Below are 288,358 nucleotides of genomic sequence, written 5' to 3' on the forward strand. Positions count from 1 at the left end.
GTAGTAAATATCAAAACTGAAGGATAAAACTTCAAAAAGTTCATTCATAGATGAATATCTTAACTTGTGTCTGCTCTAAATTGCCCTTCTTAAACTTTAAAATTCCTCACCCATTGAAAAGGAAGTTCAGTAAGATCTGAATAACATTGCAACTTGAGTATTGAAAACACCAAAGTACTGTTTTTTGTGTGCTCTATTTAGGAGGAAAAAAAAAAAAAAAAAAGAGGAAGATTTAGGGGACAGAACCTTTTCTTGTGAAGTGCATTCATTTTTTTTTCAGCACAAACTATCTATGACAGAAAAGATTTTAAAGAACTTGAAGTTAAATATGTGAAAAACATAAGAGGAATTCCATGAAGAAGCCTAGGCAGGAACTTGTAATTACACCAAAAAAGGTCACTGGCAACAATGGTGTGCCTCATTCCAATTAGGTTTTGTTTTTGCTTCTGCTGAATGAATAATTAACATTCTGAACTTGTACATCTACTTAGCATTAAGTCTATGACACACACTTACAAAAGCACTGAAAATCCATGCTAATAAAATGGTTATTGCACCCTTGACTTCCATGTAGTGTAAATAAAAGCTGAAATCTCAGTGGAGTTAATGGTTTAATCCCAGATAATTTGAGGTTACTGTTTTTTTTTTTTTTTGGTGCATAACCTTAGAATCACTTCTAACCACTCCCAACCATCTTCACCTTTCTTGGTTTTGCAGTAAAACTAGCTGGCAACTACCTTGCAATATGAGAAGGGTATTGCAGATGATACCATCACATCAAACAACAACTGAGGAGCAGGCTTAAATTTCTTTGAGCTTTATTGTCACTTTCCATTCGTCAAGTTTTTTTGTTCTTTCTTTGGGGTTTGTTTGGGGAAACATTCATGAGACACTGTGCAACCTCTTTTATCTTTTTGCTAATTGTACAACTTACTCTAGTTTGTTTAAAACTTTTTTTTTTATTTTAGCTGTAAATATGAAAAAAAGTTTTTCTTTTTTTTTTTTTTCCATCAAGGATACAAAAAATAATTTCAAGAATCTTCATAAACATCTCTGTCAGTGAATTGGCAGAGTGGAAATATTTGGCAGAAAAAAAATCAATTTTCTAAAAGACTGTAACGTGCAAAGAAAGAAATTTACATCATTCTTTCATTTCTAGAGAAGATTCAGACAGACATGAAGTGTTTGTCTCAATTTTTAGCTATGAACTTTAGTAAGTGAAATAAGTTTAATAATCTAACAATTTCTGAATCTAAAGGTGCTTATGCGTAAGTAAGCCACTCTGATGGCCACTAAAGATCTTTGATGAGGAGAAGAAGGTCACTGCACACCATTACTGTAAATGTTCCACTCCTGTGGAAAGAAAAAACAAAACAAACAAACAAACAACAAGGTTTCTCTAAGGGAGATACAAAACCTTTCTTCTTCTTATATACCCTACTGGAACAGAGCAGTGAACTCTGCAGCATTAGATTTTAATCAGCCAAGGGAGGGAAGAGACTTTAAGGCACACAACCAGAGATGTCTTATAAAAATGATCCACAACAGGAATAGAATGAACATAACTTGCTTTTACATGAGAAAGCATTTCTGTTGTTTGGGAGGAATGTAGGGGAACAACAACAACCAAAAAAACCCCACAACCTACACCTGCATAAACAAATCTTCTCAATAAGATATTTATTCTTCTAGCAATATGCTGAGATGCTCACACTGAAAAATCAAGTGCTCAATATTTGCAAGCTCAAATATATGTCTGTTTACACAAACAGACATATTTTATATATAAAATATCTTGGAGAGAAAAGCATAGTTTATTATTAGTAGTTGATCTGCCTGGTTTGCCAGTAAAGTAAAAAGAAAGCACAGTTAAAATAATTGATTAGTAATTTATTACACATATATATATAGTATAATTACCTGCAAAATATGTACAAAAGCATTATGATTTATATTTCCCGTAAAGGGGAAGAATAGTTTGCTTTTGCAACAATGAGAAGCATCATTTTCCAATGCCAGTTTGTAGCCAGGGCTTCCCAGGCAGGACACATCAGTGCTTGCATTCCCAGCACAAATGCCCAGTTGCAATTTTCAGACAAATACTGATGTATTTTTTAAATGTGTGCAAACACAGGTAGTGTCAGATGGCATCTATGGCTTTTGTGCTGGAGGACCTCCTGAACATCTACTGCAGGGGCTGAACACAGAATCGTTCAGTCTGGACGGCACCTCTGGTGGTCTCCAGTCCAGCTTCATGCTCCAAAGGGAACACTAACTTCAAGGCAGGGCTACAGGGCCTTCTACAGTTGGGTTATGATAATCTCCAAGGGACTTCTTAAAAAATAATAATAATAATTAAAAATTCTTAAGAAATTCTTCTGATCTTAAAATTGGAATTAGTAACACGGGTTTGCACATGTTTGTGTGTGTAAATGGGGGCTTTTAGAGGAGAAGGTGAAGTAGGGCCAGAAGTGTTCAGTTTAAATAACTGTCTAAATATCTGTTCACATCGGGGCTTACTTCAGCATACTTTAAGATATATATGAGTTCCTTGTAACCCATAGCTATCCACTCACCCTTCCCATCCATTCCCCTTATAAAAAAATGCAAAGGTAAAAGTTTTTTAGTCATCTCCAGAAAAAGTGTATTTTTTTTTCCCAGCTCCCAGTACAAAATTAATCTTAAATGAGTTTACCATTGTTGAAATGTAATATCCAAGGAAAAGATAAGCATGTTATACTTCTACCATTATAACTCTGAAATGAAAAAAAGGGTACAAGCAGAAAAAGATGGAGGAAGTCCGTTTAATTCTTCACTATCTTTTCACCAGGACATTCTGCAGTGCAACAGGTGTAATAGAAATGCTTTGCTTTTCCAGATATCCACCCAGTCCCGATAACATTGATCATAAACTTACAAACAGCCAAGAAGCAGAAAATAATATACTTTGTCATTAGCAGATATTTGTCTGTGTTCTGTGTTCAAGAGAAAGAAAAAAGATTTGCTCCTGGTGTTTTTTCACCTCCATTAGAAAATGCTGTGGGCATAAGTAAGGGGTGAGAGGCAAGAGCAATGGGTAAGCTCTGAAAAGGCAAAATGGGGAGGGGGTGCCACAGGCAAACTTGTTTAAATACACAATTCATCTTTCAGAAGGCTATACCTTTAGTGAGTTCATTTTGTCATTCACAAAGGTGCAGCAGGGAGGCACAAAGGTTAGAGACTTTCTCTACCAAAGAGGTATTTATAAGCTTTTAAGTAAAAAGAGAGAAAAATATTTTATTAGAGGGAGGCTGCCAGGAGGGAAATTGATTCACTGGCTCTGTGTGAGAAAGTAAATATGTCCCTTTCACCTTAAATCGGTGCATCAGGCTCTGGAAAGTCCAATTATCTTGACAAAAATGATTTAACAAATAACTGAACAATAGGAGTGGAAGGGAGAAGGCGGAGGGGAGAGGCTCTGGAGGTGGGCAAAGTTACTGCAGGAATTGGGCCTTAGGCAGCAAGTGATGAAAAACTTGGAGGTGGAACAGAAGACGGTCCTGGAGGACTTTGTACTACTGGAGATTTATTTGGCAGCAGAATCCCTGTGTTTCACATTTAATAATAAGATGTATTGTTACAGTTTCTGGCTTAGAAATGAATTCTAAACCATTTCTGAAGTATAGCTGAAGGCATATCTATACATTTTAAAAAAGAAGCAGCTATTTTTTCTTAAGCTTTATTGAAGTTATAGTCTTGCCAAATTGTTCTTAAACTCCCCAACCTGAGACGGTGATTAATGGTCTGAGAACAAAAGAGGCTGTAAGTATTGTCAATGCTAAGTGTTTCTTTGCTTTTATTTACAATTCTCTGGCTTGAAAGCTAGGCATGCTGTTGTCTTAATCAGACTGGTAATTAAAGTGATATCTAATGATGTCTGCTTAACAAAGTCACCTGGAAGTATTCTGGATGGGCTGAGAACCATAATAGGGCTAGCTTGGGGTGATTGTGTTGTGGGGAGGGATTGTGCTGCCCCAGGTGTGGCTGGGGGCAGTAGCTGGTTTGGCCATAACTCTGATAGGGGTCTGGGGCCTCTGTTTTGCTGTCTGCATGGCTACATCTCATGAAAAGTGTAGTGTTCTGCTGCTGCCACCAGAAAAAGTGAGTGTGAGGGAGGAAGAGGATGTTAATAGTGTTTTCCTCCTTATTTTTTTCTTTTTTCTTTTCTTTCTTCATTCCTTCTAGTAGAAGAGGGATACGGAAGGTTTTCTAATAGAATTGGTTTAGAAAGTAATAAAAAGAGGTAATAATTATGTTCCTAAACTGGCTGGAACCAAAATATTCGGTAAGCCCTGCAGGTACTTTCCAGCTAGCTCTGTAAAGTTTGCCTTTTTTCTTGATGATGTTCTAAAACAAAATTCCATCTGTGTGTGTTCAACTTCAAGACTTTCCAGTTCATGGTGTGAGTATGTTGCTTGAGCTGTTACAATTCAAGTGGTTGTTTGCATGGAGTTTCAGTTTGATTCTCATTTTCAGATGTTCCCAACAACAAAGCTGCCACTTCAGACATGCAGTTGGGTTTAGGCTGCTGTGTGCACCCACAGTTGCCTTGTTTCTTTTTGTATTCTGTTTTGTGGTCTGCTAGGAGAAATTAGTAAGATGGGCATAATATGCTTTAGGAGAACCCGACTCAGAGATGGGGAAAAATAACTTGGGTAAGTTTTACTGAAAGCCACCTCCTTGATAGCAAGTTTTTTCTCTGCCTGCAGAGAAAGATACATAAAGTAATCCTGACCATAAAAATATGATGATCAGTCTTAAGAACTCAGTTTGGTTTCCTATCCCCGCTCATTCTGCCAGGAGACTGCTCCTGATTTTGCTACTCTGATGATTAGAAATCAATTTATTCATTGGCCATTTGTAAGCAGTGTAATAAGAAAGAGATGCTGCAATGACCAAAAGTATGATGTCTTCCTGAGGCTGTGCAATTTTAAAAGACATCTTGAAGTACAATTCTCTTTATTTCTAGTATCTCATGCTTCTATATGGCTACAAAGAAGTAAACTCTCTTCTTATCAAAATATGGTCTTTTTGACTTTCTATTGAAGCTCTTTGGAAAACTTGACTCTTATTATGCAAAATAACATATATTCTAAAACCTGAAAGTTATTGCTAGAATGAAGGTCTTGCCTTCTTAATTAATATTTTATGTTAATATATTTTTCTGGACTTCTACCCAACCTCCATGGACTTCATTATACAATCTAGTTGCAAGCCCATTTTATTGCTCCCCAGCCTCCTGTGCAATTCAAATAACTCATATTTTACCATATATTAGAATAGGAGAGAATTCCTGCTGTGCTTTTTTGTAGTTTTGTGATTGTCAACATATAAGTGCCTGAAAATTAACATTTTGCATTTAGTAACATGGATAATCTGCCTATAGAATAAATGCATATTATACATGCATGTTTATTCCTCTGTATCAGCAGGGCACAAATATTAAAATTTCTAGGCTTAGATCAGTTTCATGCCAGTTTACTGCCAGTTTCACTCGCATTTTAAATAAATGTACTTTTTATGCTTTTGCCTTAAATTTTCATTTTAGTGAGCTATAAACCTCTGCCAAAATCTCCCTGAAGGGTAAGCAGTAGGTATACCAATTCAGTCAAACTGAAGAGTTGATGAAAGTCACCAGCGAATCTGGTACACCTCAACTTCTGGAAAAAGTGAAACACTATAAATTTGGAATATGGTCAATCAAATCTAGTTCTGCTCTTTTTTTATTAAAAACAACAAAAAACAAACAAAACTGAAACCACAAACTTCTAGCTATGTCTAGAGGAATTTGCTTTTGATATAAAGGTACAAAATCTGTGAGAACAACATACTGTTCCTAATAACTGAGTAAGAAATGGTAAGAAAAGGCTTACTGATTCTGCTAGATCCAGTCTTTGTTGACTATTTTAAGACTGGGAAACCATGGGTGCTATCCACAGTGTGCCACTGCAGTGGAGGAGAACTCAGAGAACGTGGGTTGGGCTATGGTGTCCACATCACCCTCTGGATGTGTACGTCAGAGAGATAATGCCCTAAGTAAGAGGCGTTTAGGTGACATTAATGCCTTGCCTTCGTAAAGATGAAATCCCATCTCTTTTCAGTGTGAATACTCTATTTATAAAATGTACTTCTATGTTATAAGTCTACAGAGGAAATTGTGAGTTAACAGAGCATTTCTCTTGCCTGTATATTTACACTTATTGTCTACTATCTTATATACTTATATACAGTATCTGTATAAACTCTTAATGGAAACTAATGGTAAACCTCAAAATTCTGGAATAAAAGAAACCTGGAGGACTTTGATGCTCAGCATAATTTAGTGGAAAAACTGTCAGAAATATGGGCTGTAAATATGGAAAGCTAATTTTGTTGCTCTTGTGGTGGCAGATAAAGAATCGAATATTCTTATGTGTTCTTTATATTTTGTTGCCTGTCTGACATGAAACTTGCTTACAAGGGGAAAAAATTCTGAAGGTATATTTATATTGGCATAGTCAGAAATACAGGTATGCTGTTCTAGTCTGTGTTTTATTTATTTATTTATTTATTTATTTTGAAAGCCTGACTGCAGATATTACTTTTCATGTTTCAAAGTAAAGTCTATATGCCTTTCAGCATTCCTATGCCTTCCTTTAAACTATGCCTTAAACAGACAATTAGTTTTGATTTTTCTTTTTCATTCTCTTTCCTAATAGGTCCTTGTGTCTCCCACCAAATTCAATAGATATATTGTACTTTTTTTCCCCTAAAAACAAAGTTGGAAACCCTGCAGTAGCAGCTGTGTTGCAGGTCATGCCTGGAATGTCTGATGTATGAGTAATCCCAGGTCTGAGGGGGGAAAAGCCCTGCCCAATGACAAGTGATAGGATTTACCTATTTGACTAATCACAGAAGATTTGTGAAAGAAATAAAGAGAAAAATGCAATCAAATGTGTTTTATGTTCCCTCAGGTTTATCAAAACATATATCTGTTTTGAAAGGCTCACTTTTTTTTGCTATTGAAATACTCTCCAGATTTTCTCTTTGCAAATATCTATGCCTATATTTATAAAAGTAAAGAGGGGTGGTATGAATGTTGTTTCTTTGAATCTGAGAACAAGACAGACTTTTCTCCAGCACAGATTTTGCAGTGCAGTAGGCTTTTACAGAAAGATGACTGTCACTTAATGTGTTAGCTGTGTGCAACCTCTTCCTGTGATATACTTGTGAAGGTGTGCCTTGGAAGTGTATATTTGTGTTTATTTATTTACTTATTTATTTATTTTTGTACAAATGTCTTACAAAAATCCTTGTCTTGCACTTTTGGTGGGTGTTTATTTCTAAGCAATGTGGTACTGCGCTGCCACATCAAAGAGGCTTTATCATGTAAAAGCATAAGTGTGCCACTGAACTTGTGCTAGCGAAATAAATGTCTCTTGCCTTTATATTTAGGTATGAGCTTGTGCTTAGAGAGAATGGGGAATAAAATTTCTTAGAATGGAAGATACCTTTGTTCTGATTTCTAGGGGACGTTTTGCCAAAATTTCTGGCCGTTGACTAAAGAGACTCCCTAGTCCCACAGAGAGCCCACAGTCAGCCTGCACCATAGCAGAGAGAGAAAGACAGAGATTAAAAACATAGCCAGGAAAAAGCTTGAAGAGAAAAAGTAATTTGCTTTGACCTAAGCAATAAATCTACAGGGCAATAATGACCATCTCTTGACACTCGTCGTGACATTGATCAAGTGCACTGTCCCAAGCTTTTTCTCCTCTGAACCTTGAAGGGCTTCCTGGTTGTCTGTGCCACTGTTCAAGGTATGTTGTCAAAGATCAGCCATAAACAGATGACTAAGAGCATCTTCTAATTTAATGTGATTGCTTACCATGGTAATTAGGAATGTCATTCTTATTTTTGTGGAGAACGCAAAGTTATGTGATCCTTAAAACAAACACACACAAAACTGAAGGCTCAGCTAACCTCAAAGATCTGATCTGAGCAAATAAACAGAAAGGGACACAGAGGGATTCAATTAATGAAACTCCATCCTTAACTCACCTGTTCAGGACTGGGTTTTACAGCAAATATTGATTGCTCTTTGGAGAACTTAAAGCAAGAGAAGAAAAGCCAGAGAGAGCTGACACTTGACCTACAGAAGTCTTCTGAACTTTTCTTCTCTCTGCATAGCAGAATGAAGTGATGGTTTCCTCTTGTGAGGAAACTGGGTGGGTTTGTTTTTAAACTCAGAGACATTTTAAGGTAAGAGGAAGGGGGAAAAAATAAATTAGTCAACATGCTGAAACATCAGGTTGCTAATTCTCACTCCTTCAATGTGTGAGCAAGGTAGTTTTCAAGCTTCCAGGGCACAGTTATTTGTTAATGGGTGAAGTATTCAAAGGCTTCAATCAACAGAATTTCTGGATATTTATAATAAATAAATGAATTAGCTTAGTAGTTTCAAATTTTCCTAACACCTTCTGGAGCCCGTCTTTCCAGAAATGGCCTTTGAGAGTGGGGGGAAATATGGAGGAGCTGGTTTCTGCCTCTTGACATTACTGCATGGCTCCAGGTCCATCTCCATTCCCTCTCTGGGAGGGTGGTAGATTTTTTTAATTTATTTATTTTTTTTATCTCCCCTCTGAGTTTAGGATATATTTTCTTCTCTTTGTAAGGACGTAGTAATCAGTGTTCAGGCTTACAGTTCTTCCTTGATGGGAAGTTAGTACCCTGTGTTAAGTCCTAAATTGAGTCCTTTCTCATGGACTCTTTTTTTTTCTTCAGGGTGCTTGAATGAGTTTCTTCTGCAAACTGAGCTTTCTGGCTGGACACCCAGTTTAAACATATAGCATGGCATGGGGACATTTAACTGTATAAACTCTGTGTAGGTTTAGAATAATTGTTTCTCAGTGGTGCTTTTGGTATTCTAGTCCATTTTTAAAAGATGTTCAGATAAATAGGGTTAATTATTTTTTTTAATGTTTGTTGAATGATTTTTCTCCCAGCTCTGACTTGTCCTCTTTCACATCAGTGCTTTGCCAGGCCATGTTGTAACCCTGTGCAGATAATGTTTTATCATAAAATGCTGACAGACCCTTCATCCTGGCTGTGCTTGTCTCTGCTGCTGCACTCTGAAATGCTGCTGTTATTAAAAGTGCAGCAGGAATGCATAATTAGCCTCCAAAACAATCCTGCCCCTGGAATGATATTACCTTCCTGGAAAACATGAAATAGAAAGAACTTGTCCTTCTTTGTAGATTGTCTTTCAGAAAAAATGGCATCCTAAATTGTTTTACATACACAAGAGCCATAAGCTTTTGACGTTAGCTCTTCTAATGAAATGCTTGAAAGTAGCACTTTATTGGCATTCTGGTGGAAATCAAATTGAGTCAGAATCAAAGAACATGAGTCTAATGTAATTCTTCCTTTCAGGCATGTCAGACTGAGGCATCAGGAAGCAAAATTAAAGCTTGTCTGCTGGTCCTCAGTGTGCACGGGTATGCAGACAGGATCTCTCCTCAGATGTGTAAAGAGCAACTTGTTTGAGAGAGAGGTAACAAGTGAAAATCCTAGTGAGGACCAGAGATGTTGGTCTGTTCTCATTCTCTGGGCTCCAGAGCCCTTCTGGTCCCTGTAAGAACCAGCACCGTCAGGCAGGTTCACAAAGTGCAGGGTGGCTGTACTTCCTAGCAGCAATAAGGGGAAAATGGTCAAAAGCTATACACATTTGTTATTTAAATGTATTATTTAATGCTAGTTTTTGCTTCGTGTAATGAGTTGGCATAATGAAAAAAATCTCCTGAACGCTGTGTAGTTTGATTCATGACTAACATCACCATGATGTAGGGATGTGTGCAGAGGGGGAAGACAATGCAATATGTCTTTGTTTTGTGCTGAAATTAAAATAATGCTGCTGTAAAATGCTGAAAAACTTTCTGAAGCTGCTCAAGAGTGGATTTCAAGGAGCTATAATGGGTATATCCTGATAGCCTTCGTTATCATCAACGTAAGACAAATCTGTCCTGAAAAAAGGCTTTGAAATAAAATAACAACAACATATTCTTCAGAAGCATGTTAATAGCCAGATAGTGCTCTGTAGGCTTGATTACAAGATGCTTTAAGATACTCATAAAGTTCAAGCAGTAGCTTGTCAAAGTGAATTTTCCTCCATGGGTACTACAGGTAAAAGCTTATTGTTTCTGTATGGAAATGTTATTTTCTTCATCTTCACTAATGTTTTTTGGGGGAGGAAACTTGGTAAACAGACTCTTTACAGAAGAGGAGCTACAGCATGTGGGCTAGGCAGAATGATAATGAATAATTCAGTATGATGGATGAATGAAATGATGGATGGAGAGAGCTGAAACTCTTAGTGGTGTTTTACCTGCCACTGCCACATACTTAGATGTTTCCAGTGCTAAGTGGGATAGCAAATGTTGGCAAGCTATGTTTCCTTGATCAGAACTCTATAGGTCTAGAATAAAAGCCACATCGGGTTTTTATTTTTATTTTTTCCCTTCACCATGATGTCTAATCTCTTTCTATTCCCTTGCATTTGACACAAACAAGGACATCATTTGGTTACAGGACACTGGTCTGTGTGCTTGAGCTCTGGACACTTTTTTGTTTGATGTTATGGAGTTAAAATGGGTGCACAGCAGTCACAGGAATATCAAATACTTTTTTTTTAAGGTGGTAGAAAAGTTGCATCTAGTGGAGTCATTTGTCTTGAACCAAGGAACATCTACCATCTACCAAATGTCCCATTGACCTTCTACTGGGCTGGTAGAACAGGTATGCGTGGAGCATGATTTGCGTATCTGCTTTTTTTTTCTTTGAGTTATCTGGGTTTTCAGACACATCTGATCTAGTGCACTGGACACGGGAAGATGTCAGAAATGGTGATCACTATCACCACCTCCGTCACTGTCAGCACATTCCCCTTTCTGCTCCAGGTTCTCCTATTTTGGTATGGTATCACATGGCAGCTACTCTGCAATATCTAAACAACTTTCAGAAATGTAAATTAAATGTCTAACATGCTTAAGTATCAAGAATGTGGTTCAGATCCTGCTAGGGACATATTTTTGTATTATTAGCAGTTGCTGTTTTAGTGTGACCTTATTGTGACAGCATCTTTAAACTCTCAAACTGAGAGCAAGAGGAAAAAAAGTTGCTGATTTTTCACCAACATGGTTTAATGCATTTTGAAAGATACTGGAGGACCTTAGCTAACATTTCTATGTATTTGCTAGATTTTTACTGAAATATACATTTTTAAATGTAAAATTCAGGGAGAGCATTTATTACAACTAGTTAAGAACTTCCCTATACATCAAACTCAACATTTTCTTAAAACTCTTTTTTTTTTTTTTTTTTTTTTTTTGTGTGTGTGTGTGTGCAATCTTTTGTACTCTTAGAAGTTTAGCTCTAATCTTCCATGGGTGGAAAAAATACCTATTTAAATCAGTTGGTCTCTCAAAGTGAACACATGTGACTGTAACTTGACTACCTAAGCAACAGTCCTCGGTGGACGTCAATTCTCTGTATATCAGAAACTTGGGGTTTAACTCAGCTGGCATGGTAGGCTTTGGCTCAATTTTGTGCTTTCCTGTAGTGATAAAATCCCTCCATGAGTCCATGATAACACATAATCATGATGTTCAAAGATGTCTGGTAAACTAAAAAGCATTGATTTTTTGATTTTTTGATTATTTTTTTTTTCCTTTCAATCCTATACGCTTGTCCTATTCTCCACCTATAGGATACTTTGTGTAAAAGGGATGACTTACAGACCATGGGGAGACATTTTGTTTTTTAACATATCTGTGTGGTACTGACACAGTATTTGAATTCAATTGTTTACTTCTGATATCGCTCAGTTGTCTGATCAGTATTTCCTGTTTGGTCTTCATCAATATGAATTATAGATTTGAGATTTGTTTTTCTTCAGATAGCCTCGAAACCATTTTATTTTTCTGCTATGTGTCATCATGATTGTTCATTTTCACTACATACGCTTCAACAGTGTAATTAATAAGGAAACGATATATTTTTATTGTCTGAAGTATAAAGAACTTCAAAATGTTTCCAATATGATGTTCATTCAGATGAAGGGACAGAGAAGGAGAATATGACTAGTTAAAAAGGAAGCATTTGAATATTTGCAGCCTGTTCTTCAAAAAGAAGCATCAATAACACTTTCAGGTTTTGCTCCACAATAAATCATTTTGAAAGGAGCATTATTGAGGAAATTGTGATCAGACATAACAGGAAAAAGCAGAGATTCTCTGTGTAAATATCTGTCTTGTGTTATTTATTTCTCTAGTCCTATTTTTCTGTGATTCATGGCTGCTGTTAATAGGATTTCTGAACATTTAATAGAAGATATTTTTATAGTTCTGCTATCCTTCTGCACTGAGTAGCGTCTAATCTGTGCATGCTCCCAGTGAGACCATAGAATAAAGCTGTATTCACCATAGCACAGCAAAACAGGCCTTTCTTTGTGAACTTACTGGTACCTTGGCCAGGGGAATTATTTTATGATAGCTTTTACTTAAGAATACAGAATAAAGTACCTCTTTTTAATTAAACCAATACAAGGTTTAACAACAGAGTGTAATCTTGGCAGTGTAATTATTACCAGTGAGAGAGCTAGCTATTAAACAACTAAATATTTTACTTAGTGCAAGCAGTGTGGCTAAGTAAGCTCTGCGTTTCCAGGAAATGCTGGAGCTCACCTCAGGTGCAGCTGCAATGCTGAAGGTCAAGTGTCTTGACATGCTTGGGCAAAGCAATGATTCCTAAAAACCATTCCCAAAGCTCCTTCATGTGGTTTTGGAGAGAAGCTTTCTTGAAGAGAATTCAGGGTTCAGGCCATTTGAGTATTTGACCTGGAGACACTAAAAGGTTTCCTGAACTTCTTCAGGATAAAGTCAGGCTATCTCAAAGCCTGGAATTGCCATATTATGCTACTGAGTTATGGGGGAAAAGACCCTTCGGGAACAGTTTGCATGATGCCCTTGTTGCATTCAGGTTACCAAAAATGAGGACTTTTGACATCATTCTGAAGTCATAAAGATCACAATTAAAAGCAAACAAAATTGTGGATATTAAGACATTCATAGTCTTAAGAAACAGAGCAAGCTTACCGATATTGCTTCTGTCTGTTAATAGTAGCAGTTGAATGAGTATAATCTGAAATGTATGCTGGTCAGAAAACCCAATACATCTGAGGTAGATCTGAAATTAACGTGCAAAACTGTTTTATTTAAAAAAACTCATTCAAGCTGGTCTTGTCTGAGTTTTTTTTCCTATGTCTAATTAAAATAGCTGGCTATGTTTGTGTGTTCATTTTGTGTATCCTGAGAAACAAACAAAAGTAATAAAAACTGCTGAAAAATCCCTCAGCTCAGCAAAAGCATGGGTAGATGAAGGAACCTGTCATAATGTTGTTGTCGTTGTTTTAGCCCAAGATATGATGACGACTGCTTTGTTCTGCTGTCAAATGCTTTCTGCAAATACTGCACAGCAGAACGTTGAGAGAAAACAAGTTATGTTCAGATACTCTAATGAAATGTGAATGGAAGATGCAAGCTCCTTGCAGTCTGTTCTGACAGTTAAAATAATAGAAAAGTTTATATCTGCTTTGAAAAACAGTGCATGCTGTGCGTTAGATGACTTAAAATTTTTAAGCAGGGTGTTGCAGAGGGAACATCAGTGCTTATGATTATCTAAGGTAGGGATGCTAACCTCAGCGACATGTCACTCTATTCAAACTGAAGAAACGCATACTACTAGTAACTCCTTAGTGCTTTTCCCACTGCTCCACCCAGCTCTTGCCCTTGTTTCTTTCTGGTAACTACAAGAAATTGCTTGGCAGGACAATTTTGTAATTCTGATGTACTGCTGCTGATCAAAACCACTTGTGTTTTACTAATCAAAGCCACACAACCCATCAAGTAGATTACATTTTACCCATCTGAAATCTTTGGAGGAGTTATGGTGGCAGGTATTAAACCTGCTGAGGATTAATTCTACAGCTAATAAAAACAAACAAGAAGAAAACCATCAGCCTGGGGCTCCCATACATCTACATTAATAGACAATGCGAGCTCTTCATGTCTGTGGGAAGATCTCTGTTAATATTAGATGTATGTATAAATGGCTACAGGCCACACTACTAAACTTCCTCTGAAGGGGCTGCATTCCTCTTCTAAAGCATTGGCATCCAGCTGAGCACGGCATGAAGTAAGAGGAAGGATGGTACTGTGCCAGGCAGGGGAATTTGCATTCCTTAATGTATTGCCTGCAGATGATGTGCTAAATTGGCTCTGAGGTTTTCTGGTGTGGGTTTTTTCTTTTTTTTTTTTTTTTTTTTCCCCCCTGGTTAACAGTGGGAGCTGAGTGCACTAACTTCCTGAGGTACTTTTCTAGAATGAGATGGGAAAGGACAGAAGAGGAGCAAGAGGAGCGGAGAGGGAAGAAAGAATAGGGAGACAATAATTTGAGAGCAGGGAGAGGGAGGTTTCTGGAGGTGAAAGCAGTTTCCATCGGACTCTGCAACAACAACAGCAAAGTATATGAACAATTCATCTGTTTTCTGAAGTCATTTGGGAGAAAGTAACAGACCAAAATGTGTAATGGTGAAACTTTTATTTGCCCAACTTGCATAGACAGAACTCACTGTAGTTTATAAGTCTTTTGACAACCACTCAAAGACTGTTAAGAGAGGTAATTTCAGGGTAAATGGTCAGTTATGAGGCGACAGTGTTTAGAGTCCTGCACAATGCAGATAAAACTCTACTGATGGATAGGAATTATCCTGTTTGCCTGGTTGAAGAGCACTGAATGGCTGGTCAGTGGCTCATTGGAAATGCAGTGTTAGCCTCAGGCACTGAGGTAAAACTTGTACCTGCAACTGTCCTGTCAGAAAATGTCTGTATTTTTGGAAAGAAACACCTAGAAAATTGGAAGGGGAAGAAGGACTTAGAGGCTTGCGTGTGGTTTATTTTATTTTAAAAATGTTTTGGCTCATCTAGTTACGTAAGTGAAGTAAGCAACCTGATGTGGTAATCCTTTATTACACAGGCAGAAGTGGAAGGAAAGAATGAGCTGTGTCCCAGGGTCGAGGTGGGTGCTCTGCCTGGACAAACATGGTTAGAACAGTGAACAAGCCATGAGCAATGGGCTACCAAGTTCCTCCTGCTGAGCACGAGATGTTGCCCAGCTCTACCCTACCCTTTTGGCTCCATCAGTCCTGTAACTTCGAGGTCTGTTGTCACCAAGCTGACCTGGTGCTTCGGCATACAGCTTCCTCCAGAGGCTAAAAATGTGGCCATGCTTCATGATTACAGAAAACTGAGGGGGCTGGAGTAATCCGTCAATACATGCTAACTTTTTATAGATTGCTCAGCAAGCATTTTATGGTAACTTTTGTCAGGTAGTGGCACTGGTAGGCTATTCACTCCAAATTGTGCAGCATGGCTAACAGAAAAGTTATAGTTTGTTATCTAGATATATTACAGCCTACAACTGGCTTAATTAAATCCCTCCACAGTAAAAACACATCAAGGCAGCAGGAGTAACATTTCAGGTCGTGGATTGTCCAAATAAATGGTATTCCCTACAAAACTGTTGAAGTCTAGGGATGAACGCAGCTTCAGCGCTGAAAAACCAGACTGTGGCCTCAACCAGCATGTGGAACCCCTGTAGTTTGTGATGCTGGATGTGCTGCCACCATGGGACATGGTGGGCAGAGCCTGCTCACCTCTATGAGAGTTACCATACTGTGGGAAATGAGACAGCGAATGCTTGAAATTTCTTTTCAGTTTGAGTTCATGACACAGGCATGAAATTGAAGTGTTATGTGGTTTGTAAATAAGCAACAAGTCATTTCAAGGGGTTACAGATCAGCCAGTAGATTTTACAGAGCTATGAATATTATTCTCTTTAGAGCCATTTAAAAAGAAAAAAAAAATCCGTATATTTCATTTGTAAAAATATTTGCAGTAAAGATCTGTGTACTTAAATAATTTTATTTCATGAGGACATAAACCTTGAGTTCTGTGGAAACCCAAATAAATGTTTATGAACTGCCACGCTCCAAACAGGACTTTAGTTGATGGATAAACAAACAGCTAAGAATCCATAAACGTATTTTTTCCATAGCAAACACTGCTTTTGAAAATATTTTTGGCTTTCTGTATAGAAATCATGATCTCATTGTTCATCTTACACTAGTATATGCACTTTTACCCATTATTGAAAATAAGCCTTTGATCGTATTAAATATTAAGGCAGACATACAGTCCCATGAAGAAATTTTGATTTTGCAGTAAGAGTAGTAAGCATTAGGATCATACATAGGTTATCATGATGATAGCATGATGCCATCATTGCAGGTATTTTCAGTTTATTTTCATGGAAAAAGTTACTAGTTTCTCAAGTCCTGGAGCAGATCACGTGTTGGCAGTATGAACTTCCATGTTGGCTGCCATGCTCTTGTGACCCATCAGTGGGCAGAGCCGGGGGATGTGGGGGAAATGAAACCAACAAACTTCACCAGCAATTAAAGGCATTTTGTAGAATCATTCTTAAGCTCTTTAAAAATCATAGAGATTTAAATAACTGTTACTAGAGTTGTGTGAGGATTTTAAAATTTCATTTAGAAGATTTGTTAATATAATATTCCCTAGGATTCTCTTCATTCAGTTTGCAATATATGCTCAGAGCCAAACCACAGACTTTCCAGTTATTTCATGCTGCTTACATTCTGGAAGTGGTTAAATTTTTGAATGTTCTGTAGTTTAGGGGGGAAAAAATAGCCACTATAAGTAGTGTCCTAAAAGCAATAGCCTTTGATTTGCAATAAAGTGCATTGTATAAAAGTTTTTGTATTACTGATTTCAAACTCTTAGGTTAGTGACTATTCAGCTCATCTTTACTGTTCTATGGGGAAAGATAAATTACAACTGAAGTATTTTGATTTCTGGTGTTTGTACAGTCTGAGCATGTATGCTTTGAATACAGCATTTGTGCTGTATATTACTAATGTTCTTACAAAAAAAAAAAAATCTGTGAGAGCTGAATAAAATTTCCTCTGTTCTTAGATTTGCATATTTTTGTCAATTTTTTTTTTTTCTATAGAAGTTCATGATTCAGTGGTCTGGCACAACTTTTTTTGTCTTTTTAATCTATCCACAAAATACATTTAACATCCTGATTTGAAAAAAAAAAAAAAAGTTCACACATCTCAGTAACACTTTCACCTTGTGAACAAGGTCTTAAAGTTAAATCTGTCCACAGTTTAAAATGCTATCACCTTTTGTTTTAAGGACAGAAAACACATTATCTGAGTTTCCTGTATCCGAGGAAGCTGGAAGTTGTCTACCCACAAAGAGATTCTGAAGTAATGGGAGGCAGGCTTCATCCACCTGTGAGTTGTGGTGCCTTCCTTTAACTGGTTGTTAGTTCTCCTGTATATGAAGAGAGACAGACATCTCCAGAAAGCAATTACTCCTATCCAAAAGAACCAGTACAAATCACCCTCTCAATTTTTCTCCCTCCATTGACTATAGAGTGTCTTTCTTTTTCAAGATATGCTTCCCTATTAAGGGCTCATAGTAAAGTGAATGAATTAATCTTTGTGCACCTAAAGTAGATTGTGCAGATAATCACACATCACTGCAAATCTTATTAGAATTATTTACTGTAGTTGCTGCTTTGTGCTTGCTGTGCAAACCATTAAGTTAGCGTCAATAATTTGCACCAAGGTAGCAAAGTTACCTTTCTTATTTTAAACCTCCATGTTTAGTCTTTTGGATGTTGGTCTTCTTCTTGTGCTGTTTCTCCACAACATGAATTTCAACCACAATTATTAGACCCTCTTAATGTCATGTTGAGAATCTCAGTTTGAAACATGGAGATGGGGTGTAGTGTTGGCATTATTTAATATGCTCACTTGCTCTCTGAATGTACTTAAGCTGCCTGATTTTGAGGCTTGACTTGAGTGTGTGTTCAGAAAATGACACCACATACAGCAGTGTGAATAGCTGCTGACTTTTCTCAGCTGAATGTTTGCTTTGGTTCCTCAGATTAATTTTCCAAACTCCCTCTGAACTACATATTTTAACAAAGGCCTAAATATACTCTAAATCTTCTATGATAGTACTCTATCTCCCTTTGTTTGTCCTTGTTACTCATCCACAATTAGTAAATTGTCCTCAAATAACATCGATCTTCACTCAGCCTTAATGCTGCTGTTAGTCAAGGAGAGCTAAAAAGAGTATTTATGAACATGTTCTCTGCAAACACTGTTTCCTGAAACTGCAAGTGACACAAAGAAGTTGTGATCCACTCTGGGGAGATGAACGCAGGACTTTGATGAAATACAGAGACCTGCACTTTAATGGATTCCTCAGGAAAGAACACTTCACAATCAGGGTTCTTTTATCCTGCTGTGGTGACAGAGGAAATGGGATCATGGGATTTTCAGTATAATATGATACAGCAACAGTTTTATTTTCAAACCTTTAGATTATGCGCAAATGATTCTGAAGGCATTTCACATGCATTTTGAATACGTTATAAACTCAGGGTTCCACAAACTCTTTCTGTGAAATAAAATATTTGGCAGGTTACAGTATGAAATGTTTAATTGTCCCTGTCTTGAACATACGTATATGAAAATTCTGGAGAGAAATGCTCAGAAAGAAAGGAAAAGGTCTCCATGAGATTATTCTTTTCCCCTTCTCTAGCAAGATTGCATTGAAATCGATCAGGCTTGAAGAAGTCAGGGTTGTGCTCTGTGATCAATAGTGCCCTTATGTGTCATAAATGGTGCCGTGTGTTTATGATGTCTTAACGTGAGATCATGTGTTTGCTTTCCTAAGTTCTCTTTCATGAAATGAAAGCAACGACCATACTGAGAAAACAGGCAGACAGGGAAGGTATGTGCTAGCCTGTATCCACAAGGCATACATGCCTGACCTTTGCTCTTGGATGGGCAGATATACCAGCTGGTCAAAAAAGAAAAAGATTAAGTGGTCCAAGGAATTGTAATATAAAAAATAGACTTGCTGCTACTTGTGTTTGTTGTCAGCTTGTGCCTTACACTAAATTAAGAATTAAAACCTTCCTCTCTGCTGGATTGACTGCTTTCTATGCTTTCTTTGGACTGACATATGCTTAAAGCTTGTGTCTACATTTTTCTTCTCAACATTAGACTTTTAAATATGCATAAATTTTCTTTAATAGCGAAAAGAATAATATTAAAAGAATAAAAGTCTGCAGTGTTTACAGTATATGTCTCAATCATTCATGAAATGGTTTATACTTCTTTTGTTAGTCAGTTAAATTATACTTTCAAAATGAAGCATCCACTGAACAAGCTAAAAATGGTTGAAATAATATATAAGTTTTTAACTTAATTTTTTCCTTTTGTTTCAAAGCTGATGTTACATATCTGCAACCTGAATTGGGAGATTTCTTGGATAGTTGACTCCAGGATGCTGTTCCTACGGAAATTATTTCACCCAAAGACTTGCTGATATAATTACCTGTCTTTTTAACTTAGTATATTAACACTGATGACTGCATCTTGCAAAATCAGCTTTTAAAGAATCAACTTTTTTTTTTTTTTTTAAATAAAAAAGTACCATCTGATTCAGAGGCAGTGCAGAAAGCCTGTTTCTTACAAAATCCTGTGGTGTCTGTTACCGTGTATGGATGCAATTTCCAATAAATTGTCTTAAATCACTTTTCTTTGGGAAATTATTGTGAAGGCTTCATAAAGATACATTTTTGAAGTAGAGGAGTTGAAAACAGTGCAGCCAAATAATTGAAATCCTCCCTGATTCATTTAAAATCTATTTAAATTGAGACTATTTGAAGGTCATCTAAATCATTAAAGAGCATTGTAGACTTCCAACTACTTCTTTACAGTTGACACATATTCTGAATATACTATTAACAAGTGAGAAGTCTAAGCCTTGATTTAAAGAAATGAAATATGGAAAAGCAGATCTTTTCTGCCTAAGTCCATTATAGTACTTCTTTTTGATTTCTTAAAATCGCTTGAATACTAAAAAATCTTCTGTTTGGATTTTGAAATGAGTAACTGCATATCTAAAATACTTCTAAGTAATTCCTGGTTTTGTACTTTGCAAGTGTGCTTTTATTATAACAAAGACTTCATGCTTCCAAGGCTATATACTTTTTCTATTCTTTTATTTTCCCAATGGATTTTTGTATAAATTATTTGGTATGTTCTCAAACAATGCTGTAGTTCTGAAATGAAGGATGGAGGGGGATGAGGATAATCCCCCTCTGTCGTTGAAAATAGAGTTTGTGGTTTGCCATAGAAAGCCTTATCATGGGAACTTTTCTTTTATTTTTCTTTCATTTTTTTCTTAAAGATTCTTGACAGAGTTTCCCAAAGATTTGAAATGTTCAGTTGTTAAAGTGATACCAAGGTTAAGAGGAAAAATAAAGGAACAGTTTATGTAGCAGGTAGATTACAAAAATAGCTGCATAAATGGCTCCTTTAGGATCAATGTGGGACCGATTCAGTTCTTCTGTAGTGGCTGAGCAGTTCTTCATGGCCTTGAATCATGAATCTATTTTTGACCGACAAAAAAAAAAAAAAGTACCCCATCTAAACTTGTGATATTAAAATATTTAGCCATTGAGAATGGCTTTTTTATTTAACCTTTGAAGTGTATGTATGAAGCATGTTTTTAAAATAAATTGAATGTCTCTTAATTATTTGTGTTCCAGTAACACAAGGTGGGAACAGTCTCTATCGTTTTACGTAGCTGGACACAGAAAATGAAAGCATGGTCTCTATCCAAACTTTAAAATGTCTTTCATAGTAATGCAAAAGGACTGAATAAAAGCAGACCCTTTGCACAAATCTTGAAGTTTGCTGCTGACTCTCCTGTGCCAGTTTCTTCGGGGAGAGCAGAACAGATAGGCTTTAATCCATTTCCTGAGGATTAGTGCACTAAAGCTAGTTATGAACTTGGAGTAAATTCACTTTCTAGTGGAGACGTTGGCTGCTGAGCTCCTTTCCCTACCATAACTCTGATCTTTTGCTAGTGAGGCGCTGACCTGGCAATTCACCGAGCTGCAGCTCAGTGACGAGCTTTGTCTTCACACCCTCCCTGGACTTTCATGAGCTGCCACTACTCCATGTTTGCTCCCCAAATTCTTGCCACAAGCAACCTCACTGAAGTCAAAGAAATATTTTGTTGCTTCTGATGGTTTGAAGATTAGGTTTCAATTCTTCAGAATTTTCGGAAAAAAAAACTAACAAAACAGGTCTTAAAAGTGAGATTGTAACTTAAAATCACAGCTCTTGTGAGAGGACAGCAACCCAAGGGGGAGCTGGGACATCTGAGAAGAATAAATGAGAAGGTGCAAGTTAATGGCTCTTCAAGGTTAGTGGAGCTGTTTTCTCATATTAGCAGTCCCTATTGTGGTTGCTGAAGGTTTCTGTCCCACAGGGACGAATTAAGCTGGAGGAAGCTCCTGGAATGTAAATTCTGGGATTTGGAGTTTTGCATGTAAATGCTTCATTACTGTTTGCCCCACCAGGTCATCGGCAGACACTGCTGGGTCAGGATGTACATGTATGTCTTTTCCTTCCCTCCTCTTTCTTCATATTTACTCTTATTTCATCCACCTGGACTTATGTTATCATTGTGGCTTCTCAAGATAGCTTTCCTCAGCAATCTAAAATGCTAGCAGCTTTTCTACTGTGTTATGTCTAAATGAAAATTCATATGAAAACATGATTAAAAAAGGGAGTGCTAAAGAAATCACAGTTAATTTATACTCTGCAGGCATGGCCATAACACCTGATGAGATGTTGCTAACTACATTCAAATGACACTGCTGTAGTTTGAAAAAAAATTCATGCACTTTAGCAGCTCTTGACAATGGCTGTTTAACAACCCGACTAATCAGAAGTGGATTACAGCAACAAAACTAATGAACCACTAAAAGCCTTTAATGAATAATGGAGGACTTTTCATTCTCTTATGCTCTTATGTTTATTCATTTAAAGACAGTTTGTGTAAGAATTGAAATCACATCCGTACATTTGATACTGGATTTATTTAAATGCTGCATTGGTATGGACATTTAATTTTTAGGTTCTTTACTCTCAGTTTTCTCATAAACAAGACTAGACCCCAGGTGCAAGTCTCTTCAGTCTGCATTCTGTTTATATGACATATATTTTCTACTTTTGTATATAAAAGAAATATTTGAAACCGCGTGTGCATTAGGCTTCAGATTTAGAGTACGTATAATTGCACCTAAAGCAACAAATTTGAATAAGTAATCAAGCAGGTGTGTTTTTCCATAGGATTTCTGTGCTGTGCTTTCTGGGCTTGGGTCTCTAGGGGAAGTTAAAGTGAACTAAGAAGTTTTAGTCTTGGTTTGCAAACCACTTTAAATTTAGTGTCGGATAAGGGAATATAGTGATATAAAATGCAAACCCTGGCTGCTTTCTCAATTTCTGACTTCTGTCTTTAACCTCAGTTTTGCAGATGTGACAGAGATATATAATTTTTTTCTCCCTTGTGAATCTCCCAGCTTGGAGATCTGTTTGTCCTCACTGGCTGTATGAATTTTCAGCTGGGAAAAACATCCTGCATGACACCTCTGCCAACTGTTCTGGCTGCAGCATTGGTATCGGCTCCCTGCCAAGTTGAGCTCCCTCTTTCACCTTCCCTTTGCTCCATTACAAAGCTATGTTATCCTTTTGATTTCCCTGCCTTCATTTCTTTAGGATAGGTAATTTCATAAATTGGCCTCTGCAATATGAATGAGTACAAATCTAAAAATTACTGAACTCAATTAGGAGTGATAGGAGAAAGTATTCAGGACTTTTTGCTGATGTATGTGTAATAATAGTATTTCTTGATATTTCCCTTTTTTTTTGCTCTTCTGGATTTTTTCACTAAACATCTAAAAACTGGTGGAAGTTTAAATCTTAAGGGAAGGAATAGAATGCTACAGACGTCCAGTCTGAAGGCTGAAATGTTTCACTGAACACATATGTTATTAATAGATATATAATTAATCTTGCTATCTTATGGTAGCAAAACTTTTTTCCAGATTATTTACAAAGGAAAATGATTCCAACAGTAAGGCCAAGCAGTTGGATTACCAGCCTCATGTCTTCAATCAAAACAATTTTTGTCTGTTATACATACAATGCACTAATCCAGAGCAGCAATTAGTAAGTAAAACATGGAAAACATTCATACAAATAGTGAAACTGCAAGTGGTACAGACAGGATTAATACAAATAGTGACATTTACATAACTGAGTATTTTAATTCAGTCTTTTTTTTTCTCTTTTGGTGCTAGTATCAGTTTGGAAGCTGCTGGGATACAAATTTTAGAAATAACCAATGCACGTGCCTATACATTTTCAGAATTGACATGTCAACGTTAGACTCCAGAGATTTCAGTGTACATTGTGTCAAAAATTTCTATTCAGCAGCAAAGACACAGTCATTTTTAAATATTGAGGACAGAACTTTGAAACACCATATCAAATAAAAACAAATTCCTTTTGGAGTCAGATTCAATTAGCAAATGACTTTTTGTTCAAGAGACAGTTGCATCAAATTGTCATTGTGTGTGTATTCTTTGCTCTACCTTAGCTCCACAACTGTGCTTGCTGCTGTCGATGTTTTGCTGTATACTTTTATGTATGATTACTGAGGTAGACTGATTAGTTTTTTCCCTGTTTGTTTGTTTGTTTTTCCCTTGAGCAGGGGCAATCAGATGACTGTACTATTTTGTACATCTTCATTTAGATGTGATCTGTACAGATTTGATCTGTGGAGTCTCTAATTATGATTAAAATAATTAATGTGTTTATTATTTGCTTTTCTATTGCAAAGGGAGCTATTTTTACCTGTACGTGTCTGGGATTACGTTATAAAAAAGGATCACAGTGAGAAAAAAAATCTTAATTACTGCTCGTGAAACTATGCCAAGTTATACTAGCACAAGTGCTTTTGATCATATTTCTCTTACTTTAGAATAAGGCAGCATGCAGTTATATATGTTGCATTTGTTCACATGTACACAGAGTATTGTCTGAACTGTCTTAAATATTGCTATCTAATCCCAGAAAGAAGCCAGAATCTGGCTTAAATATCTGATTCCAGGCAAATATCCATCTGATACGCAGAGCTACCATAAAGATGATAACCATTTAAACCTTCACAACGAGACTTACATGGAAGTTAATGGTTCGTAGCATTGCAATGCTTTTTTGCACATGGTTGAATCACCCTGAGCAGCTGAAATACTGATCACTTTTCCTGTCTGATGGAAGCACTGTTGCTGACTGTGAAGTTGACTAATAAGCTAGCAGATGTTGATACTGAAAGAATTATTTGATCTAAAGAGCAACACCAATTGGTTCCCCCAGTCTTTTTGTTTCTTATGTCATGCTGAGATAAATATGGAGATGATGCCTAAATAATATCTTTCTAATGGAGAACAGATGACTGCGTACCTCAAAACAGAAACACTTTTTGTAATCCTGCCGGACACTGTTTTTCTGTTTCATTTAACGTCTTGGTGCCTGAGGCACTCTGCTGGAGTCAAACTTATTCTGCAAAAACAAACAAACAAAATCCATACCTACAAGTTCTTGTACCTTTACTGCAACTCTTCAGTGGATTGTACTATAAGTAGTATAATTTTTTCTCTTCACACTCAATATATATCTCAGGAACTCTGTCAGACTATCCCCCAAGCTCTGCAGATTTATGTAACTTTTTCCTGATGGCTGTGAGTGGGTAAGTGTGCTGTTAGAGTTCTGGTTAAACTACATGTATGCCAGGGAAAAATGCCTTATGTAAAGCACTGTGCCACGAAGCACATGGACATCCAGTATTTGCAGGAGGCTGTGATCCCTGCGAAGGAATGCCAAAGCATTTCAGAACTGTGTTGGCACACCAGTGCTGATGAGGTTTGTGTCCAGCCTCTGAGGTTTAATGTTGAGCACAATTTCTCGGATCTTCTCCTGGGCTAGATCTAGAGAGGCATCTTTCTTGGGGTATGTGTGTCTCAGTCCCAATTAATCATGACTTCTGATATCACATGACAGTTTTGTTCAGGATTTTGTGCTGCTTAATGCATTTACCATTTCTAGTGCACCATATTTTTCTGGTCACCTTCTTTCTTGTTCATCTCACTCTTTGAAAGAGAACTTCTTTGTCTGTCAAACCTCCCCCTTCCTTTGAGCCTTCCCCACTGCTGTCTAATACCTTTTGTTCAGGTTTGCGTTAGTTTGTCTAGGAAGCCAAATATTTTATTTATTCTGAATTTTTCCCCTGGGATTTTTTTTTTCTTTTGAACCAAGTGGAACACATTATTTCAAAGGAACTCCAAAAAGATCAGCAGCTGAATAGTGCTGCATATTTTATGTGAATTTTAAACAGTGTCCCTGGTCTGCACAGGGAGAATGATTCAATCATTTGTATAACTTAGTTGAAGTATGTCATATCCACATCTAATGGGGACATAACTTGCACACAGCAAAGAGTAAAAGCTGCTTGTATGTCTGATAGTCTACTCACATTTATGTTACTGGCAATTCCTACTTTACACTAATGGGCAAGTGTCAAGAGCAGAGTAAATACAGATTCATCTTTGCTTGCTTGGAACTCGTTGTAAAATCTGGACAAGCATTTACAATAAGCCACTCCAAGCTTTTCTTCTCAGCATTACTGAGAACAATTGGCTATGAATAAATACCCTGTTACTGGATAGTGTACTGAGCTGAAATATTAAGTCCTATCAAATCCTTCCCATCTTTTATAAAATACCTATCAAAACTTTATTTAAATTAGCAAGCTCGGATCAGAGAGAAAAAGAAACTGGTAATGAAGCAATCATACATAAGAGCGAGAGCCTGGAAATCCATTTCAATGTCCTGCGATGCTTTGGAAAAAAGGAACCCTGACTTTTTTTTGGGAATGCTCCATTAGTTATACATTTGGCAATTAAGGGGACGTGTCTTGAGTTTAGTTTATATACACACACCAAATTGTGTTTAATTTAATGTCTTGTTATTTTCTATAAAATACAAAATGTTATAAGTGTCATCTTTCCATTCCACCTGCAAAACCTGTACAGTTATGGGAATGTATGTATTAACTGCTCTGATTTCTCTTTTCCTAATGTCATCAGTAGGCTGTTTGACTTTCTGCAACTGTCTTATCTTCAGAGGTGTTATTTCTGTTTTTGTTCTCTATTATCAATTTGTACATACAATACCAGATAGCTCTTTCAGTCTCCTTCAATTAGGAGAAAAGAAATATTTCATTTTTCTTCTATTATATGATTGCTAGATCTCAGGGGAGGGAAACAGGTAAGGAGAAAGTCAGCTCAGGGCACTGATCTGCTATGTAGATCTTCTCTAATCTTGATTTATCTGAACTTTCTAGGTGTAAGTCTAGTGCAGTGCTATCTTAAAATATCCAGGACAGCTCTAAATTAGCTAGTTAAAATTTTAGAGAATGTGATCGTTCCAAGATTGTGTTCTGTCCAGATTAGATGCAACTTGTCTGGCAGAGCAGACCAATTGCTCACGTAACAGCTAGCTTATTTCTGGTGCTTTAGCTGAGTTTTGTCCCAGCACAGTGCTGTTGGGACCACGTATTCTTCTTCATCTGTGAAGTGGAGGTAAGAGTTCTTCCCCATTAGGACCTGTAAGAATAAATGCAGTGAATGCTGTAAGATGCTCTGTTAATATAATAATAGAAAAGATGCTCTGAATAGATTTTAATATGCTTATTGTAATATATAGCCACTTGTTATAAGAGCAATGGTGATAAAATACCTAATAAAATCCAGACAGCTTCAAATAACTTTTGGACATATTTCCCAGTACGCTTGGCAAGATCTGTGTGCAGATATCCCTGAAACACTGACTGTGGTGTAGATCCACAGCAGCTTGATTGAAATCAATAAATGTGATTTACATTATTATTGTAATTGTTATTGTAGGTTTTCACATCTCACACAAATAATTAATTGATGACTACAGTCTAATCCATTAGTTTTAGCAATGATATTGTTTATTGCCAATTGAAAGCAGAATGGTTATTTTAAAAACAATCCAATATCAGAATCATAAAAAGATGAAAGGATTCATTCTGGCTCATATTTGATCTTTCTTCTTTATTCAATAGAATGCTATATAAATGTTAATGTTGAAGAAGTGGAAGTCAAAGCACGAGGACATATGGATGTTGTGTACTTAGCTCTGTTCCTGGAGCTTGAGAGCTGCATCGCAGCTGTGACAGCAATTCTGGCTGCTTGTATTGAGACTCTCCGATGACACTTAGTCTTCGGAGAAATAGGTGCCATCTTCTAAGAAGTTGGGCAGAGTCGTCTGCTGAGGTCTCGCCATCCTGATTCTGTTTCACAGGCTTGTGTCTACCTGCCTGTGTCTGTGATTTGCTAGATAAGAGCCCAGAGGGTGACGGAGGACTTGCTTTTGTCACTGTCACCTGGTGCAGTTGTCGATCAGTCCCTGAGAAATGCATGCACGGTGGCAATAGCAGAGAGTAGCTGTAAGCACAGCTGTGTGTGTATGAGAAGGCTCCTGCATAGATAAGGGGCCTTTTAGAACAGCATCAGGGTGCACTGAAAGCCAAAGGCATAGTCTGCCTCCAGCCTCCAGGACCCTACTGTCTGTTCCTGGAGGCTCTCTGATTGTCCCAAGCTCTTTGCCACCTCCAGCTTCTGTTTTCTTAATCTCTGTGAAATCAGACTGATCACTGATCAAACAAATTAATTTCATAATGGTTCCACCATGGCTTCTTGCATACAAAATTAGGTGTCACTATATTAATAAGGAACACATTGTGATAACAGTATAAAAGCATCTGAGAAATAAGAGAATAACTGTAATTTCAATTACTTTGAAATGGCCATACTGTTTCTAATTAGCTAATTGCAGCCTGAATATAATTAGGATAAATGGTAAAGGTTGAAATGCTTATTGGAAGATCCCCATTATGGACAGAAATATTCCTGAATAAATTGCATTAGACAGTTGGTCAGACAGGTGGACCTGACAATGCGATGTTATCTACCCTTCCCATACCGACTGAGATAATTGCAGTAATTGTGCAGTTCATTTTCATACAAAGAGTAGAAACTACTTGAAATCAGTTTAATCTGGAAGAAACAATGTGTTCCTCATATAGCAACAAAACATCTATTTCATCAAAAACTTGCAAAGTAAAGAAAGTGTTTTGATTTAGCTGCCAGATGGATGCAATGAAGAACCCATTATTTGCTAGCCTATAAAGACAGCAGATATTTAAAGAAAAAAAAAATCTACAGAGGGATGTGTTATAAAGGTACTATTTCTACATAAGATAATGTTTACAGACCAGCTTACTCCCAGAGAGAACAAATCCTGATTTTCGCAAGGAATCTGAGGTCATAGAAGGCAGTGACAGGAAGAAACCATGCCAGTATTTAAGCAAGAACCAAAGGATTTATTTATGTTTATTTTTATTTTTTTGGTACCCCGATGTAATAGTCTATACATCAAAAAGTGTTTCACTAGAAAGAAGAAAAGTTCTGGTGCAAATGAAGAATTATTGTTACAGTGAGGGAGATAAGCAAAATGAGAACTCCTCCTTCTGTCTGTACCTTCCTCTTCCTTCTGCATCTACCGTTTGGCCTTCATCCACATTAACTCTGCCATGCTAGCATTAGTTAACTGCTTTGAAGGAGAGCAGCATGAGGAAACCACTTGGATATAAATATAGGCATACAGCATGTAGTCTTCAAAATTGTTCTAAAAAACGGTGATGATTTTGACAAGTTATTTTACGAGTGAGTGAGAAGACACCGAATTAGTTCAATTCATTGGTTTGAGAAGTATGTCATAGTTTATTTGTAACTGCACTGTATATAAGCTAGTAATTATCCTATGGTATTTTTTACTCTTCCATATGCTTTAGAGCAATTAATTTAACATATAATTACATACAGACAGATCATGGAAAGAATAGAGATTTCTCTTTTTAATTTGTTTTAAATTGGCACTGTTTATTCTGTATTTCCCATTTTAGATTTTCCTCTGAGAAGTTTTAACTGAAAATACTGCTTCATATTTATGAGGCATCGCTTCTTCCTCCGACAGACGGCTGAGGAGAGCATGCCACTTTATTGGTTTTGAGAGATGAAATATGGAATAAACGCTGGTTAATCCTTGAGCTTCCAATCTGACCTCTGCTCAATTGCTAGATGTCAGCAAGTTATAATATATAATATGGCCACATTAGACAAATTCATCAAACAAGCCAAGTTGACTAATAAAAGGACAGGTTCTTCTTTACACAAATCAAATTCTGAACCCATGGAAAGCATTGAAGACCTTGGGAAGGATTGCACAGTGAAAAAACAGCTTATTTTGATTTCTGCTTGGGGGACAAGTGTAACAGCCTCATAACTTCAGCAGGAGCTACTTGTAGGAGTTGCTGATGTATGGTGTTTCTATACATCAGTAATGTGTCTGTATACTGATGTATTACTGATGTCTGGGAGGGGAAAAGTAGAGCAAGATAACTAAGTTTTAGCTATTAATTTTGAAGAACATCTGTCCAGATATCTACATTGGGAATAATGTGCATTACATCTGTTTGGTGGATCTTCAGAGAACAAAATGGGGTGACACTCTTAAAACTGTTGAAGTTTGGACAACATTCAGTTCTGGCACACATGGTTAGAGTTGTTAATTGTTGGTACAAAAGTCTTTTAGAGATTGAAGATCTTGAAACATTACCTTCAATGGAAAGATAACAGCTTTACCACAATTATTTTGGGAGGAATTCTGTGATTTCTCAGGTAGTCAGGTCAGTGCCAGTGACAGCTGGGAGGGTGGCTGGAGGGCTGATGCTCTTGTAAGAGCGAGGAAGTGAATGTGGCCTCTGGAAAACTCTGAAGGGAAACTTTTACCTTTTTCTGGTAAATAGAGTTAGAACCAAGTTTGGAGTGTCAGTTTCTCTGAACTGAAGAAAAAAGGTAATTGGGTAATTCAACTGGTTTCAGATTTTCTTACTGGCTCAGGTCTTAAACCTTTTAAGTGAAACTGGAACAGCTTGATAGTTTTTCAGGAAACCTAAATGAAACATGTTGATCCAGTCTGACTTAAGCATGAAATTGTGTCTCTTGAGCATTGTAAATAAAATCTCAGACCCATAGAAAAAGAATTCTCATAAGTTAGCACAAAGCAAAAGCAAATTTTGCCTGTTTTGAGACTTGGATAAGTGATATTCTAGCTACTTATCCATTTCAAAAAAAAAAAAAAAAAAAAAAAAAGAAACAGCCTTCCAGTAATTTGATTTCAAGAAAAGTGCTAAAATTGCATAGGTCTGACAAATTAAGATTGCATTACATGGGTAGTGATGTCTTTGCATTCTGCTTTGTTCAGGTCACTGCAATCTTTTATATGCACAAAACTCAATCCACAGTCAGTCTCCATCTAGAGAAATTCCGGTATTCCATTTCCTAGCTGTGTTAGCATGAATGGCTGGTGCTCGTACAGACCGTACAAGGACTCACTGTCCTTGGCAATATTAAACGTTTCCTTTTTTTCATACGGATGAACTTTTTTTTTTTTCCTAGTGTATTAAATGAAAATAGTCTTATCTTCTAAATTAGGCTTTTCTCAGAAGTTTTAAACAGTTTTTCTTGAGACTTCTGTGGTTGTCAGCTACCATTTTAAGAAACTCCAGGGGCAGATGGCCTAGAGAATTTGCTTATTAGTTTGCTATCCTGTTCAAAGTTACTAAAGAGGGACATAAAATAGGGTAGCTTTAAGGATTATTGAATTGATGGGAGTATCAATTTTCACTTGTTGCACTTCTCACTTCTCTAAGAGCACATTAATATGGTATCTATGGACCTGACATATTAGAATACTCTTTCTGTTATTATTATTGTTGTTGTTATTATTATTATTATTATTTGAAAGTGATATGAAAATTCTCCAAAAACTGTGCTCCTTCAACTTCAAAAAATTTTCAGAAGATTTGACTTAGATTTGATATTTAGCCTCTGGATAAAATCTAACTGTAATAATATCAGGGGTATACTATTAAACACATTGAAGTTAGGTTTTCACATAGAGCTCCTCTACCACTACAAAAGACTTTCTCCCTCACATGACAAAAGGAAATAAAATGATGATACCTGACAGGGAAAGGGTTATCAGTATAACTGCTGTTCATCTTTAACTGCATAATCTGTTAGCACACTTAATTAACAAGCAACCAATCTGATTTTTCTGGCTTGAGCAGAGCAAAAGGGAAAAAAAAATCCCAATATTTTCTGAAAACTTAAGAGTATTTTCAACTTGTTTCAGTCTCACTGTCCCAGCTAGTGTTTTCATGCTGGAAAAAAAAAAAATAATAATCTTAGACTGAACTGCAGTTAGCATTTCCTTTCTGCAGGGAGAATGGATGCTGACCTCCTTTTCTAAGCTCAATTACAGGAGCTGAGCTGCACCCAGGTTTTACATGAAATATTGCTGAACCCCATGGAAGGGGAGGCAGGCAGGACAGGTGGGAGCCCTGTGCTGGAAGTGTGGGCTTTTGGGAGGAAGAGGTGGGAAACACAGAAGAGGAGAGAACGAGCTCTTCCCTTGGGCATTGAGGGGCTGCTGAGGAGGTTTTGCAACCTGTGCAACCACAACCTGCTAGCAGCTGCTTTCTCCTTCAGTGTTATTTCCCAGCTGTGAGAAAAGGGCAGTAATCCTTTGTTGATAAGGAAGAGACTCATGGGACTTGTGGAGTCATTTCTCTTATTTTTAACCCATTTCCCAATCCTGCTTGGAGACAAGTTAGACACCATCAGAAGCTTTTCAGGTGAGGAACACATGCCTGAATTTTGTCATACATGAAGTAAAATGTATGACTTCTGAAGGCTTCCTTCCCTAATCTTGAGTTTTCCTTTGAGAAGCTCAGACTTTATTCTGTTTTATAACAGTATCTATTTTAGGTTCTTCTGAATTTTTCTTTTGTTATTGCTTCCTTCTTTGTCTTCTCCTGCACTGATAGTAACTGTCAGGCAGACCCAGGCCTGTATTGGTTCTGTTAACTTCAGCTCAAGTCTTTATTCTCTGGCCTGACGTGCTTGCTGTTATTTTAATGAAAAATACTTCATTTTGGTGGAACATCTGTCTGTATTGATTTTTGCAACCACTTATTTCCTGAGGTTTTATCCATTCTTGTGTGAGTTGCACATTGTGCAGAAGCAGTCCTTAATTCTCAGATCTTCCTCCAACTCCAGCAGAGTTGCCAGAAGAACTAACCACCAGCCATAGGAATTTCATGAAACAGCCCTAAAGTGGCAGGCAGTGATTGTGTGCTAAGATCTGTCATTCACCTGGACTTCGTTAGGGAGCACAGACCTTTGCATTGTCTTTTCTTAGCAATGAAAGGTCTTCAAGCATGCAAATGTGGCACTAAAAGTTGTGGGTGCTGTAACGTTGCTCAGTAACTTTAATAACAACTACCATAGGGGGAAAAAAGGAAAGAGGTCATTGTTTTCTACTCTTGTATGAGCCCATTTCTATCCTGAGGAAATAAAAAGTGGTCTTCATGATATTAATTCCTTGTCTTCTGTATATGAAACAGAGGTTAAAGGAGCCAGAAAGCTGATAATCCAAAATTCTCAAATAGATGCCGAACACTAGCCCCAAATCTGATAATCTAGTATTAACAGCAGGCATTAAATAATAATAATAATAATACTAATAATAAATCACTTCTGGAACTCTGTTGTCTGCAGAACTCATTGAGTTGCTAAAACTACAAAAATGGGGAGCTTTTTGATTTTTTGTCATGTAGGTTTGGTGTTTTCCATCAAGTATTGCACAGCTAAAATCTGTAAATCCCAATAGTCTCAATTTTTTGTAATTGTCTGGCACTTAATGCCTTGTCTTCTGATTTTAAAACCAGGAGAAGAGCAGTTTCAGTGAGAAAGCTATATTAAAATCATGGCCTATTCATATCTTACAGTAATATAACTACATGAAAGAACTCTGTTGCATGAACGCACACTCAGATGCTTGCTGTTACCAGGCATCTCAGCTTGGCTAAGCCAGAAAATAGCAAAGACCAACACAGAAAATCTATCACGAAGAGCAGAGGGGTTTCCTGGCAGAGCAAGAGCACATGAGCCAGAATCCCTAAAAACAAAGTGAAGATTTATAACGTCTTCACCAGCAGTTCTCTCCATGCAGCAGAGTGAAGGCTCCCCCACATCACCAGAGGCATGATTAATACCTAGTTAAGAAAGAAATGTTGTGTGCCCAGCGATTGTAGGGGGAGCACTGCGCAGGATTAAGGGCTTCACACACTTGTAGTAGGGTCCATATTTCACTGTGGTCTGCTCCTGCCCTTCCTGCACTTGGGAAATGCAGTGAGGTGGTAGCAGAGGAACCTGTATTGATGGGCTTGTTTTGTTTGCCCAGTTTTTCAGTTCACAACCAAATTTCAAGATGATGTACTGACGTGCATTGTCTAAAGAAATTTTTCATCTGTGTGAAACTTTCTGATTTGATTTGTAAGCAGGTGTAGCCTAGCATTTTTCTCATATGTGATTACAAGACCAAATTCCACCTAGTTCACTGATAAATATTTTTGATAAGAAAAATATGCCAGATTTGAGTCTCTCCAAATAAGGTAGCTGTTGGAATAGCTACCTGTTGATTTCTGCTATAAGGAAATTCCTCTTATGGGATGAAAGCATTTGTATAGCAAGAATTAGGGAGAGGGATGGGTCTCAATGCCTTGCCTAACTCCTGTTGGGAGATGGCCGTGTAGAAGAAACTTTGGCAATCTGCATCACTCGGATCTCCAACTTTCAGGAGCAGTTGGTTTGTGTTGGTTGAGCACTCCTGCTGCCTCTCCGCAGGGCAGGGAAAGAATCCCTTGTTCGTCTCTCACAGCTGTATGGAGCAGGAAAGTGGATTTTTCTTGTTGTTGGGTGTTGTAAATGTTTTGTCATAAATAGCAGTGGATAGTGGATTCTTAGGGCCTTTAAACTTATCTATAAAATGTCTGGCAGTGCTGTCAAGCCTGGAAAAGCTTTCCCAGGTTTGGGGTACTGTTAACTGCAGGTTAATGTGTTCTCTGTATTCTTCAACCTCACTGCCCATTTTCTGCAGACAAACGGTGTCGTGGTATCCTAGAAGCAGAAGGTAATTTAGCAGGATTTCATGAGTAATTTTTTTCAATAGTTCAGAGTAAACGAACTGAAGTCAGCAGCAACAAATCACAGCAGCAGTGTTTGCTAGCTGGTGAGGTAGCCTTATTTTGCAGGCTGCTGGTAAATCTCTCGGAAGTTTCCTCTGCACCCGGCTGCTAGATGGAAGACATAATTGGTGCTTATGATGGCCACATCCCATAAAAGGCCAGAGGTTCACAAAATTGCTGTAAAATCACTGGGTTGTAGAGAATTCTATGGGTAGTAAATCTCTGCTTATATGGTGGAGGCTGAATTCTGCAAGATCCTTTTCAAACCTTGAATGAATGAAGTCATACGAGATTTTGAAGGACTAAGTTGTGAACCCAAATCATACAAATAAAAGAGCTAAAAGCAAAGCTTAGAGTAGGAAAGAACAAAGCTAAATGATCATTTATAATGCAAATGGCCCTGGACTTTTGAGGCTTACCATGACTGTGGTCTTCCAGCAGTGGTTTCAGTAGTTAGCAGCTGGGTCACTAGCCTACTAGGACTCAAGCCTGGGAAGCTTTGAATAGCTAGTGTAAAAATACTGGATCTCCTTGGCCTCCTAAAGCAAACATAGGCTGGCAGCTTGAAAGCCTTCAGCTCAGGGAAGAGAAATGCAGCACAAAACAGAAAGTATTAAACTTTTATGATTGGTGAAAGTGAAATGTTGGTGTGAGAGGAGAGTGGGACCATTGGTTTGTGTATGCGTGCCATCATCAACAGAAATTAATATTTCCCTCAAAGACCTGATTTCTGGAAGACATCATTTCCCAGCGTGTTCTGGGTGCCTGATTCCCATTCTTCAGACAACCAAACTAAAAACCCCAAGCCTCTCACTGCTCTTGCCAATATGAAGTGGTACAGTTTCATTGAATAAGCTGAATTATATCTTCCCCCACCCCAGGCTGGGGATCTTGCCATTTGTTTGCACCAACTACAAGGCAAAGGGGAGGGAAAGCTGCTGGGTTTTGTTTCCATGATAAGTCAGGAAGGAGACTCAAACTGTACAGTACCTGCAGTCCTCCCAGGAGGCTTAGACGTTATGCACAGCTTGAAATGTTTGTAGCCAATGTAGCATTTAAATCTTCAAGTCAATTAAGCGTAATTACTGAATGAAAGGTAATACTTTTCTTCAACAATATGACGGTTAAATTTAAATTGGTTTTTAAATTAGAAGGTGACACCTACTAACTGTCAGTCAATTAGGTGTTTATCTGAAGACTACTGGCATGAAATTCTTTTTCTTTTTAAAATATATATTTATATAACCCATGCATCTTACTGAGGGCTGGAAGAGCTTTCAGTGCTTTGTGCAGAGATGGTAAATACACAGAGCACACATGAATAAATGAAAAATGAAGCAACGGATTTGCTTTCCAGAAAATTTCCGGTTCTATTAGTAGTTATTGATAAAATCTTCCTATTTAGTCTACTCTATTAACTATCAAAATTAAACTTTTAGACTAGTATTTCCAGAAAGTGTTTCATGAAGCAAATTTTCCATTTCCTATCTATTTATGGGCCTGGGTTATTTCATCTGCAACCGAAATTCTCAGCTTCCTTGCAGCATTTCTACTATATGATGCCCTCTAAACCTTTGAGAGCTTTGGGCCAATTTTTCAAGCTCAAGGGCACATCACTTGGTTGAAGGTGCAGTTTGACTCCTGACATGTGTCCTGCTCTACAACATCTCACAGATTTAGTCAGAGGGATGCTGAGAAGTCTATTCATGCAAAACAGAACACCAACTTGTTTCCATTTATCAAAAAGCTACAGTTTTCCATGGGAAACTATTCTTCCTCCAGCATCTGTAATACACAGATTGCTTAAAACACAATTGCTGGATCATAAAACACAGAAGTTTCATTTGATTAAAAAGCAATTTGAGGTTATAATTTTCATACTCCAAGCTACATTATTAGATCTTCTCAGTGATTGGAATTATAGGCTGTTATTACTTTTAAAAATTAAGTATTTTTTTCTCATTTCTTCTTGAGAGGAAACTTGTTGAGGTCTTTCTGTTTGTGACAGCTAAAGTAGCATAAATTAATAGTTACTGAATGGTTCTTTTTCTAAGCAATTGCTGATAACTTTTATTTTGGCATTTATGGTAGGAAAGGGAAAAATACGATGATGTGGAAAGACATGTCAACACTGGTAATAAACATCTATTCTGAAAGCAATTGACATAACTGTATTAAGATTTTATTTACACAATGAAAGACATCAGGTGACATGGATGTGTGGGCTTTAAAACATGTTTTTTTTTCCTCAACTTAAAAGCACTGTCAATCTCCTCAGCCTCTGCGACTCATTCAGCCATAAGAAGCTGTGGCAAAGAGCAATAGGGCGCTCTCTTGTTTTATAACCAGAGATAATTATTAAGGCTTAGTTGCAACTAGAGACTGAGAGAACAGCTGTTCTTTCCCCCAGAACAGCTTTGCTAAGGTATTTGATGATGGTGCTGGGTAGACGGAGCTGAGAGATGGAGCTGTGTCCATCCAGATGAGCGAGTAGCTCCCATCAACCTAGGCAGCTCTGGCCCATGTTTGTCACAGCTCATGCTGGGGGATGCTGGCTTTGCATCGCATTGCACAGAGACCTGCAGCCCTTCCCCGCTGTAGGAAATGTGCTGCCCAACTTCAGAACACTTTGAAACTATCAGGCAAAAGGATCAGAATTGGAAGTCTATGCTTAGCCAAATGTTTCTCTGTATTAACAAAATTGAGCAGAACTTGTGTACTACTAAGTGTTAAAATGGAAAGCCAATGCGCAGCACACAAAGCATCTGTACTGTTAATATTTTGTATGTGAAATTGGTTGCTTGTACATGCAATGCCTGCTGGAAATTTGCAAACTTGAAATGACTACTTTGCATGTAATTGCATGAAAACACAGCAGTAACTGCCTGAAAATGCAGACAATTTTGTTCTTTTTTTGTTTTCCAGCCTCTGTCAGAACTGGTATATAAGACTTTTTTCCCTTTTCTTTTCCTTTTCCCAACGTTTAATTAGTAGCTGTTTCAAAGAAATAAAAATAAAACACGCACACAAAACCCACAAAGAAAACATGTTGATAGTTGCTATTTTTGCTAGTCTTTTTTTTTTTTTTTTTTCTCCTCTCTGACCTTCCAAGGAAATTAGTGCAGTACTTCATCACGCAAAGGGGGACACTTAAAACAATTATCTCAGAAACATTTCTATTTACTTTCCCTTTTAAAATGTTCAGCCTTTCAGTGTTGTAATTATGTAGACAAATGTTTCTGTTGCTGCAGAAGATGAAAAGGAACAGCGAGAGGAGGGGAAGCCCCAAGAACCACACAACCACTTGAATACTTTGGGCATTATGTACATTCTATTCCCGATTCATTGAACTGAGCCCTGCTTTCAGGCACACATCGGTAGCTCTGACAAAGACTTTGACTTTGCTCAGATGTGAAGGGCAAAAAATTGCTACCCTGAGCAAATTGGTTTGGTATGCAACAGGCACAGTCACCTGGGAGGATAAGTGGTGTAATTGTAACCCTGACCCATACAGCAGCATTACGTTATTCAGCCATTTAGCTGAATTGTAAAATATCCTGGAGACTGGTTATGCACCAGGAGAGCCAGGTGCTGTGCAAAGCCGACACCTTGCTTCATCTAAAAGTGGTCAGCTCTTCATGTAGCTAGGCTAGAGTGAAAAGAGTTTTATTTTGTATTTGATTTTTTTTCTTTTTTCTTTTGGTGTTTGTAGTTTTGTTTTGCTTCTGTCTTTATTTCCCCATGGAAGGGTCCAACAAGCTGTTGTAACCTATTTGCTGGATGGCAAACAAGCATGTGCACAGTGTTCTCCAGTGAGAGCAAAAGCAAATATGCAGTGTAGGGAGGGAAATTTCTGACCATCTCCGGCATCCATTGCTTGGCCTGTGCAGACAAACACAGGTCCAATCCCCTTCCCAGCTACACACTGTGACTACATTTGGGGTTGGGTAGGATGAATGCTGTGGAGTGTGCCAGGGAAGAAAGGTGGAGCTGAAATGCCTCTGGCACTTGACAGTGTGGAGAAAAGGAGTGGATGAACTACCCATGAGCTGCCAGCCTCTGTGCTGGAAGCTGCTGAAATAGGGATAGAAGCATAAAAAAGGAGTGTTTTTTGTTGTTGTTGGTGGTGTTTGTTTGTTTTCCTCCACTCTCTGGGTGATCTAACACTGGAACAAGTTGCCCAGGGATGCTGCAGAGTCTCCATCCTTGGAGGTACTCCAAACTTGACCTGAAGTTGGCCTCACTTTGAACAGTGGGATGAGATGACCTTCAGAGATCTGTTCCAAATTAGATTGTTTTGTGATTCCATGAATGGTGTGAAACAACTTCAAATAAAATGAGGTTGCCATGGTAATGGTATTTTCTATTGTTTCCTTACATATCTGAAAAAGAGCATGCGGTGTCCAGATTTGATTCATCTCATCCATAACAGATCACACATGAGGAAGTTTTAGTTGAGGGTTAGAATAAGCTCTTGATCAGAAAAGAGTATTAAAACTCCATTTGCTTTTTGGTTTAGCTGAGGATTCAGCCCCTGTTACATGTTGTTTTAAATGTTGTTATTTGGCTACTTTTCTGTTTTTTGTGGTCTATGCAGTTATGCTTCAATAATATGTAGTTTCACTTTCTGGGAGAATTTTGAATTCTAAAGAAGTACTACACAGAGAGCATGTCTGGAGGAGGTAGTAACTTGTTGATAAAATACTTTATTGCAGTATTTCTACATCATAAAATGTCATTGACTTAGATAGGCAGTAACTGTGCCCTCATTTTGACTGACAGACAGTAAGACAGTATTGCTATTGATTTTGTAATCAGAGCAAAACTACAAAATCTCTGAAGCTTTCTGAACCTAATTAACATGTGTATCTATAGACCAGAATTAGTACAAAAGGTTAATCTTCAGAGTTGTGAACGACTGAAACTACCTTGATTCCCTGCGATAGATCATGGGAAGTACCAGTGCTGTTTTAAAATTCCATTTAACAATTCATAAAGAAATTCTGTTGTTGCCTGTGAAGTACAATAATAATCATTTAATTACATTTCTAGTATATTAAATTTGAAATTACTTCTCAGTCTCTTTTTGAATGTGCCCTGTAATAATTGGCAATAGCAGTACAAACACTTTGCTGTGTTCTGTTACAAGATATTGTCACAGATCTTTTGGTGTTCCTTCCAGAGGTAGGGAATTAAACTATCAAAGCACAAAAGGTACGCTTGAGTTATTGCTTCAATAGCTGAGTTAATTTTATAGATATTAAACTGCTGATTTTTTTATTTTATTTTATTTTATTTTTTTTTACTGCTAAAAGTGCAAGGGAATGGAAATACAGATGTTTAAAACAATATGATTTCTACAGTGGGATATTCTGATTGATGGTCAGAAGTTTTTGCACAAGAAGAATTAGATTGAGAGTGACTGTATTAAAAACAAAACAAAACCAGTAATGGTTACAAACAGGGCTTTCTCAATGGGGAATAAAACCAGAGTTATCAGTGCAAAATAATAAAATAAATTAAGAGGTTTGGCTCAAGCTTACTAGGAGACCGAAGTATTGACATTTGTGTTTTGAATTCTTCACGCAAGGAGGTGTCAGAGATCTGTCTATGACATTCTATAGCTGTTTTATCTGACAAAGAGTGAAAATGGCATTAACTGTAAAAATGGTTTTGAAATTTCCCAGTTGCTGTACACTAGCATTTGGCTTTGAAGTTGGCCTGGCTTTGTGCGGGGGTTTGACCAGATGCCCTGCAGAGATCCCTTCCAATCTAAGTCACTCCAATTCCCCATTTTCCATTGGGGAGGAATCTTGGAAGTGACATTTCTAAGGAATATATTTATTAGTCTGAATTGTTAAGAGGCTGTACTAAGAAGATTAGATTGATTTAGAGATTGAAAACTCTTAAATATGTGCAGACAACTTTTGTGTTTGGATTAAGCACACTGCTGCTATCTGCTCATTCGGTGATTATTTGCCTTTGATAGATCTGTTGTCTTTTCTGCTGTCCTTTGCATGTGGAAAAGGCCTCCCAATCAATCTTTCATGTCATTTTCGTTGTTCTTGTTGTTGAAGTCCCATAATAATTGGGATAATTGAGACTAAAGCTTATGATACTTGTGACTTATGATACTTTATTCTTTGGTATTTGATCCCCAACAGATAATGTACCTTTAATATAAATATTTGTAATGTGTATCTATCTTTTATTTATTTTTTTGTCAACTCTACTTTAAAAATTCATAGGACTTTTAGTGTTGGATAACTTTTTAAGAAATAATATATTTTAGGTGTTGAGAAATAAACCATCTTTGTCAGTTGAGCAGAAATCAGGGAAATAGGAAGGAAACTGACAATCTTGATAAAAGTTTTAGTGGTTGTAGATCATTGGATGGTGGCCAATGTATTAATACAAGTTCATTCTTAAAAGTTGGTTGGTCCTCTCTTAAAACCAAAATACGTGGGTAACATACAGTGAACCACCAGCAAGTGATGAATGTTTTTATAATCGTTGCTGAAATGTGAGGAGAATGATTTCTCAGAGCTCATAAAGAAGGGATATAAAAAGCAAACAACAATATTTTAGCAGATCTAAGGTATCTAATTCTGGAGATGAAACCAAACAAATGGACAGTCCTGCCACTCTCCCATCCTCTGTACAAAATGGTATTGTCTCCTTGGTTGTCCTAATCCTACCTTTCCTATTTGTTTAAGCTACTCAATGTGTTTCTCATCTCCCTCATTTCAAACTAAGTTGAAAATAGCTCCACTGAGTTATTGAATTTGAAAACAATTTCAGCAGACTGTAGTTTCTGGATAAAAATTATTGAAAGGAAGGGCTTGTGGAAAATGGATCGTTTAAAAGAGGTCAAGTAGCGATTTCTGAGTGCAAATAGGGATGAACTGTTCTGTTGATTCTCCTACTTGATGGTTCCGGAGGTTCCCAGTGTTTGCTGTGGTCCCACAATGACCTCTAGCACAAATTCCCTCCTCCAGCAAATTCTGAAATTGGTTTTTGGTTTTGAGGGTGTGTTCTGGCATGGCCTATAGAGCAGCCTCAGGAGACACTGCTTGATTTCTTTGTGGGTCCGTTTCTAGGGCTACCTCAGAAACTGTTTGAACAGTTTCTCAAACAATTTCTGGGCCGAATTCCAGAGCCATGTCTACTGCCACTATTCTCATATAATATTGAACAGTTTTTAGAACTGCCTTTAGACTAATATCTATAGCAATTCTTCAAACTTTGTTAAACTAATTGCTATTTAAACTTCCTGTTTCAGGAATAAAGTTCTTCTGCAGAAGCATACCATGTACAAATTACTTGATTTATGTTATGAATTTGAATATTTGTTATTTCATATGGTGATTTTTTTTGTTTGTTTCATGTGGGATTACACCCATGCATAAAATGCCAAGAAATCAATGGTATAAAGAAAGGAATTGGTAGCAAGCTGCTAGAGTAGATGGTAAACTAGAGTCCTCAAATTTAAGAACACCTAGGTAAATATTACTTATTTATATTCTACGTGAAATGTCTAGATAATTAGAATAAAATCCTTTGCAGAACGTTTGGATAGAAATTGTTCTGTAATTGAATGATTTTCTATATTTATATAAAGATTAGTTCTAATTTAAAGCCTAAAGCCTCAGTGCTGTTTGCACATTGGATATAGCATTCCACACTTTGTGTTCTGCTGAGGTGGCTGCTGGTGACTACACCTTACATTGCAAATTCCATCCATTTTACGAAACTCCTATTGTCAAAACAATTCAAACTCTCCTTTGGTAATCAGATAAATGAGACTATAGTAAACTGGCAGCAATTGCTAAATTAATTTGTGAAGCAGTTTTAAGTAACAAATAGGTGGGAGAAAATCACAATCTGATTATAGCTATTGCAGAAGTAAGAAAACAGATTAAATTCATTGGATAAATTATTCATTCTGAATCACTTTCTCTGTACTACAACTAACACCCTGGGGAAAATATACTGTAAAGCTTTGAAGAGAAGCTCGAGCACCTTCTTTTGATTTCTAATAAAAAGTTTTAGATGACTGCAGGTGCATTGGAAGCTTTCTTGAAACTATTCCAATTTCAGTTCAGCATGTCAAAGGCAGCAGAATTGAAGGTTATGGTACAATATTGGAAGATTCACCTGGGAATCAGATCTCTTGATTCTTCTGGCCTTCTACCACTAACTTTGCTTGTGATGTTGGGAAAGTCTACAAATCTTGTTGTCTTTTTTTTCTTTTTTTTTTCTTCTTTTTTTTTTTTTTTCCTTTTTTTTTCTTTTTTTTTTTCGTTTTTTCCTAAAAATCAAGAAGACTACAGAACAAAACAGATAGGAAATGTTACTGAAGTTCATAGGAAAGATGAGTTGTGGATTTCTCAGGAGATGTGAAAATCAAGAAAATATACTATGGGTTCTTACTCCATGTATAATCACTAAAGTCAACCCTGGAGAAGAGGCAGGAGAGAAAGTAAAATGTTCTGTGCTTCTCAACATTGCATGAAAGCTTTTGCCTCAGTTACACAAGCATTGAGTATGCAGGTCATTCTATTTCAGTGCACATTTTCAGAATTATCTTTGTGTTTTTTTTGGTTATTTTTACATAATTATGAAGGTCAATTAAGCATTTAAGGCCAGAAAAAGCTTCTAGGACTGAGACCTTGATCTACCCTCTGTAACTGCAAAATTCAAATATACTTTTTCAAATGAATATATAGGAATTTATAAGCTTCCAAATTCTAGTTATGAACTCAGGTAAACGAAATTTGAAATTTGTTCCATTTGTTCATTGCAGAAGCTGCCCTTGATACTTATTTCCTTCTGTCTGATTTTGGTTTTATCTAAACAAAATAAAAAGTAGTATGAGGCCAAAGCATACTGGTTAATAAAAGCACACATTTTAAAATTAGTTACATCTGACAAAAAATTTGATGAATGCAACCATTTACCTAACAAGAAAATTAAATAATATTTTTTTTTTCTGATCCAAAATACAAATTCACTTTATAATCTATACCCAGCTTTGTATGATAGAGACAGCCATAGTGTAGTTCTTGTGGATAGCTGGCTGATAAGAACTGTATGTTAAAAGAAATGATGAATAAGATGAAAATTAACATTGAGCTTTACCTTATTTTAGTATCTTAGAGCATTGGATCAAGGATGATACTGAGATGTGGGAATTAAGCTGTCAAAGGAGCTTTTTCTTTCTTTTGTTGCTTTCATCTACAGCTAGTAGAGTAATTATTATCAAATAATGGATTAGCTGGACTTTTGTGGTGCTTTTAAATAGGTAGCTGAGCAAGTATTTTAAAGTTACCCATTTTGTTAGAGTGATGAACTGATAATTTAACAAATATGCATCTGAATAATCTATTTATTAAAGCAATGTGTATTTTTCTGAGACTACTGGAATGATTCATCTGAATAACTCATACAGCCATGCTACCATGTTATATAGGACAGAATGGTAAACATTTTAGTAAAATAGCTGCTTGCATAGTTTGTGCAAGGAACACTGTAATTACACATGACAATTTAGGGATGATATCTGCAGAAGTCTAAATCTTCTCTCGTTTCTATTGAAGTATCAGCTGCAAAAAGTAAGCTCTAATCTAATACTGTGAAAAAGTGAGGTAGTCTTTTCCAGTATTGTGTTCTGTCTGCATGTATAACTGCTAACAGAGGACTAGATCTTCCTCAGTGCATTAGACTGAGTGCCATATCCACAGCTCTTCTGAGAGCATGGCCTGGGCAGGGCAGCATTCTTGGCCCTGATGCCCATGTCACCGTCTCTTGTGAGCCTTGCCTGTGGCTTACAGAGTGTTTTCCTTCTATATTTTTGGACCTCAAGCTTTCTTAAGCTGTGATTTGACTGTATGTACTCCTAATTGCATGAACTATACCTTGTAATTTGTAATCAGGTTACTGTGGAATTCCAAAGTTTAATTTCCCATCTATTTTAAACCACCTGCCTGGAAGCTTCTGATAAAGGCCTTTTTCTTCTCCTCCATGCATGCAGTTTGTTTCACACAAATTACTGTATGTAAGTGCTATATGTAAGTATGTAATTTATGAAATTTATAATGGAATGAATTGTTTGTGACCTGCTACACCTGTTTTCCTCTGAAGATTGCACAGGGTTGTTTACTGCTCTTCAGGGATTCACTGGTTGTGGGTATGGATGCTGGCCTCATGTCAGACCAGACTGGACTATCAGCTTTCAGCTGGCCTTTAGGCACTTTCTGGAGTTTTCAAGTCTTGATTTTAGAAAACAGACCCTCTCTTTCCTTCTTCCTGTGCCTCTCTGCACACCTGCACAGTGCAAATAGCTGTTATGTGCATGGTCTACCTAAACTGCAGCAGCATTGTGGAGCTCTCTGGGGGTGACCCCAGTGTTCACAAGGCTGGATATGCTCCCTACTTGCTTCTACATGTCTTCCTGATGCTAGCAGTCACGTAAGACTTTTACGAAGAAAACTGCATCGGTAGAGTCAACTATCTGATTGACCATGAGGCTTTTTAAATCCCATTTTATCACTCTGGTCCCTTGTAATGCAGCTGGAATATAGATGGAAATTTTACAGAGCACTTTTACGGTAATGCTGCCACATACTTTGTCAGTTAGATTTCTATTTATTCTCTAGGCATGTATAATGATTTTTTTAGACGTTTAAGTAGCATTTATCTTTGAAAACAAACTAAAGTTCAGCACAGCTGTGATTGATACAAGGCAGGTATTCTCACTTCTGGGATTTAAGGAGCAATTCTCAAAGCTTGTCAGAGACTCTCTGGAAGACTACTCTCAGTTGAAGGATCATGTGGAAACAAATTGCTCATGTCTGCTGTCCTGGACCCAAGGTTAATTACTGTAATGTAGAACAGACTGAGGAAAATGTTGTGTACAGATCTCCTCAATTAACCCCTTGTCTGGAAAGGAAACATTGTGCAATAAGCAGTAGACCATCTAGGCACTTAAATAGCAGGTGTTCCATAGCAGTGGAGTGTCAGGAGGGAGTGTGAAATAACCTTCCAAGGAACACAAGAAGAGAAAGTGGAGAAATTGAGGGTTAACCAAAATTCTGCAGTATAAGACAGATGGGTAATGGAAAATAGTATAGGCCAGATATTTATAGGACAACCTTTGATTTTCTGTGTACAGTTTTGCATACTCAAACACTGATTCTTGTGTGTGATTGATTATCTGGGAGTGTATAAAGTCACCTGCCAGCAATAGTTGTCTAAAATGCATCTAAGAGCGCCTTAGAGGAATACTCTATTGCAGAGAGTAATTAAACTCCGGAACTAACTGGCAGAGAAATTCATTGAAGGCAAAAATTGGGGCAAATAAATGGATAACGGGCCTGTCAGGAGTTATAACTGGTGGTGAAGAAAAGCTTCAGAATGAATATTAAGCATTACTGTTCAGGAATTAGGCCTTCCTCTTCACACTTGGAGATGGGGCAGATGGGACAGACTGTCAGTGTCCAAAGGCTTGTGAGGTACCATCCAGCATAGCTCCTGTGTGTAACCAGAGGCAGGTCACATCCACTTGGGAAACAGAATATTTATTAAGGGCTTTGTACAATATTTTTTCCCTATCATACTAGATGTCCCTTTCTGTACTTTCACATCTGTAGTCTGTAAACTTCTCATTTTGCAGCATTGTAGAAACCCAGACTGAAAATAAGAATAACATTCTTAGTCGCCTGCAGCAGAGGATATAAGGGAAGAAGGAGTTATTATATCTGTTATTGTCAGAGTGACTCGATTGGCAACAATATTGCTTCCGAATTGGTAGTTTTTTGGGTTATCATACCATATCACAGATGATGCTGAACTGCAGAACTGAGGGTTGTTTCTGGGGAGAGGGGAAGAAGGAGAGAGAAAGAAGCTCACTGATGAAAAGTGCTTATGATTCCCTTTGCAGGTAACACATCTTCCTTAATAAGGCGAGCGTTGGTATTCTAGACATGTATTCTTCATTTATCTGTTTAGTCTTTTACACAGAAACCTCCCTCATTTTTTCACACACACCCCATGTGATTCCCTCCTCCATTCAGCTCAACACTGAACTTCAGGGAAAAGTGCAGATCATAAAGCACAGGCTTTAAGCTTGGCTTTCAGATCTTCACAAGCTGAAACAACTAGGCAAATTTTCAAATGCACTTTAGAAGTTTGCTGGTAATTGTATCAGATGAGTGCTTTGAAATTCTGAAAACCAGACACTGTATTTAGAAGCCTTAACATTGACCTAAGAGTCAGATTTTGGCAGTCATCTGAGGATTTTTTTCAACAACTTGTCTTTAGGATATTAATTTATTTTGGCACATATGGAGAAAGAAAAATCAGCTCTATGAAATTCAGAAAGAGTCAATATGCCAATCTACTTTTAATGCTTGTCATTGCCAAAACTCTGTATACAAAGAACATGAAATTCTCCTTTTAGAATTTCACACTTTTTGTATAAATATTTCGGCAGCATCAAGCATTCATATATTGGGGTGTTATGAATGGTGAACAGTAGCCCCAGGTATGCCACCTTCAGAACATGGAAAACCAGAATGTTTTTTGCTGCCTATTAACCAGGTGAATTGTACATGCCTTATACACGTGTAGCAACTGGTTTCAGTCATGCCAAGTTTTGTCTGAGAGAGACAACTGCATCAATGCGAGCAGCAGAGGTAAAATCTGTACTGTCAGAACCACAGTGTGTATTATAACCCACAAGCAAAAATAAGAGAGATGACTTACCAAACCCACTTAAGACTTAAGCTTTTACCTTTGGCCTTGGAATATTATTTTTTTAAAACAGACAGACAAATACATGCTAGGGATAAGCTTGCTGCAATGGGTCAGAACCGTCCCTACTCAGCTGTACAGCACAGTGGTAGGGACAAGCCTGGCAGCTAGCATGTGTCTCTGCTCCTGCAGAGAAAAAAAAAAATTTGTCTGTTGAACCTCAGGTCTCTTCACAAGTGACATGTGTGACATTTTCCCCACATTCCTACCAGGCACCACATTATTTTCTCTCTTCTGTCTTCACAGAATTCCTCTTGTGCTGGTGGTACTCACAGACTTAGTCCTGGAGGGGGAAAATATTTTTCCACAATAGAAAGAGTCAATCTAGCACTATTCCCTTTATATATTTGCGATCAAGAGAGGGACATTTTAGATTGGTCATCTATGGAAAAGCAAGTGAGGGTTCTTGCTACAGCATGTTTGGACATCCCTCATGTAAGGGTGTAGGATCTCGCCCTAAAGTATATAGCAAGATCTGTGCTGCCTGGTGCCTTAACTGGAACAGTTCTTAACTTTTCTCTTTTTTTTTTTTTTTTTTTTTTTTTTTTTTTTTTTGAGTAAATATGTTGTGGCAAGTGATTTAGTGCGTTAGTTTGAAACTTCAGCTCATGCAGGCTGGAGTGGTTTGGTTCTAACCAAAATCTATGATAGTAACCAGCTAAAGCATCATGCTTTTAAACTTCCTGAGCTCAAGAAAAATGCTATTAGGATATTGCACAGCTTTTGAGAAAAACTTTATTTATTTTATATATATATATATTTGTCTTGTTAAGATAGCAGGCATAACTTCTTTAATCAAAAACTCCCCAGATTAAGGAAGACCATGAAATATGAGTACAGTAGCAGCTATAATGACTTTCCAGTAATTGTTGGGTGCTCAGAGTGACTTCCATAGGAATGATAACGGCAATTTAACAGTAGATATCTTTGGTCTTCCTCTCCCAGAAAAACTTCTGTAGCAGTGTTCAGGAACAGATTTCATGTTTTCTCTAAAAAATTTATGTACGGTGCAAGGCAGCTAGTGTAGAAAGTGAACCTGATATTTCCACTGAAGAAATCAAAATTAATTTAGGTGATGTTTATTTTTTCTTTTCAAAAACCTTGAAAATGTAGAGCAGGCAGTTTTTTCATATATACAAAATTTGTTATGAGAAAAATCAGAATATTTTCAGAGGAAACTCATTATTTTCATAGAAAAAAAATAATTGTTCTGTTGAAAAGCAACTATCTATTGGGGAGAGAAGAACAGTTTGATGGGAAATTGACCACCTATCAAAAATTGATCAGCTTTGCTAGCCTGGCTGAGAGAAAGAATTAGTTCAAGCAAAATAGGAAGCAGGAAAAGAAGGGGCATAGAGGCAAAGGAGAGATGCTTATCAAGACATTTCATTCCTTATCAGAGTCCCTGCTCTGCAACCACTTTACCTAAATAGGTATCAATTTAGTTACAGTCCCTTTCCTCCTCTTCGGGTGACTAAATTTGTGCTGTGACTTGGCTGCAGTGAGACCTCAGCACCTGTGTGCTGCTGTGTTGTGCTTTTTGTCCAGGGTGTTGGAGCCATAGGAAAACACTGAAGTGAGTCAGGATTATTTTTTTTTAACCTCACCTGTCTTAAAATAATAAAACATGGGGTAGGAAATGTTAGATTTGATTGAGCTTCTCAGAAAATTCTGCTGAGCTCAGTCACTTCTTTCAAGCCACTAAATATTGCTGTCATTTATACTTGCCAATGAACAAGGCTCTAGCTGCCAATCCCCAACTAATTTATGGTACCAAAATTTCCTGTTTCAAGAAAGGTACACATTTCCTTGAAAGAAATGATTTGTATTTCATACTCTTCTGATTACTGTCCTTGTTGCTTATATTTGCCTGGTGTGTTTTTCATTTGTTTGTTTTTAATTCAGTGAAGCACAATAACAACAGACTTGGTGGGAAAAGGTTTGTGGAATCCCAAGAAGTGATATATAGAAAACAAAGTTTTATTGCTCAGGGCTTTGACAAACCAGCCTGTTTGCTGATGGGATCAAGCCCTGGTGACTGAGGGTGGCAGCACCCCTCAGAGAGACACAAGTGGCAATCCTTTCCCTCCTGCAAAAAGCCAGAAGGAACCTAACGTTTGACATCTGGGAAGAAACAGATGGGCAAAAGTAGCAAACAGGAAACATACCAGGCTCCTGTTCCTTCACTTTAGGGATATAAGGGCTTTGTAGGGTGTTGTGCTTCGGGGCAGAGCCTGCTCCTCCTGCCTGGAGCTCATCCCCTGCCCTTCTCCAGCCATGCCTTCCTGTCAGTGCTACTTAAATATGTCTGCAAATCTGCAAAGAATCCAAGGGCTCCCATTTGGGCAGGGGGATTTCTAACTTTGCCAAGTGCACAAGTCAGAGGCAAAACTAATTAATGTCATCATGCTGTGGGGTCTTCCCTAATGAATCCCCCTCCTCTTCAAATTAACTGTAAATGAAACAAACATATTTTGCAGATGAATCGTTAGTGGTGTTATCTGGCACATAGGAGTCTGATACTGTATTTCCTCACCATTTCAACTGGAATTACCCAAAGCTGTAGCACAGAAACAAAAATTAAGCCATTGGCACCAATAGCTTCTACATATCACAGCCAGCAATTGAAACAGAGCCATTGCTGTTGTATTGCTTTAGTCATGTCCCTGAAACATCCCCTATCTGCTTCCTATCTGCTTACTTGATAAAAGCAGCAGTTCTCACAAAGTGAAGGAGTGGCAGAAGAATTTAAACAGGCGTTAGCATTAACTCCATCTTTTCTTCTATTCGGACTGGATAGCACAAACAGTTGCAGCATGTGGAGGTGATGTTTAAGCCAGCCTGGATGGAGCTGGTTTGAATGCCAAGAAGCATGAAGACAGCAGCAAGGGGCATGATGCCCAAAGAAATACCCTGTGCTCCTCCTGCATTTAAATATTAAGAAACTAATTTTGTTGCTGGCAGGCATCGTTCCTTGGGACAAGCTGTGGCAGGGACCTGTTGACAGTTTGAGTGTTGTGGAGAGGTGATGAGCTGCTCAGAGCTGGCGACAGTTTTCCAAAAAAGCTCAGCTGTTATTTAGAGATCCAGACACCTGGCAGGTGGGCACGTGGCACACAGTGGGAATTGTTTGAAACAGTCCACCTTGGTAATGAAAGCTTTTTTTTTTTTTTTTTTTTTTTTTCTTAAGTTGCTTTCTGGCCTTTATTTTTGCCAGTAGAAAACAAGGTGCAGCACAAGTGAGGAGGACTTCATGCTCGCTGTGCTGCCTCTGTCTGCATTCTTTGTGCTCCTTGCAACAGCTAAAGTTACATGTTAAGAACAACAGAAAATTAAAACTGCACCACGTGAAAGCTGAAACCACTCCCAAAAGTTTCGTTAGTGCCAGGAAAAAATGAAGCACTTCCATCAATCTATTAAAAAGATAAAAGGATATTTTTGGGAAAAAAAAAAAATAAGACTCCTTTGTCCATTAATGAAGAAGTGATCATTGCCAATAAGAATGCGTCTGTTATTCAGAAAAGGAATATGGGATGATGCTTCTCTAGAAACAAAAGTCAGTGTCTGGAGGCAGAAACAGGGAAAAAGCCTTTGAACTGAGAGGGGGAGGACAAACTGGTATGTCACGAAATGAAATCAAAGGTGTACTTGCAGGAAGGAAGACAAGTGCACCAAGGAGAAAAGAAACCTACACAATTGAAAGGAAAATAGTATGGTACAGAAAGTCAGGGAGAGACATTGACACTTGCAGATGCATTTCTGCCCAGGAGCTGCACTCATCTCTTTAAAATGTCAAAAGCAGGTGTTTCCTTTTGAAATGTGAGCTAATGTGGGCATTCAGCACAATCTCTCCCAGGTGCTAGAACAGTATGGGGCTTGGTTTTTCTGAAGTAATTATTGCTGAATACATTGTACAGCCACTGCACCTGCCAGGTTACCTGGTCTATGCTTAAAAGAGAAAGGATGGATATCTTGGTAGCACCAGGAGCAAATTTCTGCTTCAGCAGGAACTTTTAAAAAATTGTAAGTCCTTTCTTATTTATATGTTTAAAATTGGGGACTATAGACATACAAAAAATGTAGTCACTAAATATGCCTGTTTCCAAACGTGTCTAAGAATACAGTAAACAAAGTAAGAGAGATACAAACCCCCATTTTTAAAAAGAGATGGAAATGAACCCATGAAGAACATTGTCATCATAGCTCAGCAAGGAGCAGCATTTTCCTCAGGTGTATGAGAGTTCAAGTCCTTTATTGGAAGAGAGGGTGAAGGTTGGTTTTGGTTCTGTATTGTGCAGGGGTTAACATTCTGATTTAACAGGCATCGGAACTTGGGTAACTTTAAGGTATGTATTCCTTTCAAAGTAAAAAGGAAATAGGTCCTTAAAATTCTTGCGGGGCCTTCTTTATCCCCTTGTATGGTGTCTGATACCATCTGATGAAAATACATGTATGCTACTAGCTCAGAACAGTACATACCCATTTGTTTGTGTGCATGTGTAAGTTGGTACTTATTGAACTTGCATTCCTCCAGTGAAAATGGCTCACCACAGAGCAGGAAAATGACTAATTACCTTATAGGTGTTGTTCATTAGAGATGCCCTAATAAAATGATTTTTTTTTTTTTTTTTTTGAGAAGTAATTAGGCTAGGCCCATTTGGAAAGGGAATTGTAGAGGTCTCCCAGAACCAGGAGAGAGAGGGTTTGGTGAGAGTTTGGAGTGATTTTTATTTATTTTTTTCCACTTCTAACTGCAGTCTATATTTACTGGGACCTTATTAGTTTTGATGTTTGGAGTTGATTTGACCTTCCAGTTAGATGAAAGATCAGGGAAAATGAGTTCCACATATACCGGTTTTGTGGAATTTAGAATCTACTTGTTGCTCTGCCCTGTGCACTGAGATTAAAATTGGGAGTAGCAATTATGTGTCTGTGTTTGGAATAATTATATTACACAATATGTTTCCTATATATGGAAAATATACATTTAAACAGCTTTGACCCTGAAGAAGATCGTATACCAAAGAGAATCCTTCCTTGTTTAAATCAAAGCTCTCTAGGAGGGCAGGGTATCTGTGGGGAATGGTAACACGATTGCCCTGTGAGTACTTGTGCAGACAAGGTTTTTTGGCAAGATTCCCAACTTTGACACATTTCTGTTTGATCTATGCTGTGGTGCAAGTAGAGAACTACACAATATTTTCGGAGCAACTTTTCAAAGTAGATTTGGTTGAGACTCTTTGTAATTCATTTCCCTGTTTAACTCTGTGGTTTCATGAATGATCTAGTCCCCTAATTCCCCATCTGATTTGGGTCCGTGGTTCTCTGCTCGCACCCAGCAGCAGGTACCTTACACTAGAGGACAGGTATCTGCTGTACATCTCTGTGCTACACGAGAGGTATCATAGCAACACGTTGCAGGCACTGTGATTTCCAGATTACAGATGGTGCAGACATGCAACAGGTAGTTTTAATTAGCAGCGTAGCTGTGGCAGTACAGAGCTCAGGATCTGGGCAACTTCAGAGTACTGAAGCTGGTTTCTGCGGTGGTCATCAGCTGGTGTTCATTTAAAGTTACCTCAGGTACATCCATCTAGGTTGCAGTCATAGCAGCTGGTGCAGTGCAGACGTTTAGCTCAAAGCTATAGGGAGTTTTTCTTTGAAAATAATTACCAATAAAAAAAAAAAAAATCACACTGCAATGATCTAGCAGCATGTGTTGTTCCTCAGCAGCCCTGAAAAGCCATGGTGCTGCTGCATGACCCAAAGCAACGATACTGTCCTCGTGCTATCTCACAAACAGAGTGAGGTCTGGAAGCCAGGATGCCTCTGGGCTTCTTCACCCCGTTAATGCTTTGTTTGACCTTGGATAATTCATTGCAGGTTGCTGCCTCTAACTAATAATACATACACAGTAATATTCTGATATAGAATTCAACACCTGATTAAATGTTTTAAAGCTGTACAAAAATCTTGCAAAAACAGTAATACAGCTCTTATGGTTACATATCTGGTTGGGATTAACACTTGATTATTATTACACCCATTCAACCTTGTTTAGAGTTGTCATCTGTTCTGCTCACTACTTCGGATATTTTTTTAATGCTAGATATTTGATATGATTTTTAATAGATTTAGTAAGCTGACTCCTACCCTGTTTGTATATTCATGCCATTTGTATAACTCGCTTTCAGCACAAGTTAAACTCTTCTCCCACCCACAAAAGAATGGACCAAATCATCCACACAATTCAGATTCAATAATCACAAACTGTTTAGCTTACGAATAATTCATACTGCCTCGCTTTCACACGAATGCGGATATGGTGCATGTCTATATTATTGGATTATGCAGCTAACAATGTAAAACATATGTTCTATGTAGTTTTTCTTAACAACTTGCTGAAGTGAGAACACCTGCTATGGTTAGAAATCAGACGCAAAGGAATTGTTTCCTTTTATTATTTGCACTCTTGAAATTTTAAGTTGCACCTGAACTATACTCATGTTTTTAACATTACCATTTAACAATACATTTTAAAATTCTTTGAAGATTTATTTTTAATGCAAATATATTTGTTTCTATTTGTGATAAAAATACACTGCATGTCTCAAAGAGCTATGTCGGCACCATTCAGAAATGAAAACAGCTGTATATGGCAGTTGCAATATTTTGCTATCTTCCAACTTTTTAGTTGCTGTTCATATTGTCTAAACCAGGGGTGAGTTATTGGCAGCACCTTGAAAGCAATATTCCATTAATCGATAGATAGGAAACTTTGCTTATGGCTCTTGTGTTAACAGAGGTCTGTGCATCAACGTAAACATGACACGGGTTCATTGTTTGCATGGAAATAGCAAATTTTTTTTTTTTTTTTTAATCTCAAAAAGCTAACCTAGGTTCTAAAAAAAGGGTTACTGTCTGTTCCATACAGTTAGCAAGTTATGAAGCATTTTCAGAATAGTCATGGTCAAAATAAATTTATGTGCATTTCTTGTAGCTCTTTCAACCTTGCTAAAACAATGTGTTTGAATTTCTGTTCATGCTCTGTAATCACAAAAGGCATTGTTGCAGCAAATTTTGTATGCATATACTTGAATCCCAGTGATACTGGTAAGGTACAGTATGCACGTGAAAATTATGAGGATGATTGGTGAACTGGGAACAAAATGATTCATTTGCTAAAGTAAAATGAAACCAAGTATTCAGAGTGGGTTTTAGGTGGGGAGTTTAGATGGTTGACTGTCAGGCCCATCTTGCTTTGTGAGAAACAGTTTACAAAAGTACTGTCAAGTACAATAGGTAGTAAGAAACCCATTATCAGGTATAATATTTCAGATGGGGATGACCTTTGATGGTATCATGCTGCTGACATCTGGAGTGCTTATGCTACAAGCAGAAATTATGTTACCACGGGGGAATTTGTGTGTGCATGTTACCAAAAAATGGCAAAATGCAAACACATCATGTACTTTGGGTTAATACTTGGGTGCTCTGAAGAAACAGGGAAAGAACTAGGAAAAAAAAAAACAAAACCTCCTTTAATTGTAGGGGAAAAAATATTTTCAGATGATGATATTATTCTTAGAACCTCCATGGTTTAATTTTGAGTATAATGCCTTGATGTATTTCTTCTAAGTATGGGTAATTGTAAGGGTTGCTTTGCACAATGTTTTTTTGGTCCAGTGAACTGCATCAATGGTTGACTGAGAAGATGGTGAAGCAGAAAACAGACTTGATAAATCAGATCATGTAAAATTGAATGTCCCTGCTGGGGCCTACCCTACCCCAGCCCAGCACAAAATTCTTATCCTGTCCTCTCCTGATTCCCATCAGATCTTTGACTTTCTCTTTAAGCCTGTTGTCTTCTCTCTTAATGAAACTTAATGAAGTGACATTACAGAAAAGATTGGGAGCTCTGTGAGGAGGCATCCTATCAATTTGGCGTTGGTTCTGTCCCTTCCCTGCAGACCCTGCCAGCCTCAGCAGCACCCGTGCCTGAGCAGAGCAGTCATCAAGTCAACACCTGGGCAGATTGACCTGTTCTGGTAAAGCTGATTCACATCTGCTTGCTTGCTGCTCTAGTTTCAGAGGTTTTTGTTCTTTGATGAGCTTGTTCTGTCTAGGAAACGTTTAGTTGGCAGTGACAAACTCAGAGAAGGCAAGGAGAGAGTATTCTAGCAAAAATAATGGGAACAGGTTATTTTATATCAATTATGAAACCAGTACCATTACTATGGCTAGTGATGACACATACTGAGATACAATTAAACATAATAACATATCAGTCGTGCTTTGCATAAGCCAATATGACTCTTGGCATCACTTAAACAATATTTCTGGCAATAAGCAGTGCTGGGAGGTTATGCATGGTTAAATACCTTTCATGAACAGAGCAATCTTCTAGGATAATGACAATAACGAACTGATTTAAATGTAGAGCAAATTCAATAAAACTGATTAAATACAGATTGCCAGACTGTTTTCTGGTTTACAACTGGGCAATGCTTTAACAGTGCCAAATATGTTTTGTTTTTCCCTGTTACAAAACGACATGAAATCTGCTACTAATTTTGTTAGGATGAAAAATGCTCCAAATAGAAAAATGGTGTTCTCCTCGAGCCACTTCTGCTTCATGCCTCAGGAAAGTAAAACTCTTTTTTTTTTTTTTTTTTTTTTTTTCCCTCTCTTTGTTTTAGGGAGGAGAAACAGTGCAAGCTACAACCAATTTTACAAGCAAACTTTGTTAAGTAGATTTTGGACTGGTCAGCAGTTAGTGGGATTGTTCCTTTAAAAGAGAGGCACAAAGTCCATCAAGATGGGTTGTTTTATTTCTCCCGTATATAATTACAACGGTTAGTCCAAACTACTCAGCCAAGTTCTCCAGATTCGTGTGTGTATGTTCAATGCTGTTTGATTCTGGATTTAGTGTGGATCCAAGAATTATTATTTTTTTTTTTTCTGCCAAAATTCTTAGCCTTCTCTTGGGTTTCCCTTTGCTTTCTCACAAGTGTCCTTGACTTAGATGCATCAGTGTGAATCTGAGTTGGCACATATGTCTAAACAGAAGTATTTTGTTTTCATGTTTTTATCAATGTGGTATCATGCTGTAAGGGATGTTCAGAAGATTCAGAAATTATGCCATCAACAAACAGAATCAAAATCTTCAGAAACTCATTGGGTGGGGGGAAGCCCTTATTTTCTGTAAAGGCAAAACGCCAACTTCCTGCTTCCACCCATGCATTTATTTCCCCATTTTCTTGCTACTTTCTATAGGAACAGGCAGCAGGACCTTAGGTGTTTAAGTCTTCACTTATATGTAAGCTTTAAGTTGGTGATTGGAATGTAAAACTCCATTTCTATTTTAATGCCACTGGCACCAGTGGAATTTAATTAAATTTTTCTTCCCTGGATTTTTATTAATGACAGTTATTGCTCCTGAGTTTTACTGAAAAAGCAGACAACATCAGAAAGGCTTCAAAGACCATGATGAACAGACAGGCACACAAAGAAAAACAAATTCTGAAGAGTTCCCTAAAAAGATCAGATAGAGAGGAACAGGCAGGGAATCAATTAATAGTAATTATGACATTATTTAATTATCAATTTTTATCATTAAATGTCATCATCCACCTCATATATTTAATTAAAACTTAACTTTGCTTTTCTCTTTTACACTTACACATACAGTTAATCAGCCTAAGAAAATAATCAGGATTTTCTTTATCTCTTAAAGATGTTGCATTGTTTTGTGTTTTAGTATTAAGCAGTGTGTATTAAAGAATCAGAACTTTTAAAATATGCATTTACTCTTTTACTACTCAGCAAGCTATAGGAGTTGTTCTTTAGAACAAACCTGCAGAAGGGTTGTATAAGCCAAAAGGAACATAAAAAGTTAGCTGAGTACACATACCGTATTGTACCCAAGTAAAATAAAAATCTTCTTCATCTGCTTATTCTGTGCTGCAGGTGATGTGTAGCTTCCTCAACCTTTTCTTGAGGCTTTGGTACAGAAAAGGGAACTCTGTTAAAATGAAAATACTTCTGAAATGAAACTATGGATTCTTTTTTTTTTTTTTTTTTTTTTTTTGTTCTTTATGGGTGAAGTAGTGAGATTCAAATAAGCCTTTGCTCTTTCATTGTTCCAGAAGCCTTGCTGGTGTTTATCTTCTTAGAAAAGAGAGAAATTTCAGGAGACTAGTGATTCTCTTACCAAAATGACACTTCATTGTTAAAAAGAACAGCAGAAAAGCTTGCTCTGGGAAGATCTTACATTCTGTTTAATATAATAGAGGGTATTATTTTCTTTTGCTACTGAAGTATGCAACAAGAAACATTTTCAGAGTAATAATGTCACCAAAATTCATATGAGATTATAGGGTACTTTTTTTTTCTTTTCTTTTTTTTTTTCCCTTTTTTTCTTTAAACAATGACTCTGCCTCTTGAGAAAAATCTTACTAAAAGAGTTAAGAAAAAAACTTCATAAGCTCTTTCTTTTTTCCCTCCGTGGAGAGGGAAGGGAATGTTTTTTGGTTTTACGTTTGTTCATGAAACTGTGGAGTTAGAGTGACCAGTGCTGTAAGATCGGATAGTAGTCCCTGTTTAATTATTCGTACCTGCTTATTATTTAATTTAATTTTGTAAAATCTGAATCCAGATGAATTCTGGCAAAGATAGATCTTGACCCTATGTAGTCACCACCCATGGCTTTTGTGTTCAGAAAGTGGTGGCACAGAGGGATGGGTGGGGAGGGAGGCTAAAAGCCCATTTTTGTCCTGGTGCAGCTTTTGGGCTGAGAAGCCACAAGAGATGTGAGTCTGAGCCCAACCTGCTGTTCTGTCTGCCTGTGGGGGTCTGGACAGATAATTCTTAATGTGGACGCAAGTGAGAAAGGCTGGAATAAACACCAAGATAAATAAACTTCCCTTCTTTGTCCATAGATTGCTGTAAGTACTGTACAGGGCACTGAGTACCCAACTGAAGCTGAGGTCTTTGTGCCAGCACTCACAGATCTAAGCGGTCCAAGGCAATAACATGATTTCCTCGAGTGTGTGGAGGTGTTCGCACTCAGTGGAAGAAAACCAAGGCAATCCTTTGCTAGTGCTAAATTAGCCTGGGGAAGAGAGGAAAAATCATGCTGTTCTGAAAACAGTGCTCGTTCTATATATATCTGCTCTGAACTTAGTCAGAGTTTAAGGGTTATTTAAGAGTTTACTTTGCATCCTTGTGTCCAAGGGACATTCCCTACTGGTGTAGCCAGTGGAGCTAGTCAGGTACTTAAAGTTGTGTAGGTATTTAAAGGACAGAGTTTTAAGTTATAGATTAATGATGACCATCTGCACAGATATGCTTTTTCTTTATTACTAGTATAAAAGAATATTTCATCACTGAATATGTTTTCTGCTGCTGACAAAAGGCAGCAATGTGTAAAGACAAGCTGTTGTTCAAGAGAGGTTAAATAATGAAGAGTAAAATATTATCCAAATAGTAGCCTCAGCCTTACAATTAAGAGCAAGTCATTCTTCACTACTGTCCTTTTAAAAGTTGCTACTTGATGATTCAGCAGTAAAAACAATGTGAGCTTTCAGGCTTTGTTTTTAGCTTTGTTTTGCTGGTGTTTGGGGTTTTATATTATTAGAAGTAGTATTAGTATTATTGTTGTTGTTTTTGGAGACTGATTTATGTCCTTGCCTGAAACACACACAAATTCTTTATGTTTTAGGGGGTTCAGATGAGTGTCCAAGGGCAAATTCAGTGCACCAGCAAGCTGGACAAGACCATGAGAATGTAAAGTTATTGTGGCATTGCAGAGGTCAAAATCCCCTTGTTTGCTGTGGGGCTGAAAAGAAAAATGGAAAGTAAGCTTCTAGTGAGAAAGTGTCGGAAGGAAGAGAAACAAAGATTTTTATTTTTATTTTTTTAAGACTAAACCACATACCTGCATAGGATCGTAACCTCTGAAATCTGTATCAACCCCAATTGGGAAAGCAGATTTTAATGCTGAGTATCTGGCAACATCTGTCAGTTTGAATTCTGTTGAAATAAGAGTTTATTCTTTCAGTTCTCTGTGAGAGAACAGTGAGATCAGTAATAAAGTTTTGTTTTAGAAACAGTGTACGAACTTTCTTCAGATTCACACACCAGATTTTAGCTAGTGGACAATGGGTATATGCATACATGCGTGTATGTATCTATATGTGTGTGTATATATATTTATATATACATCTCCACATATAACTTGAGAACTGGTTGTCAGCAGAAGAGGAATCTGATCTGATTTTGCACTGATGCCTGCCGGTACAGGGAAGCAGTGGGGCCGAGAGGAAAGCTGTAGGTTTGTTTGCAGCTTGGGGAGCTTTTGGGCACAACATTGCCTTGGCACTCTGCTCAGCAATCTGCCAGAGAAACCAGAGCTGAGGCAGCTGCAGCGATGGCTGTGGTAACCATGGTGCCCAGTGTGGCAGCAAGAAAAGGATGAGACTGAAAAATGACAAAGCAGGATTGTGAAACCCCCTGAGATGCTGCCCCCAGCCACGTGTGCATGCAGGAAAAGAAATCCTAGAGCAGGTGAGCTCTGGGAGCTCCTCGCCCAGGTCATCACCAAAATGGATCAACAAGGGCAGATAGCAGTGCAGCTCCATTATGTGCTTAGTTATTTTCCCTTGCATGCTCAGGGGCTGTGCAGATCAGTCCAGTAGCACTTAGAGGTCCCTGGAGGAGCAGCAGCCGATAGGGTTTGCTCTTATGGCCTGAGGTACTGCCCCGGAGGCACTGTGCTACCAGGAACCCAGTGCAGGGAGCCAGCTGGGCTCCAGCGTGCAGCTGCATTTGTGCTTGGGTGTAGAGACAGGCTCAACTGATGGTGTTTTGGGAAGTAAAAGTGATGGGTGCCTGTGCCTTATCAAATGATCCCAATTTAGTTATTTCTCTAATGACAGCTCATACAGAGCCATACAATCTAGACTCTGAACTGTAATGGCATAGCTGGGTTACAAATCACTTCTGAGGAATAATAGTTCAGAATTAAAGACAAGCAAGAAAGCCTCAAAGTGAAGCGAAAGCTCTCCCGAGGCTCTCATGCTGCGCTCAGTAGCGAAAGTACCCAGGCAATGCTTCAGCACTTGCACAGGGCACATTTAGGCTCGGCATTTCAGCTGTTAGAAGAACAGACGTGTACTGGAAAGGAAGGGGCATATGTTTGCAGAGATAAAGATAAAGCAACTCTGCTTCTGTGATGTGTTTGCTTCTTAATTGAAACTTTGGGGTTCTTCTGTTTTCAAAGTAGGGGTTCAGCTGCATAATCAGATGCTCAAGCATGGTTTCTCTGAACTGTGCAAGTCTATACAAATTGGATGGTGTAAATTTTCAGAAACTGTGCTTTCAAAGGCTTTCTGGCATGCTTGACCAGGAGAAGTCCTCCCAACTGTGCTATATCAATTCCAAGTGTTTTGTCTTTCAAAACATGAAAAGGTGTGGGCAGCTTGAAACTATCAATGAAAGCGAAGATTTTTTGTGCCTTTTCTTTTCCTCCCCAGAAGAGCAGTGTTTCATTTTGGATTTGAATTCATTCCCCAAAAAGCAATATTCACGTTACTGCAGGTTAAGTCAAAAATATTTTATATTTTGCATGACCATATTCTAAGGATTTAAGCCCAATTCTGAAAGCTTTTATATTATTTTTTTTTATTATTATTATTTTTTTTCCCTATGAATAGGCCATTTGAAATCACTTTTATTCAGGCTGGAATTCAGGCTTTGTACATAAATGACAACTGCTGAGGAAAACATAAGGATTTTGAAATCTGTTTATCATCCTCAGTGTGATCTGATATCACCTTTAGGTCTGAAGCCCCAGTCTTGGTGAAGTCATTGGCAAAACACTCATTGAACTTGCTGAAATCAGGATTTTACATCCTTGGCAGAATTGCCCTGGGACTGTGTATACAAAAGAAAGTTTTCACCTGATAATATCCTGGGGAGAAATCTGAGCCCCTAAACACACTGAGAAAGATGGTAGGGTTGCTGCTGCACCAGCTCATGCCTGAAACTACTTAAAATAACTGCTAAAAATTCTCTTTTGGGGGCAGCTTAGCATAAAACAAAAAGGAAAACCCAAATCACCTTGTAAAGACTTTTTGGTTTTCTACTGACATGTCACTGTATTCATGTTTCTTGGAGGGACAGAAATAATTCAGACAAATGACATTTTACTGCTTTTATTCATTGCTTGCTGTATATAAGCATCTTTAATGAAGATGAAAGAAAATAAACCAGTTCCTTCAAGAGCTGCAGGATCCATCCTAATGCTTGTCCTGGCAAAGCAGCCAGAAAACTGGCAGGTGGAGCTCCATGAGAACTTTATATAAATTCTGGCAATCCTTGGCTGCTGAGCTCCCCCCTCGTGGAGGTGCTATTTAAAGCAGCCAGGGAGCAGAGGTCTCCTTCCAGCCCCACATCCTCCGCCAGGCACAGCACAGCTGAATCAGTTTTGGCACACTGCTCAAGTAACTGGGAGAAAATTAGCTGGGGTGTTTTAAGGGAAAGTTTTATCCCTTTTATCTGATAAGGGAAACTCAGCATCCCACAGTGGTGAAGGACCGAGGTGTGAAGTTTGGGGAGTTTCCCCTTTCCTCGTTGCTTTTTGTGCACATCCCATTTAATCCAGCAAATATGTGCTTCAGTTCTGTTCTCTAAATTCTTTATTAACTTCTAAACAAAACTGGGAAGGGAAGTCAAGAACAAGTTAGGGAGTTATTGTTGAATTATTGTAAGCACTACAGGCTTCCTCAGAAGTGTTAAATATGCACAAAAATATATTATTTTAACTTGATCTGTAATAGCGTGGCATGTACTTTAATTGCTATCCTTTTAATGTAACAGTATCAGCAGACTGAGTTAATGTTTGAAATATTTATAGGGAGAGGTTGCCTGAATATGTTGCATTTATGTAATAAGGGGCTCTGTTTGACACGGATTAATGATCGAGTAAATATTGTATATTAGACATTTTTGTAAATATTTCCTTGCTCATTCTACACACTGTTTTATGCAATTTTTAATGGAACCATCAAAAATGTTTACAAATCTGCTTTGGAAATGGCAACTTTTGATGTCTTAATTTTCCCATGAAGTATGGCTGGCCTTCATTAGAATTCAGGATTTTAAGACTCTTGGATATAATCCCTCTATGATTTACATGGAGTTTAAAGCTAATAAACAAAATCTGTACTATATGGTCGCTCTGCAAACACTGCGTTTTTTTTGTTTTTTGTTTTTTAAATCCAAATATTTCTACTCAGCACAGGGGATGTGCTGCAGTAGAAATGCATAATCAAAAGTCAATTTGATTATGTACTGCAGATGTGCAGAACAATTTGAAAGAAATTGTAGGAGAAACAATAAAGATTTCATAGACTAGTAGAGCCTGGAGCTAAAACATTTTACTTATTTTCTTGGTGGTGACTTGTTTTCAGAATAGTGATCACTGCAAGGTTACAAAATAAAAGTTAGGTAGACTTTCACCTCCGGCTCAGCAGCTGAAGTGAACCCATACTTATGGGGGCTAACAATTGTACTTATGGGGGCTAATGATTGCTGCCTAATAAAGAGATAGTTCAATGTATAAGGGTTAGTTTCTCCTGGACAAGGCTTTCACAAAAACAAACAAAATATAGGCAAATAATATTGACTGTCACTTTTGTCACCTTTATTGTATTGCAGGGATGAACAGAAATCTTTGGTCCTTGAGCTGTGAACTTGCCACTTTCACAGGGTCTGGTGTATATGGTTTAAAAAACAAACAAACAAACAAACAAAACTTGTGTGGTTTTCGGGTTAGCAAAGTGTTAATAATGTCAGTTATACAATGTCTTGGTCCTGAAAATTGTTAATTTTTGTGGAGTACTGATTACCTCAGGTTATAACCACTTCGTTAGTAGTTTGGAGTACCTGGCACTGCAGAAGATTAAAGGCAAGCTGGGTTATCTCCTAATTTTAAGCACAAAGCATGAAAGATAGAGGCATGAAAAATACCTCACTTAACCTCCTGGTATACTCAACCTCTCAAGCTGATAAATGAGGTTTTACTTAGATAACTTTCATTAATATCAGGAGATTTTCTTATAATCAGTGTATTCCTGCAGAACTACAAGTCTAACAAGCACAGTAGGAATCATGCAGAACATTTGGTATTCCCCAAAGACTCCACAGATCGACTGACCCAGAAATTCAAAGGCCAGGGAGAACTAGCAAGTCATGCATCTTTAACTTATCTTTAGTACCACTTAAAAAAAAAAAATGTTTTAGAAAGATTATTGTAACATCATATTCTTGGGTATGTGGTGTGCAGGAGAATGTGGTAGAGTGGGGAAGGGATGAATAGTTTTCAAGTAGACCTGTTTTTTTGTGTTGTTGTGTTGTTTTTTTCCCCCGTACTTCTGGCAAAAACATAGAAAAGCTTTGTTCCAGGGCAACTGAAAAAGTTGGTTCAATGTGAAACGTTTGTTGTTACTCTTTGAAAAATAAAAACTGAATTCAAAGAAAAGCACCTACAATTTTGAAATGAAAAGTCAAAACAGTTCTGTAAGATGTCAGAATGAAACATCCCACTGAAAATTCATTTTCCTGTCAAAATGATTTTTGCCGTATTCAGACAAGTGAGTGATTTTGATTGCTCTAAGCTTTTGTTTTCTAAATATTTATTATTACTATTTATATAATTTTAAACGATTAATCAGCCCATGTCCTCCAACAAAATGCTTCAGTGCAGAATTGCCTTCAAGCATATCTTCAAAAACGCATTCCTGATTTCTAGATTAAATTTGTCTCCAGTCCTCATCCAGTTACTTGCGTCTTTGTTGACAAAATTAAAAATCTTCTTTCTCAAATTTCTCTTCATATATTAATACAAATCAATGTCCATGCCACATCTAATTTTCTCCTTCTGCTAAGTTCAGTTTCTTATATTATAAATGATGCAACTTGTTTAACTTCTTATTCAGTTCAGTGGTCTTCATTGATCTTTTCTAGCATAGTAATGCTCTCCTCAGTAGAGGATATTTGCAGTTAGTCTTTTCACTCTTTTTTGCTGGAATCCAAGTGCTATATCCAATGACTTACTGTACTATAAGCAGATTGTTTTATTAAGGAAAGCCCAAGAATTTGTGGTCAGTTTTTCATTTTTTAATAAAAAATAAAAATAATTGTTAAGAAAGCTTAAGTGCCTCATTTAAAACTTCTATCTATTTACTTAAACAAAAATGCTTTACTATAGTAGCTGTTGTTCTGTCATGTTATTTTAGTATCAAAGTTTCTACTTCAACCTCAGCATCAAAATTTAAATGATCTTCCTTTCAAGCTTTGTTCTGTAGTAAAGAATAGATGTTTATTAATGTATTGTTTTCTTTTCCTCCATGCTTAAAAAATAAAATAATAATAAAAAAAAAAAAACACAAAAAGCACTACAGGATATAAATTAAAAAAATAATAATAATAATAAAAGAAGACATCTAAGCTAATATTTCCTATTATTTTCTCTTTTTCTTATGTTTTTGTTTTTCTTTTTTTTTTTTTTTTATTATGATTTTGTCAGTTGGTCATTTGCACAGAGAAGGAATTTTTAAAGGCAAGGTGATAACTTTTCACTGACAGGTGAAAAACACACCTTTTAGACTGAGTATTTAGAGATCTCAAAAACAAATTGGGGTGTAAGTTGGGTGAAGTGCCAACATGACAATTCATGAAGTCAGGAAAGCTGTGGCTGAAGTCTGTGATTGCTCTGTGATCCTAATTTGTGATTCTGAAATTTCTGTAGGTTGGAAAAAATAAAAAATAAAAGGAAGGAAGGGGTAATAAGTAACCGCATTTTTGATCTTGAAATTATGTACCCATCTTTTTTTTTTTTTTTTTTAACCTTACACAAAACTCAGTATTGTGGAAACAGTTTTATTATAAATAAGCCATGAAAGACATTTTGTTGTTGTTGTTGCTGTTTTTTTTTTTTTTTTTTTTTTTAAAAAAAAAAAACAACAAAACAAAACAAAAAAAAAAGTGTTTATATAGCAGTGAAATTTTGAGGTACTGGTTTGGTTTGGTTTGGTTTCCTGTTTTTTAAGTTGACAGTCTGGCCTTAGTAGGAGAATAAATCTTTGGTTTGAAGAACACTTCAGAAGGTTTGAAGGCTTTTTTGCTACTGTTTTGATACTAACTTGACAAAGCCTACTAGTGGCTTAATGAGTAGGGCTAATGGGATTTTCTGACAACAGGTAATGACACTTCCCCCAGAGCTTTGCTGTACTGCTGGAGGTGCTTCTACAGCAGGCCTGGGGAGGGTGACTGGGTGAGGACCCTGGTGTTTACAGGGCTGGATCTGCCTGTTGGTCACAAAGTAGCTTCCCCCACTAAAGAAAAAATAACCAGGCAGTCCCAAACTGGCCCAGTAAGAAATGAGTAGCCATGGGCAGTATTCTGATCAGCTTTTTCATACTGATGAGTACAAGAAAAAGCAGCCCTTTGGGTTTTCACAGATCTGTGTGAGGAATCAGGTATTTCTCCAGAAGAGCAGGAGTTTCACAGTCTGCTCCCTGCTCCCTGTTCAGCTGCCTGCAGTTCACCTTTCAGGCTTGTTGCATGTTGATGTATTATGCTGGTCACAGACCTTACTCATTCCAAATTTCTCCAAGTGTTTTCCTGCATGTGGCTTAACATGAGTAGATAGAGCTGAACCTCCCAATAGGGCTTTAATTATAACTAGTGGGGTTTCTCTCTTTATTGCTGCTTCTGTTCCCTTAATAGGTTGCATTATTAAATTAGATTTGATTCCATTTTTGTAAATTATAAATAAGTGTTCCTAAGAAACAGGTTAACTAACAAATGAGAACATTAATATTTGCTCATGCATGATCATGCATGAAAGCAACCGTTTTCACAAATGGGATTTTGAAAACATCCATGTAATAACTTGCTTTTTTCATTAATATGAACTTGAACTAGTTCATTCCTTCTATTAAGATGAAAGAAAATGACTTACACAGTAGCTTTCTCTCATAAATGTCTAGATATGGGAGTTGATAGAGTTCTGTAGATGACTTGACTTTGTTTTTTTTTTTAAAGCCAAAGAAAGTCATGTATTTCAAATATGCACATTAAAAAAAAAAATCAATTATTTAAAAATAGGAAAAGAAATATAATTCCATTCTTTTCCCCCTTCCAACGGTTTCTTTTTTTTAATTAATTTTTTTTTTTTTTTAAGTAAGTTTAAACACTGGTTGTTTAATTTCATGTCTTTTTAACAGCGTATTATATAGACACAATGAACAAATGAAGAGAAGACATTTGAGCTGGAAAAATAACATTTATAAATGAATTTCTACACAGTAAAATATAAGAACCTATTTATATCTCACCGGAATAGTTTGGGTGAGGGAAAATTGAGGATGGGCATTATTGTATAAGTTCCAGAAACCCCATAGAAAATGCCAATGCTCACAGACCTAAAGAATGCAGGCTGTCAAACACAGGAAGTGTTCTTCATCTCCTTTCTCTGATGGCTAATTGGTGATTCACAAACACACAACCAAATGTCATGTTTATCACACTGTTTGTATGACATGATTATTTCAGAGGGTTATCTGACTTCTGCACTTGAAGGGAGTTTGGATCATTTTCTCCACTCAGAGGGGAGACTGTGCTCTCCTTACTGGCCTGAGAAACAAATGGCGAGGAGCTTATCAGTGTAGGGTCACTTCAGAGCATGCTTGAGCAACGTTTACTGTTCTTGTCACTTGTTACTGATGACAGATATGAGATTGCATCAGACAAGCAAGTTACATGGATGCAGATGTGACAAAATCTTGTAGATCAGCTGGCATTTTTAGACGCTCCAAGAGAAGGGGGGATAATTTTGTAGGGAAGGCATTAGGGAGACTTCCCTGTGTGACAGAGAGGGTTTTGTGCTCTGGGCCTGTCATGTTTCTCCCAGCTCAGCCAGGGGCTGTTGCCTCTAGCACTGTGATCCTGGTGGTGTGCTCTGTACCTAACCCTGAGGAATGCACTGGTTTGTTCCAAATAACATTTTAGTCAGAGGTGGCTTGGATCAAAGGTAAAAGAAAGGAACAGGCAGACTTATGTGAAGCTCCTGAGAGGCAGGGAGCTGCTCCTCACAACCAGCTGAGGACCCCCCTACCCCAGGCTCTCACCTGGGACTGTTTGAAGTCCTCCCAGCTGTGATGCCACATCCATTTCTTGAAATGAGAAAGCCAATACCTAAGGGACAGATTCTTGGTTCTGAATAGGGGCAGGCACTGCTTCTTTAGCCGCGCTAATTACTTTCTCTTCCTATTCCTTGGCCAGTAACATTTGGTATAATGGCAGCGTTGGCAAAAACAAATTATGCAGTAGATCCCTAGTGTGTGTATATATATATATATATGCATTAAATTATATGTATACTTCAGCCTTCTCAAAGGAATCATTCTTTCATGCAGTTTCTAGCTTTTTGTGGGCTGCATCATCCCAAAATGCATCGCTCCCTGCCCAGACCCAGGGAACCAGGACATGACTAATTACCAAATGCAGCCAGAGTCCTGAGGCGCCGAACGCCCTCCGTTCCCATGCAGATAAACAGAAGATGCAGAATTCAGCATCTCCCCAAATCAACCTCCTTGACCCTGCAATGAATAATTGATGCAAGCTCCGATAATACTATTATTTCACCAACCTGCTAAATGTTGCCAGCCTGCAATATGCTGCCTGCATTCTTTGAGGGGGTAGGTATGGCAAGAGGTTAATCGCATCATATTTCATTGTCAGAAAATATTTTAGCAAGGCCCTTTCTTAAGTAGAGTGTCAGTTAAAAGCAGATTACCAGACCATGAATTTTAAACAGTGAGACAGAAGAATAGTTTAAGGGTCAGGCTGTGGGTTTTTTTCCACTCTCCAAACCATGAAATTAAGAGCATTCTTCCAATTAGTATAGAAAATGGCTGTCTGCGAACAAACAAAATGTAGAGTAACAGCGAAACTTGTCATGTCTGTGTGTGTGTGCGTGTGTATTTTGACGACAACATTAGGAATTTTGTCAATTTTTTTTTCCCCACAATATCATGCATTTTTTTTCCCTTAAGTGCATGAACAGCAAATACGTGTCATATCATAGCATAGTTAGCTACCAAAGGCTTTTACTCTTTTATATACTTGATTCCACATTAAATTATGCACCCAGATGATGATGTGGGGAGAGAATGAGGAAGAAAAGGACTATTTTTTAATGGTGAATTGTAAATATGACATTGTGTAATTTATCTCTCTTTTTCTAATAAACTAAACATAATTCAGGATATAAAAGCTTTACTGGTGACTCTTGGTAAAAGCTGAAAATTATTGCAATTCATCATTACTCATTTTCCTTGAGATGAATTTTCTGTTATGTTAATAGTAGCCTAAAAGGTTTTGCTGAAAATAGCAGAAAACAAAACCAAACAACAACAACAAACAACAAAAAACACTGTAATTTAGCTTGCCCTACTCTGGCAGAATGGATGCTCAAGTTGCATAATACAAAATTTAATAGCAGAAACAACAAAAGAATGCAAAATGTTAAGATTTTATGATAGGCTTAATGCTGGAGTAATGTGACTTGTACACTAATGCTGTCCTATTTAAGCTGGACCTATTTTTTCTATAGCTTTTTCTAGAATAATAAAATATAAGACCAAATTTTTGTACTTCTCTTTTCTCTTTACCTTTTTTAGCAAACTGTAGAAGTACAAAAGTACTAATCAATACTAGAGAAGAGCTTGCTACTGAAACTTATTCTAATGCATCATGTTAGGTGGGTCTCTTAAAAATATGAATAAAATCATGCTAACATAATATCCTACATTCATCTTCCTCTTGAAACATTGAATTTCCTACAATTATTTTCAATTATGTTCCTTTTTAATGAGCCCATATTGACTTTTTTTTTTTTTTTTTTTTTTTTTTTAGTTCAGGTTGCCTGCTTATTTAACTGGAAACAGAACTGTAGTGTCAATGAACAATTTAGAAATGTGAAAACCTGAAAACCTGAAGTTCGAAGTTTCCTATTTTTGCAGAGAAGTAAAACTCCTCATGTGGAAAATCTACAAAAAATAAGATTTAAAAAATCAGACTCTGAACTGCTAGAAATTGAATGGAAAAATCAATTAGTTTATTTTTATGGGGTCTGTTTTGGACATTATTGTTATTATTTTTGGAAGATTGAGTCTGGCTGGATTGCAACCTGCAAACAGGCAGATTTAATGGAAAATAGACTTGAATAAGATAACTGTCTATATTTCATCCCAACGTTAGTGCATTATTTCTATTATTAAGTGTCACATAAGCTATTTCATTGTATATTTGATTAGTGGCAATTTTATTATCCCCCATATATCCTTAATCAAAATTCTTCTCTGTACATCCCAATGCTATCAATAGCCTTCTGCACATACCAGGAGAGCAGACTATCTGTGTCAAGATCATCCGTGTAGTTTTAAGAAAAACATCTTGCCCTCAGGCTCTTAACAGCACATTGATTATATAAAAGCTGCTTTCCTTGGAAACCTTATACATGTGCTTTGTTTCATGCTGTAATTAGGAAGTGTTTGCCTTTTACCAACAGGGTAGAAAAAAACGTAGATTTTACCTCTCCCTATCCACCTCAAGCCCCAAAGGAAAGACATAGCTCTTTGAGCACTGGAGTTGAAGCCATTTGACTTCCTATGGGCTTGGGCTTGACAATTCAAATCTCTGGGGTGTGCTAAGACCTGAATTCTGATGGAAACCTCCTTACTGTGTTAGTACGGAGAGGGGAATCTCTCATTCACCAAGCTGTCCATTGTAATCTACAGGACTAAAATAACTTTGAGGCTGCTCAGAGATATTTGGTTGTAACTAATTAGTTGTACAGATTGATGCAGGCAAATATGGTTGTAGTTAGCCAACAGTTTATAAAGGGAAGGGGGTAGAAAGAAGACATAGATGTGTAGTAGCTAGATCTTACTAGTTGTGTTTAGGAAACAGCTAAAAATAGAAGCCATCGATGTGAATTTCTCCCTGCCTGCCTGCTTTGCACTTTGCGGTGTGGGGTTTGTTAACTCTCTGTAGGTTCAGCAAAAGCCATCTCCAGGCAAGAAAGGAGCTTAAGCACATGCTTAAAGTTAAGTGCCTACCTAAAGCGATTTTCTGAATCAAGGGCTTATGCTGATGAATGAGGAATCACTGGAAAATTGTACAGGAGTTGGTCTTTTTTTTTTTTTTTTTTTTCCTCTCTTGTGTTTTACACTAACATTGTTATGTTTGAGATCCATTTCTTGATTTTTTTTTACTAATTTTGAGGACCCATACTTCCATTCTGAATAAAGCTGTCATTCTATAAATGCACTCCGTTAACACAGTAATTATATATATGTTAGGAAAAATATATTCTACTATGATTAATTTTTCATTCATGTTGAAGCTCTAAAAGTGTCATCGTGGAATTTACAGATCAGGTGTATTTCATTCTTTATTGACCAATTTCAGAAGAAATTCATTAATATTATTCAGAAAGAAATCATAGACATGCTTTATAGCTCATTTATATTGACATCAAATGAATTCCATGACAAGTTAAACACGGTAGCCTTTAATCATAGGAAACTGCACAGCACTTCAGCTGCATAAATTAGGGACAATTAACTAAAAACAAAATGAGTTACACACATGCAGCTCATTATTTTTAATTTGAAATTTTATTTATGCTGGTGCCAGTTGCTATCTGATACGCCAGATGCCAGGTTAAAAAAAAAAAAAAAAAAAAAAAGGAAGGAATAAAATATTGGCTCTAAAGTCAGGGTAGTATTCTGCAAACAAGCAGAACTGGAACAAGTATATATTTTGATCCAAACATTAAAGATGAGAAATGCCAGGTTTTCTTAGGTGATTTGTTCCCAGTGTCTCTTGATGAATGCACAAGCATGCAGCTGCAAGCCAGCATGTGATGCTTTTGGTGCATGTCATAAAATCACTTTATCTTCCCCACCTCCCCTCGCTTTGTGATCATCTGTACTGATGGCTCCTCCTTACCGTAGAGTACTTCTGGCCACAAGCTCTCTGTAGTCTGCTGGTAAATGTGGATGTTTGTGTGTTGTTGTTTTTTTATTATTTATTTATAATTTTATTTTGGAGTGGGACTGGCATTTGGGACTCGAGGCTGCACAATGTGCCTGCAAACACCAGCACATGTAAATGCAGAGTTACAATGACAGCATTGCTGCACAGCTGACAGTTTATTTCTGCATCATGTCAAGAATCAGGTGTCTGTAGGGAATATAGAGCTAGGTGCCTCATCTGAACACGGCTATTACAATCTGGTCCCATCAGGTACCTCCAATCTCTTTTCCCCATCCGTGCCCATGCTCCTGTGAGTGAGCCAAGCGGATGGCACCCATGCTGCTGCATGCAGGGCAGAGCAGATGACAGCTCTGGCAGCTGTCACTTGCAGGGCAATATCTCAGGCATTTCTGCTTGTTTTCCTGGAGAGAAAGGCTCAGTGCAGCCGCTGTCCCAGCCCATCAATCTGCTGACAGCACCAGCCTGAAGAGACAATTTGCACCTACTTTTGCAGGGACCCAGAAAGTTTCCCACACTTGCATGTCCTCTTTCTTTCTGCCCAGCCTGAGAGCTCTCTGTAAGAGCAAATGCCCAGAGTCAGTCTTGGTCTGAAACAGCCAAGGTGGTGGAGACCCAGCCCTCCAGAGGGGGGCACATTGTACCTCCTGGGGGACGTCACAACAGGATTTGCAGAACTGAATTTGTGGGGGGAGGAAATCTCCAAGAGCAGTTACATATTTAGATGCTGCTTTGCGTTTAGCAAGATGTTAAATCTACAAACCATTCTTCTCTGAAAAGCAGAGAATATGAAAACAGCATTTTATTACTCAGTAAAGCTAGGTCTGCTTTCTTTAGAAACTGGCATCTCAGCAGTGTACGCCCAAGGTTATAGACTGAAGTACTAAAACACAGGCTTCTGCACTAAGATGAAGCAAATATAAATTGAAAGTAAATAGATAAAGAACTCGGTCCAAATTCTTCTTATTGCCTTTCCTTGAGGAGGCTTGTGCTGTCAGCAGGAGCAGCAGTGGATGTAAGGCTCGGTACTGCTGATCTTCCAACCTTCTGTTGCTGTGTGTGAGCACCGCCTTGCTGCCTTGTCTTCCGTGTGTCCCCCACCATGGAGTGGTCTGGGTTTGGTGGGTGCTGTGTCACAGGTATGCACTGAATTGCAGTGATACCTGCATTAGGCAGCTGTGTTAGTAGGCAAACACCAAATAACATTTTGGTGATGCCCATGGTTGCTGGTACAGTCTTGTCTATTAGTTCATTAGTTAATTAGTTCATTCTGGATTTTCCTCAATAGTTTGGGAATGTGACCAAGGGATCATTCAGAGCAGTTCTAAAGAAAACAACTGAGGAAATGAGAGAGAGCTCTTGGGGAAGTGGCTTGGCTCAGTCTGTCCTGTGACATCCCTCTCCTGGCAGTGGTTGCATGGCCAAAGTGGGAGATGAGAGCAGTGTCAAAGCCAGTGTCACTGAGGGCTTGGTCTGCAAGAGGTTTTGGGGGGAAAACAAAAACAACAACAACAACAACAACAAAGAAAAAGTATGGTCAGGCTGCATAAAAATGTTTTGCTGGGTCTTAGCAAGCCCATGATGCCATAACCAGTTCTTTCGTGATTTCATTTCTGTGATTTTTGTTTTCCTTCAGACTACTGGAGGGGTGCCCTATGTAAAAGACCTCTGAGTCTGCTCTGTGAGTACCTTCCATCGCTGTAACACATGCTTATCAGCGACTGGTGCGGTTTAGCCCTGGCAGGCAGCTCAGCACCACCCAGCCACTCTCTCTCTCTCCCCAGGTGGGATGGGGGAGAGGATCAGAAAGGTGGAAGTGTGGGAACTCGTGGGCTGAGATAAAGACAGATTGCGAGGTAAGGCAAAAACTGCGTGTGCAAGCCAAACAAGGAATTCATTCACTACTTCCCATCGGCAGCAGATGTTCAGCCACTTCCAGGAAAGCAGAGCTCATTGTACGCAAAACGCAGCATCATACAGACCTCTGTGATGAAAATTAACTCTGTCCCAGTCAAAGCCATCACAGGGATGAGAGCTTTCTCTAAAATATTTATCAGTAGAACATGGTGACTGATAAAAGAATTAACAGTAACTTAGAGGTGGTTAGATTATTTAGAAGTGATATTATTTCTATATATATTAAAAAAAAAAAAAAAAGTGATATAACAATCTCCTTTCAGCTCTCATTGAAACTATTTATTAAAGCAACCATGCACTTCTCTTTCTGTATTGTTTCTCTAGGACAGCACTTTGCAAGAACCAGCAGTTCCCATGTGCTAATGTCACCTATAGTGATTTTATCAGTTTCTGAGAATTTCTGGAAGTGTCCCAGTATGTTAGTGTTTTCAGCACTTACATCACTGCAGAGAATTGTTTTGCCATTACATGAGAATTTTTTGAGATCTTGGGGTGAAAAAATAATAATAATAAAAAGAAACGTTATTCAGGATTGATATGAAGATTAACTAAATATCTTTGAGAAGTTAAATCTTCAACACATTTTAGTGTTTTTTTTTTTTTTAACCTTTTAAAAATGTTGTCAAGTCCTTTTGATTAGTATCATGTTTCAGTTTGACAATATTGTAACATGGAGGATTTGTCAAAACTGTCACAGTTTTATGACTCATTTCAATTTTCATACACTAGCACACATTAGCTAAAAATAGTTAATTGAAAAATTGTCAGCTGTCTGTAGTTATGATTTTTTTTCATCTGCTCTAAAACTGTATAGGAAAATCACAGCTCAGACAGGTTGTCCCAGCCCTGGCAAAGTGCAAGGTTACCTACCCCAAACTTTCAGTTTGGAGACTTTCAACTAAACAATAAATAAAATAAAACAATAAAAAATACAATAAAACAATAAAAGATGTAAGTTTGTTGGGATTTTAATATTTTAAAGTGTTCAGTACAAATCCTCTGTTAATTGAACACTTCAGGGAGTGTTTCTGAATTTCATATCTTAGCATGAATTCAGAGGGTACACATAAAGGGGAGAACAAAACGGGTAATGTCTGTTATTTTCCCAAAACATCTTTGTATTCCATAACTTGAAAATCCAGGAATCTTCCCATAAAACTGACATACATACATGTTATAGGGTACAAATAATATCACAAAACTGAAAGGGAACTGCCATGAATTATTCAGAGCAGCAGAAGCAACATCTGCTATTTGTATTTGTCTCTAATTTTGAAGGTTGGAGACTTGGAGGCCTTCATTGACATTAAAGGGGAAGAGAAGGAGACAGTTGGAATGAATTGCTGCCCAATTTCTCAGAAGCTTCAGAATCTGCAAGGTTGTGTTTAATTTGGTGACTTAGACTGTGGTCCCTTCTGGTAGCAACAAGGGCAACAAATTGGTGGTTGTGAAAGTCTACTTATTCCGACAGGTAGAGAAATAGTCAGCCCATTTTAAGTGACAGAACAAATTCTGGATTCAAAATGATCAAAGCCAGCCAGAAAAATATCTTTATATCCATGAAACAGCTGTAGGGAAAAAGATAGAATGTAGAGATGCATGCACAGTACAACCATTATATTATGACAAAAAAGATTTATTTATTTATTTTTCTGAAGTGAAAATGTTTTGGGGTAGGATGATTGGGCTATTCCATTTCATTTTTATGTCTATACTGTTTATAACGTGTCTGGGCTCTGCGGATCTGCCTTTCCTCCCTGCAATGCTGCTAACTCAGTAACTCAATTAAAATCAATATGGAAGTGGCACGTTAAAGAAGAGACGGGAGTCTCCATGATTTTTATTTACTATTAGAAAGATCAAGTTCTGCAGATTAAGTGTGAGTTGAGAAAGGAAATAAATAACAAAAATTGATTGCAGTATATGGGTATATAATGCAATGCCTTGTAGGCCTAATCCTATAGCATGCTATCATGGTGCTAGAACATCACAACACAAATACTATGCAAAACTTCTCTTATCTTGTAGGGCAAACTGTAGTTAGTAGAAACTGTGTATTTCCAGTAGTGCATTATTTAAGCAATGATTCACTCTCTAATGTAGATACAAAAAAATTCTTTGGGTACAAAGAAATCAATATCAGCAAACAAAATGTTAAAGAGTTCAGCACTTACTCTGAAGCTTAAGCACTATTTACTCTCCTGGGATAAACCCCAAGGTCCTTTACTCAGGCAAACTCTCTTTGATACCAGTGGTGTTTGCTTGAATGAAGACAGAATTAAGAAGCTCAGGATCTGGGTCATGAGATTTAGCTCACCAACCTGTAAAGACATTTAGCAAGGATTACACAAGCACAGAACTCACACAAAGACCCCATTTCACTAAAATCAATTTTAGATAGGAAAAGTCTTTTGATAGGAAATTCAATTTATTTTTTTTCCTTGGGAGCAAGAAAGAAAATGGCAAAAAATACAAAGTTAAGATAAATTAACTTACATAACTTCCAGACTATAAACTGATGTGCAGCTCTGCAAACAGAAATAGAAGAGGGATAGAGCTTTATATGAGCAAAAAAGCCATCTTTGCAGATATCATTTGTTTGCACAGTAATACTGAGCCTAAACATGATGTGCATGTAGATAACACTAGAGGTATTGGCACTACTTTTTAGAAGGGATTGTGGGACCAAATCCAAATTCAGGCAGAGTCTCTAATGTATGCAATTTATATTTATGAAAAATGGGAGAATTATTGGGGGGTGGAGGGGGGATCTGTGGATATTGTCCTCTTTGGAAAGTGGCAATAATCCCAGTTTGGAAGGTTTAACTGAACCTGGTGCACAACAAAAGGAACTGGGCATGATTGAACTGAAAAAGTTGGTTGTTGGGTTTTTAATTTTTTCATTTATTTATTTATTTATTTATTTATTTATTTTCATGGGGTTGAGTACATGGGACAGGGATGAGCACCCTTCTCATTGTAAGCCTTGTGAGGAAGTTTCTTGGACAGCGGTTTTTATCCCCAGGGTTTACTCTGCCATCTGCATGGGACCGTGAAGAAAAATTGCTGTCTCTCACTGCAGACTGACTACCATTAAATATAGTCTGGAGAGCTTCCATAAAGCTTTACATATTAAGCTGTACTTAATAGGAACAGTAGCAGAGGGTACTTTAATAAACCAGTCAGGAATGAAATAACAGTGGAGAGTGCAGCTCCAATGCAGAGAAACAGCATGGGGGCATGGAGGAGGCTGCTTCTCATGTACCTAAACATAGCATGTCCCCACCAGAATAATAAATAAATAAATAAAAACCCTTTCCTATTTTCCTGCCAATCCTCTGAACAGGCATCTCACCACTGGGCTCATAATTAGTTAATCCAGGCCTTGCAGCTAACACTATTAATCCAGTTTCCATTAGAAGGAGCCCATTTGCAGCTCCTCAGCCCTTCCCTGTGAGCCGTCCGTCACTGCTGCCAGTGCTGCAGAAGCTTTCAGCTCCCAGAATCACATCTGAGGCTGTGAATGTCCTGGGATGTTTCTGAGGTATCTCAGCGAAAGGGTTTCTACCAATTTATGGCCTCTCTGTAATGAATTTCAGCCATTCAGGCAGAGACAAAAGACTCCAGCCAATGTTCCTGCCAATGTGCTGCTTGAGCTGCTTAGCTGCAGCACTCCAGCAAATAGATTTTAAAATAAACTGCTGGCAGTTAGATTATTCTTCTGGGAAGGAAAAGCGCAAGGGTGCCTTTCCTAAGGGGAAATTTTGCGACGGGCAACCTGCTGCAGGGAAGGTACTGTCATGCCAACCCTCAGCTACAGTCGCTGAGCACAGGTTTCTCTATTTCTGATGCACTTGAGCAACAGGGAGGGATGAGTAAGTATAGAGCCCTGCCACCCCTCCCCTTTATAGCACACTTTTATATCCTGCCATTAAAAAGTTAATTAATTAATTAAAAAAATTTTGAAGCAGTGGATAGCAAGCAGGAGCCCTGCAGAGAAGGTCCGGGTCTTGTCTTCAGGGCAGAGGATCCCAGATATTAGACTGAAAACCTCCTGATGTACAAATGCCAGTAGGAGAGCCATTTGCAGGAGAACAAGGGGAAAAGCTTGGGGCTCTCAGTGCTCTAGCAGACTTCCATTTTCTTTCTTCCTACCCCCCCCACTCAAGACAGGGTGGGTAAAATTCACGTTTACAGAGAAGTGGAGCCAGATGGCTATGGGAACACACAAGCCTTCTCACCTGCATTTACAATGATGGCACATAATAAAAGGAAGAATTCTGCAATAAATTTTCTTATCATGATATTCTAAAATGATAATAACAACTCTTTTTTTTTTCTTTGGGTGATCTTAAAAGCATTGATGTGCTGAGTTTTTGCTAACTGGGATTGTCTTTCTGACAAAAAGGAAATCACTGCATGTTTTTCCAGATTGGTGATTAGCAAATTTTTAAGCGAAAGTATGAAATATCCTTTACCCTACATAAGCACAAACTAGGAAAGCAGAAAAAAGAAAAAAGTAGAAGTAGCAAGAAAAACAAAAAACAAAGGTGTGTGGTTTTGGTGATTGTTGTCGTTTTCATGTGGAAAACACTGACCAGTTTATTCTGGACCATTCAGTATGTTCTGCCTCCTTTAGGCACATGAGTAATCTGAATACATTTACTTGTACTTACAAGTTAGCTCAGTCTTTGCACTTCCCAAGTAAAAACATGTTTAAAATCAGACCTTAAGTCAGAATATATAAAAATGTTCTGTTTGAAGCAGTGTCAGTGGCAAAAAATGGCCTTTGGAAAAAAAAAAAAAAAAAAAGAGTACTTTTTTCACAGAATCACAGAATTTCTAGGTTGGAAGAGACCTCAAGGTCATCGAGTCCAACCTCCAACCTAACGCTAACAGCCCTCCACTAAACCATATCCCTAAGCTCTACATCTAAACGTCTTTTGAAGACTTCCAGGGATGGTGACTCCACCACTTCCCTGGGCAGCCTGTTCCAATGTCTAACAACCCTTTCAGTGAAGAAATTCTTCCTAACATCTAACCTAAAACTCCCCTGGCTCAACTTAAGCCCATTCCCCCTCGTCCTGTCACCAGGCACGTGGGAGAACAGGCCAACCCCCACCTCGCTACAGCCTCCCTTGAGGTACCTAAAAAGAGCGATAAGGTCACCCCTGAGCCTCCTCTTCTCCAGGCTGAACAAGCCCAGCTCCCTCAGCCGCTCCTCGTAGGACTTGTTCTCCAGGCCCCTCACCAGCTTCGTCGCCCTTCTCTGCACCCGCTCAAGCACCTCGATGTCCTTCTTGTAGCGAGGGGCCCAAAACTGAACACAGTACTCGAGGTGCGGCCTCACCAGAGCTGAGTACAGGGGGACGATCACCTCCCTAGCCCTGCTGGTCACACTGTTCCTGATACAAGCCAGGATGCCGTTGGCCTTCTTGGCCACCTGAGCACACTGCTGGCTCATATTCAGCTGACTATCCACCATCACTCCCAGGTCCTTCTCTGCCTGGCAGCTCTCCAACCATTCCTCTCCCAGTCTGTAGCTCTGCTTGGGGTTATTGCGCCCCAGGTGCAGGACCCGGCACTTGGCTTTGTTGAACTTCATGCAGTTGACCTCAGCCCATCGGTGCAGCCTATCCAGATCCTCCTGCAGAGCTTTCCTACCCTCGAGCAGATCGACACACGCACCTAACTTGGTGTCATCTGCGAACTTACTGAGGGTGCACTCAATGCCCTCGTCCAGATCATCGATGAAGATATTAAAGAGGACCGGCCCCAGCACCGAGCCCTGGGGGACGCCACTAGTGACTGGCCTCCAACTGGACTTGGCTCCATTCACCACGACTCTTTGGGCCCGACTATCCAGCCAGTTTCTAACCCAGCGAAGCGTGCGCCAGTCCAAGCCAAGAGCAGCCAGTTTCTTGAGGAGAATGCTGTGGGAGACGGTGTCAAAAGCCTTGCTGAAGTCAAGGTAGACCACATCCACAGCCTTTCCCTCATCCACCCAGCGCGTCACTCTGTCATAGAAGGAGATCAGGTTCGTCAGGCATGACCTGCCTTTCATAAAGCCATGCTGACTGGGCCTGATCGCCTGCTTCCCCTGCAATTGCTGCATGATGACTCTCAGGAGGATCTGCTCCATGAGCTTTCCTGGCACTGAGGTCAAACTGACAGGCCTGTAGTTTCCCGGGTCTGCCCTCCGGCCCTTCTTGTAGATGGGCGTCACGTTTGCTAGCCGCCAGTCGATTGGAACCTCCCCTGATAGCCAGGACTGTTGATAAATGATGGAAAGTGGCTTGGCCAGCTCCTCTGCCAGTTCCCTCAGTACCCTTGGGTGGATCCCATCCGGCCCCATCGACTTGTGCACATCTAAGTGCCGTAGCAGGTCACCAAACAGTTCTTCATGGATAATGAGGGCCACATCCTGCTCCCCATCGCCTTCCACCAGCTCAGGGTACTGAGTATCCAGAGAACATCCGGTATTGCCGCTAAAGACTGAGGCAAAGAAGGCATTGAGCACCTCCGCCTTTTCCTCATCTCTTGTAACTAAGTTTCCCCCCGCATCCAGTAAAGGATGGAGATTCTCCTTAGTCCTCCTTTTTGTGTTGATGTATTTATAGAAACGTTTTTTGTTATCTTTAACGGCAGTAGCCAGATTGAGCTCCAGATGAGCTTTGGCCTTCCTAATTTTGTCCCTGCACAGCCTCGCTACTTCTTTAAAGTCCTCCTTAGTGGCCTGCCCACTTTTCCAAAGCTTATAAACCCTCTTTTTCCTCCTAAGATCAAGCCACAATTCTCTGTTGAGCCAGGCCGGTCTTCTTCCCCGCCAGCTCGTCTTTGGGCACGTGGGGACAGACCGTTCCTGCGCCATTAAGACTTCCCTCTTGAAGAGCGCCCAGCCTTCCTGGACCCCTCTGCCCTTCAGAACCACCTCCCAAGGGACTCCACCAACCAGTGTCCTGAGCAGCTCAAAGTCAGCCCTTCGAAAGTCCAATACAGCGGTTTTACTGGTCCCCTTCCTGGCCTCGCCAAGAATAGTGAACTCCACCATTGCGTGGTCACTCTGCCCAAGACAGCTCCCGACGATCACGTCCTCCACCAGTCCTTCTCTGTTTGTGAAGAGAAGGTCTAGCGGGGCACCACCCCTGGTAGGTTCACTAAGGTTCACTAGGTTTTTGTTGTTGTTGTTGTTGTTTTTTCTTTTTTTGGTCCCACTTCTCTGATTTTTAAGCCACTTTCACTTTGCACAGCCAAACTGGAGAATCCTTGTGTAGCTATTTCAATGATCTTGTCTTCATTTTTTTCCCCCATAGTTTTCTTGAAAAACTTTTTTGATCCATATTGTAGTATGAAGTCCTAGTGTACCTCTAAGTAATTGCATAGTTTATCATCAGGGTCACAAAGCTGCAAAGAAAACAGAGGAGACCTTTACCTGTAGGATGAAGGAGGGATGAGATGGCTGAAGTGGAAGCAGAGTCAGTGAGAATAAATACAGGAGTTTGCCCTGTCAAAATCCGACAACAATGGAAGCAAGTAAAAGAAATGGAAATAAGCGGTGAAGCCAAATGCTAAAAAGCTTCCCTGCTTAATTTAAGCAGCTCATTTCCAGTTGTCCTTACAGCCTTGGTTACACTTGTTCTGTGTCTTTCAGTCAATATTCTATTTATCATTCAACAAATAGAGTGGTTACAATCCTCCATCCTTGATAAACGAGTAGAGATTATTGATTTAATTGGGAGCAGGGATGAGAACTCTGTTGCCTAATGTAATTTACTCAAGGAATTCTGTTTGCAGTTTTGCTTGTATCCATTTAGTTCTGTTTTCAATGCTGTTTGAAATTGCTTTCTGCTGAAAGACATAGAGCATCATCAAGGAACTCTCAGATTAGATCCCCTTCAGCTGAAATCAGTCTATGCAATTCTGATCATGGCTGTTTTTCAGAACAGATTTGTGTATGTGTCTGGGTGTTTGGAGAAGTACATTGTTGATTACTAAAGCAATCAAGTTCAGACAGTGATTTTGTGATTCTCTTCTGTGACGTGATATAAATACAGTATATGAGCTTTTCAGGTTCATTTATAGCACCGCCACCTACTCAGCTGCTTTGCTGAGATTTGTTCTGTTGCCTCCAATTTTGTGTTTGTCAGCTCTTTAAGCTGAAACTAAAAACCCACACACAAAGTAGGTATTTTTGGAAGGAGAGACTGATGGCTCTCTTTGTACAGAAACGTCTTACTTTCTCCTCGGTTGATTTTATAAATTACTGGCTGCACTGAACCAGATGGTTTATCACTCTCATCCTCAGTGGCGCTTTCTCAACCCGTCAGTAGCTCTACTTTGCCTTCCCAATTTGTTTAGGCCGAGATTTAAGATAGACAGAGACTGCTGCTCTTATAAATCCTGATTTCATTAGTGATGAAGTGTCTGGCAAAAAGTCCCTGCAATAGATGCTCTGCCCTCCATCTCCTGTACAGCCTAACTAGGTCTCCAATGGCAAAACGAGCATGGGATGGCTGGAGCCCACTGAAGCGTGCTAATAAGACGTATGGAGAAAGTGGTCCCTGTGAGGCCTCATTACAGGCATTTCTGGGGCTAAGTTACTGCTTCAGAGGGTGGAAAAGGCTTCCCCAAAACAAAATGCATCATTTCTATCTGGATCTGCCTTTCATTTCCCTCATAATAGTATCAGAGTAAGACTTGCTAATTGGTGTGTAACACAGTTTGTCATACATTTTTGTTATGCTGTCATTATTTTTACCATCAATATGAACCTAGCTTAACACTGAGGCATAACTGTCTCCAATTAACTGATGAAAAATGACATCGGTGTAAATGTGCAGAGTAAAATTGTCCTCATCTATCCGAATGCAGTATTTTTCATTGGTAGCTTTCTTTCATAGCCAAACTAAAATTGAGAGATGGAATGAGTTTTTTTAAAAAATAAATGAAACGGCAATACTGTTGTTTGCACTACGCAGATAGATGTGTTTGTGTAGCTTGTATTTCAGTAGGAGTGGGGAAGATAGATGCTATCTATCCTATTATCTGAAAAGTAATATAACTACTTTGCAGAAAAAAGCTCCAAAAGGATAAAAACATCTAAAAGTAAAATGAAATGGGCTTGTGGTGTTTTCTTAAACTTTTTCTTCAGAAGCAGGGACAGCTTTAAAAGCGATATCTGACAATTTTAGTTTATCTACATTTATAGATAGAGGTGTGTATATATTTATGTTCATACAAAATGTATTTATAATATGTGTGTTTGTAATATGTAAGATCAAGTGGGTAACTGCTTATAGTCAGCGGCTGTGGTTTACCTTGTTTGCATAAAACCTGAATGGAACCACTTGAATTCAGTGTCCAAATATTTTTAATAGATTTCAATTAAAATACAAAATCAAACTCTTAAGAGAAAATGTGGCTGCCTTGCAAAGGTTATGAGAGCTTTCATGTCAAAACCAGGAGGTTTGAAATTGGAGTGAATACATCTCCAGTCATATGTACCAGTGTGGTGGGGCTGTTCAAGATTGAAATATAGGACTGGTTGTGACCCTGTGGTACAATACCAGATACCAATAAGCATTTAAATATTAGCTTTTCTTAAGTGTGTTTCACCCTGTCTAAATGTGGTAAAGATGACCTGAACCCTCGGGAAGAATCTTCTTCTGCTTTCTTTTATATTTACAAATAAAATGTCCTAAAGAGAAGCTACAATTATTTGCAACTAAACTACCATCTGCTTATGTGTGAAAAAATTTCATAGTCACATAGTTCTGGGGTTAAAATGACAAACTTAATCAGAAAGAAAAAGAGCAATTCACATATAGAAACAACAAATTTCAGCAGTACTCAATATTTAACTTTAAGGTACTTCCTGAAAGTTCAATAGATGCTGTGGTTTTCTCCAAATTCAACACAACATTTGGAGCAAAACTGTTGAGATGTTGCATTTATGAAGCATAACAAAATGTAGTTTATTGCATGCCCCAGTGTGGCTGCTATACACATTGAGTAGTTTCCTGTAATTTCATCGTTTATACTTTTGTGTCCTTTATCAGTGGCTGCCTACATTGCCAAATAACTTAGTTTAGATTACCCAAACTCATTTTGTTAAATCAAATTGTGTGTGTGTGATTTTTTTCCTTTTATTCCATTAAGAAGGCATGCTACATATGGTCCAATATTACACTTGGTCTGAATTGATTAGAATTCTTTTTCTAGTTATTCTATTACATGAAAAATATCACTTATATTTTTTCACATCATGGTTTCTTATAGAGAGACATAATACTAGAATGACAAATAATTTGGCTATGAATAGATTTTTTTTTTAAAGTTGCTTTTATACTTAACAGATGTTCTTCTCTGTTCTGATTAGTATCCACATCACTCTGAATTTGAACATTTCCTTTTATTTCTCTGTATGACAGTTTCTTTATAGTTTTAACATATTTTCAGATGTTGCTTTTTCAGGTGCCTCAGTCTTTATTCTCAGATATCCTGGATCGGTACCACCAGGCCCCAGTGAAGTGCTCAATGTTACATAATGTAATGAACTTCTGTAACTCTTTTGTTCCCTCAGTGTATGGTCAAGCTATTCAGCAATGCATATCTTTCCCTTGCTACATGCTGAGATATGTTCTAGTTTAAGAGCATTTTTCTAACTAAGGAAAAAGTAAGCTTTTGTCAAGCTGCAGTATTTTTAGACACTTTCTCTTCCAGTGGTATCTGCTGAAGTCTTCTAAGATTTCTCAATCACTTCAGTCTATGCCAACTCAGATGAAGCATTAATACTATTTCAAAGGCACTGAAAAGGGCTGTTTTGTTTTTCTCTAAAGAAGTTGGCCTACCATGCAGGTCAGCCACTCTAGAGTTCCATCAGGGAGCAAAATGGTAGATCCAAAATCCTCTCTATCAAGGTTTTTCTTCCAAATTCATTCCTTGAATTTACTGTTGAGGGAAAATGATTCCAATGTAAATTGATGCAACTAAAGATGCAGGCAGAACCATGGAGCCACATTTTTGTGATTAACATTCCTTTGCCCCATCTAGAGCATCTGTATATAATGTTAAAAGAATTTAAAATGCCAACAGATGACAACCCAGATTCCAAAAATTTTGTTATTACTTGGATGCTGCTTTCCACTAATTTTTAGATTCTGGATATAACTAAAGGAGGGTAGATTTAGATTAGACATAAGGAAGAAATTCTTCATTATGAAGGTGGGCCACTGGAACAGGCTCTCCAGAGAGAACCCATCCCTGGAATTGTTCCAGGTCAGTTTGGATGGGGCTTTGAGCAACACTATCTAGCAAAAGATGTCCCTGACCATGGAGAGGGGACATGGGGTTGAGGGGTGAATTAGATGGTGTTTAAAAGGAATTCCAGCTCAGACTATTATATGATGCCATATAGACTCATGCAAACATACATCTTTACGACATAAGTCAGAACTAATGAAATTGCTTGAACTCCTTGTACGGTCCCTTGGATTTGCTGTACTGAACATTGTTGTGTTCACTAATGGCCAGAGTTTCTAAACTATCCAAGTTTCAATGGCTTTTTTTTTTTTCGATTTCTTTCTTTTCATTCAAGACTAAAATTTTGGGTTCCACATTCATTTTTTTTTTCAGTCTTTACATGATTTCTAAGACATAATATTCTACATCTTAAGAATCCTCCCTCTAGTGGCTTTAAAAAGTATTTCCAATCCTATGCCTGCTGCTCCCCCCTAGTGGGTACGCTTTACTCCTTATGTATTTGACATAAATCTCTTGCTCTGTTAATAACATGATTTGGAAATAAATGCAGTTTGGCCTCTCTTGTATATGTGGCTTGACCTGCCTTCATCCACAACACTAACTCACACAATCATTCTCTGGAACAGGGCAGGCTTTGCTTTTGATTTCTTGTTGTTTCGTTTTTCAATTGAGTTGCTGAATGTTCTTGATTTTTACTAAATGATGAGAGAAAGTTTGTCCAGATTGCTCAGATGTTTAAATTCAATGCATAAATTGCAACTCGTGCATTTGTAACTGAAAAAAAAGTAATTTCTATATTGGGGAGAGAGAGAAAGGAAGGATAGGAACGAACTTTTTTTTTTTTTTTTTTTTTTTTGAATAGCAAAAAGACTATTTTTTATATGAGCTTTTCTGTATTTTACCCTTTTATGTCGCTTATATTTAATTTTCAAGTATTATCCCTGAAATTTCTGTAATACAGTTCATGGCTAGTCTCCTTTGCCCAGCTTAAAAGAAAGCTATTTAAAAACATCAAGTATTTGAGAATAAGCTATTGTTGGGGAAAAGGAAAAAAAAAATAAAAGAAGGCCCTCTGACTATCTTTCTTTTTACTGGCACTACTCCTGGCTGATTCAAAAAGGGACATTATTTAAGCCTTCTGTAGCTGCCCTCCAAATTACTGGAGAATTTCAACTTTTACCATTTTCTTTTTTGTTGTTGTTGTTTGATTTTTGTTTTCTGTGTATTCTCATATTTCTGTATAGGTCTGGTATTTACTTCACTAATTACACTCTCTGACACATCCTTTGCTCAGTGCTTCAGCTTTAACTGATCAGTATTACCAAGTACTTCCCAACTTTCCTGGGCTCCTTTGTAACTAAAATGCATTGTTTACTTTCAGGGTTTTCCTTCTAGGGTGATATACTTTATTACTTAATTGATCTTAAGAAAAACAAACAAACAAAAATTGTTTTCCTTTTGCGTGTGTGTGTGCGTGTGTGAATTTAATAATATAAAACCCCTTTAAGTATAAAGAATGTTCAGCTTTTGGCTTTATGAGAAGTCTTTGATGTTCCTATGAGATCTACCAATGAGATTTTACTGCAGGTAAAATAGACAAAAGGTTTCCTTTGAGTTGTAAGTGCCCAAACCATCATGAATCTTGGCTGCTTATTAAACTAGATTATTAAACTAGATGAACCAGTGGAAACACAACCACCTGATTTCTTAGCCTACTAGTAAGGTGTTTCTAATAGGAAAAATGGTCCTATGTATTGGGCCAGTTATTCAAATGAAATGCATCCTGTGAATATAATTAGGCATATAATGAATCAGAAGATACCATGCCTGTTGGCATGGAAGTTGTCCTGATAATCTTACCTGCAGCTCAGATGTCTTTCAGATAATGGGAACAGGCACTATCTCTTTAGCACTATCACCTGTATCAATCTATGTATGCTGAGAATAACCATTCTCAGATGCACACACTCTGTAATGATTAGGCTGAGAAGAGTTAAAATGAACAGGTATGTTAAAATTGATTGTGCCATTTGTGGGTTTTCATTGTTTAGTAAGAGAGTTGAAAAAAGGTGTGTTTTCTTTTCTTTTCTTTTCTTTTCTTTTCTTTTCTTTTCTTTTCTTTTCTTTTCGTGCTGCTAAGATACTTGAATGTCTATATCAAGTCTAAATTTGATCTAAATATCATCTAAATTATCCATTTCCCCTTTTGAATGGACTGTTCAATCTTCAGGAGAGATTTAGTAATAAAAGTGCCTCATATTAAACAGGGCTAAAAAGCTCTGCAGGTTAAAGCTGTATCTTTCAAAAACTAAATTTTACATTAAATTTGCAGCGGAGACTTATTTCATTTGGGGTCAGTCCTATATTTTGCTGGGTTTGCACAAGAATAAAATCATGCAAATAATACACTGAAGAGCCCTAAAGAAACTCCCTCGCTAACTTCTTTTCCTATCACCTTCCCCAGCTTTCCAATGCCTCTATAAACTTGCGCTTCTATTTTGCACAGAATTGAATGATTTCAGAACTCCCTTTCTCTGTATATTTGGGCAAAATTTCCCATCACAGTTGCAGCATCAATGATCAAGCTATAATTGGTTGTGATCTTATGCTCCTAGTAATTGTGTCTCCTCTAGCTTGAATGCAGATAAAACTTCTATTAGACTCTGAAGGACTCAGACTTCAACCCAGTCTTTCTAACTGAAAAATATGAAAAAGTAGAAGCAGCAGAATATGCTCAGCAGGAGCAATATTGCATTTGAACAGATACGCTTAATGCTTTCAGTTTACAGTAAGGCCTTAGTCTTTGTTGCCAGTGTATGGCACAGGCATTAGCTTTAGATGTGGTAGAAGGAATTTTTTCCCAGATGGCAGAATATGACTAGATATTTTCTGTGATCTTTTGTGCTACTCCAATTCTTTCTAAGGAGGATACATGCAGCAGAGAGAAATTCTTGTGCTGTTCTCAGCCCTTCCTCAACCCCTGTCCCAGTGCCTGAAATCTGTGGGGTAATGTGCCCTCTTAGAAGTGTGCTCCTTTAGAAACACCTCTACTACTTCACCTTAACTTTACCCTGCAATTCTTTATTGTCTAAGACCCTATACCACTCCAAAAAAGAACAAATCTTTGCTCTTCACTTCATAGCATTTCTTTTACCTCTGTTGTAGGTTTGACATTTTGCAGAAGTAGTCTTTGTGGCTTTAAAGAATGTGAGGGTACAACCAGGTACTAAAATGTATATAGATTTTCCAGGGAAATGCAAACAAACGAACATTAAAATAATCTTGTAAAATGGAATGAGACCATATAGTCTGATCTTCAGCAAAGGAAAGAATAGAAATTTTCCCATAGTAATTTCTGCATCAAGCTCAGTGCTTGCCTGCTGTGAGCAAACATCTATATCAATATCATCTGTTTGCATACCAAAAGAATCTAGTATAATTAATTTACTGTTGCTTACCTAACATCACACATTTCCTGACTTAGATGTTTCACAGTAGGGCTGAGCTCCCGTCTCAATTTGCAGGAACATTCTGTAAGAAGATTCTCTAAGAAGAGCAGAACAGGGTTTACCAGACTCGTTAACTGTTTATTACAACTGCCAGTGTTATGATCAATACATAAATTTTGAGCTTTTCCAGTAACCATAAATGCTTTGTTTCTTTGACAAATATTGCAGAACACACACACACAAGCATTTGCAGGATTGATTCTATGGATAATATCTTTCATTCTAGTTGCCTTTCAACCCAGTATTGCATTCAGAAAGCTCTGGTGGACGTTATACGTATACATCATCCTCCTTATCCTTTTATTTTTGGACTGGCCAGCTGATGTAGCTCCTGCTATCCAACACATTTCATTTAAAACATATACCAAACTTTGTCTGTGTTTTTTTTTTTTTGTTTGTTTGTTTCTTTTTTGTTTGTTTTTGTTTGTTTCTTTTGTTTTTTCCTACTTGCCTTCAGTGCTGAAAACTGCATAGAATAACTACAGTACAAGGCTGCCTGATTTCATTCTCTTCTCTATTTCTATTAATGCTTCTCTGCCCCCTGCTAGTAAAACAGACTAAGTTAACATTTTCTACTAAGCAGGGCTACCAATTCTTGTTGTGAATGGTGTTGTGAAGCTTCCTGTTTAATTAAATGAAGTTATTTTTTGCTTTGGTGAGAACAGAATTTGGTTAGCTTAGTACCTGAATAACTTACTAATGTCAAATGTTGCTTTGTCAATTCTTGTATGCAAGACAGAATAAAATTACATATATGAAGACGTTTTAAAATACAGAAGAATAAAGTAGTAGAAAATTAAGAGACAGCTCATTAGTCCTTTTGGTGTTGTTACTGAAATGTCATGATTACATTACCACATTGAGACTGAAATTAAATGTAAGGAGTAAAATCTATTTTAATATTTGCCCTTGTATGTAATTCTTAGATAGGAAGCAGCTTGCATATAAAACCAGAAGAGAAAAACAAATATCTAATTCAAAGAAGCCTGAATGTGATAGTGTTGACAATACCACAATTCCAAAAAAGCCCTTGTCCTCTTATTTTTAAAGCTCAGTATGCTTTAAAAGAAAGCTTAGAAGAAAAAGAGAAAGGGTAGAGCAGAATTGCCATGAAACTGGTGGCTTCCCATATGTGTTGAGTTTCTGTGCTCATCTGTTCAGAGACTCTGTGCAAAGTGTAATAACATGTAATGTAAAACAAAATAAAATTGCATTTATAATAATCCTAATGGGATTTGGAAGGTATTTCTTAATTCATATACTCATTAAAAATAAATTCAAAGAGCATTCCATTGAACAACATATCTACAAGCAGTTATTTCCAACTTTTCCATTAACTGAAAGTATATCAGTGCTTTCTTGTTTCATGGTCAGAGTTGAGTTTCTTTGGCCCCACTGTTTCTGAAGTGTTCAGATCAAGCTAAATGGCTTCACATTGTTCAACATCTTTCCAATTTTCTCCTGCAGAAAAACAGATAGAATATATGCCTTGCCAAGTGCTAAAATGGTAGGATCAAGTGTTGAGTTTCAATCTCAAGTTTCAATCTGTTTCACATCTTGTCGTCTGATTTACAGTATCATTGTATCTGTTGAAATAGGTGGTTAAGCAGCCTTTATTATAAGGCTTTATGCTCACAATAATGCTAACAGTCCAAAATAGTATAATTCTCTGAAAAAGAAGCTTGAAGCAATCTCTGAAATCAGACACAACAGAGGCTCCTTGTTCTGGCACTCAATGAGGTAGCAAGGAAATATATGCACTAAATGGTGCTTTTAAGGTGCAAAGACAGCATGTCTTTGTGTTTTTTTTTTTTTTTTTTTTTTTTTTTTTATTATTTTGCATGGTATTAGGAGAGTACAATAAAGGAGAAAGTCTGGTTCCTCTTTTTCATATAAAAATAAACAGTAAGACGTTAAAATATTTCATAAAAGATAGCTCTGTGAAATGTAATGCTTGGACTTATAGAAAGACCCATCCTTCCTTCCTTCCTTGCTTGCTTCCTTCCTTCCTTCTTTTCTGTCAATTCATTTTTTAATAAGGAAAGGTTGTTGCGGGGGTCCTGATGTCAAAGGCTCACTTCATCCTGGGTAATAAAAATAATAAAAATAAAATTCTTGTTTAAGTACAAGTTTATTAGTCTATGACAATTTTTACTATAGCAACAGAGCAAGTATTGGTTTTACCTTCATGAAGACAAAGCTCTTTTGAGTTACAGTAATGATGATTTTGTTGTCTTCTTTTGTTGAATAGGAATAATCTGAAGGAAAGAACAGGGAAATTAATCAGAAGGAAAAAATGGGATGCTGTTAAAAGATCTTTTTCTTTGTTTTACAAAATAAATCAAAACTATGGAATAGAAAATCTAGAACACAGTAAAGCATGAAAAGGTGGCATCTAATTCAGGGAGAAGGTGAGACAAGATAGAAGTGAATTTTAATAATAATAATAATATATGTTTAAAAAAAGCAGTTGCTATAGAAAGGACATTTAGCTGATCTCAAGAAACTATTTAAAGTTTTTAAATAAGTTCAATAGGAAGAAAAGTATCAAAGTTCTTGGAGTACTGTGTAGATATTAATGAGTAATGACAGTTATTGCAAAGACTGTGAGCCATCTTCTTTCATGTAAGTTACCAGAACTTTTAGTAATGGCTTCAAGTTTTAGTAATGGTTTTAACAGAGAGGTGAAAGTACTGGGTCTTTTATCTTCAAGGAGAAAGACAAGCAGATTAGCTAGCTGGTTACTCTGTGTGAAGTGGTAAGATCTTTCCTCTAGGCATCTTGAACTACAGTTTTTCATACTTTATTAAAATGTAAGTATTTGCATTTTTCCTTTAAAGATGTTGAAAATTGAGAATCTCACTGGAAGAGCCACCAACACAGACACACAGGTCCATATATTTCTGAGTTCAAAAACATAGCAATTCTGTGTTCAGGCAGTTAAAAAATGCCATTAATATGTTTATATGTACAATGTATTCAAATACAGATGGCAATTCATGGCTTTACATGACTGCTCCCCATATGGTCTTGAAGGAATTTGCTCTCTATCAGACTAACAATTGCTAACTATTGCTAACAAATTCAGGTCACTCCATGAGGAAGACAATACACTTCAACAAATTTGTACTGGTGCATATTTAGTATGCAGGCTAAAACTTTGTGGCTTCCTCATGTCACTGTTGTTGTCAAAGTTTGTACTTTGTAATTATTCATCTTTTACTGTACAATTAAAATTAAAAGCAGTAGAGTATCACTTTTTTTTAAACTCTATAGTATTATTTTATTCATGGTAAATAACATTTGATCTTGATCTCCATATTTCTACAATTAAGCCATATTACAGTGAGTAAACAATGCTCCAGGCATATCTGTCTTCAGAAACTTCACAGTTCTGAAATATTCCTGGAAAGGGAAACTGTATAGTTTTATTGCCAATTCAAATGGGTGAAAATAGATCCCATCAATCTTTTATTTTCTTTAATAATTCAGAAAATTTCATGAATCAGCAGGTAATTGGTTCTTACAGACAACCCTCTGAGCATTTTTTCTAGTATTCAAGAGTTCTATGGATTTATGCCTCTGCATATAACAGTTAGTGCCTTTAAACAGGGACATTAAAAATTTTCCACTTACATACAAATGACCTTTTAAACAGCACCTATGATTGATTTGCAGTAGGTAAAATAACATCCCCTTACTCCCTGGTATTTAATTTACCTGACAGAACTGTCTCTCCCAGGTTTTCTCAGGGGATTTTGAGCAAGCTATTCTCGGGATTATTGTGTATCAAATTACCATCATTTCTAATGAAGTAGTAAATTAGAGGTGCTGAGTAGATAACTGTTAATTTGGATATTCCTAGCTGACTTGAACGCTTGTCAGTCATTCTCATACATGTATTTGGGTCTGAAGGGGGGGAGAGGTTGAGTAGACTGAAATATATATAGTAGTGGTTTAGAAACCCATAATGGTTTCATGTGTTTCTAAAAACTGAAAATATGTGCATGGGATTATATATATTCCTGGATGTCCAGGGCAAATTAAGCTCCTAATTCTCTTTTGAAAATAGTATCTAGTTGTTAAATCATTTGATAGTTTTCCTCCAATGTTTCTTTATTTTCTTCTGCTCAGAGTTTGCACCGGAAATCTGCAGGCTGACTCCAGGGCAGGTGGGCTATGAAGAGCACTCTTCATGAAGGGCTGCTGCTCTCTGGTTCCTTCCCTTGCAGTTTTGAAGCATTCGTATCTTCAGATGAGTGATGGCTCCCTGCATCTTAATCCTCTTGTTGGTTAGACTGATCAAAGTGGAATTATTCATCCATCCACTGGACTCCACGCCCTAGTGACAGCCACGTGCCCATCCTGCAGGGACAAGAGCATGAGCTCCAGCACTGGTGAAGCCTGGTTTCCTGTGGATGATCCTCGAGACCATTCTCCTGGGTAGGTTTGCTGATATGTCTTAAGCATGGCATCTCGTTGCCATCACTATTAACTCAATCACTCTTCTCTGTCTACTTTGATGAAATTTCAATGAATTTACTAGCTTAGGATAGATCTGTCAAATGGAACAGGTTATAAATTTGGTGTAACATGTTTGGAAGTTATAAAGACAGCATGCATATGCACCTACATTATGATGATTAAAAGAAATAATTTATTTACAAAAGCAAGCTTTAATAAAAAGGAGGGGGAAGGGGGCTATTCATTTTGGTCACAAAGTTGAACATAATAAGGTTGAGTTAGAATAACTATAATTAATAAACCAAAGCAACTTAATTGAACGAAATCAAATTGTTAGGTTTTCCAGATGTCTACTACTAAACCAAATAAAAATCAGATTCCCTGGCTTCATTGCTGTTTTAACCTGAATGAAGAATGTTGCATTTTTTCAGTATAGCTTTAGTCTGCCTTGTTCTTCTCATTCTCTATTGAGCAAAAATTATAGTAGAAAATATTAAAAAAAATAAATAAATAAATTGGGAGGAAAAAAAGAAACAACCACCCTTGCATTAAAAAGACCAAAAGGCATAAAATACCCTGGAGAAAATGAAATAAATGTATTTAAAATGACCTTTTCCATGTTAAAAACTATTTTCCAGTGAAGCACAATCTATTGAAGTAGTTCTATTACAGAAGATTCTTCATCATAAATCCTGTATTATAGGATCAGTGATTTAATCAAAAAGACTGTCTTAATGAAAATGCTAATTCTTCATTTGGGTTAAAAAAAAAAGGCACGGAAGCCTTGAATAAAACCCCCAAGCTGGCACTGTGACACCTGAGTCCTGCATCAGACCTCACTCCTGTAGACAAGATCTCTATGCCACAAAAATATATGTTCTGTTCCTCTTCTGTGCATTGATTTGTTAGCAGTGATGTAGCCAGTCTAAACTCAGGACGGAGGATCACTTCGTGAGAAGTAATCTTTGCACAAAGCCTGGGGTTGGAAAGAGTTATCTGTATTTCATATCTAATATTCTTCACAGGCTTGATTCTAGAATTTATGTATTCACAATGGTGTCAAATACTATTGCTAATAAAACCTGAGGCATGCTGTTAGAAAGGTACATATCACAGGGGGCATGACAGTGTAACTGAGGATACATTTTCCATTCTTTGTGTTGCAGAACGGGAGTTCTCTTCCAGGAGAACAACTTGCAGTCACAAAATATACCACTAGAAAATGAACTAGAGGCACAAATCAAAGCACCTGCACCAGTAGCTACATGCACAGTATATTCGATTGGAGAGCTTTTCCTCTCTGAAATTTGACCCCAGCTGTAGTTCAGTCAATCAGCATCAGTCTCAACAACTGTGTTTAGGGCACGTCTGCTTTTCTTGATGAGACACTAGAAGCAGATTTATTCGTTTGCAAATGAGCTATTAGATTATACCTTTCTGTATATTTGCTTACTTTATAAGACCTTAAAAGTACATGTAAATGCATTCACCATTGGGTAGACCTTTGCAACATTAATTAATCTGCTTGCATCTCATGAGGAAGGGATGACCTGTTTGCTGGATCATAGAGAAGTCACATCTGTGAGAACTGATTGTTTTGAATGAAGATTCACTTATGGGACAAGCACTTCCAGTTTTACCAATCACTAAAGCTACAAGGACCATATTAATGATTAATTCATAATCACTTTTGATTTGTAATGTAGAATCAGGCCACTTACAATCTTATCAATTTCTTATCACTGCCTCCAGACCTGAAATGAGAAATCTAAATGGTTGCAATCTGATTCTGAAAAATTCAATATAAAATGAGATTCTGACATAAACTGTCCATGATATGATGAAAGGATGTGTATGATTTTTCTTCAGCAGAATTAAGCTGTTTTTGAGCTTAGGAGGCTGTCTTCAGGACTCTGATAGGGAATTTGTTTTTATAGGACTAGGGTGTTTTACAGAGATTGGTATATTGCATCTAATATCCAATTCTGCAAACACGGAAACATATGACTTTGACATCAGTAGATGTACTCACACAAGTAAAATTGCTCTCTGATTGTACTGTTAGTAGGTTCCTAATTAATGACTGTGGTTCTGGTGTTTAGTAAATTAAGACAGAACAGAAGATTGCTGTTGATACAATTATGTCAGGGAGTTTTGCAATTACTGTTCAAAATTTCATCTTAGTACTTCATTCAACTCCTCCTTCCCATGCTAATGATTAAGGTCCCTAGTCACAAAACATCCATTAAATCGCGTGTGTTGTTTGAAGCATTGATATACAGTCCCATCAGTTACTGTATAAGCTCTTATTTCACCTTCATTTACTAATATAGTCTTCAATATTAAATACTTATGCAAGAAAGTAGAAAAAATGTCCCCATCAACATTTCACATGTTGTGTAAACAAGACTGATGAAAACTGACTCATCTGTGCCCACTTAGAAGATTAGTGTTGTACAACCTTTCTTAATTACTTTTTAATCTTATCTTTGAATTCCTTCCTATCCTGACTGTAGACAATGCCTCCCATCCTGTCATACAAACTCTTCCCTTTCTGCTGAGCAACCAGCACTTACTTCATCGGCACTGAACTTATTAGCTGAAATGAGGTGACACATCTCTATGTTGCTATGTTGCTATATAAGGCAAAGAGCCTTTCATGACACACAGCTGCTATGCAGCCCCTGTAAAGTTTATGCTTCTCACAGCCCCACATTCTTTATTCCATTGCCAGCAGGGACTAGTTGTGTTGCCTTCACTAATCACAACTTGGTGGTAAGACCTGAAGATATTCGCCAAACTCTTACTTTATAGCTTTGGGACTATCTCACTAATATGTAACTAGTCCCCATGCTTGTATCACATGCACCTTCTCTTGCTTGCTTCTACCACACCTTCACACTGCCACAAACATGAAATTCCCTTTATCTCAGTGTAACAAATTATCTTAGATCCAGGACTGATATTTCTTTTGCCAAAACCAGTGAGAAAATGCAGAGGAAAAATATTCTGTGTTTGGTGGCCAGACATTCACCACTATCTGTGACTGATAAAATGAGATGAAAATTGAACTTTCATTCCCAGGCTCTTTAGATGAGCATGCTAACACAAGACTGTCCTGTGCTAGGCTTTCTCTTCTTTTTATATTCACAGAGAAGCTTAGAAGGGACTTGGTTTTATTCAAAGATGAAAGAAGACATTTTTTTCTTCCTTTACAAAAAGAAAAAGTTTTTCATTTGGAGTCTGAATATATACGTGATGTGAAGAAGGATCTCAGTGTGATAAGAGCAGCATCTTTCCATCGTGTGGCTGAGCCACAAAGAGCAGTACTAATGGGATGGGGAAGTCCTACTCTTCCTGATTCTGGCCCGTTCAATTCTAATTGTGCACTGCCAAACATCACGACATTGCCAGATTATAACAATGTCAAGGTAAAAATTCACAGTAGAAAGTGCAAAAATGTCCAAACCCATTAACAGACCTTTCAAAGCATAAAGGATTTCTGCAAGTGAGAAGGAGCTAATGTGATGGAAATAATTATAAGCCTGTAGTATCATGCTTGCATTTAACTGAAGTATATCAGAATTGCAAAGGACACTATTTGAAATATACTTAGCAATGTAGAGCATAGATACTATTAATAGCATTAAAGGAATACAAATGTATTCAACCAAATGTCACAAATCTTACTAAGTGTGTATAGAATATGCTGGTTTCACACAAGGATTGAAATTAATAGGCGTGACCTTTTTCTGACTTGCCTTTCATCCTCATAAATTCAACATGTTTGCAAAACAGGCTCAGCGGGATTTGTTTGTGATTTTTTTTTTACATCAAACACAACAAAAGTTACATTTTTTTTAAGTCCTAGTAGTCTTTTAAATAACAAATATTGTAACAAGCTGTATCCTCCCTGAGTCATAGTAGCATTAGAAGGTTAGCATCTAGATTTATTTACAAGCAAGCATCCATCCTTGGATTAGCTTTTCCATTAGACTGTCTGTAGGGTATTCATAGACAATAGACAAAAGTGAGAAAGCCTAACCCGAAACATAGATGGTATTAATTACACTGCATTCAGAATGCAGTGAGGGCACTTTTAAGTGGATGATTTTCAGCTTCCAGTATCCCCTGGTCAAACATATGCACAGGTATGATGATGATAAATCCTGTATCCCACTAGGCACTCATTTAATTCAAGATTTTCTATTCAATAGAGGCCAATGATAATATTTCAGAGAGAGAAGCAAGAGCTCTGCTGCAAAAAAATTTATTTGTTCCTTTAGAGAATATTTTCCTACCTCCTGGCAACCTGCAACAAACTAATGTTCTTAATCTCACTGATTTGCATCATTTGTGTTATTTTTTGTATTTTAAGTTCACGTTATCTATTTGTACAATTAATCCTTTCAGGAACAGTGGTAATCTCTGTACTTGCATGTTGTGAGTATTGTAGTTTGAGCAATATGCATTGTAGAACATATATTTCATTTTGCATGTTTTTAAGGTAAGTCTTTCCCTAGTGGTAACCATTGTGTGTCCTATAGTAAGTAAAGGGGTAAACAGACTGAGCTTCCATGAATTTCTGAATATTTCATATGGGTATTCAAGTGCTCCAGGAGTATCCTAAGCATTTGGTGTCCTTAGCAATGTTTCTTCTTCCAACCATGTCAGCAAAAATACCTCTGAAATATCACGGGTTCAGTTTTTCTAGGCATTGATTTTCTGGCAAGAGACTATGGGGGTCCAGAATAAAATGCAGCTTCTTCATACAAATGACATTAAAATACAAAACATCAGACTTCTTCACAGCTTGAGATGTGGTAGACTGAGCAAAGCCATCAGGAAAATACTTCCAAGAGGATACTTAGAGCTTGGAGTTGTGCGGTGCTCTGCTCTACTGTCCTCTCTGGGTAGCACCCAGAATAAAATTGGGCATAGAAGAAGACCTGAATGAGGGTGGCATCACTGGTCCTTGAGAGAATAGTAGAGGGAGACTCCAGTTTTAAAAGCCACCAGAAGATCCTTCTTTCAGGCTTAACCTAATTTTCTGATTAAAAGTTGTGAATTGAAGTTTGGGTCTCACAGATCTCTGCTTTTGGTAATTGCATAAACGACTCTCTAAGGACCCTGTTGTATCACAGTATTAACGGATTTCAGAGGTGTTCCTGAGAGACCCATGAGATACTTCAGGGGAACAAAATTCCTCAAAAACACTTTATTTTTATACAAAACCAAAGCTCCTACATTTAAGAATGCCCAAGTCATGAAGTTTTATAAAAGGATAGGTTTCATGTTTAAAGCATAACTTTGGCAGATTGTAGCTGAAACATAAAGCATATAGCATGGGGGGGACAGGACATGACATGACAAATACATTGCATTAGTAGGCAGACATAAATTAATTTTGGAGCTCTATGTACAGAAATATATGCAAAATGCCTCCACTTACTACAGCAGTTAAGGGATCAAAACTTTGTAAAGGCATCAGTGGCCAGAGGACTGTTGTCCTGAATTGTTACCCATAATAAGTCTATGAACGATTAAAAGAAAAGTTGACTTACATTTATTGTCTGCTCAAGCATGAGCTTTTAAATTGGTAAACATTTCCCAAATGGACTTTTATTAATTGTCTGATTTTCAAGTCAGAGTGCTGTACCATTTCTTGTGTTAATTGTTTTGAGCAACAGCCTTTAGTTGCCTAACTACCATATTCTGAATATTTCTAGCAACTGCTTTTTCCCATGAGACCTCTGTAAGGAGACAGAGAGGCCATGAAAATAAGTTAATAAGAGGTCAGATAAACCTTTCAGCACTTTATGAAAGCCTGACAAATCTTTTGGCCCATGGAAAGCTTGCTATTGAGATAGTGATGTTAAACTGCAGGCAAAGACAACAAAAATAGAAGGCTTTATTTATTTATTTATTTATTTGTTTATTTATTTATTTATTACAACAGATCCAATGGGTGTCATACTCCTATGTGCTAAGATTTTTATTTCTGCATAGATTAATTTTTTAAACCTGTAACATCACTAAGGAACTGCATATTATGTTAGAATAACTTTATAAGGGAGACAAAAATAATTTTGCTCAAGTTAGGAAATGCCAGCATAAAAATGCCACTACAATCTCTACTTGGTCTTTCTCCCTTTTGCAGAAAAAATGCCACATTTAATTACATGCCTGTGTGCTGCTTTTTTTTTTTTTTTTTTTTTTTTTTTTTTTTTTTTTTTAACAGGTATTTGCCTTTTTCAATATCTGGACTGAAATTATGTTTGAGCCTATAATAGGCTGTGCAGACAAGATAGCAGTTTTCCATTGGAGATGTTGTTACACTTTTACTCAAAGTTTACAAGTGCAACGAGGTACCATCTCTCTCCAAGGAGGAGATGGTAAAAGGAAAAAGAGTTTCAGATTAACCTGTTTCAGTTGCATTGCTCTGTCTGGGTGCCTCTGTGTCCCTGCTGCAGCTCATCACTGATGGTGTTCTTCAGTTTCCAGATTCCCCACTTGGAAAGCAAAAGTAATTGTTGTAGTAAAAGCAATCCCATGCTTCATGGGCATGAGGCAGGATTATTTGTACAAACAAATTTACCCCACTAGATTTTGCTGTTTGGATACTGTTCTGCCAACAGAGCAGTTGTATAACATAAAACTGTGTATATGTGTATAACAAAACTGTATGTATAGAGTATAACATACTCGGAATGCTGATACACTACTGTTGGAAAAAAAAAAAAAATTAAGGTTTTAAGAAAAAACAACAACAACAACAACAACAACAAAACATGATAACCTTGATCATTTTCAGCTCCTTTTTTCCCATGCTAGCTTTGTTTGCCAAAGCTATATTTTCACTTGCAAAAGAGCTGAAGTGTGCTAAGAATTCACTATCCCCCAGTGTGTTACAGACCTACCTGCTGAAGAGCAGCCACAGAGTGGGTGAGCATCCCTAAATTGTTGCAACATAAAAGAATATGAATTTGCTCAAACTCCCTGCTGCAAATGTCTGGCTTAACCTCTGGAAGCCTTTTTCACTTTAAAGTTTTAACCTGCATGGAAGAATTACCATAATTCGTGCAAAGCTGTTCTCTGAACTGTTCTCTGGCCCAGCCCAGCAGATAATGCATGCTGTGTGGGTGGTTGTGTGCCCAAATGGCTGCTCCAGGATCTCTAAGTGAGCCCAGGTCTCCACAAATTTGAACCTGGGACAAATCAAGGATCAATAGGAGATTTTTCTTCAGTCTATCCTAAAGGAAGATTGTATCCTCTAATTCCAAACTTGTCTTGTGAAATTTCAGATCCACGGATTAAATGTATATTTTTCTTATTCAGCTGTTTTTTTTTGCAGCCAGACCTCCTGCACTAGCTACAAGTAATTCACAGCACTCTAAGAGAAAGAGAGAAAAGACAGAGAGAAAGAAAGAAAAGAGAGAGAGAGAGAGTTAGGCAGTTTCTTTAAATTGTTCTTGGGAATGTGCTGCCACAATGAACAACAATTGTTTTATCATGGAAAACATCAAATTCCAATAGCTCAGAATGTTCTGATTTCTACTTGATTTGTTTTCCTTTGAAGAGAGGAGAGGTTTTAGAATAAACACTTCTATCAGTGAGAGGAAACTCTGATCATAAACCTATTCAGCAGAAATGAAGAACAAAGACTGCAAGAACAATTTATTCTAATGAGCTCATGTGTAAGGATTTAGTGGGTTTCTGGTTCTTTTCCTGTTAACAGTAGCAGTCACACAGTACAGCAATAACTGTCGTGAACCAATCTAGTTGGAGTGCTGTATAGGTGTGAGATAGAACAAAAAAATGCAAGGAATTTAAATAAGTGCAAATATCCATGCATGTGCTGATCAATACGTGACATTTGATGAGTATCTGCTACTTCAATAAAGAGTAAATCAAGTACTGGGTATTAGATAATGGGGCTAGACTGCTTCTCGGTTATTTCATCTAAAATGGATACAGCTGCTGCAAGATAGTTCTTACTGTGGAAACTGCGGTGCAATGCATTTATTTTTATATGATGCATCTCACAGAAGCTGCACAAGCACAGGAAATAAAGTTTCTACAATACCATATCTCCTCCTTTCTTCTCCTTTGCTCTTCTTGGCTGCAAGCAGTGCCAGCTACTTTTTCCATATTTAAGTGTTACTTCTGAATTGTGTCTGACGAACTAGGTAAATTTGAACAAGTTTTCCAGTATGCTATCAGAACAATTTTCCAGCATTGCCTAGAGGATATATTAAGAACAAAAATTCAAACACAATTCCAATTTACTTTTAAAGCAGACGAACTTTTCACACGTGTGAGTTTTATTGATTTGTAGTTGTAAAACAATGGAGTTTTCTGGGAATCAGTTCTACTTTACTACCTATATAGCTTAAGCAAATATAATGCTTTTGTTTGTTTGTTTCCTAGAGAGAGAAATATCTGATTAATTTTATTGTGTTTTAAAGGTTTTATTTATTCTCTTACGCTAGATGTAATATTGTACAACATACTGTTTAATAATTCTTTTAGATAATTCATACTAGTGATGAAATAGTTTGTCAGTAATTCTAAGTGTTTTGCTCTATGAATTCATATCAGTCTAATGCAGTAAAATGGGATTGAAGAGGAGCAATGTTACAGTATGTACTGGAGTTCTTCAAAAAGGAAATTCACTGCATTGTTGCTAGAAATGCCATGCGGTGGTATGGTACTTTATGCACTGGTTTGGTATTATATTTAAAGTAGAACTTTCTTTTCCAGCATTGCAATAAATTATTTCCAACCACCCTGATAAGAGTAGGAAATAGATTAGCCTGTCTTCTAGGTCTAAATCTCATTTTCCCGTACTACACAGTTTATTAATTGGGATCACAGGCAATTGTTGAAAATGATGGTACAGAACTGACATTTTTGATAATTTACAACAATTCTGATCACCTGAATCAATCTGAATTTTAGAAGCAGAATGGGAAATAATGTCTAAGTAGGTTAGATCAGAAAGCAATTACAAGATTTGCCTTGTTGCATTTATTGAGGAAGCCAAGTGAGAGCAGCAGTAGCACTTCAGCTCAGTTAGGTGGTAAAAAAAAATTAGAGGTGAATATATTTACCAGCAGCTGTGCATGATGATGGAGCTGAGTGATAAAAGCCAGGTTTGAATGATAGGTATTTTTTAGCAAACAAGCTTCCTGGTTGTTCCTGAGGTTCTTTTTCCTCTGTAGTTCACTTCATCCTGGTCCACATTGAGCAGTGAAATGAAAAGTGCTGGATTTTATCCCAGTGTCCAGCTGAGCGTCGCCCTTACTTTTCTCTTTAGCTTAGTGGTAAATTTCTCTTCTTTGGAGGGGATTTTCAATTCTTGAGGTGTTTTCTCTCACACTCCAGATGCTTATTAAACATTTCTAATGAAATGTCATGGTGGCCTATTGTTTCACTACTTCTCCTTTTAGGCCTGATCCAGTACAAACTCTGCCTACTCGTGTAGCTTGAAACCAGTGACTATCCCCATCAAATTTAATGGAACCAGTCTAACTCTTGAGGCTCACCAGATCCACCTCCAGTTAAGAATTTTTCCAAAAGATTTTTTTTAATTATTATTTTATTTTCCCTGGGGGCTTCTGTTTACCTGGAGGACTGTAAGAAAGAATTTCCATAGCTTTGGTGAGCACAAGCTGGCAGGAGGATTTATAGGGAACTTGCCAGGGATGTCAGCAGTATGGTGCAGGTCAGCTGGAGGAGACTTCAAACTTCCACTTTGCAAAGCGACTTCAGACAGTAGCAGAACAGGGCTTCCAATTTGTAGTTGATGTGTTGCAACCTGTTTTATAGACAGTGGTGTTAATCACAGGCTGAACTCTGCAAACAGGCAACCACTGCCCTCTGTCTCCTTAGGACAAAAAAAAAGGGGGTGGGGAGATTAATTAATTACCAACAACACATCGTCACATTCTACAAAATCACAGTTCTAGAATATTGTGCTCAGTGGGACCTGCCATTTCAAAATTAAAAGCTAAACCATTTACTAAAAAGCTGTCATCATGCTTGTTTAGTTGCCTAATTGCTTCATCTTTAATATGTACTCATACTGTTACAAGCCACTTTTGCCAAACTAAATTAGAAAACATATATTACAAAGAGCAGGTGACTTAAAAAAAGCATCATTCTAATTATTCTCTCTCATTTTTCCAGTAACAAACACTGTAATTGTTATGGGCTTAGGTTTCCTGCAGAGCAGCCTAGAGGCAAACCTTGTGCACTAATACTTGAGCATAACCTTCTCTCTGCCCAGTCTCATTATTATGCAAAAAGGTGCTGAGAATAACAAAACTTGTATTTGTTTCCTTGAAACATCATCTATCAGGTTGTGTCCTTGGAGACCCAGGAAAAAATGCAAACACGCTAAAAATAAAAGGAACAGTTGTGTCACATTCAGCCTTTATCATCTTAATATTGAAAGCTTTGAGAGTTCAAACTATTTAAGAACGTATACATGTTGAGGGAGTAGAGTTTATTGGCTGACTGTCATAGAGATAACTGAATTTAATTTTATTTTCATTCTTGGAACTAATTGCAGGCATATCTAGACCTTTGGATAAGTGCCCTTCTTGTTATGAAATAAATACAAATAAATAAATGATAATGTACATGTATAACTGACCTAAAGACAGCACTTTAATTCCACCTCAGGCCACAGAACTACATGATGGTCTAGCTCAAATGCTAACTAATTGTTAGCTGAGATTTTTCTTGTCTGTTATAGGAATCTTAGACTATCCTTGAATTTGCAGGAAAAAAGTTTTTGACCAGTGACAATATAGTATAATGTAATTTATTAAATGCACATGAACTTTCTGTCACTTAATTTTATCATCTTATTTCATGAAGTCCTTCACTTAGTCACATTCAGTCTTTAGACTTTATGAATAACATACAATTAAGAAGCACTGATCACAACCATTTCCCGTACTGTTCAAAGAGTAACTGAATTAAGTTTTTTCATATTTCTGATGCACAATAAATTTCAGATGTTTGTTTAACAATGAACCAAAAATCAGCATAACAGATTTACTTATTTGTTATAGATTTATATAGATTACTGGTTTTGAGGGTTTTGCTTGACACAACAAACAATATACAAAAAATAATGTAGGGCATAAGCATTTGTGCTGGACAACTCTCTGTGTTTGAGTTTGAGTTCAAGGGAAACCGTTGAAGCGGTTACCACCAAAGTTGTCCTCTGCTAGAAAACAAGAGTGAATGGAGATAAGGAAGGGGAAATATAAATTGCCTGAGTGGAGGATCTCTTCTTTTTGCCTGGCTAAATGCATTTCATAGAGCACCGGCCATATTTTTAATCAGCACCAGCACAGCTAGCATTGTCATCTTCCTGCCCATGCATGACAAATCTGTGTATCTTATCATAAACTCTTTTTTTCCTAAAACAACGCTCTCCTTCCAGTTTGCTACATCTCTCGTCTCCTCACAATAGTAGTTGCATGTGCCTTTGTCATCCGTGTAGCATGATATGCAGAGACCTCTCTAAATAAAATTGAAATCATCACAGTTCTTGCTTAAAACACTGTTCATCTGGAGTATTTTAGTCTATGTCTAGTGTATTTTAAAACATTCTTATAGATCTCTTCATATTTTCTCAAGCTTTCATTGAATTCTGTGATCTTTAAATTATGACTTTTTAACTCCTGTATGATGTAATTTTAAGATCTTCGATTTATAAAAGCTTTGATTTATTTTTTTAAAGGGAAAAAGAGACATAATCGGGTGCTTTATAAAAGATGACAGCTTCATCTCAGGTTGAGTAGGCTGACCAAACTATAAGCTTCCATGCCAAGTAAACAATGTGTCTTTCTCTCCACATTCATGGATGCTTTTCTGTATTGTTATTTTTGCAACATTTTGATAGTTTTATGCACAGAAAGCAAATAGTGAGGAAATAAGTTCTTTTTAAATGTTGATAAAAAAAAAAAAGTATAATTATTTTGGAAGAAAATTATTCTGATGGAAAACTGATTCTAAAATCGTTTTCCTGTAATTGTTTTTAAAGTAATAGATTCTTTAATTCATTTTATTCTCTGCTTTGCCTCTCAGCCGTTCCTTTTGAAGATATTTGGAGGACTTTGAGAGGTTGTAGGACAGCTGGTTCTCTTCCTTTTTCTTCCCCTTTGTTTTCTTTCTGTTGTTTTGTAGCTGAAAGTAAAAGGGAAGCTCAGACAAGCTTGGAAAAATAGAACTCTTTAAGGTGGTGTGATTTCTTTTTCTAAAAAATACAGAAAACAGACAAAGATGACATATTTTGAAGACATTGTGACTATTGTTTGAAACTCTGTATATATATATATTTACATATATTTTTATATTTATATACTTTTAATCACTAGGTATATTCAGTGTTTTCTTGAGATTTTTTTTTTTCTGCAGCAACAGTTCAGCTAATTATGATAGATCAACATGTCACATTATGTGCAGATTGTAATTCAGAGAGGTGCTAAAATTCTGAAGATTATGTCAGATGAGGAATCCAAATACATCTGTGCGTGAATTTATCTTGCCAATAATTCAATGAGTAAAAAGGGAGGAGTTACCTATTTCCATATCTGTCATGTATTCAGTGAAGTTAAGGAAAAGTTTTTGAGGGGTTAGACTGCAAGGAAAAAGGACATAACTCTACCACTTTTGTCTTGGTAAATACTGCAGCTCTCAAATTATGTGTAATCAGATAAAACAGCTAGGCTCACTTAGGGAGCTTCTTGGTGATACCTAATTATTACTGGCATGTACCTCTGTGTGTGCACACAGACAGCAAGGGTTTATCATGACCCTTTTACTCAAAAGTGATGGCAGTGATGCAGATCAATACAAATGTGTTTCAGCTATTCCATTATCCCAGCATCACAAAGGCCAGGCATTCTATACAGTACAGAAATATTTGAGATGTGGTTTGGAGGTTAATTATAATTAAATGCTTTGTGAAACAAGTAGTTAATTATAATTGTGATCTTTCCTGTAAAGCTTAGCACCTTTGTTAGTGTTTCTAACTCTACAAGTTATATAAATAAATTAATAAATAACACTGAAGAATCTGAATAAATAAAAGAACTAATTTATGCTGAAGAGCGTGTAGCTGTTCAAATCCAGCTGCTCAGGCCCACACATATGCAAAGGTGTTGGTATCTACTGGGTCTTGTGTTATCTTCCTTTAATGGGTACAAAATTTACAACAGTTTTAATTATAGCAAAAATCTAGGTATGCTTTGGTCTCACTACAATATATGATGCCTCTTGCCCAGCCATTACTGAGGGGTTTCTAGAGAAAGCCAGGGATAACAGCATTGGGAGGGACTAGAGACTGAGGCAGAACTAGAGACGTTGAGGCATCTGGTGGCTGATTCTACAAAATACACCAGGAAGAACTGGGGTTTCTGCACTGGGAAATTGTAGGGATATGTGGGTTAAATCCCTAGGTATCAGGCCAAGTCCATTCTGATACTGAATGAACCAACTTGTTTTCTGCGGTTTGGCTGCAGAGACATTTGGACTATGAATGTGAGCCTTATGATGATGGATTCCCAGTCAAAGTAAAGATGAAGTGATCAAAGGTGCTTGATAAATTGATGCATTCATTTATCATACAGTTCTCTAATTTATCACACGGGTAAACAGCAAACTGTGAGTGATGACAAAGATTTTATTAACAATTATCTCTGGTAAATAAACTTTTTAGGAAGACACATTATTTGAAAACACCTCCATCAAATGGGAATAAGCAAAGCTTCCATTTCTGGTGCACAAAGTCTCCTTCCCTGAGCAATCTCTGCTCCATGATGTACACCAAGATCTCAGAGATAGATCTGATTTCCTTTTGCCACTGAACATGAAGGATAAGACAAGGCAAGGGTTTATTCAGCTACAGTAGCATTCAATGCAAACACAGCTTGAAGTGTAATGGCAGAGTAGTAGGTGGGTAGATGTGCACTAATATTGACCTTCTTTCTTTACCACAGGATTATTTTGGGACTGTGTGGACCAAATATGCACTTCATGCAGGTAAAAGAATCACTTGAGACTACTTCAGACCTTCAGACTATATTTTGATAGTCCCAGGGAGAGGCTTTGTTATTGAACCTTATGATGTTGAGTGGTACCCCACCTTATCTATACACTAGACTTGGCTTATGATGGGAACTGTGATTCATGATGGGAATTGCCGGCACAACCTGGGGAAAAAGAAAAAAAAAAAAGTGATTTTAAAGTTGTTTTGTATTGTTGAAGCAGTATAAAATGGCTTATTATATGAAGGCTGAGATCTAGTCCCTCGTATCATGATAATTCAAGATCTATAATTCTTAATGCTGTTTATGTCAAGGAGAGTTTTTAGTCCTTCCTTCCAAAGTTCATTATTTTTGTTGTTTTGGTTTTAATGGCAAGATAGGATTAACTATGCATGTCAATTTTTTAACATCAGTAGAGCAGATCTAATTTTACCTAAGCAGTTGAGGGTCTGACAGATCTGGTGACCTTTTATTACAACGTCATTTACAAGTATGATTAAATTATTCACCATGGCTGAACTGATACCCAGATTAGATATATTTTTCTCATGAGGCATTACAAAATATACTACTTTACCCTTCGCTGCTCACTCTCTGCCCAGCGTTTTTGAAAGAAGATTTCACATTTCATTGTTCACTTCAGCTAAGGTGACCCTGGTCTGGGTAATTTATTCCAAGTCAGTTTAGAAAACTAATTTCTCTGGGAAATGCATATGTTTGTGCTCCATGCTGGGGATTTAGGGTGCGATCCTACAATCCCTTTGCTCTTGACTTCCTGCTGAGTTTGTTTAGCTGTATGAAGAAAATGTGTGATGTTGCTAATATAAGAATCCAGACAGTGCAAGCAGGCAAAGGAGATGGGCTGCAGCTTTGTCAGAAGCAGACGGAATAGCATTTAGGAGTTGTTATCAGTTGTGGACTCATACAACTGTGTTTGAAATATAGCTACAATGTCACTCTGATCGTTAAACTGTTTTAGCTTTTCCACAGTCTTGGATAGAAAGGAGTCAAAACTTTGGGGAAAACTCTTAGCACCCTTCTGCTGTGTTACATTAGAGTAATAGTGCCAAGCTCTTCTGAGTTTGCTGACTTCCCCAAGCTGATGAATGTGCGCTTGTCATAGGATGTGGCAGGGGCTCCAGATGACACACTTTTTCCATTTGGTGCAGCTCAGATGTCAACTGTACCTCTGCCAGTGAACAGAGTAAAAGATATTATTGCAATTTGGGTCAGTTCCCCTAGATTTTGCTAGAATATACACAGATAAATTTGGGGGCTTACTTGACCCTGATAGTTAAAATCCAAAAGTGATCCCCCTGCAATTTGATTGCACTCTGCTCTGTATAGTACTGCCAAGAGATCAAAGCATTAATTGTCCTCAGTGTTCCCATAGATAACCCCTTTATCCCTAACTTGCACTGTGAGACTTTATTTAAGGTGTGTGTTTTTTCCATGCATACTCTCAAAATACATTTCTCTCTCACACTGGTACCTTTCTGCACACATTGTATTTCTAAATGCCTTTATGAAAACCAGAGTCGCAACTTGCTGCTATTGCAGAGGTGTCAGTCCTAAAGATTTATTTATTTTTATTTTTTTCCTGGTGTGTTATTTTCCCCCTATACTCTTATGTGAGAAAACTGCTCTGTACTCCATTTACATCCATTAATTTGAGAAATAAAAATGATGAAGAATAGTACAGACCCTTCCTTCTGCGATGATTATAGTTTCTAGACACCTTCAAATTTTTCAAGGCTCTGAGTAAAATTGCTACAAATTTAGGCTTTTCATTGGTATTTAAAACCTAGTTCTTATTTTATAACAAAAATAAAGCTACAAATTATTCCCATTAATGTTATATGTAGAATCATATTTAAAATATCATAGAATATTTTGTATGGAGAAGAGGAGGCTCAGGGGAGATGTTATTGCTCTCTACAACTACCTGAAAGGAAGGTGTGGGGAGCTGGGGGTCAGCCTCTTCTCACAGGTAACTAGTGATAGAACTAGCGGGAATGGTCTCAAGTTGTGTCAGGAGAGATTTAGGCTGGAAATGAGGAGACATTTATTTTCAGAAAGAGCAGTCATGCATTGGAACTGGTTGCCCAGGGAGATGGTGGAGTCACCATCCCTGGGGGTGTTTAAGGAAAGTTTGGACATGGTGCATAGGGACATGGTTTAGTGGGTAATTATGGTGGTAGGGGGATGGTTGGACCAGATGATCTTGAAGGTCTTTTCCAGCCTTAATGATTCTATGATTCTGTATTGAAAGACATGTTCAAATTATGTTTTAATCATATTAAAATCATATATAATTTTATTCTGACTTCTAATGACATTTTATATGTCAAAATATATGCAAAGATTTTGCTCATACAAGTTCATTTTTTTATTATTATTTCTTTAATCTTTCTCAAAGGTAAATGTTACTTTGTTGTTATTTTTTTTGTTTGTTTGTTTTGTTTTGTTTTGTTTTTTCCTGGGCCCTATTCCTTCCCGAAACAATTTTTAGAGCACATATATTAGACAATTGGTGAAAACATGGAAAATCAAGGATATGTTTTATAGTAAAATCCTTTGTGGTTTGATTGTTATTGTTGTCATGAACATGCAGATCAAAGATGGAAGCTTTATTGCCAGAAAACATTTATTTAGGTTGCCACCTGTGCAGTGTATGCATAGTGACTACGCAGTATGCAGTGACCTAGCAGAGCTAATAGGGAAAAAAAAATCACTTTCAAACACATCACTCAATGGGAGGAAAAACATTATGACTTATTCTGTGCTAGGAGTTCCAGGTTTACAAAAATAGGTAATTCCTAAAGAACTGAAGAAAATGAGTGTTATTAAAATCTACAAAATACCTTAGAAAGTCTGCCTTCCAACATCTGTGCTAATGTTACGATTAAGAATGTCTGCTGTGTTTCTATTCATTACCTATATTTTAAGTATTTAAAGCTACCAATTACTATAGAAAAAATATATAAGTGGTTTTGGTTGTTTGTTTTTCTGTTTGTGTTGTTGTTGTTGTTGTTTTGTTTTGTTTTTCTTGTTTATTTGTTTTGTTTTGTTGTTTCTGTTTTGTTTGTATTTTGTTTTGTTTTATTAGCTTTAGAGTTTCAACCAAGACTCTTTCTTACAATAATTTTTCTCCCTCTTTCATCTTCTAATTAAAGAGGTGCCATCAGGAAATTTGGACTAATCTAATCTAAAATATTATTGCTGCTGTACACCAGAATATAGTGTGCTTGGTACAGACCCAATAATCTGAAGAGAATTCTGCCACTGTAAAACAAGCATGACAAGGATGAGAAAATCAGAGTGCAGTCTGAGATAAATTCCGGAAAGAAAAGAAATGGTTGAACAAAGACATCTGAAATCTCTGCAGAGAATTCAAAGCAACAGCTAGTTTGGAGATTAACGTCAGTTCTATGTACAGGCCAGCAAGATCAGTCTTGTCTTCTTTAGTAAAAAATGTCTGGCTGAGCAACCTACAGAGCTCTACTCCAAATAGTTTCTGAGACTGGCCTTTTCTTAGCAAGAGTCATCTGAAATAACAGAAGGTAGAAATTTTTGAAAGAGAACAGGGGATTTATCCTCGTTTGCTAGGCAATTGTGCCAAAATCCAACCTGGTGGTCTAATAAATTGTTCTTCATTTATATAATGCCCTTTCTAGAGTAAGGTGTTTATTGGTTTGGTCTCTAATTAGAGGAGTTTGACCTAACTCCTGCAAGACCAGCTCAGTTTCTCAGCTTAATAAGAGTGTTTTTTTTTCCTGATCCATAACCAAACTGTAAGCTGAGGTTTTTCTTTTTTAAAGAGTTCAGCAGTCTTTAATTTCTCTCCCTATTCACCATTTCTAGAGCCTGGGTTACTGGGTGCCCAGATATGGGAATATGCAGTTGATTAACTACATTTGATTGGTCTTAAAAGATTCAAGGTATTAGGATTTTTCATACCTATACTTTTTAATTTAGTTGTACCAATTAATTTTTATTACATTTGCCTCCTGGAGACAACTCTCCTTTTCACCCTACAGGAATAACTACTTTCTGAATAACAAGGGCTTGTTTCTGCTCTCACTGAAATCAGTTGTAATGTGCTGACCTTCCAAAATCTAAGCATCAGTGTAATAAATCTGAAATCAAGTCTCCCTATAGGAAGAGGTCCTTTCTGATTTATTTTCCAGCTTGTACTGGTACATCTGGAATGCCTAGGTGACAATATATTTCACATGCCCAATTCTGTTCAGACACATAGCAGCAGATGAAATTGGCTTGGTTTCATGTAACAGAAAGTGATGGTATGAAAAGATAAGACCATTTCTTGGATAAATTGGAAATGGAGCAGAGGAGACGTAGGAATCTGTGACTCACCTACTAGGAACACACATTCATATCTCATATCCAAAAAAAATATCTTGATAGAGTTCCCTAAGTACTGAAGCAACAATTTCTAGTCTTATGCCAGATCATTTTTTTTTTAGTAATATCTCTTTATGGCTCAAATGATTAAAAGCACATAAAGACCAGAGATGTGGTGTTTCCTAATTTACCAGTTTTCCTTCTTTTACAGAAAGGAGATGACACTTTGAGAATGGCAGCACTGGGTCTCTCATTTCCTCTACATTTCATGTCACTGAGCCTATCCTGCTGGAAATCATCCACACCACATAGTTTTATTCTGAGTCTAACTCCATGGGCTGCTTTAACACTAATAATAATTCTAAGAAGGGAAAGTAACTTCAGGATAACATGCTCCATGCGTAGCAGTCACATCCACTTGTAACAATGCAGATTTTCAATGCTGTGTAGTCAGTGGCAAAATTCACTAAAATATAGTATTGCATTACATTTACAATAACCACAACTTAAAAAAAAATAAAAATAAAAATAAAAATAAAAATAAAAATAAAAATAAAAATAAAAATAAAAATAAAAATAAATAAAAATAAAAAAAAGAGAGAGATGTTTTGCATGAAGGTGGTTTGAATCTTGTAAGAAATCTTTTTCCCAGATTTCTTGCCTCTAAGAAGGCCATACTGATAGCATTTCTTGGGCCTGGCCAAAGACTTTCAAACATCGAGTTGTGAGCAGCCTCCTCCCAGCTGTCTCCTGTGGTAATTAGTCTTCCATCACAGCACTAGAGCTATCTTTACATTGTTTTATAAGCCCTGTTTCTTTTGACACTATCTAAGTTTGAGTCAATGCTTTTTTTTTTTTTTTTATTGCCTAGTGTAATTCCTTGGGATCTCATGTAATTTGTCATTTCATCCCCTTTTCTTTCCTTATGAGACTCACCACCCTTTTATTCATTTATCTGGATACATTGCAGAGAATCTCAGGCATCTCAATGTGCTACTGCTTCTCCCTTCTAAGCAAAGGACCTTCTAAGCAGGTCCTGAGGAAGTTAGTGAATATTAGAGCACACATCTTTGGAGATTTAGCTCATTGAAATGCATAAAGGTGGCCCACTGCATATTATTAGTACATCAGCTCCCAACCAGCTAAAACAAAAGTTACTAGTAGCTGGTTTTAGGGAGCAAACTGTGTTGGAAAGGGATCAGAGAGTTTTGAGTGAGAGCACAGGGTACAGGTGGGTAATCACAGATAGATGAACATGTGGATGGAGAAAGAGAGGAAAATGCAGAATGTCCCTTGCAAACAACAACACCAAAAAAAAAAACAAAACAAACAAAAAAAAAACATACACACACACACATGAATACAAAAAAAAAAAAAAAGAAATGCTCCATGACTCTTTCTGCACATTTCAAAACTAATTATTATAACGAGGTCATGAGCAAAATGTGAAGGTTAAGGTCATTCCTGATTATTCATTTCTAGGCTTAGCCATGCTTCTCATACTGACTTAACAATTTTGCCTTTAGGCCCTGGAGAGCTAACCCATAGGTCCACCTTTACTAGCATGAACAGACAGTGAGTACCAACACTAATTTGGCTTCTGAATATGCTTGCAGATCCTTTATAACATTATATCAGAGGTGAATAACAATGCTACTTCCACACTGAGTTGAGAAAACAGCCTGAGGGCTCAAGAGCACCAACCACAAGTTAAGACTAATGTAAATCTTACCATAAAAAATGTAATACAAGATAAACCTGGTCTGGCCTTGGCTTATTTATGACTGCATTGCTTAGAATTTAAAAATTATATTCTGTGAAGTGGGAGCTGAATTTCCTCTCAAACCAGCTTCTTTACATATTGTGTTACCTAGTGGGGACTTCTTAAGCATCACTTTTATCAATGTATAAATTAAATATAATCTTTTTCTTTCAACTTGTGCATTCTTAGTCCTGAGAAGAATTTCTGAACTTGTGAAATCTTTTGGTTACTTTGAAAATCAAATATAATTTACAGGCAAAGAAAAGATCAACTGTAGTGAGTTCAGATTCTCATGTAAGAGGAGCAGAAACCAACTAATTTGTTGCTTGTATTGCCAGCTAGGAGCCGGTAGCCAGTGATACCTATTCCCTGCCTCCCTTTATTCTAACATTTGGTGTGGCGGTGAATCTCTAGGTAGATTGATCAATTCAAGCTACTACATTTTAAGTGTTTGTACCATTCTTCACTCCATTTGTCATTAGCATTTCATCTGCTCTCATTGCTGTCATCGTGACTCCTTTCCAAGTAGAAAGAAAGATGTTTTCCCCCACTACTATTCCTGCCTTAGCTCGTTCAGGCCCTTTACCAAGCTGCATTATCCATTCCTTGCTCTCACGTGCTCTTGAAAGCATGGTGACCATTTGATCGTTGCTGGATACAGCTTTCTGGGGGCGGTCTGCCCAGCACAGAGTGCAGTGTTGCTACCTACTCTCATTTATATTCCTCAAACAGCTCACTGTATCTGAGAATCTTGTTTGCTTTCCTCCACTGAGCCTCTACAATGAGCAGACAGCTTTAGGGATTTTTCTGTAATCACTTATAAATCTCTTCCCTGGTCAGTATTCTATAGCACCTCCCCATTGAACAGACACTTCCAGTTTCTATTACTGCTTTATTGTTGGATTTGAACTCAGTATTTTACAGCAATGATCTGCAACAGATCTTTTGGCATTTCAGTTACTGAAAGGTAAAGGATTCATTGTATCCCGTTTTTTTTTTTTTTTTTTTTTTTTTTCCCAGAGCAACTCTTCAAGTCCATTGGTAATGAATAAGATGGGTGACACCTGTCAGAAAAGAAAATTTATCACCAAAAAATAATATTGTTTTTGAGAGGAGGGAAATATTTCTTCCTACGTCAAAAGCTCATTTAATCTTTTTTTTTTAAGATTAAATTCCTGATTATTCATTTCAAGAATGACCTTCTAATTCATGTCAACAGTTTTATTCAAGGGTCTTCCAAAGTTATTTGTGTGTGTGGCTTCCTTGGCTCCTCTATAGAAAATTGGCAGGAATTTATTCTAGAGGCTGGTATCCCTCTTGAGAGATGTCTCACTCTAAAACTGAAGTGCTATACCTCTGGTACCTCCTGTGCATGATGGCAACCATAAAAAATGGGTCTCAAAAGGTTTACCTTATGCATAGGAGCTAAAACTCAAACCTATTATTCACAAATACTTTCTTTTTAAAATTCATTTAGTATAAGCAAATGAACACACTCTGATTGCCATACGTTTTCTGTATTCTGACCTGACTGGAGTGCCATTTGAAAAACTCTTAAATCAATGTAGTTCTGATGCATTTATCTTATATGAAGAGATTGAAGTAAAATAAAACAACTATGTGTGAAAAAGCAAACTGCCTGGGTCAAGAGCACCTGTAGTAGCAAACCAGCAGTGGCAGACAGCTTTGTTGTGATTTTTTAGAAAGTACGGTACATCAATCACTCTCTTCAGCCAACAGTTGACAGAAAGGATTATGAATTCTTTGCTGATACCTTCCCATGTAAAAGAAGGCCTTTAAAACTGAAAAGGGAAATTGCCAAAGTGATAGTGAGGGTAATGAACCATGGGGACCAGATTGGAATGAGAACTGGGGAAGAAAATTCTGTTTGCTCTTCACAAGCAGCTGTGGCATGCTCTTTCTCGAGGGCAGAAGAAAGCATCAGATAAGAAAAGCAGCCCAGGATTCCCCCCATCAAAACAAACATCTGACGGTAATGAATGTCCCCATGTCCTGATCAAACATCACCCTTGCAAACTGCTCAGTCGTGGAAAAAATGAGTTTTTAATCCCAACTGAGAACATTTCGGTCTAATTCTAAGCACACAGATACTTTAAGCATGGTAGCATATTTTTAGCTTTCTGAACAGTTTTTTGTTTGTTTGTTTGTTTGTTTTGTGAGAAATCTGTTTGCAAAACTTTTTCATGCCATTTCAAAAGGCATTTTATTGTTTTATGGGTCCAAGAATTGACATATTCCAGTGGTGAGATTTTCAGTATGCTTTTCGGTCAGTTCAGTGTACAATTCATTTACAGCTCACTCCACTGAAAGATGACCACTTAACAGAGTGACCCATCCAGCTCAGTACAGAACAGCACAGAAAAAACATACTCTTTTCACTCAACTGTAATGAAAGATGATCCTTCATTTGCTTTTAACTTCTACACAGTAAGAGCAAGTCCAACTTGTTTTTGTATCTATATCTTTCAAGAATGGAGAGCATTTCATTTCTTCCTCCAGTGTAAGAGTGTTTATGACTCTATGGTGAGCTCTATTGAGTTCAAGATCCTGTTAGAACACCATTTTCTGGGTGATTTAGATGTGTAAGCTTCTCTTCAAACCTTTCTTCTGGCACTATTGACAAGAAAAGGAGTCTGTGGTGTAGCTCATAATGCTGGTTTCTCATTCTCATGGATCCTTCTTGGGTTTTGCTTGTTTCTGGATAAGGGTTTTGTTTTTTACTTTGTGGTAATGCTGGCCTACTCATTGTGTTTTGTTAATTGTGTAGAATGAATTATGGGTAGTTTTGACTATAGCATGGTCTTGGGATATTTTTCTGATACTAATATGCCAAAATATTAGCAGTTACATTCAGAGTCTGTAAATAACAGAAACTTACTGGAAATGAAACAATTGTAAAGATAAGACAGTAGCAGATATCCACTTTTAAAGTAACCAAGGGACCAGTAGCTACTACTGCAGGATGATACTACTTTCAGGCACACACAAAGTCAGTAGGATTTGTGCTAAGGCTAAGATCAAAAACCCCAGCGCTCCTGCCTAGGTGGCTGCGCTCCTGTTGGGGTTCCAAGGCTACACTTGGCAATGTGAAGCACCATTTCAAGTCTTCTCTTGGCAAGCTATGGAGCTAAACAATCCCACTCACAATCCCACAATTCTAGCCTGTCCCTACTGTTTGCAACAACCAGTGTGAAGCTGCTCTCACACAGCATCACAGCTGCACATCTCCAGCCATGTCAGGGTTGTGACTTCTGGGGTTTTCATGTAAATCAGGTCTGCTGATTATAAGAGGGAAGTTATAAGAGCAAGAATATTTTTAATTGTTTTATTTTACCTACTTGACAGACTCCTCTTAATTATAAGTAATCTTATTAAGCATAGTAAAAAAGAAGAAAAAGGAAAAGAAAAAAAGAATTAATAAGAGAATCAGCTATATGTTTGCCAAATCACATCTTACTGTTCCTAAGGTGAAAATTCAATGTTAAGGGTTTAAATTTGTATTTTCTTCTTTTTCTATATCGGCATAGGATGAAAGGAAAAATTATGCAGAAGAATGCCAAGCAAAGGGCATAACAAGCTGCAGCATTGCTCATGTCACAGACTAGAAAAAAAAAAAAAAAAAAAAAAAAGCCTTTTAGATTCTTTCTTCGAGTCTTTCTTTTTTCTTCTTTTGCCATTTTCTCTTTGTTTTGCATGATGATGCACTTAAGAATTCTCTTTATTTCTTTAGGTAAGTAAAAGATTAAATTCAGTTAAAAAATATAAGGCACTGTCTGTCACTACTATGGGAAGACAGAATCACAATGTCTCCAGAGAAAAATGATCTGAAGTTGCAACGGCAGCTGAAAATACTGGTTTGTTTGTGTTAGTTTTCTTCCAGGATTTTCTGAGGTGACAGCCAAACATGGCAGAGCACTCCAAAGCTGCTAAGTAGTGACAAAACTAATATTTCTTATTTTAAAACATTGCCGTTTGTTTGATTAGGCTGTCTGTTTTTAAGATGAGTCATTTAGTTTTTGACTGGCTTCGAATGATGCTCTGTGCATTCTTATGGAGGCCATAAAAATGTTTGGGCTGGCTACAAGTGCCAGGTAGTCCCAGACACCCCTGCAGCACTGCTGTGTTCCAGTCAGCAGAGCCATCTCCCCAGCTCCTGCACTGAGAACGGGGACTCCTCAGTGCATGCAGTAGGAATGTACAGGTACTCTCATAGATGTTCTTTATATGCATTGTAAATCTGCTCTGCAGCTGGTAGAGAAAGAAAACTGCCTGCCTGCAGTTTTCTGAAAAACATAATTTTGGCCACAACTGTTTGCATTCAGATCTCAGGCTGAACGTGCTGGCCAAATTAAGTTTTAATGTGGTGCTTGAAACACATTGCGGAAAGACTCATTGCAATGTTTGGATCTTTTCTTTTTGCATCCATAAGATGATGTCTCAGCTTAGCTCTTCCCCTTTGTTGTTAGTTGACATAAGAGAAAGAAAGCAGTTTATTTAAAAATCCTTCTCATTGCAGCCTAACGTAATTTTAAACACAACATTTTGTCTTTTGGCCTGTTCTGAGTGCTAAGGGAAGGACCGGTTCTGGCCCAGCCTTGTCTTTGGGTCATCATTGTGTGAGTATCTTTGTGTGTGTGAACGTCTATATTCAGACCAGGTAACTGCCCTGGTTGCTCAGTAATAGTGGGAGAAATACAAGGCAAAGGAGAAATCTTCCAAAGCTTCTGAATATGTAGCGGGAACAAATTTTTTTCTGTAGCTCCTCAGGTCCAGGAAAGTCAAGCAGCCCAACAGATAGTAATAGATCAACTGACACTTGTCACTCCAGTATATTTCCCAACAAATATTTTAAAATGAGACTGTAACCTCCAGAGTTATAGTTTATGGTGGGATCTCAGCTTTATAAGTAACATCACCCAAAATTTCTTGTGATGAGTGACTTAAATAATGGAAGCAAGTGTACTTTTGCAGCAAGATGTTTTAATGCTCAGCACCTCTCTATCCATAAGGGAAAGGTAAGTGCGGCTCAGGTCACTAGATAGAAGAGCTAATTTTCAGGTAGTCAAGTAGGCACTAATGAAAGAGAAGACAAGACTGAACATTTTTACCAATTTTAAAATATTTATGCACCCAGCATTTTCAGATATAAACTGCATGGAAAAACTAGTGCAAAGTAACCATGACAGCACACGCACTGAGCAGAAATGAGTATAAATAAACAGTAAGACTTACTTGCAAATACAGTTAGCTGTGTTGAACACACACAGTGGGAATTAAAGGTGAAAATGGGGCATAGAATTGCCAATCAACTTAGGTGTGTTATTGTGTGCCTCAAGTTTCTAAAGAGCTTCTCCTATTTTCTGCTAGGTTCATTTTAGAGACTTTTTTGACTTTTATGAGACTCCTTCTGTTAAGCAAATCGGCTTTGAAGTAATTTGCCAGTGAATACTCACTGCAAATTCTGCTTTTAGGAACTTGAGCAGATCTGTCTGGACAGATATGCTTCACCATGGATAATAAAATGAAGTTGGTTAACTTACACATCAGGGTAAATTCACTGTATCTGTGAAAACAAAAAGTGGAGCATTCTTACTATTATTTACGCCTACAGAGACCACAGAAACTATAATAACAAGAACAAAATTCTAAGACCATTTCTTTTTCTTCTGAAGTTACTTAATATAGTTGCAAATCTTTACTGCTCCTGAACAAAGCTGGTGTTTTATTTTGATTTCCAATTTGTCAGGTTTTAACAACATAATTGAATTAGCAAGAAGCATGAAATAGTGTTGAAATAGTATCTTTTATCTGATTTCATATTCTTATTCCTATATTTATTTTTCTGTTAAGTATAATCCAGTAGGTTTCTAACATAAGTTTACACAGAAGGTTTTTTCCAGCCATGAACTGTTCACTTTGAAAGGGCCTAAGAGACGTCTCAAAAACAAATTATGTCATTTTACTGTAGATTGTTCTTTTTCTTGGTGCTGCAGTTCATCAGGTAACCTCTCAAGACTCCAACGTATCCATGATACAATGCAAAGTGTCAGCCACACTAAGGTTCCTTTTCTAATGCTTTTTCAGTGGGTCCAGAGACAATCAAGAAAGCTGAAATTACTTCACTCTGACAGTTGTAAAAGGTCACCTAGTTAAATTAATTCATGTTATTTCCAGTACATCATAATATATGGGAACAAAATTAGCAGACGTTTCAAACTCAACAAGAACAAACCACTCCAAACCATGAGATTTGTGAAGAAAACGACTATGGGGAGGTCAGCATTGTCACTGCTGCTCAGAGGAACAGGAGGCTGAACATTCGCTGGCCAGGGAATATGTTATTTATTGTGACAAACCTTCAGGGTCTTCAGAGCCCTGTGAAATTAGCTTACATCTGATCCATTACAAACTGAGCTTTTTCTGACAAAAGCTTCTTTAACTGAGAGCTTAACTCTTTCCACAGTCCAGTGGGGAAAGGAGATAAACATCTTCAGGTATCTCTGATTAGTGAAGGCTTAGACACATTGGGCTGCTGTGGGTTGTTGTCTGCTTGTGCACCATTTTTACATTGCTGGTTGGTACAATAAGATCCCCTGGCATGGATGTGAAACTTGCAAACCTCTTAAAATGAGATGTTTGTAGTATGGTGAGATTTTATAGGCTTTAGAAGCCAGAAGCATTTTATAAAAAGCTAACTAAACTTCTAAACCAGATTCAGATTGTTTGTTCTGGTCATTAGCATGCTTATACCAATTATCAGTTTAATTTAAAATTGATTTAAGGGAAAGGAATGCCAGAAAAAATAAGTTTTCTACTATTAATCAAAAGACTGGACAGAATCTAGACTTTGAAGCATTTGTCATTTTTCTCATAAATTGAAGTAGTGAGATGTCATCACACAAATATTAAAATAACCATGGAAAAGGAGGGTTAGTCATCTCCCCATGCAGGGCTGTATTTGGCTGGCTACTTCGTATGGCAGACTGGTAGGATGGTGTTTCCATAATAGCAACGTGTCCTACAGACACTGTTCTGAGTATAAACTGCTTCACCTGCCATGCCAAATCCATATGCCCAATCTGACATGCAGTATCCAATGTGTGAAGTCTCTTCAGACTAGAAAGCTAGGGAAATGATCTGTCCTCAATGTTTACTACAGTGAGGCATGTCTCCTCTTGTAAGTATGATCAGTTGTACATTAGAAGTTTAGCACAGGACATTGTACAATCTTATGACAGGACACTTTCCTGCCCACACTGCTTGCCTAACCCTGCATGCATGTAATGTGGCAAGAAGGGCATGAAGCTCCCAGCTTATACCTCAGCACCTGCAAAGCTCCATGATGGTTCATTACTACAAGTCCCAGTGGTATGACGACCATTGAACATGGTGTTTGTCAGCCTGTGTGCCCAAATTAAGAAATATCTCTGATAAATGGCATTGAGATGATCCTCTGTGCAAAGTAGCAGTGCTTAGCAGCTGATAAAACATCCTGTTGTGGTGAAGGGGAACAAGACAGCAGAGGTGCTTGCTGGTTCCCCCTGAGACTTCTAGCTTCTGCCAGGAAAAGCACAATACCACCTGAGCTCAGCCTTAAAAGACACTGCTACAGGAATGCTAAACAAATCTTTTATACCTTGGTATTTCCCTATTAGAGTTTTATGTGAGTCTGTTGGGAGCAAGTGAGATTGCATTCAAATTTCATTGGCACTCCTTACTGATTTCTGCCCTAAAGGGATTCATAGCACAGGGATTAAGGACTTCCTAAATCACCTAATCCAAGCAGTTGGTATGATAGAAATGCACTCATAAACCTCAAAGTATTAACTATAAAGCTTGTGGATTTCTGTTTGTATCATACCTGACATGTTCCTAGTGTTCAACCAGGGATCGTTCTCCTGATAGTGTTGAAGGTTCCTAACTGCCCTCTGAAATTTATTCCTAGCCAATGTCTATGCTTTCAGCTTTTATTCTATTTGTTGGATGAAGTCTCATTTTCCTCTGGCTTAAAAGCACTTCTCCCTCCCTTATGTTTATTCCATGAAAAAATCTCAGAGAGCGTTTTCATACCCTCACAACCTGCTTGTAGCTTGGCTGAACTTTCCAAGGTCTTCTTCCTATGAGACACTCTTCATCCTCTGTCACAGCTCAGTTCTGCATCTACCCTCATCTGAAGTCACCTTTCCAGGGACCAGCCCAGTACCTGTCCAGACGAGGTTTCATCAGTGCTTGCTACCAGACTTGCTGCTTCCTGTATTGCTTCCTGCAGATGCCTGGGCTGGAGATTAATGGGATTTCTCACCTGGAGTGCAAGAAATACTTAGGATTTTGCTGCCACCTCAAATGTGGTAATGAATTGCAATACATTCATACCCATCTTCCATTCTGCTGTTGTTCCTACGCTGAAATGTGTCAGCACTATTTTGGGGGCAATACCTAGATTACCTTTGCTCTTGACCCCATCCTTCCTGCATAGCAGGCCTTTTTTATTCTTGTTCTCCTTTTATTTATATTGTTAAAAAAAGTCTTTTGCCCCTTAATACCCTTTGGCAAATTCTAACTCAGCTTGACTTTTGAGCAGTTTTTCACGTACTTGCAGTATGCTTTTTTCAACCCGTTAGATTGGAATTCTTCTTTTCGTTTCCCTGCTGGTTCGGCTACAGATTCCAGGCTGATTTTGCACCTTTGAATTAAAGCAGTTAGCCCTGTATTGCATTTATATTCCTGAGTTTGTCACTTTAATTTGATCATATTAACTGGTTTCCTCCATTCTCAGATTGAGTTTGCCTTTGATTTTGATCTGTTCTTTTCTTCCCATTTAATTGACACTGGTGTTTTGACTGGTCTGATTTTCTACTACCATCTTTTTAATAGCAATCAAAAGCCACTGCAAAGTATTATTGTCTTCCATTATTACATATGACACTTGCTGAAGATTTTCTCTAAACATCCATGCAATTTCTGACCATGCTTTTTTTTCTCTCAAAATAATTAGTTTTAATATATATAATATATACATGTATAATAAATAATAAACAATGATGATTTTACACTATGCATATACAACTTTAACCTAGAAGACCCTCCAGGATCTCTAATCATGTTAAAGCAGGATTTTCTCTACCACCTTCCCCCCTGATTTTGTGCTGTGGTTTCCCCAGCATACTTAAAATTATATTTTTGTGATACTTCTCTCATGAGAAGAGTGAACCTGGGGAATCTTACTGGATTCTGGAGAAGTGGACGAGATCCAGGAGGGGAGACAGAAGTTTTATTATCTATTCTACAACTTTCTACATTCAGATCTACTAGAAATGCAATGGATGGCAAGTTATACCATCTAAATCTACTAGTTTGTCCTTCCATCAGAGCAACATGTGGTAAACAAGTGGCTCTGATATTCTGTGGTCATTTTTCATTTGGGAAAGTAGAAGGTCACTTCTTCTTTTGAGGCAAAAGAATAAAAATAAAATGTTCCTGAATTCACAGTTCCACTTAAGGGAACCAACTCACACCAGGTCTTTTCACACTTACCATAATTCTGATTTTATCAGATGTGCATTTAATTTCTTTAAGTAAATATCCAAAGGTCACAAAGCATTCTGGCTGGTGCTTATACATGTTTTTAGAGATGTTTTCTTTTCAAATTAGGCTGACATCTTGATGGGTACCAGATGTCTGATATCATAATGGTGCATATGGGATCATTCATGTGCCAGACCAAATCATCAGATGTTCTAGGGGATATAGGGAAGAGACAAGGGAAATGAAATATTCAGTAATATCCTACCCCTTTCTTAATGCGCTAAAGTATATTATTTCAACCAGAGATTCAGCCAGACTGGCATTTTAAGAGAAAGAAAGAGAAAGATCAGTCGTTCAAGATCACTAATTTCAGTTAGTGCTTTATTCTGCTTTTTTTTTTTTTTTTTTTTTTTTTTTTTTTTTGCAGGCAGTCGCAATGACTAAAATGTCTAGAAAGATTTAAAACACAATAAGAGGTAAACTCTAAGCCATGCTACACAGGCAGCGAAATACATGACCCTTAAATCTGTCATTCATATAGGATGGCAGGATATTTTCTTGAAAATCCTGGCACACAGAAGTCCTGCCTTGTGCTAGGCACTTTGAAATCTGGGCTGACTTAAGGGATCCAGAAGGGGCTTATGAAAAGATAACACTGGGCCCCAAAGCTCTGCTGAAACAGGAAATGAAAGTGAATTCTTTACCACCAAATGAATTACAATCTGCCTGGAAATCTGGCATTTTGTTTATAATCATCTACCTGTCCTGGTTCAGACAGAAATGCCGCAGAGCAGATGAGCAAAAAAATGAATGGGCCAGTATGTGTGAAGGTTAGGCTCAACTGCCCCCACAGGGTCCAACCATCACTCATGCTGCATCATATGTACCTTACCTCTAGTTACTGTTAGCATGAGAAGAAAATCACTCACTGAAACAGACAGCTAATGAAATGGTCTTTAGAAAGGGCTGGAGGGAATTCCTTGAAGTAGTTCTGTGGCTGATAAGGATATTTTTATTGGTAGTACAACTGAAGGTCCTAACACTATTGAAACCTTAGTTTATATTGCGAGCAGATAAGTAATTTGTTTGCCTATCATAATCAGAAACTGGCTGCATGTGCACTGAAAAACAAAATGCTCAGATTTACTTGAGTGTATAGTATAAATTGATATCCATGCCTTACTTTACATTTTATACCCATCAGTTCGGTTTTACTGCAGTATTGTAGACGTTGTGAAAACATAACCAAGCACAGACACTGATCAGAAGGAAATGTCTTCCTCACAATCTTTTATATTTTTTTATGCATGCAGGAAAATAAGATCCATGCTTCACAAAGTTCTGTAGGTTATTACCATGTGTTAAATTGTGATCTGCAAACACAAGCTGTTCTTAAACAAGAACAAAAAAGAAAAAGCAGATGGTTTCTTTTAACGTCATGTGAAACTTTTCTTGAACACAAGCGTATGTTTTCTCCTCTCCAGCTGGCAATTCCCACATGTAAATGATCAGATTTTACCATTTCAGGAGATTCATAAGACCCCCTCTGTTATAAAAAGACACATTATCCTAAAAGACTGAGGAACAAAGAATGCCAAGTGCTTCACAATAAAGCTACAGAAAATATTTTTTCCTCGATTGTCTATTTGAAAATGTGTCTGTGCTAATTAAAAAAAAAAAAAAAAAAAAAGTGAGAATGTGAGAAAATAAAAAACAGTGACTTCAGCATCACCATTGACAGAACTTTTGTGGCTGTGACAATTTCAAATGTCTGTCTGTCTGTCTCCCTGCCACAGACAGAGTGACCACTGCCTGCCTGTATGTGCTGGGGCTGCCCAAGGGAGGGTAACTGCAGGTGTAGAGCAGTGATATGCTGCTTTAGCACAACAGAGCATTGCTTTCCTGCACTTTCCCCCACCTCACGCCTCATTCTATGAGGCATTGAGCCAGCAGAAATGTTTGGTTTCTCCTGGAAAATACGTGTGCCTGTACTGGAAGGACTCTCATTTGAACCCAGGCTGGGGAAATAATCGTTCCTGATGGATCTCCAGAGAATAGAGATGCTTTTTATTTTTATTTTATTTTATTTTATTTTATTTTACTTACTCTAGTGTTCTTTAGGTCTGAACATTACGTATAATGTTTTTCTGGATGGAAATAATGTTTATTTCTGAGGAAAAAGAGAAATCCGTAGTCATCAGTGCAATGGGTTTGAGTGTTTAGTGCTAGAGAGTGATATTTGCCAGTGCATTAGTGAGAACAGATATAGCTGCCATTTTGCATTCTCTATGTTACCTTAGTTGGACTACAGGTGTGAAACTAAATAAATGTTCAGAAAAACTCTTCACTACTTGTGTTGTGTCTGTGCTCACACAAAACAGATGCACTTTCATAGCGTGAATGAAAGACTGAATTACCAAAAAACAAGCTTAGTAGTAAAAAAGAAAGAACTGCAAGACATAAAAATCAAAGGATAATTGTTGCACAAATACAGTGCTAACACAACACCCACACAAGGACTATCAATTCTACCACACTGCAATTGCCGGCATGCTCATGTTTAATCCTCGCCTTGTTCATTTGTTTATTCCTTCTTTTTTTTTTTTTTTTTTTTTTTTTTTTTTTTTTCCTCCTCAGTTTGATGTCCTTGGCTCAAAACTTTTCCTGGTGTTTCTAGGAGTAGAGAGTAGACATGATATTGGCTGTGCAGTATAACATACTTAAAAACATAATCTAAATAAATAAATAAATAAGGTGTCTCTGTATCCCAAATGCCAGTTCCTCACCCTCTTTTTCCCTGCAGCATTTCATTGAATCATGATGAACAGGGAAAAAAGTTCTAAATGACCACTTCAGTACAGAAACAAGACATACAGAAGAGCGGCAAGGTGACCACAGAGGTCTGAGAGCAATGGGAATGCTGTGCTGTGATGGGAGTCTTTGATGACTGCCTCCGGGGCAGGACCGTAATTGAGCAGCACCATCTATTGCATTTGAGTGAGACTGTCCATCATGTTTCCCTACAGGACTTCATATAAAATAATGTTTGGCACATAAAATGGCTTTGGAGGACAGCATGGTGGGAAGCGAGTTTTTCTGGACCAAAACTTTTGGAGAATTATGTGTTTTTTTCACTTAATTCTATTAAATTTTCTTTGTTAATGGATTTCTCTGAGGAAAACGAACAGCAGAAAAAGACATTTAAATATTAGTGTTTCTACTCAAAACATGAGAGTAAGAATATTCCAGAATTGCTATCAGTCCTGTGTTTGAAATTCAGGCTCCGAGGTTTGGTTCTCTATTCTGCCTTTCCTTATATCAAAAAAGAAAAAGAAAGTTCTGCCTGGCAGTCCATTGATTTTCCCTGCACACACCCTCTCTGCATTTTTTTCTGGAGCTGTCCCACTTTGTGTTTTTAATTCGCTGTTCTGTTTTGTTTCTTCACATCCTAATCATTCCTTTTTATGTACCAAAACTGAACTACTAACAAGAAACCCTCTGATTAATTTTAAAGCTTTCTTTGTGAGCTGTTAAAATCCAGGATATGGCCTAATTTAAGGGCCAATAAGCAATCCCTCTCTGCAAGCTATTCAAGAGAGTTTCAACTAGTGCTTACACTTTATCCTCTAGATGTTTAATCTATACAATTTTAGAGCCAATATTTTTAAGAAAGAAGTGGCACTAGTATAATAACACCACTTAGTAATCAAATATTAATGGTTTTCTAAATGTTTATTATGCTGTTGAATTAAAATATTTCCATGCATAGGCAGAACAGATGACTTCTGTTCTGCAAGGGAAATGGCATTTGGCCATTTAAAAACAGTTTCATTGTCCTCTCTTCCCTCTTAATTTCCTAAACTGAAAAGGAAACCACAGAAAAATAAGAGAACCAGAGAAAATGGGAAAAAATGGAAAATGGTGACAAGGAGTGTTATATGATCCAATTATGCAACTATTGGAGTTCAGAAGGCACAAATTGCATCTTTTCATGGTGTTCAACTTGCTTTACTAACCCTTTGTTCAAAAGTTTCTTATCTTCATGAGTGACAGTTTCCGTTTTGGAAGACCATGCTTTAGAATGTGTTAAAAATCCAAAATCTCTCTTCTTACAGACACAGAGCTCAATTAAGTCAACTAAATTAAAGCACCTGCTATCAAAAGCCTGACAAATTCCTCCTAAGAAGGTATGGAAACTCACTGTAGTGCTTTATTTCCTTTTGTTTGCTGATTATACCCTTCTTATGCTTTGCAAATCTTCAGCTGTTGAATGCTAATGTCATGATTTCACATGAACGGATTTGTTTCACAGTATTTCTGATAGTCTTGTGTGGTTTTTTTCCCCTAATTTTTTTTTTTATATTTTTTTATTTTTTAAGAGTTATTAATTTCCACTTGGTTGTTAAACAGTTTAGGCTGCTCCATACAGCAGCCGGAGGGAAGATGACAGAATTCTTTTCTACTGTCCCATTAATATGTACTAAATTAACTTTAGAGAAATGACATAAAAGGTTGGGATAAGGAGGGTGCAATTCAGCGGTCTTTAAATATTAGTCTTTCTGGGGAGCTAGCCTAAGTTTCATGGCCATTTTTAAGAAAATATTTAAAAGTCTTTTTCTAAAATCACATTCATAGGCAGCTCTGCTAAGGAAAGAAGGTCTTCAGTACCCAGTTAATGGAAATTAATGAATTGATCCCAGCTGTAGGATCAGTTAATACCTTTTTAGACATCAGAGAAAGCTGAGAGAAATTCCTTTTAAATACTCAATCAGTTAGGAATCTTCAGTCAAAGCTTGAATCTGCATAGATGTTAATGCTAACTAATACAAGGTGTAAATTCAAAGACAATCCCTATGTTTGAACAACTTTCTTAGTTCTTTGGATGTTATTACTGTTTTACAAAACTTTTGGGATATGAATTTAAGCAGTAGTTCTAGTTGGATGGGCTTTATTTTGTTGACCGTGTTATTTCTCAGGAACCAAAGAAAAGCAACGTGGTCATCTGGAGGTAGTGATCCACAGGTGTCCTCAGCCTGGCAGGACCTGGTTTCTGGTAGGTGGCTTGTCTCTCTTGCTCACAGAGATGTTCAAATGGATTTTGTATTTTGAGAAAGAAATGAAAGCTCTGCGTTTCTTAAGAAAGAAGTTTTATTTTCTTGCCCTTTTAGGACCAGTCTGAGGGGAACTGCTGTGGTATCCTAATTTATTTGTAGTGCTGTTAGTGCTTTTTTTTTTTTTTTTTTTTTTTTTAATGGGAATCTCCTGTTTGTTTTGAATCTAGCTTACTGTCCAATAACTTTTTCCCTCAATATCATAAGGGTAGCTGCACTCTGCGATTTGCCTTGCACCCACTAGTTATGTGGGTAATGCCTGAGCACATGCTATTTCCTTGTATTTCGGGCTTTGCACTGGCAGAAAGTCTGGGTGGGAAGAAGAAGAAGGTGAAAATTGCTGTGTACTTCCTCCTGTAGCACAGGTACAGCTAGTGTGGAGCTCAGGAGCTCCCTATATTGAGCAGAGTAGAAGGAAATTTCTGCAAAATATAAATGTTTCATGATAATGTGGATCATCTGTGCTCTTGTTGGGACAGTTCTCTTGGAAAGAGAGATGAAACACGGGTTTCATTAAGTTCAAGAAATTAATTGTGTGTGTGTCCCCATGCAAGCCTTCATCTGTGAAACAAGCAGTTAGAAACAATGTAAAAGGAGGATGATCTTACCCAGGGGGAGCAGTGCTTTTTGGAGTCTAGTATATGATAGTATTGGATGATGAGCTCTTCAGTTTCAGAAAGTAGGAAATTCATTATAATTCATAAATTACGTTTTTGTTAAGTTATCAGTTAAAATGTGTTGAGCTAATATGTTTTTATCTCTAGTCTTCAGAGACGATAAAATCCTTTAGGTATGAGCATCAGGAAGTAAAAATGTGTTGTATTCAAGCTCGAAAGATACCATTTTCTAAGTATTTGCAGTTGCTTCAGCAGCTGTATGTTTTAATTTCTTTCCCCAAGTTATTATGAAACTAAGTATAGTGCTTGTATATTTGATATACTTAGCAAAAAGTTGTGTGGCAATGAAAGTTGGTTAAATTGTCTTTATTATTATGGGGGAGAAGGGGTGAAGTGGTTTGCCTTTTAGAGAACAAATTTTACCTTCTTCAAATACAAGCTGAGTTTGTCTTGCTTGCTTCTACATAAGAGTTAAAGCTTGATGAGGGGGCTTTGCATCATGAGGCTACCACCCTGATCCAGCCCAGCAAGAAGAAGAGAGGTAATAGGCACAGCACACACTCTGACCCTACCCGTCCCACTCCCCTTCTAGCTGCTGAGACAGCCATTTGGCATGGGACACTACCACTTCCAAAACTCCTTAAAATTTACTCATATCTCTCTGTAGCCCTGTGGCCTGCAACAGACTATTCCCCTCCAGTAATGCCTCCAGGCCTGGACTCCATGTCTACCTGCCAAGGAGTAGTTTTCTTAGGCCAGGTCTCTAGATGTCCTGTCTTGCATCCCATCCTTTGATTCTTGTTTGTTCAGCATTACAGACTTCCAGGCTTCCGTCATACTTTCAGAAGTCTGAAAAAAGTCTGTGTTCCTTTTCTGCCATGCTCTTTTGCTGGTCAAATATGTATCCTGGGTTAAATCAGCTCACGCTTCAGGTTATTTTCTGTAATATTTTTTTAGAATATATTTAAAAACAAAAGGCAGGGAAGGGGGAATTATAGTGTCCAAAATCATGTATTGTGGGAGGGAAGGGATCAAATGTTGATTACATTATGATTTAAGATCCTTAAGATATCACTACCTGCTTTGTCAAGACCTAGTGGTGTTAGAAAGAACCTTCCTTAAAAAAGGTGGAAGGAAAAAAAATGTTTAAAATTCATATTTCTATACATCATCCACCCTTCATTTTTGTATCAAAATTGGGAGGAGATGGCAAGAAAGCCCTATAAAATACTAATATATTGTAAAACATTGAGGTCCCACAGATTAGATGCATTAAAAAATCCTGTATTACAGACAAGCAATGCTATCATTTCATAGGCATCACGGTTGCAGTGCTAATAAAAAAGAGTAGATGCTACTGATTAGAAAATCCTCTCTGGTTGGTTATTTCACATGAGCGCTTCTACAGCTGTAATGTGGTAGTTGTCACAGTACATCTCAATAAATTGCTTCACTGTTTAAGGGTAAAGCCATCATTGCTGAATAATCCCCTCCTTTAGGCATAAAGCTTTGTCACAAATTCAGCTTCTCAGTGTCGCTTCTTAAAATGTGTAATTAAAATGATGATCTCTCAGTGGCTACTTTGCCAGGTGACATTGATTTTAGTTCTTAAGCTGCTTTATGACTCTGCCACAAGTCGTTTAGAACAGGCCTTTATTAAGAGAACCTCAGAAAAGTTTTAGTACTGACTATGATGCAGAATTAGCAGCAGTCCTTTCAGAAAGTGTTGAGAGCCTGGTACTGAGGGCACATTTCTGGAAGTCCTCTCTTCATATAAAACAACTCTGACAATAATAAATGGGGACAGACGAGGGAGAGAGAAGAACAGAAGCCAGGAGATGAGTAAAACAGCATTGGGAAAACAGCTTAGGTATACTTCGTTCTCTTGTTATTCATATTTTCTTCCATTTGGGAGACTGATTGCTCTGAATTCAATCCTGTTACCAGCTTCTTTGTCAAAATTGTTTTCAGAACTACAGGTCACTGGAAGAGCCATTAAAATAAAGTTGTTATTCTCCTTGCCTTCCAGCACAAAGCATAGCCCGTAGCAATGACAATAATCCAAAGGAATTGTATTTTTAAATGGAAAACAGTAAACTGCCAGCATAAAATTTAAGTCCTGTTGCATGGGCCCTGTAGGCTTTGCACCGCTGTGTGTGACCACTGGTAAGTGGCACTGGGAACTGGCCAAATTCTGCTGTGGCAGACAGTGACGTTATATGTGGAGCTCGTGTAGAAAGCCTTCTTTGGAAAGTTTATTGAAAAGGCGGCTTCTTTTTTGAGGCAATTGTTGTGGTGGAGAAGGCCTCCAGATAAATCCTGTTGCACCCAGTTCATCTGTATGTGATTGCTCTTGAGACAGGAGGGGTGTCCTTTCCTGGGTTGCTGGACACTCGCAGCTTGTAAGTAGTGCAGAACACTCTTGTGAAGAGCAATACCTATGAAAATCAATGAAACAAAAAGGTGTTTTGTTTTATTTTTCCTAAGCACTGTTTGTTTAAAGAAGGCCTGGTCGCAGGATTTCCGTTTTGAACATGAAAGCTTTGGCTATCCAGATCAGTCAGATGGGATCTATGGATGCTCATTTACTGTCCATTTCAGACTTTTGGATGAACATGAGATGAAGTGAACTCCTGCCTTTTGGTTCACCATAACCACTGTAGGGATGTTTGCACCTTAGGGAGACTTTCCTACTTTCTTCAGTGTAGGATCCATGTAAGGGCCTCCTTTTTGAACATATTTTCGCAGTGAAATTGTTTCTATCCCTTTCCATGCACATACTCAGAAAAGGAAGCATAACTGATGATATTGCTTGAGGAGTTGGAATCCCGTAAGTAGAGAGCAAGGATCAATGTGTTCTGTATTGAACTTGGATTCTGCAGTGGACACATACATAGCCTGAGAACATGCACTCAAAGGGAGAGTAAGGTCGCTTCTTCAAATAGATCTGTGCTCCTATCCAAATTATACACTGTCTGTCTTTCCCTGTTCCAAGATTAACACACGTCAAGTTCTGACAGCCCTTGTGCTGCACCATCCTGGGTCTATGCTGTGACTCATCACTCAATGGAAGAGCAAAGCCTTGGGGGGGGGGGGGGGGGGAGTGTACAATCCAATTTCTGCACTTCCAAATAGCAAGCAAATGTTTGAATTATGGATCACAATTAACTACTAATTGGCCATAATGTAAGCCCCTTCTGAATGGACATGGTAAATATTGAAACAAATGGGTTGTTATCTTTCAGACCTGAATGCTAGTCATTTAAAATGAAAAGCTAATTTCAGCCTGGGAGGCAAGCTCTATATTTTAATCAAGTGTGACAGATCAAGAACAATAAATGAGCACTTAAGGTGAGGGGATGTTTATTTCCCTGCTGCAAGTTTATTTGTGGTAAGTTATCCAGCCCAATGCAAAATAAAATTAAACTGTAGCTTTGATCCAGATCTCTGAGAAGTCCCAGCAGAAAGCCTGAATAAAGAATGCAAAGCAAAAGAGACTATTCTTTAAATAGAACAAACCTAACAGTTAGGAAAGCTTTTGTAGATTTATATATCTATTATGCAGTTTTGCTGCTAAATCAGTGCTATAACGTAATTAAGAAAGAAGCTTTGCTAAGAGCCATAAAGAGCTGGGACTTTGCTGGGGTGTCATCCCAATCTGCAGCTGTCCCGCAGAGTATGCTCAAAACTCATGAAGATCTTTATTACTACAGTAAAATTCCTGGTGTTCCCTTTCACTCAAGGTACATCTTCCTCTTCAGTAAATGTAATTGTTTTTGTTATAGGGAGGCAGAGATAATGTTTATAGTTGATGGGCCTTTTTTTAACCTACTTTCAAAGTGTTGAGCTAAAATTCCAATATTGTTCTTCTAAGCATGAGTCTAGTATTGATTTTTAGAAAGGGAAAAGGAAAAAAAAAAAGAAATTAAGTTCAGGTGGATGTTTTCTATCAGATTAAGCTTCTACTTAAATCGAGGATTGTATATAATCTATGTAATGTTCTGAATAACTCATATCTCTTCTGTGTCTGTATATAAATATTTTATACTTTTTAATATTTCAGTACAACCAGTAGATCTGATGTTGCTCTGAACCATTTTTTTTCCATATCCAAGCAACAAAATCAGCCTCAATTCAACACTTGGAAAAGGTTTTAATAATTGTATATAATATGGGTTTATGCTAAAAACAAATTAAAAATATATTTCTATGTAGTACTGTCCTCAGATGAGATCTCTTATAAGCTATCTACAGAAGCATTTTTTACCTAGTCAGAGAATAACTAAAACAAACTAGTATGGCAAAAGTTAATGATAAATTGGGAAACAAGTTAGCTAAAACAACTAACTCCCCAGTGAATCCAACATTTAGCATTGTGTGCATATTGTTGCAGACTAGTGCATTTTTTATAAATTGTGTTCAGTTTACATCTCAAGTGTATTTATGTCCTTTCTGGTGCTTTGGCTTTCTGTTACAATTGTTGTATTAGAATTCCTACTACAGATGCTGGAAATGCATACGTTTCTTGCCAGGCTGTATGCTTAGCACCTAAAGGTGCTTCTGCACACTTCTGTGAAAGGTTTAGAAATAAGCTGGCCTTTACAATGAAAAGGGAACATCCATTTTATGATGCATTACTAGGCAAATATGTGAGCTGGCAGTGTGTGTCTACAAAGTACTAGTATTTACTTAGCTGTCTCTGGTTGTGACAGCAGGAAACTGCAGGTCCTTGTTTCTTTCTGTTAGAAGGGTGCTGTGGTGAATCAGCAATGAGCTGGTGGAGTGAAACATGGCTTTGTCTTCCCAGGTTGCAAGGAAAGCTTCCAGGTTAGCACTGTTTTAGCACTGTTATAACCTCAGCCAACCTTTTAGTACCTAGTGCTTCATGGGTAATTCATGTTGAAATTACAGCAACTCTGCAATACTGTCTTGAAATGTGAATGGTATTAAATGTGAGAAGCTGGGAACATGTGTCTATTGGCTTTTGTGAATACAGCTAGGGCTGCAGCAAAATGTGAACTAAAAGTAGATCCCTAGCTGCATGCTTGTGCATCCTGCCCCTCTCCCAAAAACAGCTCTCTGGAGCACCTCAAGAGCTTGTGGCTGGCAGACTAATGTCACTGTGGTCAGCCAAAGCTGTGGCCAAGTATGTAAGCTTCAATGTACAGCTAAAGGAACAGATAGGAAAATCTTCTTTCCCCACCCTGGAGGACTTTTTCTTTGTCTGCTTTGTTATATCCATCTTTTTACCAGATGTATCCAGTCAGTAGCCTGCAAATGGCTTTCCAGCTCTTATATAAGCACTCACACCAATGAATGACAGACTGTTTTAAAACCAAACGCTTTTAGAAAGAGCTAAGATTAAAAGATTTAGTTAAAAAGCACCAGCTAGGAAAGGTCATGGTAGACTAGACACATTGGCAGATGTTCACTTCTAGATACAAATGTTTGTTATAAACTCCCTGTACCCAAACTAGCTTGCCTTTTGTTGGAAAGGGAGTGAACCAGCCTGCTATGTAATCCTTAGTCTGTCTTCCTAAGAGGCCTGGTCATCAGTTGCTCAGCTAGCTTTGCAAAGGGGGACTGCTAAAACCTGTACTCTGCACCAGAGAGCTGCAGCTCATGTGCACTGAGGTCTTTCTAATACTGAAGAAACTAAAAGAAAATCCAATTTAAACAAAAATTGGGCACAAACACATGCACTTGTGGCACTTCCTTGCTGTGTTTTTTCTTCTCCAAGGACTAATCCCGTGGTGGACTGAACATTTCCGACAAACTGCAGAGCATCCCCCAGTTCAGGGCTGTTCAGTTATTTCCTTACAAATAGTGTTTCTGGAGAGGAATAATTCTGATTCACCAGCTGTCATTTTACTGTTCATATAGCTAAATTAATAAATATGTTAATAAATGCCTTCACTGGTAATCTTCAGGTGGAATTATTGCTGGTGATTTCAATGAGCCTTTTTTTTTTTTTTTTAACTGAGAATTAATCAGCCTTCCCTCTTTAGCTCTGACCAAGCCCTCACAGAGCCCTTCATTTGTTGCTGTCAGAGGCTTTTAGTTTCATGTGCTGCAGGAAAACCAAAAAATTGAGCGTTACACAGCTCTCTGTAAAACAGAAATGGTATTTCTCTCGCGCTGCCAGTGAAACATTTTCAATGTTTTTTAGCCTATCAGGCAATAATTTTTTTTAATGCATCTGGGTTTGTCATGAACAAGTGGAGGGATGCATTGATTTCCATACTGCTGAGAAGCACTGTTATTTCTAAACTCTTCAGTGAAGGGACTATACTTCTAAACTCCTTTTTTTTTTTTCTAACTAGGGCTACAATTCAGTAAATAACAGTTCCACAAATGTCCTTTCTCTTATATTAGATATTAGGAGCGTATTCACACTGCCTAATGTTTAACATCCATATCAGATGCTTTATGTTGTATTTGGAGCATCTCAATTTCTCTCCTGGCTAAAGACAAAAGTTAAGCTCAAGTACTTTGGCTCAGCCCCATGTTACATTTCTTTAAAAGGAAAATGAATCTCCTCATTCAAAACAGTTTTCCAGTTCTGAAGTTGTGTTTTTGTGTGTGTGTGTGTGTGTTTTTATTTACTTCCATGTAATTTCCAAATCACCCGGCAGATTTCAGTAGTGTGAGTGATAGACTCAAGATCCACAGCCTGCACTGCCTCCCCCCTCCTCTTCCTCAGTGCAGCCACCTAGCAGCAGGAGTCAGAAGCTGTTCATAAGCAGAGGCATTTTTTTGTCACATACCTCAGACGCCAGCACTCGACAGATGGAAGTTAAAAAAGAAACGTGTTGGCTGCCTGAGGCACATCTTAATTTGTCGCTCAGCTCGGTTTGTTTCACTTTTAATGGTTCACTTAGCTGAACTTGTGACTGAAAATTAACACAGAAGGAGAAAAAAGTGAACTGAAAGTTTTGACTTGATGGGCTTCCGCAGCCATCACATGGAAACCATCACAGGGGCCAGCTGCCAACCTCCTGCTTCTTGCCACAACTCCTTGCAGGCTGTAGGAGTTCTCCCAGGGGTGCTGGGGCTCCTCGGTGCATCCCAAGGACCAGCCACGATCCATGCTGTGGAGGGGCCTGGGTGATGGGCAGCACATCCAGTCCTGCTTGGCTCCTGCCATCAGATGCACTGCTTTCCTCATTGTGGTGTCTTTCCTCTCTGTATTGCCTCAGCAAGGTTGGCCAGCTCATTTGCCTGAAGAAAGGGACAAGAACCTGTTGATAGATGCTTTCTGGCCATGCCAGCTTTCAGAGAAAATATAGGGAAGGCAGGACTGTTTCTGCCTGCACCACTAACCAACTGGGTAGGAAAAATGCTTTCAGCTTATACAGGAGCTTGTGAAAAGTAAGCCTTTGTCTCCTATTCAGCAAGGGGAAAAATAGTTTCTGATCCTTCACAATGAATACATGCCAGATCATAAAGCTAGCTTGCAGAGAAAGGAATAAAGAGTATTAGTATAGAATATGGGAACTATACATTGAAGACTGCATTTCCAGTCGCCCTCAATTTGCTCTCTGGTTTTGCACACTGGCTTTCAGACCAGAATTGGTCAGAACTGCCAACACAGAGCAGAGTCACTTTTAGGTGCAAAAATGCACTTTTGTTGCCAAATGGCAGTGAGAGAACTCAGGATGTGGCTATCAGAGTAGCCTCAGACACGTGGACACTGCATAGGCACCAAGTTTGTGTCCTGTTTAAACTTTTAAAAATTGTATTTATTTTTAATAAATAGCAGGTGAATTTCTTAATTGACACATATAAAGATGAGGGAAGGTGGTGGGAGGTCTATTCTCTTGTTGAAAACTTCAAATAATCTGCCAAAATCAAAACTACACTTGACAAGACAATCTTGGACTGGTAGGGGTATCCCATGTGTTCGCAGAGGCTATTTCCATCACTAGCTACTATTATTAATGGATGAAGATGGAGCCAGCAACTTACAAAGGCATTTTAAAGTTAGCTACATGTCTTGCTCAAATCTCCTGACAATATTCATTTTAGCCTTTGTAGTAACTCTTCTCTGATAGCTAATAGGAATGAGTTTTCTTAGTTAAAGTAATCTCCATGGGACAGATGGGGGAAAAAAATATTTGCAGATACTATTTGATGAAAACAGAGAAATCACTTTGCATTCATGAGGCGTCATCCATTCTATTTGTTTCCTGTAAATATTTATATGAGTGTGGCTTTCCTACGGAGGATTTTGGGGATGCAGAGGCAGTTCTCTTGGAAGCATTTCTCAGCCAGGGCTGTGCCTGCCCAAGGGCTCCTGGGGAGCCCCAGCCACGACTCCTCACGGAGCGATGCTCTATGGTGGGAGCTGCCTCTTGCATGGAGCTGCTAATGAGTGCCTAGAGCAACAGCAGGCATGGCACATTCACAGGCTGCTCTGCATTAGCATAAACTGTCTTGAAAATAATTTTTAATGAACAAGTTAATTATGAAATCCGACAAGTGTGTTTGTCAATAATGGGGGGGGGGGGGGGGGGGAGAAGAAGGAGAAGAAGGAGGGGAAGGAAGAAGCTAAATATTAACAAAAGAAATTGTTTGGCCAGCACTGTTACCCACAGTCTGGACTGACAGCCATGTGTGTGTTTTCTTTTAAGGTATTGTACCCTGTGAGGCTGTATCTGCTGAGATGTTATATGTCTATTTATAGTTTGCCTGAAAATTGATTACAAATGAAGGCCGAGCTTGTATAACCACAGTCAGTGGGAATTTTGCTGCTGTCAGCAATAGGCCCTGCTTTGGGACACAAACAGACCCCCCTCAGCTGGCACAGGTAATAACTTTACCAGCTTATGTTGAATAGTGAGGAGTTTCCACTGTTTCATAAATGCTTCCATCTTTTCAATGTCAGTTTCTGTGACTGTTCAAATAGAAAATTCTTCCGTATATTTTATATTTCTCACTAAAGACAAAACATTTGGTTTACATGCCCCAGCCCTTTGTGTACCCTCGTGGGCATATCTAATTATCCGCTATTGCAGCCAGTCCCTACTAGATGCCCTTCAGCTTCAATTTTATTTAGTATGCCTGGATTTCTTCCCAAGACTTGATCCAGTTCCCTCTAAATGTGTGAAGCTTCTCAGAAAACTAAGGAGGAAACTCTGCAGCACCTGGAGAAATACCTTTCTCTCTCCAGATTCCTTTAGAAATAACTATTTTATGCACACTCAGATAAATCTCCTGCAATAACAACTCTTGTATGTTTGGCACCTGTGCTCAGAACTGTGCTGTGCCTCTTCCCACAAGGCTCCCTGTTATCACCTGCAGTCCAACAGCTAAAATCTTTTTCCATAATGAGGACACCCCATTGACAGACTACAAAGAGGGGCATGCCCAGGAAGCAGCTGAGTCCACCCAAAACCTGTCTTATTCTGGCAAAGACCAGTTCAGCTCCTCTGTGTGCATGGTGTGGCACCTTGGAAGACTTTCCAACAGCACGTCCTGATTCTCTTTTGCTGTTTATCAATGAATATTCACATCTTGTGGGATTGTATTTATTTTTTTCTACCCCTCAAATTATTTTCTTCCCCACTCATCTTTGTCTGGTCCTTTTGTAATGTACGTCTCTGGTATTTTTCTTTCAATACTCCAGCAGCAGAAAGTTATGCTAAGTTTCATTTATTTCTCATGCCTCTCTTATTTGTAATACTTTACGCTAAATTAGGCGTTCAAAATGTGCGTTATTTGGAGTCCTCAGAGAACAACACGCATCTTTCCATTTGTATTTGCTCAGTGATAATTTCAGGACATGTCTCTTCAGTATTAGTCAAGCTTGTAATACAGCAGCAACACGAACCCAATGTTCAGACAGCTGATCAGGCTGTTAAAACAATCCCTGCTGCACAGTTGTGATCTTGTGTAAGAGAGCTGTGACTTTGTACTCAGTGCAACACACTGGAACAAAACCTCTGCTCAGTGTCTCTAGGTCTGAGCTTTTTTAAATCTACCTGTGTTTCTTCTTTGGCAACGCTAAGATAATCTGCTTTAAGAAAAGCCTCAGCCCATAGTGAGTGATCCATGAAATGCATCATCCCTGCTGCCTGGGTTGTTGATGGTGAGCTGCTGTCTCTGTGTGTGCAGGATTTGTTGTGCCAGTGTGTCTTCTCCAGAGCACTGGCAAACTGCGTGGAAGCCAGGGAAGCCTTTCATCCTTGCCTGCCTAGCCAATATTATTAAAAACAAGTAGTAGGTTCAGAAACTATTTTCATATTGATTTTGCAAATCTTTACTAAGCTGCATGTTAGTAGGAGTAAACCTGATGTGGGCTTATCTAGTTTTTGATTTTAAGATATTAATGTTTGGGGGATGGGAGTGATGTTCATGTAATGTGTTCTGGATTTGGGCATCCCAGTTGTTCCAGTATGCAAAGTAAAGGCGGAGGCTGCTAACAAGCTGATGCTCTGTATTAAAGCAACACTTTAATTTGGAGTAAGGTCACAGAAACTGATTTAAAAACATAGACAGCAGCTCCTAGGCTTGCCAACACTTGCTTTTGGTAGCTATCAGATTTCTGGTATCAAAAAACTAATTTGATTACACAGTGTTACTAACTGTATAACTAAGGACTCTACCCATGTAAGCAAGGATTTAGTAGGATTAATCTCAGTATTAAAATTAGAAACCCCATGTGGCTAGAGTGAGAGAAAGTTGCAGAAGGAAAAACTATTTGTTGTTTTTTCTCACTTGAAATCCTGTTATTCATTCGATGATCCATACCTTTCTTTAGGTATAAACAGAATATTAATCAGTCCTTCCATGGGGATTTTTTCTAAACATGCTTTTCAGCTATTCTCTATATGAATATCAGAAAGCGAACATACAGTGGAATAAGATTCCTTCAGACTTCTGCAGATTGATTTCTCTGAGTTGTATGTTCCCCATACATTGATCCTTCTGTGTTCTTCTGTTGCTGCCTTCCATTTGAGCAATTCCTGTAAGCCCTGAGGACCAGAGCTGCAGGAGGTAAGGAGGCCTTTGCCCCTGTGCACCGATGAGCAGGGAGGGAGGATCTCAAAACTCTTCACCTACATTAGCAGGTGAACTTCTGCCACTGCCCAAAGTGAGCTGCCTCGCTTCCTGATGCCTCAGGCAACAGGAGTTTAGACTGAAACAGCTTCTTTCTCTTCCACTTTTCATTCCACTTTCCTCTATTGATGCTTTGTGAGCCAGCGTAACTGCAAAAATGATATGAAACTGGTTAAATTGATGTGAGCAGTTTAGGTCTCACGGATGGAAATCATAGTCTCTGGTAAGGAGGGTGTCTTGGCCACTGAGGACAGAGTCATGTTTTTATGTTTCTCTGTCCTTTCAAACAGTGCTTCTGCACTACAAGGAGAAACTAAAGAACCAGTGACAGAGAAAACATGGTGCTCCCACTATCCCTTGGATGTGATACCAAGGACCCTTACACCCCTGTTGCAGAGGGCTGCGATGGGGGGAGAGGGAATTTGTGTAATGTTGCTTCCATGGAGCCACTGAGCAAAAGCTGCTTTGAGAAGTGGGCTTCCAGAACTGGATGAGACACCATTTCACAAAGTATGGGAGTGATCTGGGCCCAAAGCTGCCTCAGGACTGTATTCCCACTGTCAGCATTGTGTAAGTGGAGTTCAGTAACAGGAAAGGGACAAAGATGTGCAGGGCTCACAACACCTGCCTGAGATGCACTTGACTAGTGCAATTAGTTTGCTGTGTTTTCCAAGCTAACGACAGTTTTGTCATTTTTTTTTCTATGGATTTGTTGTTTTTCTTTGGTTTGATTTCTGTTTTTTTGTTGTTTCCTAAAGTTTCCCCCACTTCTGAGACTCATTTCTCGTAGATGGTGAATTGTGGTTTCTTGCAGGTTCTTCTCAGGATGGAATTCCCCAAATTTTAGAAATTCCCCTATGGTAGACTGACGCTACTTATACCTAATACATGTTGCTGACAGCAATATCTGGCATAAAGGTGACAGGGATGTCAATCATGTATTGCCTATTGCTGCTGTCCAGCTGAACAACATGACTTCAGATCATCTGTGATTACATTTCAGTATGTTTATTATTGATTTATTTAATTTAGCATTTTTTTTTCCAACTGTCCTTGATACTTCTAACCATGCTTGGAGATGAGCGTCTGACACACAGATCACTGCTTCCAAGATGGTATGGGCAGCTGGCAGAGAACTCAATAACACAATTTGCTCTGCTGATTTTATTGAGTATGTAAGTAAAAGGGTTTTAGTTCATCTCGGTGAATGCTTTTTTATGATCTGCATCACTGCAATCATACTTGTGATGAAATGAAATAATTAAGAAAGATATTCTCCTCTCTTCATTGTATTTATGATTAACAAAGTAAATGAAAATCCAGCCTTTTATCTGACATCAAATGGTATTGCATTTTTGAGCTAAATTGGACATTCATCTTTTTTTTGGTGAGTTTTTTGAAGCTTAAACATACCTTTCTTTTTCTCCCTATCCTTCTTTCTTATGTTTCTGAATACCGGTAAATTAAAGATAACTAGAAACTGGAAATGCTTTCAGAAAAGGTCTTGAAATTCACACACATGCACACAAAAAGAGGAAGAAAGAGAGAGAAATGTAACTCTTCTTCTTTCATATTAGCATGACAATCAAGCAATTACTTGGAATGCTTCATACATATTCCACCAATCTTTTTTTTGGGAGGTGGGGCACAGTCTGCATTAAATAATGTATTTTATGCTAATCTGAATTTATAGAATTGTATAGCACCATTGTATCACCCCTCCCTTCCAAAGGTTGGGAAGCAACCAGTTCAGTAAATAAGCTCTGCATTCTGTAAACCCCCAGTGAATGTTTCTTATATGGGAAGTCACTTAAAGTGACTTTGGGGGGAAAAAAAAAATAGTTGGAAAAAGTCATAAGAAATAATTGCACTTCACTGAAAGTTTAGCAGTTGTAAATTAAAATGAGAGGATTTCAGGAAAGAACTTTTATGCCCACAAAATAACCATGTACTTTTGTAGTACTATGAGGGAATTATCAATGTAACTGAGTCAAGAGTCTATATCAATGCCTCCAAATGACAAAATAATAATTGGCCAAATTTTATCGATAGGAGCAAAACTTCCACATAACCATATGAATGAGTTAGTCACAGGATATTATTGTAGAAGAAATAATGGGTAAACAGGAAAAGGAGATGACTTACACGATACTTGTGACTCATAATTCACAGATCTGTTCTCTGTGACATTAGTTCCAGGTTGACTTTCAACTCTTCTCATTCTCTAACAGCCAATGTAAAACTGACAAAATCAGGGTCTTGGTACTTTGTCAAGTGTTTGACAGCAACATTTTGTTTGTAGTTTGCCAATACTTACTACCTTTGAGAGATCAGCCAAAATCATGTTACTATAATCCACCTTGTGCTAAAATTCATGAATTAAATTTCCAAAGAGATCTGGTCAAGATGAGGGCAAATTCAAGCAATTCTTCCATAACTTTCTGAGTACTGAAATGTGTGTATCCTTGAGAAGGAAGGGCTGCAGCAGGCAGACCTGAAGATGGCTGCAGAGCAGCACTTTCCTAAATACAGAAGGCAGTAGGATAATGTGTTACTAAAGATCTTTATTTTCTTCTCAGAGAGGTAACAGATAGTTGCCTAAACAAAAACCAAGTAAAGATATGGACAGACAATCGTATGTGCTGTCATTCTGTTTTTGTTGGTGGGGATGTATTGCAACCCATCCACTTTAAGGTGGAAGTAGGGCAAAATTTTCCATGATTTCAACTGATATCCCACCAGCTAAATCACAGCTGCTCACAGTCCTTCCTAACAGCATCTAAACCCTGCAGATCCTTCTTTTGTGACTTTCTGCTGATGAGCTGCCACCTCATGGCTGAATAGGGGTCTGTTCTTGAGTACCTTCACTTATCTTTTTACCATTAAATCTCATCATCTGTCTCCTACCTGGTACATGAGCTGTGCACTTGTGTGTGCTGTTGAGGTCACGGGCCATGGGTTTGTCATTGGCATATGCCTTATATGTGTCATTTGTTAATGAAAATACTAGGATCTGTCTTAGAATATTTCTTCCCTTCAAATTTTGTTCTAAATCTTTGTTTACAGCTGAAATTTGACTTAGAAGCCTTAGAATTGCCAAAATTTCTTCATACATTTGTATATTTAAAGTTATGCCCACACACCTAATTTTTGGAAGAGTTTGACTGTAGAAGAATAAAGAACAGAAGACAACAAAGATAAATAATTTTTTTTTGTTGTTCTTTTGATGCAGTATGTAAATAAGTTGAGGCCATGAGATCAAGTGAGATTTTTTTTTTCTCTTAGTAAAGATATTCAGGAAGTCCTTTAAATAAGGAGCCTGGGTTGTAGATGCAGACTTTCCAGCAAGCAATTAAAGCTCAACATTTACAGACACTTAGATAAACCAGATGTATTCCTGGCAAGGGAGAGCTTGAAAAGCAACAGATTTTGAAGTACATTGACAGCTCTTAAACTTCAGAAAGAAAAAGCTCTGCTTAGGAAGCCCTTCAGTAAGTAAATTATTTAGTTCATTGTGTGTTGCTTAATAGTTCTGTTATTTAGACTTCTGATTGTTGAGGACTTAGTAAAAGAGTAAGAAAGAGGAAGTGAAAGGAAAGGTTCCCAGGGAACTAGATTAAGTCTGTAAGAGCAATGTGAAGTGTTTTCATCTCCTACCCCATTTTAAACCAAATGACTCTGTTTTCTTATCCTTGTCTCTTAATGGCAGTAGATCTCCTGTAATGTAGAGACACTCAGCAGAGAAGTAATGCAGTGAAATTGTGCTAACAACATGATTTGCCAAATGCAATCAGTTTTTGTTAGGTACGTTGTAAAGGAGAAGACGTATTAGCAGACACAAAATGATGTGCCGTAGAGCAGCTGCAAAATCAAGGGGAAAATATTGACCCTTCATTGCATAAGTAATAGATGGATGTTTTAGTTTGGAGGGAAATGACAGAAGAACAGTGACATTAACAATTTGGGAGAGGTGCAGTGGACAGAGATGCTATGGGAGTTAGGGAAATCTTTCTGGCAACAAAAGCATGTTCTTAGATCCAAAGCTGACAGCTCACAACTGCTCCATCAGAGCATAAGCCTTCCGATTCTTAAATGCTAAATGGATCCAGCCTTTAACTAGATGCAAGCTGTCAGTTTGAGAATGTCTTATTCACCCACTTACCACCCACTTTAGTGGCATCCTCAGCTGAGAAGTCTTCCGCGGTCCTTGCCAGGTATAACCTCTGTGAGCTTTCCGCTCCTAACTGTTGGCAGAGGGTGGACACAACCTGGCAGTTTCTCATGACAGGTCTGAATCTTTCCTGACCAGGAGTAAACTTGGATTTGTGGGGTAGGAATTACATGTCTCCAAGGAAAAGAGCTACAACAGAGAGGTTCAGGGAGTATTCTGCATAAAACTGACGTATTTTCTGGGCTTGCTTTATAGACAACCAAAGCTTATTTCAGTTTCTATTATAAAGCACAGTAAAATAATGAAATGTTATCAGTTTGCTTTGCCACAAGACTTGTCATTCTGCCTCTGCCCAAAGTAACTGGCATCTCCATTGCTTTACTCTGTCTGCCATTGTTTCCTAGAAGCATCTTGGTTGGAGCACAGAAATGCAATCACACTCTTCCTGATATTGCACAAGATAAGAGGGAGTGACAAACAACATTAAGTCCAGGGTTATTTTTCATTTCCATTTATATTTCTTTAGCTTTTTTATGTGATTAAACTCTTCTGATATTTCAGGGCACAAGTGTATGTCCCCCCTATCCTTAACTAAATATTGGAGAAAAAAAAATATATATCCTTTCTCTACTGAATAGGTTACCTGAGAAATAGCCAGGGTCACCCAGGAACAAACTATAGCCTTGTCAGAACCATCCGATCTGCAGTAACCTGAGCCTTTCCAGCCTCTCCATAGCTGATTAAAACTGAATCTTTGCCTAGGTCATTTTGGTGAAGGAGGGCAGTGGGAATCCTTTCTGCACTACTGTGTCTGCCTGGAAAATTATTTAACACTTATTTCATAGGTGAAGGAGTCTATTTGCCTTAAGAGCTCCACTTATTTTGCAACTATCATAGCAGAAAAAATAGACTTGTTTTCAAAACCAGTCTCTATTTGAGAGGGTATTTTGCTGTATAATGAATTCTCTGATTTGTAGCAGACTCAGAGGATGTAAAAACTCTTCCAGCTTGCAACCTGAAGTGCTATAAAAGTTTTAAGATATTAAATATTATTTAGTGAATCATTGAAAATGGTATTGTTTAGAAGTCTTGCAAGCTTAGCGGAAAGAGGTAAAAAAAAACCTGAAGTTTGGATTAACAACAACAAAAAAAACTACCAGGGGATTGTCACTGAGCCAGTGAAGGAAGAGTTGTCCAGAAGAGTGCTCTACTGTCTTTCTAATGTACAACGCAACTTCTACACACAGCTCTTCTTTGCAGGGGGAAAGCAGGACTGGGCTTACATGCAAGAAACATTCTGAATAAGCAACAGTTTCGTACTTAATCGCTTTTGTCTCTAGCTACGTGAACTGTGTGTTGATGCTATTTGAACAGGTACAGAGGAGCAAAATGCTTGCCTGCTGTAGGATTTTGTTGAGACAGGATTATTTCTTTCTAGGATGTGTCCAGCAGAAACCCATCCCTGTATCTTTGACTTTTACCTCTGGACACACTTGGGATATAAATCTATCAAAGTAATTAATCTGTCCAGAGACCTGGGTTTAGTTTCATGTTTCCTATTGACCAGTTGTAGGCAGCTCTCAGCTCAGCAAGCAGAGGCTTTGAAGTGCCCTTTGGAAGCAGTTATCTTTCCCCAGCTGCCTAAAAAGTTGAGGAGGCTTGCTTAGTTTTGGAGTTGGTTCAGATGCCAGTTCCTGCAGCATCTCAGTGCTAGGCATTGAATTCCTTCACTAATCCTGGCTGTTTGACTCCTTAATGTTGCACACACTGCAATTGTGTGTGCAGTTTCAGGTAAATCAAATTCCTCGGCAATCTTTCAAACATTAGCCACAATGCTAGCTGCACCCTAGTGATATTTGAGTCATGTTTTGTCCTGCAAGTCAATGAAGATATGAAAATTAATTACTGACTGGAAGAACTGGCTTCTGTGACAAGAAGCAACCAGATCCATTAGTGTATTAGCATTACAAATATAAACCTTAGTGTGTGTGTGTGTATATATATATGTGTGTGTGTGTGTGTATATATATATATAACTAGAACTAATATCTAACCTTGCTCTTATTTCACTAGAATTGTTTGAACTCAGGATGCAACTGAAAATCATTTCCACTGAGAATTTTGTGATTTGAAAAAAAATACATTCGCTAAAAAAATGTTTAGATATGAAATCAGTTATTCAGCATAACAAAGAGTAAACTAGGTATCCATGTAGTCACATAATACAAATAAAACTTTAAAGAGAGCAAAATAGTTCTTTTGAGTAAAGACAAAGGTTATGTTGTGTTTTGTTGTTGTTTGTTTGTTTGTTTTTGTGTTTTTTTGTTTGTTTTGTTTTGTTTTTTTTTTTTTTGTTGTTGGTTTTTTTTTTTTAAGTCTTAGGGCAAATAATTCACTTAACCTAACAGTTATTTCAGAAGTTCTAGATTTCTTAAAATAGAAATTTCTGGGGGATGCTCTGTGCAGATAGATTTTTATACTTGGCAACTATTAAACTGTTATAGCATTTTATTCTTACAAAAAGATTTTGTACTCCAGGCATACAATTAGCCACGGAGCACTACATTCATTGTTTCTTTCCCAACTTACTACCATTATTTGTCAAAATCTTTTCTGGAAAAAAAAAAAAAGGCTCTGTCAAAACTGGATTATTTTCCCTTTAAAGGGCAAGTGATTCAGCTCTACTGAAGTCAGGAAGAATACATATATCTGGATTAATTTAAAATTAGTACTGGTGGTCCTGGACTTACTGAAACAAACAGCAAAATTCACAATTTCAGTGGGGCAGGTTTCATGACTGCATCTATTTGGTTATACTTTGCCGTCTTTTTTACTTCTCAGCCATACAATATTTCTATATTACCACTTAATATTAATATGGAAACAGTATTCAGAAGGAATATTACAAATAGAAAAGATATTCATGTTTGCTAAAATCAAGTAGCATGACAAAGCACTCTTTAATTTGTTTTCATTTCATAGCTCTGTGCAATCTATGTTTATTGTCTAACACTGATTGCAACTGTGCTTTTAACATGTTCCTTTTTTTTTTTTTTTTAAAGAAAGTTACTAAGATAATTCAGTAGCTGATAGAATAATGCAATGTCATGGGAAGATTTTTAAGTAGAAAATTATTTCTTTCTATTTCAACTCTGTGTGAAGTACTTATCAGAAAAGTTAGATTGAGTGAACTGCAAGACTGATTTTTTTCCTCCTTAACTGATCAATTAATTGTGTGGATATTGTGGTTTAATAGGAGGGAGATTGGTAGTCTCTAGACAGAGATTACTAACATCTATAAACTTATTCAATTTGTATGCCCTGGGATTTTACTGAGAGCAGTTCAGTACAATAGCAATAGAGAAAGGAACGTCCTGATAATTTTTCTTAGCAAATTCCAGCAGAACCTTTGCACATAATGAACTGCAATCAAACGACAGTAAATCTGAGAACAGGAGAGGAAAAAAAAGAAAGAAGGGGGGGGGAAAAAAGGAAAGGAAAGAAAATGCAGCTGTATTACATCATTTTAGAAGGATATAAGCATTCTCCATAAACACTCTTGGATATAACATATTGATTCCTAACTGCAATTTATAGTTCAACACAATCATATTTATTCACTGCAGAGACATGAATTATACAATTTGTAGCTGCAGTTAACCAAGAGAGAGGAAAGAGTCCATTTCAGACCTTAGCCACAAAATTTCAAGGATTTCATCATCTGTAAAATCAATAAAGAAACAGTAATAATCTTTAAGGTATTTTCAGTAATGAAGATTTCACTGTGGAATGGGTTCCCAGAGTGAATTAGATTAATCCAGAATCTGATCACTTATAGAAAGTGCTGCAAGGCCTTCATTGTAAATTTACAATATATTCAAAATCCATTTACATTAATTTCAGGGAAAAATAATTCAATATTGTGCAAATTCAACTTAAATGATGGGAAAAATGAAAGGGTCCAGAAACAGAAGCTTCACAATGGATAAAGCCCCTGACTTCTCCTAAACAAGTAGATATTTTATTTTATTTTTTTTACATTCAACTGAACAGATGTTAAATTGAATAATGTCTATAAGCACAAAGATTCTAGATATGCAGTAATAAACAGAAACACAGAAGCACAGGAAAGAAGTGCCACCCAGTTCTAAAGGAGAAAATTGTACAGTGAGCCAAAGTGGGTATGAGTTGCATGAGGAGCCTGGTGCCAATCAGGTGAACAAGGCAGATGTACACACTTTGGGTCATGCCAATATATTCCCATATATATTGTTCTCAAATTACAGTATAGCAAACTATTTTCTAGAAGCTCTTAAAGCAGCGTGTAAGAGTGCTTGCTCTATGTTTTTAGTAGTAAGTATATTCATTTATTGTGAAAATTGAGTGCTATTTTTACAGCACTGAAGCAGAGCACAAACTTCACTTCAGACATTCAAAGTGGTCTGTGCCACTCCAAATACAAGATATACTTAATATACAGAAAATAATCCTGCCACAAATCTTGGTAAACATTCAGCTTGCATCTACCATGTGATATAATACTTTTCTGAATGTTGTACAGCTGGGAAAAGGAGGCACAAAACTATGAAATGACTAGTGCCATTGGCTTCCAGGGTGTTCTTAAAGTCTTGGTTCCAAGTTGTGAGTTCTAATTAATTGATGACAAATAACAAGCTAAAAAAAAAATACGTCAAGTGATCCTCAAGCTCTGGCTTGTGCCAGTTCTCTTTGTGAAATATTGATAACTGTAGCTGTGTTGAGTTGTAATGACAGTATGTATTTTCTTGCATAATACTCTTAAATATTTAGTGACAAGTGATAATGCTGTCCCATAGAAAATCCCTGGACAGAAAATCTCCATGAAAAGCCTTTCACAGAGACATTTCCATTACACCTTCTGCCTCAGTGTAAGTGTGGGGAGAAGGTTCAGATCCTCCTGTTTCCCAGGAAAACCTTCAAAGCTAAGTCTCTGAGACTAACTGTTCACAGATCGTTTCTCTGCTAGTCACTTGTCCCATTTTTCTGTTTGGTTTCCCAGCATGTTTGCTGATCTGGGGCCATGCTATCAAACAACTCTTGGGACCAGCAACCCAGAGACAGCCACAGGGCTGACAGAATGTCCCCCCGCCCCCCCCCCCCCCCCGTTGCTCTGACATTGCAAGCCCCGCTGCCGCTGAGCACTCAGGGTTATGGTCCCATGCTGCCCTAGTGCTGACACCTCAATGATGCCTCGTGGGAATGGCTGAGAGCTGGTTCTGCCACCAGCTCAGAAACACAGGTTCCCAGGATGAGTCAGGATCATCTTTATAAAATTTATTCAAAGCTACCCTACAAGTTTGAGCTCCAGTCTGTCATGAGCATGCCATATCCAATAAATAATGATAGAGCTTCCCTCCATTACACACAGTAGTACTCTCTGCACTATCAGTAAGATTAAAACACTAAATAATTGAATGATATTGATCTTAAAATTGAGTTACCAGAACAAGAGCATTTCCTGTATATTTTCAAAATAAAGTCACTGTGTTCCTGTCTATAATCATCGCATGAGCCCATTGACAGGTTCAATAGTAGCAGCTTGGCAGGTTTTAAAAGTCAATAAAGAAAACAAGTGTGTTTGTTTTCAATCATCAAATACATTTTAATTGTTCTTATTTAAAGCTACAAACCGTCAATCAAACAATGCCCTTTCTATCTCAGAGCAGACCCTGCTGCAGTAACACAGGCATGTGTTACCTAAATCAAGTTTAAAGACTTGCATTAACCATGAAAACTGTAGCACATCTGATTTAAAATGCCATTTCCCCCTTGTTCAGTTATGTTGCCAATTTTATGAAGACAGGTTTTTTCCTTTATCTTCAGATGAGCAATACAGCTTTCACAGGTAAATATGGGTAGTATTCCACTTGGTGTGTGTGTTGCTAAAGGAAGGTCAAATAATATGAGTTATAAATTTGGGGTTTTCAAAATATCCTTTTACAATGACAGATATGTTAGTTACATTTATTGGCTGTGTAATAGAATAACAGCTACTACTTGAAACATGGGACTTTGCCTGGGTTTCTAAAGGTTTGAATGCTGGAGTTGTATGTGGAATTGTCTCACAATACTGTATCTTTTCTTGTTATCTCACTAGGGCCTTGTACAAGCAAGTATTTGTGTGTGTTGAGATCTCTCACAGTTGTTTGCATAAAATTTCTTTTCATATAGAAATGTTCAGATCTAGTGCTTGCAGAGGCTCTCCCATTTTTGATGTCAGAGCTTTGACTTTCTGAGAAGGGTCATAGATAGGCATGTAGACTATGCCTCTGTAGGAAATGGACCAAGGTTATAGGTTGCTTCCCAAAACACAAAACTTGTCCCTTTCTAGGTGGTTCTGTACAAAGATAGATATGGAAAAGCTCACACTCAAATAAATCTTTCTTTGATATCTAATCTTCTTGCTGTTCTTTCAGTTCTCTTATTTTTTGTTAAGAGATGTGCAGCCAAGAGAAATGGCTGTGGTCAAGATTTCCATTTTTGCTGGTGGCTGCATTTTTGAGAGGGCAATTCAGTTTCATAGTAAAGTTCTTTGCTGGGTAGGGTTTTTTCTTTTTTATTTATTTACTTATTGTAAAGAGAGAAAATCTACTTTTAGGGTAAGACATTAACTTCCACTGTGGAAATCCTCAGAACAAAATAAGAAAAAAATCTCAAAGTTAGACCAAATATTTCTTTCCATTAGCTTTGCTTGGGACATTAGCAGGTGTTGCTGAATGGTGGTTCCATTGCAGTCAAGATATTTCTGTCTAAAAGATGTTTCTTTCTTTTTTTAGTGATATTGTAAATCTATGGATTGCCTCTGCAATTGATTTATTTGTTTTCTTTATAAATTCTTATATATTGAGGGCAAGATTTTTTGTGTGAGAGGTAATGAATATCTGTTTATGTCAAAGGAGCTATATTGGCTTATTCTAGGTGGTGCACTGGGCCCCAAACCCTAGCTTTGTGTTTAATTATTCTCAGTTGCAGACCTATAGACTTAATACAGGAAAGAAGAAAAATGTTTTCCAATGTGACAGTAGTAACCTGGACAGCAGCTTCTTCAAGGTTATGGACAAAGTGATATTATTGCACTGTAAAGCTGTCACAAGGGTACAGCTTTTCTAACTATTGCTGAGAATATGCTGCTAAACTTGAAATGACAGGCTCATTGCCAGCTTGGGAGAATTCTGCAGGAGTTTATTGGGAGGTAAACCTCATAAAAAGCATCTCCAGATTCATTTTGATACAGAAATGTTTTACAGATTAAAATCTATTAAATGTGAAAATAAAATTTGCCACATCAATCATCAGCAATTGAGAAAAGCCCAAACCTAGGGAAATAACTTATAATGAAATCAGTTTCTTATAGACTTTTGAGAGGGGCATACTGGGGCAATTTTCTCTTTTAAGCTCTCATAATTTCCTATTTGACTTTTACTGCCAATTGCTTTAGCTATTGATTAGAAAAGGAAGAATGTGAACACATTTTTGAATGATTGTTGTACAATAGTGTTAAATATGACTTGAAAATATCAGCAGTCAGGATTCATCTGTATAAGGAATCATAGGGCTATATGAAAAACCCTTGTCACAAAATGTCAGAAATGTGAGGCCAAACAGGAAATTCTTACTATTAATAAAACTTTTGGGATAGCTTTACAAGGAAGGTAGTCCCTCTGCACACTGATTCAACAAAGAACTCCAGTCTAAGCCTTTAGTTTTAAACTAATGAGTTCTTAGGTTCTCAGATTCTCCTGTGAGTGCTGAGGGCATCAGATACTCCTGTTGATTTATGCAAATTGAAATAGCCATTTATTATTAAATAAAAATGAATTATATTAATGAACTTTATAAGTTGAAGAATTAGCTGTGCACCTCTAGTCATAACAATCCTTCTGACCTTGGGTCCTATAAAGAACAAAAAAAAATCACTAAAAAGATGAACAGAAAGGGTCTGTAAAATGGGCAGTTTGATAGAGCACCAGCCTCTGAACACCTGGTGCAAGGACACAAGCCATAGAGCAGTACAGTGCCCAACAAGTGGCATGGGTAAGGTGTAGTGTTGCTAAACTGGGGGATTTGTCTGTATTGTACTCACTGCCCTTTCTGAGTCAAATCTGGCAAGAAATGGCAAAGGAGGTGTTCACAAGTTCTCAGAGTCTGCTTCTGCGTAACATCAGAGTAAAACTATTTTTCTAAAAATATTTACTTCACAAGAAACTCTATGGACTCTTCAGAATGACAAGGATATTCTGATTCTTATGCAAGATTTTTCCCAGTTAATTTGGAGTCTGCTGTCTTCAAAACATGTGCTTGAGTTACCAAATACAGACCTCGTGAAATTAAAAATATTAAAACCTTTCCTTGATGGTCCAAGCAATATGAATTTCTTCCTGTGTGGCACATTATATTCTATGTCTTCTATCAACATATCATTTCTGAGCAATCTCTTGACCAGATGTAAAATCATGTTAAGGTTCTGTGATGGTTCTCTTTTGAACAGTGATTAGGGCTTTTATTCTTTAAAAATGTAATGAAAAATCCAATCCCACCTTCTCACAGGTGACTATTTAGTACATTCTGTAATTTTGTCTCTGTCATCACAGACAAATCACACTTCCTCAAGATAATTCCTTGAGTAGGCTGGGAAGGCAAAGATTTCTTTATTGAACAGGTTTTGATATCTGTTCAATAAAAATAACTGATCTGAACTTCATCTGTTATTAGCATCATTCCTTTTGAAAGATACTGGAGAAGGAGAGACTGGAGGTAAAAGAGTTAAAAGTTAGAGGGTTGAAACAAAAAGATCATATCAGTGCAGGAAGAGAAAAACTTGCTAAGAATTGGGATTTTTGGATGATTTGTTAGCAACAGTTTTTCTGTCAGTCGTCTTTGCATGCATAATTAGTTCTCTCTGGAGATATTACTAAGAGATGTATCTGGAAAAAATTATAAGGATGCATACTGTGAATCACAGAGATGATGATTCAAATAATATCTGATCAAGAAAGAGGTACAATGGACACACACATCTCTTTTAAGACTGAAAGGCAATTTCCGTAAATGAAGGAGTAATTTTATATGATCATATTTATCTACATCAGAAGCAGAAGGATATAATTTGTCCCTTGGTTCTCTCTGCTATGAATGGGTAGGGGTCAGCCAAAAGTGGATATGTTCAGCTAATAACGGTATGGATTCTTTAAACAAATTATAACACAGGTTGGTCCTTGTAAGAGAACATAATAGGACTGGACCTGTATTGCCACTGGAAATACATTGCTATGGGAAAACTGGCAGGCTGAACACTGAAAAGGCTATGGTCCGCTCAAGGTTGGTTTTCTTCAAACACTGAAAACTGGGGAGTAGGCAGTCTGGGTTTTCCGCTCCTGTTGTCTGAAATGCCTTTCCCCTGGGAACGTTCACACTGGGTGCCAGCTGGAAACTAGAAGGGGTGGCAGAGGTACCCAAGCACCCTTGGCACAGTTCTGCCTGCAAGCAGAGCTGAATTCAACCAGCCAAAGCAGTAGCCAGGCATGACAGGTAGCGAAATGCTTTCATTCCATTCATTTAGAAATGAAATTTAAGTGTTGCCATATTTATCATCTTTGCCTTAGGAACAAAGCTGTATTCTTTGTGCTTATTCTAGTTTTCTAGTTAGCTTTCCATTCATGAGTGTATGTTAGCATGCTACCGCGCACGCACACACACACACACACACAAAAAGCTCTATGTTTTTGGGAATTTGGGGGCAATAGCCTTTTTACTACCTCTATTTTACTGTTATTCAATGTTAATATTGCTATTTATCAACCACCGCGGTGGTTCAAAGATGAATAGAGAAGCAGCTCAACAACCACAAAGAACTCAAAGTTACGTATTGTAAGGATTAGGACAGTCAGGAAAAAGGGAATAAAAGCTATGAAGTTTCAGGTCTGTTTCCAAGCAAAATTTCTGAAGGGAGAGGGGAAAATTTACACAGCAGCTAAAATTGAAAACAACAAAATAAAATATACACGAAGGTGAGAAACACGTATTAACTTTGAAATTTGATTTCTTGCTTTCAAGCTAGAGAATTAATTTTTTTTCTTTTAATTTTTTTTGTTTGTTTTTTTTTGGAAGAAGGTCACAAACCAAAGCACTGAGAGTGAGAAAGAAAGGAGAAGAGGAGGTGATTAGTAAATACAGTGGTGTGTTTTTTTTTTTTTGTTTGTTTTAATGAGACATCTCTATGCTGTGAGACTCTGGAACCTGGTACCATTTAAGTATTATGTGTATTGTGCTCTCCAGCAGCTTGCTCTTGATTAGTTCCTCACCCACGCACCATTTCTGACATGTATGGCTGAATCTTCGCATAAAACAACCAAAGAGGAGCAACAGTATCAGCAGCATCCTAGGTTTTTCCCATGAAGAACCTACAGGGCAGTGCTTCTTCATTACCTTCAGTACCTTCTTCATTATATATGCAAATGTTTTCTTTCCTTGTCTCAGTACAGATGACAAGGTAGACGAGGCTGTGATAACGAGCACTTTTATAAGGCAGTAGAAATGCCACAGATACAGAAACAAACCATCACATATTTTTCTTTCTTACTCATGCCACATTCTGTGTGAATCCAAGCCTTGAATCTTCAAAGATTTGTAGGGCAGGGAACTGTCAAAGAATTCACTGGAAAAATTCACACCGTTAAGGTACAGAATGTGTCCAAATGCTTTGCTGATATGGGGTAGGAGCAAAACTGTTGGGCAAGGACTTGTTCAAACAAAGTTGTGAACATCAGTAGAAGAAACATTCACGCAACCCTACACTTTCTGCCTAGATTGTCACCTGTAAAATTGAGAATAGGCCTCTCCACTGAGGTTTTCAATGAGGTTGTCAAATGTGCCGAGATATTTTAGGTTGTAGGTACTCATTCCTTTTTGAACTGAGCTCCTTTCATGAAGAACACCAAAGAGCCCTCAGATGACAGCAATGTTCCATTATATTTGGGCTCTATTTTAACAGCTACTTGGAAATCTAAACCCAATCACTTGAAACTGAATTTTCTATTCACCGTATAAACCTGAGACAGTGAAATTGTTCTATAATCTGTGCAGGAGAAATAAAACTATTACAGCCCTTCAAGCAAAAGCCTCTGGACTTTTCCTTTTTCCTCTCTCAGCTGCGCTTTATATCTTGGACTGCAGGTCTGTTAATATCAGTGCAGAAACTGATCAAATCGCAGCTCTTCAGCTGTCAGGGATGCTGCAATGAAGGGGTAGGAATGGAGCACAATTTTCTAAAGTGACCATTTTCCCTGGCTGCATCCACGCACTGTCCCTTCTGCTCAGCCACCTGCGGGCTGGGGCCACAGCAGCTGTGGGGCAGTAACAGGTCCTCAAAACACTGCTGCTTTGATACGAGAGCAGTATCTTTGTCTGGTTTTCTGCTCTCCAGGTTGTGTTTTGTTCAAAAAATTACTCTGCTAGGTTCATTTTGAAAGTGCCTGCTAATTTGACCTCTGCAAGCCAGATGAAGAAGGGAGCCTCAGCAGCACGTAAATCCTGCAGCAATTAGATTTGAGGCTCAGTGGTGTTGGGAACTGGCAGTCTGGGGATCTAAACTTAGGGACATACATCTGACATTTGTCAGTTAAATGCTACTTTCAGGTTTACCTCTAGCATCGCACCTTTTCTGCTCTGTGTTGGGATGTGGGGTACAGCCCTGAACACCCTTTTTTTTTTTTTTTCCACTTTCTTCACTTGTGCCCATTACACATGTTTCAGCTGAGTCTCTTGCACATGAGACCTTAACTTTCAGTCTCTCTCTCTCACACCTATAAACCTAATGGAGAATACTGCTTAAGTACAGGCTTTATTTTAGTGTGTACTGGGCTCTCCCTGGTTTCAGTAAGGCTATTTATATCTTTAAAAGTTAAGCCAGTTCCTAAGCTCGTGCCATCAGATCTGTCTAATGTTGGAAGAACAGCGTATGGTCAAAGTGAAACTGCATTAATCATAATGGATAAAGGAGCTTTGCTAGTTTCTAAGGTGTATCATTAGTGGTAGTGTATCCTGGAAAGGTCAGAGTCCAGGCTTCTGCTAAGTATTGGTAATCATTTAGAATGGCTCGATGTTGTGTTTTAAAACAGCATTTTAAAAAAATAACTACATTCTACATGCAGAACAAATAGCAGGGGCCTCAAACTAGAAACATGCACCCTATTTTGGTTTAACTGATAGAAATTTAATAGTTACTCTGATATTTCAACATCTGCTTGTCCTATAGCATGCACCAGGTGAGCAGGAAATATGGCTGGGATTTCCAAAACACAATACACTCATGCAACATGCTTAGATTTAACAGACCTATTACCTTTATGATTACTAAACGATGATAATAGTAGATTAGAATCAGCCATTTGGCATGTAAACCCTACTATACACAATTTTTCCTGAGCAGTAGTACTAGCATAACGATAATTTATCCTTCAAAGAGAGACTGCCAGGGTTAAGTGTCTGAGGCCTCCAGGAGAAGCAGGATTTGGTTGAAATGAGTTGCTCTTTCCTAGCTGTGTCATTATGGAAGTGAACCGTAGCTGTGGTCTCTTTGGGCTGAAATGAAAAGAAGCCACTTTAGGAGCACAAAAGGAAAGAAATCAACAGGAAAAATTGTGTTTCTGTTGTCATTGACTTTAGAGCTCTTTTTATCTGTGAAGTAAACGCTGATTACAACTCATCACAACAGGCCATGCCTACCAAAATGCTATCAGAGCTTACGTGATTGCTCTCAGTGTTCAGAATGGAAATGCAGGCATGGGGCTGGGCAGACTGTGCCCTCTGCTTCTGAAAAGTGCTATCTACATGCTGGAAATGCTGATACTTAATGCCAGCACGTATTTGTCCATTTGACCCTTTGCTGTTGTGTATACTGAGCTACTATCAATATTTTCCATGCTTGTCCATCCCATGTCACATACCATCTTCATCTGCTTCCTTCTCTATCTCATTAAACTCTGGAGGAAAGGCAAATCCCTGCTCTGTAAAAGTCACGGGGGTGAGAGAAGTTAAAAGTAAAATTTTCCAGGGAAGAGTGTAACGTGCAACTGGATAAGGTTTTCATTAACTACTCAGTCTCTAGTGAGATGAACTGTCACAAAGTATTTCACCTTTTTACAGCAATTTGTCATTGCTATCCTTAGGACTCGAATAGAAGTTTTTTACATCCATTATGCCACCTGGAATTCCATTCCTAACTGATACTCAAACATTCACAACATACAAAATCTAGAAGAGGAGGACATTAGATAAGCGTCTAACCAAAACACCTCTTCTATAGTTAGTGAAGAATAGAATGATTTTATTCAACTCCCTATGATACTATTAAAAAAAAAAAAATGGTTTTCCTTTTTAAAATTTTTATTTTTCCAAACAAAAGCTGTGAAAACAAAATACCAATTCAGATAGAATTACTGATTTTCCAGGATTAGTATAAACCATTTTAAAGCTGACTCACTACTGCCTGATGCCCAGATAACTTTCACTACCTGCAAAGTGTTATTGTGTCTAGGCATTAAATAATTTGATATTATGCAGATTCATTTTCTCTCTGGTTTTAATATTGAGTTAGGGTTACACTTTTTGCCCTAGGAATAAGATTATGTATGCTGACTATGTGTAAATTATGATCCCTTAATACTTAATGTGATTTAATAAAAGTAATGTTGCTTTCCTAATTGGTCTTATTCAAAACTTTGCTTAAGGTCTACATTATAGCAGTGGCAAAGAATGGAGCAAACACTATTAAGAGACAAATCCTGATTCCCTGAAGCAAGAGAGAGTCCTGGTAGGATGAGAGCTGAGCATATGTGGCAGGCCCCATGTGTGCGTTGCACAGATTTTGTGGCGTGCTTCCCCCATGCCACCACATCCAGTTCAGAGTTGGTGTGGCAGCACTGCAGGTGTGCACCCTTTCAGGAGGGCTCAGCTGCTTCCTTTTGGTGAAGCCTATATGTTGACCCTCCTTTGCAAAGCATGAAATTTGCATATATACATATATATATGCAATATATATATATAGGCTTGTGTCTTAACACCTTACTCTCTCCTTTTCAGTAGAAGATGTGAGCAAAGGCAGATTTTCAAGCAGTGTGCCTCCAGTCAGCATGCAAACTAAGCACATTTTAAACTCTAACAATATCTGCACTGAATATGTGTGCAACTCTAATTGTTCACACAGGACTGAAATCTGGCAACACACCTGTAGTATATGTTCATGGTTTTCCACATCTAACAGTGTAATAGCCATACCTCTCTGGAATGCTTTCCCCCAATAAGTCCTTAAAGAGGCCAGAGACTCCCTGATAACAGAAAGGTTAGCCTTAAAAGATGAGCTGTTTCCATGTACAGAAACTAGGGACAGAGGAAAACAGTTCCTAATGATCTGAATTGGCCTTACTTCTGACTCCTGACACCCCATCCTGTCCCAGCCTGTTCTGCACATCTGTGATTACAGAGGTTGCCAAGAGAAGTGACTAGGGTTTCTGTGATCTTTACCTGCGTCAGCACAAATTGCCCTGGCATCGCCAAGGCTGACGAGCCTGCGGAGCCTGACAAAGTAGCTGGCAGGTGCTGAGCACAGCACTGTGGCTGCTCATCCCTGAGGCGTGCTAAAGCCACCAGCCTCACGGTGAGCAGGAGCACGTGTCACCTCAGCCCTGAGCAACCCTGTCCCTGGCACACACTAAGGGTATGTTCATTTCTGTATTACCCTTTGCTGGATTTTCACACTTAGGACTAATCTTGTATGCTGTCTGCAGAAAGGGAAGAAATCTGGGCGAGGATTCTATTTTGCAATCTCCCAGAAAAAATGATACTTGATACAAATATATGATTTCCTGGACAACTTCTTCAAAGGCCATCTGGTTCAGATGCGTTGGACTCACTCCTAACTCTGCCAGATTCCCTGCTTAGAGGGTAAATAACAATAACCATGATTTATATGTAAAGCTTGCAGAGCAGAGCAACTGACCTGGCTGTCTGTGGAAGCCTACACACTGCGCTCCATGTACCTATCAGTTTGATCCTACTTCTTGGCACTTACATGCCACCAGAAATTGTACTTCCTGGAGGAATGAGTAAAAGGATCTGAAACTTGTGAAGGCCATCTGGACAAGGTCAAAACCTACAGAGCAGGAAACTGCTGCCTGCAGTAACCGGGGAAGGGCCAGTCTCATGCAGCAAAACGTCCAAGTGGCAAATGTCAGTCAGCCTCTTCACCTGGGTTGGGGCAAGAGACTGCTTTCTCTTCGTGTCATAATGCAAAAAATTTTGGTCAATAATGATGCAACAGACAGACCCTTTGGCCCTGCTGTAGTTTTTTTTATCATTGTCTGGGTGCATCAGAGCACATCCCATCTTTCTGGTGGGCACAGAGGTATGGCATACGTAAAGTGACAGCTATTTGTTAATGTTGTAGGCACTCTTCCTTTAAAAAAAAAAATAAAATAAATAAATGACAGAGAGAAAGAAAGAGAAAGGAAAGGATGTTGATCTGGAAAAGGCTGTTCAGTAGAGTCAGCTGACAGCCAGCATGTCTCCTTAATGTCCGTAGAAATCCACTGGCAGAGCCATTTCTCCACCATCCTGGCACATGGTAAAATGAATCTCAAAGCTGCCAGAGTATTTACGTGTGGCATTTTGAAATATTTTCTTGGGATTTTACTGTTTTCATTTTTCTAAAACTGTGGCACAGCGGCAGGTCAAGCAGGGCATAATAAAACCATAACTGTCATGTGAGCATGATTTTGGCAGTTGTAATAGGATGAAAACATTCTTTTGCTGGGTCTTGTTCTGCAGGTAGTGTGCCAGGACAGCTGCAGCCCGAATAGGACTCTGGGGCTCTTCCAGTGTGAAATAGGTTCCCTGTGAGTGACTGGGAACAGAGGGGAGTTAGCTTCATGGTGTTATGATCTCATCCCACACCTCCACCAAACAATTCTTTGGTGATGCCACCCATGTGCTCATTCTGTAGGAGCAGAGGGACTCACCCCTCCTGACTGCAGAAACCCCACGGACTTCCCTGTGAGAGGAGGGCTGGTGGTAGGTGTGAAGTACCAGCCAATAGATCTGTAGTCTATGTAGAAAATCATTACGGATTGTTTTCTACCTGGTGTGTTGCTATCTTCAGGATATGCTCCATCTTTCAATACTTGGGGTGAGGTTTTGGTTGGAAAAGGTTTACTATTATCTGAATCCTCCATGGGGAAAGAAATTTGGGTGTGAGCAGTGGAAAAGGAATTTCTGAATTCATTATTGTTAGAAACTGTTTTGAGGATACCTGTCCTCAAAGATATGCTTTATTTTTTAAACAATATATTATTCAAAATCAAGGGAAAAAAGCTTTTCTTTTTAGAACCCTGCATCAAGCACTAAAAAGCATGTGGTCTTCCAGGATAGCCAAGGAAAAACCCTTCTATGCATTACACTCTGAGGCATTTGAAGACGAGGAATTATAACCATCTTTTTTTTTTTTTTTTTTTTTTTAACACATTTTGAAATGGAATTTCACTGTATGCTCACAAAAAAATGCTATTAAGAAAACATCACAATGGTTCCCAGTCAACAGTTTTTCTTTTATTTCTGTGAAATTATGGATAAAAACTTGAAGGGAAGCATTGACTTCAATTTATTGTTCCTCTTAAGGCAGTTAAATATTCCATTAACTGTAAGCTAAGGCATAATACAGGAGGTGAATGATGGAAGATTAATGACCCGGTTTAAAGGTACACATTAAGTCATTTTATTTCTGTAGCACGGAGTTAGAAGTCTCCAATTGAACTAAGTCCATGCAAGGGGAAAAAAAAAAAAAAAAAAAAAAAGAAGCTTATGAGGGAAAATGTTTTTCACTGTTAAACAAACCATATTAGAGTCTGAGCCACACTGCATTTTTCAAAAGAACCATTAAGTTTATTGTTCCACTTAATATTTATCTGAACTGGTACCCAGCCACCTCATCCAAGGTCATCTACCACCACGCAGTAATAAGTGCACTTCAAGCAGGTCTCAATTTCTGTCCAAGGATTTTATAATATAAGTGCTTGGCTACAGCTTACCAGTGCAAGGGATTCTGGAAAACATAAATCCTTGACTGTAGTTCTTCTTAATCATTTAATGAAGTAAATTGCTATTGTTCTTTGTTCTTTTGGACTTCCTACAGCCCCTGTTACACAAGGCCCAGTTGGGTGACCAGCAGAGGAAGACACATCTGTGCTGCTAAGATGCAAGGATGCCTGTGCAAGGTTTGGATGTGCAGGTTTGGTTGCAGGTGACCCCCAGATCTGGAGCTCAGCTCAGCATTTAGGCTCCTTCTCGAGTCAGACGGAAAGCAGTGCTCTCCACCTGTCATTAGACTTGCATGAAGGAGAGGAACTGCTCCCAAGAGGTTTGTGCTTCCCTCCCTCAGCTCTGGAGGGAGCTGAGCCGCTGGCTTCCCCTGTAAACCAGATCTTTCTCCAGGGCTGAAATTACATGAGGTGAATCACAGTCTGTGTCTAGATTGCGGGAATGATAGTCTTGTTTAAATGGATTAGAGCAAAATGTGTAGCACACAATCTGCATGAAAAATCTTTGAAATAATTCTACTTACAGTGAATTATAATCTAAGACAAATATCACATTCTTGTAAATAAGCCTTCAGCTGCAAAAAGTTATTACAGAGTGGGCTTCTTTTTCTCTTTTTCACTCATAAATCTCTGTGAAACTAGAAAGAAAGAATGCTTTCTGATGTATTTTCTTAATGTTTGGCAAAGCTGGGTGGCATTGCAGTAGCATGTTTTTATTCAGAAACTGTAAGGAATTATGGAGGTACTGGAGGTAAAATTTTATTACTGTGTTGTACTGAGTTTGATTTACCCAAAAAAGGTTGGTTTTAAATAACAAGCTTTAGGCTGTGAAACCCTGATTTTCTGTTAAGTAAGACTTCATAACATTTGTGAAATGTGAAATATAAGTCACACTCTACTGCCAGTAGGTTCTACACTATGAGTTTCATTTGAGCAGCAGTGCAAAGCATAATATTTACTTTAAGCCCTAAATTGAGCACAGAATCTGAAATTAAAGTACTTTAAAATGCTACAGCAATAAACAAAACAGAAGAAAAAGAAAAACAAAAGTCCACAATGGTGTTGGTTTTTCTCTCATTATGGCAAATACATTGCCAGTAATACCCTTATCAAATAAAGCAGTTCAAGCTATTCCTGGTTCCTTTTTTATTAACATTAGAATAAGAAAAGGAAAACCTTGTAGAGCTACAGCAATTGATTGCACTGATTTTTAATAGGCACAAAGGCCCTTAAAAAAAAAAAAAAAAAAAAAAAAAAAAAGTCTTCAATGGCATTTTGGTCAGAAACGGTGATTTCTGAAGAATTTTCTTCTTCCAAGAAATTCTTAGAGAAATCAGAAGTTATAGGAAACATTGAGCCAGCATTGCATAAACCATAAAAATATTATGTTTAATATGAACTTGATTTGGGTTCTGTAAGCTTTAACTTTTACAGTTAATAGGGATCTCTTTTTAGAGATCATTTCAGAAGGTCTCTTTGATCTGCAGACCTCAAAGGTAAAAGGTAATCATTATCAATATACCGATAGGTAAATGGGGGCATATCGTCATTGAAGGCCAAATGTTCAAAGACATTGTAATCCTTTCAAATTCACATATATACTAAAAGTAAATATATATATAAATATATATATATATATGCATACATATATAAAGTCCCAAAGCCTGTGAAGTCCAAAGACAACTTTCAACCAATCTGACTTAGCCTTATTGCACTACTCTGGTGTTCTACCAAGATATTAGGGGTCCTATTTCAAAAAGTAACAAAGTGCGCATATCCAGTTGATTTCATAGGACACTAGCTTATAACAGTGCGTTAGATGTGCCATGACAATACCTTTCTTTCATTATCATTTTCATCATTTCATTCCTCAGCAGACGTAGGCAAAGGATAAATTCATTTCTAGGTCTCTGTTAGTCTCAGGCATAAGCTAAGTGCTGAGTAAGCAGCAGGAGTTGGTCATCTTCACCCAGTCTCTGCCAAAAGCAAAAGGTCTTGATGAACATTCACCATCCAAAGGTCCAACTAATACAAATGAATTATGTTATACAAAATGATCAATAAATTGGTAGGAAAAAAATGTCTAGGAAAACTCACAGCTGTCACTAAAACTGACTACCCCAGTGAGGTTTCTCTGTCTGATTCTTACTTTTGAGTAGTGGCTGCTAGAATGGGGTAATTGCTGAAGATTGCTAGCTCTAAATCTCACTCAGCAATGCAGTTGACAACGGTCTGTATTCTCTTGTACAACCATAGTGTTTGGATTGCTTTGGACATTTGATTCTGAAATCAGGCTAAGATAATTTCCTTAGGTGTTCCAAAGTACTTTTCCTTCACCATGCCACAAAACTGTCTGCCTGTGTTTGAACATCCACGCACCATAGGATTTTGCAGTGCCCTTGGAGACCCAAGAGGTCCAATGGAAATCTAACTGGCAACTTTGCATTGATTCAGAAATGAAAAGGAGCTCTTTCTTTCAGACTCTGCCACTGCTGTCTGCTCTAGTGCAGATTAGGCTGCAGGAAGCCAGTGGTGCGATACACATGAGCAGATGAAAACTTTGGGTATGCTTCTTTCCATTATTTTCACAATTCATAGAAAAGGTGCAAAGGTTTGCTTTTAAAGTTTTGTGCTTTTAAATCTTCTGAAGGATGCTTTAAGTATGTCTTTATCATAATTTTACAAATGAATTTACATTTCAAAGAAATAACAACACTTAAGAGGAAAGGTAGCAAAATAACACTAAAAAAGGCACAACATGCATTTGTGTATCAAGTGACAAAAAGACATGGCAATTTAATTTCATAGAGAATCTCTAAAGCAATGATCTTGATACTGTTGTTTTGTGTTTTTTTTTTTTTTTTTTTTTTTTTTTTTAATAATTTGTATAAGCATCCTCTTTGCTTCATTCTAGAAATTATATTTTTAATATCAACCTTTTACCAAAAAAAATATTAATATTTGTGTTTTTTTTTTCTCTCTCTATAAACTGGGCAGTATGGTAAAGGAATGAAAAGTTTTACTTACAGATAGTGTTTACTAGAATGATCATGTCCATGAATATGCAAAAGAGATTCTCAACAGATTTCTGTACAGATATGTGAAAACTGAAGATATTGTTGGTCCCTCAGTGACAATAATGCCTTAAAGTACATTTTCTCCCCTAAATTTATTTATTTGCTATTAACAATAAATCAATGGAAGCTTTCATATTTTATCAGAGTCGTTTGAGTTTAAAGCTCCCAAGAGAAGCACTGAGAGAGAAAGGGAGAGAGTTTAAGTGTTTTTATCAATAAAATGGTGTGTTTTTAATGCTTTTAAAATATAGCACATATATTCTAGTGTATATGCATTTCTGCATATATAAACTATGAAATTTTATTAAAGAAGAATCTTTACTGATGCATGTATTTTAACAAGCAGTGAGTGATAGTGGACTTATTCCCAAATACTGGAAGCAAGATTTTGAAAGTGGAGTTCTGAGCAGGATTAAACCTAATTCAAACCCATAAAGAACTACTGGAATCAAAATATCTTCCAGTCTGCAATTAGCTACGTGTTCATGATCATGTACATGATCACTATATTTCTCACCCACATTACATAGTGTTATCTAACTGGGAAGATAAAATGGTATCTGTTAGATACTGAATCAGGAACAAATAGAGAATGTGCAGCAGCCTGAGGTAGGGAAAGCACTGAGCATTTTAAATTTCCAGTTCCTGCCTAGCAAAAGCCAGGCATGGATCCCGAACTGGACCATTCCCAGGACCAGACTTACTCTTGCTCCATTTTGAGCTATATGTGCCAAAACAGAGGGTGCTTTTGAGTTGTATCTGCCAGGAAATTCTACAGGACAAATAGCTTCACTGTTCTGCAGATTTTCTGTCAAACTTTAGTGACCAAAGATTTGGGGGAAGTTTCACCTAGTCTTTTGGACCTTGATATCTGAAATTTTGTATGCAAAGGTACCTCTGAGAAAAACTTAATTTTAAAACTGTAATTATTTAGTATGGATGTATGCATGAACATGTACATGCAGTTTTAACCATGTTTTAACAGTTTTAATTGTCTAAAACTTCAGGTGAGCTAAATCTGTGAGTTTCAGGAAAGTTTCACTGTAACTACAAATTAAAACATATATTTCATTTCTCTAGTTTTCGGCTATGCAGTTAAGTATATTTCAGTGAATGGGTTGCTGAAAATTAAATGACAGAAGCATAGAAGATTAAATGATATTGACTCTTTCTTTCTCTCTTTCCTGCTTTCTCTCTCACACACAACTTCTATATTAAAATACTAAAGCTTAAAGTTTTAGATATATTTAGCACTTCATTACATTCTATTTAATTACTTGGCACCAACTAAATGCAACCTCATTAATTGCTAATATTGTTCTGATAAATTAGCAGTTATCGTTATATTAGCTGGCTCTCTGAAAGACATCTCAATAATTTGACTATGTCCAGTGTTTACAATGACATAGAGTTGGATATAATAACAGGGAAGGAAATTTATAATCTCCACTCATAGGTCCTAAGTTTATTTACATCTAAGTAATATTGGGTGGGGGGAGGGGGGGGAGGGAAGGGAGGGGGAAAGCATTCCTAAAATTTTGTGACATCAAAGGTCTTTAACATAAAAACATTTGGGATGCACAAAGCTATGGCTGCAGTGACTTTTGTCAATGTAAAGCCTCCTGTGGATTTCAGCACAGGTTGGGCTGGGTCCATAAATCACACTCAGTAAATTGCATGCAGTATCTGGAAGAGTTTCAACAAATGAAGAAAAATAAATAAATAAGTAAATAAATAGAAATGTTTGCTAATGAAAATGTGAGGTCTAACAAGTCTTCAAGTTTAATCAGCCCTTTAATTAAAAGAATCATTAGGTTTCCTGCTTTTACTTTCACATCCTAGTTTTCCTTCATGATCCTAATCATACAACCAGCAAAAAAAACCACTGCATTTTAATAATCTTACCTTCTACACTATGATTCAGACAACTTTCTTTGTAATTTGTCTGTAACAGAAAGAAACATTGGACCTGTTCAAACTTGCATCTTGTTTTGAAATTCTTCTCATACACTAGCTTTTGCAAAGCTACTGGTGGGCTGTTGGTTGTTCCTGAATTCAATAGATTGATTGGCCAGGGATTGATTAGTCATCACCCTACATTTGGGACTAGTTAAATACTTCAGCTAGTAGATAAAAATGTGCATTTTTTATTGTTTAAGGAGCATAAGGGAATAGTTTCATTGAACATGTGGACACATTGTGCTATGTGTTTTTTTTCCAGAGGTTTGATCTAGGCTTGTTTGGTTTTCTTTAAGTGAGCTGCAAGATAGGCATGTGATCAGGAGAGACTAGAGTATCATTACACCACGGGCATGCTGTCCTGGTCTGTCACTCTGCTGCATGATTTTAAGAAAAAAAAAAAATAAATTATACGACATTTTCTCTTCTTATCCATTTCAGTTAATCCATCTCTATAAACGAAAACTCGTGAATTCACCATGGAAAACTGTTTTTATGTGCAAATGGGTTCACTAGGAAGAAAAGCCAGGCTTCTTGGTCCTGGCTAACCATTTTACTGAGCAGGATCCAGGACCCATATCGGCCCCTTTTCAAGTGACTACCCTGTGCTATGGCATTTTTGTGACACTTATTTTCACCCTAAGAACGCTAAGAATCTGACCTTTCTGTGATAAGGTCAGTGCACCCAGGGCACAGTGCCTGCTCCCCAGGCTTGTGTCCAAGCTGCAAGCAGCTGACGCATTGGACAATGTTCCTATGAGTCAAAGGATCGTTCCCGTTGACTGGTACTATATAATAAGGTTTAGCGTTCATTTCACATCTGCAAGGTGTAGATTTCTTTTGCTAGATCAATCTAGGGTGCCCCGTTATCTGTTTATGAAAGATGAACACCCTCCAACTACTTTGTGAATTGAGAGCTTGCTCTGTCAGCCCCATGAAGTGGGGGCTCTGGGCATACTTGTCAGCAGGCAGGCAGGAGCACCTGTGGTGAAAAGCCAGGGCTCTAAGGTCTGGAAAGAACGGTTTATGATTAGAGCACCTAAATTCAACAGGAACTACTGTCAGGGCTGTTAGGCCTTCTGTGCTTTTGTTATTCCAGCCCATAATCATAAATAATTACAAATGTCTTAGTACAGAAAAATCGATAGATGCATACCAACATGAGTAGAAAATGCCCACTCTGACTGCAAGCCAGCAGGTGTCCTGCTCGCTAGCTAGCAAAATTAATTGCAAGTAACTGGCACATAACCAAACAAGTGCTATTCATCCCTTCATTATCACAAATCTTTGCTGTCACTTCTTAATCAAGTCTTCATTCATAATTCTACTGCTTCTATTTTGTTTACATTTCTACAATGATTGATATAAACACAGTTTATGCTCAGCAATTATTTTGCATGAAGAATAAAATTGTAGCAAGCAGCTTGTAAGATATTGAGTCTTGACAGAAGAGAAAAAAAAGAAAAAAATCTCTCAAGACTGGGAAATCAGAACTAAGTCTACTTCATCCCAATTATCCTTTTTCTTGCCTAGTTCTCTGGAACCAAATTAAATTAAATTTTCCTGTTTTTCAAGGGACAGAATTACTAAAATTGTTCTGTTTTCTACATAGGAAGGAAGATTTGTTTTTTGTCTTAGCCTGTAAAAAGAAAACTAAAGAAGTTGTCTGCATAGGCAAGAAAAAGCAAGCAAGATAGAAAACATCACAAAAATTAGCTGCCAGCATTTTAATATAGTTCAGTTGTTTCCTTGAATCTATTTATTAATTGTCAAGCAGACAAATTCCTATCACCTCTTGTTGTGTTATCGAGCTAATGGCAAGGAATTCTCTTTCATGTATCATCCAAACAGTGAATACAAAGTCCCATATCTGGAGACCTAGGCCATCATCCATGTATTGTGTTTAATGCTATCTTTCTCAATTCTTTTGTGATTTGCTTCTTAATTTCAATTTTACTTCACATTAGATTCAACTCTTTCTTCTCCTGGTTAATTATTTTCTTTCACTTTAAAGCTTTTGGCTTCCATCTGCTTTATCTCCAGCTCCCACTAGAGTTTTCCTTTAGTTTCCTTGTTCCTCATGTTTGCCCATTTGGAAAGATCTAAGGTTTTGATTTCAAGCAGCCAAAAAGAATCTCCCCTGACTTTTGCTGGACACGAGTTCAGCTCTTCCAAAGTTCAAACTGTTCTGTGTGAGGAAATCCATTGGAACAACAGCTATTCAGGAATTGCTGTTACAGTCAAATCACCCAAATTAAAAATCCCAAACTTTAACCTACAGATCCCCAGAATGATGGCAATGTTAATTTAAGCAAATGTTGAGGCATTTTCTTGATGATCGTTGAGACTTCATTCATTACACTTTGTCAAATATGCTTAAGATCCGTATATGTCACAGTAATTACAGTGTGTGTGGTGGGGAGGGGCACAAAGAAGGGTGACTAAAGAGACTCTTACTGAATAGATCAAGAAACAGAGCTGTGTTTTGCTGCCGTCACCTTTAATATACTCAGAAGCTCTGATATGGCCTAATCTGTTAACGTAAATTGAAAAAAAGTCATGATAGCAAAAATGAATAAGGAAGGCGTGCACCAGGAGGCAGAAGTATAATTAAAAAAGCTCCCTTTATCTAAAAAATTCATTAAAAACAAAGAAACACTCAAACATACAAAGATATATAGGACATAAGTTTTAATTAAAAGTGCAGCTGCTGCTTTGCAGTCTCGGCATAGAGCACATATTTCTGTCTTCCAAACAACTATTGTCTGGCTCTAATATTTCACGTTTGAGAACATCTCTGGGTCTGACATTACCACAAAGCTTCACAGTGAAATATAAAGCTGATCAAAGCTCTGTGCCCGGGATCCAGGACAGGGACTGCAGCACTGGGCTCTTCTCAATTGAAACTGAAAGACAAGCACCAAAGTTTTGGAGTAAGAACAATACGTTAGTCTGAATTGGGAATTCTAGAAATACCAGTCTCTTGGACCTGGGAAAAAGCTACAGGGAGCCTTGAGCTAGCTCCTTGGGCACCCTGCTCTGGTATAGTAAAAATATTTTCATGCAACAGTCATTTTAGACTAAGGTTTCTGATATCCATGAAATAATGTTTCTCCTAGCTCTGCCATTTTTTTATTTTCTCCATGAGGCAAGATTTTATTTATTTTTCCTTATCTGTAGATAGAGATTCTCAAATATATACATATATTATAAATATATTATGCATATATATATGTATATATATACCCATACACATGTATATATATATGGGTATTAACTTTTTAAAAAATAACCCTCTGCTTTCAAAGGCCACATGTCCCATGCCAAAAGTCACCCATCCAAATTAAGGACTCACAGATAATTTGCTTTTGCACATTGAGAGGTTATGTTTTAGGAACAAGCTTCTTTAAGAAATTTTGCACACTTGCATTCTTGGCAAACCAAGCAAACACATCTCCAGGTCAGGCTATAGTGATTTTCCCCTTCACTGGACCAAAGCAAGACCCCATACAGGATTTACATCATCAGAGGGAGAGCCGGGTAAGGCCTCATGCCAATCTACACTAAAGCATTGACATTTACCCATGGGTACTTCATAGTTATTTTCACTAGATAAACCTCAGGAACTTTACAAAATACTGGAGCAGCTGCAAAATCATAGAAAGTCAAGTTGGAGCAAGATTAATTTTATCTCTTTAGTTTCTTTTGCACTTCAGATTGGTCTCTTGTCTCATTTCAAATAATTTGATTAATGCACAGGCAGAGCGCTAGAAGATATTTGTGCATTTCTAGGAACTTGCTTACAGATGGAGCAGAGTGGTTTTGAGATACTTTCAACTTTTATTTTGTCTTTATTTATTTATTTTAATGCTATTTATTGATTTTTGCTCTTCAGTTTTTGCAGAGCAGACCTGTCACAAGTGTCCTTCATAAATCCTCACATCTGGTTTCTCACATAAATTCAAGCCAAAGAATTGTTAAGAAAATATTAAAGCAATTTACATTTCTGCCAAGGATCCTAACCTCTCCTCTTCATAAACAGCACAAACATGTCAAGGAAAGCTTCAGTATAAAGGCAGTATGTTAAAAAACATATTGCCTGTTGCCTGTAGACAATCTTGATGGGATAAAAATGAATCATATTTCCCTGTTATATATCACTTAGCAATTTTTTCACAGTGAGGGCCAAGGTTAGTGTTCAGTGGTGCTGTATTAAAGTCTATCTCCTTGGCACTGAGACAGAGACACCAGTATGAACAACAGGAAACAAGTAAACTAGCCTAGTTGAGGCTCTTTCCCATGGTAACCTTTGCAGGACTCAGAAGACACTATAGCTCTCACTTAGATGAGTGCCTTGCAGGGGTACAATACTGGTGTCATGATAACATCACAGGTATGCCCAGTAGTCAGCAACAGTACCATTATAAAAAGTGTCATGATCCTACCCCGTGGTGTGTCAAGCTGTCCAGGTGTGTCTACACACCATTCTCCCTCCCTGCATTTCCTGGCCCTTCAGGTACCCCCAGAGAAAGGCTGGAGCAGAAAAGGTTGCAGGGATCCATGAGTGATGGGAAAAGAGGAAGCAATAAAGTGATTGGAAGGGGGACACGCTTCATTCTTGACCCTCAGGTCCTGTGGGAAGTACTGATCCCCACCCCCACCACAAGAGATCAGCTCAGATCACCTGTTGCATCTCTCTGGCCTTTCCATGGCCTGCCCATCAGTTCTGTACTCAAGGTTCAACAGTCTCATGGCTGTGGCTATTGAGGTAACCAGTAAAAAAGATTCCAAAAATGATTATCTGTTACTGTTGTCACCTGCATGACCTTCACACTTTATTTCCCCTCCTGTTTGAAATAATAAACACTTTTTTGCATCTGACATTTTTTACTCTCATCTGAATCAAGAGAAGACTGTGCCTGCTGCTGTTTTGGCGCCTCAGAGTCTCATCTTTGTCTCTATTTTGAAAACTTGTCCAGAGTATTTACTCAGAGCATGGTCCTATTGCCACTTCATCAGTGAAAGACTGGATTTTATTTAGGCTTTCCCCCCCCCCCCCCCCATGCAGAGTACTATATGCTGCGTGTCAGGTTGGGAGGTAGCTCTTTATGTATAGAGCATCCAGAAGATGTTGTACAAACATCAGATAGAGCAGCTCTTTTCCTTTTCTTTCTCTCCATTAGCCTCCAGTGTATAGTACATTATATGAAGTTCTTCAAATCATGGCTTAATATAAACCTCAGAGTTATGTTTGTGTCTTCACATCTTGGCCACTGAAACTAATTTAATCTAATTTATCTGTTCTGCTTGATCTGAGGAGTTTCAAAAATGAGTGCTGGCAAACACAAGTCAGAGAAAGAAAGTAATAAAAGTTAATTTTGCTGTTAACAAATATCACTGTTGGTGAACAAGGATTTATGAAGGTCATTTGGGACTCTGATATATATTTCATTGCTTCAGTAGTTTGATAGGGATCTTTCTGTTTTACTGTTGCTATTCTAACTGAGCTTCATAGAAGTAACTTCTTATTAAACTTTCAGCAAAAGTATATGATATTATATATAATGGACTTTTTTAGATGAAACAAACTAGTGAGGATACAGGGGGTGAGCTCCATCAATTGTACAAACCATCCTCTTTTTCAAATGTTGCCCCACTAATGGTTGATTCAGTTTAGAATATACTTTTGGAAAAGGAGAGTTTGAATTTGAATCCTGATGCCATTGCATGGTTTAAGAGGTCTCATCAGAAAGCCAAGTAACATGCAAGATGACCATAAAGTTATCTGAGCATCCGTCCAAGCATGAGGATGAAACAAAAAGCTGCAGGTTTCCAGCAGGGAGTGCTTTCAGGGTGCTGAAAGTACTATTACGGGATGTGTTGACATACTTCAGCATTATAGATGAAAGTAAAGAAAACCATAACAGTACTGTAGCTGCTGTATAAATAAGCAGGGCACCGAGCAGCTTCAAAAAAAACTTGAGTACAATTTTTGAGTATCTCCATTCTGCACAGTGGCCCCCAATTCCAACCTCTGTGTGGGAATTGGCTCGCAAATCATGTCATCCCTCACTGACAACTAGAACTGATCAACGGTATTTATGAGATAACTGAAGACATTCCCATTACCCCATTGTTGTTTTTTTTTTTTTTTTCTTGAGATACTATCATAAAAGCTCTGTACAAACCCCAACTTAAAGAAACATCAATACTCAGGTTCAAAGAAAAATCACAGTCTGATCATTTTATGTACCAAAACACAGGTGGCAGATTGAGCATTGCTATCTTGAATTGAAGGTGCTGTTTGCAAGGGGCTTTGTTTTTGAATTTCCAAAGGTTTGAGTATGCTTTTACTTCCGTCTCTGCAAATTATAAATAAAGTTCCAATCAGACTGTGAATTGTTGCCTTTATTAGTATAGTTCTCATATCTGAGTTATTTTTCTTTATAGGTGAATGCTGTATAATTAGATAATCTGTATGGCAGCTGAGTTATGATACTTGAAAGTGTTTGCAGTATCCAGATGAATATGCTAATGATCTTCCTGAAAAATGAAAAATGATCAGTCAGATATTGCAGTAGTCAGAGGCTTTACAATTAATGATAATCGATAATAAATAAATAGAGATAGACAGGTAAATGTTTTTTCCAACAACTTTGGATTGCTGATCATTGAAGTTTGCTTACTAATCCTTAGTTGTAGTTACTTCACAACATTGTTGTTGTCCTTCATGCTGTGAGAATATCAGTCTTCAAAGGTTTTGAAAAATATTGTCTTCTAGTATAAATAGTGCTTATTTGACTACTAACTAGATCTTCTCTTTCCTTGGTTTAATTTCAGCAGCAAAATGAAAGGAGCCTTCTCACAAAGTTTAATGATAAACTGGAAAACAGAGATAAAAAAATAAAAGGAAAAAAAAAAAAAAAAAAAAAAGAGAGAGATATAACCAAGGTTACTTTAAACCAGACCCCAACTTGTTTAATCTTAGTTATTGAGTTATTTCCTGTGAAGATATTTCTGAAGTATGTATCTCAAGTGTGCTCTCAGGTTTCTCTCTAACACCATTCTGATTTGCGTGTGCTCACTCTTATGTGGAGATAGCTATGAATCAAAACTTCAGGCCAGAACTCCTGAAAATGACATTTTAATATAGAAATTTGAAGTCTACAGTAACAGGTGTATGATGTATGATTTTCTTTTTCTTTCTCTCTTCCTTTTCCTTTTTTTTTTTTTTTAAAAAAAAAAAAAAGAGAGTATTACTTGAATGATGGCAAAATTAGCTATACATTTAATTGAGTGAAAGTGAATTTTAAATCAGAGCCTGATAACTTTGTTCAGAAGAATATGTTAATGACTTGACACTCCTGCTAATGTTAATTAGATTATTCTGAAATAGAAACACATGTTTCTAACAGTTGGCACACTTTGTCAGTATATGAACAACAATGTTTATCTCCTTGCTAGTTTCCTGATCTTTCAGTATGAATAATTGAAACATTTTAGTATGGGAAACTCAGTATTTCATCTCAGGCCAAACTTAACACATTTCATTTTATTTTTAGGCAGAAATGCAGCAATACATCAAAATAATGAGAGTTCATAAATCCATGGATATGCTTCTATGATTGCTGCTGAAAGTATTTGTATGAAGAAAGCTTTGACATCTTTTCTGTGCTAGCTTATTAAATGGGTTCTTCTAAACATTTTCCATCTAGGCTCTTCTTTTGTTTAGAGCTACTGAATCAAGCAATTCATCATTTATATTCTGCAAAGATGCAGAACTGTAATCAATAGAAGTTGAGGGCACTCAGTATCTTTCAAATGCTTGTAGAACTTCTATGTATTATATGCAGAATTTACTGCTGTAGGGGCAGTCCTAAGGGACTGAGTGATGAACCAAAAGGATATACTTATAATTTTTGTCTTCCTCAGCAATTTGCCATACTTGGCATGCAACCACTTTACTGTTTAAAGTCCAGACCCCACCAGCCCCATTTATCAAAAAATCCCTCTCTGTTTGAAAAGCAATCCCTCCATCACTGTTTAGCCTATAGGACACTCCTAAACTCACACCTTTTAGCAGAATCCATCTCTGTATAAGAAATGAAATCTGACGGATGATTAGCATGTGTTTAGCTTGGCACTTTAGACAGACTTCTGGGAAGCATTTCTGTGACATTATATCTTTGATTCCAGCAGAGAAATTGGCCTCAATTTTGAGAGGTATCAGAGAGATCTTGGCAGCAAACAAAGAGCAAACACCAAAGGTTCTCTTGTGCCATTCCAGAACGAGCATCCAAATCCAGGCTTCGCTGTTATGGGCTCTTGTTTTGGTGCTGTTCTTCAGTTCTAACCTACTTTACTTTATGTGAGTTCCTTTTCTAAAACCAACATAATGGCATGTCAGACTCGTTATTACAAAGACTTAGAAATGGTACCTACTTCTGCTTCATTACTTCTCTCCCCCCAGCTCAGAGACATTAATTTTTGTTCATTTCTACTGCAAACTAAAGTTGCCAAGGTTGGCTAAAATTTGTGTAATCCTTTGATCAGTGACTTATTGATGGGTTCAGGACAGCTTTAAATAGTGACCATTTCCTAATTTTACAGCGTCTTATTCCCAACATGTCCCAAAATATACCGTGTTGCAGTCACGTTCGAATTTACCAGCACTTCGAGTACAGAAGCTAAAATGTTTGTACTGCTAGGTATAGTTACAGACATTTTTGCTGAAAGTTGTGTAAAACAGTTGGGGAGAGGAGAAGTGTGAGCTTTCCAAAATGAAGTTTTACACAGCCCAAATGGCAACTGTCAGATAAAAACACAGAGAGCACCCTTAGTGTGTTTCTGCTTACTCTGATCTCGGATTATGCCAGATCTGAGCAGTGTGCTCCCAGGCAGCAAACCCAAGTTGTTTTGTGTTTCACTGCCTCTATCAGGAGGTAGCATTGGCAAGTTTAGGACAAATTTTCTTCCTTGATCCTTTCTCAGCTGAATGTCAATATTCTCATTTGTTTCAGTGTTGCCATTGTTCTTTTTCTATCTGCAGAGGAGCAATGTAACAGAATAAGTCCTTGAAGGTTTAGTTCTTTTTCAGGATTCTTAATCAAGGCAAGAGATATGCTCTTCTACATTTCCAAACAAGAAAATCAGAAAATGAAGTCTGACACCTTTAGGGAATTAGATAGTGATTATGAGTGAACTTCTATTTCCTTTAACGAGGCAGAAGGAAATTGCCTCTCTTTTTTTGCTGAAACACAAATTTCCACTTAGTATAATACCAAATTTTGTTACCTAGCAGTGTCTCATATAGATTTAACAGCTAGTTTGTAATTGTTTTCTTTTATCTATGTGACTAATGAAATGTTCATGATAAAGGACTGTACTAAGAGGTAAACAGGGATATTAGGAGTTCTTATATTTCAAGAGTTTTATATATAAGATGTGGACATTAAATTAAGTTTCCTTCTTCCACAAATGTATATCTCAGCCCTTGTTATACTTCATGTATTTAATTAACATGATAATATATTTAGCATCAGTGGTAAAATCATTTTAAAATAAAGTAATTTCTTCTGGGGCCCTATTTGGCTTGTGAATTAAAAGATGTAGAGAAGCAGAGATAATAATAAGGTCTGTTGGGAGAGTGGTCAGAGTTTATTGTTGCAAGTTTATTTAAACCTCTAGTAAATTCAGATTAAAACATCTCCACAAATTTTTTTGTTTGTTTGTTTTTGTGTGTTTTTTTTGTTTGTTTTTGTGTTTTTTTTTTTTTTTTTTTTTTTTTTTTTATAATTGTGGTTGCTGCATTAATAGTAAAACCTGAACCATTTTCCTGATGCCTTTCCTTTACTTAGCTGTTACAATTACAGTCACAGAATTCTGCTCGGAGTTTCATAAATCCCAGAGCAACACACTAATGTATCCATTTCCTTTATCTCCTTTAGTGTAGTTAAAAGTAGGGCTGTCTTTTCAAAGACACTGTGATTGGAATGACTTATGCTGACCAGTTCCAATTTTCTCTCCTTGTAAACTCTATTTAGTGTTACAAAAACAATTCAAAGGCAGATTGTAGGTGCCACACATCTCCTCTGACCTTTAAATCAAATTTAGTATTTCACTCTGTAGTAGGCCAGCAAGCAAAACTTGACAGCTTAATAAAGTGGAAATTTTAGGCAATAAATCTAAGATTTCTTCCATCATTCATGACAAAGGAGATCAGAGCTTTGCCTTATTGTTGAATATCTCCCAAACAAGAGCTTCTGAAACTTGGGTAGAATAAAAACTTGCATTGTCAGAAGTGAATTCTCCTGCCCTAAATAATATATCAAGGAGTATCCTACTGTCTGCTTTAGCTAAGGGACAGCCTGCATGACATGCAGCAGTCATTTTGAATAAGATCAATTAATACAACACCATGATTACATTATCTTTGATGAGTTATGAACTTCAGTGCATGCCAATCCCAAAAGAGCTCCCTTCCCTCACAGAAATAAAAGCTATACTGAAGGAAGATATCTGGTCAAATACCAAATAATTTGGGTCAAACAGTGAAATAATGTTACTCCTCATCATTCCTATAAAATTATATTATTCTGCTATGGACTGTCAGTGAGTGGAATTGTTGTCAGTCCTTGTCAGAAATATCATGGTGCAGATATTTATGAAAATAGCAGTGCTTGTTTTACTGACAATGCAGTTTTACTGAAATACCTTTTTTTTGACAGTGATATGTGCCCAAGGTTAAGTGCATCGTGAAAGGTGCTTGTGGTAATGACAACAGGAAATGCTTTGCTTGGAATTAAGGGCACAACAAAAGCAAAAGAGAACAATTAAAACATTCAAGACTGCAAAAAATTAATACCATTTATGGATAGAAAATAAGTCTTCCAGGTACAAAACTCCTAGGTCACAGAAGGTCTGGCTTTCATTCAAGGAAGCATGTGATTGTATGATTGGTCTGAAGTGTGTTCTTCAGTGACTTGCTAAAGCAAAACTTAATGTAGCATAGAATAGGCAGGAATGATATTCGGCTGTGCAAAACTACATGCCATCTAACTGCCTCTCACAAAGGCAGGGCTTTGCCTTGAAGCCTTCCAGTCACCTACCTAGGTTTGTTGCCACACTGCTACAGCCACTGTCTTTTTACTGCATTGCACATGCTATATCCCATTAGATTTCTCCCCAGATTTTATTGCCTGTGATGTTACGGCTGAAATAAGATTTTTTTGCAGTTTTCGTAGCTGGCACTCAACCATAGGCTAAACTACTCTGGAAAGATATTTATAGCACAGTTCCTACAAAAAATGGACCGTAGTGGGCAGATGTGCGTGAGGCTGGGGTGTTGCTGTTGTATGTCTGCAACTGAGGAGGTTATGTGAGGTGGTTGATATTCTAAAGTCCTCCTTGAAGTAAAAATTGAAACTCACTGATTTCAGGCATTATACCTGTCTGGGAATATGTATTTTGTAAAATATCAGGAGTTCTGAAACAGACTTTTTTGTTCTCCAAGAGAATGAAACTCAGATCTTTTGAAATTTTTCAGAAAAGAAAGTGAGATCTGCCCCAGTTACCCATAGCTCTGCAATTAGGACATTTATCTGGACATAATAAGGCAGGGCGGGATATGACCTCAGGGTTTCTGTGTCTTATGTAAGTTCCTTCTCTCTCATGTTTTCATTAGAAATGTTAAACTGAACTTGGAAAATGTTCCTATTTCAATGAGTCAACATGTTCTGGTGGGGGTAAAAAGGAATTATTTCACTTTCCGCAGAAAATTTTCATCTTCAACTCCCGGGTGAACCAGCTTAGCAGTATCTAGAGTGTGATTTTTCAGAATGAAAGCAACATCTCCTACCTGTTATATATCTGCTTGACTTGTGTTTTCCTGGAAAAACCTGCTTAGCCTAGAAGGAAATGTAAAAGGATCATGAATGCACTCTGCTCCTTTTAGAAGGAACTCCATGGGTTTTTGTGGACTTTCACAGACTGTAAGTTGTAGGCCAGGGCTGGAAAACTTTTTTGTTTTGTTTTGCTTTCTTTTGTTTTAAGAAATGGCAGTGTTATCACACAGAGCCCCTCACTCTATTATTCAAAGTGCTTAAAGCTGGGTTAAAGTAACTCCACAGACCATTTTACAGATTTTTTGTCTCAGGATGAATTGTCTTAGTAAGACAGAGAGTACATAGGCTTCCTGCCTGCATGTTCCTCTAATTCTTTTGACATAAATCATTAGGTACTTGTGTAAGAGTAGAACTGTGAATGAACCTAGAAGATGTACCTCTCTGTGTCCCCTCTTAAGAATAAAACCAAGCTTCAAACCTTACAAATATGTTCTCTGTAAATTCATGGACTTCACTAAGGCATTAATCTTGCAGCAGGGATTGGAAACCATTATCCACCGTATGAGTCACTTACACTGAAAGTATCTGATAAAAATAGCAAAGAAATTGGAATTTGCTTTTATCAATTTGGTGTAAGTGAGAGTTCAGATGGGATCCATTGTTACTGTGTTCATTTATTGTCTATTATTAGCAAAAAAATCCACCACTTCAATGGAAATATCAATAGCAATGTATGTAATTACATTTCTTTTTTCCTTTTTGTGCATGCATGAAAGAGGGAGACTTACATTAAAAGGCAGTAAAATCGGCACTTAGGAAGGGACAGGGATTCTGCAGGGAGAAGCACAATGCTCCACACCCCCTATATTTGCAGATGTTAAAGACAAAAAAAAAAAAAAGTCGGGAGGAGTGAATTAAACTCTTCCAACAATGAAGGATCCAAAACCTCTCAGAAACCTAGCAGGGCTCCCACTGATTCTTCGTGAGTCAGGAAAGACCCAGGGATCTATAAACAGCTGTTGGGTGCTGCAGGCTGCCTTGGACAATGGTGTATTGTCACTCACACAGCCACCTTGGTGGGGAGCCACTCACCAACATTCACTTCCAAGCTCCAGTACTAGCAAGCCCACTGCGTGGAGACAGCAGGTAGAACTGTTTTTGTCAGCTCTAGTCACTTTCATGGACAAACATGAGTGCCAGAATGATGGCCCGGTTATTTTGGATGCATATTATAACAAGGAACTCTGAAAGGGCTTTTTGGTTAAGAAGAAAAGGAGAATGAGGAAGATACATATGTATACCTATCTCTCTCTCAGTAGAAGGTTGAGGATCAAAATGTAAGGTTTAAGACATGTCTACTATTCACACAGAGCATTAAAATAGGCAGTCAATGTGGGTGCTTGGAGAAAATGTTGCTGCTATTTTTATAGGATTCTTTCAATTTTTCTGATAATTGTTTTTAAACATTTACAGTTGCAGAAAATAAAAAAAGAAAACAACTAAAAGCACCTTATTTTATTACAGAAATTACAAATTGTCTGTCAACTTACCCTGCATTTCTATGGTATAATGCAAATAGGAGAAAAGGGCTTAAGTTCTTTCTTTTGGATATTATTCATAGAATAATAACAGATGAATTTGCTCCCAAAGTAAAGATATATTATTTCAAATTGGTCCTATATTTAAATATGAAATGAGCTGGCATTTTGTCATGTCAGCTAATGAAACTGCTGGGAAAAATCTGAGGATGAAAAATAGACAATTAAATGGTTTCTTTGAAAACAAAAGAGGGATTTGCATATCTCTTTATAATGATGAGTTTGCAGTTCTTTTCATCGGGGTACCAACAAAGTGTAAATGTAAATCTGTAATGTGTCTGAGATCCAGAGCACTTCAGGTTACTGGGATAAGAGTTCTTTGTGTTATTGCTGTCATCTGCAGACAGATGCCCCAGGCTGGGAAACACTGAAAAAGTAACAGATAACCATTCCCTTTCATGATGCCAGAACTATAATTCCGTCAAATATTTGGTTTGCAAAAAAGGACTGTAAAACATACATACAATGGGTGCTGCTAAAAGCTTGGGATTCATTGCCTTAGGCATTTGCAGTAATTGTAACATATTCTTATACTTTAAAAAGGAGATACTGCAACTTATGAGATTTTAATGGCTCCCATGGCATGTTTCAATGTAGACAGGTGTAAGACAAGGCAGAGGAAATGATATTCTAGGACATACCCCTGCTTGGTCCAGTCCTCTGTACAACAAAGGCAGAGGCTTCAGGAGTTCAACAAGACTTGGAAGGCTGTGTTGAGTCAGATGGGCTGTACTTTAGGTGAGATGATGTCTACAGAGAAGAGGAAGGTTTTAAGGAAATGAAGAGGAAAAAAATATGTTTGGTTTTGCATGGTGCTTCATTACATTCAGATATTGCAGCACTGTCTGGACACCTCAGTTGTAATTAGAATCTGCATGCACTAGGGGAAAGCAGGCACAGGACAGCAGATAGCCCTTAGAATAAAGTTTTATCTAAAAAGAAGCCTAGGATAATATTACTTACAGGATGTTGCAGTGGCTTGCTATGGCTAACACAGTAGGGGCAAGGCTGGGAATGAAGACCAGATCCAAGGCCACATCACCTGAACTATTCACTTTTGCAGTTTCAGAAGGGATTTACTGACATCCTTTTGCCTTGGATATAAAAATCCACTGTCTTACTGTCATAGAAGCATTAATACCTGAGATAAAGTTTCACACAGCCATACAGATGATGGATATTATGTGTCTTCACAAGTTTGCCTTGCTAATCTTTCATGGTTTCCTAGGCAATGAAAAGGGAATGTACAATGGACCACAGATTTTCATTTAGTTTGTATTCAACAGTAATGGAAGTGTCTATATTGGCAATAAAAGAAAGAATGTAGAATCATAAAATAAATAAGATACATACGGAAGTCAGCCAGTAGTGATGGCCAGAAAACATAATTTTTATCTCATTTTTAATGTGGGATTGAAAACAACCAACCACAAAAACAAAACTCAAAACAACTCTTTCCCAAACAAACAGAATTCTCTCCAATTTTACATAAAAAAAAAAAAAAAAAAAAAAAAGAAAGAAAGAAAAAAACTCTTTAAAGAGACATCAAATGGGCATTTTGGCTTATGTTTTTTCCCTTTTCCTGGAGAAGAGTCAGATGCCAGATGCATCAAATTTTTGATGAAAATTATATTTTCTCACAGGAAATGATGGTTGCTAAACCACCATTCTCATTGAAAATTCTTGACTGTCTTCATCTTTTTACTTTACTTTCTTGCATAAACTTCTGGGGAATAAGACATTAACTACATTTAAAGAGCTATTTTAAAGCACTAGCTTTACTTAATATCATGGAACCTAGACCCTTCAGGTCCATGGAGAAAGAAAAGATTACTGAAAATGAGCTGATCTCCAAAAGACCTTCAACAATATACTGCTGATGTCTGCCAAGACTTCTAATCAATCTAGCCATTTCCAATATAGCTTGATAGGCAAAGCTTTAGAAAAGTAGACACAGAAGTAATCTGAATAGTTTGATTCTCAAGGAGTGTTTTATGTAAGGGTTTGTACCAAATTCCTGTTACATTTGCACTCAAGAATGTGCTTCCATGCAACCTTTCAATATGTATTATTTTAAGGATGGTTCTAAATCCTTGCTGTTCCACTGACCCTAGTGGCATTATTTCTGATTTATGTAGGAGAAAATAATATAAATTAAAACCCAATGTATGTAACCGTGGGATTTTGGAAATGCCCTAAAATCAAAATCTTTGAAAATCTGTGTGTGTCAAGTAATTTTGTATGGGACTTCCATTCTTTCATGTATTTGACTGTTGGGTGCTTGTAATATAAAGTCCAAAATCTCTCTATTTAGTCTCTAGACATGAAAAATGACTGACTTTGAAGAAAGAACAGAACGGAGAGACAGAAGGACTTTTAGGTAACTATATACTGTGATGGACAGAGAATGGCTACTAGCAGAGTAGGAAATTCCCACTGAAACTGGGAAATAGGAGTTGGACTCAATTATCCTTGTCTGTTCCTTCCACCTTGGGTTTCTCTATGAAATGCACTGGGTGCCAGATTCTGGCTCTTCTGAAAACCCACTAATCAGCATACTTTCCTGATACTGTGGACATGTAGCAACAGGTGACAACAACAACAAATACAGCCTCTGTTCTTGATCTACTGGGAAACTGTGAATCATTCACAGGTTAACCATCCCTGCACAAGGTGCTTACACACACCTTGGATAAACAAACACATTGACGTGCTGCTTCTCCATTCTAAAATAAGCAATAAGCATTACCAAAAATATGAAATTTCCAAATTGTTTCATATGCAGAATTCCCTGCTGTAGTTGGGCTACAACTCGCATATACAGAGCAATACTTCTTAACTAGACATATGCTATTAACGTGTCACAGATGAAGAATACAACACAAGCCTGGTGGCCCTACCTAATAGTGCATCTCATTCTGCATGGCATGCAAACTCTGGAGATATACACTGGCCTTGGCAATATGTCATGGTCTTCCAATTATAGGCATTAAAGGTGAAATGAAAATTTTATGCAAATAAGTATTTTAATAAAATTGGGATTGGATTTTATTGGGGTTTCTTGTTTTGTTTTGTTTTTCAAAAGTACCGTAATTTAGATAGGTCTGTTCTTGGCTGTTTGCTTCATGCCTGAAGCCTTTGTTCAGTCTCTAACAAACAGTACTCAGGGAATACTGCAGCCAGCAAAAGGATGAGCTTTTCTTTTTTTAGATGTGATGTAACATCTCTGATTTTGCAAAATATAAGTAATTATAGTTAGTTAGACTATTACAGTTGGCTTTTTTTGGTGCGTTTGAGATATGCTTGGTATCACAGTGTAAACCACTTTAATCTGACAGAAGCTAAGAATTGTTTACATTTATTTCCAAAATTATTGCTCTGAGCTGACATCTTGGGGAAAAAAATTCTCAGTATTGACTGATTAGAATGGCTGTAATGGCTGTTTCGTGTATTAAGTTGTGAGACAAACCATATAGCTATTTCTGTGAATCTCCTAGTAAAGTCTAGCATGTTCACAGTAGGTAAGGTTTATTAGGCTGGCAATTGTTTCAATATGCCAAACTCTGATCTATATGAAGAGCCACAGATGTCAAACCTCAGAACTGCACAAAAGTCTTGTCCCTCATGGTTTGCCCAGTCTCACACAGAGGGCAAATGGGCCACTTAAGGAGGGAATGCCAGGCATGTCCCATTATCAACCTGCTTGGATTGGACAAAGAAACATCACAAACTTTTCTAAGATCTCCTGAATTAAATTATTAAACTACAAACACTACATGACCCCTCATCTTTTTATCTACACCAGCTTCCCAGGGAGTGCAGTCCTTGTCTCTTTGAACTCCTCCTTGGCTCGGTGGAGGCTGTGATCTTCAGCTAATTCGCTGCCAGCACTGTGCAGAGGAGGCTTCCAGCCTGCTGCCAACTGTGCCTGTTGGCATGAAAACCCCTTTCCCTAAAAAAATGCACACACATCAAAATAAGGGAATGAGAGGGTAGTTGGGTAACATTGTCAAGAATTTTCCTTCTATTGTGAATCATGAGCCAGATAGTCAATCAGGCTTTACTGATCCTTGGGAAACTCCAGGTGAGTGCACAACTGACAGTACCTAGTGCTGACAAGTCAAGTAGATGAGCCCTAACCATCTGTACGAGCTGTGGAAGAGAAGCTCTCCAGCTTCAGAAGCAGTTTTCTGTAGCACGGTCTCAGCAGGACCTTCTTTGAGTGCTGGCAGAGATTCAGACTATGTCTGAGTATGCAAAAGACACTTCTGCACCTGGCATGTCAAATCACCCCATTCTCAACAACAAAAAAGACTCTGGCTAAAGAATTTGAAACCAGTGTCTAAAACAGATTAGCACAGACTAGCTTAATAAAAAGCAGAATATATATTTTTGCTGCTGACATTTGCTAAAGGATTGTTCTGCTCTTGGATGGCTTTTAAAGCAGAAATAGAAAAGCTCATTCTGCCAAAAAATGCTTGAATGTTGTATTGAGCCAGATAACTACTACAAATTCCTTCACTGTATGTTATACCTTTCAATCTCTAAGGAATCCTTTGGCTTTTGAGGTAGACAACCATTTTGTAGTCAAGGCACTGCAGTCTCTTGTAGATATGTAAAACACTGGGGGTTTTCTTAAGGATGTTTTCTCTCATTTTGAGCCTGGTTCCCTGAGGAAATCCTCACTTTGGGGGGTGGGTGGGAGGTTTACACATGTACATCTGTCCTTCTGTGTTCACTTCTAAGAATTCCCATTGTTTCATTTCAGTTTTCTCTGGGAAAAAAAAAGAAAAAAAAAAAAAAAAGTGAGAAAAGTGGGAGTTTGCAGCTTATTAAACACCAGAGAATCTACAGCAGCCAGCAGCATTATAAACACTTCAAGATTCAAAATAATGGAAAAGCTTTACACAGACATACAACTTCCTGAGCAAATTCACATGGGGTGAATTTGTGACCTGAGAGAAAACAGCTTTCAAACTGTGAAGACACCAGGCACCAGCCAGGAGAAACATCTGTTGCTGCATAAGGGCCTTAACTGGTGAGTCTGGGGACTGTTCAGTGCTTGGGGCTGATGGGATTGGAGGGAAGAAGGGGATTGTGGTTTGCTTTAGTTCCTAGCATTCAGAAATCACTATTGATGGGAACTGTGAGAGGCTGGGTAAAGCCAAGCTGCTCAGGACTCTTCTATAAGTGTAGCAGTGCCAGACTCCAGGGGCTTGTCTATGCTAGAAAATGTTGCAGGGGTTGATATATATCAATATATCTAACTCAGGAGATTGTAGCTGCATGCAGAAAGTGGTATATGCAGATGACAGGAAACCTTGGTAGAATTCAGGCAGAGTTATTTAATCAGGCAACACAAATCCATAGGAATCAGAATTCCTTAATTCTAACAGTCAGCAACCTGCCTATTTTTGACTAATTTTTTCACATTCAGACTGGATTTAAGAAGCTGCTTCTCACGAAGGGAAAAACGCATACACCCTATTCTGGATTTACAGCACATTCCAAATCCTTTGAAGCCAGAATATTGTTTGGCTTTTATAAAATGTATGTTCAGGGCCACAGCATATTTCTCTGTCTTATTCCCTGATTCTTCAAGAGGCTAGGCAATAATTATTTTCAAACTACTTTTCTTACTACCTGGTCATAGCAGGCTCTGACTCTCTGTGTTAGCAGTGGGAAGGATGAAATCTGCAGGTTCATTTTTCGTACGCTTCCTATGAGTCACGTACCTTCATTAATACTGATAAGTGGATGCTCCTGTTGGTGTCCAAACTTGTGGCCTCTCCCATCTTCCTCCTTCTTTGTACAGGCCCTCATCTTCCTTGGGAGAACACCAAAGTGCTGGGAGGGAGCTCCAGTGCCAACCAGTGCTTGGGCTGCTCAGTGCAGCAGAAGCACAGCACATCTGGAGGGCATGTGCTGGGGAGCACCGCTGGGTGCTCAGCAGTAACCACAGGAACTATATGAAACAAGGACTATTTCTTCATCAAACTGCCAAAATAAATAGCTATTAATGACTATTATAAAGTTTGTTAGGAGGAAAATTAATTGCAAATTGTTTTTTGCTGTTGCTTTTCCCTAAAGAAACTGACTAATAGATTGATTCCTGAAGTGTCAAGTGTGTGTGGGGGAGTGGGGGAGCACTTTTATCCCCTCTGCTTTCACAGGCCTGACCTCACCTGCTAATTCTGATTTCTTTCATTGTCTTCATCCCAGGGCACCAGTTCACGATTATTGGCAGATTGCAAGATAAAAACTCAATAATCTCTCTTGATACTTTCCCCCTCTTCTACCATCTGTTTCAGTATTAGTACTTTCTATTAAGAAAATACCAAATCCTCATTATATGTCTGCAAGGAGTTTCACTTATGAGAGAGCCAATTGGAGCTGCGTGCATGGCAGCATATAAAGGGATTTAAAACGTGGTAGGCATTGACTAATGCTCTGTAGGACTTTATACAGCCCCACTGAATCAGTGTTCACATAGGCCTCCCTACACGGACATGAACAGCTTCAGTGTTGCCCTTGGTAAGAGTCTTCTAACGAGCTCTGGTAAGGTAATAAATAAATACAAACAAATATCTGAAACACTACTTGCAAGGCTGCTGGATTACTTAATTTAGCATTCTTGTCAAGGGTCTATTCCTGTCCTACTATGTTTGGGGAAATCTGTCCAGAGATAGTGGGAAGGTCAAATAACCTGACACTACCGCTAATACACTGGGAGAAATTTTTTTGTGTTTTTGGATTTCCCATCTTTGACTCTGGAAATAGAAGGAAGAAAGGAAGTCAGTATTAACTGTTGTAGATTAAGTGAATGTTATTAGAATTACCCTTGTTTTCCATTAAATGTGTGTCAGTGTTTGACTAATATAAATCTAAGTCTGTTTGACTATATAAATCTATATATCTTCTGTGGTCTCAGACGAAAGCTTAAAAGATATAAAATCAGGACTAAGAGCTTATTCCTTGTTATTTGTGGAAGTTGGATTACAGGCTTCTCAGGAGTGAGAAGGTAGCAATATTTTATTATTTTTTTTATAAAATCTCCTCTATAACGAAGGCTGATGAATGCCTTCAAACTAATTATCAATCTGAATATAATATGAAGAAAGGCTTTTCAGAGCTTAATTAGAATAAAAATAAATAAAACTGAAAATTAAAGCAAAAAATATAAGAAAGAAGACTAAAACAATTCTTGGAAGAAGACAGGAAAAAAAAAAAAAAAAAAAGAATTTAGAGAAGATTAAGGAGCCCTGAATTGTGTAATAAGATTCTGGGCTATGTACAAGTATTCCTTTAATTGAAAGGATATCAAGTGCCGCTCCTTATATACTGGAAATAAATGCCATAATTTTGCAACCCAAGCCAGGTGTGTATTACACTTGTGAACCTCTAAATTATACATCAGCACAGCTTGCATACTCTCTTCTATGAATAACGTTAAGAGCAATAAAGACCAGATTTGTAGACAGAGACCATTAAGGATAGACACTCTGTGGATGGTGGATGCAGGCTGGTGCATGTTACCCATCTGTCCACCAACAATTCTGCCAGTGATTTGTTACCTGTTGCTTTATGGACCTTCACACCTGAGATAGATGAGCTTCTTCCCCCTGTGTACTCCAAAGAGCCCCTGTCTTTCATGAGTTACATCCCAATAAATATAATCCCATAAGCTTTGAGTACAGAACTTCAGCTCCCAGTCCAGTTTCTGGTTCTTCTAACTCATTCATCATTTTAATCATCTATAAGAAATACTACCCTACTCCAGCAACAGTAACCTGCCAGCACAATAAGTGTGATGAACCAAGTATCCACTTTGGAGTGTGATTCATAGCTGGCAAATATAGCAGAAGCTTGTGTACAGTCACTGAGCAGTGTGTGCACCACTGCATGCAAACACTGCCTAATTTGGTGCTCATTGAACTTGGAGTGAGATTGGCAGTGAGATTGTGGGAAATCCTGTAGTTTAACAAAACTGTAAATCACAGCTCTTAGGCAGTGGTAAAGTCCTTTTTTTTTTTAATCCAGAAAGCCGTGACTATGCTCTTAGCCCCCCTGAATGCAATGGGAGTTGAGTGTATTCTTAAAATTAATCACATTGGAAATGAGCTTTTTTAAAATCAGAAAATATATCCAGAGGATGAAAATCAGCTTTTGTTCCCTCAGTTTTGGAACTCAAGAGACTTCTGCAGGCAAAGCAAGAGAAAGTTTGGATCCTGATGGGTCAGAACACAGCAAACATTGGGTTCCTTCTACCTCTTCCAGGCCTGTGCATTGCCTGTGCTGCTACTCTCAGCATTGAAAACTGCCCAGGCTCCAGTTTCTCAGACCACACAATCACAGCTGAGGAAGTTTAATCTCCAGGTCCCTGTGAATGCTTTCATACTGACTTTAGAAAAAAGTGGGAAAATAGTTTTTGCTGAGTGAAATACTTTCTGAATTAGCAAAGGCAGAAGCTGAGGGAGCTCTGGGTGCTGTTCTGGGTGTTAAGATCCTGGGCCCCTTCTCAGTTCTGTCTAATAACTGTCTGAAACCAAGGGGAGAAAATAGCTTCAGGATGAGTTTTTGAGTTTCTTGAAACTTGATACTGCAAATAGCACCTCAGAAGTCAATAGCTTTGCTCTTCAAGAAATACCTATTCAGCAGGGATAAGGACATAAGAGTCCATCCCAAGGTAGTGGAAAAAGTCAGTTCAATACAGTGTTTGTATCCAGTGTGTAATTTGAAAAATACCGCATTTTGATAGTACCGCAAGAGTGAAATTTTTTCAATAGACTTGCTATAATTGCCTAAAGTTGCAAAAGTACTTTTCATGCAGTCAAAATTGCATTTCATGTTGATTAGCAATATATTTCTCCATAGCTGAAAAAGTGGAAAAGGAAGGCAGAGCTATACTTGATTTGCTTTAACATAACTTTTGCCTCTCTATGTTAGGTGGAATGCTATAAGTTACAAATGCAAAGTGGAAAAATCTATCACAACACAGTTTAATTCCATTAATAAATAAATAAATAAATAAAGTAGAGTGCCTTGACTTCAGATGGACCAAATTCATCAAATTGATCACCTACTAATTATTCGAGTAATTAAGGGTCTAGTAAATTGTTAGAGCCGCAGTCAAACCCCTCTCTGGATACTAAGCAGGCTATTCAGCTCGGGTCTACAGTCCAATCCCTTGCTCATTCAAATGTCTGTTAGCCTAAAAGGCTTCGCCTCTTCCATCTCCCTGGCACATGTCCTGGAGAAATACTGTTCCTGTTGCTCTCAGACCCAAAATCTGCCTGTCTTCCACCTCCCCCTGGTTACACTCTTATCTCTCACTGATCAAGCATGAATGCAGCCCACTATGAACATTGTTGCTCCTGAAGTGACAGCATCAAATTCAGTAAAATGCATTTTCAGGCATTTTTTAAATTAAAAACATTGAGGACCTTTGGCGGATACTTCTGCAATGCTAGCATGGGAGACAGAACTCTCAGAAATAACTTTAGATTATCAGATGGAAATGCATGATGTTGCTATCTAACCCAATAATGTTTAAAAACAGCTTTTTTGATCATTTTTCTCTAATAAAAACATGAATTTAGGACTTGGCTGGTACCTTTTATGCATACTGAAAAGATTCCTATTTACATCACTGAGAGTAATATTTTGCCTCAGGTTTGTGAACACAGTGAAAATTGTTTTATTATAATAAAAAATTCAGAGGTACTGAAGTCTTGTTTTATTTATATTAACTTCCCTTTGCATGAGATCCAGAAAACTTTTCAAGTTCAGTAGTTTAAATTTTAAAAATATTTCTTCTCTTCAGTCTGCTCCATGGAGTTTAGAAAATGCAAATAGACTTTTAAACAATGAAGTAGGTTCATAGAAATACCTGCTTTGAGAGAAGCTGCTTTGTACGCACAGGTAGAATTTAGATCAGTTCTTCAGTGGGGCCAGAATTTCATCCTAAAGATTTAGGACTCAATCCAGAAAGCTTTTTCTCATATGAGTGATCTTCGCTGATGTGTCCCAATGACTTATGCTAGCTTGTCACTAATTCTAATAGAAGTACTATTTTCTCTGCTTCTGTATATATAATCACAGCCGAGCTGAAAGAAATTCTTAGGTTAAGTGATGGTTCGTATCTGAACCAGAAGAGCAGTTACTACCACACATCATCTGGAATTTGCTGTGACCATTCAAGCCATTAATGAAAAAATTAGAAGAATATCTTAAAATTATATTCTGTAATGGAATCACTGTCTTAGTATATAATTTTAGATTTAGCTATGAGAAAGGCACAATGCATTGCTGTCTACTAGCAAAAATAATATGATGTCATTCTCCATACATTGGAAAATATATGAACCAGCCTAAATTTCTCACAATTGCAGTAGGTAATAAAGTTGCATTTTAATAGAGGAAACTAATAGTGAGTGATATTTTTACAGATGATACACAGCTGTCTTCTCTCTATATATGTATATATACATATATAAAGTAATAGAGTAAAAAATTTGCTTTGAGGTTTTAAATAAGTTATGACAATGCAGTAAAATACTGACTGGTTTTAAAAATATTTATCCTTTCAAAACATACCCCACAAATGATACAGAAATAAATGGCTTGTATAAGACAAGAAATTCTGGCTATCCACTTCAGCAGGTATTTCATTCTCTTTCTTTCCTTAGTAGCCCAATGGAATGGAATCACACTTGAATCCTGGTTGTGCATAAAACAGTCACTCTGGTGCTCCCAGTTGTGTTATAACTTCCCTGGCAAGCAAATACACAGTGCAGACTGGCAATAAAGCGTGCTCCAAATAGTGAATGTATCAAAGGTACATTCATCTCTTATTGCTGGAAACAGAATCTCTCTGGATGAGCTCTGCTCATGAGGACCACCAAAGGCATTGGAGGAGAAAGAATATAAAATTATTTACTGTCTCTGCATATAAAATCTTTTGTGTGAAAAAAAACAAGGGGTCGTTGACTGTATTTTTTTCCTCAAAAATCACAGTTGATTAATTAAACCCTATAAGGTTTGCAGCTATATTCTGGTTATGTATTGACCTCAAAGAAAAGCTGTCTGGGACTTTATCTGAGATATCTGACTTGCAGGAGGAGTTGGCAGCCTTCAGCACTGGCAGTGATGAGTCCAGTGCTGCATTAGAAAAACTGAGCTTGAAACTCTGTTTATTTCTCCTTTTGACAGTCTCAGTCTGATTTGAACCTCATTCAAAGAGCTGGAGGTAGATAACATGTCACAGAATACAGAAATACATTTCATCTGGAAGGAGCTAGCTCTCAAAGTGGCATGATGTGGTGAGGCTGACTCACACATCTTACCCTGGAATGTATTAACTTCAGTGGCAACTAGGGCCTCCAGATGGTATCTGTGTTTTAGAAGACCGAAATGTTATGCTCCTTGGCCAATATCTGAATCCTAACATTGACTATATTAATGATCTTAGTTTTGTAGAACTTAAAGCTGGGAGAAGGGTTGAAAGGCTTTGGAAGGCCTAGGTAATTTGGACTTCTGCAGTTTGGTATGATTAAAGGAGTTACAGTATAACCTTTGAACCTAGAAGAATATAATTAATACAGCAAAATAATTTAAGTTCTTATGTCTTAAAACATAGGCTGGCCATGTTATTTTGCTGTCACATGTTTTGATAAACCATACAGTTCGAGAGTAAAGGAGATTAAGGCTGAGTAGGGTGGATCATTCTTTGGATTGTATCTTCTCCCTTTCTACCACCTTTCCTTGGGACTGTAGCCAGCAACTGTCAAGAAATCAGGAGAAAGCACCCTGCATTAAATGTGTAAGCTCTAAAGTACTCAAAAAAGTGATTCAGTGAGTCTTTGAAGAATGTCTTTTTCTATCAGGCTCTGTGTACCAAACAGAAACAGGGACGCAACCAAGACACTGAAATTAACTCTGCCTTCATACTTCGGGCATGAAGTATGGTATGAGTCCATGCTTCAGACCCTGTGTACACATATGCGTAACTAGTCACTGGATCTGAAGTGTACAGTAGCTCCTGTTACTTGTTCACATTCGGGTTCTCTATGATGTAAAAGGATCAATAAGAAACATAAATTCATATAGTAGGGTATGGCTTTGGAAAAAATTCAAGGCTGTTAACAGTTATAAAGTCCCTACTATTCCTGCACTGGCCTGAGGTTTCCACCTTGCATGCAGTTCCCATATATCAACTTATTATCTACTGTTACTGCATCAACTGTGGTGCTTCTGACCCAAGCTTCATTAGCTTAATTTTGGATTAAGTAGGATAGCTGTAATGAAACTGAACTTTGGAAGGCTGAAAATGTTGTCCATGGTAACCTTTCCGTGCAGCACTCAAGATGGCAGCTGTTTTCAAAGATATGAAAACTATTTTTGAACAATCATAAGTGTATATTATAGTATATTTTGTTATAGTATAATAAAATCAACTTTTTGAAAAAAAAAAATCTAAATTATTTTACTACAAAAGGCTACTTTCAAGAATATGGTGAGGAAGTATTTTTTTCTGTATTTTAAAAAAATAAGGTGATTCTGCCATATTATCTACATTTGAGCTTCCCTCTTATTCATATGAAGAGACAGATTGCCTTAAAGAATGAATTGGCACTACTCCATAGAAGTTAGTGCAGCTAAGTCAGTTCACACCTCCTCAGAGTTTAATCCATAAAATATAACATAATTTCAAAAATCATTAAAAAGTGAAAGACATTTCTGGCTCCGCATCCCAAAACGTGGTAGTCAAGGGAGCTGCCAGAACTGTTGTTATTCAAAGAGATTTCTGTGTTTAAGTGATGATTAACAGCACTTAATGTGTTTATTCTGCTACACATGCATGCACATTACTTCCATTAATACTGATGTGGCTTATGCATTTACAATCTCAGAGATATAGACCCATTTAAAAATGAGGTTATTCATTTTCTCTATCCATAAAGTCTGACTTGGTAAAATTACAAATACAGAAAAATCTCCTGCAGCTTTGATTCATGTTAGTTCAGAATCTTGTGCATTAGGCTGATGATGGACAGGGTGGGGACCCATCTCCTCCCTATGTGTACTATGGGTGATGATAGAGCACTATAATACCTACAACACTTTAACTTTTGGATCTGGATCCCAAATTTGGATCTATTCCTAGAGACCAGAAAACACTGTCATTATTATCTGCATCTTGAACCACCTAAATAGTTTCAGAGAAGAGCAATTCTGACTGCTTTTGAGAAGACAACAAATAAGCGTATCCACATTGGACATTGGCATCAGGAAGCATCACAGCATCTCATCTGTCAGTGGCTGTCCCCTCTGGATTTATGCATGCATCCATCTGCAGCTTAGGGGAGGTACAGAACAGCTCAGAATAAGTCTTATGAGGTACAGCACATTAGTAAGGGGGTTGCCAGTACTGGTTGGGAAGGGAAAGAACAGCATTTGCCTCTCTTGCTTTATGTTACTCTGTGGTAACCTGAGGAGTTACCTCGTAAAAATCTTTTTTTTTTTTTTTTTTTTTTTTTTTTCTTAAAGGGAAGCAAGGGTCACTTTTTTACTGTAATAAACAAAGGGTAGCAGAACACAGCTCATTTTGGATGGAGCACACCTACCCAGCTCAGTTCCACTCTCTGCATGGGGAGCTAAGACAGAGGCCCAGGAACGTGCCCTTGTTCCCAAGTTGGTGCTACTCTCCCTCTCCCTGTTGAAGCTTTTCACTTCTGAACAAGAGGCAGATTTAATGTTTACATGGGGTGGAGCAAAGGCTTACCTTGAGGAGAGGCATTCCAAAACCATCTTCTGTTTTTTGTCTACATGCAGTTTGGGGCAGGTGCAGTTGAGACCTTAGGTGACAAAGTAAACAGATAATAATTAATTCTTTTCTTTTTTTCTTTTAGAGCGGGCTTGGGGTGGAGGGAGAGGAAGCTGACAAAAAGAATAAAAGAGTGTGGTAAAGAGAAGGTGATAGACATGAAAAGAATGAGAAACAAGGAATGTTGTATTCTATTATTTTTCTATTAATTTCCTACATAAATATTCAAATTTCCTCGCAAACTTTGTATTTTTCTGGTATCACTGGTGGACAAGAAGTAACCAGATCAATGCGTGTTCATTTAGGTTTATTAATTACAGGAGATATTTATCAGAAACCTCTCCAGAAAGTGTCTGATTCATTATCTCAGTTTACAGTGAAAGACTCCTATTATTTGTTCTGAAGGAGGAATGGCCAAAATCCACTTTAAATATAACAATGTGAAACCTATTACAAAAGTTAGATAAGAAAAAGGCTTAGAGATTTGATTCTCAAATTGTTAGGATGTAAAATACTGCTCTTAGTTTGCAAGCACAGTGATTGTATATGCCGAGTGGGTAACAGAAAATATGCAAATGGATGTTTAGGTCTGCAATTACTGATTGGGATGCACAGACATGGGAATTGCTTAATCAGTTTAGGAAAGCAATTACACATGCATTTTATGAACTGCATATCTCAACTTCATGGAAATCAGTCTCTTGAATTATCTAATCTGGGGACAGTGAGTGACTGTTCTGTGATATATGCAATATTATCTCATACCTTTAAGATTCTTGTACTTTGTTACTTGAATCTTATATCTTTCATCCCCAGAAAGTTTCCAGCTGTGCTTTTAAATATGAAAGAACAGTACAAAGCTATGATGATCATATCTCCCATGTTATTCCTGTCGTATAAGTCTGTAATATGTGATTATAAAATTGCTTATGCTATTCCTGAAGCAAAAACCCTTTGGTGGTCATTTGTTCAGACAATCAGAGTCAAGTCTATGTCTTGTATTGCTCAAGATGGATCCAGGAGGACCTGAAGGAGTAGACGTTCATCATCCATAGATCAGATGCTCTCTCTAATTTGGAGTTTTTTGCTGCCTTCTGATTTCTTCAAGCCCTGCTTTCTTTCTGAGATCAGAGGGATTTAGTGAACAGCACTGTTTAAATGAATTCAGCTGACGTAACTCCACAAGATTAGCAAGGTAACTATCAATAAGTTATCAATCTGAGGGAAAACAATTTCTGTTCACAATGGGAAGCACAAAGGGCAGAGCTTTTTTCTGTTTCTTTTCTTTTTTTTTTTTTTTTTTTTTTTTTTTTTTTTTGAGCAGAAAGCATTAAAAATGTCTACACGTGTAAGAGCTGGAGAAATCTGTGCTTATACGCCTATTTCAAATGCGACTCAAGTATATGAGAACCCAGAACTCCCTGACTCATACCTGCTTGCATCCTACCAGCTTAAATTTCAACTAGGAATATTTTATAATGCTGACAGAATAACATTTCTATGCTTACTAATACAGCAGTGAGGTATATTTTCGTGTTACAATGGCTTCCTGAATATAGATGCTACACAATAACTACATATATCTTCCAGAAGTAAAATGTATGTTTATTCACCAACTGCTAATTAATTGACTAGCTGGCTTTGTGTAGTATTTTACATTCAAGTGAAATTATTAGTAGAAAATAGTTCAGGCTACTGGAAATTTTTCACCTCTTTTTATTTATTATTCTTCCCTTTTTCAGTATGCTTAAAATTTTGCCATCAAATCACTACAATTAGGAATTACTTAGCATTAATTAATGTATCAGTGTAAATAGATACAAAAATTGAGTGGGAAGCTTCACTTCAAAGACTTGTGTATTATTCATTGAGTTCTATTTGCCCTAGTTTAGTATGTCTGTGGGTTTGTTTTATTTCTATTAAACGCAATCATATTCAATGAAGAGCATTTTCATTCAAAACTTAAAGATTTGTTCTCTGATTTATCCCAGTGGAATTTAGGAGCAATTCCAGCTCCACCCTAGGAAGCCAAATGATGTATCTCAGTTTGGGGACAGGATATTCATGCCTTTCATAGCTCAGATTAAAAAAAAAAATAATAGAACTGTATATATTATTATTGTCAGTATTACCCTTCTTGCTAAAGCAGAGCTATGGTTGTATAAAAATCTCCCTGAAATCTTTGCTGGTACTTCAGGAGAGGAGCACTTTGCTGCTCTCCAACAATACTAAAATAGATCAACCACTGAGTTTTTGTAAGTTCATCTTCTCTGTGGACTCTAACAATTTAATAAATTTTCTAGTGCCAGCCTGAACTCTCCTTCCAGCTACAGCTGATACAACACTGAGAGCTCTTCTTATTCTTTAATGGCTAAATCAATTTCTTTTAGTCTTTCCAATACTGTTAAATCATTCTGCATGATAGTTTAGAGCAGGAAAACTGAAGAGCATATGCCACATGGAAACCCAGCCCTTCGCCTTCTCCCTGCCTTTCTGTGCTTGCAAATATAATAGATTTGGCAACACTCATAGACACGTGTTGACTGGGTCTTCCCGTGGAGCTGAAGAAATGTCTGGGAGCCTCACCAAACACCTCTCCCAACACATCTGAAAGTGTGGAAAAGCATGAGGAATTTCTGCATAGCCTCAGGAATCTCTCAATAGCACTGTTAAGCCACTGTTGCTCAGGGGCTGAACTGATTATTACGGCCGGGGCCCTGTTTCACACAGGATTTTCTTTCTGTAGCTTTCAGAACTGCAGACCACAATGTGGCAGTTTCAACAAAAAGTCACCCAAATTTAAAATGTGCTCGCAACTATCCCCAAACACTTATAGCTTGATATGTTCTGATTTTCTTTGTGAAAGAATGTCTTTATCCTTTTCCCCATAAGGTGCAACTCATGCCATTTGCTAAAATTGTCCGAAGCTATTACCATATACACAATAAAAAATCAGAGCCTCCTTGGGAACACCTGATGAGAAAAATCTGCGTTCTACCTCCTCCCCTTTCTCTCAGTGAGATCAAATGAAATAGTTTCCTCTCTCTATCATATTGTAAAAGAGTCAATATGTAATCATAGGAAAGTCCCTACACAATATAATTCCTACAGACTCCTGCAAGCTCAAATGAAATGTGAGGTCCTTTTCTACATATTGATTGCATGATGTTACCTACCAGAACAGCATCTGCACCACAAGGCAATGTTTCTCCCAAAGGAATAGCTGCTGATGATTTTGGAGACCCAGTTGTCACACCTGTGAGATAAGCTAGTTTTGTGCACTGCAAGAGGCAGAAATTTATTCTCTTTCTAGAAGTTAGGTGACAGATCCTCAAACAACAGAAATTGCCCTGGTTCTGCTGAAGTCAGTGAAGCTTCAGTGGTTTGAACCAGTTGGATTAGCGCATGAAATTGAGATCATTTATTCTTTAATCTAGGATTTCGCTCTGCTCTTAGAAGTTCCTCTTCTACTTAGAAGTTCCGCTGAAGAGTAGGGGCCCTCACATGGGGTAAACTTCTGATTTATTAAATAGATTCGGTTTTTTAAGATGAAAGATTATGGGGGTGCGGAAGACTATCAGATATCCAAAAGTTTGTTATTTGTCAGTCCATCTGCATGCAAAAGGAAAAAATAAGAGCTTCTCCATCAATATATATTATATCAAATATTCAACAACCATTTCTCGCAATGTGATATGTAAAATAGTGCCATTGATCTTGGATCAAATAGTTTATATTATCAGATTACAACTGAAATCTGCAAGTGGCAAAAAATATGCTTAAACAACGGGAAAATCTGTGTAAAAATTGTTGTATAATGAGGAAGTTCAATAGCAGATAATGGCATATAAAATACTTTAATGCTAACTGCCTGCTTTAAAAAATTGTTGTAAAGTTGGGTTTATAATTAAATTATAATTGTAATCAAACAATAGTGATTATTCTGAGATAAATTTATATTTTTTATTTTTGCAGTTCTGCAGCTTCTTTCTCTGTGACTCATCTTTGAGGGTTACTGAGCTCCTTGTTTTGCACAGAGGATTCAACCTCTCAAATTGATTTGTGTTCTAGTGTGTTTATATAATATATTGTACATTTCTGCTGAGCTGTCTTTCATGACTGTGGACATTTTTAGACACACCTAATTTGGAAAAAAAAAAAAAAGTGGAGAAAAATATGTTCCCTTTCTATGTGCTAAAAGTCAATGACCTCTGGTTAGGGAAATTGGCCTCAGATATCCCATTGATGTAAGGTGACATGGCTGCTGGAGCTGTGTGTGTAGCCTGGCAATTTTAAATCTCTCCCTGTTTAAGTCCTAATGAGTCCTAATGAAATATTAGCTGTTGGTCTTGGCACAACATTTCCAGAAGTATAACTGTTATAACTGTGTGGAGTTGTGGGATAAACAGGTGGGCAACATTGTTCCCCTCACAGGTGGGACAATGCTGTGTTTGATGCTGAGGAAGATGCTGAGCCTCCAAGTGAGATCTAGGATAGGGGAAAGACAGCATGTCTGGTACTTTCTTTCACACAGAGCAAAAATACAGCTGACTGGATCAAGATCACAAGGGAAAAGCCTTTTTCCCTCTTCTTTGCCTTTTGATGTAAAGGCCCAGACAGCGTCTGGACCTAACCTGTGCTGCTCAGCTCTTAGAGGAATAGCCGTTTTGTAACGAGCCATTTTTGAAGCTGTGACTCACAAGGTGCTTGCTGGCTTTGGCTGTTTAGTGACAACTGAAATAACAGAGGAGAATAATCACTTCTTGAGTTATAAGAGAAGTCCTGCAAGGTAGCAGTAGTTGTGGTTGGTTGTTGGAACTGGCAAAAGTCCTCCATCCTGCCTATCCCCTTACAATAGTGCTTGTATGGAGGCAAAACATCCCTGGGACTCCAGAGAAAATTCCCACTGAAATTGGGAGCCTTTACCCACCCTGCTGCTTGGTATTTGGGCACCGGTCTGCGTTCCTCTTCATGCCATGCAGAGCATCAACCTCTGCAGCAGCATCCACGTGTACAACAGATCCAGAGCCAAGTCTTGAATTTTATCCATAATCCTGTTTCTCAGTTCTGACTGTTTTATAAATGTTATTTAGTGTATTTTAAAGTGTGAACAGTGCAATATTTGCAGTCATATTATATGGCAGCGCACAGGATAGAAAGCTACAGCACAGGAGATGAATAATCTGCTGTGTAAAAGCTTGTTTCCTGTCATTTCCTCATAGCCCTGTACTCTTGTGTTGACACTTGCATTTATACTTGCTTTCACAGTGAGGGACCTGCAGCTACAAGTCCCTTGTTTTAAGAAGTCTGCAGTCCTTGCTCGGCTGTGGAGAGCTGACACAGTACAGCATTGCTAACAGCACGCAGGAGCTGAAGGCTCTGCCAAATTTAGCAGCTCCTCTCAGATTATTCTGCTTCCTCCATCAAGCTTCACCACTGTTACTCAGCACATAAACCAGCCTCACCCCTTGAGCTGTGCAGAGCATAAATTAAACCTATGACATTAATGTCAATAGGCGTTATTCATACCCATGGAGGGACAAATAGCCCTTTCAGTTCTTTGTGTGCATGCAGAAATCTTGAAATATTCTTTTTAATGCTGTAATTTAACAACAGATCTCATCTGTGTCATCAGACCTGTTCCTCCTTCCTCCCCTTTCAGACTACACAAGAATGGCCTATATTTGGTCCTTTGAAACAGCCATGGGGCGAGCAACGTGTTACTAAATGAGTGTCTTTTTTTTTCTTTTTCCTTCTCTTTTTTTTTTTTTTCATACAAACACAATGTCACAGCAATTCCATTCACTGGGAAAATACCCCATTTCTCATATTAATACTATTTGGATAGTAAGTCATAATTTAGCTACTTCCACCTAACAGCTCCAGATGCAAGGCTGAAGCCAAAAGGTAACACATTCATTTTTGACAAATCTGGATGAGCTTTTTCACAGACAAGGCGGAGCACATCTGGGATAAGATACATTGCTGCAGCAAGAGAAGGGGAGTCTGCCCTCCTGTGCTCTGCCTCTGATGGTGGTTTTCTACCTAATGTAGAGCTCATCTAACCCCACCTGTAACACTTTTGTCTTACAGATGTTGTGCATCCCTCCTGGGTTATTCTGTATCACTGCTCTTTATAGGGTTCCAGCTATCACAGATGTGAAGTGCAAAGGAATGATCTAGGGGACAAACCCCATCTTGTCCAGGAGGGGGAAAATTCACTGCAAGTGAAGCTGCTTTGCGCTGCCCTGTCTGAGCTTTTTGATGTGGAGGGTAAAACTTTCATGTACTGCAACTTCAGTGCCTCAAACTGAAATCAAGTTACATAGCCAGCGGTGATACAAACTCTCTCTCCCCTACATCTCAAATACAGAGAATAATAATTTATTTAATACACATAATATAATTCCAGTAGCTAGGATTAATGCTGTCTTGCTCCTGTCAAACACAGTAGGTACACTTAGAAGGAAATATTTCGACCTCCAGGAGTACATCAGCACTCTTACACTGGAAAATCTAAGCAGGTCCTGTTACTTTATGTACATTCCTACTGTCTGTTAGGAGGCAGGATCCTCTATTAAACCTAATCACATTAGCTGCTTCCCTGTGAAAATCCTTGTGAAGGTACCAGTTTTAGTCTTGCGGTCCCTGGCATTGCTAGGGCCCACTTCTGACATAAAACCAGAAATGGATAGCACTGATACAGATTTTTAAAATCTCAATTTTATTTATAGACAGTCTGGTTTAATTATTTATCATCCATGTTTTATTAAATATAAAACACTTTTGCATGTGAAAGAGAATAAACAGAATCCCTTGTGGAAGATAATGAACATAATAAAATAAATCAGTGTGCATCCTTTGGTTGGATGCTCTTTTATTTGCATCCTTGTGATATGAATCTTTGTCTTTCTGCTCTGCTGAAAGATGATTTCATTCTCTCTATCTCTCTTTTTCCCTCTTCCTCCTGCACTCTCCATTAGCACCATCCAAATCCCTCACATTGCATTAGAGGCTTGTTTTATTTATAATTAAACAGTGATGCAGTCATATGTATTGTTGCATTTGAAAGATGCTCTTGGCTATGTTTGAAAGCTGTCGAGTCTGAGCAGGGTGCATTAAGGTTAATTACCTAATAATTTACAGTATAAAATGCAGCTACGGACACTTTGATTTTCACTAATTGTGGCACTGAACAAAGTAAATAAGAATTTGCTCATATTCAAACACTATGACTGTCAAAAAATCTTCAAGGCATTTGTGATGCCCTTTCTTTCTCCTTGGCTTCAGTGGCACATGAGCAGCCTTCAGGAGGGCATCATCCAGAGTTCTGGAAACTCACCATATTCACTTTATAATGATTTTCCTTTCTTAATATAATTCAGATGTCAAAAGTAGACCGGTTGACTGTTATTGAATTATAGGATATCAAATGTGTTATGCTATAGAGGCAATACTAATAGGGTTTGATGATGTAAGAAAGACAATTTTGAGGGTCCCAGGACAAAGTGGAAAGACAGGAAGCCACAAGCATGAATTGGGAGCTAGAGAAACTAAAGGATTACTTAAACTACATTAAAGTACTTAAACTTAAACCACAGGATCTTGCTCTCTTTCCTGAGACTGTACAAAAGCATATCATCCTGATCTCCAGGTAGAATAAATCAGAGTAGGTCCACTGATTTCATACAAACCATCGATGTTAAAGGAAGCATGCTTAATTGTGCTAATATGTATATGCCATTCAATCTGTAAGTCTGCTATCAGCACAGTGTGTTTTCTATGATAACTGCTGTTCTGTTAGGAAGACCCAAAGTCACCAAACACACAGCCCTTGCTCACAGTCATCCTCTTGAAGATATTCTCAAATCAGAGCATATGGAGAGCAAACGTTTCTAACTCCCACTTCATGTCTTACTGACAGCTTGCTCTAGTGATTCTCAGATGAGTGTAATCAACTCAGCTCCGTACAGGACAGCATGGAGCAAACCCAGATACTTATATGGGAAAGGATGATAATCTTCTGACCAGTACTTTTCCTGTCTTACCTTCAGCAAAAATATTCAGCAATTCACATTGCCATGATAATTCATTAATTTTTTTCTCTGTCAGAAACCAATATTTTGGTTCCTTTATTTCATTTTTGTTGTTGTTTTTATGTTAGATGTATTATTTGGAATTTAAAAGTTCATAAAATTTAGTGGTGTAATTTCATATCTCCAAATTCAAGTCTTGCTATAGTTTCCCTCCTATTTCCACTATGATGAATTTTACCCCTTTGCACAGCATCAGTGCAAGGATTTTGATTCGCTGAATCCCCATTTAATTCACCCCTCCATACAGGAGTGAGCTTCATTCAAAAGCTTTGGGTTTCTTTGTTTTCTTATAACTTCCTTTTTCTCGTGCTGATTATGTAGAGTGGCTGTGAAAGTACTTAATGTATTTCTGAATACTATAAATAAATGCATTTCACACCTTGTAGCAAGCTCACAGATCTTTTCTATTAGGTGTAAGTAGTGTGTAAAAGCATTAATTACATCTAATAAATATTAATGTTTTTAAGAATGAACATCTCTAGCCCTCCAGATTTCTGAACTCAGCTTAAAGCAGCACACAGAAACCATGAACGGCAGAAACTGAAAATACCTCTCCTGAAAAGGCTTCAGCCTTTCTTTACAAGAAGGATAAAAAGATCAGACTTCAACATGTCATGCTGCAGATGGTCAAATGCTCCTCTTTCTTTTTCCTGTAGTTCTTTTTGGTGTTCAAAATCCATTCAGAAATTTTCCATTAAAGGTTTCTCAGAAGTTTCAATCCAGAATGAAATAGGCATTCTTCTTTCATATGCATTCCAGTCTAATAACTTGAATTAAAAGCTTAGGTCCTTTCAATTTCTTGTGTAGGAAAATTAGAGTTATTTGGAGCACAGAGGCCCCTCACTACAACCACCACTATCTAACATGTCTTAAATTCTTTTGGAGAAACTTGTAACAAAATGAAATGGGGAAAATATAAAGAATTCTCTTTTTTTCTTATTTTATTGCAGGAAAAAATGGTGGAAGGCCAAAAAAAAAAAAAAAAAAAAAAAAAGAAGAAGGAAAAATGGGGACTAGGAATGGCTGAGAATACATTCCTATTTATTACCTTTATATATATATATATATTCCTATATATTAAGTAGACCTTTACATGCATTGAATAAAAACACCTAACATAATAAGAGGATGAGTTGGGGATCCAGTTTGGATTTTTTGTTTGTTTGTGGTGATTTTTCTCCAACATTTTTACAAGAAAGTTTTAGAAAAGTGAGACAAGGAGGAGCTTACCATAGGCTAGTAATTTTTCATAATTCCATAAACGACAGGAGGAAGAAAAAAGAGAATATTTTAAAAGAATAAGAGAAGCAAACTCAAGGAGGCCCAGGAATTCCATATCATAGTTTTTAATTAGTTAAAATTAATTAGAAAAAAAATAATCTAAAACATATACAGAAAAGCTATGAGCTTTGTTTTACCATATTATAAAGCTTTCACTATCAAGGATCAAAAGACACTAATTCATGAAGATTCATTCTAACCAAAATTGTTAAACCAAGGGAGATTTATTGAGAAGAGACCTTAGCAAACCAGGCAGTCACTTCATCTTTAAAATACTGTTGTTACATCCAGTGTTGAACTGTGCAATCCTTATATTTAAAGGGAAATCAATATCATTGATTAAACAAAATAAAAGCTGCTCCAGAAGAAACTACATCTGGCTGTTGGAAAAGATATATACTTTTAAATCAAATTGATAAAAATCAGGTTGAATTTGTTATAACTAGACATTATGACTAAAATGCACAATGAGAAGGTAAGAACTGCACATTTAATCAGGAAACGTATACCACTGCTTTGAAAAAGCTTCTTATGTCCTTGCTTCTTTCTCATGCAAACATGTCACTGCAGCAAGTAATTTGCTGGGGGCTTTTATTTAAGTGTAACGTTTTAATGGATTTTTTTTTCCTCCTCCAGAAGATGCATACAGCAGTCAATCACATTAGTGTCAAAATCCTAACCACAGTAAAATAGCTTAGTGCAATTCTTGAAGGCACAGCCCTCAGATTTAGCTTCATGTGTCTTCATAATATGGTCATGGGCTTCCTTCCATTCAGTAGCACTTACACTGAACACCTTTTATATTAGAAGGAAATTTAGCAGTGTCAGTATTGCTGACAGAACTAAAGGGCTATTTTTCAATTTTAGTAGTGCTATTCCACCCTAGCACTGACTTTCTGTTTTAATAGTTTTATCAGTCTCACAGAAGCTGACATTAGATAATTAAACTGGCATCTAGATCAGCAGTGTAAATGAACAATGGTGTATTTAAAGGCACAGAATAAAGTAAATTATGATTTAGCCTGGCATAAAATTTTGTGTGCAAAGTGGTTTCTAGTAAATTTGTTTAAGGAGGTTCTTTTTTTAAGGCAACACACTTCATTACAAAGAAAAAAAAAAAAAAAGTGTGTCCAAGATACTTTAATTATCTTTATTTTACATTGTTTGTCTTTGAGAAATCATAGTAAAAAAGCTGCATTGAATGCTTATATCTGAAGCAATAAACTCCCGAGATGTTCAAGAATAATTAATCTCATTGCTTAAAAGTAAGGTTTTCCAGTAGAATATATGGGCCTTGACATTTTTGTTATGCATAAACCCTACAAGCAAATGCCATAATTAAACGTTAGGATTATATTTTCATTACATTCTTAAAATTTTCATTAAAACTAGAATAAGGAAAAAATACAACAAAAGCTAACACTTGAATAAAAGTGCTGACATATCCCAAGACTGAGGTATGTAAAAACTAGGATGATAATGTCATAAATACAGTTCTTTCACATTTGTCAGAAGAGCTATTAACATGAAATTTTAAAAGACAGTAAATTCTCAAGAAGAAAAAAAAAAAAAAAAAAAAAAAGCCAGGGTTTTGCACTTTGCAAAGAAATGATATCAAAGCCTCTTTTATAACACAGTTAAATCACCACAATTTGTTTCTCAGTTATAAAGCAATTAAACGGTCTTAGGCAGCTGCATGGATGGACTAAGTTATGGCCCAGTTTGCAACACTGCAAGGCAAAAAAGATCTCAGCTTTCACCAGAGACTTGACATGTTAGCAAACTGCTCTCTGCACCTTACAGAAGGGTGAAACAGCACCACAAGGAAAGCTGCCACATAACACAAGCCGGTGTCTGTTTTGCCAGATGTTGCTGCTGCTGCTCTGCTTCATAAAAGACAATGAGGCAGGGTTTGTTTTTACCAGAATCAAGAAAAGCTGCAGATCCTCTCAGGGCTGAATCCTAAAGACTTTGCACAGCTAAATCCATAGGTGTTGGTGAGGACAGGAAGGGACCGGTGGAGAACATCAGCATTTAACAGAACAAATGACTTAAGAAGGACTCACCTTTCCAGATTCTTACTGGAATCTACTTGTATTTTTCAAACATTGTCCTTTACCAGGGCTGTTTTTTAAAGAAACTACCTGCAACCTTCAATTCTTATTTGTAAAAGCTTTTAGCTGCTTACCCTGAAATGTTATTTTTGTACTTTTAGCCTTCAATTTTGACCTGTAATCTTCACATTCAGAACCAGACTACATATGGGTTATGATCCAGCATTACAATTTCAGTTTGCAGCAAGACTTTTTCCTAATAGTATTACAGCAGTACTAAATTTTGTTGTTACATGAGGTCTCTTGTTCACAGTACTTTTAGCCCTTGCTGTCCCTCACAAACATGAAAATATCTATTCCCATACGACAATAAAGCCATTTTTAAACTATATAAGCCTCAATTATTTAGTCAGACACGTGGTAGTTATTATGGCTTTGTTGGGTGAACTCGAACAGACACAGATGCATTTACCTGTGTTTTTACTTAGGGCATTGAAGACACTGAGTTGTGACCTGACAGAAATCAGAAGCAGGCTGTATTCTTCTCTGGGGTAGATTTTCTGTAACCCCTTTCCTGTTCTGTACAGCACTTTGCCTTCTTCTACTCTTTGTCCAACAACTTGCCTCAGTGTAGCAATCTGCAGGAGGGCAGCCTTAGTAAATAGGCTGAAGATTTATCAGTAACCTGCTATTTATTTGAGACAGTGCTATCTGTGCCTACACCATGCATTCAGAATACCTCAGCAGACAGCAGAGAGCAGAACTTTGTGAAAGCAATCAGCAGGATGTAACAGGGATGCTGAGTGCATCAGTGGCTCGATATATCTTGGTTAACAATTAGGACTAATTTCCTTGACATGCAACTGAGTTCCTTGAAATGCAGCTTTTCTAAGCTCTGACCACATACTGAATGCCTGAAGTATCCAGAAAGTATGAGGCAAACAACTTCAGTTGTTAGTACCATAATGAAAGCAAATGTCAATCCCCAATACACAGAAATACCAGATCAACTTCTCTGCATCCTTGTTTTCAAGCCTGTTAATTTGACTTCTGTTTTATAGGCTCTGCAGTCTTTCTCATAAAGAAAATAGCTTATCCGTGATGCTGAAATGCCATCACATCTAGGTCTGGAGAAAGGAAACATAGTTCAGTTTCAGGTTAGGAATAAAGTCTATATAGGTTTCAAATCCCAGTTTGAAAGAAAGTACTTCACTCTCTTTCTGAGAAATTGCAGACCCAGTAAATGGAAGGCTTTAGCCAAAGACTCGTGTAAGCAAGTAAGAAGATTTTAGCCATGTCAAATGGAAAGTGGAAATAAGCCGAGCTGGCCCAATTCACAAATCAGCAAGTTAGACACTTGTGAATCTGCCTCTGCATTTGCAAATGCTTTGCATTTAAATCTGTTGAATGAGTGTCATGAACAAACTCTTGGTCTGGAAAGGAACCAAATACCTGGTTCAGTCCCAACATCTGTGCTTTACTGGCCATGCTAACTGCATGGGTTGTCAGCTCTCTGCTCTTCACTGCTGCTCCCTTGATTACGGCTTGCCCAACCTGCACATCTGCACACCTGGGGACCATGCCGCAATGCTCTGCACAACATGTCGAGGCAAAATACACCAAGCTCTCCCAGTGCTGCTGTTTGCTTATGGCTTTTTCTGCATAGAAGCAGTTTGAGAAGAGAATCAACCAAGGATATAAAGTATACAAATTAGAGTACACTAAAAATGTTGAATGTATTTGCTCAGGAGAAAAGTGCCTTAAGTATGGGACAACATAAACCTCCCCGCCACTCCTCTGAAATTCATTTACATAGTTGCAAGCTTATTTTATCCCTAAACAGAACATTCATTTGGAAGCTGTGGCATGCTGTTTCACAACAAAAATATGGGACACATAAGACAGAGTAAATGGGCATCCACACCAGTATCTCAAATTACTGACAAATCTCACATACTTCAAGGCAAATCATCCAGTCTACACTGAGAGCTCTGCCAAGTTGTAAATATGCAGAAACTGGAATAAGAATGAATCAAGCTGAAGTCCCCGTATGAAATATGTATGATTACTTTCCCACCATTTCTGTAGAAGTAATTCCATTTTCGGTTTTGATATGACTTTTACTAAAACCACAAGGGTCAGTTAGGATTCTGAGCATTGAATTCAGTTCCCCCTTCCCTAGAAATCTAAAATTCAAGACTGCAGCTTAGAACTCTCTTCACACATCACTGTAATTCTTTCCACTTTCTGGAAGGAATTTTCCATAACAGGACAGAAGTTTGCATTCTAAGGATCTGTTGGACACATGTATCATCTGTTGAGTAGGTCAGTTCTGGCCAGACCACTGCAATAAAGCATAGGTTTTCCTATTTTTGAAGGCTTGAGATCACATTATAGAATAGAAAAAAACAAAAACAAAAACAAAAACAAAAACAAACAAACAAACAAACAAAAAAAAAAACACTTGTGGAGGCTCCTGTAACCTCATTCTTACACTTTAGCTTGCTTGATTTCCAATCCTGAACTCAGCAGTCAATTGTGCTCCTTTTATAGCCCTAAATCTCCCCAGGCTTGCAAATTAAGCAGCCAAGGTGAGTATGCGCATATCCTTCTGGCTTTGGCACAGCTTGAACTGTCCCTTCCCCAGCCCTGCTCACACTGGTGGCCTTTGTACCACTGGTCCCCTACCTGTGTGCTGATTTGGACTAAAGCAGAACATTGCACCAGGTTTTAAGCTCTTTGAGCTCTGACACTCACTTAGTGCATTAATGTTTTTATGTGGCTTACAGGCATTTCTGTAGCCTACAGAACCATAGTAATGAGCACAGAGCTAAGGAAAACTTTGCTGTACTAAGCTGTTGAATTCTGCAATATTTTGTGTAAAATAGTAGGTGGGAAGAAAGCTGGGAGCAAAGAAATGTCCCTGTGCTGTCTGGTTCTCACTTTCTCTGTGACCAGTTCCAAAATTCATCAGCTTCAAACAAGAAAAAATTATATTGTTGGTGTAGTAGTTTTTGCATTGCCTTTGAGCACTTTGAGCACTCAATGTTTAAAGGGCAAGCATCATTTTGCTACAACTTTTACAGCTGTGGAGAATTGAACTTGGAGTCTGGCCATAAATTAAAATGATTTAAAACTGTTTCATTTCAGGTCCTCAGTCTTCCAAAAGCAGCTTCTTAAAGAAGAGTCCAAGGACATTCACGAGGCAGTGCTCCTTCCTTCCCCCTCTTTCAGCTACATTCAGTGGTTACTGGACACAATTTTAGATTTAGCTAGCTCACCTTAATGACAAAACTAGTTTTTACATATTTAACTAGTAAGGACAGCCAGCCTCTTCCCACAGAAATCTCATTTTACAAGCTAATTAAATGCAGTCATACGAGCAATACTGAAGGCCATTCATAATTGTCTCTAAAGTACTGTTTCAACTGCATTTTAACCACAGAGATATGTTCAAGGCCAGTGACCTGGCAACTCATTGCCACAGAAATTAATCTCACTTACAAAACAGTTCCTAGCAGTGTAGTAATATTCTCCAGTTTTACAGCTTCACCCAGACTTACATTCATAAGTCTAAACTGGGACTCCTTATCTGTTGGTAAAGAATAAGCATCTCAAAACCATGATGCATAAATACATAAATAATCCAGTTCCTAACCATTTCAAAGATAAATGCCAACCACTCGCTTCAATCTGTATAGACAACATCAGACGGAATGCCAAAGGGAGTTTGTCTATTCCCAATGCCAGTATGAATTTTGAGAAAGTATCTTTAATACATTAAAGGACAATATATTTTGTAACCCACTCTGTGCCAGTACTTTTACACGGGCAACAGCCTTGGTTATCTGCAGGAATAAAAATACATGAAATGCTTGGAGATCATCTTTGCAGAAGTCTATATGAGAGATCACAATGAAGATCATTGCTTCAAGTAGTCATAATTGCTAGGTGCAAAGGGATTGATTAGAGCTGGAGAACAGATACTGGGAGCCTGAGCTCTGTGTCCTTGTCTGATAACAGCTCCCTCTGTGTCTGGGAACCAACCAAGCAAATTGTCTATGACTCAGTTTCTCTTTCTCTACAGCTACAATACAGACACATCTGCACTGTTAGACTGTATTGAGATAAGAGAGGTTCCACAGATGGAGAAAGCAGCATAAGGTTCACATTATTACCATGACTCATTCAAAGACTAGGAAGACTCTTTTGTAAGACTTCACCAGCTTTTTCCAATAATGTGAAAGAAGTAATGATAGTAAATTCTGCTCATAGGAGATTTTTTTTTTTTTCTGTCTTTATTTTCCCCCTTTCTTTGTTTGAACAAGATACATTGCCTTCTATAAATTTGTAGAGGTCCCTTTCTCTGGGCTTTGCCAGAGCAAACTCTCCCGTCACAGGCTGCACAGAGGAAAGCAGGGTTGCAGCTCTTTGGCCAGCATCTCTGCTTCCCCGGGCCAAGGGGACTACCCTATTGCTGCAGGAATATGCCCCAGGATCACACCCAGTTTTTAGTTCACCTGGCAGAAGGTCTTTCCAAGAGCACCCAAAATGATTTAGGAGCCAAGTCTCCAGGCATGGTACAGCTAAGAGACCAAGTGCTCTGGCAAGAAACCCTCATTGTGTTCCTCTTGGCAAGTGGGAGAGAAATTAAATGGCCTCAAGACACAACAAAAAAAATCTGCAGGGATCGTCTCCCCACCAGCTGGGCAAGAAGGAGTCCTCCCAAACAGGAGAGGGCTCACCAACGCCGATGGGAGGGCAGTGACCTCAAGATCAACTCCTTTGGTCCTCAAGGGAAAGAAACTTCCCTCTGGTGACAGCTCGAGAAGGAGGGACCTCTTTCTCCTCCCTGACACCAGGAACAACAGGTGACTTGTGCCAACATATTACACCATGAGAACATCCTTGTGAGAGCCAGCAACTTCCCATGCCTGGTCTTTGCAGAAGGGCAGGGCACTGCTGTGGGTCCTGTGCTGGCATCGGTCCTCTTCCCAGCTCAGAGCCTGGGTAGGGTGAGAGCTGGGGGCAGCACCACCATAGCTAAAGCAATATCTGCTCCCATAGTCCCACCTGGCTTATAAGGGGAGTGTTTTTAATATTTTCTATCTTGTCATATTCCTTCCTTTGCTAGAATAGAGCGGATATTGCATGAATACTAAAGTGAGTCATCTTGGCTCCATTATTCTCTGAAGGTGGGGTCTGGTGCCTAAGTCCACCTGCACTGTTCACAAATCAGCTTCTCAGAAGCTCCTGGAAGAGGGGAGGACATTTCATCTCTGAGAAACATGTCAAAATGTTTGTTAAAGTATTTTCTATCCCTGTAAAGTCTTTTCTGTTGATGAAACAAAGAATTAAGAAGTGACATAACTTTAGGCACAGAAACAAGTATATTAAAATCAGTGAAGTGACTTGAGCAGTTAGCCTTATGCTTGTGCTTAACTGTCCACTGGGTCTTGGCCTGCTCACATGTGTAAAGATTATGTAAAAAAAGACTATTTAAGGGCTGACTTAAAATTATAAACTGTTGTGGGATCTTTTTTTAGAGTCTTTATTTTTCCAGTACCCAAAAGATTACGATACTCAAGAATTTATCCGGTAGACTGGTTTGCCTTTCACAACTCAAAAGACATAAATAATGCCCACACTTTTCAAGTTAATTTAAGTTGGATTTGGTATGCCATCAGTTTAAATCTCACTTGGAAATTGAATCAGTCTTTATTCAGCTTTAAAATGTGCTAAATTGTTCAGATATTCTAAAACTCTTCTTCCTTAAGGCTTCTGAGTGAAATTCTACATTTATTTAATAAAGCAGCCAGGATTTACTACACCAGTAGTGGTAAGCACTTTTTACTTTCCTCAAGATAGATTGGAGTTGACTGTATACTTTTTTTGCTACAACTGCACAAGTTTACAAGTCACAATTGAATTACCAAACTGAGGAAAAGAAAGATTATTCCTGTGGGTGCAATGCAGGTTGCAGAGTTGTTTTCTTTTAAAGAAGGGTTTAAAGAATTAGCAATAAATGTTATCAACTGCAGCTAGAAAATGATGCTGACTTATTACTTTGTGGGGACCCTAAGGGGCATCATGAAAACCAAATTCCTTAGCTGGCCTTTCCAGAAGAAAACAGAAAAAAAAATATATCTAACAATGCCTTTTGAACACCTTAAACTTGGTTTTACAATAGAGAGAAAAAGACTAAGCTTACAGGCGACTCTGTCTTGCTCCTGAAGTTGCACAGCCCTACAGTACTTAAATGGTTACTGATTTATTTACTGTGTAAAAAATAGGTTTCTATGGGATGAGGATGTGTCTATTGAAAGCTACTCATAAGAGGGCAGATGGCTTTCTCACCTTCAGCAGAAACCTCCAGTAAAGCACAAGATCTGACAGCCACGAAGAGCACCAAGCAAGCAAAGCACCAAGCATTATTTCATGTCATTCTGAGGTGAAGGCTCGGCTGATCTGGATGGGCATTGCTTCTCTGAAGATTTTCCCTTGTTACCTACCACCAAATAACCTTTTGGCTTTAAAGATTTTTTGAGGTCTAAAAGACACAAGCTCAGGGGAAAGCCGAAACTTTGACCTGACCCTTCTATACATAAGTTGGGTGGCCCTAACTTGAAGCAGTAACTGGGGCTGAAGGTGGAGTCCGGCTGTGGGCACAAAGTCATATTTTGTGTGACAACTGGACCCTCCTGACCCTCCTGTGTTGAAGGTCTTCACAAGCCTTCTGCTGAACTTCAGTGAGGCTCTAGTGAAACCTCTAAGCCAGGTGTGCTTAACGTGAGCTGGGCTTTCTCCGTTGAGGAAATTTGCACTTTGATCCTTCCCAAAGATTAAAGCACAGTTCCTCATGCTATTAAGGATTTTGTCTGAAATCAAAAACTACAGTTTATGAAAACTTTATGCAGACTTTTCAATAAGCTCTTTTGCATGCTTTAGCAAATCTGTGAATAGGATTGAAGTAAAGCTTGTGGGAAGACCTGTGCTTTCTGTTTAAAAAATAAATAAATAAATCAAAATAAAAAATAACAAGAGATTTGGAAATATAATCATTCAAAAAGTCTGAATGATCCACCAAAACCGTATAATCTTTATGCAAATGAAATTCTGGTTGAATAAATTATTTTAAACAAGTCTAAATATTTTATTTTCAAATATTTATTTCAAAAGTTTAAATGTTTTATTGTTTTAATTCTTTAACTTTCAAAATAAAGTGTGAGCTTAAAATTTAATATTGAAGTTATTGAAGTTTTGTGATCCAAAACAATTCTTTCCTTTTGTTTGTAAAAATAAAAAATAAAAACTCTTCTAATGGGTCTGCTTTTTGCAAACTGTAATTGAATCCAAACAGTGTTCCCTGATAGCAAATTGTTTCAAGGAACTTTTTTCACTCTGCTGTAGATTGGAGCATTTCAAGGGCTGGTCAGGTCTGTTCAGGTGCTTGAGAGGCTCTGACAGAGCCTCATGGAGCCCTGTTGCTGCAGGAGCACACTCTGACTCCAGCACCAGCCTTCCTCATGCCAAAATGCATCTTATTAGCAGGAGTCAGATCAGTTCAGCCAGGTGGTTTTGCTGCTGCCCAATGGGAGCAGCCACCATCATGAGTTGTTACTCTGTTGTACCGAGCTTTTCAGCTGGTTTGCAGGTCTGTGGGATAGATGCCAGAACAAATTTTGTTCCTGTACGTTTGGTCATGTAGGAGATGTATCTTTATTTCAATTTGTGTTGATACTTAATTGCATGCCTCCAATCTAAGAGAAATTTAGCTTTGCTATGTATTTAGGAGATCTCTTTCATAGCTTTATTTTTCAGACAGTGCTCACTTTAAAGACTGCCTTTGTTTAAGAATATGTTCACTGTAAGTAGATCTTCATTTGCAAAGAAAGGGATTAGATAATTAATAATAATAATAAATTGACCTTTAAATAGAGTAAAACTTAAGGAGGGATAGCATGCCCAACTGATATAAAACTGCTCAAAAACTTCTACAGAGGGCCTCAAGACCTTGGCCCTCCTTCTGCCATCAGGTCTTGTCCCCTCTACAGAGTTTTGGTCACTCTGCCCAGATCCCATGGAGATCTGCCTCCTTTCAGCATCAGGACATTAAATGTCCTCACAATGAGATTAGAATTGAGTTTTTCTTGTGTCAGTGCGAATTCAGAAATCACCACACTCAGCTTGTTTTCAGGTGTGTAAATGTTCATACACGTATTTGCCCTCTGCACCACAAATGTCCCAGGGATGACAGCCCTGCTTTGCAGGAGTAAATCCATGCACACGTGTAAGTACAGAGATAAAGCTGCTTTATTTGCCAATCTCCAGTGCTCTGCACTACACTTCTACATCTAGTTTCCTCCAGCAGGATAAAAACCATCAGATTACAATATGGTAGCCCTAACAGGATGGGTCAGCATCATGCATTGTGGAAAAATATTATGCATATAAGCAGAACACAGGCAATTCACTAAACTGGACAATAGGTCAAGAATGTATTTGAGTTAAGTCAAGTTGAATAAAACTTTGTCATTTTCCTCCCCTCTTATGGATTTTTTTTCCCACATTAGACACTGGGGAGAAAAAAAATAAATAAATAAAATAAAATAAAATAATCCCATCTCCCTCTCAGAAATGAACTTTTTTTTTTTTTTTTTTTTTTTTTTTTTTTGCAGCTAAGCTGAACAACAAGACGAAAAGAAAAAGGAGGAGAAGAACCTGTTAAAAATGATGCAACTGGCTTTTTTTCCCTTCCCCAGACTATGAAGATTAAAATAGTGATTGTTTCCATCAAACGCCTTAGATCACAGCTTTCACTAACCAGACTATTCAAGCCACCTTTCCATTATTCATCCATTGCTTATATAACGGTGACTGATTTTATCACTATCCTTTGTATGCATTCCCCTTAGTGTTCTAGGGTAGGAAAGGTTTTCCCTCCACCCCATTCCTTTGCTAACCAGCAACAGATACATAACTTTAGCTCAGTGTCTAAGAGTCTAACAATGCATTTTCTCAAAGGAGCTTTTTCCATCTGGATAACAAAGATACAAATATATAGAGTATCGTGGCACGTGCCAACCACTAAACTCATTCTCTGGGGATCTTAATTTGTTTACATTGAGTCATTTGGTTAACGTTGTCCTTAGAAGACAAAGAGTTTTAATATTATAAAGAGCTCTTACAACATGAAGGGCAAGTGTAATGAATTGCTAAAGTAAACCATGTAACCAACTCAGAAACCCTTATATACTCAGAAACCCTCAGTAATATATCTGCTTCTCTGCCTCAGCCCATATTTCATGTTAATGGTTCATCTTCCATCTTGTGATTATGATACACTGCTTCTTGCATTTATCTTCTCTATCCTAAATTCTGTTTGTAAAAATAGTATACATTCCGCAGCTGTGTTCTTCTATGGACTTGGAAAATATAAAAATAAAAATAACTTTAAAAAAACAGAGTTAATAACTAATATTGAGTTTCTCAGGACACTTAAAACTATCCAGGTTTGCTGCATTCATCTTCTTCAAAATAGAGATCTAGATAATATGTAAGAGGAAGTATAGCAGCATGCTATTCACTCCAAAACATCCTTTCAAAAAATGTCTTCTGTCAGAAAAAGGAGCAGTCCACAGATTGAACAGGAGCAAGCAAGAGCACTGGATGTGTTTGCACTCTGAATGTGGCCCTGGTTGTTTCCTGAACCCGTTCCCCTTTTCTCAGCAGTGACACTGAAGTCACAAGACTTATGCCATGGCCTGGGGAAGGTGATTTAATTGACACTCAGAATATATTCTGATACTACTAGAAAATGGCATAATGCAAAACAAATACAAATTATTGCCTAAATAATAATAATAAACAATTAAAAATAAAGAAATGTTGCATTTTCTTTCTCCATACTTCAAAGTTAGCTTTTCCTTTCTTTAGAAAGAGAAAAGTGCTTGTGAAATTTTCAAAGCTACCTCAGTGCCTTTGTTACCCAGGTTCTTTTAAACAGTATCAGTTTTGGCTCCACAGCCATTTGGCACACACATCCTCAACTCATCCTGGCAAACAGGACTCAAAGACGAGAGCTGTTTTCTATACAGGATGAATTTAGGAAATCAGGGCATTCCCGGCTCTCCCAGATACCTAACTCTGCTAAAAAAAACATCACCTAAGCATGACAAAGTGTTCCTTTTTATTTCCTTGGTTTTATAATAAAATATGGATGAAGCATAACTGAAATACAGATAAAAAGGTAAAAATACTGATTTCATTTGTAAAGAATCCACTGATAACAATATAACACTGATAACCACACATGGCCAGAATGTTTTCTTGCACACTCAGCCTTCTGTATCAGCTACAAAGCTGATTGCTGTAGCATTAACACGGGAAGACAAAGGGAAAAGGAATGAGGAAAGAAAGGAAAAATGGTGATTTCCAAACCCAGCTCCTTCTAGGCTTGATGAGCTATGCTAAATACCTCTTCTGGGAGAAACTCCTACAGAAGCAACTGAAGTGTGGGACAACGCAGTGAAAATGAGCTCAGGGTCTGGAAGATAGCTCAAACTATAACCTAAAAGCCAGAGTTTGTCCTTGTTGAAATGTTTAAATGTGAGCCGAGACAACTGGCGTGCATTTGCCCACCTCCAGAGGCCACCTCAGGTCCCAGCGCTGTGCACAGGTGACACGAGCTGCTTCTCAGTGACTTCCCTGACACTTTTTGTTCCCTTCAGTACCAAAATAATTAGCTAGGAATTCCAGTTTTAGAGTCTGAGCAGAAAAATTTAGGGCATTTCCATCAAAATATATCTCTTTAATTGAATAACTTCCTAGACTCTCTTGTTAAAGTAAATAACTGCTAATGACTCAAGCAATCAGAAATGTTTTGCCAAGGGGAAATCAACAGTGTATTAAGATAGTTGAGTATTATTGCTGAATGCTAAAGGCAGCTTTTAGAGTTCAGATGTTTACAAACTAAAGAAGTTAGATGCATTTGATCATTCCAAAACATATACTGACACCTTTAATATCATTTTTCTTCCATCTGTGCAGGAACAATATTTCCTTTACATTACATATATACCAATGGGTAAAGTGAGCTTTCAGATTTTACTGATTTTATACAAAATACTGATGTTCCCCTCTGAATCAACTCTTATGGCAAATATATTTTTCATAGTATCATGCATATTATGTGCTGCAATCCCATTTTTTTTTTAAGATATATATACGTATATATACACATTTTTTTGGTGTAGTGGTGATATACTTTGATTAATCATAACAAACATTTTTAAATGTTTTTCAAATAAGTAAATCATTTGCCTTCTTGGCAGGTCTTTCCAGTTCTCTCAAACTTCAGTGTTATGTGCAGAAACTATAATGTGTCTATTAAATGACCTTCTCCTCACCTAACTTATCCTGTAGGAGAGTGAACATACCCACCTATCTTCCTGAAATTTAAATAAATAAATAAATAAATAAAAATAAAAACCACCCTGTACTTTGGATCCAGAAAAATAAGGAATTTGGGCATTATTCTATGCCAGTGGTTCTCTAAAATTTTATCAGGAGCATCAACCATCAGCCACAATTAGACTTTATATCAGTGAAATACCATTTGCAACAGTTAGAGCAATATGATATACTACGCTTAGCTAACAAGTGAAGGAATTGGAAACAACTAAAACAACAGTTCAAGCCAAAGCTTGGATTTTAGAAAAGGTCCTAGATTTCTGGATATCCTTGCATCCAGAATTTTTCTCAACTACACAGTATGTTTTAAATTAGAACCATATCCTTCATGATATGCAAGGCACAAATGTCCATCAAATTCATTGTGTACTTTTGGACATGGAAAAGGGAGGTTTCATTAGCAGTTCGTGTGAAGATCATTTTCAATTGATATTTGATGTCATTGCACTGGAGTTTAATGCTGATGGCAAAACCTAAAGCACAGGTCTCATCCAAAATCCTTTGGAATCAATGTGATTCTTAACACTAACTTCTGTGAAGCCAGGATTTCTACCTAAATACTTTCAAATAAAATGCATAGGTTACTTCTAGATCATTCTGATCACCTGTAGGATTCTGCCAGACTAAACTGTGACAGTTTGCCTGCCTCTGAGGACAGATTCTGTGAATCCTAAAAGCTTACACTTTGCATATAATAATTATATCCAATAAAAAAATAGCATGAAGTGACTTCCAAAATCCAAAGGTCAAAAATTCAGCTAACATATATTAATCTTTATTATGTAACAATGACATAATAAATAAGCTTATGAGTTCATATGACCTGTACAAAAAGCCAAAAAGATATTGCACCAAGTTAGGTACAGGCTATTTAGAGTTAATATTTGTTAAACATATGATCTAAAATTATATACACTTGTGGAGTTAAGGCAAAACTAGATAATACCTTTAACACAACAAAAGGTTTGAAAAATAGACATAATTACAAAGAGGCGGGTCTCATTTCCAGCTAATAAAGTGGCTGTGTCTAAGGAAGGAATCCCTTAGATTTTTAATAAAGCAGTTATTATCAATCACATTAATTAAAACTGTGAGATTAATGTGTGAGATTTCCTGAAGGGCAAAGCTGCTTTGCAAAGTTGTGCCTGAATGATCACCTTTAACCCTGGTAAGAGTATTTTTCTTAATGGTTATAATAATCTGCACTTCTTTTTAGAAAACACCATGTGGAAAAGAGGAATACCTTACATACACAACTAAAATACAATCATAACCTCTTAGCTTTATGTGAGCTAGACATGACTGTGACTTGTGACAGAGCATAGATATATGGGTGAGCCATCCAACAGACTACACGCAGAGAAGAATTAAAGTCAATTACGTATCAATAATAATTACCTTTCTCAAGACAATGGAATAAATCATGTCATTTAAGTCCCAGTGACAAAAACATGTATGACCAATATATCAATATACAGTTCTTTGGCAGCAACACACTAACTCTTGATTGAAGTCTGAACTCAAACTCTCCTAAATTATAGACCTGGTTGCCAGTCTTTTCGTAATTAAAGAAAATCCACTTCTCTCATGAATCCAATAAGTCCAGTAAATGAAATCTGAATAAATCTTGCAGGCAGCTTTAGACTGTAACATTAAGCATAGATATTTATCGTCTGCTTTAGTTTCAATCCAAATATATTGTATTTAAACACACGAAATTCTGTGAAACTTCTGAGTAGTTCAGATGGGGCCAAAATCCATAAAGAGAATCCATATTCACCCATGAAAAAACAATAAAGAAACATCAATCCCATGATGATAAAATGATCTTCATGTAAAAGGGGCAATGATGAGTCCACACCTGGATGAATGTCACAGGAAAATTGACTTTACAGGGGAAAGACCAGAAAGCCAGAAAACGTAGAATACTGCCATCCACCGACCAGATTACCTTTCTCCAATTTCAGGTAAACCTTATCCTCCTTGTCTAGATAGAGCAGGACTCCATTAGTGGCAGCTTCACGTGTGACGTCCTTGTCCCCAGCAAAAGCAGAAATGACTGGCTTTCCGTTTAGCATCAAATTAACCTACAAGAGAAAAAACACTGAAAAGCTCTAATTAACAGGAAAACATCAACAAGTCTCAATGAATATTAACTGCAGTGCCAGAGGTCTGTTTAAGGTCCTGCTGTTCGCTGTTGTTATTGTTTGTTTCTTTTTAACTAATTACATTCATGTGGTGTGGACGTGTTTCATGGGCTTGATCTGCGGATAAATGGGGTCAGTGCGATGCTGCCCACTGACTACAACGGCTCGGGCTCAGACAGTGTGAAAGGTAAATGAGATATTGTTGTCATCAGTTGCATGACCACATTAATTGTTGGCAGAACAGCCCTATCTATGCTAACTCTCTGGTGATACAGACCTGTAAGCTAGTACCTCAGTTTTGTTTCACATTGCTTACTTCAGAAGGTATTTAAAGGCAGTATTTTATGAACAAAGAAGACATTTTCAAGAAACCTAGGCACCCAGAGATACAATGTAGGCACCTAATGAGATTTCCCAGTAGGCTGGGAGCTTACACTTCATTGAGAGCAAAACATACATCCTTTCCATTATTGATTGCAGCTTAATTTTAAAGTCTATGACAGACCTTCAGCTTTAGGAACCACCACACTGTGTTTTGATACTGAATCCATTTGTCCATAAAACACTTCTGGATGTACACAGGGCCTCTTCTATGAAAGCCACACTACACAGACAGTTGTGTAAATGAAAAGTTGGGCAGGGGTCAAAAGAATGGACAGATTCAGGCATTTTCATTTTTCCTATTAGTTTTCCACTTCTATTTCTTTTTAAATGACTATAATACAGTCATGGAAGGGTGAATTAAGAAATGCTTGGTTAAACTGAGTATTCTGGCCTTGCATATGCTTATATTAATTTTAATGGGAGTCACAGTGGAATAAATTACTGCTCAGCATAAGTCAGGGCAGCAGAATCTGGCCCTGATTTAGCATTTGCTTATCTGGGAAATCCACTTAATCAGATATCCCCAGGGAACCAATATCGGTTTAATGATACTTAATGGCACTAACAGATGTTTCAGGGGCATAGTAATATCACTTATGTAGGAAGCCTTCAGGTGATTTAGTGGTGTTTGTCTGTATGTGGATGAGACTCAAGCTGGTTTGCTCTACTGCAATGGTTTTCAGTCCTCCCTTTCACTATCACACACATGAAAAGGTCATCAAGACTTCACTTGTTGCTTAATTTAAGTTCATCTTATTTGTTCTGTACCATCTCTGTTGTTCGGGTTTCCCTGCAGGTCATCTTACAGCTATTTGGATTACAGCAGAAGACATACCACAGGTTTGCCTCAGATTTACATTAACTGTGCCAAAATGGAGCTAACCAAATTCATCCATCACTTCTGAAAATCTTGATCTATGAAAGATTTTAAGTCATGTGGTAGGTCATTAAATTCCCTGTTATAGGCCCCAGACTATCAGGTTTGAGTACTTGGGAGTAAAGCACTGAAGGCTGCACTAGGCTTCCAGAATCCAAGCCTGAACATCTTTCCTGGCAATACGTATTTTTAATCTGATGAAGGTGAATGACATACAGTTATTCTAGGCCATTTCAACCCTCAGCATTTAAGAGAGTGAGAGGAACATCATTTGATCCTATTAAATAGTTTACAAGCTCATTATAGGAGAGTTCATGATGTCAATATTTCATCTAAGACTTTTATCTGAATGGAAGACCTTTCCTGAATGGAAGCAGGATTTCAAGTTGTAAACTGAAGGTGAATTTCCCCAGGGATGGGAACGTGTCTTACACCAGCTTCCTCTGCCTCCTGTACCATTTACACTTTTCTCAGGAGCTTTCACATGGCAAACCAAAGCCAAAGCTGCCACAACGAAAGGGCTGATCACGCCTCCTGCAGAAATCAGTTTCCTCTCAGCCCTGTACACTGGAAACCACATTCAGGAGGAAATCAGAGCAGGATAAAAGCATCAAATACTTCTATGAATCCAATGGTCTCATAGGTGGAAACAGGAGAAGCTACAAACATTATTCCAAAGCTAGAAAGCCAGCATATGTGTCACAGAAATTGCATGACCTGGGGTGAAGATTAAGGAATGATTTTAAGGAATTTATTTTTGGCTCAGCAAGGCGATGTTGAGGAACTTAGAGGCTTTTCCTCAAAGATAGTACATATTTATATTTAATTAAGCAGTTCAGCTGCTATTAAGCTGCAAATGAAAACATAGAATTGCACTTTTTTTTTAGTATATGAGGTATCTTTTATGCATTATATAGTGAAGCAAGTTAGCAAGTTTAAAATGCCATGAAGGTTCCCTAGAAGCAGCATAACATTCTGGTGTAGTGGCAGAACAAGCAGAGCACAGCAGTCTGGTTTCATGAGCATCTATCTGGCATCGTGATCTGACAGCCAGGTGACAAGATATTACCAACATAAGCAACTGTGGTAGGTATTCCCAGAACCCCTGTGTTCAAGACAGTGAGTTTAACCAGTAGAAAAATATGACTTTTCAATAGTATTTATGCAATCAAATGAAATTCAGAGATATATTTTACCCTTGGTTGTCTCATTCTATTCAACATTTCACACTACACCAGATAGTTAGTACTTAGAGTACAGAACTGAAGCTGTGACAATTTATTTCAGGTGAGAATCCTGCCTCATTCCAGCTGTATGGTTTAAATACATTCACTCCACTGCTGGGAACTGTACACCACAAGTTGCTTTAAACTAAGCTATTCTTCCTTGAAAGTTTGTTAAATGCTTGTGTTCCGTCAAGATTCTATTGTGAACAAACAATTTAAGTAAAAGATTTTATAGTCATACTTGATCAACGTACCTGTATTGTTTGGCTCTGATAGACTTTAATTACGTGAAAACTGAAACTGTAAATTCCTTTTCTTGGTGCTACAAAGACAGATTCCAATGTGAAAAAATTGCCCACATTTACTAGGATCTACAAACAGAAAGTACACAATGGGAATTAGTACAGGTGTTCAGCGCTAAATAATACATATAGACTATTAAATGTTTCCCCACAGATATTTGTCCATCTACGTCTCTGATTTTTCATTCATTGTTCTATCAGCTAAGTTGAAATATTACTGATAAAATGGATGTTTATTTATATTTATTGTACAACTTTACTATAAGTAAGCTAGGGGGAGAATGTTTCTTACTTTGCTACTATGTCATGCCTACAAGATCTTCCTTCTACACATGCTTAGAGGATATTAAAAAAAGGCTTTTTTTTTTGTTCATCATACCCCAAAAATGACATCAAAACTCTGATTCTGGGAGTGGCATATTGGTTTTGGCTAAAAAGCACTGGCCAAGAAAACACCACCTTCCTGAAAGTATCAAACTGTGAGGAAGGCTGTGTGTGAATGCTGTAATTCATTCACCAGTTCAGAGTCAGCCTGAGCTACCAAAATACCTGGCATATGAACGAGATCTGGCTGTGAGCTTTTGCTGCTTTGTTTTTGTAAGCACTAATAATTTGGGTTTGATTAAACAGAGACAGGGAACCAAGAGGAATGTACCAGACGAGTGCATCATATATATGCTAAATCTCTTCTTAAATGACTAATTTTTTCTTTCTTCCCACTCGGTTATGCTCTATTTTTAATTGGTATTTTCAGGCTCCTTTATGCCAGACACAGCCCTAGAAAGCCACGAGGAATGCCCACGAAGTTAGGGCGATTCAGATCACCAGCATAAAGCTACGTAACAAATCTGGCTTCGGCTGTCAGGATAATTTACTGCTCATTTTGATATGATCTAGGAAGTAAAATGACTATCAGTCTCAATTACCTGCCCTAGGACAGGACCTGGCATATGAAATACGTGCCGCAACCTGCATGTTAAAGCATGACTGACTGAGAGGGGCTGTACTAGGAACCTGTGGTTTTTAGAGAAAACTGGAATTATTTTTCCTTAAAAACTGCTCTTCTCTTCCCCCTCCAAGGCTCCACCAGCCAACCGAAGTGTGACGGGGCTGCCCGCACCCGGGCACCGCCGGTCCCCCAGCGCCTCGGGGTCCCCGAGGGCTGCCCCGGGGATGCTCGCAGGGCCCCGGCGGTCTTCCCCCAGGTTCTCCCGGCCCCGCAGCCCCCCCGGCCGGGCTTCACCTCGCCACCCTGCCGGGTGCCATCCACCGCCGGGCCGGGAGGGGCCGGAGGGCACGGAGCGCACGGCCCCGGAGCCCCGACGGCGGCCGCCCCCCTCCGCGCCCCGCTCCGCCCTCCCCGGCGGGCAGCCCCTTCCTTCCCCGGGGGGGGGCTGGAATTAAAGCCCCCTGCTCCTCAGGAGACCCCAGCTTCCCGTTTCCCCAGCTTTGGGGCTGGGGTTCCCCGCGAGCATCACCCCAGGGCGCCCCGGTTCCGCGGGACACGAGGGGACGGCACCTGTTGATCACCCCCCAGCCCCTCGGGGATCCCCCCCGGACCCCCCTCCGGGCCCCGAAGCCCACCTGGTCGAAGTAGATGATGCGCGTCTTGTTGCTCATCTCGGAGGGCTCGTGGTTGGTGCTCCTCACGGCCGAGAAGGCGACCTTGGAGTTGGCCGCCCGCACGGAGATGCCGAGCGGGGAGGAGGAGGACGAGCCCTTGGCGTCGGTGGCGGGGTTGGAGTCGCAGACCACCAGGCACTTGCCCTCCAGGACGATGGGCTCCGTGTCGTTCTGCGCCCTCGCCGCGGGGCCGCCCAGCGCCAGGGCCAGGAGGAGGAGGGCGGGCAGCAGCCGCCAGCCCATGGTCGGCACCCGCGGCCCCTCCGCGCCGCTCCGCGCCCCGCTCCGGCCACCGCGCACCCGCGGGAGGCCCCGCCGGCAGCCCCGCACTGCCCCGCACCCGCACCTCCCGGCACCGCCGCTCCGAAGTCTTCTCGCTTTTCCTCCGGCTTCTTCCCTCTGCCTCTTTTTTTTTTTTTTTTTCCCCCTCTCTTTTTCTTCTCCTCCCCCCCCCTCTCCCCGCCACCACTTTGTGTCTTCTTTTTTTTTTTTTTTTTTTTTTTACCCGACTCCTCTTTCAAACCCGCCGCAAAAAAGCAGCCGGACAAAATAAACACTTCCCGGCGCCCCCTTTTCTCTCCTCTCTCCACATCAAAAAAAAAAAAAAGAGAGTAAGAAGGAGGGGGGGTGGGTGGGAAAAAAAAAAAAAAAAAAAAAAGCCCTCAGGTGAATTATTGATGAGAGAGAGGAGAAGAGAGGGGTCACGAAGAAATAAAACCAGTTGGCGTTGCCATGATTGCCGCTGCCGGCTCGCTCTCCTCTTTGAGCTGGAGATCCAGGATGCTCGGAGTGGCGGAGCGGAGAGGTGGCAGCTTCCCCCCAGCTGCCAGATCCCGTGTCTGATACCACCGCCGGGGTGCTGCAGACTCCAGATCTCTCTCTCTCTGCCTCTCTCCGCCACAATTCCCCAAAGAGTTATGTCACAACAAACCTGCCCGTCCCTCGCCCAGCTGGGCAGATGCGGGGCTCCATTGACAGAGACCCTCCTCTTCAAATTGCCCCCTCCGCCGACTCGCACACTTGTCCTCCCAGGCAACTTTTTAAGCAGCTGCAAAGCCAAAGAGAAAGCAACAAATCAGTGCAACGTCCCTCGTTTCCAAAAGAAGGCGGGGGTAAGAACTGCAGCCTGGTGGAAAGGCGTGCTTCTAAACCTGGAGGAGTCTCCCGGGGCACAGACCTGCCGTGCCTTTCTTTGTGGCTTGCATTTTGGCACGACACCCTGACCCCGTGTGCACTGCCACTGATGCCCCAGAGCCTGGCACTGGGTAGGAGGAGGAGGGAAGCAGCCCCCCTCAACGCCCCTCGCTCAGACCCCTCATCACTGAAAGGACTTTCCTGTCTTCCCTTTGAGGATTAATATTGCCAGGTATTGCCTCGTGGTGCTGCCAAATGGCTGCTGCTGGTAACGTTTGGATTAGACTCCCCTGTCTAGTGATATTTCTTGTTTGGATGTGTGCTGAAAGGACGGGAAGAACAAGCAGGTGCCTTTGCTCAGTACTCCCACACACCAAGATTATTACAGACTTGACTGGTATGGCACTGGTGATGGCTTCTAGAGCAGATCTTTCTTGCATCACCTGGTCCCATGATGCACTGAAATCATCTCTTGGTGAAACCCAGTCCCATCGAAGGACTGGTAGAAATGAAACAGTGCTCCCAGAAGCAGAACAGGCTCAATGGAATTTCATTCGCAGCAACAGCAAAGTGTCCATGGCTTGTAAGAAATGGAGAGTGTGATTTTTGGATAGATGAAGTTCAATGTGACAAATATTTTTGCATATAAGAGTTTTGCAACAAATATTTCCCATGTCAGCCATTAAGTAAGAGTAGCCTTTGTGTACTTCTTGTCCATACCCATCCTTGCCTGGGTCCAGCCAGATCTGTCAAACCCAGCTGGGAAAGGTGCTGACCCAGCTGGGAGCTGCAAACGCCCTCACAGCTTGCTGCCTCCCTGGAGGCTTGGGCTCCCGAGAGGCTTGGGCTCCCGCAGCACCTCAGCTCCATGCACTGACAAATGCTGGCCATAAATCTGGGCTCTTAATAGACAAGTGAAATTAAAGAAGCAACAGGAAGCTAAGAGGAGTAATAAAAAGCACTGAAACCCACTCTCCAGTGAATAAAAGGCTCTCTGTGGGTAAATGTGAGCTGGGACTGTTTTTCAGGTGATGTGGAGAAGTGAGGGTGAAGCATTGTCTGCAGAATTCAGTCTTCAAGAAGCTGTAAAACAGCCAAAAAGTCCCCTTAGCTAGCAGTAAGTACAATACTCTGTAAATTTCAGAAAGCTAGATGCAAATTTTAAGGAATGCCTTTGCTCAGACAAGGTAAAAAGAAATCTTACTGTTCTCTAGGAATGCATCAATATCCTCTTATTACAGTGACACCACCAAAAATGAACAAAACAAGTCAAGTTGAGAAAAACCACTTGCTGTAAACAAGAAAGGAGACAAGAAAGGAGGCGAAGACTTGCCTCACAACGTTGTTCCTTTTGTATTGGATTTGCAGATTAAAAGATTCATGCCAACACAAAGGAACACCTGTCTGGAAGGCTCATGCGAAGCAGAGCTGTGTGAAAACAGCAAGATTCTGTTCCACAATGTTTTGTAAATAAATACACATGTATAAATAATCCCACACTATTGCAACATCTCTCTTGTATAGTCTCTTCTGTACCTCATGCTGCTCAGCCTTTCAACAGTGCACAAATTACAACAAATCTGTATGTATAACATATAGTATATATATAAATGTGGATTGAAATTTGAGACTTCTGTCTATTTTGAATATTCCAGTATTTGCCAGAGACTATGAATTTTACAATAAGTTCAAATAAATTGTTCCAATGCGTTTTTGTTGTGGACAATGACATCAACTGTCTCAACAGTGGAAAGACAATAAAATAGGCAGAATTTAGATGAAGCAACCGAAAAAAGTACCATCAGAAACCGAAGTGGTCCAAGGGCTGATGTGCAAGCTGAAGGAGCTGTTTGGGAAGGTCACTTTCCCATTTCCTCGTCTGCAGCTGCAAGCACGTGCTGAGGCTGGCGTGGCCACACCACGTGCCCATCCCACTGCTCTCCCTTGGGTGCCTCTGGAGCTGGTTTGCACAGAGCGGACAGCAAAGTGCAGCCAACATCCAGCTGAGAGCACATCTCGCTGGTGCGCTCTTCTCCCAGAGCTGTGTGTGCATTTTTTGTACATACAGGTTCCTTGAGCTGTGTGAACAAATTATTAATTAAGTATGCACCTAACTAATTACAGCCATTTGTGAACACAGCTACTTCATTTCAGAGCTCAGTTGTGATAAAAAGTTAAATGCATGTCAGGAAGACATTTGCACACATGTTTGCATGGGGTTATAAACCTGTTTTGAGATCACAGTCTGCAAAAGCTAAGTGCTGCTCATCTCATGCAACCTACTCTGGAAAAGTCAGAAAGTACAAGAATTCTCTTAGAATTACCTGTCAGCTGCATGGGTAGTATGAGACAAACATTAATGATTAACATCATACTCCTTCTTATCTATGAAAGGGAGACCAAAGTGGGCTCTGTCCTGCACTGTGGATTAAATTTTCAGGAATGTCAAAAAAAATCTGAAAATACTTTGGCAGGTGGCATTTAATTTGGACATCAGCGGTACCCCAACCTGACTGGGGTGCACTTCAATGAGACCGTGATTAAAGCCAAGTATCAGATACCATGAAAACAGGGTCAGGTTCTGCCCCTATATTTTGCCCGTAATTATGCCGTGCACATGCTCATAGACAGTTCTCGTTTCAGAATCCTGTGTCATCTGAAAAAAAAGACCCTTTGAATTGCAGTCTTGGTGTGGAGGAAACTTCAGACATTATTCTTGTCTTGGTGCCTTTGACTTAGGATATGTCGCTTTATTTTCTTCTGATTTACAAAAGGATACGGACAAACCTTTTGTTGCTTTGTGAATCATTTTCTTTTCCATGACCAAAACATGCTGTCCAGTACTACTGGCTTTGATGGATTTCTGGCTTCATTATTCCTCAGTAAAATGAGCAATTTCAATGTGTTATGGAGTTGAAGGAATTGGACTGAGAAGAGGCTCAGGTGCAGCAAGACTGTCCCTTTTGTGCGGTAGCTGGAACACAGGCGTGCACCAGGGACTGCAGAGTTTCTATCCTCGTGGGAACCAGCAGCAGCTCGATCAGATATTTTACTCGATGCCTGGCACTATGTTTCAGTATTCTTTTCCCCAAAGGGTAACCAGTATTGAGATTTCAGGTGACATTTATTAACAATATGAATTCAAGAGATGAATAAGACTATTAAAATTTTTCTTTAGCAATAAGCCATTTGCAAGATGGAAAGAAGGCAGCAAGATAACAGGACAAGCAAAATTCGACAGAGCGATCCTGATTTAACAGCCGAGTCCTACAAGTGCAAAAGAAATCTTATGTCAAATAAATGTCCTCTGCTCTGGGAGAAGGAAAGCAAAATAGAAGTCATTGGGGAAAGTGTATTTGGGAGAGAAGCTGAAATGAGAAAAAAAAAGAAAAAGATTTCTTCTTGGAAATAAAGTGAATATAACCTCCAATAAAATTAGTATTTTTGGCATTCAAAATCAAAAGCATCACACTGAAAAATGCTGTAGATGGTGTCTTTTCTGACTGTTCAGACACGGCACCAAATCACAACTCAGAAAGTAATGGTGGCAGTTAAAACAAATTCTTGGAGGCAATGGCTCAAACACTTAAACAGAGAACATTGCCTGCTATCAATAATTTCTGAGTTTATAACTGGGCTGTTAGGGCTGCCCTGCAGAAGGCAGGGCCTGATCTTGGCCACAGGCAGCCCACACATCGACCGTTGCTGAGCTGCTGGCACGGTGCATGACACTCCCAGGGAGAGTGGATCTATGGATAACATACATAATCCAGCCCCAAATCCATGCATAAGTAAACAGAATGAAGAGCTCCCATCCGCAAAATGTTTGAGCCATATCACGAAACATCTCCTTCTTTTTTTCCCACCCAGGCAGCAGGAAGACAGCTTAAAGGTTATTAGCGTTCGTGCTCTTTGGATGGGTGGGCTGTTATTTAATTGCTGTACAAAATGAGAGAAGTTTGCTGGGGATGCTGTGGGAAAGACGAGTTGAAACATGATGTTTGGATTTAATTCATAAGCAGCAAGGTTAATGATCGCCCTCATTTTATCTGACAAAGAATTTCTTGGTATTGATCTTCTACCTCTAACAGGGATTTCTTTCTTCCTTTAAAATAAAAACAAGTAAAATAAATAGAAAAAAATCAAGAATGGAAATTTGGTAAGATTTAGCTCTCTGTTTCTTTCCCTTTCTGGACACATGCTGTGGTGGCCTAAAACCATCTCCAGCTGGAAGCATTTTGCCCTTTCATAGGGAACTTTCTGCACCAGAGAAGGCGTTAGGCAGTTTTCTGACAAAGGGAAGAGCTGCAGGGAGAATAGAGAGAAAACATCATGTTTACATTTTCTTTCATTTTTTGACTTGTAAACATGAATTAAATATGGTTTCTGTACATTATTGCATGATGCCTTTCAAAAATCATTAGAAAAGAAACATGTTGCTTTGTATAATTAGTCATTTGCCACACAAAAGGGAGAAATCATCTCCCTCAGACTTCCTCTCGTGCTTTGGAGCTGCTTGCTTATGTCTACAGGCTGTGTGGATTCTCCAAACCCCTCGGTAACAAGCACCCGCCTTCCCTTCCTTTCCTTTTTTCTTCACCATAATTATATTTCCCTTCTGTCAAGCTGAGCTCTCTGTTTGCTGAATGTGGAGCATGGTTTTGTACTGAGCTGGCTGAGCACCCGTCAGCCTCCTCGCAGGATTAAAATCACCCACTCCAGCCTTGCCTTCTTGCTGAACTCATCCCAGTGAGGACGTGCAAGGTGCACTGGGCAGGAGAGGCAGGGAAAGGGAGCAGAAAGGCTAAAATAAAAGGCAGGACACAGTCTCAAACCACGCTGCTGTGCTTACGGAGCTTGGCGGTGCTGGGTTGGACTTTTTACTGTCTTTTGCCATTCTTTCAGGCTAAATATTGTACTTCCTGATTTGGCTGCCGTCTCCATCTGTCTGTTGGCTGCAGTACAGACTAACTTATCTTTTGGACAGCTGGCCCCGTGACTCTCAGCTAGTTAAACAGTTTGTTGGCTGAGTGCAAAACCAATTCACCTGGCTAATGAGCTTAATGGTTCTTAAGAAGATTCCATTAATATTTTATAAAGTAAGTTTCACTTCATTTATTTAGACTTAAATTGCATGGAAATATTATAGAACTATAATAAAACCTTCAGCCATATATATGCATACGGCTGGCGTAACTAAAATGAACAAAAGTTTTTTGCTATGGAAGTCGGGCAGATGCAGAACGAAGCCTACATTTTCCTCGCTTTATTTTAATCTACTCCATAGATGCATATGGGTGTGCTTCATCTCTGGCACCTTGCTTGGCTTTCTAAGTAAGCGCTTTCTCTCTGTCTATTTTGAAAGTAGCTCTCAGCATCCTATTCCATCTTTCCCTTCCCTTCCCTTCCCTTCCCTTCCCTTCCCTTCCCTTCCCTTCCCTTCCCTTCCCTTCCCTTCCCTTCCCTTCCCTTCCCTTCCCTTCCCTTCCCTTCCCTTCCCTTCCCTTCCCTTCCCTTCCCTTCCCTTCCCTTCCCTTCCCTTCCCTTCCCTTCCCATTCCACCTTCAAGTATTTCTTAAAAATTTCTGCAACACCAGAACAGATAAAACAATGTGAAAAAAAAAAATCTCTACTTATATGTTTGGAGCTTGTTTAATTTCCCTGGCATTCTGTTACATAAAATTTGTGTTTCAATGGAACACAAATTGTGGAAAGATAATTTTTTAATTCTATGTGAATTTGAAAGGTGATTTAAAAAAACAAAGTCAGCAGGATGTCTGCATGCATGTAAGGGTAAAAATGTTCAGATATGCTGACAGCTCTGGCATTTGAGGTCTTTATTCAGCATTTCTTACACAACCAAACCTTCTGTTTAGCCGATACTGGAAACCTGAGCACACTTCAGGTCCAAGCAAAAAGTGCAAATCAGGGTTTGAAATGCTCATGGCCAGATTCTGTGATTATTTCCAGCAGTTTGTTTCTGCCGTTACTCTTTGACTGATCTCTGGAAATATTCCACAGTTATACTAAGTCCAATACATTTACTCCAGATTTATATCCATGTCAAACTGAGACTCTGTAGGTTCTTTTTACTCCTTCACAGATTCTAGGTAGGAGTCAATTGTTTGCAACATTAATAAGCCAGTAAATTTCATAACGAAACTTGGCTGTGGACTGTCCACAAATAGTTTAATATTTCTTCTGTGAGTTTTTATTGAAAATATTTCCAGTAAATCTCTTACTAATTTACATGTTTAGCCCACTTGTAAAAACAAGGCTTCTGTGGCCTGAGACTGTAAAAGCAACTAGCATACATTAACCACCTTTATGCAGGTACTGAAAGCGCTATAACTTGTTATGAAGTAAAATTAAATTCTTGTTTTACTATTGCATTTCAGTTCATGTCTAGAAAAAAAAAAAAAAAAGAGTTTGTGTTTTCAAGTAAGTTACCTAATACATTTGTGCAGTTTTAGGAAATAAATAATTTTGGAAATGCTGCACTGACATATGCAGCAGTCTTAGATTTTCAATTGCATTTTAATGAATCAAAAAGTGTGTTTTTTACGCAAAAGGAATAAAATGAGATGATACAGCCATAAAATTTAAAAAGTAATAATAATCAAAATAATAATAATCAAAAAACAGGAGTGAAGAGGAAAGGACTTGGTTTGCTGCCTGCTCTGAGCTTCAGAGCCCATTCCACCTAGCAACATGGGCACAGCACACTCAGGATGGAGTTTGCAAAGGCTTTGGTAATCTGTTGGCACTCAATTTAGCTTAAACTGTTGAATAAATTTTGTGGATACAGTTTGCTAATTTGATGTCAAGGAAACCATGGAAAAAATTGGATCCTGAAGTGGTGTAATTTAGTACCTCTCCTCTGACATCAATAGAGGAACATAGATTACCTCCCCTCAGTTGTCCCAGATAAATTCCTCACTGAGAGGTTTTCATAACAAGTGCAAATGAAAAAAAAAAAAAAAAAAAAAAAAAGCGTTGCTGTGGGAATAATTTGCTTTAAAGCAAGTGTCTAAGATAGTGAATTAGAAGACTGTTCATTGGTTGTATTGCTTGTTTGATATTTAAAAGGGAGTGAATTTACTGGAAGGCTTGTGATGATATTCAGGGTGGAAGCCACAGGGAATGGTTTAGCATTACGATTTTTAGTGCCATCTATTGAGATGTGCCAACTTTAACACAATAAAAAAACTGATCTTTCATATATCATAGGCTTCATTTTTAACTTACCAACTTTCATTGCAGTCATTTGCTACTAAGACTATTTTCCAGCCGCCTTCCAGCACGGATCACATCAGACTGTCCTGCTATATTCACACACTATTGGGAAACACATAAAAATCACAGTGTGGTACCTTGTAGTGGGTTTACCAAGTCATCTGGTTTCTCTCTTCTCATTTTAGAACAAATATCATGAAAGCAGATCTCCAAAGCTGGGCACAGCCTTCTCTAGAAACACCTTGGCAACTGGAACAGAAACATCCACTACCATTTCCTTTCCTTCTTTTGCCCTGTATGTGGCCTCCAACACCCTCTCACCTCTCCTCCAGCAGGTTCTTTAACCTTTCTGCAGCAGTTGAGCTGCTCAGCAGAGCTGGTGTCACAGCCCCCTGGGATGGCAGAGTGCAACCACCACAGTAGAGGTTCATATAGAGAGGTCTAAACAGGCAAAGATGAGTGGCTATTTTTTTTTTCAATGAATCAACCAAGTAAAAATTTTAAAGGAACAAAACAATTTGGAGATCAAGTACCAAAAATGTTATTTCCGCTTCAAAGAAAGCAAAAGTCTTAGGTCAAATGGCTTCTTTGAGAGAAGTACAATGATTTGTTCTATCTACATGCTCTTTATGACTAAATGTCTTCAAATTTCTGAAGAACAAAGAAAGAAAAATGTTGAAATTTGTTTTGTTCTGGTAATTTCAGGATTTCAAAATTCTTTTCATTTCTTTTATTTCATTTATTTCATTGGCTTTTCTAGGGGTTAGCAATTCTAAAGGGAGAGAAGAAAATCTGACACCAAATCTTTAACAAATTTCATCTAAAAACTTTTATCATTCCAGAAATTATCTGTGACTTGGAATGTGCAAAAATACCTCAATCTCATTGCTCAATACACAAATTTTACTTCACCCTCTCAGAGGCAGAACACTAAATCTCAAAGCCTGTTTCTGCCATTTTTCCAAAAGTACACATCCTTTATAGTGACAGTATAACTTTCTCAACTTAGTATTTTGGTTAGTATTTTTTAGTTCATTTGTATTAAAAATATTTTAATCTCAATGCACCTTATTTTCGAGAAACTGTGGTCCTAACTTATGGAGTACATGTAGTTTATGTAACTTAAATCTGCAAAATATTTAACAACAAGCATCTATTCAGTACTAATATTTGCAATTCACAATTGGTTTTAGGCTAGAAGATGAGTAAATGAGACTTTCAATCGGAGAAAATAATACTATGTAAATTTTTCAACTATTCAGGCAGCATGAAAAGTAAGTCTTTTATTCTACACGTGTCTCTTGGTTAGCTGCTTGAGGATTTGGGACTAAATTTCACTTTGTCTTGTATTTGTACCATCACCTAGCATGGTCTGGAAGTGAATCCTAATAGATTTTAGAAGAAAGAATGTTTTGTTCTTGTTTATTATTGTTGTTGTTTTATTTATTTATCTCCAGACAATCATCTCTGAGATATGGGGATATCTATTTCCCCAACTATTACTATATTGCTCTAAAAATGAACAGGTCCCACCAAGTGTCTCTCTGGCAACACTACAAGCAGCTCCTCACCCTGTAAGTTATGATGACTTCTGTGAACATGTACCAATTTAAATTAGCCATCAGCATATAACAGACAGCATATCTAATATTCATGTTGAATATATTCTATTTTATTTCATTAGTTGGAGTGATAATTTTCAGCTATAAGTTAGCAACACACTAAGTATGGATGGCCTAACCTTTGTAGCAGATGGGAATTGATTAATCTGTTCAAATATTTTGATGATTCTTAATCAAAGCAAAGCGATGCAGGATTTTCTTCCAAGGTTTATTTGTCTCTAGCAGGCATAACTAGTGCTTCTACAGCTCTCTAAAACAGAATGCTAATAGAAAAGCATTGTTCTTCTTGATCAGGTATTCAAAACTGAGTTTAAATTATTTCACACTTGAGCTTTCTGTTTGTGTGTCCCCATAAATGTTTAAAACTGCTCTTGTCATAGAAAGTATGTGGCAAGAAAACAGTGAGATTAGTTATTTAGTGGGAGCGGGGAGGGGGTGGGTTTGGGTTTTTGCTTGTTTTCTTTTTCAAGAGAGAACTATGCATAAGCAGTCCTTCACCAGATCTTGATACTACACTCCTCCAAATACTAAATGTAGTTTATTAGATGTGGATAAGGACAAGAAATCCCCAGAAATCCCCACACCCTGAGGTATCAATAAAATATTAAGATCATGTTAGATACATCCATATTTTTCAGCACTTTCAAAACTCTCTAGGGCCTGACACCACATTTGCAGTGTTCCTCTGTGCTGTGCACACATCGCTACTTCAGTACAGAAATATCAAATGATTTTTTTCCATCTTCCATCCTTCCATCTTTTTTTTTTAATGTAAAAATTGTGCCAGCAGCATGACAGGAAAACATATTCCCTTTGTGTCCTGCAAAGCTTGCCTATTAATCCCAAAGGTAAACTCTCATAATTGTTCATGAACAGCCCTTTCCACTATTAGTTGTAAGCGTATGTGATGCTTTACAAGTCTTGCCTCCAGAAAGCATCCTGGAAACCAAGCACTTACAATTCATGGCCAAACAAGACACTACTATTAAAAACAATCAGCCGATGCAAACACATAGCACTGCAAGAGCTGGGTTAGAAGTCTTCCTTTAAATCCCCTCCACACTTGCTAAGGAAAGCAAATTCATCTCACTGGACACCAGCATTGTATAATTAACTATATGTAATCTGAAACTCCTTACGGATGAACTGTAGCCACCACTGGGATGAAAAAAAAAAAAAAAGAATCAAGTCTTTTAATAGCATTTTTCCATTATGTTTGAATAATTTCCTCACTCTATCATTGAGTAATTTTTAACCAGACCTTTCTGATTCAGTCTAAGTAAAGCTGTCAAGAACAATAAATATCTGTCTCCTTAGTAGTGAATGCTTTAAAAAGATGCAAGGAAGAAAGCAATACCCCTATTTCACAGCTAAGGAACCAAGTCCATTGAACCTACCAATTTCTCTCCCTTGACTGGAAGCTGTCTTTCCCAGGCAAAAGTCTGTTGTCACTTTCTCTAACACTTTTCTTGAGGAAATGAGGCTTGAGCTCACATTCTTTCTGTTTGTCCTAAGCTAATAACGCCTGGAAATATTAAACACACTGATAAATTGTGAAGTCTCCAACCTCAGAGAGATTCAAAACATGTCTGGATTGGGCACTCCTGCTCAGGCTTACCCTGCTTGAGGGGGACTATGCAGGCTCCAGAGGTGCCTTCCAGCCTCAACCATTCTGATACTCTGATGAAACTTTTTTTTTTCATTTTTTTAGTAATGAAGCTAACGAAATCTGTAAAAGAACTACTGAGCCAAACGGGGGGGGGGGGGGGGGGGAGGGGTGGGGGGAGGAGGGGGGAGGAGGAAAAGAAATGAATATAAGCACTAATTTCTTCTGAAGAGATTACAGTATTCAGTAACCAGTGAGGTTGATATACTTGATGGAGAAGTCCTGTTCTGAAAGCCCTTTCATAATACTTAGTGTCCTGCTTCCCAGCTTTATTCTTGGGAAGCTAACCCTCCAACTACCACATCTCTGAATACCAGAAGCCTATCTATGGGATTTTCAGCTTGAAATATTGCCTTTCTTTCAGCAGATAACAAAATCTCACTGAGTTCATTGCGCTGAGCTTTCTCTCAATGGCTGTTCAAAGATTTTCTGCTGGATGACTTCATCAAGATGAATGCTAATAAGCAATTATTTGAGTCCTGAAGGGTTCAAATAAAAAAAGCTTTAACATAGAAGTGACTTTTTGCATGTGTTCCAGCCCTTTGAGGAAGGTATCAGAACACTCTTCCTGGCAGCAAGCTGAGTGTCTGTGAACTCAGCTCATGGATTGCAGAAAGGGAGGGACAAATAGAAAGGATCTAGGGTCCTAAAACACAGGCTCTGCATAAAATTTGAGCATTTGGATCCAGAATTGGTTTCACGACGCTCTAGGGGCATGAAATGAGGAAATGAGGCTCTAGGGATTCTAGCTCCTCAGTCTATAGCCTACAACCTTGTCCCAAAGCAAGATAAATGTGAGCTGTGTCCTCTGTATCACTGGGCACTCTTTATATTAGACAATGAAATTTTAATATAAAAATATACAAACATTTCTTTGTCTGATTGGCAATTATGTCTACTCCCTCCAACTGACTGTCCCAGTCTCTAGATAGTCACATTCCAAGTGCAGCTCAATACATCAATACTTTTCCACAGCTGCAAGAGGAGTGGTTGGAAAACAAACAAAAAAAAAATCACAATAGTTTTCTAAATTTCATTCTCCAAAATGTCTGTTTTGCACAACACACCCACATGGATGTGGTGCAAGCAGTCCCTCTCGATGGGAAGCTCTGAGATCCAGAGAAGCATCAGTCAGCTCAGTGCACTGCAGGATCACGGGGCTGTTCCATCAAATGCAGTGAGAGCTGTACTTCAGCTTGGAGAGTGCAGTCATCACAGCCCCATCGTCCTTTTGTAGGGCAAGTTCAGTAAATCCATAATCAAAAGGATTTTGTTTGTTTTTAATTTCCTTAATCAGCTTAATTCCTGACAACAAAGTAAGACATCAGATTGTTTTAAATGGCAGAATTCCAAATAACGAAGTTCAATTAAAGCATTAATGACAGCAACTTGGGATATTAACTGGGAATTATTTACTGGCTGGAAAAAATGGTTCTGTTTTGAAAATTTCTATTTATAATTACATTGTTTCAGGCCAAGTCCTATAGAGCTTGTTCAGGAAAATTTCTATAAGCTACCAAAAATAAATAAATAAATAAATAAATGGTATGAATATGTTCATCAGGACTTGAACTTTTTGGACAATAATCTTAGGGGTCATTTTCTTTTTTTAGTGCAGTGCTTATGAGCAAATGACATCAGCACAACATACATCACCAGTTCTTTATCCATGTGTAAGCAAAGGAGTATCAGATATTTATGTTTTGAAACACAATGGAGCACTTATAAATTGCATCCAGAGACTTGAAATCTGCATCCAAAACCTTTTGTCTCAAATGTCTTATTTGTAAAATGAGCTTAAAGCAATATTTACCTACTTAGTAGTTTTTTGTTTTTTAATTACTGCTGACTGTCCTTGACTGAAATATTCTCAATGGGTAAAATTCATCCCTGCTGCCTGGGGAAACAAGCACTAAGTGTAAGGCTTAGGCACAATCTTTGGTCCCTACAACCATTGCATCTAATACCCCAAAAGTTGTCAGCTTCTTAGATGTACCACATCAATTGCAGTAATATGTTGTGATGGGAAATACTCAGGTTCGATGCTAAAAAAATTCCTGTTTGCACAGAGCATCCATGCTTGCAAGAGTTAGAGTTTTCTTTAAAAAAATGCCTCCCTTTCTTTGCTACCCCAGGAATAAAATAAGCTGTTCTACTTTTGGTACATTCCAATTGGGTACTGACCAGTAAAATTGGAAAAAAAAAAAAAAATTGCATTTATATGATAAGGAACCTTAATGGTTGAGCATTTCAGCAGTCTAAACATTTCTTTCCAATCAGAGAAATAAATCTTGGTTCTGTTAATATCCACAGCAAAATTTCTGATGAGTGATGCAGGGAAGGATCCCTCCAAGAGCTTTCTGAGTTGGAGAACCTCAGCACTTTGTTAAAGCAGCCTGCAGTTTGAATTTGTTAATACATTCTTCTTTAAGGCAAGCAGCTTGAAATTTGTTTGTGGTTCTTCTGAGTCATCATTTACTTCTTAAACACAGGAGTGAGTATTTTCTAAGAACACTTTCAGGCTTTGGTTGTTCTACAGCGAGTGCCCAACAGCTTCCCTTTTTAGACCCCATGTTTTTATTCTCTTTGTCTAATACACTCTTTTTCTTCTCATACAATCGGTGTTTGTCTTTGAAAGGCACTGATTCGAACTAAAACACCAGCATACATAGGTGACTTCAAAGCTTTTATGCAAAGAACACCTTACAAGTGACCATAATTTTTATTTTTGCTGTGCCATTCATTTATACAAAATATGCAGGGCCACTCTGCCTGTTGCCTGGCCTTCCTCCGTTCAAATAAGAAAGAAATAGGAAAGCTGGAAAACAAAGTTCAGCCACTGTCCTAGGATTTATTTGTCCAGTTATGGAACTTTTTTTCCCACTGAATCTAGTGCTGGATAGTCTCATGTCTTTACACCTGTTTTTAGTTTGAGGAAACTCTAGGAAACGTCTGTGTCTTGAGCAGAAAGGTTTGTATTTCAAACTGAATTCTTGGAAAGCCCTTGTGAGAGCTACTACACATGTAACACAGGTCCCTTTGGGAGCTCAAGTCAAATCAGTGACCTATGCTTATACAAGCTCCATTTCTCACCGTGTTTCTAAGGGCAGATTTGAATACACTGATACACTGAGCAGGTGGAAAAAGTCAGAGGTTCCTACGTATGTGGTCACATCCCAGAGAACAGCTCTTCCCTCTGCCAGGCTTTTGCTGAGGATACTTAATGTCTAATATGAAATAGAGAAATTATCTTTCCTGTTCTCCCTGAAGTACTGTACATACCGTGTATCTCAAGGAAATAAATAAATGACAAATAAATAGAGATCTCTAAGAAAGAGATCTCTATTTCTTTCTATAGCAAGCAGTTCTTACACAGGTGGGCTGTCATGACCCAAAAATCATACAGCATCTGACCCACAGCCTAGCTTCACACTAGTGAATATTGAGAAAAATTTTACTAAACAGAACTACATCATCATTAAGCTTTTGTATTTCATTATATGCAAAAAGTAAGTTTAGCACATTTTGTAGGGCAACAATTTACCCAGAGTTAAAAATATGATAGAACTTGTAGGGGTGCTTTGTATTAGTTTCCACAAACAGGAGGCTTACCTGAAACTTTGACTTTATGACTGCAGGTTTGCAGGATAAAACTGTCATCTGCTAAAGAAGGATTCCACAGAAATTATCCACAGGGAGATTTAGATCTTGTTGAGGTGTAGCAGTCATTATTTTTTACAAATAAATACCATTAAAACTCAGTAATACAGTTGGCTTTAAGAGACCTGAGAAGTCCAAACTTAGGCAAAATAAATTTTGGGGGGGAAAAAAAAAAAAAAAAGAATTAACAAGGGAATGAGGTCTATTTATTTTTACATATAAATCAGGATGTCTCTGAAACTCACAGGAATGGAAGAAATAGCTTGTTTGAGAAAATTGAAACACGTCTCCTTTGTAAGCTCCCACTCCATAGGAAAGCTTCATGCTCTCTGAAGGGGCTAGAATCTCTTGCCAAGGAGGTACTTGGTCATTAATTTTTTAAATTAATGCTCCAGGATATTCACACAAAGACACAGATATCGACTACTGTGTAGAATATATTTTTAATTGGAAGAAGCCATGCCAGCCAAGCTATAAAACAAGTACAAGCTGTTAGATATAATAAGAGAGAAAAAAGACTAGGGGAAAAAAAAAAAAAGTGAGTCATGAAAAGAAAAAAAAAAAAAAAAAGAGAGAGAGAGAGAGAGAGAGGAAAAAAAAACTATTTAGTTAAAAGAGACTTCCCAGGACTTCTGAGCTAAGGTAATGGTAGAAAAACATGAAACTTATCATGACCATCACGAATGCTGTTCAGGGATTCAGGGATCTTGATACCATGGAAATGACACTTGTATTCAGAATTATCTTACATGATTCACATATAAATGAAGATGGTTCAGATTTTTGCACAGTAATAACACATCAAGAACTGCAAATGTTGTTTTCTGTGTACATATATGCACTGAATAGTGCATTGTGAGACAGAGATGCAAGAAATTAAAGAACTTAATTTTCCTCTTCCAGTCAAAAAGGACTGATCTAAGCTGTAGCTCTCACTACATATAGATGCTATAGGTCCTGATATATAGAGATGCTACTGACTTCAGCATCAACCAGGTATCACTGTTCTGATGCTGACTTGAGACCAATATAGCCATTTTTTTGAGAGAAAAAAAAAATCTCTAAAATTAAATCCCTTTATTTGTTTCTGTAAATAATGTTTTGTAAAATAAGTATCTGAAATACTATTTTTTTCTATATATATTTTAATTGCATTCCTTTAGCCTCTGAGAAATATGACTGCATGTTCTTAACTGGAAGCATAAAGCTGACAAAACTGCTGAGAAGCCAAAATGATGCATTTTTTTAATGCAGAATTACAAGAGTTTATGGACACCAGTGACATCAGTGGTACAGGGGTGAGGGGCTGCACTGATCCGCTGGCACTTCTGTGTCTGCTGCAATGCAGTTCAGGCATCCGCTCCCTCACACAAAACATTTTCTATACATGAGAAGTAGGTGCCTGAAAAATGATGTTTAGTGTATGAAATACACAATGTGTTGAGCTCCTCCCTCAAAAAGCTTTTTAGAAATCCCCTGAGATTTCTAAATTTCTAAATTTCTGGGTGGATTGAACCCAGAAAACCTAAGCAGTGAGGCCCATTGGCATTCACAGGTGGTGCCAGGTTTGCCTCCTCCAGGACACAGCTGGAGCAGTTGCACATTTGCTCATCAGCACACTCGCTAAACACCCGATACCTCCTGTTGACACCTGCATAGCACACCTTTTGGCCAGAACACTTTTAAGAGGTGGATTATAGGGATTTGAATCCTCCAGTGCAGAATTCACTGCCTCAGTGATTATTCAAAGGAGAGGTTGGAACTAGGATTTTACAAGTGCATGTGTGATTCCTGCTCAATTCTTTGAAACAGAATTTGTGTGCACCTGCCCTCAGGAGCAAATCTGGCTTCCAAATGGGAGCACCCAGTGCCTAGCAAAGGGAAAGGGTTCTGATGCATCCTATTCCCTGTGCAGATGTATCATGGCTGATGTGAAATAGAGCAATTGCCTTTGTATTGATGCCCACATTAACCACAGGAATGCTTTTCTGAGCCTTTGTGTAGAGGTGTGCCACTAGTCATGGCACGGCAGAAGCTGTTAAGCTCCCAGTAACTGCAGCCTGCGATGTCCTTTAAAATACTGAGGCCAAGACAAGAAAAAAAACTGAGGCTTCTTTTATCTCCATTTTTCAGACAGCGTCAAAGCATGTCTACATTTCTGGTAGTTGTCTCTTACTGACTGGCACGACCAGCACTAAAAATCTAAGCATTGTAGCACCTAACTGGAGGGTGCCCAGGCTCTTTACTGGAGGTAATTTTTAGATTTAAGTGCAACTAAACTTTTCAGAGGGGTCAGATCTAATTCCTTCTAGTATTAAAGCCAGGGACAGTGTTCATTTCTATCTACTGGGCTTTCTATTAAAGCCCAAACATTGTGAGGCCTGGGCAGTCAGATCTAAAGTAAGTCAAGGAGTATGCTTTTTATCATACAACACTGTTTGTAGAAGGAGTACAGAAAATGCTAAATTTTATCAATGACCTTGTAGAACTGTGTTCTGCTTTCAGTGTTTAACACATCCATTTCTGTCTTTGCATTTATAATCTTCCTTTTCTTCTCATATTTTTAAGCTCAATGTAATTATTCTAATTAAAAATATGGAAAAGCCAACAAATGCAAAAGTATTTTTGCTTTTGAAAACCATCAGTAATTGCTTCCAGTATCCATTACTTTGATGCCTCATGACATGTTTTTATTTCACTGCTCTGATATTGTTCTCTTCCTACCAATGCAAATTTCATATATTGATTGGCTTCTACATTATTTTACCCAAATTCATTACATTAGCCAAAGAAAAAAAAAAGCACTGCTTTATTGTACTAATGGGGGGGGGGGGAAAAGCACCCAACCAGACATTTTCACCATTAAATACTAAAGCTGCAATGCTTTAATAGCTGAAGACAAACAAGAATTTTTGCTAAATGTTATCCACAGCGGAGACTAGCTCCCCATTTCATTGTAAAACTTGTGAAGTATTATTTAGAAAACTACAGCAAAAATAAGTACAAATTAGATTACCATGTATAAATTCATTCACTGAAAGTAATAATTAAATGTCAGAAGACTGGGTATCAAAGAAAAAGATGAAAAAGAAATTATAAAATGTCAAGAACATCTCCTTTCTAAGTGTACAGGCATCTCAAGGTACAAAAGCACATAGATGAGAAAAAATGAAGGAGTCTCATAAGTAATCTGTGATCTGACAGGTCAAATACCGCTTACAAAACTACACATGAGAAATTGAATACCTCTCAAAATCAAAATATACTGATGTGCAGACTATATGGTATTTGCTCCCTATTAGAAGGGCCACTTCCAAACAATTAACTCAAACATTTCCTGGATTTCTCTTTCTCTCCCCTCTTTATAAGAATAAGGTTGTCCTTACTGCATGACTTCAGCACAGGCCTTCCTAAACTCACTAATGAACGAAGATATCCATCCAAATAGCTCCTGAGAGTCTATGTCTTGTGGTTCCCCAAATTTTACCTGTAAATTTGAAAGAGAAACATATTTAACATTAATATTATCCAAATAAGCTTATCCATCTCCAAGACCATAAAGAAAGGAAAACAGCAAGAGAAAGGTTAAATATCTACATTATTATTATTTAGTAGAAAACTTAGACCTGTCTAAAAAATCCATTAAACTGAGATCCAAAACATCTCAAGCAAAAGTGGTCCCAGGAGTTGTCATTAAACTACCTCAGTAGCCTGTTCCTGGCTTTCTGTACAAACCAGCTTCTCTGGCTGAACTACAGATCTCCAGCTGAAGAGGAGAAAATCAGTAAATCATGCAGCTTCGTGACTTTGCAGTTTGTTAGTTAAATCCATTCATAAACGAAAGTGTACATTAGGGAAATATTTTATATTCCAGAGTGGACATAGTAGCAGTATATTCAAGCCAAAATGTTTTCATTTTCTGATGTTTTATTTTGCAAATAAACAAAAATATTCACTTTGATGTGTGTATTTTTGAAAGAAAAAGTAATTTATCAAAGAGACACCTTTCCCTGCTCTGTTCTTCTTTTCACCTGAAAAAGTTGAATGGATTGAATTTTTTTCAAAAGCAACCTGAACAATATTGGCATCATGTTTGCTCTATTGTAAAACAAGAGGTAAAAGGCAGTCATTCTACAAAGTTCAGTGCTAGGAGAGGGATTTCTGAATTAACTAAAATCACTTCCCCATATGTTCTCCAGTTCCAGGACAGAAAAGGATTTTTAGTATTCAGTCTCTTAAACCTCTTGCTGAGGTTTAATTCAAGAGGCTTGCCATCATTTTCAATGATTTGTCCTTAATGATATCAATGAGTTAAAGAACATAAGGGCACCTAAAATGGCTTTCTAATTGAGCAGAAGAAATCTAGAGAATATGCTCCAAAGGCTTCAACAAAAGGTTTAAAAAGGCATCTTGTGTTGCTGCAAGTTCTTATCTTGCCTGTAATTGAGAGCTACTGTGTAATTGGGAGATACAGCTCTCCCAAGGCTGAATAGCAATGTAGTTGTATTTCAGTATCTCAAATTGCAACTGAAATGGAAAGGTTTGGACAGGTATCTGTCATTATCTAGACACATTCACCTGGACATCATCTAAGATGCTCTTAGAAGCAAACTCTCTGCCTGGAACTCATAAATACAGTAAAAGAAACCCCTCACATATAATCCAGTCACAAAAACTTTAACGTTAACCAGTGATACCTGATTAATACTTTTGCCTGTTGTGCTCCTAATTGCACCTCCTGGGTGCTCCAAGCCCTTGATCTTTGGCACACCTCGCCACTCACCTGTAGCGTACCATCAGTTAAACAGTAATGAGAGAGACATTTCCTGGAGCTAATGACCATCTGTGAGAAGTTGATAGCCCACAGCTATACCACAGGCAGTTATCTACAATTTATTGTTAATTCCATAGAAGTGTCACATGCCAAGGTCATTATTGATTTTATAAACAGAATATAAAATCATAAAGGTAGGCCTGTGGATTTCTGTTTTATGAGCAACATGACTTCTGTGGCCACCTACAACACATTTCTACATCAGGTATCCCCCCAGGTAAGCTGGACTATCCCTTCCTAGTGCTGTTCAGATGATAGCCTGGTCTTTGATCACCCATCCTATTTTATATTTGCTTTATGTTTTTGCTGCTTTATAAATATACAAAAAGATCTGCCTAGCAATAACAGTATTCAGAAGAAAAAAAATGCAAGTGAGAGAAATATATCAAAAGCTTAACTTTAGAGAATAAGAAGGAAGGGAGGCAAAAAGCAACCGGGTAAATACTTGAGGAAACTTTCAGCCATGTAAAAAATGAAATCCTGTTCAGATGCAAATAAGAGTCTTGGATTTCCCATTCCAAGCAAGGGAAGCAGAATCTCACAGATGATGCCGTGCTATAGATTTGTATGTTTAATGCCCCCTGGCTGAGTATTCATGGCTGGGCAGAAACAATGTCTGTGCAGAGAGAGTTTGACAGGAGCATGGACATGTGGGAGGATACATCCATCACTCACTGGGCATGTCACAGCTCTACAAGCAGGACCAGCTGCATCATGCCAGCTCCTTCTGGAAACTGACTTCCAGGTAAAATGGTCAAAGTCTTCCATATCCCAGGCAAGCAATGTCCCTAGATGATTTTACAACACGAGTCTCCCTACTTTTTGATGAATGCTTTTCAACCATTTTCATTCATCTGCTAATTTTCATTCATCAACTGCTAATTCTCTCATTTCTCTCATTTAGACTGTTTTTCCACCTACTGGGCACTGAGTTCTTTGCTTATGTGCTACCATACTATTACGTCTTGTTACACTATGCTGTGTCATTTTTCCCATTTGTTAAAGGTTGCAAGAGACACATACACACACAAAAATAAATAAATAAATAAATAAATAAATAAAAAACTTGTATGTGGTTACAATATTCCTTTTAGTAAAACATTACTAATTAATTTTCCTTGGTCAAACATGTCTCTAATCTTCACGGTCTCTTCAAGTAGGTCCCCAAAGGTTATCCTGGTGGCATCTTCTTGTTATAAAATATACATATAGTATGGCCTATATTAAACCTCCCTATATTCTAATCCCCCTCTCACCCCTTCACACAGACCTCACACACCAAAATAAATAAATGAATAAATAAATGCCTTAAAGTTCTGTCTAAATGCCAGGAAGTATTCCTAGTTTCCGAGATCAGCTCTGCGTTTCAGCAAAGCCATCCTTTTTCTTTAAAACCTCCCAGTGAGACTATTCTGCTGGAGAATACTGTTACAATAGCAGAGGCCTCCCAAATTTCTCTGAGAACATTGTACAAAATGAGGATTCTTCACACTATGTTGTTAAAAATTGCAGCATGGAGTTTATATCATTCCTTTTGGTGTGACCCTCTGACCCCAAAAAACATTTCCTATTGTTTTGGACCTAGATGACTTTCTTCTTTTCAGAACAAAAATTGACTGAGAAAATTAGGTGCTTCTCCAGTGCAAGTGTGGGAGAATGTAATAGGAACAAGCAAGAACAGATAGTTTATCAGAAATCTTGTGCCCAAGTAGCTCCCTTTTTGCTCTGCTCATTTTTAGATCTGTGCTACTACCAACATCTCCACCTCTCTCTCCCTCAAATAACAGTAACTAAATCAATGCCATGGACTATAGGCTTGTCACTAGAAAAAAGCCCTCAGCCCTTGTAACAGAAGCTCTACAAGCAGAAGATACAACTTGTGCTAGACACTGGAAAACATGCTGTTTTCTATAATATCTTGAAAACATTCAACCATTAAACTGGCTAGACTTACAAAATTGCTGAACATCCACTTTTCTTTCTGATATTTGGGCCATAAAACCTCTTAAATGTGGGCTATAAGTCCTGAAGAAAAGTAAAAGCCATATTTTCATTCAAAACATTCCACCATTGATACATTTTTTTTTCCAGTTCCTGTGGACAGTATAACTATAAAGCATGTAGAAGCATGGGAACTTCTTGCATCTTTCTTTTTTTTTCCTTAAGAAATGTAGATCTATTTTCATTGCACTTTAATACAACACATACCAGTACATTGCTATAAAGCTTCTTCATTTCATCACATCTTTTTGACAGCTGGGATAGATCCTCTTCATATTTCTGAATTAAATCCTGTAATAAAAAACTTCTTAATTTGATATAGGAGCATAGTATTACAGCAGATATTAAACAGTAGTGAAAACAAGAGAATTCAAGTCAAAATTTTCATGTCACAAAAATTTCACATTTCACAAAAGATAAGTACACATCAAACACACACATTTCCTTGCAAGTATTAAGGCATCAAAGAAAAAAAGTTAGATAACTTATTAAAATATCATCTAATGTTACTACCCAAATCTATTAAAATTAACAGAACCGGATAAGCATCATAAGGTCCTAACTTCCACTCACATTTGTCAAAAGCAAAGCCTTATTTTTTAAAACAAAATTTCTTGATCATGGTCCTTTGCAATGTATGCATTTAAGACAACCTAGTATTTATTCAAGAAGCATACTGGCCTCCCTATAGGGGCTCAGCCACTTCTCATAGCATCTTCTAACCCATCCTGTTGTGCCATTAACATGGACAGAATCATCTTAGATCAACCTATAATCACAACTTATTCAAGCTCTTGGATGATGTTTCTCTGTGCTGTTTTCTGAGGGCAGAGGGAGTTGTTACAAACTAAAAAAAAAAAAAAACTGCTGTTATTCCAAAGTGTTTAATGTGGGTGACCATGGAACTATCTGTTCCTCATCCACTCCAGCCAGTTTGCCTGTGAAGAAAAAACAAGAGAAGTAGAACCTCTGAAAAGACCTTCCATGCTGCAGCTTGTGGTATGAAATATTATCAGAGGAGAATACAAGGTTTTCCTCAGATGCTCCTGACCCCCTTGTTAGGGTGGGATTCAGTGAAAACTGAATAGATTGCTCATCCTTTATCTGCAGTCCACAATAAGGTTATGGTTATGTTACCTTTAGTTCCTTGCAGAACTGTAACTCCTGGGGTGTTGTCTTCATAGTCTTGGGTTTAATAAGCCTTCTGCACTGAATAACATTTTCCAATTCTTTTTTTAAAACTAACAAAATAAAGAAAATGAGCAATTTCACTAGCATGCAGTTGTGTTCAAAGGAGTACAAATATTTAATTTAGAACACATGGAAAAAAAGCAAATTATGGGTCTATAACATGATCATCTAGCAATACTAACCTTCTGTTTTCAAAGAGAAATCCTAAAAGATGTATAGGTCTTGTGGGGAAGAAATAGCATATGATCACACCACAAGCAACTGCAGAATAATGAAGAGGTCAATAGTATGGTTATGCTGCAGCTGTAAATCTGACCTTTCCTGGCTTTTTAGCACTGGAATTAGCAATGAAAATAACATTCTTCCAAACTACATCTTTCTGTAGAAAATTCAGGGTTCCATTAAAGATAAAAGAATAAAAATTCCCCTATTAGTAACAGTAAGAAGTCTTGTCAGTAGGCACTATGCCCTACACCAGACTGCTATTGAGAGGGTTCTGTCTGTATGAAATGTGGGGAAAAGAACTGACCCACGCTGCAGTCCAGTTTCTTTCTCCTCTTGTGCTCAGTTGAGCACATGAGCCCCAGGATGTGCCTTGAACTACATGGTGGGAAAGGCTGGTTCAGTAGCTTTTGGCCCACCTCTTTCTCTCTCTGCCCTGGAGAACAGTACTTAAAAAAAAGTAATCTGCATCAGGAATCCAGGAGGGAAGAGGCCAGTCAGTCTCCTCAGGGTCTCATAATTCATGTCCTTTGATAGCCCCCAACAGTTTCTGATGCCAAGGTTGTTCCACCACTTTAAGCATGACTTTACATATCTGGCTTTAAAATATTTTGTTTGGAATTTACACCAACATTGTGCCTGACAAACACAATGGATTGAACATAAATGATTTATATATATACATATATAGGTACACACACATATATATAACAAAGTATATATGTATTAAAGTATATTTACTTATACACATATATATATGTACTTTATATATATAAGTATAAAAGTATATTTACTTATATGAAGAATATATATATATGTATAAATACAAAAGTATATTTGCTTGTACTCTTAAATTCAGTTACTTATATTTCCTAAAACAATTGATTGGAAATTCTTGGAACAAAATAAAAACTATTTAGTGGTGTTAAGCTACATGCCTGACTGACTCACGGAGCCCAGCAAAACAGGTGCAAGGGCTTTTCAAACCAAAAGCTGAGAACAAGTGGCATTTACATATGTTATGAGTGGTTGAAATAGGATATATTAGTCTGTAGTGACATAGTCAACATCCATGCTACATTTTCAAAAGACAAATTTTTATAAATTTTCAACACAACACAAGTTTTTATCCACTTACATACCTTCTCTATCAGCTCTCAAAAGTTCCATTGACTGGTCAACTTACAGTAGTGTTCAAAGGTAAGTTTTGAATATCTTCCAAAGTCTGTCTTACATTTGAGTGACTTTATTCTGTTCTCTCCTATTGACTTCACTAATGTTGGACTCCTTTCTAGAGATGGACACCAGTTTGGTTCAAAGAAATTCTTGAACTTCACTACTGAACTGTGAAAAGTTTTCTCCTGCTGCATTGCCTGCTCCCAGAGACTCTGTTACGGCTGTAACTTTGACAGAGCTCTTGTATCACTTAACATCTGTACTTTAAGATAAACTCTATTTCCCATGGGCGGTATATTTTTTTTTTATTCCGAAAGCACCTGGACACACTTTAATATTTCTTTTTTTAAATTCTTCACAGTAACATGGCAGGTTAAATATCACCATAGCAACACTTTACCTCAATATTTTGAGCCTTTACACCTCTTTACAAACTACAGAAGTGCAAAGAAAACCTGTTCCAAATGACTGCACAAAGTATGAAAATCTTTCTCTGAATTCAGAAATCACATTTACATACCATCAACTTCAGCACTTAGGCCCTTCATGGAAGCTGGAAAAGAAGAGAGATGGAAAAACATGCTAATAATATCATTCATAATTTGAGATGGAGGTTTCCAGAAAAGTTGAGGGATTTCATTTTTTATCTGTTTTTTTTTTTTTTTTTTTTTGTTTTGTTTTTGTCCCTCCACTTACCATCAGGAACAGCTTCAAATTCTGTCAGCTCCTGAGAAAATTTAGCCAAATCAGGCTCATGTAAGAAGATCTGTTCCACAAGGGCGTGAAGCAAGGTGAATGTCCTCTCCTTACCCCGCAACAGAGATAACTGCAAGTAGAATACAGCAATGATTGACAGACTGAGTTATTATGCAAATATATATATATATATATAAAAAAAAAAAAAAAAAAAAAAAAAAACACAGCATGGATTTTGATAGCTCCCATGTAAATTTGACAAGAATAGAAAACACAATGAAATTAGACCTCTCCATTTCAAACTGCCATCTCTCAGACATTCTCAATTAAGATCAGCTTTACACTTTCATATCCATTGACCTTCCTTGCTTTTTTGTCTCTTCCTATTCACAGAGGTCTTTTTTGACTTAAGGTATTCTAATTGATTGCATCTGATTTTGGACCTCCAAACAGAGTCATTATTCCTTTCCATTTAAAAGCCGTGTGCTGTGTTCATGAAGACAGTAAAGTTCCTTAATTAAATCTAGGAAGATGCTCTGTGGCAGAAAATGATTTTCCTGGCATTTTTCATTATGATAGATGTGGTATTACAACCGCTATAAAAATAAAATAAAATAAAAAAGTTGTATCTCAGAATTGCCACTAGAGTTATAAATCACTCACTCATATATTAAAGTCTCCAGATGGAAAAGATACGTTTAAAAAAAAAAAAAAAAAACTATTTTCTTCTATTTACAATAGTGTTAAAGTTACAAGGCAGCTTAGGAAATTTGTATCTATTTCTTAGTTTTTAGGGTAAAAAATAATGCTTTCTGTCAGGTAGAGGCAGGGGTGTGGGAACTGTATTCAGTGGCAGAATTTTCCAGTGGCATATTATGGTGAAAATAGGAAAGCCATTGCCTTAAAATTGATGGAAAGCTCAGCCTACTGTAATGTAAGCGGTAGGTGAGTGACGAGACTGATAAAGAACTAACAGGTAGATGATGTTTTGTTTTGTTGGTGGTGGTTTTTTGTTTGTTTGCTTGTTTATAGAGCATATCTCTATCAGTAAAGGCAAAAGATTACAAAAGCCAACCTTTTCACCCATCCATTCCATGCAGAGCACTGATGTACAGAGTACAAGGAGGTGTTAAAATCATTAAACCATTGCAGGCAAAGTTTCCTCCCTTTGTAATTGTTCATTTATTTATACTTTGCTTTTGAAACTTGATCTTGACATTGCACGGTAGCACTTGTAGCAAAAGGCTCTTGCTTTAGAGTAAAATGAAGCACCGTGAAGGAATTACTCCAGTGCCATAAAAGTTCTGCCCTGCAGAAGAAATGCTGGAGCTACAGCCTGTGACCATAGTGAAATGAAACAGGTCCATACGACAGTGCTCTGCACAATGCAGCAAAACACACTTTTATCTAAACTTGCTTCTAGCCAGGGCCTGCAGCTCAGACATCTCTTCTTGCCAGGGGATCTTACTATCAGGGACATCAGCATTTTGATGTTCTACCTCATTAGAAACATAGCACATTCAACACCACAGTGCCCCCATCTAGACAGCGCTGCTGTCTAGTATGGGGAAATGCATCTTGTTATACTACACATTAAAGAATACATTATTAAACCAGATTTTGTTTCTAGTGTAACCAAGAGCAGATGTTAAAATGTTAGCTACTCATTAAAAATGATTGCCTTTCTCCACACTCAGGGCAAAATTGAGTTAATGTTAATGGCCAACATACATTATAATATGATGATTTTAATAAAAAGAAAAATATTTACTCACTTTGGTCAAAGATGACAATCGAAATCCTTTAGCTTTCTCTTTTCCAGCCTTTTCATTTAAATGGTTTCCAATGGCTAAAATGTACTCCAAGACAGCAACAAATTTCTGGCTGGATTGCAGCTGCTTACTTGCTTGGATTTTCTGGTTTATTAGCTGAAACAAATCTTCTTTAAGTTCAGATTACATGTGCAAGTAAAACAATGGTGCTATACCTGTCCTTTGCCAAGCCTCATTGTCCCACCTGAATTCACACTTTAGCTGTTATCTTCCTATTGAACTGTCTTTGGGGAACAAGCCGGGGGGCTTCAGGAAGGAGCAGTTAAATTCTCCCAAGATAAAGCTGGTGTTGGCACAGTTACCCTGCCTTAGATGGAGGTCAGATCCTCCGTGGCTGCCAAACTTGCCCTGCTACAAGAAATTCAACCTCATCTCTTAAAACGCATCTAAAGGAAAAGCCTTTTGCTGTTTGAATGCACCAGATTGCACCAAATGTCAGGCATCGGGGGAAGCAGATAGCCCGAAGCGCAGTACAAGATTCTCCATCCTTCACCTCTCTCCCTTCTGCTTATACCAGCTGAAGACTTATCAAAATTCTCAGTACAGTTTCCCCTGAAGGAAGAATAATAATTTCCTGTAATCAAACTCAGTATCAATTTCTGTTTTCCCAGGGAAGACACCTCCTTTCTAGAGCAATAGACACATGAGGTAAATTCACTTTGAAATTAGAAAACATATATTTTTCTAGCATCACACCTGCCTTCAGCTGTCACACAAATTTAAAAGTAGAGAAATGATGAAACATGAGGGAGCACTGAAAACCTATGTCAAAACTTACAGAGCATAGCACGGGACCAAAGGATGCTGAAAGACAATACAAGATTGTACCATAGAATTTTAGTTGCATTCTACACATTATAAATATGTTAGTATGTATAAGTAAGAAAAGAGGCATTTAATCAGTTGTTGAATCAGTTGTTTGATATTGAACAATAAATATCCTTCAAAGCAACCAGTATATAATAGCTTCCAAATATTCTAATATTTGGTTTCAGTGGAGGATAGCAAAGGCGTAGCATGGTACCAGACAGGGTCAGGAATCTGTTCATCTCCCTAGCGTCCTCCATCTGTTCCTATTCTGAGTTTTATTCACTGTTACTATGGTTTTAGCCACAGACAAATAAAAGAGAACAACTCTGACTTGCAGAACTTTAAAATTTTGTTTTCATTCCCACATAGAATGAGAGCAAAACCTTGCAAACCTTTTAACTGAATCAAAGCATACACAAACCCTGACTGGTAAGGCAGCAGGAAGATCCAGTCCATGAGACTTGCACACTGTTTATTTGCACACCCTCACCCCACCCCATCCTCTAGGTCATCCTGAAAAAGGCAGAGAGGGACTTGAAGTCTGGTTTGCAACACTGCACTTTAATGAGTGAGTAGTCCTCAGGATAGACATCCTCCTTCAATCTTCTGAAAATAAGAAATATCTATGAGATGCTGGTGCAATAAACTCACTCAAGTATCTATGTCGTTAGACCAATTCTTTCAGCTGCTGAGGCATGAATCTCCCTACACAAAGAATAGAATTCTAATGGTGAAATTTGCCTCTGTCTTATCTGGCCAAAGAAAAAAGAAAGTTTAGGAACCCCAAATAAAAATGTGAATATCTTTTACCAACCCATTAGTAGAAAAAGGATGATATTAAATGTACATGCATGTATATACCTGCATATCACAGCCTTCATATGTCCCTATCTATTTTTTGTTTTTACTGTGTTTTGTTTTGAACCAGTACTGTGGAACAGTCTATCATTAACAAAACACAATAAAATGAGAACAATTCTGCTAGCTAATGTTAAAAATAAATAAATAAATAAATAAATAAATAATACTGAATTTCCCATAGTACCCAGGGAAAGGGGTCGTATTAGCTGATCCAATCTCTGTTATGTGTTGCTTACATTCTGCTTTCTGCAGGTGACTACATCACCCCAAGTTTCAGATTCCCAAAAGCATTCAGATAGTGGCATTGTATTTCAAATGCAGCATGTCTCTAACTGCCATGTTACTTGCAATCCCTTTGTTATCAAAGCCATGATCTATAAAGATTATTTATTTTTATTTTCTAATCTTTTTGCTTATCATTTTTGAACAGCGTTATTAAATTATATTTTATACATTGGGCTTCTTGGATTCCTACACTATGTATTATCTACATTATGGACTGTGAAATATTTTGCTAAAGTGAAAAAACATATATCCCAACTACATAGCTTTGAAATCTGCACCAAGGCCACTTGGGCCCCTGCTGTCTAATTGGTAGATTTTGATTACAAACAAATGATAAAGCAGTCATTTGAAAAAGCAGTAACTTTAAAGCAGTCACTCACAGGCTCCAAGTCTCTCATGCTCATAGGCAGTTCACGTATGGTAAGCAGGAGATCCAGCCTCTGGCCCAAGTGGGGGATTTTACACATCTGCATAGAAGTGAACAGAACAGGAAACAAAACCCATTGAGCAATTCTTCTGCAACATAATTTCCTTAATTTCTGTGCCCACTTATTAATTTTATTCTAGGCCTTAAGACTATAGGCATACTCTGACAAATAAAATCAATCTGCTTGTCTATGCCTGATTTATGTATGCATATCCAACAATACACTGTATGCTGGTAGGGCCAGACACTATTAAAGTCAATGGTGCTCATTTCTCGTGAACAAGAACAGCTACACATATACAGTTTTACATTTAGAGATTTGGAAAATCTAGCTCAGATTAAATTAGCTCCTATTTTGGGGGAAGAAGAGGACATATTAATTGGAGATGCAAAAAAATGGATCTGTAAAGTTCTCTTCATAATTTTTACTGTCTCAACTCTTTATCAGATAAATCCTCTTATAATGGTTCTGACTAAGGCTGTAAATTTAAGTTCCAACTAACAGCTTCTTGAAATGGTTTTATCTAGAAGGAGGTGTCCCAGAAATAGTGCATGGTGTGTTTTAATGCCGTGTTTTCTTACCTCTAACATAAACTGATCAACTACATGCAGCTTTGAAGGGGATCCCTTGAATGACTGGTATCTTTCTGCATCTTTTGGTGTTAGCATGTATCTGTAAAACAACAAATGTAAGTCAGATGTCTTTTTCCTTGAATATTGCCATAACGTAAAACAGTTGTTCCATTCCATACATCAGAATTCCTCACTGTTTATTGTTTTATATTTTGCATATTTAGTCTTTAACCAATGGTACTTTTTGGACATTTGAGTGAATGGTGCAACAGAAAACAAAAATGATCTGCAGATAGATCTGCATATCTATATCTGCAGACTTACAGATAATTTACACTGTCATGGGTTTTGGTAAAGGTAAAACTGTATCATAAGGGAATTAATGCTATTCTTTCTAAAATATTCATTAATTCTGTGCCTAATATACATGCTTTGGTTTCATTTATTGGATGAACATATCTGACAACCTTTAAAAAGCACCTAAAAACAACATAGAGTTTTTAAGCAGTTATGGACATGTTCGTTCAGCTCATCTCCAGCAGTAACTTTGAAAAATTAGCACAAAAACAGAGCAGGCTCAGGTTATGGTGTGATTAGTCAGTGGGCTCCACAGTCTGACCAACCCCTGTACATCTAAAAATTTTTAATTGCCCATGGAACAAAGGTGGGTAATGGTGTTTCTGTCTCTCTAAGCACTGTATCACATCCGAGATCTGTTTCTCGTTTTTGTTGTGATAGCACATAATACAGACCCAAACTTTCTTCCTTCTTAATAAGGTAACAAAATATTTCCCCACAGCACTCCAGAGCCACAGATTTTTAGAAAAAAATTACGTCTTTAAACATTTCTGCACTTAGAAAAATAAACTCACAACACCACAGCTCCCATCCTTTGGAAATCTGCCTGCCTGATACGCTATGGGAATTCACAACACATCTAAAAGAAAAATTGAATGGATGTTATAGCTAACATATGAGAAGGATTGTTAAGAATTTTAAATATGTATTCAGGTCTACTATCATCTCCTTTTTCTCTGGAAAAAAAAATATAGCAAGTATGATTAAATAGTCATGAGGATGAATATACATTTCCATTAAAAGTAAGGAAAATTATTCAAAGATGGAAAAATAAAGCTAAGATTTTAGCATTTTAAATACAGAACAAACAATAGCCTTTTTTTTCCTGTTGTCAATATTTTAATATGACATTTCAATTTAATAATTACTGGGTTTTGAATTATTAAATCTATATTAAAGCAGATTAGAAAATATTCCATTCATCACCCTTCATCTTCAAAAAAAAAAAAAAAAATCTCACTTTAAAATACCAGTTATCTGCTGGAAAATGAAAAGAGTTTTATTTATCATTAAAAACAGTTGGTTTAACTTTTGGAGCAAATTCAAAGAAAGTTTAAAAAAACTGACAGCAAATATCTTCATTTAATCAGAAGTCTGGCATTTCTTTTTTTAATATATTATATATATGAAATGAAACTAACAGGGTATTTAGTAGGTTTACAGCTTAAAGCATTAAGCAATGCAAGCCAGGGGAAAGGAAGCACAAGAATATATAAATGCATTCCTTAAATATCTTTTACATGAATGTGACTACAGGGGAATTTTTGTAACTTGAAATCTCACACTGTTCTGAAAAAATAAGTTTGAAGAGAGAGCATACCTTGTTTTTTAAAAATGCCAGGATAAAGAATTCACTCAGACAACTATGGAAAAGTTTTGCTATTAAAATAAGTCCTGAAGTTTCTAATAATATTCCACTACCTCCGTTAACCTTTATTGGACACCTGAGTAGAGCATTTTGCTCACTGGTCACTCTTAGAAATGTAATCTTGTTCTTGGCTTTAAATATTTTTCATTTTGTGATAGTGGAATTCAGATTTCCTGTTCAGGCTCATATGACAGGTATAACATGCACGCAGAGGAGTTTTCCTGTCCCTGACCATCCTGTTTAAACTCCTGTCATAGCCACAGGTTCTCAGCTAATTGGAGACTGGAGTTTTCAATGGTAAAATTTTCCACCATGACTCCTAAAGGAAGTGGAAAGATCTTCAAAAATGCTAAACATCCTGCTACTTCTATCATGGCAACTCCACTATAATGCATTTACAAGAGAAACTGCTGATTGCTGACATTTTCAGATAAATATCTGCCGTTTCAATAAAATGTCTGAATGGCAGTTGTAAGACAATTAACTGTCTTGGAAATCCACCCCCAGTCAGGGAATGCATCTCTTTGTATTTCAGTAATATTTTAAAATCTGTTTGGTTGAGAGAAATAAGCTTCTTTTCCCTACAAGATTTGTACACATTTTCCTAGATTTTGACAATGAACAAGAATCCCAGAAATAGAATCCTTGATCCTATAGAACATACAGCAATACAGCAGCCAATGTCTGGTACATGTTCCTTTGCTAGAAAAATTACCTCAGCAATATTGCTATCAAAGGAAGACTCTGAAATCTTCGCTGTAAAAATAAAATCTTTGAAGATTCTTTACCATCATCAGCATTATTATTGTTATTATTGTTTTCTGATGGCAAAGAGCCCAGATGCCATAAATCACTGATCTCAGTGGTGCTATACTAATTTCAAGAGCATGAAGATCCTGTACCAAATCTGCAGTGCTGTACAATGGCTTGAACAATGGATTGTGTTCGGTGTTTTCCTGCAAAAGTAGGTATGAGCAGTGGCTGCCCTCAAGAAATAGGCTGCTCAGACTGGGGCATTCCCTCACTTCTGCCAGCTCCGTAATTACTTCTGTGATTGGAGAAAACACAAATGTTCAAGGTATTTCATTGCAATTACACTCTCATCAATTCCATCACTGCAATTAGAAAGTGCAGTTATATTTAATATATAAATATACTTGTTTATTTATATGAAAAACAGCCAGCTTTTGAAAGAAAATGGAGCTCTATTATAGTAGAGTTATACACATTTCACTAGTACACAATCTGCTGTGCACAAATGTGGGGTACAAATGGTAAAGCATGTAGGAAGCATGGAAACCTCCTCCAGAACACTGGCATATTTAAAATATTTCATTACTCAGTGCCTTGTCCATGTCCCTTCATACTTCAGGTAAGCTCTCTACAAGCCATCTCAACAAATGACATTAATTCCATGCATTTCACATCTGTCCTTCCTGTTCTCATCACTTTCTAAGTGCAGACATGATTCTGCAAACTTTAAAATTCCTTTAGCGATTAGGACCAGGATTTTAAGGCCAGAATTAAAATCACTGCACAAAAAGTAGGCACACTGATAGAAGGAAAAAAAAAAAAAAATTTACCTACTTCTTCACTTTTTTTTTTTTGCTAGCATCATGATTTTCTAAGCTCACTTTTAACAAAACACTCAATTTTCTCATTTTGAAGCAAGAAGCAGTCTCACTTCAAATTTTCATAAAAATATGTATAATAAAATGGCACTGGTACCACATGCTTTGCATGGGAACTTGGATGTGTAATGGATACTACTCTAGGACCCACTTTTTTCCTGTGTTTTTAACTAGTCAGAGAGAAGATCCAATTTCTACAAATTTCACATGCCTATAGTTTGCTTACACTCCTGAAATGTATTACTCTCAGTATAGTTATTTTGGTTTTTTGTTTGGTTGGTTGGTTGGTTGGTTGGTTTGTTTGTTTGTTTTTGTGGGTTTTTACTTTGTTTTTTAAGATATCAAAATTTTTGTTGTTTTAAACCCACAGATCTCTGCCACTCAGAAATACTGATATTCTCCTTTAACACTTGTCTGGCTTCCTATGTTCAAATCAGTTTTTAAACAGGGAACAGAATTCATTTTTTTTCTTTCATTTCTGAGCCCACAATAGACAATAAGGCTGTAGTAAGAGATGCTGTGAAGTTTTCTGACTGCTGCACCTGCTCACTGCAGGTGAGCTCACTCATTCTTTTACTAACTCTGCTCCTTGTAACCAGTTTGACAAGGTCCTGTCAGATTTGCTGTCATGTCCTGCAGTTCCCTTCCTACACAACATGGGGAAGAGTTATATTTTGGAAGAACATTCTACAATGTCTGTTGCAAGAACTGAGATTTCTGTGTGCAACTCTAACATTTTATCTATGGTCAGGATAGATTCAATGTCTCAGTAGCATTTTTCCTGAACTACCCATTATTTGAATGAAATTATGCCCTCTCCAAAACATAGAATCTTATAAATAAACAATTGAACCCCAAAGATTACCTTCGTAGTGCTGTAATCTGCTCATCTGTAAGTCCACCACTCTCTTCATGTATAATGTATAGTTTTTCTTTCAACTCACTTGGTTTTATATGAAAACTTTTAAGAAAAATGTCTGCAGAAAAACAATTCTTAAATTACTTGGAAGAAAATGCTCAGGGGAAGAAAAAAATCAAAACATTTCATATTTATTTTCCAGATTATAAAAAAAAAATCACTTAGTAGCTGCTAACGCTAAAACAAAAACACAGTCTTCATATTTCTTTTTAATATACATAGCAGTAGTCAAGCAAAAATATATTTTATGTCAGAAGATAGTCAAAGCTTAAGACAGAACTATCAAGATACTGTTATCAGATGGCACTCAAATACTTATTATTATATATGTCTCTTGCACTCAGCTTAACATTCGAAATATTTTTTCTCTGAATAACAACACTACATACTGGCATACTGTAGTATTTTGAATGTTAAAGAAATTGAGCTTTTCATTTGTTTGGATTTTGTTTACTTGCTTTGTTTAATTTCTAGGGTTCAAAAGAAGGTAATTGGAGTCCATGCAACAAAAATTAATCAAATGAAGGCAACATGGGAAACTTCTTCCTCACTGCACAGTGAGTATGCTTTAATACTGTGTTTGTCAGACCTTCACTGACAGATACTCTTTGGTAATCTTCTAAAATCTGATTACATTTTTATAATGTTTAAGATGTGTGCTGACTTGGGGCTGGCTCATAATACACGTTACAATAGGAAAATGGAAATAAGGCTTCTCTTCTGCATACAGGTGAAGAACCACTAGTAAGGTTGTTGCTCCCAAGACTACTTTGCCTTACCAGTTGTTTTTTGTTAAATTACTGCCTGTTTCCATCATCATTACCAAAAAATGAGGAAGTAACATCTGAAACACCAAGGAAGTGAACAGAAGGGCTAAACAGAGAAAGTGAGAAGCTTTAAAGGTAAGATGATATCCATGGCCAGTAATACAGTGAATAATTCATAGTAAAATATTGATTTTAAAATTTAGTGCTTCCTTTTCTCAAACCACTCACAAAGCATTTAAGGCTTTCTTGAATATTTTCAGTGTTTGAAATTAGCAACTGAATAATTTCTAGTCATCAGACTTCACAAAAGAAATCAATTGCAAATAAAACTGGAGATGTTCTCTGTCACTCAAAGGTCATACAGGGTTGTTTCAGCTCCTTGTCATGGTTGCACTTGTTCTGAGAATGGGATTTCTAATGAAAATATTTGTGGCACAGATTCAGAATTAGTTTTCTAATCTCATATACACATTCATAATTCACTGTGTCTGTAAATGTTACAGCTGTTCAACTCATTTTCCAGAATACCCATGAAAACCTGCACAAAGTGGATGAACAGTGATTTTTCTGAATATGGTGGTTTATCTTTAAAACAAAGAAAAGCCCTATTCTTTTATAACACACACCTTTTTTTTTTTTCTTTTTTTTTTTTTTTTTTTTTGAAGAGGTGAGTCCTTGCATCTTTTCTAAATTTTCTTGCATTCCAAAAAATGATCAACATTTTTTTCTTCAAAATTAAAATTAATTAACTGCTCAGTGTCTACCCATTTCTTGAAATCTTTCTCAAAATTACCACATCGTCCTAAGTTTCAAAATATTTTCCTAGGCAAAATAAGGATTTTACATATGGGAAGCTGGTTCTTTTACAGAGAAACAGACATCAATCAAGTCACGGAAGCAGTTTTCTATCCTAAGTCAGTTTTTCACCAATGAAATCCCACATTCTTGAATTAACACACACCTCCCTGGATTCTTTCTTTGGTAAACTGAAAGCGTCTTTCTTGTTTCTCACTTTCTGACACTTTGTTCTCTGTGTGGCAGTTTATCAACAAGAAGCCACCTGATAACTTAGCTTTTATCTGCATTTTCTCATACTCCAGACTTGAATTTATAGTGTAGATCTTCTCTCAGAAGATTTTTCTCTTGTGTTTGGACATCCACTTAAATTCTCAAGAAATTTTAACCCACTGGCATTTTGGAGCTTCATCTTTTTATTCATTAATTTAAGGACTGTGGTTTGTAACACTTGCAGGAAGATTAATCAGAATTCTCAGGATCAAATTAACTTTTGATCTAAGTACTGTCCATTATAATAAGTACATGATGGGACTTTAAGGATAAGATTAAGAAACGGTCTTAGAATGTCTCAATGAAAAAAGTTGTAAGACGAATAGGATCAAAAGGAAGAATGGTGCTATTTGCAAACCAAAAGAAAGAATTTTCCTAAAAGAAACTGCAATAATTTAGCAGATAAAAGTGCTATTACAGGATTCTTTTTATCTACAACCAGACTTTTGTATCACTCACTTCCTTTTAATCCTTCGAATTATTAGTCAATGGATGTAATAATTCCAACAAGTTATTTCTATTTACAGTTCTCAATTAAAACTTTACACAATCTCCAAAGTATATTCCTTCTTATCAATATTCATAGATGAAATCATTAAAACTTCAAAATTAACTGCCCTGAATTCTTTACACATGTAACGTTTCTTAAAACAGTGCTCGGTTATAGAACTTTTTGGAAAGCCATCTCTGCAACAGAAACCATTATGGTCTTTGAAGAACAATTATTCTTGCTCCTTTAGTATCCAATACTTCTAATTAGAGTTCTGGAAAGACCTTTATATTGTTTTATTAGCAAGACTAGAACCACATGTTGAACTGTTTCATCAGTTTTAAAATACTGTTCTAGGTTAGGCCTTTGGCAGAATCATACCAAGGTTATGGGAGGGAAGGATCCAGTTCACGATCATTCAAGACAGTCATTCACAGTCTAAGTTTTCTGAGTTAGCTTGAAGAGAGAGGCCAAGAGAGTTCCTACAACCTGGCTTGTAGCTATCTCAAAGGCTTCTTACCAACCCATTTCAACCTACATGAATATTTAACTCAGTGCTGGAGAGAGACTGAGCACAGCATCCAAAGAGCAAACTACTAACCTGCTTTCTGGTGACTTGTGTCACCTGGCCAACCCACGACATTTTGAAAGCCTTTAAAGTCAGGGTCTTAACATTGATTTCACAGGTGTCATATATGATTTTACATGTCTTTCCTAAGAAAACAGCTTCACAGCTTGAGGGCGCATCCAGATATTTTGTACAGGAAGAGCAGTTTGGTGCTTCTATTCTACATCATTAAAGACCACATTTACAGCAATTGAGCCTTTAGACCCAAGCTTGTCTCTTTTACCCACCGAATGGTAGAAATCACAAATAACAAATTTATACGGTTCTCACCCCAGTTCTTCAGATAGGAGTATACAGTTCTTAATACACTTACTGAAGTTATGTGCAACTTTTTGATCTAACAGGATGTGCTGTTTGACTGGAGGTTCACTGCCTGAAAATACAGCCAAGTCCTGGATCTGGAACTGATCACAGAGTCTGGAAATGTCTATTTTTTTCTTGCATGGATCACATGATCCCCAGATGGATTTTTGAATCTAAAAACATAAGAATGACAGGGAAGAGAAAAAGACAAAATAACAGTGTTACTTTGTTCTACCCAAACATACAGAAGTGCATCCCAGTTGTTTGTGGCACAGCTGTACTTTTATGATAATTATAAAGATAATACAAACTACTTTTTTCCCTTTTTTTTTTTCCTCTCTTTTACAGCTACTGTTAGTTTCATCCTTACCTTATCACAAGGAACAACATCCCAGTGAAAGGCTTTAGTTCTCTTTGTCAAGGGAGAAAGGCTGCAGGGCTGTGGGAACACAGGTGGGGCTGGTGGCACCTCTGCCTTACTTATGGGAATTGGAGATGGCGATGCCAGGGCTGCTTCCCCTTCTGCAGGCTTTGTCCAGGAGTTTGAAGGCTTGTTCAAATCACTTGTTGCAGAACTCAAACCGAAATAGAGTGCCTCCTCTTTCTCTTCATTCAGAGCTATGGTAACATTCTCGTAATCAGCTTCAGAGGAGGTGTCTCCTTCAGATCCCTCCTGAGAGAGAGAGGTACCCTTGCACAGCTGACAGTACCTTTCTATGAGAGACACCCATTCATTCTGGAGCTTGCTGACATCCTCTGTCCTGTTATTTTGGACAGTAAAGGGTATTCGAAACCTGAAATTTAAGAATGCCATATATAAATGTAAGGAAGTGTAAATAACATGCTGACTAATACAACCATAGATATTTCTTATTAAGCAGAATGTTGTTCAGCAGCTTTACTTGTCAAAGGAGCCTAGTGCTGCTGACTCTGACCTTTTCAGACAGAGTTAATTGCTTACGTGTCTAAGGTTAGAGAGCTGAAGCTTTGCCATATATTGACTTTGTGGTGCAGTTACCTCGTAATTCCTCTTCTCCACCTTGAGAGAAGGTGAACTATGTGCTAAGTCTTATGAGCTTGGTGCACAAGCTGATCAGAACCTCTTCACACATGTGTGCAATCAAGCCGATTGGTATCTCTCCATTGACTCCTGACACAAGGACTAGACAAGCCTTTGTGGGAAGCATTTCAGTGCCCCTTCTCAGTTCCACTATGTGGTGCTTTTGATTCCATCTTAAAATACTCTTAAAATACTCAAATCACTGTATGGCTATGGGTTTATCTACATAAATTTGATGGCCTCATTCCCCCCTAGCTGTATTTTCTTCTGGGACACAGATTCTCTGCTGCTTGACCTTGTTTTCAATTGTTCTGCTTTAACAGATTATTAATTACCAATTATACTTACAAATAATTGTGTTCTTTGGTCTGGACTGAAAAGGTACCACATTCATTCTCCTTGATGACACTCACATCACCACCTGACAAATTAATTGTATTCTTTACAGAGTGTGCATTCTTGCTCTCTCTTCCCAGACCTATGCAATACAAAGTCAATTCTCCTTCACGTAGTTGTACCAAGTACCTGGAGGGCAAGGAATAGAGATTCTGTTCATTCTTCATAGACTACTTATTTACACAGTCCTTGTCTTTGTTAAAGAATTTTCTACTGTCAATGAGTCACCACATTTTAATACCATCTTCCATGGAACAGACAACAAGTATCAACACTAAAGCACAAAATCTTTGAGATAAAGGCTTCTTACTCTCATCTGACACAGAGTAAACAGTGACATAAAATATTAACTTCCTGACTATGTCTGTGATCAAATTAGACAAAATTAATAACAAGATCTGTCTATTGACTAAAAATCACATACATCCTGTTAATTTATTAGCCACTGTCTGTCTCCCTGACTCATTTTATGCTTCTCATTGGCTTGTGATGGTAGTTCCTTAGGACTGGTAGCTTTTAACACAATTTATTATGTGGCTGATCAGAGCATAATATGTTGAAGCTTCAGTTTCTGGGTCTTCCAGGTTTTTCTGCCACCAAGCTATAAACAAGCCACCAGGATATAAGTTAGTGCACAGCCTTATAGCCCAATAACTCTCCCACTTGGAAATGCCTCTGTGCATGCTCTCCCTCCATGAGGACTGATCCTGGTCCCCTTCATTCCCACGAGTCATGTGGGAGAAAGGAGCAAATGCTCTCCACTCAAGGGCTTCCATCAGAATTCACCATGCCAAAGTGTGGGTATTACTGATTCAAACGATAAATTATTCCTGGCACAAATTGCCTAACCATAAAGTTTCTATGACAGTGAAATCTCCTGCTTCATTCTCTCCTCTAGGATTCTGCTCTGCTGCTTATAACAAAGGCCCCACATTCAACAAGTGCAGGGTTTTACTGTATGTGTTTTTTATTTTTATTTAAGCATTTGAATTCTCACTTTTCCTGAGGGTTAATGCATTTCTTTATCATTCTGACAGTCCTATCAGACCTTTCTTTCCCTCTACTCTCTCTTCAAGGTGTGGCTAGTTGATTAAGGTGTTATATGAAGAATTTAAATAAGTTTTGCAACACCAGAAGAATTAAACATAAAATATAAATTGCATCTATTCCCACATAAACAGTCAAAGTGATAAGAATTGCTTAATGGAGCTGGCAGTTATATTGATCTCTCCTTTCTTTAAAGCAGGGACTTATAGTTTAATCGGATCTCCAGATGTTTCCACCATTATTTACTTTGCCAAAAAAGAGAGGATTAATATCAAGTGGGAAGCAACAAGGGCTTTGCTTCACAAGATAAATAAAAATCAATTTTTGTTTGTTAACAAACTTGTTAAATGTTGCAAGGTAACAAATCCTGTGACACACTTGAGGATAGTGTTTACAAGACATACAATAGTAGCCTTTTAAAAACAATTAAAATCATTTTATGTGAACTGTGAAGTCTTTTGAGATAATTGCCCCATGCAGATAATTACAATGTTAAATTTTTTCATTAGTTTCTGCTAGATGGATTTTTTTCCCCTCTTTTTCTCTTGTTTGATAACATAAGCAATACCTGACCATGGGGGGAAAAAAAGATATTTTAGAAGCTGGCTCAAGAGAAGGGTGGGCTCTCTGTAGGACGGGCAGCCATTTGGCAAGTGCGAGTCAACATTCTCTAGCACGACTCCTACACTCCTTATCTGCTTTCCCAGTCTTTCTTTCCTTTTACTATGACTGCAAATTGAATAAAAAGTAAATAGGTAAGTATAAAGTGCCATCATTAAAATCACTGACAACCATCATTGTTATATACTTGTGTTAGTATAACATGCTAGGACTCCACCATTTGGGGCACCACTATTACACTAACAGTTAATTTCAATGTTTTCAACTCATGCAAATTGGGCATCTAAGTTTTAACTTTAAAAAGAAATTAAACAATTAACTTATTATCAACAAAATAAAATCTTAAAGTATTTGCCAGACAATTCAACATAATCTACAACCCACAGGTCCATAAAGATATAGTTCATACTTCACCCATTCAGTGGATATAAAACTGTTCTGCTGCAAATCCAGCAGTCCTTCATGTATCACATCACATTCTGCAGATCTTCTAGAGCAGGACTCTTCTGGTCTTTTGTATGAGTTACTCTGTATAATTCTGCTCAGAAGGTATATTATCTATATAATAAGTGCCAGAGAGAGAGCATATTTTCCATATTAATTCCATTGAATCAGACACTAACAGGTGGATTTTTCAGCTACAAAAACATTGTCTACACCATAAGAACTGGCCAAATAGGTAATTTTTATTTATTTATTTTTACTTTTATTTTTTTTTAGAATAAATAGGATCTTTTTATGATGCTTAACTACTTAACTGCAATTTTTTTATCATGTCCACAATCCTAAACCTGTCTGTATAAGGAGAATATACCTGTCTGTATAAGGAGAATAAAACTTCTGGAGGCATTACTCTAAAACATAATTTTACTTTTATAGTTCATATACAAAGCAATCTAAGACAAAGTTTCTGTTCAGTTCAGTTCAAGCCCAAGTAGTACTTGACTGATTTAATTAGAAATCTCAAATGAACCCAGAAGAAAAATGAAAGTTTGGCATAGATGAAAGTAGCATGGATTAAGGTGGGTGTGAATTTAAATGACTCTTGTTGTTATACCGTGCCTAATCTGAGTGTTCTTACCACAGAACAAGCATACCTTTAAGCTTTACTGCTAGACAAAACTTTGAAAATTAAGCTAACTAGCCATGAGGTGCTGTCTGAAATAAAAGTTTCTTCCTATGTTGCAAACTGATAAGCTTCATGAGGGAGAAACCCGTCTGCAAAAGATTTTCTTACTAACAGGTTACTAAAGTCTAAACTCTTACTAAACTATTCCATGTTTTTTAACAGTCTATATCTCAGCCTGAATAGTGCATCTGACTTTAGTGCTTCAGCAGTGGGATGGCATGAACTCCAATACTTGGCCCACCCCCAAACACAGTCAGTATCTGCATTCAGGTGAAAGGCTAATTTCACAACTTGAGTGTTTCTCAAATTTCAGTGTAGAGCCTAATTACACGAACTCCTTAGAATATTTGATTCAGCCTAGAACTCAAAAGGAGCTGAAACAGTTCATACAAAATCTTGCAAAAATTAATTGCACAAATACCTAGGCTGTCTTCCTCTGATAACTTAATAAGTACAGTATGTTTTGATGGTGAAAGAGGAACCACTAGCTCTTCCCCCTCTCCCCACTCCACCCACAGCATGAGGCTAGCCTCATTCATTCTTAAGAGTATGCATTTTTATAAATGTATGTCTCGTATAAAGAAAACAATCTCTTAGAAAACTTCAGTCAAAATCCAAATGTGTGTGACATCAGTTTTGTTTGCTTGATTTATACAACTACGACAGACCAACTGCATTCAAGTTCTTGTTGAAAAAAAATGGATCTATCTTCATGTTACATCCTGAGCTGGTTGTAGATTTTTAGTCTTAGTGGCCAAACTTTATCCTGAACTCACGTTCCTTTTGCTCTATGTATCAACATACACAGAATAAAGACGTGCCTACTGCTTTGATTACACAATGCACAGCATAACAATTCCCATTTATGACTGGGACCTGCTGGGTCCATACCATAATATTAGCTGTTATTCATAGCAATCTATCTGTGACAGTATAAAAACTTACCTTCCTTTTATCATCAAGAGACACTGCTTCCAGCTCATAATCTTGTCGCCCATGAAACACAATGCTGAAGCGTCTTCTTTCAGTATCTTCACAGGCTTTGACTTGTGAGAAAGGGAACTGTTTCTTAATAATTCCTTTTTCAATGTTAAAAATTGTCTTTGTGTTGAAATCAATCTGGAACAGAAAGCTCTCATTACTTGATTCTGTCACTTCTCTTCATTGGAAGGGAAAGAGAGTGTCCCCAATATCACCATGCAAGGACAGTTAGATAAAGGATCAGCTTAGAATACATATCTATTTTGCCAATGATTAGAATAAAAAATGGCTTTCCATCATCGAGATACAGTACTGTATTTGTTTTAGCTACAAAACAAACAGGGGGAACACAGTTATAATGACTATCTATTTCTTTAGATGAATATGTATCGATTTATCATTCTGAAATATTAATTCTTTTGAAATTCTCCTTTTGTTATGAAACACAATGCAGAAATTTCCCATAGCAGTAGTGGTAGCACAAACTAATGGCATGACTAATGGCCTTTTCCTCATTCCTGTTTATAGCAGGAAATCTCCAAAGCAGAATCACTCTCATTATTACCTGTGACTTTTGATAGCTACTGGTAACTAGAGGACTGCAATTGCTCCAAATTTCCAAAGTGTGTAAAACAAAACAAAACAAACAAATAAACAAACAAAACTGATAACCTTATGAGCAGAGTAAGTCAATAAGGTATTTGCCTTAAAATCTACATTTGCATTTTAGCAAATAGCCAGGAATAGCCAGGAAATAGGAATGTAATGTTCCCCACAGAGCCCAATTTGGCAGCCCTGAAAACTGAATTTCTCTCTTTATACACTGGGGGGACACAATTCTAGGATCAAAACCAAGTTTTTTTAAAACCGCAATCAGAATCTTTAAATATTGACCAGAAAATCCTCCTGTTTCTAGTCATGTCACATAGCTCCACCAGAAAAGAAAGGTGCAATGTGTGAAGTACGTGTACAATCTGTGATGAACGAGTATCTACACCAAATAAAGTGTCATTTTTAAATTAAAACCTTTTTACAGTGCTTTGTATTCTCAACTGGAATGAAGTTAACTGGAATGACTGCACTGAAGTCGATGAACCTGGTTCAATTTACACCTGCTGAGGCCTGGCCCAGAAAATGAAAATATTGTGATGGAGGGTTTGTGAACCTGTTGGGGAATCAATTTTAGCATTTGAAAAATAAATAAATGTTAGAAAACAACTTGTTAAATCTTAAACACATTATTTGGAAATGAAAAATTTTCAGAAAGATCTGCCAAAATGTGTATTGTCATTGGGAATTCCTGAGTTCCTCTTACTTTCAGTGGGGCCTGAGATTATGAGTATCCCTGGGTACATTTCTTCCCAAGTGTGTAAGTAGGTTTTAGGGGTTGCAGTCGAAATTACATTAGCAAAGTAACAAATAACAACACCTCCAAGGCAAAGATAATAATAAATTATCTTTGTGAGAAATTTGGGGTTTTCTTAGAGGTGAAACAACCTCTTAGATGATCAAGTTCACTCTACAGCCCTGTCTGAGGCTCAGTAAAAGAAGTTTCAGATATTATTCCCAGAATAGTTTTGGAGTAAAATGGAGAATATTTCTTCGTTATCTTGCACCCCACTGAACCACAGAAGGTATAAAGTCATATTGTAATATTTATTGAGCAACCTAAGTGTCTAATATTTTAAGCACCTAATATTCTTCAAAAGTAAGATTTTTTTTAATTACCTGCAGAATTCGTTTCTGCCACCGATAGTGCTTGTATTTGTAGATACTAAAGTTAAATTGTGAGCCAGTTAGCAAATCCGGTGAATCCTAAAAAACAGAACAGAAATCAGCAATATGTCCACACTGCGTGTGGTGTTGTCTTGTTGTTGTTGTAGTTTTGTTTTGCTTTTTTATTATTATTATTCGTACACTCAAATACAATCATGTTCTCAGGTGAAATCACCTCAGTAAACAGTGATCAAACCGTGCTGGGGGCTTTGTACAAACACTCCACACAGAGATATGTGGAAGCACCCTCCTGGTCTGATTTTCACAGAATATCTGCAACTCCTGCTGAACTAATGGAGGGATCACAGATTTGGTTGGAAAACAAAATAGAGAGCAGAAAACAGGAAGGAGAGGAAGAAAAGAACAGAGTGCATGCAATTTTACCAAGTACATTTCAAAATACATGAGTATAAGTCATTTATTAAAGGCACTAACTAGCAAACAAGGACTGCTGGTGACTTTAAAGAAAAATATTTACAAGCCCTTGAATATGGTGCATTAAAGTGGCAAATCTTTGTTCCTTGATATTAAGTGAGGGTATACAATTTGATATCTGATCTCTTACATCAGTTATATCGTTTGCATGGACAATGATTAATTTTACATCTTTGGGAAAATGCAGTAAGGGGAAGGTCATGATCCAAATATATTAAGTTTCATTTATTTCTAATAATTAGCTATCACAAAATCTTTAATGTGGCAAACGTAGAAAAGGAACCCTTTCTTTTCTTACTCTGAGAATATATGTCCACATAGTCTTACACTGCTGAGTTCAATATTTTTGTTGTCTGCAGCCTTTCTGCAAAATTTATGCCACTTTTATTAGTACTTATTTTTGCTGCTTCTTCTACTTTTTTCCAGCCAAGAAGTTAATAAGCAGTTCAGAAAGATATTTTTTAAAATTCCAAAAAGCTCAGGTTTGTCTCAAAATTGCTATTAGTTCCTGCCATGCAAGAAATTTTCAGATTGTGTCATTAGCACATCATAAGATTTCACTCCTTCCTGGAGATTCTCCCATAGGGAGGGTGGTTCAAAAACCCCGATCAGAGAGGGAACTAGCTAGTGAAAAGTTCTCCAAGGAATTCTCTGCTGGATAGAGATAGAAAGCAATAAGGGAGATACTGGACGGGGAATAAGTAGAGGAGTACAAGGCTGATGTATTAATGTACACAAGTAACATATTCAGGGAAGAAGGAGGTTTTTATGGACACATCCAATCTAAATTTAAAATACTTAATCCAGGTAATGACATGAATGTAGCCACAGCACTTACATGAGATATCCATTGAACAGGACAACCGTAGCAGCAGATTTTAGCCTTTAGTACCAGACACATTTGGTTTGAGCTGGAATAAACTGGAAATGTATGTTTGCACAAATCAGGGCTGCAGCTTTGAAAGCAGCACAGATATGCTACTAACACTCAAACACAGGCTTTCCAGAACATGTTTGTACATTTGGATGTCTTGCAAAATAGATCAAACAGTGACCTTACCTTTTCAGCATACACCTCTTTCTGTGCCAAATGCAAAGCTCCTTCAATGCTCACTTCTTTATTTTTCACCATGTTCATAATTTTGAGGATTTTTTCCTGGCTTAACTGGAAAAAAAAGTCAATCAAATGTTTTTAAAGACTGTTTTTTCATCTGGCTATTGAGGATACTGACTGCTTGTGACAGTTGCAGCTACAGTTTCTGCCATAAAATTACAATTTCACTCATATTTTATGTTCTATCGACAACCTGCCCAGCAAATATAATCCCCCTTTGAAACCTGGTGAGAGTCCACAAGATATCAAATATACAGGGGCTTTTACAATTTTAGAAGATGGGGTGGTAATATCTGGAGACAGAACTGCCAGGAGGAAATCTTTTTAGTTAGAAAATCTGGCAAGAAGTGAAAACATCAATTTTGCATGCTTGCCTGTGTCTTACCCGTAGTGAAAAGTACTGCATATAAACAACATGAAAGCAAAATCAGACCATTCGAAATTTTCAGGGTGAAGGGGAGAGAAATTGATACCTGTACCACCAGGTACAGCCGTCACTTGAACTTATCTAAATATGTTAACAAGCAGGCATTACACTTCCCCCTTTCCTTTGCTTAAAAAAAAAAAAAAAAAAAAGGTTGCACTGTCAATAAGCTTACACACATTAATTTATGTTACTCTAAAATGAACTGGGTGGGAATTGCAATACCAAACCAGAATAAAGCAAGAGAAAAGGAAAGTGGAGTAACCAGGCCACTTACACTGTAGAAGATTTTTCACAGCCCTTCATAGGAGGAATAAACAACAGCCCTCTGAGACAGACTGAAGATTTCCCCAGTAAAATAGCCATTCCTGAGCAATAGCAGAACCAGAAATTTAGAAAGAGCACGTACCAGAGCTCGGGACTTGTGTAAGAAGCTTGCTTACGAGGGAAGTCACACTCCCACAAAGGAGTGGGTTGGTTTTTTTTTCCTCTACAAAATATTCAACTCCTCATTCTGCTTACTTTTACCAAATCTTCGCGTCTATTGCTTGTTCCAGCAGATACGCTCAGGTTCAGCCCAGGCACTTGTGGTTCTTTTATCTGGTGGATTAGCTACAATATTCAATTAGCTACAATATAGGATGTTTCTTTCCTCCCTGGAGAATGACCTCCCCACCAGGAGATAAGTTTCTGTGGTAAAATCTTTCTTTCAAATCATCCTTTTTAAACTCTTCCACGTGGGGCTCTCCCATAAGAAAAGCCCTCCCCAGGAGCACTGCCCTGGCTGTGCAGCGAGAAGCACCTCAGTATCACAAGCAAATCCGAATTTGGCTACCCCAAGGATGAAGCACCGAGACCTCAACTGGTTTTGCTGCTCCTGCAACAGGAAAAAGAAGGCAAAGAGCTAAAGCCAGGGATTGCTGCTGAGTGAGGGCTGCTGCCCAGCTGCTGCCCAGGAGGGGATGGGTAAGCAGAGGTGGGGGCTCCCCCCTACCAGCTTTACCACACAAAACTGGTGATCACTGCCCAGCAGCAGCCCCCAAGCAGCTGCCCAGACACCAGAGGCAGATGGAGCAAGCAGCAGGGCTGCAGCTGCTTTGCCACCCCCAGCTCCTTCCTCTCCTGACCAGCCACTTCCTTTACCTATGTCCACAGCTCTCCACACATACAGCAACTTCTCTGCTCAGAGACCCAGGAAAGCAGCCTTGCAGCTGAACAAGATGCTGCCCACCCATCCAAGCACCACAGGCACTTAGCACGAGCCTGATGGGCAATGTAAAACAACCAGCTACACCCCAGAGGTCAGTGACTCGTAAATCCACAGGTTGTCTCTTCTTCCCAGTCACACTACACTGAGCACACTTTAGCTTTCCTGATTTCCAACACAAGAACCCATTTCTGATCAAGAGACATGCTGCATGTTTTTTGCAGCCCACAAATAAAACTAGGAGTAAAAGAAGAAGAAATATTTTGTTTTTAAAGTCTTGGAATTTTCAATGCTAATATAAAGGTAACTTATAGCATAGCTCCCAGCTGCAAATAGCAATGTGAACAGCAAGGAAAGAATAAAAGCAGTCTGATAATTCATTCATACTTGCTGAGGCACATAAGGTTTCTACAATGACCTCCACATTCTGTATTTGAATTTTAAATGGCCATATATTTACACCACACACACACACTGTATACGATTAGATCTTAACAAGATAATTCCCTACTGAACAGGCTCTGTGTAGGCAAACAAGAATACGGATATATCTGAATTGAATAATATCGTTTCCTTAGGGCTAAATTCTACCAGCTTTAAAGTGCAAGATTCTATTGCAGGATTGCAATTCTTGATAGGAAGTTGGGTAGTCTTTTTGGAACTGTTAGGTCCTTTTCTATGGTGAAGGGTTCAAAGATTTTGCACCAGGATAAAAATAACATAAAGACAACATCATAGCCTTATGACAAACACACAGTCTGATTCACATAAACAAGAGAAGGATTTATCTCCTTCGCTTCAGCACACACGTAATTTAATGTAGGAGCTCAATTCTCATTTGAATTTCACAGTGGTGTTTGACAACACAACATATTGTGCACATCTGCAGGGGTGCTTCCTATGAATGGCCAAAAAATGGAGTTTCAGCTTCCAAAACATGAGGCTTTGAAGTCTTTTTATTTTTTTTTCCCCACAGGATATCGGTGACTCGTCCACCATCTCTGTTCTTGTGCAGCTCCATACTCTGCAGTGTGCCAAGCACTGGCTATTTTAAGGTCTGTCTTTCCAGGCAAATAGTCTATCCTGCACCAGGGAACCTCACCACAACATATCCACCAAAACCAAGACCCTTTCTTGTAATTCATTGTGTTTCTGATTTGCATTGCTGAAGATTTTCAAAAGCTCTTTTTTTCTTTTGTACAAAATTTGTATTCATATAAATTCACAGAAGTTAATGCATTTTTTTATCTACAAAATATTCAGCTCTTCGTTTTGCTTACTTTCACCAAAGCCATCCTTAGACCAGAATGAAATTCTGCCTATGACTTGAAAACAACAGGAAACATTTCTTAATTTTCTCAATAATGTATGAAGACAAATGTTTGCAAAAAAGGAGCAAATTGTTTTCTATATTGCAAATTCAGGAAGGTTAGCTAGTAAGTTAGACTGCTGACAGTTAATGCATTCCCCAGAGAGTGCTCAAAATCTCGTGCTTGGTACAGGTTATTTTTAACAGCACCTTCTTGTTTTAATGTCTGTTAGCTCTCTTTCTCTCTGCACATCTGTAAGCCAAGGGGGTGGGGGGAGGGTGGACACAACACATTTCAAAAGAGAGGCAAAAAAAGGCATGTTTCAGCTTATGAGATCTGTCAAAATTATTTGTCAGAAGTCTATCTGTCTATCTGGCTTTGTTTTTTGACATCTTAGCACAGTATTTTTACTTGCAAAAAAACTTGAGCAACAGATCTTGCCCTTTATCACTTTGTATCTGTCGGGCTTTTCTCTCAGCACATCACAATTTTTGTAATGCTCATATTTGTGTTTATTTTGGTTACATTCTTTTTTTCTTAAAAAGAAACAGGTTTTGTCAAACTATCCACCAAAATGCCACTAAGTCAGATCATGTTGTATTGCCTAATAGAATGTGACTGGTGCAGCGAAACAGAATGCTTCTATACCAGGTTGAATAGCAAGACTTAGAAAATACTTTTTTTTCTATTATAAAATATGCACATTAAGAAAATACATGAGATTCCATTAATAATGCATTCATTTACTTGCCAGGTTAAAGAAGTTTATTAAATACAGACTAAATTTTCTTCAGCCACCCAAAATTCGGTATAGCCACTTAGCCAATCTTAAAGAAAAATCAGCACTCACAGATGAAGGAAGAGCATGGGGCTTCAGGAATTCTCTATACATCCATTACTCTATAGGACGAGTTGTTCATATATTTGTCCAAGATACAGTGTAAAATGTGTTTAGTGGCAAGATGAGAGATTTCTGGCTTGTTCTTGGGCAGTTGCTAATGCAGTACTTTTCTCGACACTTTACAGGACTTCCTACCACTCTCCATCCACCCAGTATGGTCTCACAACAGGCCCTAAGAGGTATGAAAGGTTTTACACGTAGTCCAAATGCAGTGGTAAATATCAGAAAAGGTCCCCAAATCTTCTGAGCATCAACCAAGAAAGAGGGGTTACGGCCACATCAGGAGAGTCTTTTACAGCTGGTTGAACACAGCAGCAGAAGGCACACAGAGTGCAGGAAACCACTGAGGCATAAGACAGGCTAATGTCTTCCTGGGCCTGTTCCTTCCAACTCTTGTTCTGTAACGCCCACTGGCTCACATCCTCCAACCCACCACAGCATCACTGACCCCTATAGAATCAGTGGACATCCCTTAGGCCCTCTAGGTTGCAATTCAGCACATGTAAGACCTGTTCCTTTTTCTCTGTTACCTACAGAGGCATTTTAGCTATGTGATTTTTCTCAGCATATTCTTATTCCATTGACCATCCTACCTGCTTTTTAATAATATGACAGTAATCTAAAGCAAAATGACTCCTGGAATGTGTGCACATACAGCCATGGAATTGAAGAGCAAGAAATCTGGCTGTTAGTCAGCTATACATATGATCTTAATTATTGCAATAATTGGGCTGATTCAGTAAAACATTATTTCAGGTTTACTCAGGTGAAGATCAGAGCTAATATGCACCGAGCTCTATCATTTCCTGTGACAACAAAGCCATGTCATGCAGAAATCCTGCTCCCTGTACAAATGAGGAAATATTTTCATTCACATCTAGTCAAGCTATTAATTGCTCTTGCTAAGCATTCCTTACGTTGTCTTTATTAAACATTAACAGGGTTAAACATTCTCTGTTAGCTGCAAGGGGTAGGAGACAAACCAGTGTCTGGCTGCTGCAGGACCCAGAAGGGAAGACTGGAGGAGGGCTTCCTCCTCTTCTGCACTCCACAGAAGCATCTTCCTTTTAGCACTGCTAAGATCAGTTCTTTAAGAGACAAGGGGGCTCAAACCAAGGGGTAAGAGCCAAGTAGAAACTATGCATTTCTTTACAGAGGTCTCATGAATTTCTTGGCATTAGCCTGACTGAATGCTGGTTGTCTCCACAACAATGAATATTCTGTTTTAACATACTTGCCTGATGCTTTTTTTTTTTTCATCCAGCATAGTGAAATATTTTCATTCATTTTCAAGTCTTTTTTTTTTTTTAATGTAGCTTTTAATAATATATTTTTTTTCTACCTAACAAAGGAGGAACAAGTGACTTAGAGGTAAAGCCTTCTGGGGATTTTCTGTTGACTCAGTGCCTTCCAGCTGCAGTACACAACACTTTCTGGAAAGCAAATACAGTGGAGAAACTTAAAAATAAGTGCCAGGATACAATGCAGCGATTGACCTCGGGTGAAATTTCAAGCAGCAACTTCCTTCTCCAAGCTGTGCTTTTAAAGAAAATGCTTTTTTTTTTTTTTTTTTTTTCCTCCAAATCAAAGGCACTGGCTTAGTTTACTGTAGTTTACTGTGAGTATTTGCCTTCTTTACAGTACGATGTTGAACTCCACTCTGCCTGCATGTTGAACATGTCATTTAAATGATTTTCAAGACAGCAGGCACAATCTTGGTTGCCTTAAAAGTTACAGTTCTTATCAACTTTTATCTCCTAATGTATTCAGTTTCACCAGGCTTGAACTTGGCCCAAAATGTACTGAGTACTCCCATATATTTGTAGGGGAGTGGCTGTCTTCTATGTTTTGGGGGTATCTGAAAAACCTTCACTTGTAATTTACATGAAATACCAATACAGATGACTGATGTGATATTTTTGTGTGGCAATACCATCTTTTGTAGCCAGTCATAGAGATAGACTAATATTATTTGTCAAACAGTGCTGCTATTCATCAAGTAAATTATCCATCTGTAATAATGTTTTGCATTATTTGTTCAGATCTATATCTGGCTGAATAATATCTGTCAACATTTATTCAAAGAAGGTATTCATCAAACAGTAGCTTGATTTCCCTGAAAACACTGGAAATTCTGCCACTTTCAGCAGGAGCTGAAGGAGCCCAAAGATATTTTCATATAATTTATTACATTATTGTAAAAATTAAGTACTACATCAAAAAATCCTAAAGAGCTAGCCTCAAAAATATTTTGGAATCTGAATCATAAATTGGATCCTAGTGAAATGTATACAGCACAGTGCACAATACAAAGTGATTATTCTTTCTTTCAGTTCTGAAGATTTCTCCAAATTGAAGAATCTCTATACCTAAACTTTTCCTGAAGTCCCCTCTGAAAACCTGATGATTTATAGGTCTAACATGAAGCAATTACATCGGTGTTTCCCTCAATCACCACTTAACGGGCCCTCACGTTCTCAGCAGGACCCTCGTTCTAATAGCACTTGGAACCTGTCAGAAAACCACACTCGGAAAGTAATTACCAGAGGTGAAAAACCAAAGGGTATATTGAGTGGTGTTGCACAGGAGACTGACTTCATTTTGTTCTATTCAATGTTTTCACTAACAATCTGGCAATAGAGATTTTGCTTATTAAATTCACAGACATGAAGGTGGAAAGAACCACAGCGGGTTGCAACGGGTATTCAAATTCAAAACAAACTTGACAAATTAGAGAAGCACAATTCAACAAGTGGAAAAAAGTATCTTGGGAAAGTTCAGCAGAATTACCAGCTACACACAGGGTAGCTGAGGAATATATTTTCTTCAGAAAAAGACTCAGAAGTTATAGCAGGTTACAAACCAACACAAGTTAACAGCTTCACGCTGTTGCAATAAAACATCCCACTGGGAGGTTATAGATGGCAGCATAGTCTGCAAAACACATTGTCATCTTTCCAGTACTCAGCACTAATAAAGGCTTCTGCTGGAAGAGTGTGATGTTCTCCACATCTCCCAAAAAGAGGTGAGCAGGTTAGAGGGAGACCAGAACACTCATGGTTAGAGTTTAAGCAAGAAGACAAACAAACAAACAAACAAACAAGCAAACGAAGACCTATGGAGATACCTTTTGCAGCAAGCTTCAGATCATGAGAAATATAAGAAGTTTTCCAATTTCTAACTTACATATCCTAGATCCTGTTTCAGCCAGGCTTATCCTAACAGCATGGGCAATCTGAAGCAGGAAAGGGGATGCCCTCGGTTGTGCAGAGCCAAGCCCACAGTGCTTTGGTTCTTCAGCACTCATTGAGATGAATAGGACCAGTATATCAATGGCTATTCTGCTTTCTGCCCCACACTAGATTCCAACTTTCGATCCAGTTTATTTAGTACTAACAACTAAAGCAAAGGTGGATGTTTCCAAGCAGCAATCTCGGAGTCTAAAGACACAGTCTTACAGTTCTAAAGCTCCAAATAAAAATTCACAGCAGTTTGAACAGTATTTTAGGAGTTTTCCCCTCACACCTTCTTTATATCTCGGTCCAGTTGCTTACAAAGAAATAAAAGAAAGAACTTTGACTACTTAAAAACATGTTGTATTGCTAAAACTCATGGATTTTGTGATTTTGCTGCTTCACTTCACATTAAGTAGGTGCAACCTTGACTTAACCAATCCTAACATGGTATTTTTGTTGAATTGCTACTGTTTTTCTTCAAATAGCTACCAAAATATCTTCACAAGCAGCACTCACAACAGAAATTGAGACTGCAGAATATTTAGGTAGGATAAGAAGTTTTCTGTACCTGAAAGGTGCATGTTTGAAGTGCCCGTGTGCCTCCTGCCATACACTGACACACCACAAGATTCCTGGATGTGTGTGAAGTGTGTAGAGGGACAAACCACAGCATCTGCACCATACAATGAGCAGTGAAACTTTTCTGTTTCTCACATAGATTGTAATAATTAAAAAGTTAACTGGCCCATTTATTTTATTCTAAAAGTATACTAAGAAAGAATATTACTGTGAATAGGAGGGGAAAACATTTATCAAAAGCTTTTCAACTGTTTTTATCAAGGCTGCAGCAAGGCACACCAATGAAAATGCAGAAGTTCTCAGTGTGAAATAGTTTCCAGCTTGTGTGAAGGATGGCCAACATGTTCCGTGTTCAATACCAAAATATAGGTTCACTCAATTTTCATTTTTTCCTTCATGCTTAAGCATTAAATGAAGTTTATCTCTTCCACCGTCACTGTTTTCCTCCAAAATGTTGGTGGCCTCTACAGACACAAATTACATTAAAAATGTAAACAAAGTGAATCTTTTCTTTTAAGTAATTTTTTAATGTGATAAGATAGCTTTATTTCTTGCTGAACATTGTCGTCAGTACAAATGAATTAAGAGGATGCAACTGAATTAAGTAAATAGGTGCAGATTGCCTTTGAAGTAGATATTATGGGAATATTTTCCAAAGCCTTCATTCAGTTATAGTTTTATGCTAGGCACACTGAATACAGGAGTAAAACTCCCATTGATTTCAGTTCCCTGCCACCACAGAAACATGTAGTACATGTCCTGAATACATTAAATGACACTTCATTTCAAAACAATACTTAGTAAGCATGAATTTACTGTATATTTTCTTGGTGTGTTAAGGTAAAACTTTAATGTTATACTACAAAATGGACTAAAATAGAATAAAGGAAGTTCATATAGAAGTATTTCGGCTTGTTACTAAAATAATAATGTTCCATGCCTTTCATTGTCGCAATTAAAATAATCCACAGTGATAAGAACTATCAAGGATTATCATATTTGCTTATTAACATGATGGTCCAATTAATCTTGCGATAAAACAAAGATTACCAGACTATTAAGCAGTGACATCTAATTATTTTGAAGAAAAGTATGCAATATTTCTCTTCACAGACTTACAATCTGATCTTGTGCCCTAGCGTCTTGTAAAAGCATATCAAGCAAGAATTTGGCTGCTAAAATTATTAAAAGCTGAACAATACATGATTCATTATACTCAAGGTTTATTAGATCACATTAGTTAACATGTGCTAAGCAACAAGTATGAAGTGCAAAACAGAGAAGGCAATACTGATTTCATGAATGTTTAAATGAGAACTACCAGGTCTCCATGAATTCTACACTGTTTGAAATGTTTAATGAATAAACTCTTTATTATATTCCATTCAAAATAAGGTCTGAAACTTAAGGGGAAAAAAAAAATAGTATCTCTCTGCTGATGTCTCATTTCTTACCTAACCTCCTCCTCCTTCCCCCCTCCCACCTCCCCCCCCTTCATCCCAGGATTCTGGTTTGTTAATGAATCATCATAACAAAATGTTTAGGTAAAAAGAGGCTCTTTCTCCTTGCCTCCCCCTCTCCTATAGTCTCCCCTTATACTCCAACAGATCTAGCAGAATATAGTCCTTGTCTATATATACACAACTTACACAACTTCACCAAGTTCTTAAGGCTTCCCTACAAAAGCAGACTCCATTTTCCAAGGTCAACTTTCCTGGAACCAGCTCATTGTACATCTAGTTATACTGTGTCGTTAAGTGTTTTCTTAAACTCAGGGAAAAAAAAATCCCTTCAAAAAGATCTTTGACGACATATATTGTGCTGCCACATTCAGGAAGTTGTACCACACTGAGAATGAGACAAGACAGATAAAGGTCCAAATGGTTCTGTAGCAAGAAATTTCACTGAGGGATGTCAGCACCTACTGCTGTAAGGATGATGAGGAAGACATACCTGAGGATGCACTTCAGCCCCTCTCCCACAGGCATTTCCCCTGTTCTTTGTTCAATGGGCTATCTCCAACTGATTAGAAAATGTTAAAGAACTCAGTGCAGTCTCCCTGGGTCTTTTGATCTTACCTTACACAAGAAAGATATTCCCATGTTTTGAGGATTTTTTAGATGGATCAAGGAAAAGCAAGCTCTGATTCCTACACAGAGTATTTTCATGTTGATGTTTAACTCTGTCTACAGTTGATTCTGGTTTTAAATATAAATGCGGCCTCCACAAAGCATGCACCATCTAGGTTCAAAACAAGAGCAGGACCAAGGAACCTGACCTGTCTCAAAAGTCCTTTGCTCTGATCAACACTTGACATTAGCTGCAAGGAGCAGATTGCTCCAGATCTATAACTGAGCTGGACTGACCACCCAATATGTGAAGTCTTTAGAAGCCCCAGAAGGTCAGGAGAAAATTGGATTTCTTACTTGTAGTCTCACAAAAATAGCCCATCTCCAAAGCTACAGGAGCTCCTCCTGAGGCTGGGTACATGTTCATGAATATATATGTCAGAAGATATGGAATCATTTGGCCTTATTTAAACAGAATTGATCCCTTGACATATATACACAGTGAATATCTGCTTTAAGCTACCTTCGAAAAGACCAGGAAAAGAAAAGAATCACCTAAGAGAGGTGGCCTTTAACTAAAAGTCTAGCAAAAAAAATTGTATGGGAAAGCCATGGGGATAAAAGTACTTTAAAATGGTTGATTAAAGTAAAGCAGGCTAGAAAAGCAAAAGGGTTGACAACTGTTCCACCTTACATCAGTCCTCAGAAGACTTAGATGAAAAGCATCAGAAAGACATGCAGTCAGATTTTAAGAGAAGTTCACAAAAAGTTTCAAACATTTTTCTCAGGCTCAATTTAGCTTTGCAAATCACTTGGTGAACATACAACCTGAGCCTTATGCACATGCTTTATTGCAGGCCTTGGGGAGTGAAAGAAAGGAAAAAATATCACCATCTGGTTACAGCTTCCTGTTTTCTGATTCTCATTCATGTAAGCCCTTTCTGGTAGCAAGCATTTGGTTATTTCCACATCTGTGCTGCCCCTGACCTCCCCAGCAGTACCTGCCAAAATAAGAGCAATGATTCATAAGCTGCACCTCAGGCCTGCGCGTCAGTGTTGGGCAATAAACACAGGGGCTGTAGACAGTAAAGAAAGAGAAAACACTGCCAGTCTGAATGTGTGCCTTTTCAACAGCATTGTCATCAACAGCTTCTCCAAATAGATCCCAGCACATCGTTACACTGAATAGTGCCAGATGGGACCTGTAACTTTATTACATTTCAGGTGTCATCTCCTCGGGTGAAGCAATTAATATCTGCCAAGCTGACTCAGTCTTTGGATGACCTGTTACACTGCCCTCAAAAAACACTTGAAAGGCCATGCACGGTGATGTTGCATGGAGGGAACAAAATGCAAAATATGCCCCACGCCCTTCTTCCTCTTTGATGAACCAAAGATGCTGATAAACCAAAAGAGGCTTCATACTCATTTGTGTTCTCACCCTGAGTTTGCTTAGAGCCTCACCTAGCAAACCTTTCTGTGAACATCTCATAAAAGTGGAAGTACACCAACAGAGCAGACTTCTCCTTAGATACCATATTCTTCTCAAAGCACATAGTAATTGCAAGCTAAGCCACTCTTGGTAGCTGCCCAGAAACAACTTAGATCACTCCATCACACCTCCAACCTACACATAACACACCCCTTCCTTCTAATTGCTCTTTACTCCAGGGACTCTCCACCAGTACATGCTATCAGCTTTCCTAGCTAGAGGGCAATTTTCCATGGCTTAATTCTCCAGGTAACAGACTTTCAAACATGCAAGTATTGAAACCAGCAGAATGCTACAAAGACTATATATCTGTCATGCACTCTCAGAGAAATGCAGTAGTGTTGCAAGCTGATGTATATTCAATTCTGACATATCAATCTTATCAAATACCAGTATGATTATCAAAAACTGCATTTGCCTACAATATAAAACACTATTTTCCCCCTCCAATTACCTTATGGAAATTTTTAGTGCAGATAATATATAGTATTAATAAATCCTCTCTAGCAGCAATAGAAAGACAGATCTTCTCTTTTTCCCCCTTCGTATCAGGAAAACCTTGCACATTTCAACTTTCTTAAGAATAAAGCAGAGTACAGAAAAATGTTGTTTCATAACCACCTTCTGCAAACAATTTCTGATATATTAAACCAGTCCACGCTCATATTATGTGCTAATGAATTACATTAAACAATCTACTGCAAATTCCCTACCAATAAAACACAAAGTCATTTCAGTTTCTCGTATGCCACCTCTTCAGTTATGCACAACAAATAGCACTTTCACATAAGCCATAACAGTTTCTGTCTTTACCTGTGAAAAAGTGTCTTGTGTTCTTGTATTATCCATGTCTGTGAAAATTCTATTTGTTTCATCAGTATCCCATAGGGTTACAAACTATAGTTTATTCATGAATCACACCTGCTTTTCTACAGCACGGTTCTCGTTCTCTTCCTTTTTCTCTGCCTCTCTCTCTCTCTCTCATAAAATCTTACAGCCAATGGCTTTTATTAAGTCTTACTTCCTTTTTTTTGCTGAGAACTGAAAGAAACAATAATGATGCTTTGCTTCCTTATGGCAGTTCTGTGAAAAGACAAAAAAGTAGAAGCTGTTTGCTTTTCTTGAACTGATATTTATGTTCCAGAGACTTCCTAAAGTCACTGAGCCATGAATGTTAAAATTATGATCTATTACTGCACATTGGATCTATCTCAACATCTAACACGTTAGTTAACAAAACAAATTCTATACTAAATGTGGCAAAGTTTGCCTAAAGAACTGCAAATACAATAGGCAATTTTCACAGCAATATTTTTATGCACGGCAGCTATCTTTAATGTATGTCTTTAAACTCTACCATGAGTATGTGCATATTGGATCAAAGCATTAATGCACCTGCAGGTTATCTTACAAGATTTCTGTAAAAATGAACAGTGTTTTAGACTCTGCCTTTGTAATCTGTATTTGAAGAGAGTCTAGTGATTAGAAGAGTGGATTAACAGTAAAACATTCTTGAAATCTAACCCCAGATTTGACAAAAGTTTTTTAGCAGCTACAAACAAAATAAACCTTGGTTCCCCTTACTGTGTATGGTGACTTCTATTAACACAAAACTTTATGGAAATTAGATTAAAATTTCTGAACAGATGTGGCTGAAAGGCAGACTCTTCATATTTGGAAATTTATTCTGCTACAAATACAAGCAAAAAGGAAGACAAAAAAAAAAAAAAATCCCCAAAATTCAATTTTTAAAAACATGACAGGAATTGAAAAGCTTTGTTCTGATGGTGGGTCTCATTTCAGCTTTTCTGTACTATACTAATGGCAAGGAATCCTGAACTAGGGCTGCAGTCAGAGACAAGCTGTGGAGAGCAATAGGATGGAGACTTGGCCAACACATTCACATTGCAGGCAGGTCTTCAGATGCCAGAGAAAGGTCTGAAATTTGTGCCTAAGACCAGGATCTGACAGCCACAGAGGATCAACGGCTTCATGAACCCCTTAAGCTCACACTTGCTGTAAATTGTAGACACACCCAGAGAGACCACAACAGCAAATGTGTGGGAGGGAAGGGATTAGAAATTAATTCTCCCAAGATTACTAAAGGCAATACAAATGGAAAGAAAGGTCAATATATGTTAATATAAACAATTTTTAATCATTTGAACTAATTAAAAAATATCTCCTACTCTTTGAAAGAATGTTAGCTTAACAAAGGTCAATAACGTAACAAGGTCCAACTAAGTCCAGAACTTCTAAAGAAATATTTTTTGAAAGACTGTCTTTTAATGCTTTCAGTTCTGACTGTTCTATGTCCAGCATGACAGGATTGAAATTTTTCACAAAAAATGGAAAATGAAATCATGGGAAGCATGTTTCTTTGACAGCTCTCCTAAGTCATTTGCTTAAAATAAAATAGCAACTAGTTCATCCAGAATCAAATTTGTAATATTGGCCTATTCTCCCTTTGAGTCTCCAGCCCTTGAGGGACTGATTTTCCTTTTAAATGAAAGAATCAAGGAATGTTTTTGTATAATGTAATTACAGTACTGCAGAATATTTTAGAATGGGAAAATGACAGGTTTCTCTTATAAAGGTTCTACAGAGATATTAGATAGGCTTTTTTTTTCCCTCTGCTCTCTGCTGAACAGCATTTTCTGCAAGGCTACGAAGTATGTGAGAAAGTAGTTAATCAGAACAGAGCTCAATTGCTACTTTTAGAGCAAACATTTTCAATTAATCTGAAGTCGTTAATTACACCTTCCTTTATTAAAGGCTCTGGTGTAATTTTCTTTTTTTCTTCCAAGTTAATTGATTCAAACATATGCCAGGATCATGCATTGCAGCAAACACATGGGAAAATTCTGTACTTATATACACAACCTCCAGTGAAGAAGAAAACAATACAGAAAAGGGTTTTGAACCAACACGCAAGAGCCAGAACACTGTGTGTTTTTTTTTGACTGATACACAAAGTAAATGTTTTGTATCAGAAACATTTATTTTACTTCAGAGCAACATACACAACTCTGGCAATAGGAAAAAGACGGTGTCAAAGACGATTTTGAAAACTCTTTTCCTTCTATTTTGGTACTTACACTAAGTGCATTTGCTGCTAAGCAGGTGCATCTTTTGCATGGAGAAGCATACCCTGCCTTGCTTTGACCTTGCTGAAAGTGCTGTTGCCTGTCTGACTTGCTGGCCACGATCACTAAGACTAGTCCCACTCCCTCCAGCACAAACCTGTCATGCTTTATTAGACTTTTTAGCCTAAAAAGACAATTAAGATGTCTCAGATTTACAGAGATTTTGAACAGATTTTTCCTTGGTTTTCATGCCCAACCTCAAATGTGAACCTCCATGTCAGCCTCCTGATTTGCTGTCCTGCTTCTCACATCCACCAGGGCCCTTGCAGGCATGACTTCAAATGCCAAAAATCAGATATTTTCTTACCCACTTTTTAAACATGCTAAATCCACATGAGTTTTCCAATAGCATATTGTGGATAACACTGCATGAACTTATTTTGTGTTTTTGTGGAACTTCAAAAAAAAGTTCTGAGACAAGTGCACTTCAGAAGCACCAAGCAATAGAACGAGAAGAAATGGCCTTAAATTGCACCAGGGGAGGTTAGGTTGGGTCTTAAGAAAAAATTCTTCAGTGAAAGGGTTATGAAGTATGAGAACAGGTTACCCAGAGAAGTAGTTGAGTTGCCTTACCTGAAGATCTTCAAAAACCACGTAGACATAGTGCTTAGTGGCATAGTTTAAGGGCAGACTTGGCAGTGCTAGTTCAAAGGTTGGACTAGATGATCTTAGAGGTCTTTTCCAACCTAAATGATTCTGATTCTATCAACCAGAAATATTTCATTAATAAGCAAAAGACAAAAAAAGTGTCAAATTTTTGTTTCATTAAAGAATTTTCCTAAACATCTGTATACCGAAGAAAAGGACATAATGAAATAAGTCATTTCAGGCTGAAAAATTAGTCTTGTTTCAACACATCAAAATGATCCATCCCCCCTTTTAAAAATAAATAAATAAATAAGTTCATTTAAAAAAAAAAAAATGTTTCTCTTTGAAGCATAAATATTTCAGCAAGGCTGGAATGCCCTCCAAAAATATTTTAGACTTGAGAAACAAAGCCTTTCTCTGGAAATTGTTTTACCTCAGAATTACTGCCTAAACCTATAAGTGGGCCCTTTCGTTCTTTCCTCTGTGCAATGGTGTTGAAAATGAGAGGAAGCTGCAACTCCTAATGACTCCATTGTGTAAGGTGAGGCTTGACCTAGTGCAACTGCAAGCGTACCAAGGGTGCTAATCAGCAGACAGTGAAGTGAGGAGACGTGCCAATAGTAAATCAAGGAAAAAAAAAAAAAAAAAAACTTAGGAGGTATGGAGGAGGGGAAGATGAGCAATTGAAGAGAGAACAGTTCACTTTTCTAATGGAGGTATGAAGAAAGGAGAAAAAGGCTGAAAGGCCCAGAAGCAGTAGAACATCTCCTCTGAAGGAAGCATATCGTAATTACAAATACAGGTTTTAGCTAGGTTAACAGGTGGAGCAAGGAACTACGTGAGATACCGAAAAAGAAACATCCTGGCATTAAGGGCTGGCACAATAAAGCGCTTACATGCACTGCTCAGCAACCAAAGGAGAGACATTGCCTTGAACTTCAAACACAATAGACAAAAACGGTTGTCAGTGAGAAGGGAGGGCAGGTCGAGGGACACTCCTAGGTGCAAAGGAGAACCCCACAAAAATACCTGACCCAGAGGCTGCTGGGCCCATGTTTTACACCAAATGTCTGCAGTGATCAGCTGGCTGAGCACAGGCATCCTTCCTCCCCCAACTCCTCCTGCCACAGAAGCTTCACAGTTTGGGGGTTTAATTATTCTATCTCAGTTACTGTTTTAAAGCCACCAGTTTAGCAGCCCTGGGGGGGCTTTACAACACGAGCAGCCCTGCCAGCATGCTGCAGCCCATGACTCAGACAGTCTCAGCCAGATCCTCCAGGCTGAAAGGGGAGGATAAAAGGAGTGGCCAGCCTGGTCCTCCTCACACCTGAAAGTGCTAATCCTCACACAGGCATGTTTACTTTTACAGAGACAGAGGATGTCTGGGGCTATGCTGTAGGGGTAGTTTAAATTTTCACAGTGCTTAGAGCCCCTTCTTTCCCTCTCCACCCTGTGATGGATGAGAACAGTGGAAGGCCACTGATAAATATTTCAAGGTGTAAGTTCCTATAGACACCACACACACCTTTGCATTAAAATAATAATAATAATTAATTAATAATAAATAAATAAATAAGAAAAAAGCCAAGAAGGCTCTTTCTTATGCCTAGGATTTGGGAAGGGGTAATTCTCCCTCAATCTACTTGAGTACAGCAAGAGAGCATGGAAAGCCCTGATACAGATACGTTCATTTCAGTTCCCTTTCACAGGGAAGCTGATTCCAGCACAGCACACAGAGGGACAGAAGCACAGCCCAGAGCCACCTCAGAAAGAACCTTGCTCCCAGTGGAGAGGCAGCAGGGTTCACCCCTGCTCCGGAGAGAAGCTGCTTCCCTGCCAGGAGGTGAAGGTGACTTTCTCCTGCCTCTGCCACTATCTAAAAGGAGTCAGTCTGGGCTCAGAGCCTGTTCAGTAAGCACTTTCTCCTGTTCTCTGCATACTCGCAGAGGGGCTGCACTGCAGGGAATAGGGCCACCGCTGTCATCATCATCTTTTCCCTTTGGGTTGGCCTGTCAGAGAAGCTCAAGAGGCTGCATATGACCAGGGAATGATATGCTGACTCCTTTAAAGAGCAGAGTAAAAATCCCCATGAGAGTTGACAGATCTTGTGTCTGTCACGTCTTGTGAGTCTGCAGCAGCCACAGGCACTGGGGCTGCACCTTGCAGCACAAACAGCAGCAGTGGCCAGTCACTTGGCAGCATGCTGGGCTGGCTACAAGGAAACAGAAGTATTTACCGAGAGAAGTAAGGATTTGCAAGAAATGGAGGAAGTGAGGGAAGGGGATATTTTCCAAGTTTTCCGCCTCTACAGACACAGGTGAATAAAACCCAGATGATATGCAAATTCCTTCAGAGTGCTTTGAATTCTGTGGAAATGTTTGACTCAGTGGAGAAGCCAAGAAGTATCCAAACAGAAACCCTTGGCAATTTAAAAGAAAATATTTTTTAAATTAAATCACATAAATCACCTAAATATCACCTCTGCTTTCTAACATATGCAAAAATCCAATACTTTGAAGCAAAGTGGATATTTTAGGCTGAAATGGACATTCTCATCTTCATTACATGTGATGGATACAGTGACCATGCCAACAAGTACTGAACGAAACAGGAAAACCAACCAAAAGTGAGAAGGAAACTCTCTTTCAGGGTTATTTGCCTTTCCTGTTTCCCTAGTGAATATCTAGCACAGAAATTGATCATGTTGCAAGTTTTAGGTATTTCTTTTTGACCCAATTTTGATCCTGGTTTTAAGCAAGAAAAATATTTATGCGCAACAGATCGTGCTACGCTGAACTGGAAGATCCCCTGTGCATTAAATGCAAGAAAATAAAGGAGGTGGGGAGTTGAATGAAAGATTAATAATTTAAAATGAAAACTTCTAACAAGCATGAGTCCATGAAGTTAAATTCAGGTTGAGAGTGACATCTAGTGATGCTCAGACACAATCCTCACACAACTGTTGCCAGTATTTGCAATGTTTTCCCCTATAAAACCTTCACAAGGTACACAAAGTCATAATGCTTAATTTCTTCTACATTTGTGTAAATTTCTTAAGTTGAAAGTGAAAATAACATATTGTGATATGAAGAAGCAGCAGTTTATGTTCAACCTTTCCACCTGAACTCAGACTAGGTCATGTCTGAATCCTGGCAGGTGGGAGCTCAGACTCCCCATCCTCCTGGCCAGGTCAGGAGCAAGCTGGCTGTAAGCCAGAATTTCTCAACTTCATTTTAGTTTTCTTGTTTAGTTCATATTTGTGATTTTGAATTAAGGACCAAGAAAAAGCTTGCTGGAAAAGTTAATTGAATGTACATGACAATCTCTGCAGTTTTTCTGCCGGGGGCAGGGGAGAGAGGGGTGTTTTCAATGCAGAGGTCACTTGAGCTAGTTCTTTCTCCTTCCCTGAAGCCTGTCCACACAAAAGTACAGATTACAAATGTGCCAGGGCTTGGACAACACTCACCATGACAGCCAAACAGGGACAGCTGAGAGGGACAAGGCAGCTAGGCCAGGACTGGCAGCAGGGCTGTGTGTCTGACCCTGCAGGACAATTGGACACCTGGGGGCTGCCAGCCTGCAGGGATGCCCCAGAGTTGGGCAGGGGAAGGCCATGCCAGCCCCACTGGCTGGATATGCAGAGAATTTGAATAGTTTCTATATGTTTCACCAGAAACACAGCAAAAGAAATACTTTCCTGTAGAACATCGTTTTATCACATTCTATTTTTTTTCAGGTAATTTGGGTTAATTTTGTAATGAATTCAGTGTGCACGCTTTGCATGAGTAGTGTAAGAACCCAGAAGAGTACGTAAATAAATAAATAAAATTACAGGACCTAGGAGACAGAGATTATATCTATTCATTAAAATGGAAAAGTACATGCTGCCTAAATGATGAGAGCTTTTTTGGTTTTGTTTTTGCTTCTTTTTTAAAAGAAAACATTCATTTTTCTTTTTTCTTTTTTCACTGTTTTGTATAGTATGTTCTGCAAAGCATAGTGTCAGTTTGATTGTTAAATAAAGCAGATCAGTAATTAGCAATAGAGCTAATCGTTATTCTTTTGTTAATTGGTAATGCACAACCTACTTAGTCACTGAATTTGAACAACAGAGTTTTTCCCAGTCTTTGAGAGTGGATCCTTGTCACCATCAAGAAAAGAACAGAAACAACCCACGCGTTGCTAAAAATAACAGTTCTTCATCCACTCAAGCCATTTCCTGCAAGCTCCCCACTGTGTGCAACAAGCACTAATAAAAGAAATGTCAGAGCAGGGCTCCCCGGTGCATCCCCTGCCCTCCCAGCTGGCCGCTCAGTGCTGGGGGACCACACCAACCCCAGGCCCTGAAAAAAAGAAAAATCACTTGCCCAGAAGGTGTGGTCTAATCTGACTGGGATATCTGTAAAATTGTTCCTCTCGAGCTGAGCTGAACCTTGGCTGCCTTTAGCAGCACTGCTCATGCCTGCTTGCCCTGCCACAACCCGTGCTTTAGTCATGAAAGCTTTGCTGAAGTTGGTGACACTACACAGAGCCCCATTTTAACTCATATTTCAACCTCTTACAAAGCATTTCATACACAGTCGTACACACCTGAATATCAGTCTTGCCTTGGTAATATTAATGGTGCATCCAATGACAAACCCTAAAGCTAAGCAAGTTAACAACATGTGGTATTCCAAATATATAAAATATACAAAAAAAAAAATATATAGGCAGCTCTATATATTTACTCCTCTGTGGCACAAGATGGCACCAGACACTTCCCTAATCTCAGTCTGTTACAAAAGTGGACAGGCAAAGCAGTTTAAACCAGAGCTGTATGTATGGGTTTAAGTGACAGGAGCCATAAGGCACTGGACTCCACCAGCTGTGTTCAAGATGTCCACTAGCCCTCGGGAGTGCCTGGGGCACAGAAGGATGCCTCTTCTCCTGAGAACTTCAGCCTGTCACAAAAGTTTTTTGGTATTGACAGAAGCAATCATTAGAAAAATAAAAAAAATAAAAATAAAAAAATAAACAACAACAGATCACTGTTACCTCCTGATATTCCCTCTATTTCATTC

At 37.9% G+C, this 288,358-nt stretch overlaps 1 protein-coding gene across 1 annotated transcript; it reads right to left on the minus strand.

The window, feature by feature from the left end:
- Positions 1 to 217,356: 217,356 nt before the first annotated feature.
- CBLN4 (cerebellin 4 precursor) lies at positions 217,357 to 222,269 on the minus strand (the record flags this gene model as incomplete). Its single annotated transcript, XM_084296604.1, has 3 exons — positions 217,357 to 217,554; positions 220,356 to 220,472; positions 221,988 to 222,269. 3 exons carry the CDS (start codon positions 222,267 to 222,269, stop codon positions 217,357 to 217,359), a joined length of 597 nt encoding a protein of 198 aa, XP_084152730.1.
- Positions 222,270 to 288,358: the final 66,089 nt, after the last annotated feature.

The sequence above is a fragment of the Netta rufina genome (assembly GCF_964035555.1).
Source record: "Netta rufina genome assembly, chromosome: 16".
In the NCBI taxonomy this organism is placed as follows: Eukaryota; Metazoa; Chordata; class Aves; order Anseriformes; family Anatidae; genus Netta; species Netta rufina.